Source organism: Antennarius striatus, chromosome 3 (assembly GCF_040054535.1).
Source record: "Antennarius striatus isolate MH-2024 chromosome 3, ASM4005453v1, whole genome shotgun sequence".
In the NCBI taxonomy this organism is placed as follows: Eukaryota; Metazoa; Chordata; class Actinopteri; order Lophiiformes; family Antennariidae; genus Antennarius; species Antennarius striatus.
In genome coordinates, this window is record NC_090778.1 from 7214952 (window position 1) to 7503309 (window position 288358).

Sequence of the window (288358 nt, forward strand, 5' to 3'; positions counted from 1 at the left end):
TTGTCTAAGAGAAAATCTCTACAGTATGTCTTGGCGACTGGTTGGAAAAGGATATCTGGTCTGTTGTACATTTAATGGACTCAGAAGGAAATCTTCTGAATTACACTGATTTTATTAACACATATAACATTAATTGCACTTAGACAACAACACTTGGAAATTACAAGAGCAATCCCTGATGCAATGTTGAATACAATAAAAGGTATGCTATCATATGATAAAGTAATTCCGTCTTTGCCCTTACCTCTTATTAATGATATAAACTTCACAGAAAAGAAATGTACAAACAAAATTATAAGAGGTGCTGTCACAAACAAACTTTTTCCCCTCCCACTGAAAAGGAGAAATATTTTGCAACATTTTTCAGAATATCAAATTAAAAAAATCAGAACTAGATACCTTTCCCTTCCAGTTTTGCCCAAAACTAAAGAAACTCATCTGAAGATAATAAATGATATTTACCCCTGTAATGAATTTCTTAGACAGAGATTTAAGTTTGAAAAAACGACTGTACATTTTGTGAATCTCAAACTGAATCATTGGAACATCTTTTTTTTGAGTGTGAATATGTGAAAACCTTTTGGAGATCTTTCCAAAATTGGATATCTGAAAATGATTCAAATTCACCTAATTTAAGTTATGATGTTATTAAATTTGGTGTTTTACTGGAGGATAGAAAAAGGGAAAATATATATAATACCATAATTATTCCGGCCAAACAACATATACATAAGTGTCGTTTTATGAAAACAAGACCATTATTTTGTGTTTACATAAATGAATTAAAAAACTTCAAAAAATCACTGAAGTATATTTAAACCAAACAAGCACTAAATGTAATAGACTATATATATGCCTTAACTCAAGACTAAATCGACCTCTTATTTTAACCTTATCTTTTTTGTTATGTTTGTTTCTTTTTTATTTTTAAGGTTGAGTAGTATTAATGTATCCTTCCTGTACCCCATGTCTGATCGATCCAATGTATGAAATGTTCCTTAGTCTGAAATGTGGAAATGTAATTTGTCTTTTTTTTCTTTTTCCTTTTATTTAAAAAAAAAATCCTGGTTCTGTCGGACGGAGAGTCTGACCGAAGTAAGGTTTAATAAATAACTCCGTATTTCAGAGGTGAACATGTCATGTCCGTTTGATGAGGAGCCCATTGATGGAGTTTCCGCATTAATTCACAGAGATTTTTTTTGTATCGCGTTCAGATGTCCAGTCATATCCTGTCAGACAGTTCTCTTTATCAGTTCTCTTTAAAAAGGGATGAGAATTTGTTAATACTTCAGTAGAGGATAAATGTCACACTCTGTATTCCACCAGAATGTGAAGCAATGGGAAGAGAACAATCAGTAACATAAAATATTAGACCACCCATGTTTTCTTCCATTTCTTGTTAATTTCTTTTTGTTTTTATTGATTATTAACTCCTGTGTGTATCATTTGACTAAAACAGACATAAAATAAAACTTGGAATACCTTAAAGCGGTTCTAAGCAGTACAATGCCACAGCCACTGATGTAAGAACTAAAGCAGTTTTGGCTACTACTGTATCAAACGAGCTACACGTAAGCTCTTGATTTCAGTTCTTAGATAATATTGTAACAGGACTGAGGTAGGACCCAAGTACAGCACAGACTGAGACCAGAGCAGGAAAAGTCCAACAGTTTATTCTGAAGCTTCGCACAGAGTGGCAGCAATATTCCAGAAAAACAGTCTCAGCAAACAGGAATCCCAGTTGACAGGTAGCAGACAAGGAACGAGCAGGCAGGGTAGTCAAAGACAGAAGGCTGGTCAGATTACCGGGGCAGAGACAAGGAAGACGGGTCGAACACAGGCAGGGTCGAAACCGAGGGAGCAGTCCGGAGATAAACGCGAGAGAGCTATGCATGACACAAAGACAATCTGGCAGAGACTGAGAGGAATGGGAGGGTATATGTACTGAACAGGCAGGTGAAAATCAGGTGAGGAAACACAGGTGAAGGTAGTTGCACTGATGAGGTGGGAGTGGAAGGCAGATTGAGCTGGGCAGATGAGAGGAAAACCAGGAGCGGATTGTGACAAATATAGGTGTACGCAATGGTGTGAACATCCTTATCAACTGTTTTTGTAACGTGAATATGTGGATTTACTGTTTTATTTACAGAACAATAAAACATTTAAATATATTTCCTTATTGAACAGAACCTGATATACAATAGATGAGAGCGCATTTATGTGCGTGAAATGAGCATTATGTTGGGGATAAAACAATTTAACAGTCAAACGTCCACTTCTTACTGTACAATGTCAAACACAATGAGGATGATGAAGATCCCTAACGAGATGATGAAATCTGACCTGTGTGAACAATGTTTTTATACTTAATTCTCAGCTGCTGACGTGCGCTTCTCGCCCCCACTGGATTGCACCTAAATAAAATAAATTAGTAAACTATTATTGAAGCCGTTTACTTCCGTATTCTTACCGTGAGTGCAACGGACTACGTTTAAACTTACTGTGGCAAGGCGAGAAGTATGAAGCCGTTGCCGACAACATCACCTGGGGGCTTTCACCCCAGGATATGAACAAGATTTACCGATACACAGGCTTCAAATTTATCCAAGGCACACGGTTCGAGAATATTCCACAGGACAAGAGTGTGATTTCCAATTATAAAAAAAACTTTATTACACATTTATTTTAAAATGAGGACAGACTAAATGAATACTACGAATATGATTATAATGAGTGTTATGAGGGATTACCAAAAACAGGGCTGGGGCTTACCACGACAGCGGTAACAAAAAGGGGTGAGATCCAAAAAAAACTACACTGCACCCGTGACACAGCAAACCAAAAACGTGAATAAGGAACCACCACCAGGGGAACCGCTGCCGCTCTGGGCCCGCAGCACCTGTCAACGAAAAAAGAACACAATTAGAAATAATACAGCAAGGCAACCCTCACACACTATAACCAAATAGCAGTAAACCCAAAATAAACTGTCTAAGACACAAATTATCCAAAAAGAGGGGGGAAAAAAGATTACTAAACAATAAATCAAATATAACCCACCAAAATGATCAATAATAATTCAACGCAAGAAATAACAAATGAATAAACTGAAGAAATGGGGAGAGTCTGCCCCTCCAGTTAAAACCACCCTCCAGGGGTAGTGGCTCAGTATCAATGAGAGGGTTGGGACGCCCTCTCTTGGCTCACGTTGAGGACTTAGGAGGACGCTGTATTATATGGCCTTGACCACCAATAATGGGGCCTGGAACGATATGGGCCGAATCAGTGCCAGATTATGGTGGTTGAGGCCTCTAGATGAGCCAAACCCCGGAGCAGACACACAGACGCAGGAAGAAAAAGTACAACGAACAAAAAACGAGGAACCAAGAACCAAAACAGCAGTGAGGCTCTCAGCAGCAATGACGGCCGTGTACGGAGAGCAAGATTGAGATGTCGCACGTGGCAGGAGGAGGAAGCTCAACTCAAACTGCTCACCGCAAGACGCTGCCACGCCCAGCTGTCGGCTCCGTAAAGGAGGGAGAGGAAGCGGAAAAAGGACGGAGAAGGGTCCGACCAGGTCTACTTATACGGAACCCCACGCTAATTGTCTGCTACACTTCCCCCTCACGGTGGGGAGGTAGCACTATCCTGCCACATCTCGCATCGACTTGAGCAGCAATTCACTCCCACGACATGTCGCTCTTCTTTGCAGCTGCAATGCTGTTCTGTTTCTTCTGAAAATGTCCTCAAATTCTTCATATTCATGAATTAAAATCTGTACTCCGACTGCTGTAAAGCACTGCGGAGCGCGTCTCGTCCATCGTCATGGTGAATCGTTGACTCGGGCTCCATTGATGATGGCTTTTCTTCGAGTTGTAGTGTCTGTTAAACTGCGTGTCATATTACTCTGGGTTAGAAAAACTAACCCTGAAACCCGTTTGTGAAACTGAAATCCTGGTTTTTCCAAGTTCAGGGTAAAGCAACCCAGAACCACCGGTTTACCTCAGGGTAGGTTAACCCTGCCTTTGTGAAATGGGCCCAAGAAGTTGACCTTAACAGTGTTATCCACAAGAATATATAATGATCAGATATCATGAATGGACAGTAGCAGAAGGGTTCCAAATGCAGACTATCACAGTGAAATACACTCAGTGACCACCAGCGGTTCAATTCTGTGGAATGCATATGCAACTGTGCTTAAATGTCCTACTCGTGTATTCCCATCAATCTGCTGAAAAAATTTATAGAATTTACTTTCTGAAAAAGTACAGAAAATAGAAATGGTTTACTAGGACCTCTTGATTAGGAGGACAGATCTGGACATAGAGATACTGGAGCACAAGTTAGAGGTGGGTGATGGTCACAGGTGAATCATGTTAACTATTAGAATGTTAGAATGAGGTGGGGCTTGAAGGCGAGCACCTGGTGGCCGGGCCTTTACCCATGGGGCCCGGTCGGGCGCAGCCCGAAAGGACAACGTGGGTCCCCCTTCCCATGGGTTCACCACCTGTGGGAGGGGCCATAGGGGTCGGGTGCACTGTGAGCTGGGCGATGGCCGAAGGCGGGGACCTTGGCGATCCGACCCCCGGCTACAGAAGCTGGCTCTTGGGACATGGAATGTCACCTCTCTGGCAGGGAAGGAGCCCGAGCTGGTGTGTGAGGTGGAGAAGCTCCGACTAGATATAGTCGGGCTCACGTCCACACACACCTTGGGCTCTGGTACCAGTCCTCTCGAGAGGGGTTGGACTCTCTTCCACTCTGAATTTGCCTATGGTGACAGACGCCGAGCAGGTGTGGGTACACTTATGGCCCCCCGGCTTGGCGCCTGTACATTGGGGTTCACCCCGGTGGACGAGATGGTAGCCTCCCTCCACCTTCGGGTGGGGGGACGGGTCCTGACTGTTGTTTGTGCTTATGCACCAAACAGCAGTTCAGAGTACCCACCCTTTTTGGAGTTCCTGGAGGGGATGCTGGAGAGCGCTCCCACTGGGGACTCCATCGTTCTGCTGGGGGACTTCAATACTCACGTGGGCAATGACAGTGAGACCTGGAAGGACTTGATTGGGAGGAACGGCCCCCCCGATCAGAAACCGAGTGGTGTTCTGTTATTGGACTTCTGTGCTCGTCATGGACTGTCCATAACGAACACCATGTTCAGATATAAGGGTGTCCATACGTACACTTGGCACCAGGACACCCTAGGCCGTGGTTCGATGATCGACTTTGTGGTCGTGTCATCGGACTTGTGGCCGCATGTCTTGGACACTCGGGAGTAGAGAGGGGCGGAGCTGTCAACCGATCACCACCTGGTGGTGTGTTGGCTTCAATGGTGGGGGAAGATGCCGGTCCGACCTGGTAGACCCAAACGTATTGTGAGGGTCTGCTGGGAACGCCTGGCAGAATCACCTGTCAGAAGGAGTTTCAACTCCCACCTCCGGCAGAGCTTCACCCACGTCCCGGGGGAGACGGGGGACATTGAGTCTGAGTGGACCATGTTCCGCGCCTCCATTGTCAAGGCAGCCGACCGCAGCTGTGGCCGTAAGGTGGTCGGTGCCTGTCGTGGCGGCCCAGAACCTGTTGGTGGACATCGGCGGTAAGGGATGCCGTCAAGCTGAAGAAGGAGTCCTATCGGGCCTTTTTGGCCTGTGGGACTCCTGAGGCAGCTGACAGGTACCAGCTGGCCAAGCGGAATGCAGCTTTGGTGGTTGCTGAGGCAAAAACGGGCGTGGGAGGAGTTTGGTGAGGCCTTGGAGGACGACTTCCAGATGGCTTCGAGGAAATTCTGGTCCACCATCCGACGTCTCAGGAGGGGGAAGCAGTGCAGCATCAACACTGTGTATAGTGGAGATGGGGCGCTGCTGACCTCAACTCGGGACGTTGTGACTCGGTGGGAGAATACTTCAAAGACCTCCTCAATTCCACCGACACGCCTTCCCATGAGGAAGCAGAGTCTGGGTTCTCTGAGGCGAGCTCTCCTATCTCTGGGGTTGAGGTCACCGAGGTAGTTAAAAAGATACTCGGTGGCAGGGCCCCGGGGGTGAACGAGATTCGCCAGGAGTTCCTAAAGGCTCTGGATGTTGTGGGGCTGTCCTGGTTGACACGCCTCTGCAACATCGCGTGGACATCGGGGACAGTGCCTCTGGATTGGCAGACCGGGGTGGTGGTGGCTTTCGTGGCTTTCGTCCTGGCCATGGAACAGTGGACCAGCTCTACACCCTCCGCAGGGTCCTTGAGGGGGCATGGGAGTTCGCCCAACCAGTCTACATGTGTTTTGTGGACTTGGAGAAGGCGTTCGACCGTGTTCCTCGGGGGATTCTGTGGGGGTGCTTCGAGAGTATGGGGTACCGAACCCCTTGATAAGGGCTGTTCGGTCCCTTTACAACCGATGTCAGAGTTTGGTCCGCATTGCCGGCAGTTAATCGGATTCGTTTCCAGTGAGGGTTGGACTCCACCAAGGCTGCCCTCCGTCACCGATTCTGTTCATAACTTTTATGGACAGAATTTCTAGGCACAGCCAAGGCCTTGAGGGTGTCCGGTTTGGTTTCCTCAGTATTGCATCTCTGCTTTTTGCAAATGACGTGGTACTGTGTTGGCTTCATCAAGCCGTGATCTCCAACTCTCACTGGAGCGGTTCGCAGTGTGATGCGGTTGGGATGAGAATCAGCACCTCCAAATCTGAGACCATGGTCCTCAGTCGGAAAAGGGTGGAGTGCCCTCTCCAGGTTGGGGATGAGATCCTGCCCTAAGTGGAGGAGTTCAAGTATCTCAGGGTCTCGTTCACGAGTAAGGGTACAATGGAACGGGAGATCGACAGGCGGATCGGTGCAGCGTCTGCAGTGATGCGGACTCTGTATCGGCCCGTCGTGGTGAAGAAGGAGCTGAGCCGAAAGGCAAAGCTCTTGATTTACCGGTCGATCTACGTTCCTACTCTCACCTATGGTCACGAGCTGTGGGTCGTGACCGAAAGTAAAGATCCTGGATGCAAGCGGCCGAAATGAGTTTCCTCCCTTAGAGATAGGGTGAGAAGTTTGGTCATCCGGGAGGGACTCAGAGTCGAGCCGCTGCTCCTCCGCATCGAGAGGAGCCAGATGATGTGGCTCGGGCATCTGGTGAGGACATGTGAATTTTCAGCTGAAATCAGATGTTTGTAGCTGTTTCTGACTGAAATAGTTGAAATTAAGTCAAACTTCTCTTATGAGTGAAGGGAGTCCAATATTACTCAGCAATGATCTTAAATCTAAAACTGAAATTGAAATGCACCAACACACATGTTTCCTCCAGATGTCAAAACAAGTGATTTCTGAGCTGAAATCAGTCGTCTCTGAGCTAATTCGGACTAATCCAGCTGAAATGACTGCACACAGCTGTTTTTAGAGTGAAATCTGCTCAAACACATTAAGCAATGCTACTCTCACTCCAAATGATATAGGAATAGTTTTGTACAAACAGTCGTTTTAGACGTTTTACTGATAGTATTAGCTGAAGTGAAGTCAAGCTGTTGATGTCAGACTGAAACAAGTGGAAACATGTTCATCAATTGTAATGTTGAGTGACAATAGCACTCAAAATTACAATTAAAATGACTTTTAAAACAGTTGTCCTGAATATTTCAGAACATGTGAATTTTCAGCTGAAATCAGATGTTTGTAGCAGTTTTTGACTGAAATAGCTGAAATTAGGTCAACCTTTATTATGAGTGAGGGAATCCAAAATTACCCAGCAGTGAGGTTAACTCTAAATAATGTAGCCGCAAGAGGACACAAGCCCTGATAAATACAGAGGGTTGCATCAGCAATGGCATCCAGCGTAAAACTTTTGCCAAATCAAACATTTTACGGATCAAAGCTATGACTTCCATACCAGATCGGTTGAGGCCCGGGTTAACAACAACCGCTATCGGCGCTGTTGACCTACAGGGTGCTGATGGAAATTGGACTACTGTTGGTCGAAGAAGGAGAGGAGGAAAGTGTTGCCCGTAAGAAGAGAGGGAAGAGGAACGCCAAGAGTATAGGACTGAGAGTAGGGACATTGAATGTTGGAACTATGACAGGAAAAGGTAGGGAGTTGGTTGACATGATGCAGAGGAGGAAGACAGACATATTGTATGTCCAGGAGAACAGGTGGAAAGGTAGCAAGGCTAGACGTTTAGGAGCAGGGTTCAAGTTGTTCAAGGAGTTGTTAGGAATGTCCTGGAGGTAAAAAGAGTGTCAGATAGAGTGATGAGTCTGAAGCTAGAAATCGAAGGTGTGATTTTGAATGTTGTTAGTGGGTATGCTCCACAGGTAGGATGTGAGCTGGAGGAGAAGGATAAATTCTGGGTGGACTTTAATGAAGTGATGCAGAGTATACCTAGGAGTGACAGAGTTATCATTGGTGCAGACTTCAATGTTGGTGCAGGTAACAGAGGTGATATGCAGGTTCGATATCCAGGGGAGGAACGCAGAAGGACATATGGTAGTTGACTTTGCAAAGAGGATGGAAATGGCTGTAGTGAATTCTTTCTTCCAGAAGAGGCAGGGACATAGGGTGACCTATAAGAGTGGTGGTAGGAGCACACAGGTAGACTACATCTTGTGAGACGGTGTAATCTGAAAGAGATCAGTGACTGTAAAGTAGTGTTCGGCGATAGTGTAGCCAAACAGCATAGGATGGTGGTGTGTAGGATGACTCTGGTGGTGAGGAAGATGAAGAGGACAAAGACAGAGCGGAGGACAAAATGGTGGAAGCTGAAAAGGAAAGAGTGTTGCATGACTTTTAGGAAGGAGTTAAGACAGGCTCTGGGTGGTCAGGAGGTGCTGCCAGATGACTGGACAACTACAGCTAATGTGATCAGGGAGAAAGGTAGGAGAGTACTTGGTGTGCCATCTGGAAGGAAAGTAGATAAGGAGACTTGGTGGTGAAATGAGGAGGTACAGGAGTGTATACAGAGAAAGACGTTAGCTAAAAGGAAGTGGGACACTGAGAGGACTGAGGAGAGTAGAGAGGAGTACAGGGAGATGCAGCGTACTGTGAAGGTAGAGATAGCAAAGGCCAAACAAGGGGCTTATGATGACTTGTATGCTAGGTTGGACAGTAAGGAGGGAGAGACTGATCTATACAGGCTGGCAAGACAGCGAACCAGAGATGGGAAGGACGTGCAGTAGGTTAGGGTGATTAAGGATAGGGATGGAAGTGTATTGACAGGTGTCAGTAGTGTGATGGGAAGATGGAAAGAGTACTTTGAAGAGTTGATGAAAGTGGAAAATGAGAGAAAACAAAGACTAGAAGAGGTGACTGTTGATGACCAGGAAGTAGCAAAGATCAGTCAGGATGAAGTGAGGAGGGCATTGAAGAGGATGAAGAGTGGAAAGGCAGTCGGTCCTGATGATATACCTGTAGAGGTTTGGAAGTGCCTAGGAGAGGTAGCAGTAGAGTTTCTGACTGGATTGTTCAACAGGATCTTAGATAGTGAGAAGATGCCTGAGGAATGGAGGAGAAGTGTGCTGGTGCCCATTTTTAAGAACAAGGGAGATGTGCAGAGTTGTGGCAACTACAGAGGAATAAAGCTGATGAGCCATACAATGAAGTTATTGGAAAGAGTAGTGGAAGCTAGACTAAGGGCAGAAGTGAACATTTGTGAGCAGCAGTATGGTTTCATGCCAAAACAGAGTACTACAGATGCAGTATTTGCTTTGAGGATGTTGATAGAGAAGTACAGAGAAGGCCAAACGGAGCTGCATTGTGTTTTTGTAGATCTGGAGAAAGCTTATGACAGGGTGCCCAGAGAGGAACTGTGGTATTATATGAGAAAGTCTGGAGTGGCAGAGAAGTATGTTAGAGCGGTGCAGGACATGTATGAGGACTATAAGACAGTGGTGAGGTGGTCTGTTGGTGTGGACAGGCTGACAGAGGAGTTAGACAGGAATCTCCATGGACTATGATGTTTGCAGATGACATTGTGATTTGAAGTGAGAGCAGGGAACAGGTGGAGGAGAAGTTGGAGAGGTGGAGGTTTGTCCTGGAAAGAAGAGAAATGAAGGTTAGCCGCAGAAAAACTACATGTGTGTGATTGAGAGGGACCCAAGTGGAAGACTGAAGTTACAGGGAGAAGAGATCAAGAAGGTGGATGATTTTAAGTACTTAGGGTCAACAGTCCAAAGCAATGGAGAGTGTGGAAAAGAGGTGAAGAAGTGTGTGCAGGCAGGATGGTACGGGTGGAGAAAAGTGTTCGGTGTGATGTGTGATGGAAGAGTTTCAGCTAAAATGAAAGGAAAGGTGTACAAAACTATGGTGAGACTAGCAATGTTGTTTGGTCTAGAGACAGTGTCACTGAGGAAAAGACAGGAGACAGAGCTGGAGGTAGCAGAGATGAAGATGCTGAGGTTCTCTTTGGGACTGACCAGGTAGGATAGGATCAGGAGTGAGTACATCAGAGGGACAGCACATGTTAGAGGTTTTGAGTATAAAGTCAGTGGCCAGATTAAGATGGTTTGAACACAGAGGAGAGATAGTGAATATATTGGTAGAAGGATGCTGATTTTGAACTGACAGGCAGGAGGCCTAGAGGAAGACTAAAGAGGAGGTTTATGGATGTAGTGAAAGAGGACATGAAGGTAGTTGGTGTGAGAGAAGAGGATGCAGAAGACAGGCTTAGATGGAGGCAACTGATTCGCTGTGGCAACCCATGAAGCAAAAAGCCAAAAAGGAAAAGAAGAAGAAGAAGAAGAAGAGCTTAACTCTAAAACTGTAATGAAAATGCACCAATACACATGTGTCCTTCAGATGTTAAAACAGGTGACTTCTTAGGTTGAAATCAGTCGTCTTGGAGCTAATTCGGACTAATCCATCTGAAATGACTGCACACTGCTGTTTTAAGAGTGAAATCTGCTCAAACACATTAAACAATGCTACTCTTACTCCAAATGACATAAGACTAACTTGTAACACGTTTTGTACTACCAGTGTTCTAGACATGTTTCTGAAACTCAACTCAAACTGTTGATTTCAGACTGAAACAAATGGAAACATGTTCACCAATTGTAATTTGAGTGACATTAGCAGTCAAAATTACAATTACATCTGTTTTACAAGTTAATTTAGACTTGTACAACAGATGTCCTGAATATTTCTGAACATGTGATTTTCAGCTGAGATCACATGTTTGTAGTAGTTTCTGACTGAAATAATTGAAATGAAGTCAAACATCTGTTATAAGTGAAGGGATTCCAAAATTACTCAGCAATGAGCTTATCACTAAAATTGAAATGAAAATGCACCAACACACATGTTTTTTTCAGATGTCAAAACAAGTGAATTCATACCTGAAATCAGTCGTCTTGGAGCTAATTCAGACTAATCCAGCTAAAATGACTGCAGACTGATGTTTTAGGAGTGAAATCTGCCCAAAGACGTTACACAATGCTGCTGTCCCTCAAAGTGACACACGAATGATTTGTAACACAGGTTTTCTATAAACAGTTGTTTTTGACGTGTTTCTGATAGTATTAGCTGAAGTGATGAGCTGAAATGAAGTCAAACTGTTGGTTTCAGACTGAAACAAGTAGAAACGTGTTCATCGATGCTATTATCATTCAAAATTACAGTTAAAATGACTTATAAAACAGGTGTCCTGAATATATGAGTGAGAGGAGTCTAAAATTACTCAGCAATGAGCTTAATATAATTAACCTGTCATTATCAGCAGGATATGTACCACAGTCCTTTAAAGAAGCTGTCATCAAGCCACTTCTTAAAAAAACTGGACCCTTCTGTTTTAAATAATTATCGACCCATTTTTTCCCCTAAGATCTTGAATAAAAAAGTAGTTAATCAGTTATGTGATTTCCTTAAATCCAACATTTTATTTGAGAACTTCCAATCAGGTTTTAGGGACCATCATAGTACGGAAACGGCACTTGTCAAGGTTAACAACGATCTTCTAACCACTTCAGACGGAAGACCTGTTTCTATACTGGCTCTATTTGACCTTAGTGCAGATTTTGACACAATTGACTGCAATATTATATTGGCACTGACTGTACAAAACAATTGGTATTAAGGGATCAACACTGATGTGGTCCTATCTAACTCACTGTTCCCAGTTTGTCATCTTTAATAAGATAGATAGATAGATAGATAGATAGATAGATAGATAGATAGATAGATAGATAGATAGATAGATAGATAGATAGATAGATAGATAGATAGATAGATAGATAGATAGATAGATAGATAGATAGATAGATAGATAGATAGATAGATAGATAGATAGATAGATAGATGGATGGATGGATGGATGCTTTATTTCCCGGCGGAAATTGTATATATCCACCGCTCAGGCATTACCAAATGAATAATACTGGATAAACACCAGGAGAAAAAGAAACACTGACATCATAGGTATACAAGACATACACTACACTAACAGACACATGCAGCACTAACAGGACTTGTATACTAAACTATAACTAAAATATAAACAGTATAAAATTTAAAAAATATAACAGTATTAAATTAAAATATAAACAGTATAAAATTAAAATAAAAACAGTTTAAAATAAAAATATAAACAGTATAAAATTGAATTAAAATATAAAACAGTCCAAAAATAAAAAGAAAAAAAAAACGGTATAAAATTAAATTAAATTAAATCCATTCAACCCCGTGCTGACCTCGACACCTCCCCCCCGCTCCTCCTGAGAGAGTCATTGTACCCCCTGATGGCACGGGGCACGAAGGAGGACCTCAGCCTCTCTGTGGAGGCGCTGTGTGACAGCAGTCTGCCGCTGAAGGTGCTTCTCTGCTGGGAGAAGGTGGTGTGTAGGGGGTGGCTGGTGTTGTCAATGATAGCCTTAACTTTAGACATGGTCCTACTGTCCAGAAGCATATCCACAGAGTCCAGGCTCAGCCCGACCACTGATCCCGCTCTGCGGATGAGTCTGTTCAGACGGTCCATATCTCTTTTCCTGGCCCCCCCACCCCAACACACAATGGTGTATGACAGCACACTGGAGACTACGGACTGATAGAACATGAGAAGGAGCATAGGACAGATGTTGAAGGAGGCCAGCCTCCTCAGGAAGTACATCCTGCTCTGCCCCTTCTTGTACACACAGTTCGAGTTGAGTGACCAGTCAAGTCTGCTGTCTAGCTGCAGTCCCAGGTACTTATTGGAGACGTTGAGCTGGAGCTGGTTCTGTTGGCACCACTCCACAAAGTCAGCCACCAATGCCCTGTCCCCCCCTCATCACCCTCCCGGATACAGGCCACTATCGCGGTGTCATCGGAGTACTTCTGTATGTGGCATGTATCCAAGTTGTGCTTGAAGTCTGATGTGTAGAGGGTGAAGAGAATTGGGGAGAGAACGGTCCCCTGTGGCGCCCCCGTGCTGCTGGTCACCATAGAAGACAAACAGTCCCCCATACGGACATACTGGGGTCTGTCCGTTAGGTAGTCGGTAATCCAGCTCACAAGGTAGGGGTCCACAGCCATGGAGGTCAGTTTATCCTGCAGGAGCCGGATGTAGTCTGGTGTTGAACACACTTGAAAAGTCAAAAAAGAGCACTCTGACGGCACAGCCCCCGGCGTCCAGGTAGGAGAGTATGCGGTGGAGGAGGTACAAGACAGAGTCGTCAAACCCAACCTTGGCCTGATAGGCGAACTGGAGAGGGTCCATAGCACCCTGCACTTGTGGACGCATGAGCTCCAGGACCAGTCGCTCTAGGGTCTTCATTACGTGGGAGGTAAGAGCGACCAATTGGTGGTCGTTGAGCTCAGTAGGGCGTCCTTTCTTGGGTACAGGGACAATGCAGGATGTCTTCCACAGTGACGGGACCCTCCCCAGCCGCAGACTGAGGTTGAACAATTGTTGCAGGGGGTGCCCTAGTTCCGAAGCACAGGCTCGGAGGAGTCTTGGGGAGACCTTATCTGGTCCAGCCGCCTTATAGGGACGGAGCCTCCTCAGCGTTGTCGTCACCAGGTCTGCAGTGATGACGGTCTCCGTCGTGGTGGGAGCAGGAAGTTATGGCGATGTTGGAAGTCCAGTGGTTGAGGTGGGGCCGTTGAGCTTCGCAGTTCTTGGAGTGGGCTCGGGAGAAGTGGCAGGGGTGGAAGGAGAGGAAGCACAGGAGGAGGGAGCATAAGTGGAGCGGTTTGCAGGACCGGAAGAGGCCTGGGACGAGAAGCCGGGAGTGGTGGGGGAGCTGAACCGATTGAAAAAGCTGTTTAGTTCATTCGCTCGTTCAATATTCCCCTCCACAGTGCTGCGCCCTTTCCCGTGTCCATTGATGGTTCTCATCCCATTCCAGACCTCCCGCACCTGGTTGCGCCCCAGCTGCTTCTCCAGCTTCCTCCTGTACGCCTCCTTGGCTTCCCTCAGACAGAGTCTCACTTCCTGCTGGGCCTTCCTCATCTCCTCCTCGTTCTTGCTCCTGAACGCCCACTTCTTCCTGTTCAGGACAGCCTTGACTTCCTTGTTTACCCATGGTTTGTTGTTGGGGTAACACCTGATTGTCCTGACAGGGGCCACGGTGTCCACACAGAAGTTCATGTAGTCTGTAAAACACTGAGCTGCCCCCTCAATGTCCTCCCCATGTGAGCCCACAATATCATCCCAGTTGGTGGTCTGGAAGCAGTCCCTCAGCATCTCCTCTGCTTCCGGGGACCACCTCCTGACCTGTCGTGTTGTTGCTGGCAGCCGTTTCACCAGCGGGATGTAGGTGGGCTGTAGGTACACTAGGTTATGATCTGATTTACCTAGTGGAGGGAGGGGGGTGGCGGTGTATGCCTCCTTAGCATTAGCGTAGAATAACACCTCCTCCCATTACTAAAATCAGTCATATTTTAAAACGGAATGATGTGGAGAAATTAATCCATGCTTTCATCACTTCTGGACTAGATTACTGTAACTCACTTTTTTCAGGCTAACCCAAAAAGTAAATGAAGACACTTCAACTAATCCAGAATGCTGCTGCTTGTGTTCTGACCAGTAGCAGTACCAGAGACCATATTTCTCCTGTGTTGGCTTCTCTGCACTGGCTTCCTGTAAAAACTGGGATAGATTTTAAAATACTCCTCACTTACAAAGCCCTTCATGGCCAGACACCGACTTATCTGAAGGAACTTTAAGATCCATATAATCCATCTATTCTAGAGCATTACACTCTCAACATACTGGCCTACTGGTTCCAAAAATCTACAAAAGTAGGACGGGGGCCAGAGCCTTTAGTTATCAAGCCCCTCTATTGTGGAACCACCTCCCTTCCTCAGTTCGGGAGGAGACACTCTCTCATTATTTAAGACTAGACTTAAAACTTTTCTTTAAAAAAAAAACCAAACAATAAGGCTGCTAAGTTCTTTTTCTTATACACCTACACTTGCTGGAAACTCAACATCAAGACTCACTGAGCTCTTCTCTCCTCCTTTTTCTCTCTGACTCTCTCAGTTACTCCTCTTCCTCTCCGACCTCTCTCTCCTAGTCTCCAATCACACCCTACTAACTTAACTTCTTCCCTGGACTTTCTGTGCTCTATGTCCTCACAGGTTTTCTCAGGTTCACCCCTCATCTGCCCATCTGCTGTGGACCTGTTGCCGTTCTTCCTCCATGCCACCTTACAGTGATCCATGCAGCAATAATTGTGCCTTGAATTAACCATCTAACCATCTTGATCTAACGCAAGAATTTCTTGAATATTGGTTGAATTTAAAACTGAGAAACTGGTGACGTTAAAGAAAAATTAACTTTATAATGTGACCCACTCTGAGTGTGTTCCTCTTGTCCGAACCTAAGACATTGTTCCATACAATGACTTGGTATATAAGTTGAAAGGATCATCAAAAGGATTCCCCTGTAATTTTATTTTTACAGATTTACAGCAAAAATAAGATGAGTTTGTTCTCGCTCCTTATTCTTGTAAGAAAAAGAGTATTTTAAGGGATCCTGAAATCCCATCACATTCACATGGTATTAATAGCGGCTTATTTGTGCACAAATTTGTGAGTGAGTTCCACTTTTTGCTGGGTAATTATTGTCAAAGCCAAGCCTTTGTTCCTTGTTAATCTGGTGAATACATGCTGGAGATCCATCTGCCTGCAGGAGTACTAGATGCACGCTGTTCTATCCAGCTTGCTTCCCCTCACTGAAAATGTTCAAGTGGCTCATGTTGAAGCACTAAGTAGAATAACTAAGGCACAGCTGGCAGTGACCCAGGTTAATGTGGTTAAAACACTTGATTTTCAGTCCCTGCAGGAACATCAACACGCAGGGCAATCAACGCAGAAAACAAAAGTCTTCTGAGAATCCTATAGAGGAGTGTTTGGGAGCAGCGAGCTGCTGTATAAGCAGCTGTACTGAAGCCTACATAGTGGCTGAGGTAGTTGTAACACTGATTTCCACAGTCTGTCAGTTTTTGCAGACCTTGAATTAAATCAGCACCTTTTGTAATGGGCTCATGTGCAGCAGGAACTCTCATTAAACACTAAATACAAAGCCAAATATTCTAAATGTAAATGTCACACATAACTGAGAAACCAAGAGCTAGAGCAAGGGTAGTACGATCAATGTGTTGAGAGCCAACATAATCTTTGTCTATTTCACACTCTGAAAAAGGATATTCACCACATTTACTTGGACTGCTGGGACTAATCTTTAGAATATACAGACCACTTATCCTCCATGTCCTCTTGAACTCAGCTGCATCTCGATAGAAAAGATGACACCACACTCTACTCCACAGCATACCTTCTCTCCACCAAGAGGAACTCTCAGAACAGCAGATGTTGTCCATCAAAGTATTTAAAGGTGTGAGAATACCTCAGATCAGGCTCATACCACATTCTATGACAAGGAGGTGCAGAAATGACGTCCATAAAGGTCTTTTACGGTTACAGGCACCATCAGATTATAATGATCAGCAAACTAAGCAGTATAAATCTGAGGTCCTCTGGTGGGTGTGAAGTGGGATCAGAGTGCTTTGGGATGCCAGTGCCGTGTCTGGGTTTGCTCAATCAAGCAAAAGAAGAAGAAGAAGTATACATGTATTTTATTAATCCCGCAAGGGAAAATTACATTGTCACTCAGGTATAGTATATACATTATATACATATACATTCAGGTATAGTATATATATACAAAAGTACACAGGGAGACAGAATTTCTCTGTACAGGAATTAGTTGAGCTATAATTCTTTTAGAATTGTAGATGTGACGCAGGCTTGGCAGGAGGAAGGTTACAGTGAGGAGAAAGAATACCAACTATAACTGCATGGCTGTGGTCTGTTCTACCATTGTCCTCAGAGACTCCTTTTTAGCTGTGGGGTTTCTGAGCCTGCAGAGATCAGGCAACAGCGTGGGCTACGGTATCAGGTGTTATTTATTCATTTATTTTCCCTTTTTTTCTCGGATAAAACTTCTGAAGGCGGTTCTGAAATTTAAAAAAAAACCCTCCCTCCATTTCCAACGGATTGAATGAAAATGGATAAAACTTTGAGTGCAGGATCCATTTTCTCCTTTTAAACTGAAACTCCATCTGAGCATGTGATTGGTTAGATAGTCAAGATGTTGACCATGCATGAATGCAGAGGAAGTTGCATAACATTTAAATTAAAACCGATACTTTCCACGGGAACCCGTGGAAATTCCACAATAAAACCAATAATGTCAGACTTCATACCAAACATATGAAAACAAATGTATTGGTATTATAAACCAAGCGCACCCAACGTAGTCATGACTTTGTGTTGGCAAGTCATGGATTGCGCTGGGCGGGCATTTTGAACCCGTAGATGAAGGAACTTCATCTACGGGCTAGCTGGAGAAAGCTAACTAATTGTGAGATTGGGAAAGGACCTAACGTTAATGGAAAAGACAACTGTCAAACGAGCAAGTGGAAAAGAAATTTTAAACAAGTGCATCTTCTTCTGCGCATGCGCGAGCAGGCTGCAGTTTCCTCTGCTCAGAGCGAGTTTGTTTGCATAATTTTGCGTTTTTTTTTCTATGTTTCTGCGTGTATTTTTCTAACGTAAAATTAGATAATGTATAGTGATATGCTAGTGTACTCCAGGGAGGAGTTGATGTCCATGAGGGTCAAAGGAGACCCAGCAACACGCGATCTCATCCCCGCTGAGCTCCGACGGAGATATCGCGGATGCCAAGCGGGTCGAGTTGAAAGGACTAGACTAACGGCTAGAGCCGCTAACCGGAGGAGAGTCAAGCCCTCCGTCCCCTCCGTCATCATGGGGAACGTGAACTCTCTACCGAACAAGTTGGACGAACTGACGGCGCTGTGCAGGACTGAACAGCGCTACCGGGAGACCAGCTTGTTGGTGTTCTCAGAGACATGGCTAACTGGCGACGTGCCCGACGCTAACGTCGGACTAACCGGCTTCTCCTCCGTACGAGTGGACCGGGACACGAACACCGCCGGTAAGAAGAAAGGAGGTGGATTAATCATCTATACCAACGATAGATGGTGCCATCCGGGACATGTGACGGTGAAATCAACACTGTGTAACCGCGACCTGGAGCTAACAGCTGTTAGCATCAGACCCTACTACCTGCCGCGTGAATTCTCACACGTCATTGTCCTCGCCGTCTACATCCCTCCACGGGCGGACCCTGAGACGGCACGAGAGACCATCTGTGGGACCACCTCTGCTCTTTGGACCCGGCACCCGGAGGCGCTCGTCATTATCACCGGTGACTTTAATCACGTCACCTTGGACTCATCCCTCCCCACAATGGTCCAGTGTGTAGACTGTCCCACACGGAAGAACAGAACCATCGATCTGTTCTACACTAATGGTAAGGAGGCATACACCGCCACCCCCCTCCCTCCACTAGGTAAATCAGACCATAACCTAGTGTACCTACAGCCCACCTACATCCCGCTGGTGAAACGGCTGCCAGCAACAACACGACAGGTCAGGAGGTGGTCCCCGGAAGCAGAGGAGATGCTGAGGGACTGCTTCCAGACCACCGACTGGGATGTTATTGTGGGCTCACATGGGGAAGACATTGAGGGGGCAGCTCAGTGTTTTACAGACTACATGAACTTCTGTGTGGACACCGTGGCCCCTGTCAGGACAATCAGGTGTTACCCCAACAACAAGGAAGTCAAGGCTGTCCTGAACAGGAAGAAGCGGGCGTTCAGGAGCAAGAACGAGGAGGAGATGAGGAAGGCCCAGCAGGAAGTGAGACTCTGCCTGAGGGAGGCCAAGGAGGCGTACAGGAGGAAGCTGGAGAAGCAGCTGGGGCGCAACCAGGTGCGGGAGGTCTGGAATGGGATGAGAACCATCACCGGACACGGGAAAGGGCGCAGCACTGTGGAGGGGAATATTGAACGAGCGAATGAACTAAACAGCTTTTTCAATCGGTTCAGCTCCCCCACCACTCCCGGCTCCTCGTCCCAGGCCTCTCCTGGCCTACAGACCTCTCCTGGCCTACAGGCCTCTCCTGGCCCTACAGACCGCTCCACTGATGCTCCCTCCTCCTGTGCTTCCTCTCCTTCCACCCCTGCCACTTCTCCCGAGCCCACTCCAAGAACTACGAAGCTCAACGGCCCCACCTCAACCACTGGACTTCCAACCTCGACACAACCTCCTGCTCCCACCATGACGGAGACCGTCATCACTGCAGACCTGGTGATGACAACGCTGAGGAGGCTCCGTCCCTACAAGGCGGCTGGACCAGATAAGGTCTCCCCAAGACTCCTCCGAGCCTGTGCTTCGGAACTAGGGGACCCCCTGCAACAATTGTTCAACCTCAGTCTGCGGCTGGGGAGGGTCCCGTCACTGTGGAAGACCTCCTGCATTGTCCCTGTACCCAAGAAAGGACGCCCTACTGAGCTCAACGACCACCGACCGGTCGCTCTTACCTCCCACGTAATGAAGACCCTAGAGCGACTGGTCCTGGCGCTCATGCATCCACAGGTGCCAGGGTGCTATGGACCCTCTCCAGTTTGCCTATCAGGCCAAGGTTGGGGTTGACGATGCTGTCTTGTACCTCCTCCACCGCATACTCTCCTACCTGGACGCCGGGGGCTGTGCCGTCAGAGTGCTCTTCTTCGACTTTTCGAGTGCCTTCATCACCATCCAGCCCCAGCTCCTGCAGGATAAACTGACCTCCATGGCTGTGGACCCTTACCTCGTGAGCTGGATTACGGACTACCTAACGGACAGACCCCAGTACGTCCGTATGGGGGACTGTTTGTCTTCTATGGTGACCAGCAGCACGGGGGCGCCACAGGGGACCGTTCTATCCCCCATTCTCTTCACCCTCTACACATCAGACTTCAAGCACAACTCGGATACATGCCACATACAGAAGTACTCCGATGACACCGCGATAGTGGCATGTATCCGGGAGGGTGATGAGCGGGGGTACAGGGCATTGGTGGCTGACTTCGTGGAGTGGTGCCAACAGAACCAGCTCCAGCTCAACGTCTCCAAGACAAAGGAGATGGTTCTGGATTTCCGGCGGGCATCTCCCTCCCCACAGCCGGTGATCATCAAAGGCAGTGAGGTGGAGGTGGTAGAAAACTATAAGTACCTGGGACTGCAGCTAGACAGCAGACTGGACTGGTCACTCAACTCGGACTGTGTGTACAAGAAGGGGCAGAGCAGGATGTACTTCCTAAGGAGGCTGGCCTCCTTCAACATCTGTCCTAAGCTCCTTTTCATGTTCTATCAGTCCGTAGTCTCCAGTGTGCTGTCATACGCCATTGTGTGTTGGGGTGGGGGGGCCAGGAAAAGAGATATGGACCGTCTGAACAGACTCATCCGCAGAGCGGGATCAGTGGTCGGGCTGAGCCTGGACTCTGTGGATATGCATCTGGAGAGCAGGACCATGTCTAAAGTTAAGGCTATCATGAACAACACCAGGCACCCCCTACACACCACCTTCTCCCAGCAGAGAAGCACCTTCAGCGGCAGACTGCTGTCACACAGCGCCTCCACAGAGAGGCTGAGGTCCTCCTTCGTGCCCCGTGCCATCAGGGGGTACAATGACTCTCTCAGGAGGAGCGGGGGGGAGGTGGCGAGCTCAGCACGGGGTTGAAAATGGATTTAATTTAATTTAATTTTAATTTAATTTTATACTGTTTATATATAATTTATTTATTTATTTTTTATACGGTTTTATATTTTAATTCAATTTTATACTGTTTATATTTTATTTTATGCTGTTTATATTTTAATACTGTAATATTTTTAAATTTTATACTGTTTATATTTTAGTTATAGTTTAGTATATAAGTCCTGTTAGTGCTGCACGTGTCTGTCTGTTAGTGTAGTGTATGTCTTGTGGTATGTCCTGTGATGTCAAGTGTTTATCCAGTATTATTTATTATGTAATGCCTGAGCAGTGGATATATGCAATTTCCTCCGGGATTAATAAAGTATCTATCTATCTATCTATCTATCTATCTATCTATCTATCTATCTATCTATCTATCTATCTATCTATCTATCTATCTATCTATCTATCTATCTATCTATCTATCTATCTATCTAGTTCTGTTAGCTGACTACATGAACAGAACTGTATGTAGTTACTTAAGGTTTTTGTCAGATGCCCGAGGAACATTTTGGATACTATGATTGTCCCTTTCCAAGCGGAAACCATCGCTGGACAGACTGTTTGTGCTAGCCAGCTTGTTTCACTCAGAATTTGTTGCCGTTTTCTGTCTCGTTCCTGCTGTTTGGACTCTCTGCTGAAAAGACATGAAAATTGTTGGAACAGTTGTTTCTTCTCCTAACATAGCAGATGCCTTAAGCCCTATTGTTTGTGTGATTTCTTCTGGCAGATGCACCGTTGGTTGGGTGCCGTGATTGGTTGGGCGCTTGATTGACAGGTAGTGGGTGGAGTTGGTGACAGCGTGAGACTTCTCAAGTGAGCTTATTCAAGTATATAGGTGGGGACGCAGCCTGAGAGAGACGCGCTGAAGCTCTAAACTGTGACAACCAGAGGTGAGATGGCGATTGTTTATCTCAGTGTTCGGGGTCAGAGCGCAACGTTCTGTTGACGCGTTTTTAACACACCGCTGACTGACAGGAAGCGTGGAATCTTTTTGTTCTGCTCTCATAGCCGTGCTGCATATTTATCCCATGAGGCCAACACAGCTCCTGATTATTCATGATGGTGCCTCCTAACGTCAAGACGCAGCGGCTGCTCGTCATCCGGAGAACGGAGAGGCTGGGGAGAGAAAGACAGTATGCAGGGTCCGACTGCACCTCTGAAGCCTCATGTGAGGGCAGATCTGCTTTCAACACGTCCTGCTCTGCACCTCCGACGAGGCGAACGACTATAGACTGACTGAAGACAAACAGAGAGAGAGTGAGAGGGAACGGGAGAGAGTGGGGGGCGGAGAGGAAAACGTCGCCTTGTTTATTGAGTGTGCACACATTTTCCGGACATAAGCACCTCTGGTTTTGCATGGACGGATCGAGTGACCAGAACGCTTTCGAAAGGAGGGATGTCACAGAGGAGCAGCCATAGCAGGGTGCTCCGGTACGGGCGGTTCTTGCAGTGCGTCTCCTGTAAGATGGACGAGACGTATTGGAGCTGAGGAACGGGAGACGCTGCGGAGGAGAGATGCTTTTTAACTGCTCCAGGCTATTGAGGAAAACGGATGCCTTCTCTCTCCTGTATTATGTAGTGTTAGGTAAACGGACTTTTATCCCGAGCGAAAAGGGTCACTCTGTTCCTTGACTGGTGAAGCACGAATAAAGAAGCGTCACTCGCCGCCTGGAGCCGAGCGTCTTTGCAACCTTTTCCCCACCTTGAAGCTCCACGTGACGGGCGCGATGCCCCGCATAGAAGTGAGCGCAGAATCCTGAGCTGTCCGTTGTGCTGAAACGAATGCTCCAGTGCTGTTCGGAGCTGACCTTCTCTTCTCCTCGTGTGGAGAATCACCCTCCTGGAAAACAGGCTACGCGGTGAAGTGGGAAAGCAGGCCACCACGCACGGACAGCTGCTAGGCTTGACTGAGTCAGCCAGACAATATTCTTCTTTCATGGCTGTGGCACGCAAAATCAAAACTTTGCTGACCGTCAACATTTTAGTGTTTGTGGGGATAATCCTGTTCTCGGTCTACTGCAGGATCCAGGACCGATCCGAGGAGTTCATCCAGATAGGGCGTATTGCTGACCAGAGGCTGCGAGCCAGGAATGGCAAAGTTTCTAACTTGGTAGACAGGCAGTCTATTCTCCAGAGGCTGGAGAGGCTGGAGGATGTGGTGTACCATCAGCTAAATGGTAAGAAGCAGCTTTGCTTCCTTCTTTAGTGGTGTGAAACTAGGAAAGCAATCTGTCTGTAAAGAGGTCATCATCATCATCATGGAGCTAATAAACTACAATCCGCAGAATATTTCTATTCCCTTTCATAAAGCCTTTTGCTAAGTAGAGCACTTTTCTGGCATTACTGGTCAAAATGACCCCTGGAAACTAAAAGGTTTGCAGGGTGCAGGAACTGAAAGGAGTTTTTTCACCCCTAATCATGACTCATCAGCAGCATATCATTTTCAGCCTCACTTTTCTGGTAAATTAGTGAAATATAATTTTGCACAGGAACCAAGCTGAAGGTCTGCTGTCTCTAGGGCACTAACTCACACTTTAAAGTGATGCATTAAATGACACAGAGCTGTTTGGGATGATAGTCCTTACCAGATTGCTACTCTAACACCCTATCTGACCATGACACGCACAAGCTGTAACAAACTTGTTGTAAACTTCACATAAATTTATGCTTTATGTGTTGATGTCTGTTTGGAATCCCACTCACAGCAGCTAATTTCACCGCCTATGGAACATCAGATTTAACAAGCTGTCAGAGATCTGAAGGAGAGCATGGCTCTGTAACGCACTGACTAGCTTGTGTTTTATCACCATTCTTCTGCCAGCCAGATTCGGAGTCCTCCACAGAGCAGCAGTCTTTAAAATTGGTTTGGGTTACATACGGCTCTGTTGTCCTCATTCTCCTGTGGGAAATCAAACACAGTCTCAACTCACATTGAAGATCCAATCAGGAATTCAGAAAATGAAGAAGACTGATCTGGATATGCAACATGAGGCATTGTTTAGTTAATAACTCATTATGTTATGGTAATGAACCATTAGTTAGTGCTGGGCTTTACGGACATTTGAATGAATGATGGGTCCAGCTCAAACAGTTAGTTGTCAGCACACTAATGTCTTAATTCTGAAAAATATATAATTTATAAAATAAATTAGGATTCAGTCGACTCATCAGTGGCTTATGCATTATTTTACAGCTTTTACAAGTTTCTGTATAAACGTATCTGACTAATGTTGATTTAAAGGCTCAAGGCTTTAAAAAAAAAAGAACAAATAATTGAGTTAAAAGAGAATATTTTATATTTTTTTCCTACATGACAGTCAGGATCACAACTTCAGTTTTTGCAAACAACTTTGTGGGCTACTTGAGAAAAGCTTTCCTACCTTAAGACTCCAACAGATTTGGATGCGTTTGCAGCGGGTTGTTCGACTTGATGAATTGTGATCACTCAGGTTTTGCTTAACATTTTGTGTTTGCCTCATGGAACAAAACACAAAAAAAATATAAATGCTATTTTAAAAATGTTGGAGCTTTACGTCAATTTCAGAATAAAATCCTCCCTATGGGTATCTTAGCTAACTAATAATATTGTAACCCAGTCTCGCTACAGTAATGATGAATATGTTTTGAGCAAGTATTGTTTCATCTGAGCTAAAACTCAGATATATATATATATATATACACCTGTATATATCATTAGTGCCGACTGAGGTTGAAGTGGGGGCCTTGAGGTACAGGCGACTATATAGGAGGGAGTTCTGGCTTAAGAGGATGTCTCTTAAGCAGTCTCAATGCATAGACAAAAAATGTGTGGATAAAATAATCATTTTCCAGACCATATTACATTCTAATTGCTTTAGTATCAAACTCTATAAAAGGTGCCTTGATGGATCATTGTCTGTTTTCTAAGGAATCAGTTTATCAGTTTGATGGCCCCCCAAAAAACTTTGCAACTGTGGTCTGATTGTATAACAGCTAAGGCTTTGGCAGATATTTGTGTCATTCTGAGTTGTCATCTGGCAACTCTCAAGCAGGCTTTGCCTCTCAAAAAGCACAATGCATCCCCTCAGTCATTTTGCTTTATGTAGACTATGAAACCAAACCCACTGCCTCACTGCTGCAGGACAGAAACACACTGTGAAATTCTATCACAACTAACACTGAAACACTTTCATAAATCCAGTTTGTGAAGATTTATTATGAAACTGCAGGCAGGGAATATATGAATTATAAATATGAAAAAATCCCGTTACAGTGTGATTGGTTGATTTTCAACATTTAAAATAATTCAGGTCTTTTATTTCATAAAGTGTCAATGATAACTGTTTTTTTTCTCCCCCAAGTGTTGACTAAAAGGCATGCACCTCTTCTCAGTAGAGATAAATGCAATTTACAAAGCTATATTTTCTTTTACGTCTAGTAAACATCGCATAAGTGTCATAAATTATTCTCACAAGACAGACACTTGCAAGATAGTTGAATAAGTATCCTGGACACAAGTTAGATTTTGTTATTGGCTAAAGAGAAGAACACACTGAACAAAGTGCGAGGTTGGCACAGTTTTGTGCCTTCCACCTAATCTGGTAATGCAAGAGAGTTGGTTTCTTAGATGTGAGGCATAAATGAGTTAAATAAATGAAAAAAAAACACTAAATCACTGTTATATTAATTCAACAAAAGCAGTGTTTTTTTAATCTCAGAATTCTAAAGGCTCATTCATCTTTTAACACAATCTACGTTTTAGACAGAAAAGAGTAAATCTAAATTTTATTTTTCTTTGCCTTCATTGTTCAGCTTCTGCCACAATCCCTCCATGATTTAACTTTAATGCGGCACTTAATCATATCCTCATATCCCAGGTCACTGCCCCCTTTTATAAATTGTTCACAGACCACAAATTGTCTTCTATAGCTACAGGGAATAACCATAGTGAGAGGAGGGCTCAGCCCTCCAATAACTATTGCAATGTCCGGTAGCGATATGAAGTAATTGCCAGTTCCCTTTGTTGTTTATTGCCTAGCAATGGCACACTAAGGAAGCTGCAGCGAAGTCCAATTAAATTCGGAGGACATAAACATGTGGCAGAGTTCTTTTTCATAGTTGTCTGATGTATGGTCATCAGAATCCCAACAAGCAAACCATGGTCCAGCTTTATCAGCTGGCCGTTCTGCAGAAATGAGCAGCATGAGGGTCATCAACAGCGCCACTCTTGCTGTAAATGCCACCGTCTTTGAGTAATCAAATGAAGAGTTTTTAAGCTTCTTAAAAGGCTTATGAAGCAGCATTTTGACCTTAAATTCTGCATTAGACAAGTACCTGCTTACTGAGACTTACCAGCTGAAGCCCTGTGTCTGAGTAAATAGTCACTCTCAATAAGATTAGCAGCTAAACAGCTGCTAATCAGCTGCTAAGAAGGGACTTTCAGAACTTTTGACATGATCTCAGTTGTTGATACTGAATGTAATGTGCTGATATTAATGCATGGAAATCATCATAAAATATTGAATCAGCCATAATTCAATCGTTCTTCAACATTCACAGTCATAGCATCTCATCCACTGGAAATTCAAAGGTAGCATGGAAACAATGGGTCTGATTTCAGACACAGGTAAACATCATATCTTTATGGTAATTTACAAGCAACATGACAAATGTTGCTGAAAATTCCACCAGCTGGAGCTGGTTAATAATTCAGTTAACCATAGCTCAATACGTCAGCTGAAAAGGCTTAAATCAGTTGATTTAAAAAAAACAACTTTCCATCTGGCTTGTTATAAAAGAACATTTTTCTTCAGTATGCTCACATTGGTAACAGGTAATGTCATCATCTAATGGTGCACTTTTAAAAGAGCTGATGTTTCTTATATGAAAAAATATCAAATAATTTGTGAGTGGAAAATATATTTATGTTTTCATGATACTTTTTCGGAGTTATAGTAATTTAAACGCTTTTTTCTCATGTGCCAATTAGCATGTTTAGTATACATTTTGTTGTGACGGTGGACGACTAATTTTGGCATACTAACGCTATGCATGCCAACGTTACAGGATTTATATTAGAAGCTAATCAAGACATTGTTTGGTTACATCCCGCTTCAAAGCGGTGATGTATTGTAATTGTCAGTGTTTTCGTCCGTCCGTTTCCGTCCGTTCGACAGTATGTCCACCAAATATCTTCGCAACTGTTGCAGATAGAAAGATGAAACACAAAGCACAGTACTCGGACGCCAAAGGGAATAAAAATGAGATGATGACCTTGAGAAAACTAGGTCAAGGTCAAATTTAAACTTTTGTACGCTCAGAATGACGAGGGAGAAGGCCAGCGTGAGTAGACCATAGATCAAAGTTAGTGCTTTGATCTATGAAAGTAAGTCAGAGCACTAGCTTTGATCATTGACCTATGCAAGTAGGTCAAGGTAAAATTTTGAATTCAGGGGTGTTGCGGAATGTTGCAATCTCTGACTGCCTTGGTTCTGGTTTGTTTTGTAATAGTTTTGTACACACCAATTAAAAATGGGGAGATAGCCAGAGCACCTGCTGGACAGGTCCTCAGCTGTAATTGGGTAATTTGGAAATTATGATTGCCTTTAGGCAATTTGTCTGAAACTACTTCTTGTCATTCCTTTTCTTTCTTCAATTATTCTGCCAGAAGAAGAAATCCTTTCATTTGAAGTCCATGCGTTTGAGTTTTCTGCTTTGACCAGTGCCGGATGAGTCATTGTCTTTTATCCCCAGACTCATGGTCCAATTGTGGCTCTTGTCATCAGCTATGCATGTCAATCCTGGGCGTCTCCCGGTGCGTAGGTGCTGATGGCATGGCAGCCTCACAGGCCCAGCTGCAGCACCAAATATGCTTTTCATCTATAATGCCCAATTATGGCAAAGAAACCCAGACTGTTTATATGCTAAGCTTGCAGGGCAAAGACTTGATGAGAAATGTCACACTTCTTCTCTTCCATGCTGACACACACTTGATGCTCTGACTGTATTATAATGATACACATTGCTGTGTGACTATATATGTTATTGTGCACTGAGTAAATCCCCAGTTGCAGGGACATCCCATCACAGTGTGGTGAAGCCCAATGAAAGGAATTATTTTCCAATAATGATATGGAGATGAGGGTCTGGTGGACGAAACTGTTTCAGAAACATGAGAATCAGTTCGGCTCAGCCTTGAGCAATCACGATAATAAATTCAGGAGGTAACCTGACAAACAGCAGTCAGCCACAGAAAATAATAGCTACTTGAGATTGAGTGAGCATTCGTCTTTTTTTATGCTGCTGGCCTGGAGTCATCAGGTGATTACATTACTGAAATCTAATGATGAGATCTGATAAAGGTGGGACATATGGATCTAGGTGTTTTGGCCACGGTGGATTATTGACTCTGTAAATTTTATCATCTGCTCCCTGTGCTTGGGATTTGAATTACTGATGATTTAAAAATGTTTACCTCCGCTAATATGAATCTAGCTATACAGTATTTGTTGTCTATAGATAAAGTGCTCTGAAAAGCCATAGAAATATTTCACTAAGGAGAGGGTAGTAGGTAATACACAATAATTAGTCTTCCGCAAAGGCTTTTTGGGAGTTTGTGACGAAGGGCATCTCCCCTGAGCTGCAAAATAAATCCTCCTGGATTCCAGATACCAGAGGTGGTGGCAGCCGATGATTCATCTTGGACTGATGAGACTCATGAGTGCAAAAGTTGATGAATCTTCAAAGGCTGGGGGGGGTGATTGTGGAAGTGGAGGGTGAATAACAGTAGCTCGAATGGACCAGAGGTACAGAGAAAATAATTCTTCAAAGAGCAGAAGACTGACTAATAATAAGGGTAAACTAGAAATAAGCCAGAAATCGGTCTGGTTTTAACTTTTTTTTTTACAGAAAAGCTTCTCTGCTACTGCAGTTATGCAACATTTTGCCACATAAAGAATTACAACAAAATTCAAATTTCATATTTTTCTTCACCCTAACCTAAAAGGTCAAACAGTACGCAGGTTGTAAAGAAACCAGTACAGGCAGGGCTTTTATTAGAAGTACAAATAGAAATTTGACATACACGCAATGTGCAAGTCAACATCAGTTGGTGGTGGTCGCAGTGACAGCAGCAATAGGTTACAATGCAGCAATATATGGTTTGCCTGCAGAGGGAACAAAGGACCTGCAGAGGGAACAAAGGACTTGCAGAGGGAATGAAGGACTTGCAGAGGCAGGGAAGGACCTGCAGAAGGGAAGAAAGGTCCTGCAGAGAGAACGAAGGACCTGCAGAGGGAAGAAAGGACCTACAGGGGGAACGAAGGACCTACAGAGGGAAGAAAGGACCTACAGAGGGAACGAAGGACCTGTAGAGGGAACAAAGGACATTCAGAGGGAACAAAGGACATGCAAAGGTCTGATGCAGAGGGTGGGGATATTGTTCTTCATGACTGGCATTTTGATCAGTATCCTCTTGTCTTCCAACATCTCAATGGAGTCCAGGGGGGGGGGGGCATCCACTGACTTAATGGGACCCCCCTTAAGTCAGTTAATTGGTTCTGGAAGAAATTTCTTAAGTAGAAAATTTGTAAGTAGAGACGCGTTTTCCATGCAAATGCCCTAATCCATTCCAAGGCCTCCAAAATTCAGATATAAATGTTTTATAAGTATAAAAATGCATCAAAACATGTAAAAAATACATGTTACAATTAGATTATTACACAATAAATGAGAGTTGTGCACAATGTAACAAAGACAGAATAGATTAAAGAAAAAAAAAGGTCATTTACCTTTTAACTGCTGTCCTCGTTAGTTTTTAGCCTGTTTGGTTCATGCACTACTCGCCTCACCATGCCGAGCAACAGAGTGAATTCCTGTCCTCCTTTTGAACTTCTCGAACCACCGACACAATGTCTGAAACTCCCGGTGTTTTATGGCTCCCTTTTGTTTTAATAGCGGGGCTATTGTAGATGCATTACGGGCATATTCTTTGCGAGATCAACCGAATGCATCCCTTTTTCATGCTTTTCTATTATCTCATGCTTTGTTTGTATGGACAAAAAACCTCTTTTCTTCTTCTTTTCGTTTCCTCTTTTCTCCATCGCTTTCTTGGGGTCCATAGTGAATACTCTAAAAGTTAATATATTTGCGTAAAACTATCAGAACACCGCATGGGTCGAATGACGAGGACGCTGCATAGACACCTATCTAGCTACACATAGAGGTCCCTCTTAGCCACTGGGATGCCAGGAAGATGCTAGGTAATAGCCAGTGGCAGAGCAGCTGTAAGAATGTTGCGTTCAGGAAACATTGGAAGCTGCGAGTATCAGCCGATACCTTTCATATCCTGAAATTTCTTTCGTAACAAAAGACAATATTTTCCTGTTGAGGTGTTTAGTAACTTGAAAATTTCGTATGAAGAGACGTTCATAAGTAGAGGTACCACTGTATTATAGATAGTTATAGATTTATTATAGACAATGACAAGCTATTGTAACACTATGAAAACCATACAGCTGTTTTATTTAATTACCTTGTGTACACATTTCAATTATTATAATAATCAACAAAAAACTCTCAAATTTTGAACAGCAGGATGTAATTGTTAAGGAAAACAGAGGGAGCCACTTCCAAGAGTTGTGGTGTAAATAGAATACAATGTAGATATTCTGTATGAAAAGAAATGCACCAAATTGAAGATACTGTCGGTTCAATGTTATCACTGGACACCTTAGAACCAATATGGCAGTCTTCAGCAGTAGCTGCTATAAGTATTTTTCTCAGTAAAGTGATTATAGTGTCTCTTTTTCTTGATCAAATAACTTTTCAGTAGCTTAACTCCTCACTCAGGCATTCTTTCCTCAGCGGTTTTGATGCTCTTGTGCAGTGAAGCCTCCCGCTGAAATAAAGCTGTAAAGGATTGGTGACATAAATATAACGTTTTCTGCCTGCATTTCTGTCCAACTGACTGTTTTATTGATCGGTGAGATAACATTGAGATGGAATGGAATTGGTTCTTTGGAAATGTAAAATAGCTTTCACATAGTAAACTACTTTTGCTATTTTACTTCACTTTTTCTCTGAGGGGCAGCTTCAATGAAAGGAAACATCATTTCATTAAGAGTAATTGTAGCTTAACTATTTACACGTTCCAAGTAGCTTCCCTGACGACTGTTAAGTAAAAGACAATGTTTGACAGCCGAATTTACAAACCAGAAAGCCTAACAGCAGCTGTGGCTCTTTAATGAACTGTGTTAATGTTACACCTCTAAACATATGCAAAATGTGGCATTTATGTGTGAAACAAATGAACAAAGGACAATACAAATGAGCTAAATAGTTAAAGATTAATTTATTTTCCGTCCTATGCAGTTTATGAAGATATGTTCTGTCTTATGTGATTCAGCTACCACTCAAGCTCCCCCAGGGCTTGGATTTTTCAAAAGGACAAAAACTCATTGTGAGGAGATAATTTTGCAGTCTAGTGCTAACAGTTTTGAAATCAGAGTTGTTATCCTCCTGACACACCTGCTGCTGGTGTGAGTGACCATGCTAGAATTAATGCTGCTCCTCTCACAGCTCTCAATATTTCATGGATTTGTTTTTGGCCTTTGAAGGCTTAAACCTCTCTATAGAAGGAAATATTTTCTTCATCTTGAAGTGATCACCCAGTCCCCTCTCAATATTTAGGACTCACGCTGCATCACTTTGGACATGCATAAATCTACTCCTGCTCTTAAATCATTAAAAATGGGGTCATCCTCAATTTTGGAGCTCTGTAAAGGCCAACGCAGATGCATTTTGAAAGTTTCTCTATAATTTACAGTTGTTATGGGTTTAATGTATCATGTCATAGGGGATTTCAACATATGGATTGTGAGGAATGACTTGGACGCCATGAGATTGAGATTGGAGCCTGATGCGTAAGGGATCAGCATCCAGCTGACACTGAGTGAAAGAAGCAGATTTTGGGCTTTAACAGCCTCAAAATCAGAACATATGTGAAATTTGGAGTGTTGATCTCACATCAGAACCAGTGAATAAAAGATTTCCTTCCAGCAGACAAGACCTTTTTGAAATACTATGTGCGTGATACAATATTTTTTATAGGTTTCAAATCAACATTTATTGCATCTTTGCTGTTGTCACAGTGAGGTAAGCTTTACGAGAACATAACAGCCCACTCGCTGGATACTTTTACACTAAGTGCCACACAGGTACATGTGTATACATTTTTAACTCATGAAGTGCAATAACTCGCAAACCTCACATTGTTGTCCACAGATTTTTACTCAACACAGTTCTTATTGTACTTATTGTACTAAAAACAGGCTTTCTTTGTTTGCTATTAATAATTTCATCCATTTTCAATTTCTCTATGACCTTCTGGTTTCGTCTGAATAAATTTTAAATAAGGAAAAAAACAAAATGGAGTGACTATAAAAGATGAATAAGAACCAGACAGAACAATTTACTGCTTCAAACAGCCCACTAGGCATTATTAAAGCAGTTTATTTTAACTCAACAGCTATTTATAAAAGCAGATTTGCACATGATTTTTAAAACTTTCTAAGAGCATCATTTTGCTTCAGTGTTGTTTCAAAGTTAGATATGCAAACTCGCCATTGTGACATTACATCCACTGAGTGTTAAAAAAGTTATATCGAAGTGCGAGAGACATGCAAAGGTTCATCAAATTGTCAGCTGTCATAATGGAGAGACGGAAAAAGCTGAAAGCGGGGAAGTTGGAGGGAAATAACAAGAAAACGAAGTCGGCAGACATTTTTCTGTTTCCAACACTCATGCGGAGGCCCTGCAGACTCAAGTCTCCAGTTCTTGAGGGTATCTGTGTTATTGTGTGACATGAGCTTCTCTGCCAGATGGCTGGTCGGTGATGTGAACCCTACTCATGCTTGTCAAAATGCCACCGCATTGGCTGGTGCAGAGTGTGCTAAATCCCTCTCACAGGAAAAACCGGTTTGCATTCAGCTCCAATTACAAATCTTCAGTGGTACCCGAGGATTTGAGGCCATCCAAATATGGTGATTACTTTGCAGTTCCCAAAGGGGTGAAGCTGAGAGCTGAGCTCTTCATTGGTATGCACTGTTTACTTACTGTCTGTGTGTCCATCTGTATATGTGGCGAACAGACGCAGCTAGATCTTGTGTGAAGGCCACAGTTGGAAGCTTGGCATAGTAATTATCTGACATTGTCTTACAGTTTCATGGAATTTTAAAGTCAAGCATTAGTGAACCCGACAGAGGCGGATATGAATAAAACATAATTCTGTTTAATCAAACTCTTTAAATTTCAGGAACAATTGGCGTATATACATGCGACCGCATGCACGTGCAGCTGAGAGGGTCTTAAACTGGTTTGTTTTTCTTCATTTTAAAATACATTTATCAGAACAATTAAAAAGTAGTTCAGGCAAACAGCTGGATTGAGTTGTCTGCATAGGAGTTTAAGATGTTTTGTCATCACTCCCCAATACACTTATACAAACGTGTGGGAATGATGAGGTTAAAGCCTAGACAAGCTCAAAGATGTTCTGCTGCTGACAGGCATTTCTAAGTTATTGTGTGACGGAACTATGTTAACGTCTGGAGTTAAGATTTAGTCAGAATAAAGGGTCCTAATGGAATGATGATAATCCCGGTGGAGACACATGTCCTGTGAACCACCAGGCATAAATTCAAGATAGATTATCTCCTCTCTGGACCTCTGCTCTCCTATGCCCATGAACACACCAGCGGCTCCTGCTCCTTCATTCTCTTTCCACCTCACAGATATTTTCATTTGACTTTGGTTCCTACTCTGTAACAGATGCCACAGATTAGTGTATAATCTGTGGCATCAAATAAAATATTACACATTTTTGCTTGATATGTTTATGTATTGTACACTTGCTGCCATTCAGTTGGGGCTCAGTTACTTCTACTGCACTGCTGTGTGTTTTCTGGTAGCGTCTGTGACGTCTCTGTGTGGGTGCTGTGCAGATTTTTTCATTGACAGACAGTGTAATGATCCTCTATGAATGATCCCCACTTCGTCTCTGAACTGTCATACTCTACTCTCCTCACACTGCTGGAGAATGATAATCAGCTGCCCTCTGCATGGCCTCTCCTCTTACCTGTCTCCTGCTGTTGTGTGTGTACATCAGAATTTGCATCTTCACATGACTGTGTACATATTTATGATTGTCTTTTTTGTTGTCTCTTTTTATTGACAGGTTTGGCAAAGCCAATGGGACTTGTTGAGGGGCCCGGGGGCCTTGGCCAAGGGGGAGCTGCTGCTACCCTGGGAGAAGACAGTCGAGACGCTGAGGGGAAATATGAAGAGTACGGCTACAACGCTCAGCTTAGCGACCGCATCTCATTGGATAGGAGTATCCCTGACTACAGGCCCAAAAAGTATTTCCACCTCCTGTTCTATCTGTCTGTCATGTATATTCTCCTCGCGTTTACAGCTCTGCACCTGTTTTTATCCCCTTGGCAGACTTGCATAATGTTAGGGGTGATTGTAACTGGAAGGTTACCATTGAAATACCTCCTGCAGTTGATGGCTTCTATTTTTACAAGAAACATAATATACAGTAGGACTTTTTGTCAGGAAACTGGCATTTTAATTGCGTCTCAGAGCTTTTTCCTCTTCATGTATGTTTTAATGGCTTTTTTAGGTAGACCATGAAGTACATTCAGTGTGCTTAAGTAGTTGAAGCAAGAGGTGACTCAGAAATGATAAGCTGCTGGAGTACGCTGTTTAGGAGTACTAGCGTGTCCAGCAACCTCAGACCTAACCAGAATGCATGAACCATCCATTATTTGTTTGAAATTTACATCTGTGCTGCTCAAGAGCAGCATTTGAATTAAATACACCTCAGAAGACATTCAGTATATATGAAAAAACATCAGCAATTTATTTCTAGATAGAATCAGCAGGGTTTAAACAGTTCCAACAAAGCCTGTAGAGATCAAAAACTGTTTTTTAGTGGTTTGTATACCAAAATGAAAGATACAAATGTCACACTCATTAAATTTAATGACTTCCAGTAAGGGAACATTCCTGTTCACTTGGTCTATTACATTCATTTTATGTTGGTTCCCCGAGCTTCCCTGTGGCACATTACATGTTAGAAAACAATGAACGCAGAATGACATGAGTTCACCGGCACATGAACGTACAGATTGTTTTTGTTCTAAAAACACAACCCAGGCACTTTTTGTCCAGTGCTTCCATTTGTAATTCATCAGCAATGTTGCTGTTACCACCAGCATTGTTGGGGCTATGAAATGAGTGATTGTTGTTGTTTTTGATGTTCTTCTTCTTATACTAGGAAACCATGTACGACATCAGATAGAAAAGTTCAATCCTATCCCTATCCTATATTTCCTCTTCAAATACAACTCTGAATTATATTTACATGTAGAAATTAATGACAGTCAAATCATCCTCTAAATTCTTGTAGATGGTAATTTTTTTTCTGAACCACATTTTGGATTTTTTTTCCCCAGAGTGCTTCAGACACTGCGTGAAGCCATATGTGACTTTTTTGCTTTTTTGCTTGTGTTTAACAAGGTTATAACTAATGCTTGGAGTCTCCTTTTGAGCCCTTTGTGATGCAGATAATGCCGATATTTGAGGTGTTTGGTTCTTCGAACACACCTAGTTAAAATGATTTCCTTATCATGCTGCGCTGCAGAGGCCTGTGAACAGCCTGTCAGTTTAAATGAACCGCATTGCAGCAAGGAAACATGTAGATCAGTGGCTCCCTAGGACCAGCATTGAAAATCACTGCAAACAAAGAATTTTTTATTTAATTGGAGGAATTTTAAATCATAGTTTGGGCTGTTTGGGCAACAGACCCTCATGCATTTGTCATAACACTGTTTTTCACTTCAGCCACAGAGATGTGGATTAATGCAGTTCCAGACACTTCCAGTAGTGGAGGCTCCCATATTTCTCACGTCTTCTTTCTTTTCAAAAAGCAATACTGATTTCTATTTGCCTTTTAATCACAATGATGATGCAAACCAATGAGAGATGACAATAGAGGGAAACAAGTAATTTTCATCAACAATCTGGTTCACATCTTATCATTTAGGATTAGACTTGAAAAAGTGGTTTATCCCACAAAACAGCAGCCCATACAGCAGCACTGACACAGGTACTCTCTCAGTCATGTGACTCTGGCCTTGAACATCATAATGGTCCTCTGGAGATTCACAAGCCGTTCTTTTCTCATGTTTGATACTTTTTATCTTGTTCATCTGTCTCATTTCATAACTCCACTTAATCCTTCCTTCTTTCTTCTCTGTCAATACATTACGGTGCATACAAGGGCTTCTATAATAAGGTGTAACACACACAAATATTTTAGACACAGCTAATCCCACATGAAAGGATACGGGCAAGTGATAGTTAACAAGCTAATTTATGATGTTGGAATGAAAGTAATCTGTTATGTCATTTCTTATGAGAGAAACCCCGTGGACACCCAGCAAGAAGCTTTAATGGTTCTTCTTGAGGAAATTTTAGATTTAGAAAGTGAACCACGTCTGTGATATGGGGTATGCTGCAGGACATGGATCAGGGAGTGGGGTGGGCAATCAGTGCTGCCAGTAGCATTTACATCACAAAGTGTCAAAGAACCAGAGCGACAGGCAGGGAAACTGAGAGGAAAGCTGATGGCCAAGGGAGATTTCAGAGGGCTTTAGTGGGGATAACAATTAATTTCAACCACGCTGCTTTGTCCCATCTTTAATCAAGCAGTTCAGCAAAAATTTGATGAAAGGCAAAAGGAAGTGAATGTTGAAAGTTTTATGAGGTTGTTTGGTTTCAAGTGGTACAACTTTGTTTCTGGTGTTTGCGTATGATTTCGTCAGTCACTAGATTCTGTAGGCTCTTCTAATTTCTTATACTTCAAGATTTCTCTTTCTTCTTGATCTGTTTGCCTTTGTCTTTCTAATGAATCGTCTATCTGTACATCTATCATTATCTTGTAGACAAGATGACCTTGATCGTCTCGTCTACAGCCGAATGTTTGTGTTAATGACAACTATTCCAATCACTGAATCTTGAAGGGCGGTATGTTGGCGCAGTGGCTAGCATTGTCGTTGCACAGTAAGGCAGTTCCGGGTTTGCATCCCGCTCTGTGTGAAGTTTGCATGTTCGTGTCTGTGTGGGTTCTCTCCAGGTTCTCTGGCTTCCTCCCACCTCCAAAAACATGGGCTTCAGGTTAATTGGCCATTCCAAATTGACAGTAGGTGTGATTGTGTGTGTGTGCGTGTTTGTCTGTGTCTCTGTGTGACTCCGCGTCATGCTGGAGTCTTGCCTGGAGTTTTCCTCGCCTCACGCCCAAGCCAGCTGGGATAGGCTCCAGCTCCCCGCAACCCGTGACAGCGGACAAAGCGGTAGAAATTGGATGGATGGATGGATGGATGAAGCTTGTACACTGAATATATATTTGAAGTTGAATAGAAATAATTCAATGCTAATAAGATGAAGCAAAATTCATCCAGAAGTTGATAAGCATGAGAATTGTTTAAAGTGAGTGAAAATATACTAGTGAGTTTGAGCAGGCCATTTTTTAAAACCTTATTTCTGGAAGTGTTAATGACACCAAAGAATGTAAAACTACATCTGATGATCATTAAAATGCTGCATGCCTGCCTCTTGGACCCTGTGTGGACACAGGATGACAGTCTGTAGTCAGTACCTTTACAACTTGTCATTTGAGCAGACAATAGATACTTTTCCTTAGTGTGGGTCAGACGAGCTGAATTTGAGGTGTGAAACTGACCCCAGCCTTCTTTCTGTGTTCTGCTGCAGCTCTCTGCCTCATGCAGAAAGACATGACACAGTGTATTTATGTTCTGCCGGTTAAAAGGTGACTGCAGCATTGCAGAAGTGAGGTTAAATGCGTGAATCAGGAGCCTCCTGTCTAATGGGCTTTTAATTCAGCAGGACTCACTAAGTCAAGGACTTTGATGACTACAGGGAAACCATGATTAAACGACCTGCAATTTCTCAAGTTATTTTCTTTTTAATCCTGCCTGTCTTCAGAAAAAAAACAATTCATAATTATTAAAGTTGCAATTTTCCCTCACACAAAAACCTGTAATCCTCTTTTACTGCGAGCTAGATCTTTTTCTCCCCTGTGCCCTTCACCTCTAATGTGACATTGTTAACTTATAGAAAAGGGACTTAACTAAGGTCTATTTAATATAGTGAATCTGTGTCTGTCATTCTCTGTCCTTGGGAGGCTTACGTATAAGAGCACATTGGATTGTGGAAATAAAAACAATAGGCAGGAAGGCTGAGATGAGTACAGAAGTTCACAAATCTAACTTAAATGTAAAATAGAGAAATGTAATTTATGCATGGAATGTGATTTCCTTCGCAATTTCTCTTCATGCAATGAAATTATTCAATTATGCCTATAATCAGTTTTCACTTGGCAGATATGATTCATATTTTGTCAACATATTTGTTAAATTCAAACCTATTTTAAAGCTCAGTAGATGATCCGGTCCCTCATGGACCCTTTCCTTGTGCTTGTCAGCCGGTGGGAGGCTGATAGGCAGAAGAGGAGTTGAAGAAGCTGGCTTACCTCATCTCCTGACTGCATGATCCTGCAGACTTGGATCATAAGGTCATGGTGATGCCGGAGCTCATGCAGCAAGTTGTTGCTGTTACCAGTGTTAGAGTTTATCTATAGGATGGGGAACAGAGAAATGACAAGGCCAATTATTATGTTTATGGGCGGCAGTGGCTCAGCGGTAGAGCAGATGTCTTGAAGACGGATCGCCCAGCCATCAGTGGTTCAAATCCCGCTCCCGCCAGGACATCCCTCAGAGTGTGAGCTGATGGTGGGAGACGTCAGCTCACCTCCCAGCCACTGCCGAGGTGCCCTTGAGCAAGGCGCCGTCCCCCCCACAAGCTGCTCGTTTGGGGCGCGACCCCCTGTGCGCGACCCGTCACTCTGCCTCCCCCTACTGTTTGTGTGATGTGTTACTAATTGCATGCCTACAGGCCCCCAGTGTGTTGTGTTCAGGGGCCTGTATTCAAAAACGATGTGTCTATGCATGACTAACAAAAGACTGTAACAACATGCAAAAAGAGTGAAGAGTGTAAAGATAATTTCCCCACGTGTGGACGAATAAAGTAGATTTAATCTTTTAATCTTTAATCTTTTGAGGGAGTGCTCGTAGATTGGAAAGTTACAATGGTGTTACCTGCTCCTCTCAGGTTACGAAAGGTTAACATGAAGTCTGACAGCAAGTAAAGAGACCAGTGGGGAAAAAGTCAGAGGAAAGCTGGTGGAAGAGGAGTAGGGGGAGGTTTGATGGGAATGCATCTTAATCTGGAGCTCTGTTGCTGTCAGACCTTGTTCCAAATTAAAAGCTCTATCCACTGAGCTCAGTTCCATTACAAACAGACAAGTCGATCGTTCTTTCTGTTTTACTAGCTTAGACAGGCCACTCAAACCAGACAGGTAAGAATTTGACTGAGCGATAGCCCAAATTGGATACAGTAAGTGGGGCAATGGAAATACAATATCATTTAGGGTCTGGACACTGAAATCCCTCCTCACACTACATCTCAACTAGGAGTGATGAGCTGCCATATCCCCCATATTTCTGTAGCAATATTCATTAAACCTACCTTTTCACCAGTTGTGTAACTGAAAGGGAGTGAAATGTACATTACTTTTTTTTCCGCACAGAGCCATGCCATGGCTGTGTCTCTGTGAAAGAGCACTGTGGTGCAAGAAATCCCCCACCCAAAATCACTGCCAGATTTTTTATTGTATTTATAGATCTTGCATGGATGACTGAGGGAAGCAATAGAGAAATCTGGGAGGGAAACAAAGGAGGGAGCGAATAAATGCATGCAGAAAGACTGAAATGATACAGTGAGGGGGTTATCAGTCAAAACACTTGTTCATTTACTCTTACAGATAAAGTACCAGAACAGAGCTTAAAGCGCAGATAAGCAGCACACTCCATCATAAACAGACTCTGTGGTTTAGCTTTCCTTTTATTACCTCTGCTCTCAAATGCATGTGGGCTGTGGTAGTGGATGTGATTGATCACTTTAAATGAAATTAAGTTTTCCCAAGCACAAGCTTATTTGGCCACTGAGACTAGCAGCAGAAGATTGGCAGTTCTATAAATCAATGTCAATATTTAGATAAGGTGTCATGATACAATTTAAATAAATGAAGATGTTTTCAGTGCCTCTCAGGTACGTCTTTGGATTGCCTACTACTGAAAGTGTTGCAGGCAGCAGAGAGTTTTATCCTGAATGGATAAAAAATAAGTAAATAATGGTGTGTAGACTAAAAAATTCTATTAGGGTTAGTCAGTCTCTTGTATCACAAGTTAAAAGATCTCTTTCTAATTTTAGGTATGCCGAACTCAGCGTCTCTGGAGGCAAAGCTGTGACCCCTCCAGACGTCAGATATTAAGCAAGTGCACTTTGAAATCGAGTGACAAGCTAAGCTGGAGTAAAAAGTCACAAACAAAGGGCTAGAGGTCATACTAGGAAACTGGCTATAGGATTGCAGAACTGGAAGTTGGACAGTGGAACCTCTGGTGCCAGGGAGGTTGCAACAGGAATAGGGACACCTGCCACTTTTGCAGCGCTGATTGTTAGATTGCAGAGTAGAGGAAAGACAGCTAGTGGTCTGCTCCCTGTATAGGCAACGAGCTACTGACAGTTGGTTTGAGTGGCCATCGACTGACATGCCTTGCACAGGGTTCCAGGGAACTCTGGCTTCCTACTTGCAGGGAGCATTAAGACTAGTGGCTTACAGGAAAATCAGGGATCGGCATTGACCATTCTGCTGACGGGACATCCATCAGCTTGGTGAAAAGGCTGTATGAGCAGCTTCAACTCATGAAAGAAACCCAGAGGTTGATGGTGGATGGTCGCTTGAAAGCTCTGAGACTGGTCTTGTTCAACAGACCCCAGAGAACTGTCTTCACTCTTGTGTCAAGGGCTTTCTTCTCATGACTGGACCAAAAAATGAAACCCAAAAAGTTGATTGTACCACCATCAAAGTCAAAAGGATGGATAAGAGGTTCAAAACAGGTAATTAATTATTTCGTTATGAGACAATTGCTGGTGGAGTCTTCCTTTCATAAAATGAGTAAGTTTGTGTGGACCTGACTACACAAGAAGGCAGGTAGGAGAACCACAGATTCAAGAAAACCAAACAGAAACATGCACATTCAGAATGTGGCCGGCATACCTCTGGTGTTTCCGAGCAGTCAGGAAGAAAAGCTGAAACTTTGGTTGACCCTGGTGTTCAGGCCAGATCCAATCTTAAAGTCTTGTGTTATACAAATAGGGACAACCTGATAATGTTTTGGCTAATTTGAATTTTGGGTAAATCAAGGACATATTAGTCAAAGAGAGGCAATTCCCCACAGAAGCTGACAGTGCTTCCAAGGGATGGTTAACATGCTGGCCTTTCATCCAATATTGTAGTTCAATATAAAACCAATTCTCTCACCTCTAGTTCCCACTGAAGAATATACAGCCTGTATTGACCATGTCTTCCCGACCACATTCACAAGTACACATGTTTTCTTGTTTTGTTTTTGTAAAACTGGCAAATCATTACACCATTATCATAACTTATTTTGTTCACATTACACGGCTACATCTCACAAGATCACATGGTGGTGCCTTCATAACATCCTCCAGAATGGGACATTTATTTAAATCCTTCAGCGTGTCATTTAAAAAAAAAAAAAAGAAACACAATTCCCCAATTAGTTTGTATTTGAAAACTCCTGTATTATGAGCCTGGCCTAAGCAACTGTTTCAAGGTAAAGAAACAAGAAATCCAAAAATAATCTGATGGACTGTGTAACAACTGGGATCTGAACACAGCTATGAAGGAGACTGAAAGGAGATTACACCCATTTAAAAAATCTGTGACAAGAGCGTTGGGGAACACAGAGGAAGAGGAAGACACAGGACAGCAAAAGACAAAGCAATGAGTACACAGCTGTGACTGTGATGTTAGCCTTACCCTTAATTTTTTTTGTTTTGGCTTTGTGTTGTTTTGTTATTGCAACAGGATGTCACTAATGTCTCTTTAAGAATCAGCAACCACTTTCAAGGTCTTCCACCTCTATACGTAGTCCATTTTCAATTATGTTGAAGTTCAAACTAAACAAAAATGCTATTAAAGCTGAGACACTTGATCTGTAAATTTTTTTTAACCCTTTTCACTGTAAAAGGGTCAACAATAGAACACAACAAGATGAATAAGATGTGAAATGTGCAAGAACTGAAACTGCAAGGGATCAATGAACAACTGAAGTTGATCTGGTGTGTAAATCACTGCCCACATCTGGTGCATGCGACTGAAGCAGGCCGTTTTGTTTTAGTTTTTTTTTTTTTTTACATCCAAAGCATTTATTATGCAATGTCACAAGTAAATAAAAGACCATCTGCTGTGCCATCCGACAGTATTGGTGCTTCCTTTCTCACCAAGTTTTCATCATTTAACACACACACACGCACGCACGCACGCACACACACACACACACACACAACCATTAGTTGTGAAGTGTAAGGAGGATTCCATTAGATGCAGAAGGGAGGATGCAACTTTAGCACCACACTGGGATCCATCTGCTGTATGGCTGCTGCCCCCCCCCCCCCCCCACCAAGCGGATGCCGCTGAATCAAGCTGCCAGTTCCCTTGGTTGTCAGGGCGCTGACGACTAGCAGAGTTCAGGTGACTCATGGCAATATTCCTCCACATGCTACACCGAGCCCACTCGCATCTGCATCTGGACAAGGAAAGCGGCACTGTGAGGATCCTTTTTCTAGATTTTTCAAGAGCCTTTAACACCATCCAGCCCTGTGTACTACAGGACAAACTCCTACGAATGTGAGTGGACCCCGGCCTGGTTGCTTTAATCCAAGACTACCTCACCGACAGACCACAGTTCGTCAGGCTAAAGGACCCCACGTCTGATACTATGGTCAGCTGCATCGGTGCTCCACAGGGGACTGTCTTGTCCCCAAACCTCTTCTCCCTGTACATGGCGGACTTCTGCTACAACTCAGAACTGTGTCACATCCAGAAGTACGCAGATGACACAGCTATTGTGAGATGTAACCGGGACAATGAGGAGGAGGAGTATAGATGCTTGGTGAAGGACTTTGTTGACTGGTGTCACAGCAACAGCCTGAAGCTCAACACCTCGAAAACTAAAGAGCTGGTCATTGACTTCAGGAGGGACAGACCCCAACCTAGACCAGTTCTGATAGGAACAGAGAAGGTGGAGATTGTGCAAACCTATGAATATCTTGGGCTGCGGCTAGACAACATGCTGGACTGGACCAGCAACACGAGGCAGCTGTACAAGAAAGCACAGAGCAGGATTTACTTTCTGAGGAGGCTGAGGGCCTTCAACATCTGCAGGAAACTCCTGTGGATGTTCTATCAGTCAGTCTCTGGTCGCCAGCGTCCTGTCGTACGCTGTGGTGTGTTGGGGAGGGAGCGTGACTAAGGCGAACCTCTCCAGGCTGGAAAAGATGATCAAGCGTGCCAGCTCAGTGGTCGGGATGAAGCTGGACCCTCTGGCAACAGTGGCAGAGAAGAGAACCTTGGACAAACTGCTAGACATCATGGACAATGTCAGCCACCCTCTGCTCACCGTTACCAACAACCAGAGAAGCCTGATGAACCAGAGGCTGTGCCTCCCAACATGCAAGACAAGCAGACTTAAGAACTTGTTCATCCCCTGAGCCATTAAACTGCTCAACTCCTCTCTGGGGGAGATGAAGAAGAAGGAAGTCCACACAAGAGCTGAGGGATGACACAAACAATACAGCAAAAACAATGCAAACACTATAGAAATTTCACTATACCCATGCTTAACTAGGCCTGTTTATTTTTTATTTCTATGCCTATTTATGATTTTCTATTTGTATATTCTTGATAGGTTATTTATTAATCTTTCTATTTTGGTGTTGTACTACTTTCTATGTGCTTGTGCATTCTGTGTGCTTTTTCTCTGTTTTGTGTACTCACTGTGATGTGTACGACGGAGAAATTAATTTCCCTGATGGAACCTCCTTAAGGGATAAATAAAGTTATACTCTACTCTCTCGACTTTAGTATACCCAACCTCAGAATTGAGATATTAACATTCTTTTAGATATTAACACTCACTTGTACCGTCACATGTAGCTAAAACAATTTTAATTATGATAAAGTAGGCTATAGCATCAGATTCTACATTAAGTCATTGTTGATCACCTCCAGTAAGTGGATTCAGAATAGCATTTAGTTATTTAGGATAGGTTGTATGTGTTTTAATAATGGAACCTGTCGGTATACATTTCTGTAGCAGCTGTACTTTGAGGTTCAGGGTGATGAGACAATTAATTTTAAAATAATATCTTTTCCAAGTTAAATTTTGTAAAATGAATTGTAGCCTCATCCCTTGTTTGTCACATCTAATAACCTATGACAATGAATTGTCTCCGTAATATTTCTCATAAATGGTCTGTCACTTGGCAAATGCAATAAGTTACTTAATGATCTATCAACACCTCTCTTGATGAATAGGAATTCAAGTGCCTAATGGAATTAAGTAATAATGAAGGAAACGCAGATTTAATTATCTACCTTGTCAATAATGCTATCCCAATATTACACAGCTAACTTAAAAACAAATTCTTATTCACAGTCGTTCCATTGGCTTCCTCTTTATTTGTGCATAATGAGTCGGTGATGCTGAATAACGTGAAAACACAAGGAAACAACTGCAGAAGACATAAATTGCAGCTATTGCTTGTGGAGCTGCGTGGAAAGCGTCACAAGATGTTGCTTATTTGTCTCTGTGTGTGTGTGTGTGTGTGTGTGTGTGTGTGTGTGTGTGTGTGTGTGTGTGTGTGTGTATGTGTGTGTGTGTGTGTGTGTGTGTGTGTGTGTATTCACTGTAGCAATGGGGAGCAGCTAGGTGCCTGCTATAGTGAAAATGGTTACATTATACTTTCAGAGTGTGCTCATCACAATAATCAAATATCTCGTACAGGGAGCTGCAGCTTCTTAAAGTGTTTTGTTGCTTCAAATGATATTTTATTGAAATGCTGTTTTTGCCATGTTAGTTTGGTGCCGAATTAAAAAAAAAGTTATCTATGATTTAACTGTTTGTTTTGCATAGAAATGTATGGTTACATGGGAATGCATTAGCAATATCTAACTGAACAGTGGTTATGTGAAAACAAGTAGCTTTAATCCCAAGAAGGAAAACTATGAATGTAATTTACATCCATCTGATGGGGCCAACTAACTGTAAATGTACTGTAAATACAGTATATTTACTAGGAAGTTGCTGTGGATGTAGAGTAGTTGTCCACTTATCAGAAAACCGGTAGTCCAGTACCAGACAATGTGTAAGCCAGGCAACTAACTGGCATGTAAACATCTCGTAACACTTCACAAAACTATTTATCAAACAAACAAACATCAGGCTGTTTTAGCGATGGCAATAATAATAATAATAATAATAATCTATAATTCATCCTTACAGGTGTAAACAGTTGACATATCCAGAGGACCTTCCTCAGATCTCGGTGGTCTTCATCTTTGTGAACGAGGCGCTGTCAGTGATCCTGCGCTCTGTCCACAGTGTGGTCAACCATACACCAGCACATCTTCTCAAGGAGATCATTCTGGTGGATGACAACAGTGACAGCGGTAAGACCTTTTCTTTCATCAAAAACATTAATCAATACATCTTGGTAGTGATCGTGTTCCAGGCTTATACAGTACGTTCTGCTGGGTATCAGTTTATTGTAATCGATATCTCATCACTCTGGAAGTTTGAAACAATACTTTTCTGACCATTTTTATTTTTATGCATTATGGGTAGTTGTTTTTATCTAGAAGTTTATCCTGTTACAGTTTGAATGATAAATCCTGTGGAACCTATAGTCCGTCATTGTCACATGCTGTAGGTTTGCTTATTCAGTCGAGATAGCCACCCAATTTATCATGTTTGTGTTGCTGGGTGGAATATGAACTCTGCTATCTTACTAAGAGGAGTTAGTGTGATGTTTTTGGATTCCAGCCAGAGCATTTGTTCTTCTTAGGCTGTGTGTGTTTTGGTACGTGCATATGTGCTGCTGTATGAAGGTTTATTTCTGGGATTTTTCTGCACATTTGGATTTGCGGACCTTTGATGGGAAAAAGAACCCCTGAGGGTCAACTCTTGAAAGTCAGGTTTTGGAAGAGCTTTAAAGAAAGATGGAAATTATCTTATCTTGAATTACTGTGTATAGCTATCTCCATAACAATATGAGCTAAGCTTAGTTTTCTCCATAACATGATGCCCATAGCAGAAGATACTGCTAGGTTTTTCATTTCTCAGTGAACTAGATTGCATTTGTCTCTTGGCCCTCCTTCACTTGGCACGGAGTAATAGGCTTGACTCCCTCAGGCTAGCAAAGGAACAGGGTGAATCAAGAAGGCTGAACAGGAGTCACCATTGGCTCATCAATGCTCCCTGCCGATGTGCTAACTTCATGCTATTTATGAGATATTTATATTCCTCTCATAACATGGCAGTCTGCTTCACTCTACACTTTAGATTTATCTTTTTTTTGTGTTTTATCATTTGCCTATTCTCCCTTCTTAAAATACTTTTACTGTAAGAGTGTAAAATCTCACGGGTCACAGGTCTACTGGAGCTTGTCCCAGTTGACTACGGGCGAGAGGCAGCGTACACCTCATATAAGATTCCAGCTCATCAAAGGGCCAAAAAAAATCTAGCTACATTTCACGTTTTTGGAGGTGGGAGGGAGAAACCAGTGAAAACCCATGCAGAGGTGGGGAGAACCTACAGCTCTGCAGAGAAAATAATCAAACCCGGTTCTTGCTGTGGGGAGACAGTCCCACCCTCTGTGCCACCGTATCCCCAACTGCCTAATATTTGATGAGAAAAATGTAGAAAATCTGCAGTAGCAACTCTCAGAAGATTGAGAGTGCATAAGATCATCACCAGTAGTCACTGAATCTACTGAACAGATGAATTCTTCAGTCTGTTTTGAGATGTAACTCAGTTTTTGCTTTCTATTTAAAAGAAAACTACAGTGTCATGTTATTGTTAGATGGACATCCTCCATTATGTTAAAAGCCTAAATCATGAATCAATCAGTCAGTCAGTCATCTTCAGATTACCACCGCAATATCCACCGCAGCGGGTCACGGGGAGCCGGAGCCTATCTAGGCGGAATAGGTCGTGAGGCGGGGGACACTCCGGGCATGACACCAGTGCACCGCGGAGCCACACACAAAGACACACAACCATGCACACACACATGCATTCCTACGGGCAATTTGGAACGGCCAAATAACCTGAAGCACATGCTTTTGGAGGTGGGAGGAAGCCGGAGCACCCGGAGAGAACCCACGCAGACACGGGGAGAGCATGCGAACTCTGCACAGAGCGGGACTCGACCCGGGTCCGCCGTGTTGTGAGGCGACAGCACTAACCACTGCGCCACCGTGCCGCCCCATAACTTATTTTAATTAAGTTTTCCTTTCCATATTCCTGTTGGAGTTTTACTAATTAATTTTGATGTAGTCAAATCAAATACTCATTATGATGATATTCAGAATTTTTATTGAGCATACATACCTATATATTACTGTCACATTTACCAGGTCATTGAATCATTTTTTAGAGTGTACGGTGGATGAAGCGGCAGAAAATGAATGAATTTGTCTCTGTGGGTGTTTTTTTTTCTCTATCTCAGAAACATCAGCCACCCACTAACAATGTGTCTTTTCACATCTTCATAATTTTGAATCAGTCATATCTAGAGCAAATCAAAAGTTTAAATATACATTTTCAGTGTAGTGGTAACCTTTGAAATTTAGGGAATTTTATTTCAGTCTTTTTAAAGTCTTTCTTTTTGTTAAGGATACATAGAAAGACTTTCATTAGCATTTGTATTTATAAATTATGAGGCAGTGTCATCAGAAAAAGTGGTTTGCTGCCATGACTCTTAACCTGGAGGGACCGGGGGATTTACTGTCTTGACTGTTGTTTAAATTGTCTTCATCAGCAAATGTCTTATATCCTGATATTTCAGTCGCAAAATTTGTACCACATTCCCACCAACTAGACCCTGTGGATCCACCCGTTCTGCCACAATAAGACTTCAGGCATGAAAACTCATCAGAACTGTTAGAATGAAGAGGTCACACTACAGAGGCTGTTAAATGGTAGCAACCAGCAAAAAACGGAACTGTTCTTTTTTTGCTGCATCTTTAGTGATTTTTGCCTTTTGCATCAGAATATTTGAGCGGTCTCTACAGTTTGTTTCCATCACATCTGTCGGTGTTTCCACAGCCTGCTTTCTTTGGTATGTTTTCATGAGATGCAGTGGAACCTCTGTCTTCATCCGTCAGTGGCCTCTGTATGTTAACCATCGCTGATATTAATTTGTGAGGATTCGTGAGCTGTTTCTTGGGAGCCACTCTGCTGTGACCGTACCATAATTAACATGCAGGCCAGACTGCTTGACCTTTTATGGCTGTTTCTGTCTGTCCCCTCTCATTAAACAGGGCTCTGTGAGATGAGAAGAGGAACATTACAGCCACATTGGCACAATACATCCCACACAGGAAATACGTTGGCGTCTGAATCGTCACGCTGTTCCTTTGCTGGGACAGCCGGTGACATTTATTGGTGGCTAAGAAGTTTATTCATATACTTCTATTGGTTCTAATGGTCTGAAATAAATTCACTTTCCCATTAGAGATCGTCGATTGCATGTATGAGGCAGCCTGACACCGTGTCGTTGGCATGATAGCAGCCGGTTTGGGTTTAATGAACCCGATAAGATTCAATCTAAGCAAAGTGATCGCTTTGATTCATATCATGAAAGCAGGATATAAACTGACGAGTGTGGCTTATGTCATTGAATTTGAAATGGAATTTAATCAATTTAAGTATTTTATATATTAATTCAAATTAAAGCATGTAAGTGGGGGATTTGCTCATTAACATTCAGCAGGAAATTTGCCTTATTGTGACAGCTGTAAGATAAAAATGTGGAATATACCTTGTTTCTATTCACTGTGGAAATGTGTTTTTAGTCCATTTGAGCTGATTTTAGTTCCTTGATTCGATGTTCCATTAAAAAATGTGCTGCCTTCATATGAGAAAATCAATTACAAAGAACAAGTAACAAGCAGGAGTTAATTGAGAAAGTAACTCACACAATCATACGATGAAAACAACTGTCAGTATTCAGTTATTTAGAGAGCAATCCAATCATCCGACATTCAGATTAATACATAAACAGCAATGATGAGAGAAGAGAAACATAATTTAATTCACTTTAGAGAATCATGGTCTATTTTACTATTCATAATTCAAGCAAAATCAATCAGGTTTATGTACAAATTTTAAGAGTTGGGTAGACGAGTCTAAAAACATCAACTCATTTTCCATTTAACTGTTGTGAATAAATGTTGCTGGCACATACATTAGTTTCATAAAGCACAGAGCTTTCTGCCAAGATGTTTTCATCTAACTTAAGGTAGACCTCAGTGCTCCCTTTGGCTGTGTTTGTTAGATATTTACTGAGGGCCGGTAGGTCAGCTTCAGAAAAAAAAAAAAAAGCTTTAACACTGTTCCATAAACCACAGGTCACTGTGGATTTATGGACTTGTCTCAGACACTACTACCGAACCAGGTCTGAAATTGATTGGACCAGTGAAGTAACCATATGTGAACTGGCTCACCAAAAGTAATATGGTCTTCAAAATATGGCCAAAAGTAATACGACACTTCTCGTCTTGGCGGAAATGCCTCTCATGAATAATATCCAAAGGACTTGTGTTCTAATATGAAACAGAAATTCAGTTATTTTTAGGATGTTTTAGATTTAGTGAGAATAAGAGGTATTTTATGTGAGGAGGTTTAGCAGCGTGTACTTAAATGGATATTTTACCACAGTTTAAATAAAAACATATTCATTAGCTCCCTACTAGCAGTTTACACAATCATCCAATCTCACCGATGGAATTCATAGAACTCACATTCTGCGTTAATCAATGCATTGTTGGATAGTTATTTGTTCCTCCACACTGTGGTGCTGCTTTGCCTTTACAGTTTATTCCCTGCTCCATTACTCTCCTACAATGGATGCAGTCCAATGAATTTCTTTCTGAGGAACAGACAAATGCCCATAATTTTTCTTCTTCCCACCAAATCCTGGTAATTATTACACTATAACAACATTCATCATATTGTACCTTCAGGCAGTGATGTGCGGTGAGGTTCATGGCGGGTGAGGCACTGATCTCATCATAATTAGATTTACAAACATATGAACCTACAGTTTAGCTTATTCACCATTTAATTATCAACAGTGAGTGGGTTATTTTTATAGTCTCAGAGCAGAATTATTTACACGTACAAACTGTAACACACAAATATGGTTATTTGTGTGTTACATTTGATTAAGAAATAAGTTGTTATGTTGTTACCTACATGTTTCTTTATATGTTATGTTTACTTTTAAATGAAATCCTTCTGAATAAAAGAAGCGAAAAAAATGTGAGTTGAGATCTGTAATCCTCCATTTTTATAGTAAGGCAAGGCGAGCGGAAAATAAATTAATGGCTGTGGTTTACTGTCACTTCTACGGTTGAGGAAGAAGACTCCTCGGCTGAATACCTGGGATCACCAGCGCCCCCTATCAATGAAGCACGACAGCATCGTGCCTCACGTAGTGCCTTACCCAAGCGGTTTCAGAACCGCTCAACTCGAAATACGTTACACACATGCAGCTGTTGACAAAAATAACCACTGTACATTATATATACTATCTACATTATGGAAATTTACTTCAGAGAGCAAACATTTTAACATTTTAATAGCAACATATAGAGAGATAGCATTACGGGCTCACTGTATAGCATGCCAGCACAGCGAGCTGAGCCATTGCACAATCCATGGTGAAGCTCGGCTGGCTGGTGCCTCACCGCAGGTCTCTTCTCAGTATTTCAGCGGTAAATGTGAAAATTCAGCGATTTTGAGTCAAAATACCCTAAAATTGGTGATTTTGAATAGAAAATAAGTTTATAATACGCATCACTGGATAAATATAACCATCTAATTTATTTCTTCCATTTTTCATTTTTTTTCTCTCATTATGGCAGGTGAGACCGCGCCTCACCTGCCTCCCTTGACCGCACGTCACTGCCTTCAGGGTAGGCTGATGATGAAGGACACCTATTGCACATGTTCAAAACCACCAGCAGTGTATAAAGAGACAAATTGTAAAGGTCTTTGGACCCTTAAAGAAGCACAATGTGGTTCTAATTCAAATGGGAATCCTATAAAGTTGAACCTCATTACTAATGACTGATTTCATGACATTAGTAGTAAATATTTGTGCTCAGCGATGCTTTACACCAAAGCACAGCAAAGAGATGAAATAGGAAATGTTTCACTTTAATGAGTGTAGCTTGCTCTGGATCAAGTGGTAACCTCCACTTGAATTGCGTTTCAGGCTTTCACCTTTTTTTTAATTCCTGTTCTTGCTTTTTCTTTTGATTTGCAACCTTTTGTAGATGGAAGAGGTTGGCCAGCACAGTTCCTCTGGAAAGCGTCCAGAGAACCATTACAAAAGAATAAACAAAACCTTATTTGTATATTGTTATTGCTATTCTGTTAAGTTTAACCTTCTTTGAACACTCACAATGTGCATGAATCCATGCGAAGCTTCTGAGAGAAAACTGGAACGAGACTAGGTGCTATGTGATGAGCAACAAGCCAAATTGATCAGCAAGAATCAGTCTCATGGCTTTTTTTTTTGTTTTGTTTATGTCAATCTTAATCTGTGAAGTGATAATTTACTACACTTGGAATAATAGTGGAGTAATAAAAATTACATCATTGTTTGGACACGAAGACGTTCAATTGGGTATAAGAGTGCTTAAATAATTGTATGAGTTGTTTCTTTCCACCTCTAACACCAGAATGTCACAATGGACTGTATTTACCTGTCACAATGCTAACCTTCCTGCTGGCCATTTGTCCACGTTTAAGAGAAGTGCACAACTGTCATATAACAAAGGACCCAGACAGACAAAAACAGACACAAAGTTCCACTGACTCAGTGGGTGCTTTATTTTGGTGTCGAACGCGAATACCCATTTTCCTCAAGGGTCACTGCTTTTCATCCCTGCAGTATTTTAAGACATTCAGCTGGAAAAATACTCCTGACAGCTTCCACAGTCACTGTGTCTCCTCAGGCCAGCGCTCCACACAACAGCTTTACAGCAGATACATTTAAAGGGGAATGTAAAGCCACCCAATGTTTTCTATTAACATGAGGAAATGTTCATATTAAGAGGGAAAAAATTGTTTTAGCATAATCTAAGTGTTTTTGTTGCATAAACTAAACCTCGTAGGACACAAGCAAAAGGAAAACAAAAGGCTTCCAGATTCCACCAGACCATGTGACATAAACTCGGCAGGTGAATGTAATGATTCACTCAGTAAATTGGATGGATGGATGGATGGATGGATGGATGATGGATGGATGGAGAGATGCATCCAAATACAATAATCCAATTTACAAGCTACATTGCTGAAATTGGCACATTTTTATTTACTTCTATTTATAATCTATTCAGAGGCTTTGGAAACTGAAGATTTGTTAGCTAAGCAAAAACACATTGGTTTTGAGCTGCAGATTTCAAAGGAAGGTGGCTGAAATAAGATCTTGGGAGTTCCTAATCAAAACCACCCTCAATGGTCCTAAGCTTCTGGGGTAACACGATATCGTTACAACCTTTAGACGCTGACATGATTGAAACATACTGAGTTTCTTCAAACGTTTCATCAAGCTTTGAGAAAGTTACTGCTCTAAACTCTGCTTAGATTCAAAGGCAAGCAAGGTTAAATCCATTTATTGGGTTATCTTGGAAACACATTATCATTCCCCTCAGGTGCCCTGTTAATGTTGCCACACTGTCTATTGGGTGTCATTTAAACAAATCTCCTCTCTAATCTCTTTCAGTGGAGCTGAAATTTAACTTGGACCAGTATGTGAACAAACGCTACCCTGGCCTGGTAAAAATTGTGAGGAACAGCAAGAGAGAGGGCCTCATCAGGGCCAGAATACATGGCTGGAATGCAGCCACGGCGCGGGTTGTGGGCTTCTTTGATGCTCACGTTGAGTTCAACACTGGCTGGTAAGATAAGGTCATGTTTAATACAACAAGCTCTGAACTGTTCTGGTGTCCTGTCTAACTTTTTCCTTTGTAGATTGCTTTTTTATGTTTCCAGCAGAGAAGGATGCCATGTAAGATTATTATCACTGAACTTTTCATTTTAGTCTCCCCTTTCAGCATTTTGACATGGCCCCAGGCCATCTTCTCACAGATTGCACTTTTTAAAAGACTGACCCTTTTTATGAGTAAGGGTTTATATTTAAGTCACTGTTAAGTTTTGATGGGGTTTTGTTTAGAAATGAAGGAGAAGTTTCACTACTTGTCTAAAAAATTCCCACTCTTCAAACACTGTGAAAAGCAACAGGCTATGTAATTAAAGCGGGCCTCCACATATTTGAGTGAGCTTTTCTTCGTTATTTCATGTGTGGTCCCTAGGCTTATTTTGCCTAATGAAAATAATTTTGAGGGTCCCAGTCCTACGTTTACCTGCATCATTTTATCTGAGTTACCAGTAAACAAGTCACTCAAAAGATGTAATGGCCACCTGATTCAAGCCTGAAGTGCAGTTCTTGTTGTTTCCCAAGAAGCTTCCTGGGAGGACAATGGAAGGAAAGGGACAAGGAGAAATGAATAAAGAACAAGGCTGTTGGAGGATAGCCAAGAAAAAGGTTTCAGTTAGAAATTGCATCTGGATTTGATCAATCGACCCTGGATGGTGTTCAGCTAACCGCCCACCTGGGATATAAACAACTGTTAATAGATATGTTAGTAATCAATACAATTTGAATTTGTATGAAAACCAGAGGCACCACACTGACCTAAGGATGTGCCAAAAATTCAAACTGTTTCCACTCAGAATCATAACTCATGCTGAACCAAAGAGAAATTAGACACAAGCTGCTGCAATCATTGCTCTGATTTATATTCCTCCAATTTCTATATTAGTTTTCACAGACACACAGATTTATAGAATCAGTTTGGACTTAATTTCTATTTTTGAAATATGATTTTACCCACAAACAATGAATGAGTACTTGACGTATGTTTTAAGTGAAGAAAAAAAATTGTCAAGAAGAAAGAGATGAATCAGTTTGGTGTATTCAGTTGGTATTGCTTGTTCTTGGAATATGAATACAGATCTTTATAGGAAATAAGCTCAAATAGATACAAGCTATGCACAGTTTCTAAGTAATGCAATGTTCATACATATTTCTTCACTTGCCACAAATAAGACAACAGTCCTGCCATGCCAGTTAAAACAGGCTGTCTGCTCATTATAGTGTATTGATTGGTTCAGGTCTTAAGGAGGTCAGGATCAATCCTGTTTATTAGAGACAATATAAAATCATGAAATCCCAGACATGATCCTGCAAAATACTTATCCTGTCTATCAGCCATTTACTACACAATCATACACGCTAACCTTGTGACTCTTGTGAAGGAGTGATAAATCACACTCTTACACTGGAGGTGCTCAGCCAAAAACCATTGCCCAGAGAGAAAGTTGCATCATTGCCAAGGTGCACTGTTGATAATACCCCAGTGGTTCCCTCATCTGTTTCCCTGTCCGTTCTCACTGAAAGATAGACATGCATTACATTTCCCACACAACCCTTTCACCTCCAGAAAAATTCTCTGCTCTTCAGTTCTTTTGCTACCCCCCACAGACACACACAAACACGCATGCACACATTATGATGTCATATTGACTTTGATTATGTCACAAACACACTCCTCCCACATACCCACCTTCCCTTTTTGTTGATAATCCATCATCTTCATTTTCACTTTTGATTTGTCAGGTTAAGATTTTTGCACAATGTTTTATGTGTACTAGAACAGCTTTGCTATGACTTTTCTACAAGTAGGTGCTGTCTGCAGAGATGCAATTTTGGTAGGATTCTTCCAGACGCTCATTCATGTTGCATCACTTACTTGTATGTGTGCGTGTGTAGTGGACACTTGGGGGAGCTGTCTCACACCAGACAGGCACACGGAAGGTGTGACTTTACGGGGTTAAAGGATGTGATAGGGGAAGTGGGTATTTAAAGGGACTGTGTTGGTTGTTGTGGCACGCTTGTTAATAAAGACACTGAACTCACCCGTACCCTTGCCTCATTCCTGCGAACCTCCACATTGGTGACCCTGACGTGATCATGGATGCCAGTCGCGACACCCAGCAGGGTAGTTCGGCACAGGTTCCTGCCGCTTCTCCCGTGATTTTTGCGGCTACAGTTAAGCTGCCGGAGTTTTGTCAGCATGACCCCAACATATTGAGGCGCAGTATCACCTCTGTGGGATCACAGCCGATGAGACCAGGTTTACCATGTGGTCTCAGCCCTGGACTCCTCTACCACCCGCCGCGTCATGGGGCTGTTGAAAGACCCGCCGCTGACAGGGAAGTATGGCGCGCTGAAGGCAATGTTGCTGCAAGTGTTCCAGCTATCCAACGCCCAGCGGGCGGCGAGGCTGCTGTTGCTCAACGGCTTGGGGGACGCAAAGCCCATAGAGCTGATGGAGAACATGCTGGCTCTGATGAGATCCGGTGATACTTCCTTCCTCTTTATCAAGCTGTTCCTCTGCCAGCTTCCACCGCCGGTGCTCTCGCCACATCATCTCTCACGCGCACGAAGGATTACCGAGGGTTGGCGGAGGAGGCCGACAGGATTCTGCTGGCGTGCTGTTGCTCTCACGTCTACACGGTGCTACCGGGACAGCCGCAGCCCCCGCCAGAGGATGGAGCTGTGCCAACCATGGCCGCGTTGGCGGTGCGCCGGACGGACAATTGGGTGCTCTGTTTTTATCATCGCCGTTTTGGAGCAAAGGCAAGGCGCTGTATTCCGCCCTGCTCCTTCTGCAATCAGAGAAATATCAGGGCCAGTGCTCAGTAGCAGCTGTGGGCACTGGTGCGGCGGAACGTCTGCATTTCGTTGAGGACGAGTTGTCCAGGCGTCGCCTGCTGGTGGACTCAGGCGCTCAGCTGAGCTGTTTGTCAGCGTCAGCCACGGATGCCCTGGCTGGCGGCGTCGGACCCCCGCTGGACGTGGCGAACAGGATGCCAATTCGCACCTTCTACTCAAGGTTTGTGACTGTCTTTTGATGGATGTTTGGGTGGGAGTTTATTGTGGCTTCTGTCTCGGTACCCGTACTGGGTGCGGATTTCTTGTGCACGCTCAGACTGCTAGTTGACGTAGCGAATCACCGCCTGATTGATGCCGTTTCGTCTGCCACATACCCCTGCACACTGGGGTGCTCCGCTCCGCCTGCCCTCGCCATCATCCTCGCTAGAGGGGACGTATATCAGCAGCTCCTTGATGAGTTTCCTGCCCTGACCATCTCGACTTTCTCTGCTGTGGTTGCGAAGTATGGTGTGGAGCATCACATCACCACAGCCGTTCCGCTGGTTTTTGCCCAGGCGTGGCGTCTCAATACCGCCAAGCTGGCAATCACAAAGAGAATTTGCTAAAATGGAGCAGCTTGGCATCGTACGCCGCTCAGACAGTCCATGGGCATCCCCCCTGCATATGGTCCCGAAGTGGGAGGGGGGTTGGCATCCCTGCGGGGATTTCTGGTGCCTCGATAATGCCACCACCCCGGACAGGTACCCCGTCCCACACATCCAGGATTTCTCTGTGCACCTGGCAGGGGCAGCAATCTTTTCGAAGATGGATTTGGTGCGGGGTTACCATCAGGTGCCAGTCCACCCGCAGGACATTCCTAAGACTGCTGTCATCACTCCGTTTGGACTATTTGAGTTTTTGCGGATGCCGTTCGGCCTTAAAGGGGCAGCGCAGACTTTTGAAAGGATGATGGACTCAGTCCTGCGAGACATGCCCGTTATTTTCATTCACCTGGATGACATCCTGGTGGCCATTGCTTCTGTAGACGAGCACCTGTCACATCTTCATTTTCTGTTTGCTCGGCTAAGTGAGCATGGACTGATCGTGCCAGTTTGGCCTGACTGCTATTGACCTCCTGGGACACTGTGTCTCGCCTCTGGGGGCCGTCCCACTGCCTGCCAAGGTTGAGGCCGTCTCTGCCTTTACTCAGCCCCGGACTGTTAGGGCCCTGCAGGAGTTCCTTGGCATGGTGAACTTTTATAACCGGTTTATTCCCAGGGCAGCTCACCTAATGTGCCTGCTGTACGAGGTGCTGAAGGGTCAAAAGGCCAGCACATCTGTGGACTGGTCGCCGGAGAGGGTGCAGGCTTTTGAGAGCGCCAAGGCTGCACTTGTCGATGCTGCCCTGCTGGTACACCCATCAGCTGCTGCTCCTGTGGCCCTGACGACAGATGCCTCAGATTCTGCGGTGGGGGCAGTCTCCGTGGAGTGGGTGAGAGGCTCCTGGCAGCCCTTAGCCTTCTTCAGCCGGACACTGAAGAACAGTGAGTGGTGGTACAGTGCATTTGACTGAGAGCTGCAGGCTCTTTTCCTGGCTGCACGTCACGTCAGGTTCCTGCTAGAGGGCCGCGAGTTTACTGCCTTTTTGTGGACCACAAGCCTCTCAACTTTGCCATGGCCAAGACTACTGAGCCGTGGTCTGCGAGGCAGCAGGACCACCTCTCTGCCATTTCGGAATTTACAACTGACATTCGCCATGTGGCAGGGAAGGATAACCTGGTTGCTGACTGTCTCTCCAGGGCACAGAGGTGACTGTGCATTTGGGGGTGGACTACTCTGCCATGGCCGCTGACCAGCTCACAGACAGGGAGATCCAGGTGAGATCCGGCCGTGACTGGGCTGGAGGATGTTGCATTTCAGGGCTGCGGGTCCACGCTTCTCTGTGACATTTCTCTAGGGCAGCCCCGCCCCTTGGCCCCCTCCAGCTGGCGCAGCCGGGTTTTTGACCCTGTACATGCCCTTTTATACCGTTAAAGCTTCGGTAAAGCTGGAGGAGGCGAGGTTCGTCTGGCCATGCCTCCAAAAGGACGTCCGGGGATGGGCTGCTGCCTTTGTGCACTGTCAGCATGCCAAGGTGCACAAACACACTAAAGCACCTCTGGAGCCATTTCTCATCCCACAGAAACGGTTTGACCACGTCAACGTGAAGCTGGTGTGTCCGCTTCCCCCATCTGGGGCTTTGACTTCCCTCCTCACCATGGTAGACAGGACCACCAGGTGGCCGGAAGTGGTGCCCCTGTGTTCCACCGCAACAGTAGAGGTTGCCTGGGCGTTCATTTCTGCCTGGGTGGCCAGGTTTGGTACGCCCTCTGACCTGACGTCCTACCGGGGGCCACAGTTTATCTCTGGACGCCAGTAGCGGGGAACCTGGGCGTGAAGCTCCATCGCACCACGGCGTACAACCCACAGGCCAATGGACTGTGCTAGCGCTTTCACTGGTCCATGAAGGCAGCGCTCCGAGCCACTCACAGACGCTAATTGGATCGATCGTCTGCCATGGGACTTGCTCGGGCTGCGTTCCGTTTCAGAGGAGGACCTGCAGTCTTCATCGGCGGAGCTCGTCTACGGCCAGCTGCTGAGGGTCCCGGGGGAGTTCCTGCCGGAGGCTTCGGCCCCCGGGCCAGCAGTGGTTCCCCGGCCTTTGCCCCCTAATTCTGACCGCGTTTGTGTCCATGTGCTTGTTCACCACTGTCTCCCCAGATTGTACATCCCAAAGGACCTTTTCTCTGCGGAATATGTTTTCATCCGGCATGATGCTCACTGTTCTTCGCTCCGGCCTCCTTATGACGGGCCCTTCAGGGTGATTGAGGCAGGGCCGAAGTCCTTTGCAGTGGAAGTGGGCGGACGTTCAGAGTGGGTTACTGTGGACCGCCTTAAGGCTGCACATGTATTTTCAGAGGAACCGGGCAAGGTGGCTTAGCCCCCGCGCCGCGGCCGGCCACCCCTTACTTCATCAGCTCCACGTAAAACTTCTGCTCGTTTCCAATTGTACCTCTAAGCCTGCCCACCGGCCAGAGGAGCTGCCCCCGGCCCCTGCACAGCCCCTGCCCGCTGTTAGGCATAACCATTGGGGCCGGATTATCAGGCCACCAGTGCGGGGCTGAGACTTTTTCAGTGGTTGGCCTGTTCTGGATGTTCGGGGGACGCTGTAGAGTAGACACCAGACAGGCACAAGTAAGGTGTGACGTTATGGGGTTAAAGGGTGTGATAGGGGAAGTGGGTATTTAAAGGGACTGTGTTGGTTGTTGTGGCAAGCTTGTAAATAAAGACACTGAACTCACACGTACCCTTGCCTCGTTCCTGCGAACCTCCACATGCACATTTATTACCGCCAGTATAAGTGTCTCTGATGCTCCTTCAGTCGGACAGCTTCACTACGTTATATGTTTGTTACAATGGGAGAAGGCCCCTATTTATCATAATGTAATTATTCACAATTGCACACACAGTGATAAGTGAGATGGATGGTTCCTCTAGATGTTGTGCATCTCAATGACCTTGTACTGCCTGTGCGTACTGAGCCAGAGACAACACTGTTGGTTCTCCTCTCTGCCTCACTGCTATGATTCATTGGGGTGTTTATCCCCTGTGTGCTTTACATTAACAGCTTAAATGCATTGCTCATTCACATTCACATTTACAACACTACTGTACAGTTGACAATTTCCCAATTTCTTACATCATGAGGAGTTAAGAAAATCTATTCCATTAGAGCAGTGGAGCGTTCGCTGCTTTCCACAATTTTATTTTGAGGAGGATATGAAAGTGTTGCCATCCTCAATGCATAATCTAAATGTTCAAAATCTATCTTGTGTAACTGTTTATATCCATCCATCTCTGAGAAAGGTCATCTGTTCCGCTGCAAACGCGACGGGTGTCTGCATGCTATGTACAAACAGAGAATTAATGGCAGGGACTGAATAATGTAATTAAGACCAACTGCCTGCCAATCCTGAACTATGCAGCTGTGGGAAAATTGATATTTATTAGATATTTGAAAAGCTCCTACACCCATGTAGTATTGACTTATTAGCAAATAATGATTAGAATGCAGACGCCAGACTTAGCAGTCAGGGGGCACTCCTTTTTAAATAGTCATAAACCAGAGAAACACAAAAACAGTCAAAAGATTCATATAAGGCTGTTTAAAAAAAAAAGGATGAATAATAGCACAATTTTTTTAAGCATGGAGACTAAATCCATTTTAGTAGAATAGTAACAAAAGCAAGCCAGCATGAGGAAGAAAACACAAGATAGATGATTTATTTTAAATAATTAATTAAAATCACCACCACATGAAACATCTCTGGAATGCTGCAACTGTTACACTTTGTCCAGATGGATGCCGTTAATGTGAGGATCCATTATGAGTCCGCTATGAAATCAAAAGATTTGTAGTCAGGCCAACAGTTGTAGATTTTTTTAGTAAATCCATCACAATACATTCAGTGCTGGATGTCTCCTGTATTTGTCTCCCAAGATTCCATAATGATGTGCAGCAAACAGGTTTTCCCATTATCAATTTAGGGTTGCCATTTTTCCAACTTATTTATGCTGGTGGAGACTGATCCAAATGTTGATGCTACTGTACACAGTAGCCAAGGATTTTGCTGCAGGAGAGTGTTTGCTAATGCCACTTCGGCTTACGCAGTGTGGGGCAGACATTGTGTTAGCGAGGTTAAATTAAAATGGAATAGTGTGGCCATAGTCAATGATGTTGATGGTTTTGTTTATCAAGTTGAAGAACAGTGCAGATTAAGATGTCACACTGAAGCCTTATCCTTATGTAGCCATGGTTTAATATAATAATTTTGTTTTTCAAATTAAAATATTCAATAATTCCTGTTGTGTTTATTTAGAATATTTAATGCATATTATAATACAATAAGTACAGGACTTTTGGAGCATGCACTGCAATTAGTTTGGCCAGGCCTTGTCCCTCTAGTCACCCATGTGGTGGGCAGCACTAATCAGAGTGTGTGTTGGACAGAGGATTGTCATCATGGGGTGGTTATAATGGACTACATGCATCAGAAAGCAGCACCATGCTGAATATTGAATGCATCTCTGCTAAGTGACCTCGTGAAAGTAAGAAAAAGATTAAACCGAGTCCGCCTCCTGTAGTTGTGCTATATCTGTTATGTTTATTGCTTTCATGTGATATCAGTTCCTTTGTTGTTATCATGGTGCTTCTTTTATAATTCAGAGCAGGTGCAGTGGAATTATATTAAAGTCAAGGGTACATACATTTCAGAGATCTTGACATCTGAGGAAATGTCTTTTCAGCTAAAGTAAATGATTTCTTTCTGCCGCTGTTTGTGGCTGGCAGCGGTTTAGTATTTACAGATATCGAGAGACAACAATGACGTCTGCAGTCATACTGAGGGCTTCACACACCACAGACAAGACACAACACTAAACCAGGAAAAGGAGAAAGTTTATGCCACCTGAGCATTTGTATCACAACCCCATTATGGGCAAATTGATTTAGAAGTTGTTCGTTGAATCTAGCACTGCATTGTAAGCACCTTTTCTGGTACATGTTCCGGCATTCCACGATTAAATTGAAAAAGCTCGGGCAACATAATGAATTGATATTCTGTGCTGACACTTCCTTTAGATTGTTTTTTTTTTTTCTATTATTATTAGAGGTAGGAGATTGGAATGTAGCCGCAAGAGGGCACAAGCCAGTCTTATTGTGCAGGTCCCAAGCCCGTATAAATTGTCATTGGTGCAGACTTCAATGGACATGTTGGTGCAGGAAACAGAGGTGATGAGAAGATGATGGGCAGGTTTGGTATACAGGAGAGGAATGCAGAAGGACAGATGGTGGTTGACTTTGCATGAAGTATGGAAACGGCTATAGTGAATACTTTGTTCCAGAAGAGGCAGGAAAATAGGGTGACATATAAGAGTCGGGGTAGGAGCACACAGGTAGTCTACATCTTGTCATATGGTGTAATCTGAAGGAGATCAGTGACTGCAAAGTAGTGGTAGGCAAGAGTTTAGCCAAACAACTTAGGATAGTGGTGTGTAGCATGACTCTGGTGCTGAGGAAGATGAAGGCAAAAGCAGAGCAGAGGACAAAATGGTGGAAGCTGAAAATGTGTTGCGTGACTTTTAGTTTACATAGGCTCTGGGTGGTCAGGAGGTGTTTCCAGATGACTGGACAAATACAGCTAATGTGATCAGGGACACAGGCAGGAGAGTTCTTGGTGTGCCATCTAGAAGGAAAGTAGATAAGGAGACTTGGTGGTGGAATGAGGAGGTACAGGAGTGTATACAGAGAAAGAGGTTAGCTAAAAAGAAGTGGGACACTGAGAGGACTGAGGAGAGTAGACAGGAGTACAGGGAGATGCAGCGTACCGTGAAGGTAGAGGTAGCAAAGGCCAAGTAAGGGGCTTACGATGACTTGTATGCTAGGGTGATTAAGGATAGGGATGGCAGTGTATTGACAGGTGTCAGTAGTGTGATGGGAAGATGGAAAGAGTACTTCGATGAGTTGATGAACAAGGAAAATGAGAGTGAACAAAGACTAGAAGAGGTGGCTGTTGTGGACAAGGAAGTAGCAAAAATTATCCAGGATGAAGATAGGAGGACATTGAAGAGGATGAAGAGTGGACAGCCACTTGGTCCTGATTATATATCTGTGGAGGTATGGAAGTGTCTAGGAGAGGTGGCACTAGAGTTTCTGACTGGATTGTTCAACAGGATCTTAGTGAGAAGATGCCTGAGGAATGGAGGAGAAGTGTGTTGGTGCCCATTTTTAAGAACAAGAGAGATGTGCAGAGCTGTGGCAACTACAGACGCATAAAGCTGATGAGCCATTCAATGAAGTTATGGGAAAGAGTAGTGGAAGCTAGACTAAGGGCAGAAATGAGTATTTGTGAGCAGCAGCATGGTTTCATGCCAAAAAAGAGTACCACAAATGCAGTATTTGCTTTTAGGATATCGACAGAGAAGTACAGAGTAGGCCAGAGGGAGCTGCATTTCGTTTTTGCAGATCTGGAGAAAGAGAGAGGAACTGTGTTATTGATTGAGGAAGTCTGGAGTGTCAGAGAAGTATGTTAGAGCGGTGCAGGACAGTATGAGGACTGTAAGACAGTGGTGAGGTGGGCTGTATGTGTGACTGAGGAGTTCAAGGTGGAGGTTGGACTGCATCAGGGATCAGCTCTGAGCCCCTTCTTGTTCGCAATGGTGATGGACATACGAGTTTAGACAGGAATCTCCATGGACTATGATGTTTGCACATGACATTGTGATCTATCATGAGAGCAGGGAACATGTGGAGGAGAAGGTAGAGAGGTGAAGATTTGTCCTGGAAAGGAGAGAAATGAAGGTTAGCCTCAATAAGACAGAGTACACATGTGTGAATGAGAGGGACCCAAGTGGAGGAGTGAGTTTACAGGGAGCCCAGATCAAGAAGATGGAATATTTTAAGTACTTAGGGTCAGCAGTCCAGAGCAATGGAGAGTGTGGAAAAGAGGTGAAGAAATGAAAGGCAGGATGGAATGGGTGGAGAAAAGTGTCAGGTGTGATGTGTGATAGAAGAGTGAGAGCTAAAATGAAAGGAAAGGTGTACAAAACTGTGGTGAGACCAGCGATGTTGTTTGGTCTAGAGACAGTGTCACTGAGGAAAAGACAGGAGACAGAGCTGGAGGTAGCAGAGATGAAGAGGTTGAGGTTCTCTTTGGGAGTGACTAGGACGGATAGGATCAGAAATGAGTACATCAGAGGGACAGCACATGTTAGAGGCCAGACGGAGATGGTTTGGACATGTCCAGAGGCGAGATAGTGAACAAATTGGTAGAAGGATGCTGAGTTTTGAACTGCCAGGCAGGAGGCCTTGAGGAAGACCAAAGAGGAGGTTTATTGATGTAGTGAAAGAGGACATGGAGGTATTTGGTGTGAGAGAAGAGGATGCAGAAGACAGGGTTAGATGGAGGGATGGCGACCCCTGAAAGGCAAAGCCGAAAGGAGAAGAAGAGGTAAGAGAATGGCTAATATAGGACAGTGTCTGAGCCACTGCGAATGGCTTCATATTTGCAGACAATACACTGGCTAGTATCTGATTGGGCCAATACCTTTAATTTCGCTCATTATGGAGTGATGGTATTTTAACAGAGAAGTTGCTGATTATTTAGCGTTAGCTGCTCGCTACTCTTTTATGAATTTTGAGCAATATCGTCTTTCAATGTCACTCTTCTGCAAGCAGTTGTCTCTACAAAGTGCGAATATGGTTACACAAAATTACCTAATGTATCACATCTAATGTAACAAAAACTGCACATACAGAAACTTTAAATATGTTTCTTGTCATTCATCTAAATTTTTCATGCTGCTTAACAGATTCATTAGCCACCGCCGTGTGTCTTGTGTCCAAAAAAATTAATAAAGTATATCTTTTCAGTGTTCAAGACAGACACCCTTCATCTCAATTTCCTTGAAGACTCAAATAAACAGAGTTCCAGAAAGACGTGCTATGACCTGTCGAAGCCACTATGTTTACTTTACCACTGTATTTAAATATCAATATGAACAAAACTAATCCTGGAAGGGAGAAAAGAGAAAGGCTCAAAGAAAGAACTGACAAATTTAAGTTGAACAATAATCCTAACCTTAAACCTTAACCAGTGTTTCTGGAAGACCAAAATATAATACTTAAAAATAATTCAGAAATTTAAAGGACTGATTGTTTAAAAACTGGCTCTTAGTCGTGACTTAAGAAAATCAGACAACTATTACACTGACCTCTATTGGACAGATGCATGACATACAGTGAAATATTTTTTATTTAGTTTATTTTTCTTCTTTCCACACATGTTATTACAACATATTTCACTTTCATCTGTGTTGGAACATCAGCAACAACATCCGAAAAAAAAAAGAGGGTTGACGGGTAGAAGCCATTGGCTTGTAAAGTTCCCGTCCCCTAAATCATCAACATCTCTCTCATTGCAGGACATTGTCAACCAAATTCATACATTGCATGTCACAGTTCAATATCAATTATATTATTTTGGTGCATTGTTGTTTTAAATCGTCCATTCAGTCCAATAGACATGCATCTATGCACACGTCTTTGTCAGTTTTTGAGAAGAGTCCAATTTTGTTAATGTTCTTTTTGTAGCAGTCATAACATCTTGCATGTGCTGGCTATTAATCCAGCTATTGTTCAACATCTCAGTTACATTGACATTTATTTCGCAGGCTTGGCAACATGAAGTTTGATTAGCCATAACAATGCAGTCCTTTAACCATCATTTACGTCAGAAATGTAACCTTGCAAAATCATGTTTTTAAAAGCTTTTTTTAAAGACAGTTGAAAGCTTTTTTAAATATTCTCAGAGGATGAGTCTATGATATTTAAATTGAGACTGTAGGATATTTAAATTGCTTGTTTCACACCACGTATGTGTTTAATAGTGTGACATGTAGTCAAAGTGTTATATTCCAGCAAAACCTAAATAAAACGCAGTGCAATAAACAATAGTTTTTCCAGCCAAAACAAGAATTCTTTGATTCTCAACTCATCAGTACAGATCAAATGAGAAACAGCCATCAAACTCATCTCTCATGACCTCTTTATACTCGGAGGTCCATGTTTGTGTGTATGTGTACATGTGTGGGTGTGTGTGTCTTTTCCTTGATGGGAAAACAGGAAGCATTGGATTTCCAGGCAAACATCCAAACCTTCGTCACCACCCTAAAGTCACCATGACCCTCTTCTTGTCTCTCCGGTTTTATTCAATTAGGTTCTTCGCTGCCAAACCTGACAACCTGTTTCCTCTTGATTTGAAGTGTGATCTAGCCATACATTATTTCACTTCTATATAATCCCTCCTCTCTACGAGATTATCATAAACTACTCGTCGAAATAATGTATGGTTAATCGGCACCTATGTCTGCATGTACAGTATGTGACTAGGATTGGTGATACTGTAACTGTAGGGTTAAATATATTGCTGTGTGAAACTCTAAAACATAGTGAAAAGTGAAAAAAAAAACATTCCATATACTAATATATGAATTTAACATGAATATACTACATATCTGGTAATCTGTTACCATTCCACTGACGTGGGTGAAAAATCTGGCAGCTGTTTTTAACCAGGAAAAGTCCCCCATTGGCCACCTTCCCGTTGGGCAACCTTACATAATGAAACCTAACAGATTGACCAAATACATCACACAGTGAAATCATATACTGGTAACACAGAAAGCATCATCATTATTCTGAATAGCATGAAGCCAGCCACCAACATTGACGTGTGGTCAGGGGAGGCAGGTGAGGCACAGCCTCGTCTGTCATCATAAAGACAAAAATGGAAAATGGAAGAAAAATATTAAATGGTTATATTTATCCAGTGATGTGAATTATATAGTTATTATCCATCTAACGTAACCAATTTTAGGTTATTTTTACTCAAAATCGCTGAATTTTCACATTTACTGCTGAAATACTGAGAAGACTCCTCCGAGAGCTGCCACCTTATCGTGGTGGGGGAGTTTTGAGTGCCCGAATGATCCCAGGAGCTATGTTGTCAGGGACTTTATGCTCCTGCTAGGGTCTCCCTTAGCAAACAGGTCCTGGGTGACGGGCCAGATGAAGAGCAGCACAAAAAACCCTAAGATGAGTAAAATATCAATCGCCATACCGGGCGACGTCACGGTATGGCAACCGGGGCCCTTCCTGGAGCCAGGCCCGGGGTTGGGGCTCGTAAGTGAGCGCCTGGTGGCCGGGACCTCAACCACAGGGCCCAGCCGGGCTCACCCCAAAAAGACATGGACTCACTGCTCACCAAGGAAACATTTGAGAGGGGCTGGACATTTTTCTGGCGTTGCCCAAGATGAGAGGCGGCGGGCTGGTGTAGGTTTGCCACAGTGTAGGTTTGCCACAGTTCAGCCGTCATATGTTGGAGTTCACCCCGGTGAACAAGAGGGTCGCATTCCTGCTCCTTCGGGTTGGAGACAGGTGTCTCACTGTCATTTCAGCCTATGGGCCAAATGGCAGTGCGGAATACTCAGCCTTCTTGGAGTCCCTGGGAGGGGTACTGAATAGTGCTCTTACTGGGAACTCCATTGTTCCCCTTGGGAACAATGTGTTTTGAGAGTCTGTCTGGGAACGTCTGGCAGAACCCTCTCTCAGTGAGGTCTTCCAACTCCCAACTTTTCACACACTGTTGCTGGTATTTTGGCCCATTCCTCCATACAGATCTCCTATAGAGCAGTGATGTTTTGGCCAACACGGACTTTCAACTCCCTCCAAAGATTTTCTAGGGGGTTGAGATCTGGAGATCTGGTCCAGTCCAGGACCTCAAAATGCTTCTTACAAAGCCAATCCTTGTTGCCCGGGCAGTGTATCTTGAATAATTGTCATGCTGAAAGACCCAGCCACATTTCATCTTTAATGCCCTTGCTGATGGAAGGAGGTTTTCACTCAAAATCTCACGATACATGGCCCCATTCATTCTTTACTTCACATGGATCAGTCGTCCTGGTCCCTTTGCAGAAAAAGAGCCCCAAAGCATGATGTTTCCACCCCCATGCTTCACAATAGGTATGGTGTTCTTTGGATGCAATTCAGTATTCTTTCTCCTCCAAACATGAGAAGTTGTGTTTCTACCAAAAAGTTCTATTTTGGTTTCATCTGACCATAGGACATTCTTCCAGTCCTCTTCTGTATCATCCAAGTGCTCTCTAGTAAACTTCAGCGGGCCTGGACGTGTACTGCCTTAAGTAGAGGGACATGTCTGGCACTGCAGGATTTGAGTCCCTGGCGGCATAGTGTGTTACTAATAGTGACCTTTGTTTCTTTGGTCCCAGCTCTTTGCAGGTCATTCAATAGGTCCCACTGTATGGTTCTGGGATTTTTGCTCACCGTTCTTGTGATCATTGTGACCCCACAGGGTGAGATCTTGCGTGGAGCCCCAGAACGAGGGAGATTATCAGTGGTCTTGTATGTCTTCCATTTTCTAATAATTGCTCCCACAGTTGATTTCTTCACACCAAGCTGCTTACCTATTGCAGATTCAGTCTTCCCAGCCTGGTGCACGTCTACAATTTTGTTTCTGGTGTCTTTTGACAGCTCTTTGGTCTTGGCCATAGTGGAGTTTGGAGTGTGACTGTTTGAGGTTGTGGACAGGTATATTTTATACTGCTAATGAGTTCAAACAGATGCCGTTAAAACAGGTAACGAGTGGAGGACAGAGGACACTCTTAAAGAGATAAGAGATATGGACCGTCTGAACAGACTCATCCGCAGAGCGGGCTCAGTGGTCGGGCTGAGCCTGGACTCTGTGGAGACAGTTCTGGGGAGCAGGACCATGTCTAAAATTAAGGCTATCATGAACAACACCAGGCACCCCCTACACACCACCTTCTCCCAGCAGAGAAGCACCTTCAGCGGCAGACTGCTGTCACACAGCACCTCCACAGAGAGGCTGAGGTCCTCCTTCGTGCCCTGTGCCATCAGGGGGTACAATGACTCTCTCAGGAGGAGCGGGGGGGAGGTGGCGAGGTCAGCACGGGGTTGAAAATGGATTTAATTTAATTTAATACTGTTTATATATATATATATATTATATATATATATATATAATTTTTTTGTACTGTTTTATATTTTTATTTTATTTTATACTGTTTATATTTTAATACTGTAATATTTTTAAATTTTATACTGTTTATATTTTAGTTATAGTTTAGTATATAAGTCCTGTTAGTGCTGCATGTGTCTGTCTGTTAGTGTAATGTATGTCTTGTGGTATGTCCTGTGATGTCAGTGTTTCTTTTTCTCCTGGTGTTTATCCAGTATTATTTGTTATGTAATGCCTGAGCAGTGGATATATGCAATTTCCTCCGGGATTAATAAAGTATCTATCTATCTATCTATCTATCTATCTATCTATCTATCTATCTAAAAAAGAAGTAAAAGCTCTGTGAGAGTCAGAATTCTTGCTTGTTTGTAGGTGACCAAATACCTATTTTCCACCACAACCCACAAACAAATTCTTCGAAAATCAAACAATGTGATCCTCCAGATCCCCTCTCTTCTCTTTCTCTTATCAACATTCCCAAACTTTCTAAACAATTCATTTTCAATGTACCCTTTAATGTAAACCCGCTTTGTGATACCGTGCCCTAGGAAAATATTTATAACCACATATTTACCCAATTCTTCCTAGCAGGGCCTGTGAGAGGAATTACCCCAATTGGTTCCCCATCATAATTTGAACTGACTCTGGGACACGTAGGGATCTGTTCTCATCCCTAGCCTCATACTTTGCAATGATCTGGGATATTTATTCCACGTGTGGTTCATTAGCATTACCATTGAAATGCAACCAACTCTCCAAATTATGGTATAGACCTGAAAATTCTCTCTCATTAGGTTGGTTGTCATTCTGTCCCTTCTCTTTGCCTACAGTTTTTCAATGTTCTTATTCCCTGTCTCATCTTTGCCCTGTAGAATTTGCCTACATCCTTGAGCAATTTAAAAATTTTCAACTCTAGTTCTCTCTTTTTTAAATGTTTCTTTGACTGGTCGTTAGGCTTGTAGTGTTATTCTGATCTCCATACTCTCACACACCGCCACATCAAACGTACCTCTCTTTGGCCATGGGTATTCTAAACCCTTGGTTCTTGTCTCCCATTTCTCTGAAATTTTGTTAATATCCTTTGAAATGTCAGGGTTTTTGGTTCCCACAAGAGCTACTGGTGTGGGATTCATTGTTTTAGATTGTAGTGTGGTTATTTTAAATAACTTATGTTCTTGAGTGGTTCTTTAAGAAAAACAGAAAACATTTCTCTTCTGCCTGTGTGCTCGAAAGGAGGGGTTGTGAGGGGGTTTCTTGATTTTAACTTTCAGTCTCTACTTGACTTTCCTAGCGTACAGATCTCTCCACACAAACTGACTCTACGCACTTTCTTCTTCACTACGCACACCAACCTTCAAAACCTCTGCTCTGACAACTCACACCAGCCTTAACCCCTCAACACAACTTGAATCTGAACTTTGATATTGCTTTCAACGCACTTTCAACACACACTTTCAATACATTTTCTACTATTCCATCTACAGCACATATGTTTTAATCTCAGTCAAACACAGTCAATCAGACTTTTTTTGTATTTTCAACTCACACATTCACAAATGAGAAAATCATACACAGTATCACTTATGTTGCCCAAGCAAACAGTTTTCAACACTCAGAAAAAAACAAGAACTTTGTTTTATCCCAAGCTTTGTATGTTCAGATTATTCAATTTTTATGCTTGTACTTTCAATTGGCTTATCAGTCACACAAATTCACATTCACACTGATCTCCCCATACATTTATGGTTGGATCTTATAAAACACTCTAACTTTTGGTGACGTCATTTCAGCCAGGTAGCGTTCTGAGCAACGCACCCTATGTATACATGGATGTATGCCAGACACTGAAAGACTCACCACAGAGTTTTTATCAGTAACTTACATAGTTTATGCATTCATACGGCCATTTTATTTCAGTGGGACATGTGTGCAGAGGAGGGCTTCAATTTAGATTAGATTCAATTTAGATTCATGCGCATGATGTGATTGTTATATTTGGCTGCAGCCTTTTTCTACTGTATGTTATTTCACAAATTATGGTTACCAAATTTTCCTTTATATTACTTCTTTATTTACCTATATTTTTACTTGATTTCCTTATTGTTACCGGCCGGTTATTATAATTTATTTTTATATCAGCTTGTGGTCGCTTCTCTTCAGATTGTGGGCCTATTTCAAAAAGCAGGTTTAGTGGAAAACCTGGGTAAGTTAACCCTGAAATCAGGGAAAACCAGGGTTTTCAGTTTCACAAAGAGAGGTAACTTAACCCAGAGTAAGGGCAGTAACCCTGACCAGTTTCACGAAGCGAGGTAAACTGAACCTCTGGGTTTGTTATTGCAGTAACGGACTCTCTGAAGCTAACCTGAGGCCTGTACCATAAAGCTTGATTAACCTAGCCGGGCTTCTTCTTACTTATCTGGCTTCACTTACCGAGACATCTGCCCTCCGGATTTTCGGTACCATAAAGCTGGCTATCAACTCACTAATTCAATTCAGGCTTGTCCAGTCTAGATCTGTGCGTGCTCACATAAAAAGGGCGGAGGTTGCTGCATGCGACCAATCGCAAACATACAACAAACTGGCCTGAGCTGCATATTTCACAATGGAGGAGCAAACAATAATAATTAATAAATACGAGCAATACAGATCAATAATCCAGGCAAAAAGCAACACAGTTGCAGCTGCCAAACGGTGCAAGGACCGCTGTCAAAAAATTGCTGTGTCAATGCGGAAGTTAGTGCCATTATAATATTACTTCCCCACTATGACTGCACTTGTATATCTGACTACAGTAACATTTGTGTGTTCCATAAATGTATGTGTGTACGACATTTTTCGTTATGGCATGTGATTGTAGCCCCCGCGACTTTATGAATAGCTCTACATACTGTGTTCTTCCCGAGGTTTTCGGTATCGCCAACAGAATACATGAAAGTACCTATGAATGAATGAATCAATCCATGATTTACTTAAACAAATAATTGATGAATGGCATTTTATCTGTGGCTTGCTTGTAACCCATCCAACAAGGGATTTAAGGACATCATAATAATTACGAACATCACTAAGAAATATATTAACTGTGGCAAAAAACCTCAGTGCAATGCACACTGTCTGCGGGACTGTCAGCGCGTGGTTGTGGTGCATTACATTGCTGACGTAAGGCTCTTTTAACCTTTAAAAGTGTTTGTGAAACTGAAATCCCTGGTTTTCTAAGTTCAGGGTAAGTAAACCCAGGTTTACCTCAAGATATTTTAATCCTGCCTTCGTGAAATGGGCCCTGGCTCATAAAGGCACGATAGGCATATTCTCTTAATTATGCTATCTCTCGGCACCTTTTCAGAATATTGGGGTCAAATTGTGCCACTATCAGTTACTGCCGGCGCTTGGTTACAGACACACAAATTGACAAACAGTTACAGCTACTTCACCGCTGGAAGCAGTAAGGACCCTGGATTTTTCACTTAAAACCCAAGTAAAAGCACTAAATCCCACTTCTGGATTTCTCAGCCTCTATTAGGCACACATTGGTCTACCCATAGACCAGACAAAACAAGTCCCACTTGGATCTCACAGCCTTTCTTAGGCTCACCCCGGTCTTCCTGGACCAGTCACAACACACCTGTCTCGGGAGATCTTCAATTTTTCTTCCCCAGCTGCTGTCTGAATTTCTGGCTGTTTCCTTTTTAGTCGTAATGCCAATCACAATCCAATTTTGCTTCATTTCTGTAAGTGAAGTTCTTTGCAGGGGCCGTCCATGTGCACCTGGAGTTTTAGCTGACATACTCTCTCTGTTAAAAAGTTAATTTCCCTGACGGAACCTCCTTAAGGGATCAATAAAGTTGTACTCTTCTCTCTCTCTACTCTCTGTTACACCAACTAACATGTTCTCTTCCTCTGAGGGATATCAGCAGCAACGACTATTTGGAATACCCAACTACGCTTAGTGACTTAAACTTTGGAAATTTTATCTTTTCCAATTCAAAATTGGTGTAAGGAATTTTGAATTATCTTACCTTTGGCTGTCACCCCACGCAGAGAGGATGCCCCTCAGAGCCAGTACCAACCATTGCCCTCCCCTCAGATATCCTCTAGTTAATCCTGATCCTGTTTGTGATGCCAATTATGTAGTGAAAGTGTTTTATTCCAGCAAAAACCAAAATAATGATAAAATAAAAAAACGATACTGATAATGATAATAATGATAAAATAAAAAAAACAAAACAAAATAATGTTGATCTATAATGGCGGTGCACAGGGTTGCAGCGGCTTCTGGAGCTCCCGCTGTAGTATCCATTTTTAGCGCTTTAAGAAACAATCTGAACAGCAGCTTAGCAACAAATGTGAAGTACAGCCCAGCCGAACTGTACTTCATCAGAAACAACCAAATGGCATCAATTTCACCAATGGTGAAAACTACTCTCGGCAGACTGCAGACTGGGGATATTCAGAACGCAGGAGGAGCAGCGCGCGGGGGGGGGGGGGCGACGACGGACCGGCAAGATTTTTGATTTTTGCAAAGACACTTCAATCACATTCAAAAATTTTACAATTTTTCATTAGATGAAAGTACTAAAGCGCTTCAAACACACTAAAAACCAATAAATAAAAGGAAAATACAATTTAAAAATTAGTGCATTATATCAGGAAGTTTGCTAAAGTGAGGTGATCATCAACTAAAGTGCATAGGACATTTTTGTAACACCAGATGTTCCTAAAGTTATTAGGCCTTTTGTCATTTTATAGAAACCAAATTCTAGTTTTAAGCGACATCTGATGTTACAGCAAAACACAGTAGCTGCTTCTTGAACAGTATTTTTTTCAATTCTCCTCTTTCTGGTCACATAAATTGCGAGTTTAGCCTCTCCAGAGATAAAATTTAAAAGCTGCCACTTTCTTTGATTCGATTTATTGTACCCAGCACTGTAGATGAATTTCATGATACCAAAATTTTCACTGAACAGATTAAAAACATTCGTTAGAAGAGTGAAGAGCACTGTAAGTCTCCCATACTCACTAAAAGCATGAAAGACTGTCTCACGAAGGGGACAGAAGGGACACTGGCTGGACACGCAGGGGTAAAGACAGAGATAAAAGCATTGGAACCGATGGCGCCATGTAAAATCCTCCACTGGAGGTCGGCTGTTTTTTTCTTGAGGGGAGGTTTGTACAGAAGTCTCCACTGTGGGACCGACAAGAGGAAGCGATGTGCCCGGAGGCAGAAAAGAGGAAAGAGGGCCAGCTGGCTAACCCAGCTAAAATCCTGCAGACCATCAGTCCCCTCACTCTTCCTGGCCAATGTCCGTTCTTTGGACAATAAAATGGACATGCTACGCCTCCGGCTGCGGGTCTGGGAGGAGATGAGGAGCTGCTGTGTGGTCGGTCTGACGGAAACTTGGCTAAACAACAGCATGCCGGACTCTGGATGGATTACAGCTGTTCTGAGCGGACCGGGACCATCGATCCGGGAAAACACGTGGGGGAGGACTGTGTGCATATGTGAACAGGGGTTGGTGCACAAATAGTGAACTGGTTAAGAGCTACTGCTCCGAGGCGATAGAACACGTGACTGTTAAATGCCAGCCGCATTATCTGCCTCGTGAGTTCATGGCGGTGTTCGTCACCATTGTTTACATCCCACCGGGTGCTAATGCTAACGCTAGCGGTAACGAAGCGTTACGTGAGCTGCACGACACCATCAGCTCACTACAGACCAGGCACCCGGAGGCGTTTTACGTGGTAGCAGGAGACTTCAACCACGTAAGACTAACGAACACACTGCCCAGCTTTCACCAGCACGTCACCATCCCCACAAGTGGGGACAACACACTGGACTGTGTATACTCCAACCTACGCGGCGCATACAGGTCCCTCCCCCGACCACACCTCGGCCTATCAGACCACATCTCCATCCTGATGGCTCCAGCATATCATCCCCGGGTGAAATCCCTCAAACCCACGAGGAAAGCTGTCACTGCGTGGCCCCTGGATGCAGCCCCGGTGCTCCAGGACTGCTTCCAACACACAGACTGGCAGATGTTCAGGGAGGCAGCCACACAGGGGGGAGAGGTGAACCTGTAGGAATACACTTCCTCTGTCCTCGGGTTCATCTCCAAGTGTGCGGACGATGTCACTAATACCAGAACAATCAATGTCTACCCGAAGCAGAAGCCCTGGCTGAATGCAGAGGTGAGAGCTCTGCTGAAGGCCAGGGATGCTGCGTTCAGGCGGGGGAGGCAGGGGCACTAAGGGCAGCGAGGAGGGCTCTGGATAAGGGAATAAAGGAGGCCAAATTCACTTATGCTCAAAAGCTCCAGGGTCACCTGCGGAGCATGTGGAAGGGCATCAAGTGCATCACTAACTTTAACACCAGGAATGCACAGACCCCTCCCCAGCAGATGCCTTCAATAAATTTTATGTCCGCTTTGAGGACCCCAACAACCCCCCAAGCACCAAACTACCCCCCCCCCCCGACAACACATCCCTCAGTGTGACCACAGAGGATTTGAGGAGGACCTTGCAAAAGATCAACCCTCGCAAGGCTGCAGGCCCCGACGGCGTCCCAGGGAGAGTACTGAAGGACTGTTCCCACCAGCTAGCAGAGGTGTTAGCAGACATCTTCAACACCTCACTGCAGCTAGAAATGGTCCCCAGCTGCCTGAAGTCCGCCACCATCGTCCCGGTCCCCAAAGGCCACTCGGTGAAGGAGCTGAATGACTATCGGCCGGTAGCCCTCACCCCGATAGTCATGAAGTGCTTTGAGAAGCTGGTCATGGCACACATAAAGGACTCCATAGACAAAACGGTGGACCCCCACCAATATGCCTACAGGAGGAACCGCTCCACCGACGACGCCATCTCCTCTGTGGTCCACACATCCCTCACCCATCTGGAGAGCAGGGACTCTTACATCGGCCAGCTCTTCCTGGATTTCACCTCCGCATTCAACACCATTATCCCTCAGACCCTGGTGCAGAAATTGTCAGAGCTGGGACTGTCTGCAACCACAGGGAACTGGGTCCTGGACTTCCTGGCAGACACTTTACACTTTACACTTTATATATCTTGCATTCTTAACTTTTCTCTGTTCTCTCATTTATTTTACATTTTTAACCCTTTTTTTCTTAACTTATCTTATTTATCTTCTTTATCGACTGGGCTTACTGGGACCTTCAGAGTCATATTTCGTACTGTCATATGTGAAAACGTGTGTCAGCATGACAAATAAAGACTCTGATTCTCTGATTCTCTAAAACGCAGTGCAACAAAGAATATTTTTTCCAGCCAAAAAGGGAATACTTTAATTGATTCTCAACTCATCAGTACAGATCAATCGGGAAACAGCGATCAAACTCATTTCTCATGACCCTTTTATACTTGCAGGTCCACGTTTGTGTGTATGTGTGCATGTGTGCATGTGTGGGTGTTTGTGTGTTTTCCTTGATGGGAAAACAGGAAGCATTGGATTTCCAGGCAAACATCCAAACAAATCACCACCCTAAAGTTACCATGACCCCCCTCCTGTCTTTCCGGTTTTATACAATTAGGTTCTTGGCTGTCAAACCTGACCTGTTTTCTCGTGATTTGAAGTGTGATCTAGCCATGCATTATTTCGCTTCTACAGACATCGGACATCCTGAGATTAAGCTCTACAAAGAAATATTATGAAAGACGAGATAAAGTAGAGATAAAAAGGATAAATCAAAATAGCTCCTGATTCAGTCTCAACAGCTACAAAAATAAATCCTGTTGACTTAAACCTCAATCACTCATTGCTAGAAGGGGTAAACATCCATTTGTAACATGGAACTGAGTGTGATTTAGGCTGCTGTGGGTGATAACCCCCTTGCTGTAATGCAGATGAAAAGGCAGATACAATATGGGAATTTCAGTCTCATCTGGCAGAGCCATATATGTCTCTATCTTATCGGCTTCATGGATCAGAGTTGTACAGGAGCTGCTGGCTGGCTCTTGGGTAAACTGAGTGGAAAATGTTGGGATGGCAGAGACAGCTCATCTCAAGGTTAAGGAGTGTAGAGAGAGTCAAGAGTAGCAAAATTAAACTCCACAAACCAACTCATGAAAGAAACTGCAACCTTAACCAACCTCGTGTGAAAGTTAAGATCAAAGATCTAATTTCAGTGTGCGTGGTATTGATATGTTGTCAGCAGTTTTTACTCAGGCTGTCTCTTTATCATTGGAATGACTCATTAAATGAAATAACTATTAGACAGCTTTGTAACATCAAAAAGACTATGTCCTCCATCAGAACCAGCTGCTGTGAATAAGCAGAACAGATAATCTAGGCCGTTTATCTTTGACTAGTTATTTTTGAGGTTCAACAGTTGGATATATTTTATTGTGTTGTGCCTGGTCGTATTCCCTGGGCGTCAAATATGACTATTTTTCCACCTCGTAGAGTCCAATCCAGATGTGGAAATATCCTGTAGTGCCTGGATGGAAACAGCTGGCTTTAATGTGCCTCCAGTGCAAACATCCGTCTCAGTATCTGATGATAAGAGTACACAAGCTCATGTAGTTTGCAAGCACAGTTGGAATGAGTGGTGGGTCACCAGCAAGATTTTAAACCAGGAGGAAGTGGTCACGTCTCATGTGGAAACAAACCTCATTTATTTTTCCATGCTGTCACCAATAGTGTCAATAGTTTCTGAGCGTCACCTTGTTGTGTCACATTTACCACAGGCCACAAAGGTGTCACAGCAGGAAAACTTTCCATTTTCCCAGAGACACAGAGGTAGAAAAAAACAGAAATATATGGAAGCATCTTTATGTTACTTCAACTTTAACTTAAAGAACGCAAAACTGAATGTTTACATTCAACATTTGTACCTTATTAAAGATGCTATGTTTTTATCATCAAGTATAACTGCTTGAATTTGATTAGCAAGTAATATCCTCCATATCTAATAACCCTCTAATACAGTACAACTTATTTAATGCAATGCTGTTGTCATCACATATCTTCATAATTGATTTGTTCTTGTGGCACCATCTTTAAAATGACACAAGTAAATGTATCGTAGTATGGGACCATACGATCAGTTGACTTTAGCACAGTTTTCAGGGGTCTTGGTGGCCTAACAAAACATGCACAAGGGAATCCCAATCACCACCAGCTCATGAAATAAAACTGCCCTTTCTGAGGACAGTGTTGCCTACCAGCCTACCATATCAGAATAAAAACTTTTTTTTTTCAAGTGATGAACCATAAAACCGTAAAGATTTGCAATAGTTGCAGACACCACTTTACTAAGTTAGACATAAACATAATCCACAGAGTGGTGGTGTACAAAAGCCTTTCATGTACAAATACATGCCATGCATTTTTTACTTGGACCTGCACACTATTTATATTCACCCCTTATTATAACATTAGAAGAGAGCACATTTAAGCCAGAGACTAAAAGTTCTATTATTGATGCAATAACTATAGAGTTTCTTCTTAGTGTGTAACAGGGTTCTATGAGAATCCTGAGTTATATTTAGCAATAAAATACAGTTCACATATCTTCCAAACAGGACATTATTAGTATATATGTTCAAATAAATAGTTTGGAATTTTAATGAAATCCTCTCAGACAAATCTTTGAAATTCTCCTCTTTTATTCTGATCATGTCAACAGGGAAAATACAACGCAACATACCATTTTCAATGACTTGGCCAAAATAAGATTCGATGTTCAGATAAGACAATATATCCTGAAGTTTTATATGTGCTACTTTTGAAACTTTGAGTGCAGCATTTTCTGCAATATAAGGCACACCTAAAAGCCTTTAATTTTCTCCAAAACCGACAGTTCACCTTATAATCCTGTGTGCTTTCTATACGAACAAAAAAAATTAAAATGGCCATTCATTGAAGATGAGTTCTCAGATGAATTATCTAAACTGTAATCTAAACCCCCACCATGTTACCTATCTGGTCAGCAGCCCAGACAGAATACACAAGTCTAAGGTTGTTACCTGCTGTTTCAGGTGTGAACCACATTTGCGAACCAATAGTAGCATGTCAGTCTCCTTTGGCTAGAAGTGACTTGGCTCTTGAAATTTGAGAAAAGGCTGCAGAGTCACGAATGCAATCCCTTTAGCGTAGCTCAATCTAGTGGATGAATTACGCAACGACAGACACTACAGCAGTTTCTATTCTATGCGCCTTATAATGCGGTGTGCCCTACTCTGGTGAAAACAGTATTAAAAAAGGCCATTTATTGAAGGTGCACCTCATAATCAGATGCGCCTTATAACCCTGTGTGCCTTATATATGGAAAGGTTGTAAAATTGGCCGTTTATTGAAGGTGCGCTTTATAATCCAGTGCGCCTTATTATTCAGAAAATACTGTATTTATCGGAGAGCCATGATTTCAGTTTAGCACCATACCCAAAAGACCGGGAAGACCGATCCTCTGCAAGACCTATTGCATTATTTGAACTGTCAATATGGCTGCTGAGCCATCTGCAAACCTTACCATTTAATCACACGCTATTACACAATCACACGCTATTACACAATTTCTGAGTTTTGCTGCTTCATTTTTTCCGCCCATTTTTTCCATTATATATCTATTCCCTGTGTACTGTCTGTCCCATACTTCCTGTGAGAAGTAGCAATTTTGCTCCTGGAAGATAGATGGGTTTTACTTCATGAAGAGAAGTAGATAGAGGAGAGGGAGTCAAGATCAGGGCAAAGAGGACGAAAAAGAAAGTGAGTGGATTGGCAGATGGAGAGTGTGGGAGTATTTATTAGAGATTCATTTATCATTTATTAGAGATTCATTTATCCAAAAAAAATGGGCAGAGGGAGCTAGATGGATGCAGCCTTGACGAAAAATCACTGCAGTAGATTTGGTCACAAAATTCTACATACAGTATTTGTCTTGAAATCATCCAAGTGGTACCTAAGCTTCTTGGAATAAGCAAGCAGCTGAGAGCAGGGGTGGAGTCAAGAATGAGGGGAAATTCAAACATTAGACAAAAAACAGTTCAAACTTTTCCCCTGGATAGTGCAACCTCAAGTTTAGTACAACATTTTTATTTATTTATTATTTATATATTCAGTCCAGATTTTTCCTCGGTTCCTAAGGTACAAACATAGACATCAATCAAAATTTCTAACGTTTCTGTACAGACAAATTTAAAGATGATTTTTCAGAAAAACATTTTGCAGGATTTTAGTCCTAAAAACTATTTTATAATTGTTAATTGGCATTGGTTGTAGCTGCAAAGTGCTACATCAGGGTGTTTCACCAACAACAGCTTATGACTAATTCGTTTGAGTAGCATACAGTAATGCACGCATGACATGACTCTATACGTTCAAGTGAGGAATACACTATATTATGATGAAATTATAAGGAGACGGAGATGATCAAAGACGATTAAAGTAAAATGATGAAAAATTATATAAGTAATAATAAAATATAACCTCCTCTTTTAATGGCCCCAAATTGGTTTTGTAGTTAACTACACAGATAATGTGAAAAACATAATTGAACTATTTTTATCACTGTAAAAATATTGAAGGCAATTAATATCAAGCTACTCTAAAAGTTAATGTAATAGTTTAATTATATTTCAGAGCAGCTCAGAAGTGCTCTCGTCTACGGTTCATGGTTAAGATGTTCCTTCCTAATTGGCCTGTTCAGAACGACTTTCGCTTTAAAATATTTTTTGAATATGACCCATGCTCTCTATTTTCAGACCAAGTATGACTGCATATGTTTCTCCAGACCAACAGATAATGATTATTAAAGGCCTCTCTCAGAACCCTGGTACTCATCACATTGAGGAAAAACAGAATGAGTGGATGTCCTACGGGAGCAAACCTAGTCTGTCATTTCACCTGATGTATTTTCTTTTATCAGGTTTTACTTCAGAAAGTTTCTCTTTGGGATGAGTGTCATACTTTGACATTTTGTTTTCATGAGCCGGAGATATAAAACACGATACTGTGTCATTTGATATCTGGTAGAAAATTCATTTTGCAAGACATGGCAAACAGCGGAGGAGGTGGATCCAGCAGCCGCTCGGAATATTGAATAAATGCTGATTCAACAACTGTGTCTGTACTGAAATTCCATGTTAAGCACAGTCATCCATTGTGACAAAATGAATGTGCAAAATCTATTGAGTGTGTTTTCAAATTATGCAGTGATTTTGTAGTAACACAACTTTCACTCATTAGCATTTTGACCACATTTGTAGGTTCTAACATTCTTGTAATATAAATACTTTAAACCTCCACAGGGCAGAATGGAAATATGCAATACTTCATTATTTGCTCATTAGCAGACTTTTCGTTCACTCTCTCTTTATTGCCTTTCGTTGCCATGCACTGAACCTTCAGCATACTAAAATCAAAAACTCTCAATGTGTGTCTTTTTTCATCCAAAGGGCTGAACCTATTCTGACCCGGATGAAGGAGGATCACACCCGCATCGTCTTGCCCGCCATAGACAACATCAAGTACAACACTTTTGAGGTCCAGCAGTATGCCAATGCTGCCCACGGCTACAACTGGGGGCTGTGGTGCATGTACATCATTCCTCCACAGGAATGGTTGGACAAGGGCGATGAGACAGCCCCTATCAGGTGAGGGCATTGGATGGCGAACGGCTTCTATTATAGATGAGGATGTTTGATGAAATATGGATTGGAAATTACTTATTAATGTGTGCAACCAGCAAACTCTCTGGTCTCATATACGCTGCTCAAACACACAAATAAAGTCATCCAGTGCAAAGCAGTCTAATTACCATGATGAAATCTCCATTTTAATACAGGATCATGAGGCCACAGCAATGCGGCATCGTTAGTGTAATTGTGCATTGAATTTGAACAGGGCATTTCATTATACCGCTGCTGATTGCATGACAGGAGAGGCTTGTATCGTGTTTCTGTATAATCTTTTGAGTTGATTATTAGAGTCCCAGGTCATATCATACTGGGATGAATCAAGTAAGAAGAACCACAGGAGAATTGTGTTACATGGAAGCAATCATATTATCAGCTTTTATTTTGGCCAGAGTCCATGAAGTTTAGTTAAATGCTCTATTTCTGGACATTAATGTAAGATTAAAGCATTTTACTTCAATAGCTCTCCTATGACTGGAACAGAGATGAGTCAGACAATTCACTGGAGATGTAAAGTAATTAGACCTTTATCATCATGTCATGGAGGTAGGGGTTTGGACCCAAATGCAGACCACCGAAGACACCACTTTTGTCCATAGCTTTAATAAAAAACAAACAAAAAAACTACATGGGCAAGATGCAAACAAGAATCAGGCAGAACAAGGCAGAAAAACAGAACAGACTTACAGGAACCAATCTTCAGAAAAACGAACCAGCACTTAGCTCTCATCCCACCTGACTTAAAAAGCCTCATCATGATAACACCAACAATGTTCAGGTGTGAAACTCAGTCACTGGTGTGTGGAATGAGCATCATGTGTGGAGCCGTGGCTCCACCCAGAAGCTTGGCCCATCTGGTCACACACCAGCACTGCCACGCCGAATCGTGACAGTACAAGGGTGCAGGATCAGGATCAGACTTGGGCGGGGGTGCAGGATCAGGAGTAGACTCGAGCTGGGGCGAGGGAACAGGAGCAGACTCGGACTGGGGTGTGGGAACAGGAGCAGACTCGGACTGGAGTGCAGGAACAGGAGCAGACTCGGACTGGTGTGCAGGAACAGGAGCAGACTCGGACTGGTGTGCAGGAACAGAAGCAGACTCTGATTGGGATGCAGGAACAGGAGCAGACTCTGATTGGGATGCAGGAACTGGAACAGACTCAGGAGCTCAGGTGCCGGAACAGACTCTGGCTCAGGTGCCGGAACAGACTCGGGCTCAGGTGCCAGAACAGACTCGGGCTCAGCTGCCGGAACAGACTCGGGCTCAGGTGCCGGTTGGGGAGCAAGCTGGCGTCCAGGAGTGGTGACGGGAGCAAGCTGGCGTCCGGGCGTGGTGACGGAGGCAAGCTGGCGTCCGGGCGTGGGGACGGGAGCAAGCAGGCGTCCGGGCGTGGGGATGGGAGCAAGCTGGCAAGTTGTTCTATCATGGTGTAGATAGGAAAAAAAATAGAGTAGGAGTTATCTTGAAGGAGGAGTTTGTTAGGAATGTCTTGGAGGTAAAAAGAGTGTCAGAGAGAGTGATGAGTCTGAAGCTAGAAATCGAATGTGTGATGGTCAATGTTGTTAGTGAGTATGCTCCCAAGGCAGAATGTGAGCTGGAGGAGGAGAAATTCTGGTTGGACTTTGACAAAGTGATGCAGAGCATACCTAGAAGTGAGAGAGTTGTCATTGGTGCAGACTTCAATGCACATGTTGTTGCAGAAAACAGATGTGATGAGGAGGTTTGGTTTGGTATCCAGGGGAGGAACGCAGAAGGACAGATGGTAGTTGACTTTGCAGAAAGGATGGAAATGGCTATTGTAAATACTTTCTCCCAGAAGAGGCAGGAACATATGGTGACCTATAAGGGTGGAGGTATGAGGACACAGGTAGACTACATCTTGTGTAGATGGTGTAATCTGAAGGAGATCAGTGACTGCAAAGTAGTGGCAGGGGAAAGTGTAGCCAAACAGCATAGGATGGTGGTGTGTAGGATGACTCTGGTGGTGAGGAAGACGAAGGGGACAAAGACAGAGCAGAGGACGAAATGGTGGCCCTCTAGGGCCTATGGCTGGGGAGGGGCTGCTTGACCTGGGCCTGTGGCTCGGCTTGGGCTTGGACTGCTGGGGGGTTGGGTTTGGTTGCGGGCTTTTTATAGCGACTGGATGGTTGTTGATTCCTGCCCCGTGCCCCTTGGGCCTGTCCCGTGTGCCCTGGCGGTGACAGCCGTTGCCTCCTTTGGGTCCCTGGGTCTACGTGGTTCTATGTGCCCCCGGTGGCTCTTCGGATGATGGCTTCTGCATGCTCCTGGCTGCTGAGGTTGGGAGTGCTCGGCTGGCGTGGCCCTGTTTGCTTCTGGTAGCCTATCTGGGTGTTGGTTTCATCACACATGCATGATGGGTCAGGGTTTACCAGCTCCTGTCGAACCTAATTATTGAGAACCATTGGGTCGCGTCAGAATGTGATGAGTCTCACTTCAGTCATCACAATATTATGCCCTCTATCTTCCTCCTACACTGGTTTCCTCAGGTGGCCTATTCTATATTATCAGGACCTCCACTAATCTGATGTTTTGTAACATTGGTGTTGAAATATCAGTTCTAAGATAGAATAAAACAGCCTCTAAACCTTTTTCACTCCAACAGCACTGCCTGTCTATCCACTACCTTGTTTGTGTTTTCTCTCCCTGTCTGCTTTTGCTTTCCCCCTTAACTCACAGGGGTGTAGCACTTCTCTCTCTGGCTCACAATAGGAAATTCTAATAAAGACTGACAATTTAGTTCCAAGAGATGAGTGGTGACAGTCACATGCACGCATTAAAATGTATAAAAGATTTTGCTGCAAGACTAAAATAAGCATTGATCTCATAAAAGGTTGACCACCTTTTATGGGGTTAAACTATGAGAATACATGCAGACAAGATGGAGCCAACTGATTTGCTGTGGTGACCCCTGAAGGGAAAAGCCGAAAGGAAAAGCAGAAGAAGGTCAGCAGCAATTATAGATGTTTCAAAATAAAAGTCTCCTAGAAGCTGTCCCACTGAAATGCTTTTGAAGCCAATATTATGCTGTTATTTCTACCAAGATGTTCTCATAACAATAATTCTCACATATAATGCATTTAATAAAGGATCAACATACTCTATGATTCCTAATCCTTATTGATATTTGGCTAAATATCGTCATAGTAGCTTCTGGCTCAACCATGAGCCAAAGAGCTTAAATTATGATTTCCAGATTCAAAAGTAACATTTTTTGACTTTCAGTATAGTCAAACATATTTTCAACCCAATACTTCAACAGATGATATGTCCTCAAAGGATATCTTTTTTAGCTTCTGGCAGTGAATTAAATTATCTATATTCAAGGAAGAAAAGCAAAGTGCATATTTTTTGACCAACTGTCATCAAGTACTGTGATACTTCTCCTTCAAAGTGAATTTAAAAAATGACTTGTGTTATTTAATGACTATTTTTGTTGAGCTTTATGAGTGCTATTAATGATATTTCTACATCATGTACTCACAGCTTAAATATAATGTAGTGAGGCAGGGGTGTAACATAATAAAAGAAAAACAAAACAAAACAGTTTCGTTTCCAAAACTAATTTCAAATAAGAGCTGAGTCAAAAACATTCGTATGAAAAACAGAACTCACAGGCCTAATGATGAATTTGGTACACTAAATTAATACTCTGTAAATAGAAACTGAAATTATTATTTTCTATTTGAAAAGGTCCTAACATTAAAGGATTGCCTCTTTCATTAATTTTGATTTCATGATGCTAAGGAAAGAGGGGAAATCATGGATCCATTTCCTTTGTCTAATTCAATTTAATTGTAAATTGCCTACACTTTCTCTAAGTTTCTTCCAAATCTTCCTTGTGGCTTTTTCTCTATGAGAGCACTTTAAACAAGTTGATGGTAAATGTTTTAAGGTCACCTAAATCTCTCGCTGAGAGGAGGGTCACAGTCAGAGGGTGATTAAGTGTAGCATCATCTTCCAAGCCTCTTTGACATCGTCGGATGGTTTTCACTTTGTAATGTAATACATTTTCAAAAATGTATTCATTATTGTGACTTTAAAGAGATAGGTTTGTGCCAGCCTATCATCATAATCACAAGAGTCATTCATAACTACGAGTTGAATCAATGAAGAAATTATTTTCAATTGGTTTGAGATTAGATCAAGGACAAGCGAGCATAAACACCCGAGGAAGAAAATTTAAAAAGCGCCAATAAAAATTGAGACACATAGCTAAAGCCTTTCTGCCAGAACTACTAATGAACTTGCAGCGCTTCATCAAATGAAAATGCTGTATTTAAACCAAAACAAAATCATAATGCATGCTGGAACTTTACCATCTGGAGGTAGTTTGTATAGCAAAACTCTCATAAACTAGTGATTAAGCTAATCAGAGAAGGCAACCAAAGCGAAGCTTTGTGCCCTCGCTCGGCTCGGAGCAGGCAGAGCAGTAACAGTTTCATTTGAAAGACTTTGTCTCTGATAATTATTTGGACCTGATGTCTCATCCGTGTCTCAAACCCTAAATTTCTGGCATGAAGTCCCAGACTTATAGAATAACAGAACAACAAAGAGCAGCTTCGGATGCCACCAAGGCGCTCGTCACTACTGACATGTTACTGCTAATGGACACAATGCCTGGAAGTTGGTTGTGTGGATTTCTATTGGAAATCACTCTTGTACTTGTCTAAAGGTTCCTGTCCATCAACGACAGAAGCCCTGCAGACATTCAGAGCTCAATCTCAAATCTTCTACTGACTGTTGGGATGCAATCTACATCATACAAGTTGCAGCGACAGAATGCACTCTCAGAGAAGGGCTGCGCCAACAATTAGCAGGATATGAAGAAGTGAGAATGAACACCAAATGTTCTGATGTAGAGGCAAACATATGAATCCTTTCCATGCAAAAAATATGATCATCACACCAACAAATTAATATTATTATTATGTGAGGCATACTTAAAGGGACAGTAAGGTTAATTTTAAGTGACATATGCTATTCATCGTTATGAAAAATAGAAGAAAAAATAAATCGTATGTGTGTAGCGTCATCAGTTTGGTCAAAAAAGCTTAAAATCTGCGCCGCAGCACCTTCCGCATTCAGTGGTCACATGGCCGTCATACGTCACTGGGGCCAAACATAGCTTAGCAGCCATAAGAAGCAATGCAATTCTAGACATGATTAACACCAAAAGTATCATGGTTACCTGCGGTTGTGTCAACAGAACAGCAAAAAGACGCGGAAGACAATGCTTCTCAGAATACCTTCTGGGACGCATTGAGCTAACCGCCATTTATTCTATTGGACTGTGTGGAATTAATAACAACTCTAGTTGTTATTAATTCCACAGTGAATTTATTTGAAAGTCACGTCTTTTTGCTGTTCTGTTGACACAACCATTCACTGCGCAGGTAACCATGATATTTTTGGTGTTAATCGCATCTAAAATTGCATTGTTTCTTATGGCTGCTAAGCTGTGTTTGGCCCCAGTGACGTATGACACCCTTGTGACCACTGAATGCGGAAGCTGCTGTGGCGCAGATTTTAAGCTTTTTTTGACCAAACGGATGATACTACACATATAAAATTTATTTTTTCTTCTATTTTTCATAATGATGAATAACATATATGTTACTTAAAATTAACTTTACTGTCCCTTTAAACCAAATATCTCACTGTAAACAAGACTGAAGAAGACACTTGATGAGCTGTATGAATGCTTTTTGAGTATGTCTGAATATGGCATGGAGATGAGCAAGCTTTCCACTGATTAAAGGAATTTAGAATTACCTCAGGTAATGTTCCACATTTGAAGAATGGAGACACCCTGTTAGGAATTTGCAATTCCAGCACCAATCTATGATGAAGCTACTTCTTAATTCCTTTGTGAATCATCTTGCTTAGACTAATACTTTTCTCTCAAGCTGCTGTGTGATCAATGTGAGAGAAGTCAGATCTGTGCTGCCTTACATTCTGGTACAATTGTGGCAGAACATGTTTTTTACTGCAAAATATTGCAAAGCAAGCTACAAGGCAGTTGTGTTGTATTTCACACAGAAGTGATGGTGGGTCACAAAGAAGAAACACATCACACACAACGCACTTTCCTGAAAGCTTTTGTCACTTGAGAAAGGTCTGCCCCCGTCTCTTGTATGACTGATTTCTTTAATTTAACTTGAAAAAACAACAGTTTTGAAGCTCTTCCCTTCTGGCATGCGGGGTGATGAATAAGTAATTTCGTTGTCACAACTAGATCACGTCCAGTTAAGGAATAATTAGAGGAAGGAATTTCTCCAAATATTCAAACAATAGAGAGGCTGAGGTCATTTACACTTTTGGATTCTAGAATCACTTGCAGCACTTACTCACAGCCTATAGCAACCATTCATTTTCTGCCCCTTCATCCGCCATAGCGGGTCACGGGGAGCTGGAGCCTATCTCAGCTGGCATAGGGCGTGAGGCAGGGACACTCCGGGCACGACGCCAGTGCACCACGGAGCTACACACAAAGACAGACAGCCATGCGCACACACACAGTCACTCCTACGGGCAATTTGGGACCGACCAATCAACCTGAAGCGCATGCTTTTGGAGGTGGGAGGCAGCCGGAGAACTCGGAGAGAGCCCACGCACACACGGGGAGAGCATGCAAACTCCGCACAGAGCGGTCACCCCCTGGGTATCGTCACCCATGTCACTGCACCGGTCCAGATGTCGATTCCCAGAAATCACCAGGAGGCCGTTCAGTTTCATCTGCTGCAGTCGCCCGGCCAGGCTATTATTCTCGGATACCCCTGGCTCCGCTGACACAATCCCCGCATAGACTGGTTAACGGGCTCCATTCTGGAGTGGAGTAAAGATTGCCACCGGACATGTTTAAAGGCAGCAATACCAGACTCTTGCAAACCTCCAGTTGGACCACCTGCCGATATCTCCAAGGTTCCTGAGCTTTATCATGATTTAAGAGAGGTGTTCAACAAAGCCAAGGCTACCTCTCTGCCCCCACACCAGCCCTACGACTGTGCCATCAAACTGCTTCCTGGTCCTTCTCCACCCAGGGGTCGCCTGTACTCCCTCTCTGTTCCTGAAAGGAGGTCCATGGAGGACTATATTAATGACTCCTTGGCTGCAGGCATCATCCGACCGTCGTCCTCTGCCGCTGGTGCGGGGTTCTTCTTCGTGGGGAAGAAGGATGGTTCGCTCCATCCCTGCATCGATTACCGGGGACTGAATGAGATCACGATCAAGAACCAGTACCCTCTCCCCCTGCTCTCTTCTGCTTTTGAACTCCTCGAGGGGGCCACGGTCTTCACTAAATTGGACTTACGCAACGCCTACCACTTGGTCCGGATCCGGGAGGGGGACGAGTGGAAGACGGCGTTTAACACCCCCACTGGACATTATGAATACCTAGTGAGGCTGTTCGGACTTACAAATGCACCGGCGGTCTTCCAGGCTCTGATCAACGATATTCTGAGGGACATGTTAAATAAATTTGTGTTTGTTTATCTAGATGACATTCTGATTTTTTCCCGAACTCAGTCAGAGCACGAGAGACATGTCCGCCTGGTGCTCAGTCGTCTGCTCGAGAACTCATTATTTGTTAAGGCAGAGAAATGTGAGTTCCATGTCAAATCTACTTCCTTCCTGGGCTATGTAATTGCAGAAGGGAATATACAAATGGACCCAGCCAAAGTCTCTGCAGTGACCTCTTGGCCAGTTCCGGATAACCGTAAGAAGCTCCAGCAGTTCCTGGGGTTTGCGAGCTTCTATAGACGTTTCATGCGGGATTATAGTTCCATTGCAGCCCCTCTCACCGCCCTTACCAGTACCAGACAGCCGTTTTCCTGGACCCCTGTGGCTGATAGGGCGTTTAACGCTCTCCGGACCCATTTCTCCTCTGCGCCCATCCTCCGCATGCCAGACTCTGAACGCCAGTTCGTCGTGGAGGTGGACGCTTCTGATGTGGGGGTGGGAGCGGTGTTGTCCCAGAGGTCGGCAGAGGACAAGAAGCTTCACCCCTGTGTGTTTTTCTCCCGTCGATTGTCGCCAGTTGACCGCAACTACGACATCGGGAACCGAGAACTGCTGGCTGTAAAACTGGCTCTGGAGGAATGGCGTCACTGGCTGGAGGGTGCTTCCGTCCCGTTCCTGATATGGACAGATCATAAAAATCTGGAATATGTTCGTTTAGCGAAGAGACTCAATCCCAGACAGGCCCGGTGGGCTTTATTTTTCACCAGGTTCAACTTCTCCTTGTCATACCGCCCTGGTTCTTGCAACGTTAAGCCTGACGCACTTTCCCGTCAGTTTTCGGGAGATGAGGCCTCGTCCCAAGACGGTGCACCCATTCTTCCCGGCCCCTGCTTGGTTGCTGCCCTGACCTGGGATGTCGAGGAGAGGGTGTGAGAGGCCATTCATGACCAGCCTGGACCCAGCGCTTGCCCCGCTGACCGCTTGTTCGTGCCAGGGGACATGAGGACTCCAGTCATCCAGTGGGGTCATCTGCACCCGGAATAAATCCGTGTGTCGCCTCCCATTTGGACTTTTACAACCTCTGCCAGTGCCCAGTCGCCCATGGTCCCATATTGCCCTGGACTTTGTTACGGGACTTCCATCCTCTAACGGCATGACCACCATCCTCACGGTGGTTAACCGGTTCAGTAAGATGGCACAGTTTATTCCCCTGCCCAAACTGCCATCGGCAAAAGAGACTGCCCAACTGGTCCTCCTGCACATCTTCCGACTACATGGACTCCCTAAAGATGTAGTGTCAGACCGTGGTCCGCAATTCGTCTCTGCTTTCTGGAAACAGTTTTGTCAGCAGCTGGGGGCCACAGTTAGCCTCACCTCTGGTTTCCATCCCCAGTCCAATGGCCAGTCTGAGAGGGCTAAGCAGGAGCTGGAGAAGGCACTCCGGTGTATGGCATCGCTGAACCAACGCTCCTGGCACGACCAGCTCCTGTGGGTGGAATACGCCCACAACTCTCTCACCAGCTCTGCCACCGGACTCTCCCCATTCCAGTGTGTGCATGGGTACCAACCACCGCTGTTCTCCAGCCAGGAGGGAGAGGTCACTTGTCCGTCAGCGTTCGCCTACGCCCGACGATGTCGCCGTACCTGGGTCCGCACCCGCTCCGCCCTGCTGAGGTCATTGGCCAGCTACGCTACGGGAGCCAACCGCCGGGTATCCCCCGCACCTGCCTACCTAGAGGGCCAGAAGGTCTGGCTCTTCACCAGGGACCTCCCGCTCCGGGTGGAGTCCCGCAAGTTGGCTACACGGTTCATCGGGCCATTCCCCATCCAGCTGGTCATCTCGCCAACTGCTGTCTGGCTCCAGCTCCCTCCGACCATGAGAGTGCACCCGACCTTCCATGTCTCAAAGGTCAGGCCAGTCCACGAGAGTCCGCTGGTTCCTGCAGCCCCCCCCCCCCCCCGTCTGCTGGAGGACGGGCCTGTCTACTCCGTCCATAGCCTATTGAAGTCCTGTAGGAGAGGAAGGGGCCTACAGTACCTCATGGACTGGGAGGGTTATGGTCCTGAGGAGAGGACCTGAGTTCCTGCGAGACGGATCTGGACAGGACTCTCATCGCTTAGTTCCACCGCCTGCACATTGACAAGCCTGCTGTTCGACATGGCTGCCTGAGTGGGGCTGGCCGTGATTCTCCGGTTCCTGCCGTTCCTGCCTCCACGGGTCCTGGGGATTCTCGGCAGGACGACGAAGGTGGCCTGGATTCGGACCGGTAGGAGGAATATTAGATTGTTCTGGTTGTTTCCCCCCCCACCCGCCCGGCACTGTGGATTCTGTTTTTGGGACTTAATGAGCCGTCCCTTAGGGGGGGGTGTCTGTCACGATCCGGCTCGGGGTCCGCCCCCAGCCTCGCGCTGGGTTTCCCACGGCGCAGATCCCACACCTGCGTCCAATCATCACAGACACACCTGCCACTGTTTTACCCCTAATCACGGACTATAAAGACCCAGCTTGAACACGGACCCAGTGTCAGATCCTCTGTGTTGATGCCGTATTTGTCTCCAGTTCATCCTGACTCCTGCCTTGACCCTGGATTGTATTTGGATCCCGACCTGCCTGCCTGGACCCGTATCAGAACTCTGCTTTGTCCCCGACCACGAACTCTGCCTCTTGGACTTTTACCTCTGCCTGCCTGCTCCCCGTAAGTCCTGTCTGTATCCTCTCGTGTCTGCAAGTCTGCACGGCTTTTCCCGTGCTTCCTTCGTGTGCCTTTGCTGTGAATAAAGACTTTAGTTCAGACGCACCTGGTCTCCGCTCCTGTCTCGGGCTTGACATCTACGTTATAGGACTTTTTTTTTAGTTTATTTTTTGTCTGACATGTTAACATAACAGACTTCATACTTTCATCACATTTACAATATCAACAGTAACATCTGAAAAAAAGGGTTGATGGGTAGAAGCCAATAGGTATTTGAAATTTCCATACCCCAGAATCAACAAGCATATCTCTCATTACAATATGTTGTCAACAAACTCAGATATTAAATCTTTTCAGTCAGTTCATCCATTGAATTTTGACACACTTTCATACTCTTATCCACTTACGGATATTAGCCTTTGTCCCAGAAATAGCCTAGAGCATGACCATGTTTACATTCTTTCTAGGAACAACAAAGTTTGTTAATAGATAGTCAAAACAATAAGTTAATTTATCTTCCTAACGGCTTTATCCGCCGTAGCGGGTCACGGGATGCTGGAGCCTATCCCAGCTGTTTCAGGACGTGAGGAGGGGCAAACACCAGGCACGACGCCAGTGCGCCTCGGGGCAACACAGATACATACAACCATGCACACTCACACTCACATACTGCGGGCAATTTGGAACGCATTTTTGGAGGTGGGAGGAAGCCAGATAACCCGGAGAGGGGGGGAGAGAACACGCAACCTCCGCACAGAGTGGGTCTCGAACCTGTAACCGCCGTGTTGTGTGGCAACAGCGCTATCCATTGCGCCACCGTGCCAAGAATATAATGATCATATTAACCTCTTTCAGCGGACATTTTTTTTCCCAAGAATTAACTGCTTTGTTACAGACCAAGAGTTACACATACTATTGCATTGTCAAAAGATATCAACATGCTCTTTAACCCGAGAGGACCCACGGTGACACCAGTGTCTCACTCGCTTTGAATGTCCGTCTCTTCGTTATAAAGCTTTCTGTCTGATTTTAAAGTCTCAAACATAATGTTATCCCTCCAAGCAGAAATCCATGTGTTTTTGTTCATTAATCCATGTTTCTGACATTGAAGATATTGAATAGTTTTTCAGCTGTTCCATGTAATACTTGACGTGTCCGAATTTGGTGTAGAGCTCCCACTATTAAAGTGCATCTGTTGTACTGATCTTTGGTGTATTAACAACTCTTGTCTGTCCTTATTGCTCATATTTCACCAACTCCTCTCCACTCCTGATCACCATTGTTTTCATCTGCTCCAGAGAAAGCCCCTTTGTTTTGATGAAGATCCTGCAATTGTTTGTCCAGGTGTTGTCAATCAGCCCATTCTTCTTCAGTTGTCAAGCTTTTTTAGTGATATCAGCATTCTTTTTGGTGAGATTCTCATTAATGTAGACATTCTTTCCTTTCAGTTTGAAGCCGCTTCAGAAGAGCAATTTTATGTTTACGATTCTGGAATTTTATCAGTACTGCAGGTGGTCTCCTACCTCCAGACGGTAATGGATAGCATGTCTCAATCTGGTCCGGATCTATAGTTATCTCCAGATCCCACAGTTGAGAACTCATTTGTTGCTCCATAGTCTTGATATCAGCGCTGTGCTCAGTTCCCACTCCTCTGGCCACAGCAATTTCTCGCTTTGATTTTGATGCCAGTGATGATCACATCATTATTCGAATGGTTTGTTCAAAATCATCCATTCTTTGTTGTCCCTGTTCTAAGACAATAATTCTTTGGTCTTTTTCATCCATGTCTTTCTGCATTTTCTTCATTTTGTCCTTCATTTCTTCTATGGCATCTAACACCGATTTTACATTTTCTTCCCATTTTTATCAAAGTCACTCAACTTATCAAAGTTGCTCTTTAACTTGGTCTTTAACGCTTTCATAGAAGAGACCATCTGGTCTAGAGTATCCTCCGGTTTTCTTCTTCCGCTCGTCATTTTGCAGAGAATCAGTGAGTCAGTATGTGTTAGAGAGATAGCGACAACAGGAGACAAAAGAAAGATGTCACTATAAGATCTAAACCATAAGATCTACACCTTTCAGTCTGTTTTCATGTTATGTTTCTGTAGCCGTGCAGCCATGTGTGGCAGTTCTCTTTCTCTCTCTTTATCAATGTCTCCCTCTCTCCTGTCCCCAGCCAACTAAACCCACCCTGCCACAGTTTTATTATTTCCATTTTGCACTGTCATATTATTGTTTTTAGCTGGATGTTCACTCACATTCACATTCAAAATGACAATTTCATAGGAATGAATAACATTTAATTATTTTTGGTACTAAAACAATGTCTAAAGGATGACAAATTGCTGTTGTGAAGCTGCCTCGATCACATTGATTTTTTTTAAAGTAAACAAAGCAAAATGTAGCCGCAAGAGGACACAAGCCAGTGTCTTATTATGCCGGTCCCAAGCCCGGATTAATACAGAGGGTTGCATCAGGAAGGGCATCCGGCGTAAAACTTTTGCCAAATCAAAGATGCGAATCAAACCTATGACTTCCATACCGGATCGGTCAAGGCCTGGGTTAACAAGGACCGCCATCGGCGCTGTTGACCTACAGGGCGCTGGTGGAAATTGGATTACTGTTGGTCGAAGAAGGAGAGGAGGAAAGTGCGTTCACTCGAAGAAAGAGAAGAGGAACACCAAGAGTATAGGACTAAGAGTAGGGACGTTGAATGTTGGAACTATGACAGGAAAAGGTAGAGAGTTGGTTGACATGATGCAGAGGAGGAAGGTAGACATACTGTGTGTACAGGAGACCAGGTGGAAAGGTAGCAAGGCTAGAAGTTTAGGAGCAGGGTTCAAGTTATTCTATCATGGTATAGATGGGAAGAGAAATGGAGTAGGAGTGATCTTGAAGGAGGAGTGTGTTAGGAATGTCCTGGAGGTAAACAGAGTGTCGGATAGAGTGATGAGTCTGAAGCTAGAAATAGAAGGTGTGATGTTCAATGTTGTTAGTGGGTATGCTCCACAGGTAGGGTGTGAGCTGGAGGAGAAGGAGAAATTCTGTTCGGACTTTGATGAAGTGATGCAGAGCATGCCTAGAAGTGAGAGAGTTGTCACTGGAGCAGACTTCAATGGACATGTTGGTGCAGGAAACAGAGGTGATGAGGATGTGATGGGCAGGTTTGGTATCCAGGAGAGGAACGCAGAAGGACAGATGGTAGTTGACTTTGCAAAAAGGATGGAAATGGCTATAGTGAATACTTTCTTCCAGAAGAGGCAGGAACATAGAGTGACCTATAAGAGTGGCGGTAGGAGCACACAGGTAGACTACATCTTGTGTAGACGGTGTAACCTGAAAGAGATCAGTGACTGCAAAGTAGTGGTAGGTGAGTATAGCCAAACAGCATAGGATGATGGTGTGTAGGATGACTCTGGTGGTGAGGAAGATCAACAGGGCAAAGGCAGAGCAGAAGACGAAATGGTGGAAGCTGAAAAAGGAAGAGTGTTGCATGACTTTTAGGAAGGAGTTAAGACAGGCTCTGGGTGGTCAGGAGGTGCTTCCAGATGACTGGACCACTACAGCTAATGGGATCAGGGAGACAGGTAAGAGAGTACTTGGTGTGTCATCTGGAAGGAAAGTAGATAAGGAGACTTGGTGGTGGAATGAGGAGGTACAGGAGTGTATACAGAGAAAGAGGTTAGCCAAGAGGAAGTGGGACACTGAGTGGACTGAGGAGAGTAGACAGGAGTACAGGGAGATGCAGCATAAGGTGAAGGTAGAGGAAGCAAAGGCCAAACAAGAAGCTTATGATGACTTGTATGCTAGGTTGGACAATAAGGAGGGAGAGACTGATCTATACCGGCTGGCAAGACAGAGAGATAAAGATGGTAAGGACGTGCAGCAGGTTAGGGTGATTAAGGATAGAGATGGAAGTCTATTGACAGGTGCCAGTAGTGTGATGGGAAGATGGAAAGAGTACTTTGAAGAGTTGATGAACGTGGAAAATGAGAGAGAACAAAGACTACAAGAGGTGACTGTTGTGGACCAGGATGTAGCAAAGATTAGTCAGGGTGAAGTGAGGAGGGCATTGAAGAGGATGAAGATTGGAAAGGCAGTTGGTCCTGATGATATACCTGTAGAGGTTTGGAAGTGTCTAGGAGAGGTGGCAGTAGAGTTTCTGACTGGGTTGTTCAACAGGATCTTAGATAGTGAGAAGATGCCAGAGGAATGGAGGAGAAGTGTGCTGGTGTTTTTTTTAAGAACAAGGGAGATGTGCAGAGTTGTGGCAACTACAGAGGAATAAAGCTGATGAGCCATACAATGAAGTTATGGGAGAGAGTAGTGGAAGCTAGACTAAGGGCAGAAGTGAACATTTGTGAGCAGCAGTATGGTTTCATGCCAAAAAAGAGTACTACAGATGCAGTATTTGCTTTGAGGATGTTGATAGAGAAGTACAGAGAAGGCCAGAGGGAGCTGCATTGTGTATTTGTAGATCTGGAGAAAGCTTATGAAAGGGTGCCCAGAGAGAAACTATGGTATTGTATGAGGAAGTCTGGAGTGGCAGAGAAGTATGTTAGAGCGGTGCAGGACCTGTATGAGGACTGTAAGACAGTGGTGAGGTGTGCTGTAGGTGTGACAGAGGAGTTCAAGGTGGAGGTGGGACTGCATCAGGGATCAGCTCTGAGCCCCTTCTTGTTCGCTATGGTGATGGACAGGCTGACAGACGAGGTTAGACAGGAATCTCCATGGACTATGATGTTTGCAGATGACATTGTGATCTGTAGTGAGAGCAGGGAACAGGAGGAGGAGAAGCTAGACAGGTGGAAGTTTGTCCTGGAAAGGAGAGGAATGAAGGTTAGCCGCAGTAAGACAGAGTACATGTGTGTGAATGAGAGGGACCCAAGTGGAAGAGTGAGGTCACAGGGAGAAGAGATCAAGAAGGTGGAGGATTTTAAGTACTTAGGCTCAAACAGTCCAGAAGAATGGAGAGTGTGGAAAAGAGGTGAAGAGGCGTGTACAGGCAGCAGGGAACGGGTGAAGGAAAGTGTCAGGTGTGATGTGTGATAGAAGAGTTTCAGCTAAAATGAAAGGAAAGGTATACAAAACTATGGTGAGACCAGTGATGTTGTTTGGCCTAGAGACAGTGTCACTGAAGAAAAGACAGGAGACAGAGCTGGAGGTAGCAGAGATGAAGATGCTGAGGTTCTCTCTGGGAGTGACCAGGAAGGATAGGATCAGGAATGAGTACATCAGAGGGACAGCACATGTTAGAGGTTTTGGAGATAAAGTCAGAGAGGCCAGACTGAGATGGTTTGGACATGTCCAGAGGAGAGACAGTGAATATATTGGTAGAAGGATGCTGAGTTTTGAACTGCCAGGCAGGAGGCCTAGAGGAAGACCAAAGAGGAATGTTTATGGATGTAATGAGGGAAGACATGAAGGTACTTGGTGTGAGAGAAGAGGATTCAAAGGACAGGGCTAGATGGACGAAATTGATTCGCTGTGGCGACGCCTGAAGGGAAAAGCCGAAAGGAAAAGAAGAAGAAAGCTAAACTGGAATCATTTTTTTGATTGTGCCTCTGACATTTCCACATCAGAAACAATGGTCAGATGAAACAGAGCAATGGAAACGGATGGGTCCCTTCTTTTTGGTCATCTGTGTCGTGGTTCAAAGATGATTCATTTTACTAACAGCATCCAACTTGCATGTATGCAAGTTGCCTTTCAGAAAAGCAAATCTAAAACAAATGTCTGTACAGTAAGCACCAACTGATCCAACTGATTGATACAAAAGACTTATCTATAACTATCTGAAAACACTGCACTACTACTCCATTTTTACAGGCTAAACAATGAGCAAAACCATGATCTCATTTCTGCTTTGATAAAATTGAATATTTCAGCATTCTCTGTGGGTTTCATGGCTGGGTAATTTCACTCATAAAATTCCACTTCTCTCTGCTCCTCCAGAACTCCGGCTATGATCGGCTGCTCCTTTGTGGTTGATCGGGAATACTTTGGCGAGATAGGTCTCCTGGATCCCGGCATGGAGGTGTATGGAGGCGAGAACATCGAGCTTGGCATGCGGGTAAAGACTACAAACTGTTTTCCATGCTATGAAATTGTGAAAAAAACGTAAACTATTTTTTTAGCCACATTTAAAGTGAGTCCATTGAGCAAAAGATGAAATTGCTCTGAGAAATGATGAAGGAAAAGTTTGGGTTTTTTTTTTTATGAGGAATACTTCACTAGTTTGACTAAAGGTTACGTAGAAGTCAGGACCTCTTCAGCAGTGAGGGGCTTATGAAGATATTCTGTTAAATCTTTAATATTCTGACTTTGGAGCACATCATGATGAAGTTTTCTTGCCTTTCCAAGTTGGGGGGATGCAGCTTAGAAACCCAGGGGCATCAACAGAAGACATGATTAAACTTTGCAAAGTTTCTTAGATGGGAAATCCGCTTAATGCAAACCTTCAGCAGAACCAAAGGCACTAAAGCCTATATATTAAAAATGTAAATTTCTTTTGCTGCTTCTTTAAGTTGAATTAAATGCTTTGTGTGAGCGAAGGGCTTCCTGAAGAATTGGTTGGCGTTTAAATTCAGAAAATGTTTCTCTCCAGCTGAGTGGAATCAGTCTGAAACTATACACACTCCTTCAGCTTATTGGAATGAGATATGGTTGAAAGATCCCACTCTTTCATTTAAAGTCATGCCCAGATCCATTTTTAAATTCTTGAGATGGCTTCATTGACACATTTTAAGTGTTGGATGCCTTTGAAAAATCACTTTGAAAAATAAATAAATATATATATATATATATATATATATATATATATATATATATATATATATATATATTGTCTGCACGTGTTCTCATAGTTAAACCCGATTAAAGGGGGTCAACTTTTTATGAGATCAATGCATGTTTTAGTCTTGCAGCAAAATCTTTTATATATTTTAATGCGTGCATGTGACCATCACCAGTCTTCTCTGGGAACTTAATTGTCAGTCTTTATTAGATTTTCCTATTGTGAGCCAGAGAGGTAAGTGCTGCACCTCTGTGAGTTAAGGGGGAAAGCAAAAGGAGACAGGGAGAGAAAACATTAATAAGGTAGTGGATAGACAGGCAGTGCTGTTGGAGTGAAAAAGGTTTAGGCTGGTTCATTATATCTTAGAACTGATACCTTAATACCAATGTTACAAAACATCAGATTAGTGGAGGTCCTGATAATATAGAATAGGCCACCAGAGGAAACCAGTGTAGGAGGAAGATAGAGGGCATAATATTGTGATGTCTGAAGTGAGACTAATCACATTCTGACGGGACCCAGTGGTTCTCAATGATTGGACTTGACAGGAGCTGGTAAGCCCTGAACCAACATGCAAGTGTGATGGAAACCAATGCCCAGATAGGCCACTGGAACCCAACAGGGCCATGCTAGCTGAGTACCCCCAACCCTGTCAGCCAGGAGCATCCAGAAGCCATCACCCGAAGAGCCACAGGGGGCACCTAGAACCACGTAGATCCAAAGACCCAGAGGAGGCAGCAGCTGCCACCGCCGGGGCGCACAGGACAGGCCCAAAGGGCAGGGGGCAAGGAGGCCCCTCCCCCCACCTCACCCCAACCACCACACCCCCCAACTCCCCACTCCCATCCACTACACCCACATCCCGCCCGCCCCCCCATCCTCAGGAGACAGGGATGCCCCCCGCAGCCCATGGGGCCAGCCACAGTGACCGAGCAACATGCGACCCACCCCCCTTCATAGCCCCCTTAGTCTTGCAATCCCGTCTGCCCGTAAGGCCCCCCGAAAACCCAGGCAGACCAGTGGTAGGGGCCACACCAGCCCACCAGAAAAAGCAGAGATCCCCAGCGGGCCGCCCACAGAAGAAAGCCGACCAGAGACAGCCAGCCCCGGCACGCTGCTGGCCATCCCAGCAGCCCATGCTAGGCCCTATTAGAGGCCCACCGCTGCCAAACCACCCACAGGAGACCCTCTGCTGAGCCCCGCCTACACCAGCCCATACCCCAGCGCCCAGTAAAATAAACTGACCACCGGCCACCAACCGCCGACCCCCAGCCAACAGCAGTGGCCAGACACATTCCACAAAGCCGACTTGACGTGCCACGCCCGATGGGCCAGCAGGTGAGCCGTGTAGCACCCAAAGCTCAATAGAAGACAAAGTGAAGCCAAGCCGCCCAGCAACCGTCCTGCCCCCATGCAGCGACGACTCCGCACCACCCAATCCCCCCGCACTCCCGAGCCAGCCCCCCGTAGCCTGACCCCCGGGCCAGGCCAGATCGCCCACACACCGCCCCATCCCCACAGCAGTGCCACAGCGCCACACCCCCGGTCATCATCGCCCCGTGGCGAATCAATGGCCATGACCGACAACCACCTATCCCCAGCCGGTAGCTGCCGATAACCATCTACCACCATAAAAACGCCCATAACCAAGCCCAATTCCCCAGTAGCCCAAGCCCAAGCTGAGGCGCAGGCCCAGGCCAAGCAGCCTGTCCCCAGCCATAGGCCCCAGAGGGCTGTGCCCCACCAGAAGTGCCATTTCATGTGGATTCACCACTACCCTCTCTGTTAACATGCTTCCTCGATCCCTGACGAGGAAGCAATCTCCCGACCCTGTGCTACTGTGCTACCTTGTGTGGAATGTGGTGCATTAAAAGTCTGAAGGGAAGCCCAGCGCTGTCCAGACATCTCCAAACATCGCAGGGCCCCCTCCAAAGTGTGTGTGTGTGTGTGTGTTGCATTAAAATTGGAGGATGGGGGGGGACAAGTGAGGCATATTTGGGGACGATGGAGTGCCCTAGAGCACTGCAATCCGCCCCACAACCAAGCCCACTGCCCTCGCCCCCATCCATTCCCAAAGCTCTAACTGCCCTACATGTGCCTAAAAGTTATTATGTATTGTGAAGCGTGAGATATGTGAAGTGAAGATTAGGAGGCAATCTGGTGTGGGCCCAGCCCACATGAACAGGGCCGTAAGGGGGACCAGCACCACAGCTGGCCAACGAGCCTGAGCCCACAACCTGGCCAGGCCACCACTATCAGGGTCCCAGCACGGCCACAGACATCTGACGACCACCAATCACCGACCGATGAAGGCTATGCATGCTCTGCCCTACCAGGCCCGGTTGACGGGCCACAGAGGGCCAGACCCGCCGAACCGAGGCCAGCGAGTAGCCAAAAGCCACACCATCCAGGGGAGGCAGCCGCCGAATGACCACGTCCCCATCCCCACCCCTCCTCCCCCACGACCAACCACTTAACCAACCCACAGGGCCACACTGCCCACCAGCCAGCCACCATCACCAGTCCGGGCACCCCGGCATCGCCGCATATGCCCACCAACCACTGCCAACCAGACACTGCCGGCCAACAGCCAGCAGCCAGTTCACCCCCGACACACTGAGGCAGTTTTCAGTGCCACCATCGGTCCACTAGCCAAACCAAAGGCCAAGCGTAGGCCCAACGAAACAGCCCCATGAGCCGATAGAAGACGGCGGGCCACCAGCAGAGCCCGACTTCCAGCCAGCCGCACCAGCCAGCAGTGTGACAGCCACAGAAGCATCCAGCAGACCACCCAAAACAAACAGCGACACGGAGACCGAACCCACAACCCCCCGGAATCCCCACTGCACCTGGATAGCAAGCAAATCCCAGGGCAGGGTGTGTCGCTTAGCCCACACCCGGCGTCTCAGCGGCGGCAAGATCCGGACTGAACACCCATGCCCACTGTGGCCCCCATCTCAAGCCAGGGCAGGGTCGCATACCCGCCCCCGGACAAATTGGTGGGCCGTATCATCCCCCCCACCTACCCTCACCCCACCCCCGCCCACCATCCCGAAAGGGAACGCCCAGCCCCCAGCAAATCCCCAGGAAGCGGAGGGCCCCCAGCCCCCACGAGGTAGGAGAGGGACGAGAAGGGGCTGGCAGAAAGGAGAGGAGAGATGAGGAGGAAGCGGAGCAGAGATGGGAGAAGGGAGCAACAGGAGGGCCAACCCACCCCACACCCCAAAGGCCAACCCAGAGCGCCCCAGTGGAGACAAGCACCACCACCCCCAAATCCCCGGAGACCACAGGAACTCAGCACCCCTAGGGCCCAAAAGGCGAGACAACAGATACAACAGCTGCCAGGGCGAGGCGCCAGAACCAGGCAGGCCCCGGAGATCCAGAAAGCAAGCCTAGGCGTAAGATGGAGAGGGGTCTCCTACTGAATGCACCCATCCATGGTGTCCCAGATCTATCATTTAACTATAAGGTGGCAGAAGAGACATAAGTTAGTTATCAGATCATGAGCATAGACATTTCAGATGTGCAAGAGTGGAAGCACACACTGCTCTCAGAGAAAGCTATAGATTTATATTTAAAGATCTGATAGAGACCGTTTTTTGTAAATAATGCCAATTGGTTTTTTTCGAGTAGCAGATATTTTCTCAAGCGAAATGTGATCAATGAGGAGATTCCACCAATAGGTGATGTTTAGGGCTTTTTTATCTTTCCAATTCACCAAAATGGTTTTCTTTGCAATGGTAAGAGCTACAAGTGTGGGCTGTAATTGAGCGTGAGGTAAGGCCATTTCTGTTTCTGTTATATCGCCAATTAGGCAGATGTTTGGAGATTGTGGAATCCTGCAGTCTAACATTGAGGACAGTTTCTGAGTAACTGATACCCAAAATTGATGGACATGTGAATATAGCCAAAGGGCATGAAAGTAAGTGTCGATTGTGTTCTGTGTGCATTGGGTACATATATCTAATTTGCAAAAAAACATTTTATATAATTTATGTTGTATTAGTTGTAAGTTAGAATTCTTTGTCATCTTAAATGTATTTCCACAAATCTCGATCCAAGAGTCATAGTCTAAAGATATGTTTAAATTTAAATTTTTAGCGTCAAGTGATATAACTATTGCTTTCCTGTTGCAACGTTGTGTCAAGCTAATCAGATTCAGTAGTCTTCTAGCATTGTTGGTTGCGTGTCAACCCTTAATAAATCCTGTTTGATCACTTTGGACTATTGATGGAATAATCTTCTCCTGTTTGCTGACCACTTAACCCTTATTCTACTTAGAGTAGCTCTCACTTCACGGCATGAGTACTTGTTTTTCATCAGTGATAATGACACTGTCATGTAGCTTATGTGTCACAGTGACAAATCTACATTATGCATTGCCAGCTGCCAGCAGCATCCCCCAAGGTCACAGTGTTTTCCCCTTCATTAGAAATGCTGGTATGCATCTAACAAACCAGTCAGCTGAGTTAAAAGGGGTTTGCACATGAGATCATTCCAGTAACAGTAGAACATATCTATTGAAGTGAATAGTTTGGCATGGCAATGATCTTTGACCTCTCAGACACATTCTTCCTTGATTATTGTCCTTTATTCATTATGAATGCTTATGGTAGCTTGTATATTTATGAGATGAGAATATGACTATCTCCTCCTGCTTGGCCTGTCTGAAAATGAATCGCATGCAACAGGAAACATTTCATTCAGCAAAAATGAAACCCAAAATAGGTCTGCAGTCAACAGTCATTCGTACTGTGGTGCTCATAGAATGGAGATGGTCTTCTGGAGAGTGGCCATCAATTACCCAATTAGATTTTTTTTTTTAAAAGTGATGATGAAAAGCTACGGCATATTTATAATTAAGTCTGAGATGCAGATTGTGGAACTCAGAATTAAAAGGCTCCCAGGGATCCTATTTTTAAGCAGAAGGGATGCTATGATTTTTGATTGCGCAGTAATATACCATGAGAGGAAGAGAATAAAATAAAAGCAGATTAATCATAGATGTAAATCTTGTGTTCATTCCAGTGGTTTTACATGGTTGGTCCTGTAAATAAAACAAAAATCTAATGCATCACCTGCAGCCATGCCACTAATACATGAAGGTAATGTTATATGACCACGGTCAGTTTCATGTGTTTTCAGTCTTACTGTCTCACCTCCTTTTTTGTCCTTCCTCCCAGCAGCACAAAAATGTGACAATTCCAGCTTTTAAATAATTGTAAATTGCATGTCTGATTTTGAACATCCTGCTCACCACCAGGCTCCATTTGCAAACAAAGATCAACGGTCAGACACGGAAATGATTAATTCTGCCAGGAGTGTCAATATGAGTTTATCTTTTAATGTGTCTCCCAATCCACCTGAAATTCATGGCTTTGCTGATATAGTGTCTCTGGAGATCAGGACATCGCCTTTCATTTTAAAGTTCCTGTGGGTAGAAATTACACTTTGGTAACTGTCACCAAATATAATAATATATCAAATCTATCAAAGCTGATAACTGAAGCTTGCACTGCTGCTAGTTCCACTTAAAGTTGATGTGGAGCAAAACCGTACACATAATTACTTGAAAAGATAAAGAAGAAGTGCTTCATTTTTGTCTGAGTTTAAATACTCATAATGATAAAACTACCAATAAGGTAGTTGTAATTTGACACGTTTCTTGTTTGACAGTTTGTTTGTGTATGGTTGGTTTTTCTTTGGTGGAGATGTAAGATCCACTCAGTGCCTCAGGGTTTTCAGTGTAAGTAAAATAATTCTGCAAATTGCTAATTTTACTTCACTTATTTGAATCATGTTTTTGTGATTAAATAATTTATTTAATTTTTATGAGAACAGACATTTGGAAGTAAATGAACAAGATCGAAACTAAAAAATGTGATTTGGTTTTCTTTCCTGTGCTATCTTTGAGTGCAGCTGTTTGAAGGCGCTGTATTATATCCATTATTACACCTCAACTCTCTTTTTATTGTTAATATCCATACAGCTGCTTTGGTTGTGTATTATTCGTCTTAAAACTAAGTTTGTATTTAATAGAAACTTAGTGACAGGCAAACTTCAGCCAGAACAAACAGTAAGATATGTATAATAAACATTAAATAAAACACCATAGTCATAATAGGTCGTTCTTCTTCTACTGAAACCCAACTGTCTCTCACGTGTTATAATTTGGTGAGTGAATGTTTATTTTTCTGACAATTGCATCAGCGGCATGATGGTTATTTAATTCCTACTAAAAGCAATGTGTCTGGACGTATAGAATACATCATCCTCATTTTCCCGTCAGGAACTGTCCCAGCTGCTTAATGAAATCGACTCATTTTAATAACACTCCAATAAATCTCGCTGTCTCTTTGGAATTCTGTTCCTATATGGCTAATTTGCAACAGCAAACATGTTTATATTTGAAAATCTAATACCAAGCAATTTCAGGAGCAAATGTTAATTAACATATGTGGCAAGTGACTAAAAACATGACTAAAAGTTTCATTGAGAATTTATTTGGGAAAAAGTACCGGTAAATAAAACAATGTGTCACCAACTTTAACCAAAGTGCTTCTGGTTTTGGAGATTCTCGAACAAGGGTCTCTGTCATCCACCAAAACCAGCTCCAAGTAACCTGGACATCCCCGTAAATGTAGGTCAAGTAATAGTTGAGTGGGTGTGAATGTAATCCTGGTAGACAGTAGATTTCCTTAAGTACAATTACTGTACTTAATTTGTGGACTAAAGACTTCATTATTCAATCATTACGAAGTTCAAAATCGATGATGATTGGATGGCCTGTTTGTCTCAGTGACATTTATTAAACTCTGCAGCAATTCCTTTCAGGAGGTAATGAAGCAAAAAAAAATTTCTTTTCTTTTTTGAAATCTTGTCTCAAAAAGCACCTGGGCTTGTCACGGCTAGAACACGACTGGCAGGGAGAACCCAAAAGCACAACAGAGTATCAGGTGGGCAAGGTCTCAAAAAAGGGTTTAATAATACAGGCAGGGGTCAAGTTCCAAAATAATCAGTCCGATAGGCAGAAGTATCCAAAAAACGACAGGCAAATGGTAGAGTCCGGAATCAGGTAGGGTCAGGCACGAAACAATGTACAAACCAGGCAGACGAATCAGATCAGGGGTCGATGAAAGGCAGCGTCCGGGAAACAGGCTGGGTCTATCAGAAAAGCAGGCAGGAGTCAAAGGCTGGAGAGTCAGGGCGAACACTAAACAATCTGGCAGAGAGCAGAAGGCTGAGCCGGCATATGTAGAGTGGAGACAGATTGCAGGTGTGTGGGGAAACGGCAGGTGCAGGGAATGAACTGATTGAAGATGAGACAGGATCTGAAATGATATGAGATGTTAGCAAGAAAACAAACTATTAGACCCGAGATGTGACAGAACCCCCCCCTCTACGGACGTCCCTCCAGGCTGGTCGGGATGATCCTGATGGAACTCCCTGATGAGGGCTGGATCCAGGATGCTTCGCGCAGGGACCCAAGAACGTTCCTCTGGACCGTAGCCCTCCTAGTCCACCAAGTACTGGACACATCTGCCCCGAAGCCGAGACCTGAGGAGGCGATGGACCGTGTAGGCAGGGGCACCATCGATGAGCCGGGGGGGTGGTGGGGGTTTGGAAGGGGGTTGCAATGGGCTCCCTATCACTGGCTTGATCCTAACACATGAAATGTGGGGTGTATCCTCATGGAACGGGGCAGTCGCAGACAAACGGCCACTGGGTTAATTATCTTAGAGATAGGGAATGGCCCCACGAACCGAGGAGCCAGCTTCCTAGATTCAACACGTAGAGGAAGATCGCGTGTTGACAGCCAGACCCGCTGACCCAGTGTGTATAGTGGAGCAGGGGTGCGTCTCCGGTTGGCGGACCCCCTGTACCGATCCGATGAATGGAGTAAGGTGGCCCGGGCCTGCATCCAAGTGTGGCGGCATCGTCGAATAAACATCTGGACCGAAGGAACACCGACCTCCTGTTCCTGCTCTGGAAAAAGCGGAGGTTGAAAGCCCTGCGAGCACTGGAAGGGTTAGAGACCGGTGGCAGAGCTGGGCAGGGTGTTGTGGGCGTACTCCACCCAGAGTAATTGTCTTGACCAGGATGACGGGTTGCGAGATGCCAGACAGCGCAATGCTGTCTCCATTTCCTGGTTCATACGTTCCGCTTGGCCGTTGGATTGTGGATGAAACCAGGGGGCCAAGGTCAGGCTGACCTTGGCCCCCAGCAGACTGCAGAACTCCTGCCAAAAGCGTGATGTAAATTGCGGCCCCCGATCAGAGACCACATCACTGGGGAGACCGTGCAGCCGGAAAACGTGGAGAAGCAGCAGCTCAGCAGTCTCCTTGGCAGAAGGCAACTTGGGCAACGGTATCAAATGTACAGACTTAGAAAAACGATCGATGACAGTGAGAATCACCGTGTTACCCTCAGAGGCCGGCAGTCCTGTAATAAAATCCAGGGAGATATGCGACCAGGGACGGCGAGGCAGAGGCAGTGGCTGAAGAAGTCCAGAGGGAGGAAGATGGGAGTTCTTGTTCTGAGCACAGGTGGGACAAGCAGCAACGAACTCTTTGACATCTTCCTCCATGGACGCCCACCAAAACCGCTGCCGTAACAAGGCCATAGTACGCCCAACTCCTGGGTGGCATGCCAGTCTGGAACCATGTCCCCACTGCAGGACCTGAGGGCGAAGACTAACAGGAACAAATAAACGATCGTCGGGACAGGCACTGGGAGCTGGGTGTTCCCTCAAGGAACACTTTACCTGGTCCTCCACCTCCCAAGTAACGGCACCAATGACACAGGAAGCAGGAAGAATTTCGTTGGGCGAGGCTGGGGAATTGTCCGACTGGAACTGGCGGGAGAGGGCGTCAGGTTTAATGTTCTTAGATCCTGGTCGGTAGGAAAGACAAAAGTTAAACCGGTTAAAATATAAAGCCCACCTCGCCTGCCGAGAGTCAAGCCTCTTGGCAGACCGAATGTACTCCAAATTCTTATGGTCTGTCCAAACAATGAACGGCTGTTCTGCCCCTTCCAACCAGTGCCTCCACTCCTCGAGTGCCAGTTTTACAGCAAGCAGTTCCCGGTTACCGATATCATAATTTCTCTCTGCGGGGGACAACTTGCGGGAGAAGAAGGCACAGGGATGGACCTTGTGATCCTCGGCTGACCACTGAGAAAGCACCGCCCCCACTCCGGAATCTGAGGCATCCACCTCCACAATGAACTGCAAAGTGGTGTCTGGAAGAGTCAAAATAGGAGCAGAGACAAATCTGGCCTTCAACTCCCCAAAAGCCTCCTCTGCAGCTTGGGACCACCTGAAGAGGACCTTCTGGGAGGTGAGGGCTGTAAGCGGGGCAGCTACCAAACTGTAGTTTCGTATGAATCTTCAAAAAAAATTAGCAAACCCTAGGAACCGTTGTACATCCTTTCGGGAAGCAAGAGTGGGCCAGGCAGTAACCACCACGGTCTTGGCTGGGTCCATGGAAATTTTCCCAACGCCGATGATGAATCCCAGGAAGGAGACCTCAGAGACATGGAACTCGCACTTCTCAGCCTTAATGAAAAGCTGAGTGTCCAACAGACGTTGCAATACCTGCTGTACATGAACAACATGATCCTGTCTGGACTTAGAAAAAATGAGAATGTCATCCAGATACACAAATACACAGACATTAAGAAAATCCCGCAACACATCGTTAACCAGACATTGAAATACAGCAGGTGCGTTAGTAAGACCAAAAGGCATGACCAAATACTCGTAGTGTCCACTTGGAGTATTGAAGGCCGTCTTCCACTCATCCCCTTCCCTGATGCGTACAAGATGATAAGCGTTCCTTAGATCCAATTTAGTGAAAATGGTTGCCTCCTGCAATATCTCATGAGCAGACGAGATGAGTGGAAGTGGATACCGGTTCTTGACAGTTATTTCGTTACGACCCCTGTAATCAATACAGGGTCGTAAAGTTTTATCCTTCTCCACAAAGAAAAACCCTGCACCAGCTGGGGAGGATGAGGGGCGAATGAGACCTGCAGCCAATGAGTCCTGGATGTACGTGTCCATGGCTTTCTCTGGGGCTGAAAGAGAGTACAGTCTACCCCTAGGGGGGGTTGTACCCGGGAGAAGATCGATTGCACAGTCATAAGGTCGATGAGGAGGAAGGGATGTAGCCCGTGCCTTACTAAAAACCTCCTTAAGTTCAGCGTACTCCTCGGGAACACCCGTTAGGTCAGACTTCTCGGCTGTCCGACCGAGATTAACTGTTACCGGGGCAGATTTTAAACAGACGGAGTGACATTGTGCACTCCACTGACGGATAGTTCCTGAAACCCAGTCTATGTGTGGGTTATGCTTAAGCAGCCATGGATACCCCAAAATCACCAGTTGTTGAGGAGAGTGAATGAGATGAAAAGAGAGGATCTCTCTATGACTTCTAGATAAACGCATAGACAAAGGAACAGTTTGGTGTGTGACCCGGCAAATGAGACTGCCATCCAGGGCGGTGGCATCAATAGAGTTGGTCAAAAGTTCCTTACTGATCCCTAATTGTGTGACTAGAGAAATGTCAATCAGATTCGCGTCAGCACCAGAGTCCATTAGTACACCTACCTCGATCTCTTGACCGGCACAGCGAAGTAGGGTGTGCAGCACTGGTTGAGAGGGCACACTGAAGTTTGTTGGCCGGCTCACCAGCGCCCTCTGTTTAACCAGCGCCCTCTGTTTAACTGGTGAGCCCTGCCTTTTACCGGACAGGTAGAAGCAAAATGGCCGGACTGACCACAGTAGAGGCAGAGATTTCCCTGCAGGCGATGCTCTCTCTCTGCTGGAGACAGACGAGCCCGACCTAGTTGCATAGGCTCCGTCTGATCCCTATGGACGTCCTCCTCTGGCAGCAGGGAAGATGGCGAAGAAGTAGAGGCAGAGGCTAACCTCCGGACTGCTTCGGGATGACGAGCTCTCTCCCTCCTGCGCTCCCGGAGACGGACATCGATGCGAGTGGCCAGAGCGACGAGTGAGTCCAGATCCGCAGGAGGATCCCGCGTCGCCAATTCATCTTTTATAGGGTCAGCTAACCCATTATAAAAAACGTCAAACAGAGAAGCCGGGTTCCAGTCACTTTCCGCTGCCATGGTGCGGAACTCTATAGAATAATCCAATACAGAACTTCCCCCTTGAGATAAGTTCAACAGACCCCTGGCTGCCTCTCTTCCAGGAGTCACATTATCAAAGACCTTTCGGAACTCAACGGAGAAGGACTGGACAGAGGCACAGACAGGCGACTGCCGCTCCCACTCGGCGGTTCCCCAATCTCGGGCTCTTCCCGTCAGCAAGGAGATGATGTACGCCACGCGGGCTCGCTCAGTCGGAAAAGCAGAGGGCTGCTGCTCAAAGACAAGGGAGCATTGGACCAGAAATGGACGGCAGGTACCTGGAGCTCCAGAACAACGTTCTGGTGCTGGAATCCGAGCCTCAGAACCAGTCGCCGATCGAACAGGAGACTCGGGAACAGCAGAGGAAGCTGGGCGACCCGGTATTGCTGCTGAAAATGCAGCAAGATGTTCCTGCAGAAGACCCATGCTGCGGTCCTGGCGAACGGTCGTAGAGCGAATGACCTCAGCTAAAAACTGGAGGTGCTGGTCATAACGCTGGGTCAGATTGGGTTCAGATGTAGGGTTCTGCTGAGCAGGGTCACTGTCGGCTGGGTTCATGATGGCCAGATTGTTCTGTCACGGCTAGAACACGACTGGCAGGGAGAACCCAAAAGCACAACAGAGTATCAGGTGGGCAAGGTCTCAAAAAAGGGTTTAATAATACAGGCAGGGGTCAAGTTCCAAAATAATCAGTCCGATAGGCAGAAGTATCCAAAAAACGACAGGCAAATGGTAGAGTCCGGAATCAGGTAGGGTCAGGCACGAAACAATGTACAAACCAGGCAGACGAATCAGATCAGGGGTCGATGAAAGGCAGCGTCCGGGAAACAGGCTGGGTCTATCAGAAAAGCAGGCAGGAGTCAAAGGCTGGAGAGTCAGGGCGAACACTAAACAATCTGGCAGAGAGCAGAAGGCTGAGCCGGCATATGTAGAGTGGAGACAGATTGCAGGTGTGTGGGGAAACGGCAGGTGCAGGGAATGAACTGATTGAAGATGAGACAGGATCTGAAATGATATGAGATGTTAGCAAGAAAACAAACTATTAGACCCGAGATGTGACAGGGCTGGGCTTTGAGGCATCTGGTCATAATCTCCCCAATGTGAGGAGAATGGAACTAATTAAAGTCTAGCAGTAGCTAGGCAGCTGGACACGGGAGAGACATAATTACACCGCACTTGATCACAAGCAGAGTTATTACAGCGTGATAACAGCTTGCAATTCAACAAGTCAATCTGTGAATTGATTACAGTAGTTTGGATGTAGAGTTTTTTTCATTTTTATTTACTAAATATTTTCCATTAAATAGTTTTTGAAAGATTTGTCAAACAAGTAGTAAAGACACTTGTGTGTTGATGTTCCCAAAAGCAATGGGCTATTACAGTACATTTTGACTGAAGCTGTTTCTTGTTGTAGTTTGTTGTATGGATTAGTTGTTTTGTTTGAACTCTAATGTAAACACATAGTATAATTATTGATATAGACTCACAGTTATATGTCCCTAAATTGTGTCGAATCAAAATCCATAAAAAACATTGAGAAATCATTTTAAAATGTAATTTTCCACAATTTCTTTTATTAAGTATAAATCATGTATCATACATTAATCACCAATGATGCCAGCAAGCTAATATACAATAAATAAAATTAAGACATTTTTTTAAATTTTTGATTTTTGTTAATAACAAGTATTTTCAAGAGTCACAGTGTTTGTCTGCACACTATCAGCTACAGTTCCTGGATAAAACAAAACTGGCTCAAACCACGACAACCTTTTACGATTTTCTGATTCACTTCTATTCTCCTGTGGATATGATTATGACTTCCAGCTTTTTCTTGTTCCTTTAGTTAATTCCACACCTAAACAAAACTGGAGATGAAAAAAGTTTCTCTAAAACTTAGAAACAAAGTACACTTATTCCTACTTACATATTGCAGATACCACGGTGCACTGGCGTCATGCCCGGAGTGTCCCCCGCCTCACGCCCCATGCCAGCTGGGATAGGCTCCAGCTCCCCATGACCTGCTACGGCGGATACAGCAGTGGTACATGAAAATGAATGAATGAATGAATGAATGAATATTGCAGATAATTATTTAACTGTGAACAGCTTTTACCTTCAGGATGGAGTACCTGTTGAATAGAATTCATCGGTAACCGGTCAGGAGCCTCCCCTCTCTTATCACTCTCCATCTCTTTTTTTGCAGATGGGAGCTTTGCTTCACGAAAAATACAAAAAAATGAATCGATTAAAAAACACTGTGAACTCGTGATGGGCCAGTAAGCATTATTTCCAATGCAGCAATAACAGGTGCAGCTTTAAAGCTGCTGGTTGATGTAGTCAGATGTTTCTTATGCTTTATTCTCGGAACATATACCCCTCGGATACAAAAAATGAAAGACATTTCAACGCAGTTTTATAAGGCTGTGAGCCATCTGGATTTGTTGATGCAAATGGATTCGAAGCAACTTGACACATATGCATTGCTTTTTTAAAAATATGATAATACAACATCTAAACTTTTTATTTCTGTGGTAGAACTATAGATTCCAAAGCTACGCCCAGGGACCATACTGTAATGTATGCTCTCGAAAATACAAGAACGTCCTTGGGCTAGCAGTTATAGAGTTACAAGAGCCATTATTTTCTTGCTCCTATGGTTGCCTTCATAGTATATTGGTGACTGAGAGAATAAAGCAAGTTGAAAAGGGGCTTCAATATCTTCTCCTTTCAAGCAAATCAAACAGAAGCATCTTCAAAAGCACTGATGTCTCAGAATAGTCATTAATCTGATAGAGGTGATTTTAATTATGTCACCAAACAGACTGTAAATAGATTTCTATAGATAGTAGTAAAATGCAGTATGGCCTGATCGTTCTGACAACACACTGCACGTGTCTAACATGAGACTTCAGTTAATTCATTAAATTAAGTACATAATGCAAAACTGAAAACATTATCAAGTACACTTGTGCAAAAAACAGAAGCAGAAGTGATGTTTATCGTTTAACATTTAAGTGCACTGTACAAAAACAGACATAAAAAGAAACATAAGTAGTCTAACAACAGAGTTATAATTAATAATGCAGTATGGTCAGTATCAGTCAATGCGATAGCAAATTTATCATGTCAAAAAAGCATTAAAACTACACATCTTTGTAATCTCAGGTTTTCTGAGACAAAAATAACGTGAAAAATAAGAGAAAAATTGCAATAAAAAATACGTTTTTGATCTTTTTAATAGTTCCCTCTGTGGTGCATGAGCAATACATTATCTCACAACACCTTAGAGGTACAGCAAGATGATCTTCTACGTGCATAAATGAGTATCTGGTGGATGTTGCTGTTACATGTTATGAATTTTGAAGTAGAACACGCATCTTGTTGCAGATCTAACAGTGAATGATGGAGGCTCCGCTGTGATGCAATACATTAAGACCAATTTGCTGATAAAACTGGTTTCTGTGTGTTTTAGGTCGACTTCCATTTATTTATCATGTGCAGTGTATGTAAGTGTGTAATTGGAAGGATCATCTTGTGCATTGATCATGCATGAACAGTCAGATCATACAAACCATACTGTGAAAGTTTATGACACACATAATCAGTGCAGCTGTCCAAATCTGCATCGTTTCTCATCTTGGACTCCTACCCGCCGCCACCCTCAACAGGAAATAGCAGTCACCTTGAAAAGGCCAGGAATGACATTATGAGACTGCATTAGGCCCTGGCCATCTGTGGACACCAGCCAGTCTGGCACTTTCAAAAGCATCAGTGTGCCCACGCTCATCAAGTGGAAAATGGCAGCGAATCCATTTTCACAAACTGAGTCATTCCAAGTATGACAACAAATCTGATACAAGACTTCAACATGCAGCAGATCAATTCAGAGCATTTGCAGATAAATGCCATGCTTCAAAATTTTGTAGGAGCCCACAGGCCAGGGGTTTTCAATTAAAACTCACGGATGTCCGGTTATAAAAAGTTCCTCTTAGTAAAAGGTCTGAATCCAAGTCAAATTGTGTCTTATAGCTTTTTCAGGGGAAAAATGCAAACAGAACTTTCTTCATGAGAGAAAGGGGCATGTGGCCTGCCAGTAATTTACTCGTGCACAAGGTTACTTGTGCACAAGGTGTGCACAGAGCACATCTTGACTGTTTTGGAAAGCTCCCACTGTTTAGCATAGCCCCCTCTCTTTTTCCACCATGACAAGGTGGTGGAAAAAGAGAGGGTGGTGGTCTCTGTCATCTGTGGTGAAAGAGACCACCCGCTTCAGATCTGTGTCCCTCTTTGTCAGCATCTTATTGCTGCATACATGTCCCCTCCTCTTGTGTGTGTTAGTGGTGTTACATCCAAAGTTCCTTGTCTTTGTGATGGGACCTGCCTCACACAAAAGCTGGACATTACCAGAAACATCTGTAGATTCATCAATGGCCACAGATATGCATGGTGCTCTCTGAATAGCTGCATGAAGCATGAAGCTATATTTCTGATTTTCTTGTTGCTGTTGAAGCTGACATTGGGAGTTTTTCCACACATCTCATCTGTCTGTAGCTGTGACCGTCAGAAAATATTCTCCAAGAAAATCTACCCTCGTGAATTTATCATGGAGTGGTCACGGGTCCGGACAGAACCATCACGCGGTCCGGATCCGGATCGCTGTCCGCGATTTGGTGACCCCTGCTATAGACTAAAGATCCGGTATTTGCAATTACAGCAGTTGCTTTAAACGATTTTTTTTGGTACTGATTAACTCCTGTGGTAAATGTGTATTAAATTGTGGCTTCTACACACTTTTTCCATCAACCCATAATGGAGAAAAAAAACAAAACAAGTGGCAGCTGTTAAAAGCTCAAATTTCTTGACAGTCATTGTGTTGTTCCACAGCTTGTTTATACTCTTCCTTTTGTTTAAGGTCTGTAACCCAGCTCATTGCTTCCTTCCTTCTATATCCCCTCTGTGGGACATGACCAATTCATTGTCTCACAATACCTTACAGGTACAGCAAGAGAAGAAAAATTTGTGTCCTACAACACAGTCTGCGTAAAGGCAATGTTAGCATTGGAAATTGATTCGGCATTTGTGTTTTTCAATGCCTGCATTATTCAGTGTCTAAATCAATCTGTTAAAGCTTAATAGACTGGGGTTTACTTATTCAATGGTTCATTACTGTACACCCCTGTCTGTATCCATCTCAGGGGGGAAACATGTGAGGGTGGATGCAATTGTAACAGCTCTGTGCTCAAAATTTGCATTAGGAAAAGAACTGGTGCTATTGTTGAGGGATTTGCTATTGACATATGGCGAAGTGAAGGAGCATATGCTTCATGTTGAATGGATGCACTTGTAGACCATCAGCTAAAGATCAGTGTGCTCACTTTTGCATTTATTTTTAATGCAGCATGCACAGAAAAGTCGATTATATTGTCGTGTTGCTTAGAGTCCTGCTTATCTAAGCTTATGTGTATTTTAGTCCTCAGATTTTATGTTTGGAAAGAACACTATATCTACCCTGTAACAATCATATACACCATACTCTTTAGCTCGAGCCTGGAAATATGGCATGGCTACGTGAGCATTGGTGTACAACAGAGAATTCCTCTTTTGGTGTTCAGGGTCAATGTGAAAAGTAATTAGACCTTGTCTTATTGCTTATTATCCATCTTGTTTTCCTTTCGGCTTTTCCCTTCAGGGGTCGACACAGCGAATAAGTTGCCTCCATCTAACCCTGTCTTATGGATCCTCTTCTGTCACACCAACTAGATTCATGTTTTCTTTCACTACGTCCATAAACCTCCTCTTTGGTCTTCCTCGAGGCCTCCTGTCTGGCAGTTCAAAACTCAGCATGCTTCTATCAACACAGTGGTACCTCTATTTATGAAATTAATTGGTTCTGGAAGAAATTTCATAAGAATGAAATTTCGTAAGTACAGATGTGTTTTCCATGCAAATGCCCTAATCCGTTCCAAGCCCCCCAAAATTCAGACGTAAATGTTTTGTAAAGCATAAAAATGTATCAAAATGTGTAACAAATACATGTTACAATTAGATTATTACACAATTAATGAGAGTTGTGCATAATGTAAAAAACAAAGAATAAAAATTATGGTCATTTACCTTTTAACTGCTGTCCTCATTGTTTTTTGCCCTCTTTGGTTGAAGTGCTGTTGCCTCACCATGCCGAACAACAGAGTGACTCGAGTCCTCCTTTTGAACTTCTTCAATCATCCACGCGATGCCTTAAACTGCTTAAACTTCCTTTTATTTTAATAACGTGGCGATTGTAGATGCATTACGGTCATATTCTTTGGCGAGATCAACCAAATGCATCCCTTTTTCATGCTTTTCTAATACTTTTGTTTGTATGGACAAAAAACCTCTTTTCCTCATCTTTTCTTTTCCTCTTTTCTCCATCATTTTCTTGGGTTCATAGTGAATATTCTAAAAGTTAATATATTTACGTAAAACTATCAGAACACATCATGGGTTGAGAGCCGAATGATGAAGACGCTACATAGACACCTATCAAGCTACACACAGAGGTCCCCCTTAGCCAATGGGATGCCAGGATGCTAGGTAGTAGCCAATGGCAGAGCAGCTATTTGAATATTGCGTTCAGGAACCTGTGGGAGCTGCAATTGCTCATTTAAGGCGCACAAAGATGGAGCTGCCTGCCACTCTACCTCCCTTGCATGCCTACAGGTCCCCCTGTGTATGTGTGTGTGTGCTACAGGGGCCTGTACACACTAATATATATATATATATATATATATATATATATATATATATATATATATGCATGCGTTTGAGTCATTAGCTAGAGTGTGCATTCTTAATTTCCCTACGGGGATCAAAACAGTATATAAAATTAAAAAAAATTTTTTTAAAAAAGTATCAGCCCATACTGTATTTGTACCTTTCGTAACTCGAAATTTATTTCGTCACTAGAGGCAATATTTTCCTGTTGAGGCATTTCGTAAGAAGAAAATTTCGTATGTAGAGACATTCGTAAGTAGAGGTACCACTGTATATTCACTATCTCTCCTCTGGACATGTCCAAACCACCTTTCTGGCCTCTCTGAATTTATCTCCAAAACCTCTAACGTGCTGTCCCTCTGATGTACTCATTCCTGATCCCATCCTTCCTGGTCACTCCCAAAGAGAACCTCAGCATCTTCATCTCTGCTACCTACAGCTCTTTCTCCTGTCCTGGCATGCAACCCATTATCCCTAAGTTAATACAGCAGGTCTTTGGATGGCTTTCAAACAAATTAATTGTGAAAAGAATCCCATGCGAATATAAAGTCTCACTCAAGAATAAACCATTTTGAAAATGTTGTTTGCCTCTAGCACGCTGCTAACATAACCTGTGAACCCTGTTTATTTGTGGTTCCTTTTGTTAGCATCTTTTGCTTTGTTTTGTTTTTTTCACCCAGAGTATTAATGTTGTTGTTCAGTGTTAAAAACATCATTTCCAGACAGTGCAGGATGGTCAACCTGCCTAAATCAAACTATTGTATTCAAAAAAAGCTTAAAGGAAAGTGAAATCTGAACATCCATTCTTTTGGTGGACTGAAACAGGACTTAAATGTACTCTCATGAATGCTAACATGGCTCTGTGTATTATATATATCATCTAAGCTGTTTGCTAATCTTCTTCTTCTTCTTTTCCTTTCGGCTTTTTCCTTCAGGCGTCGCCACAGCGAATCAGTTGCCTCCATCTAACCCTGTCTTCTGCACCCTCTTCTCTCACACCAACTACCTTCATGTCCTCTTTCGCTACATCCATAAACCTCCTCTTTGGTCTTCCTCTAGGCCTCCTGCCTGGCAGTTCAAAACTCAACATCCTTCTACCAATATATTCACTATCTCTCCTCTGGACATGTCCAAACCATCTCAGTCTGGCCTCTCTGACTTTATCCCCAAAACCTCTAACATGTGCTGTCCCTCTGATGTACTCATTCCTGATCCTATCCTTCCTGGTAACTCCCAAAGAGAACCTCAGCATCTTCATCTCTGCTACCTCCAGCTCTTTCTCCTGTCTTTTCCTCAGTGACACTGTCTCTAGACCAAACTACATCGCTGGTCTCACCACAGTTTTGGACACCTTTCCTTTCATTTTAGCTGAAACTCTTCTATCACACCTGACACTTCCCTCCACCCGTACCATCCGGCCTGTAGACGCTTCTTCACCTCTTTGCCACACTCTCCATTGGTCTGGACTGTTGACCCTAAGTACTTAAAATCCTCCACCTTCTTGATCTCTTCTCCCTGTAACCCCACTCTTCCACTTGGGTCCCTCTCATTCACACACATGTACTCTGTCTTACTGCGGCTAACCTTTATTCCTCACCTTTCCAGGACAAACCTCCACCTCTGTAGCTTCTCCTCGTCCTGTTCCCTACTGTCACTGCAGATCACAATGTCATCTGCAAACATCATAGTCAGTGGAGATTCCTGTCTAACCTCGTCTGTCAGCCTGTCCATCACCATAGCGAACAAGAAGGGGCTCAGAGCTGATCCCTGATGCAGTCCCACCTCCACCTTGAACTCATCTGTCACACCTACAGCACACCTCACCACTGTCTTATAGTCCTCATACAGGTCCTGCACCGCTCTAACATACTTCTCTGCCACTCCAGACTTCCTCATACAACACTATAGTTCCTCTCTGGGCACCCAGTCATAAGCTTTGTCCAGATCTACAGAAACACAATGCAGCTCCCTTTGGCCTTCTCTGTACTTCTCTATAAACATCCTGAATGCAAATGCCGCATCTGTAGTACTCTGTTTTAGCATGAAACCATACTGCTGCTCACAAATGCTCACTTATGCCCTTAGTCTAGCTTCTACTACTATTTCCCATGACTTCGTTGTATGGCTCATCAGCTTTATTCCTCTGTAGTTGCCACAACTCTGGACATCTCCCTTGTTCTTAAAAATGGGCACCAGCACACTTCTCCTCCATTCCTCAGACATCTTCTCACTATCTAAGATCCTGATGAACAACCCAGTCAGAAACTCTACTGCTACTCTACTCTACTCTACTCTACTCTACTCTACTCTACTCTACTCTACTGCCACCTCTCCTAGGCACTTCCATACCTCTACAGGTATATAATCAGTTCCAACTGCCTTTCCACTCTTCATCCTCTTCAATGCCCTCCTCACTTCATCCTGACTAATCTTTGCAACTTCCTGGTCCACAACAGTCACATCTTCCAGTCTTTGTTCTCTCTCATTTTCCACTTTCATCAACTCTTCAAAGTATTCTTTCCATCTTCCCATCACACTACTGGCATCTGTCAATAGACTTCCATCCCAATCCTTAATCACCTGATGCATGTCCTTCCCATTTCTGTCTCTCTGTCTTGCCAACCTGTATAGATCAGTCTGTCCCTCCTTACTGTCCAGCCTAGCATATAAGTCACCATAAGCCCCTTGTTTGGCCTCATTGCTTATTATCCATATGAATCATAAACTTTCAAAAAAATCTTTTCTGTAACTGCAGGCATCCCATGATCATTTCAGCACATTTTTACAAGTTAAATAAAATAATTTTAGGTGAATTGTGAATACTGTATCGGAACGCTGCTTGGGATCAGAATCAAAAAATATCTCTGTGCTCAGTAGCATCACCAGGATAGACAGTATCACTTAACAAGCACGGCTCATCCCACTATTATTTGAGTCATAGTTAATCTGTTCACATAATCGTCCCTCTGATGCCAGAGGCACAGGATGAAATGTTGAGGTGAACTGACATGGCCCATGTATTTGAAAAGTAGCAACATGCGCTGCTTTGGCTGCACCGGCATGTCCACACCACAAACCAACGACTGGATGGGCTCATGACGTTACAATTAAAAGGATTCTGCCAGTCTCTTCAAAATCCTCCATTTTATGGATGTAAAAAAAGTGCAGGGAGGAAAACAAAGCATGACATTAGGTGACAGGACACAGGGATTGAGTCATACACATCCTTCCTTGGGGAAGGGATCCTTCAGTTCTCAGCACTTTGAAACATCACTTACCATTACATAAAAGAGGATTCCAGAGGAAATGTTGGGTGTAGCAGTGATTCCGTCCAGTAAGAAACAGAAACTCAACAACAGGTGTTATTTTGAACAAAACAAAAACAGAGTATTTATTAACCTGTTGTATTTATTACTTACTTAACTTACTTCCTTACTTTCCTAAACATTGGTTAATAAGGAAGGCCCTTGAGAATGAAACTCTTTTCCATGGGACTAAAAAACAGGAACATGGGATGGACCATACAAATTTGGAGTAAAACTTGTGTTTCTTTAACAATCTAGTACTTTTTAAAATATTAATATAAATGTTAATAAATGTCCTTTCAAACAAAGTCATATGTCTAAAACATCTATCAGTCCATTTTCTAATAGACAAGATATTGTCTGCGACAGCTTATTTCCCTGCAGGTCACAGGTTTTCTGGAGCCCATTCCAGATTGCTATTAGTGAAAGGTGAAGTATACCCCAGATAAGACGCCAGCTCATCACAGGGCCACACTAAAGACAAACACACATGGACAATTTGGTATGACCAATTCCAATACGTTGTTTGTTTTTGAAGGTTAGAGAACCCATGCAGACACAAGGAAAACATACAAACTGTACAGAATGGGATCAAACCCAAAACCTTCATGCTGTGAGAAAGCAGTGCTACCAACTGCACCACCGTGTTGCTGTGTTAAAACATTTTTTTTTATAACTAAATCAGGGTGCTAATTATTAAAGCATCCTGATTCACAGTGACTCAGTATTTTCTGATAGATGATCAGACTTGCCTTTAAAGAGTCTTTAAGACCTTCCTCCAGCCCTCATCGTATTATCTCAAACCTGATACATTACCTCATTACTACAGAGATCTGGTTAACCTTTGACCTACATGTCAGGTTGTCGGGCCTTTTGCCTAATGAGTTAGGTTGTTTGTTGGTGCTTTGTAAAAATGTAAATCTATTATTTATGGTCATTAAAGGCCACTGGAAACTGTGCCAGAGACCTGTCAGGATTGCATTCCTCTCTTTCTGTGGGAGGCTGTAGAATCATAAATTATCAAATACCTATTTAACTCCATAAATGCCACTTTAAAAAGGGAGCATTTAATTTGTTCACACAGAGGTCTGAAAACATATAGTCATGATTCATGACTGTTAATTCGTCATATAAGCAAATAAAACTAAGGTCAGTTGCAGTTCCTTTTGTCTTTGAACTGCTTTGTATGGAGAAATGAAATCTCCATGCTTGCTGCTGTATATGCTGTCTTCTCTTCACTTCAGGACATTACAATTAATTTGCACATTCTAACCATGTTGTGATTATATGAAACCGATTAAATATTAGCCAGTGTTTGCCTTTAAAAAAGCTTCTCCTGAGACTTTATACAATACAAACCAGCAAAAACACATCGTTCTGGGGCAGAGGCCGTTTTGGGAAGAGCATTCCAATTAAAAAACGGGAGGAGAAACTCCCCCTGATGCATTCGGGGGCATGCAACCCATTATCCCTAAGTTAATACAGCAGGTCTTTGGATGGCTTTCAAACAAATTAATTGTGAAAAGAATCCCATGCGAATATAAAGTCTCACTCAAGAACAAACCATTTTGAAAATGTTGTTTGCCTCTAGCACGCTGCTAACATAACCTGTGAACCCTGTTTATTTGTGGTTCCTTTTGTTAGCATCTTTTGCTTTGTTTTGTTTTTTTCACCCAGAGTATTAATGTTGTTGTTCAGTGTTAAAAACATCATTTCCAGACAGTGCAGGATGGTCAACCTGCCTAAATCAAACTATTGTATTCAAAAAAAGCTTAAAGGAAAGTGAAATCTGAACATCCATTCTTTTGGTGGACTGAAACAGGACTTAAATGTACTCTCATGAATGCTAACATGGCTCTGTGTATTATATATATCATCTAAGCTGTTTGCTAATCTTCTTCTTCTTCTTTTCCTTTCGGCTTTTTCCTTCAGGCGTCGCCACAGCGAATCAGTTGCCTCCATCTATCCCTGTCTTCTGCACCCTCTTCTCTCACACCAACTACCTTCATGTCCTCTTTCGCTACATCCATAAACCTCCTCTTTGGTCTTCCTCTAGGCCTCCTGCCTGGCAGTTCAAAACTCAACATCCTTCTACCAATATATTCACTATCTCTCCTCTGGACATGTCCAAACCATCTCAGTCTGGCCTCTCTGACTTTATCCCCAAAACCTCTAACATGTGCTGTCCCTCTGATGTACTCATTCCTGATCCTATCCTTCCTGGTCACTCCCAAAGAGAACCTCAGCATCTTCATCTCTGCTACCTCCAGCTCTTTCTCCTGTCTTTTCCTCAGTGACACTGTCTCTAGACCAAACTACATCGCTGGTCTCACCACAGTTTTGGACGCCTTTCCTTTCATTTTAGCTGAAACTCTTCTATCACACCTGACACTTTCCTCCATCCGTACCATCCTGCCTGTAGACGCTTCTTCACCTCTTTGCCACACTCTCCATTGCTCTGGACTGTTGACCCTATGTACTTAAAATCCTCCACCTTCTTGATCTCTTCTCCCTGTAACCTCACTCTTCCACTTGGGTCCCTCTCATTCACACACATGTACTCTGTCTTACTGCGGCTAACCTTTATTCCTCACCTTTCCAGGACAAACCTCCACCTCTGTAGCTTCTCCTCCACCTGTTCCCTACTCTCACTGCAGATCACAATGTCATCTGCAAACATCATAGTCAGTGGAGATTCCTGTCTAACCTTGTCTGTCAGCCTGTCCATCACCATAGCAAACAAGAAGGGGCTCAGAGCTGATCCCTGATGCAGTCCCACCTCCACATTGAACTCCTCTGTCACACCTACAGCACACCTCACCACTGTCTTACAGTCCTCATACATGTCCTGCACCGCTCTAAAATAATTCTCTGCCACTCCAGACTTCCTCATACAATACCATAGTTTCTCTTTGGGCACCCAGTCATAAGCTTTGTCCAGATCTACAAAAACACAATGCAGCTCCCTTTGGCCTTCTCTGTACTTCTCTATAAACATCCTGAAAGCAAATACTGCATCTGTAATACTCTTTTTTGGCATGAAACCATACTGCTGCTCACAAATGCTCACTTCTGCCCTAAGTCTAGCTTCTACTACTCTTTCCCATGACTTCATTGTATGGCTCATCAGCTTTATTCCTCTGTAGTTGCCACAAATCCGAACATCTCCCTTGTTCTTAAAAATGGGCACCAGCACACTTCTCCATTCCTCAGGCATCTTCTCACTCTCTAAGGTCCTGTTGAACAACCCAGTCAGAAACTCTACTGCCACCTCTCCTAGGCACTTCCAAACCTCTACTAGTATATCATCAGGACCGACTGCCTTTCCACTCTTCATCCTCTTCAATGCCCTCCTCACTTCATCCTGATTGATCTTTGCTACTTCCTGGTCCACAACAGTCACCTCTTATAGTCTTTGTTCTCTCTCATTTTCCACGTTCATCAACTCTTCAAAGTACTCTTTCCATCTTCCCATCACACTACTGGCACCTGTAAATAGACTTCCATCCCTATCCTTAATCACCCTAACCTGCTGCACGTCCTTCCCATCTCTGTCTCTCTGTCTTGCCAGCCTGTATAGATCAGTCTTTTCCTTCTTACTGTCAACTGAGCTTACAAGTCATCAGATGCCCCTTGTTTGGCCTTTGCTACCTCTACCGTCACGGTACGCTGCATCACCCTGTACTCCTGTCTACTTTCGTCAGTCCTCTCAGTGTCCCACTTCTTTTTAGCTAACCTCTTTCTCTGTATACATTCCTTATCTACTTTCCTTCCAGATGATGCACCAAGTACTGTCCTACCTGTCTCCCTGATCATATTAGCTGTAGTTGTCCAGTCATCTGGCATCTCTTCCTGGCCACCCAGAGCCTGTCTTAACTCCTTCCTAAAAGTCATGGAACACTCCTTTTTTAGCTTCCACCATTTCATCCTCTGCTCTGTCTTTGTCCTCTTCATCTTCCTCACCACCATATTCATCCTACAACTACACTCTCACTTAACACTACTTTGCAGTCACTGATCTCCGTCAGATCACACCATCTACACAAGATTTAGTCTACCTGTGTGCTCCTACTTCCACTCTTATAGTTCACCCTATGTTCCTGCCTCTTCTGGAAGAAAGTATTTGCTATTTCTATCCTTTTTGCAAAGTCAACTACCATCTGTCCTTCTGCGTTCCTCTCCGGGATACCAAACCTGCCCATCACTTCTTATCACCTCTGTTACCTGCACCAACATGTCCATTGAAGTCTGCACCAATGACAACTCTCTCACTTCTAGGCATGCTCTGCATCACTTCATCAAAATCCTTCCAGAATTTCTCCTTCTCCTCCAGCTCACATCCTACCTGTGGAGCATACCCACTAACAACATTGAACATCACACCTTGTATTTCTAGCTTCAGACTCATCACTCTATCCGACACCCTTTTTACCTCCAGGACATTCCTAACAAACTCCTCCTTCAAGATAACCTCTACTCCATTTCTCTTCCTATCTACACCATGATAGAACAACTTGAACCCTGCTCCTAAACTTCTAGCCTTGCTACCTTTCCACCTGGTCTCCTGGACACACCGTATGTCTACCTTCCTCCTCTGCATCATGTCAACCAACTCTCTACCTTTTCCTGTCATAGTTCCAACATTCAACGTCCCTACTCTCAGTTCTATACTCATGGCGTTCCTCTTCTCTCATTTCCTACAAACACACTTTCCTCATCTCCTTCTTCGACTAACAGTAGTCCAATTTCCACCACGCCCCGCCGATGGCGGTCGTTGTTAACCCGAGCCTCGACCGATCCGGTATGTCCATACACATGCAAATCTGTTTGATTCGCATGTTTGATTTGGCAAACATGCCATAGTTTGCTAATATATTCCCCATATTAACTATGATGAAGTAAAATGTTGCAGATGAGATAATAGGCTGGTTTGAGGTTTTTAATGCCCCTGTCAAAGAAGACATATTCAGTAACATATTTCATCCTTCCATGTTCTTGTAGATTAGATGATCACAATTGTCTCATCTACAGGCGTTTATCTGCCTTGCGGGTCACTGGTGCCTATTTCGGCCTGCTACGGGCAAGAGGCGGTGTACACTCTGGATGACACACCATCTCATTGTGAGGCCCTCTTGTAGCTCCTGTTTCTGTTCATGAAGCAGTCTGCTTACTGGTAGTGTTGTTTTTGATAAAGCATTCATTCTCAGGCTTAACCCTGAGTGTCACAGTTGTCTACGTCTGTGAAACGAGATATGTAGTCGTGGAGAGGAATGAAATCCGCATGGATGTGTACTTAACTACAATGATTGACAGCTGCTGCATTACATTCCACTTTAATGCAACAGTCACAATGCAAAGTGATGTTAAGGTTTTGTCATATTAGAATTCTGCAATCTAAGGCCATATCTGCTTAACAAAATAGAAAGAATATTTTCTTATTCCTCGTGGAATTCCTCAGCAAACAGTCACAGAAATCACTCACAGTTTTCATCAAATTTGCCAGCTCGAGAGGACAATTAATAAATGGTGATGCTTGAAAATAAAGAGATGAGTTATGTACACTTAATCTGAAGTGTTCTGTCACTATTGGAGGAAAAATACTGTGCTAATTGTTTTCTGCTCTGTGTTGAGAGGAACAATAACAAGAGGGATTGAAGCTTTGAAGCTTTTTAAACGAGGAACCAGTAAGCAATAAGTAGACTGACAATCAATTAAAAACCGTCCAGAGAGGTTCACGCATTCTGTGACTTTAGGATTGACACCTAAAGTGATGGTTTTTTTTCCGTTTTATTAAATTACAGACTCAGTTTTTACATCCTACTTCAAAGCAAATCCGCTATACTGTTCGTCCGTCCGTCCGTTAGTCCACCAGTTCAGTTCAGTTCATTTTATTACAAATATATATTAAAAACATTACAAATTTGTTCACATACAATAGGTGGCAATGCATATTTGTAAATGGGACACCCTTGAAGCAGCATTTAGCTTATGTATGGGGCCCACAACAATAAACAATATTTAAAACAAACATAAAGTGCTTATCTAACCTGTACCTACCTAAGCTTACCTACCGACTAAAACATACCTATCTTTCCTACATACATTTTAATTGCCTACTTTACTTTAGGTATCATGTGTATCCTATGTAATTTATAAAAGTACAGATTTTATTGTAAACATTATATTACTTTTTTTTAAAATTAATTAATTTTTTTATTTCCAAGTTAATACTTAGACTTATGAATGGTCGAAGTATTAAATTTGACAATTCAAAGTTAATACTTTGAATTGTCAAAGCATCACCTCGACTTTTCAAAGTTACTGGTCAAAGCAACAGCTCCTGTTTATTATAGTTTCTTAAGAGCTCCGTTATTAATTTCTTTTTAAAAATGAACAGAGATGATGCAGCTTTAATGTCTGTGTCCAGCTCGTTCCAAACCTGTGGGCTTTTACACATCACACTAAAGCTTGTGCACTGTAGTTTTGTCATTTGGTGTTGTGGGCATGAGCAGGTGTAGAGACAGGAATGAGCGGAGCCAGTCTGTCCTCAGGTCGATTAACTACAATGCACATCATACACGCATTTTGAAATAAGTTGCACTCAGTGAGTTTCAGAAGCCTATATTTACAGAAAAAGGAATCAGTGGGGCTGTTAAACTTAGTCCAAGAGATCACTCGAATGGCCTTTTTTTGAAGGACTTGTAATTTGGAAAGATGGCTGGGAATTGTATTGCACCAGACCACATTACAGTAATTTAGATGAGGTTCGAAAAGGGATTGGTACAAAATTAAAAGTGCTTCAAGTGGAAGAAAGTGTCTCAAGTTATAAAACAAACCAACATATTTGGATAATTTATTCACCAGGTGATCAATATGATTTTTAAAGTTGAGGTGTTCGTCAATTTTAATTCCAAGAAATGTGGTACAATTTAATTTTTCAATGTTTTTACCATTTATTGAGATGAGCAAGTTTTCCAAATATCTTCACAACAAATGATGAAACAAAAAACATTACTCGGGTGGCAAAGGTAATGAAAATGAGATGATGACTTTGACCTTGAGAAAACTAGGTTAAGGTCAAATTTTAACTGTTGTACATTCAGGAATTGATTAAAGGGACAGTTAAGTTAATTTTAAGTGACATATATGTTATTCATCATTATGAAAAATAGAAGAAAAAATACATTTTATATGTGTAGCATCATCCGTTTGGTCAAAAAAGCTTAAAATCTGCGCTGCAGCAGCTTCTGCGTTCAGTGGTCACGTGGGTATCGTACGTCACTGGCGCCCAAACTAGCTTAGCAGCCATAAGAAACAATGCAACTCTAGACGTGATTAACTACAAAACTATCATGGTTATCTGCGAGGTGAACGGTTGTGTCAACAGATCAGCAAGAAGAGACAAAGACAGGAACCTGTCGTTCTTTAGAATAACTTCTGAGAAACTAGGAAGGAGATGGATCCGAGGATCTTCATGAACACTTAACCTTGGAGGAATTCAAAGAGATTTGAAGGTAAGATCGTTTTCAGACAACCCATAGTATTTATTCTGAATTCACAAGGTTTAGTGGATAATCAATTAATGTCTGGAGCTACTGTATAAATGTTGTTATTACCAGATTAGCATGTGATTATGGCACTCCAGAAAAATAAACAATATCAAACGTGATAGACAGAGATATGATGGGGTTCCTTTCCCCCTTGTTAGTCATTTACAACAACTACCTCAGATTTCGGGGGTTTATCTCCTTGATTTGGTTTACTTTGTGGATGGAAAAGTTAATTGCGCTAAAGATGCTAACGCGCTAGCCCGTCAATTGGATTTTCCTTATTATGGTAGCATTGAGCTAACCGCTATTTATTAGTGTTGGACTGTGTGGAATTAATAACAACTCTACTTTAACCATTACAGTAAATTTATTTGAAAGTCCATCTCTCTTCCATTGAAAGTAGAGTTTATTACCAGGAAATAGTGACAAAATATAATAAATATTATGCAGAGGTAATTCAGATATATTGGTATTGATATACTGTATATTAAAATTCAGAAATTACTAGAGCTTACACCCAACTCCAGAAAAGTTTTGATGAACCGGGTCTGTATTTGAAGTACATAATTTAAAAAAAAGGCTTAGTGGCATTTTATTTTTTTTATTTGCAACGGGTACTTAGAATCCATCGATCCAGTTGTGCTGCACAGGGACACCCTGGAGACGGTCTATCTAAGGATGAGAGACATGAGATCTAATCCTTATGTCAGACCCATCCCATACAGTACTATCAGATGGTTAGCCTACACCCAGTTCACCTACTACATCTACCAACGTTTAGGAAAGAGCAACAGGGAGGTAGTGCTATCATGCATGAAGGACGCCATTAGATCCATGTATCCAGAGGACAGCATCTACACAGGACACAAGGAGGCTGAGGGCCAGTGATTTATGGCCTGAACCCAGGTGCCTGAACATGTGACTCTGATATCTTGATTCTACAATAGCAAAGAATGTAACCTGAAACTGGATATAAACTGTTGCAATTAGAATTTAATATTTTCTGTTGTCATTCATATCTATAAAGAAATCAAGTGTTTATGAATAAAAAATAAGGTGTTTGACCTATTTGTGTTATTTTCACAACTGTTTTGTGTGTTGTGTTGTATTACAGCATCATAAATGAAAATAATATATCAAATTGTATAAATAATTATGTATATGATTATGTTATTATATTGCTATCACCTGTACTTTTCATTGAGTGCATAATATTTTCATTATCAGTATAACAGCAGTAGTTCACTTATTTCTAAATGCAGACTTTAAAGGGATTAATATTTCACAAGTGGCTACTTCTCTATTCAATTACTGATTGATAGAATGATGATAAAAGACAAATGTGTATTGTAAAAAGTGCAGTAACATTTTACTTGAGAACACATTTCATTTTAAAGCTCCAACACATACAGGCCACCTTTGCTAGCCTAAATAAAATCATACATCAAATACATTCATTCTGGAAGAGGAAAAACCTTAATGTATAATTGTCTTTTAAAGAATAAAGTACTCAGATTATGCATGTCATGCACTTCAGGTTGAATTCTCTGATATGGTAGAGCTGAAATCGGAGGTTGGGTTCTGCTGTGTGGCTGAGGTGTCTGATGAAGGGAGTCCTTCATGACCCATCTGCAAAATAATTATAATACACCATGATCCGAAACATTTCCATGTAGAGTGACATTTTCAAATAAATACATAAATACATATTAACTGAAATCTATGAGGGTGTGCAAGTATTAAGATTAAAGATTAAATCACTTTAATGTCCATACAATTGGGAAATTACCTTTACGCTTTTATACTCCTACTGTCAGCTCAGTGGGACGTGTCAGCTCACCTTTCAGCCACTGCCAAATTAATATACATACAAGTACAGTATACTTATAAGTATACTTGTATGTATACTTATGAAATATTAATCCCTTTAAAGTCTCTGCATTTAGAAATAAGTGAACTACTGCTGTTATACTGATAATGAAAATATTATATCAAAATATTATATATATTATATATATACAGTATATCAATACCAATATATCTGAATTACCTCTGCATAATATTTATTATATTTTGTCACTATTTCCTGGTAATAAACTCTACTTTCAATGGAAGAGAGATGGACTTTCAAATAAATTTACTGTAATGGTTAAAGTAGAGTTGTTATTAATTCCACACAGTCCAACAGTAATAAATAGCGGTTAGCTCAATGCTAACATAATAAGGAAAATCCAATTGACGGGCTAGCGCGTTAGCATCTTTAGCGCAATTAACTTTTCCATCCACAAAGTAAACCAAATCAAGGAGATAAACCCCCGAAATCTGAGGTAGTTGTTGTAAATGACTAACAAGGGGGAAAGGAACCCCATCATTTCTCTGTCTATCACGTTTGATATTGTTTATTTTTCTGGAGTGCCATAATCACATGCTAATCTGGTAATAACATTTATACAGTAGCTCCAGACATTAACTGATTATCCACTAAACCTTGTGAATTCAGAATAAATACTATGGGTTGTCTGAAAACGATCTTACCTTCAAATCTCTTTGAATTCCTCCAAGGTAAAGTGTTCATGAAGATCTTCTGATCCTGGGTCATTTTGACCCGATTTATCCTTGCTCTCCATCTCCTTCCTAGTTTCTCAGAAGTTATTCTAAAGAACGACAGGTTCCTGTCTTTGTCTCTTCTTGCTGATCTGTTGACACAGCCGTTCACCGCGCAGATAACCATGATAGTTTTGGAGTTAATTGCGTCTAGAGTTGCATTGTTTCTTATGGCTGCTAAGCTACTTTGGGTGCCAGTGACGTATGATGCCCACGTGACCACTGAACGCAGAAGCTGCTGCGGCGCAGATTTTAAGCTTTTTTGACCAAACGGATGATGCTACACATATAAAATTTATTTTTTCTTCTATTTTTCATAATGATGAATAACATATGTCACTTAAAATTAACTTTACTGTCCCTTTAAGATATAAAGACGAGGGAGAAGGCCAGTGTAAGACCGTAGATCAAAGCTACTGCTTTGATCTCTGAAAGTAGGTCAAAGCACTAGCTTTGATCTTTGACCTAAGCAAGTAGGTCAGGGTATTTTGACCTATGGAAGTAGGTCAAGGTAAAATTTTGAATTCAGGGGTATCGGGGGGTGGTGCACTGTGACTGCATTGGTTCTTGTTTTCACTGAGATTAGTAAATTAACCTTTTTTACATCAAGCATGTGATTTGATGCCTACACATGCCAGGGGATGTGTGTATATTATGGCACTGTACAGTATGTTATGACTTGTTTTTGAAAGTGTCATTACAGCCAGTGACTCAGTCAGTACTTAAGTGAACAGTGAAATAGCTCCCCGTTATCTGAGTTCAGACTTACATCCCCACGTCTTCACATTCATGTGTTTCGGGCAAGAGCTGCTGATGATGGAAAAACTTGGAAACTCCTGTTGGCCCCAGGCCATACTGCTGCACTCAGCTGGGCAAACCTGGGAGTTGTTAATGCTGCAAGCAAAGTTTCCTCCAGGTCTGTGAAATAAGTTAAGCACAAAGAAACACCTCAGAGTGGCTCCACTGATCGTCTTCCTCTTTCTACTTAGCCCTGTTCTTCATTTCCACTGCCGCCTTAGAAGATCTTTGTAATTGGTAACATCATAATTGCAGTTTCAGTAACGATTGCAATGTTGGGATAGATGATCAGGAGCTGTTTTCAGTGGGTTTATTAAAGGAAGTGCTATAGGTTGTAGTGAGTAATTGTGCCACATGAAATAGTCTGAACTTGAAGGCATCAGATTAATACTTTAAGCATTAATACATTTTTAATAAACTAATAACTATGATACATTTTTGCAATGACCTGCAGCCACTTTGTTTCATGTTGAAGTATTTCCTACTGTATTCCACTAGAATTGGTTCTAAAGGAAAAAAAAAAATCCACTTTAAGAAAATTACATTAATGGGAATAAAAACAAGCACTTCCAAAAAAAAGTATAGTTGTGCTATTGTTTTAATAAATACAGGTAGAAATTACAACGTCAAACAACGTAGTAGCATTATCTGTGTGTAGGGTCATTTTATTATTGGATACTTGTAAGGTCTAGTAGTCAGAAAGCTTTTTACACTGACCTGAAGTCATGCACCATTCATCCAGGACTGCTTCCTGAATTTAATTCTTGTGAACGTACTAATGATACAGGTGTTCTGGAACATGATATCCACTTGGACTTGGGGATGAATAGAATGGTCAAAACTGAAGCAAAGTCAATTTTTCTGTGTGGCCTTACAATGTACTGGTGAATTATCCAGGGTCTATCATTCCTCTGCTTTACTCAAGAAAATGAATAATAGCTTTACTCAGGACAATGAAGAAAAGAGGTACTGTATATTTCACAGTTGGTCCAATAGTTGAGTGTTACTGCCAAAATTTGATGTTTACCTTGTGATTGTAAAGATCTCCTAAATTGCTACATTGAAGTCGTGTGAAGCATCTGTGTCCAAGAAATTCTAGCTGCTCTGTGTTCTATAAATCACCATAGGATAGCAAACTGCTCTTTGTCTGGCTCATGATGCTATGCAGCTGTGAGGCAGAACTGCTTGTTTGCCACTAGCCTCTATGTGCAGCGTTTTCCCAGTTTAGTGGTTGTAGTGTGTATGGGTGGTAATGGGAATCTGTTAACTGCTGTTAATAGCTTTAATGTTCCTTATGGCTGATGTTTTTTGTAGTCCTGTGGAGCTTGTCACACAAATGGTTTGGCTGCAATTAACTAACTGCACGTACAGGGACAATTAAATTAAATTAGCATTACAATGATATCAAAATGCTCTGTGTTAAGAGCCCCTTTTTTAATGATGTGAGGGACATGGGTCACATCCAGATGGACTCCACAACAATGCACTGTGGGAGGTATGCATAGGACGTCAGTGGAGATGAAAGGTTTTAAAACATTGTTTCCTTTTTATTGTACTAGTCAGCGCTTCTTTAATTTTTCTTTTCGTCATATCATGCACAAAGTCTATAAGATCCATATGTTAATATTTTTACACTAAGATGAGAGATAGTAGATTCAGTCATCTCCCTTTGTATAAAACAGCTCAATTTTCATCCGTCCACTCATTTTCTTGAAGATGAGATGAGTGTAATTGTCTGTCTTGCCTTGCAAGTCACGGGTGTTACTGGAGCCTATCCCACCTGACTACAGGTGTGAGGCGGGGTACGCTCCGGACAGCGTCACCAGCGCATCACAGAGCAAAACTAAATTTGTTCAGCCCAAATAATTGCATCAATCGACCAGCTATTTCTAATTGTGCAGGATCATTAGAAACTGTGTGGCCTTAATGTGTCTTCCGTCCATTGTAATTGTCTCATCGTCAACGTTTATCCGGAGTACATGCCTAACCCAGCTGACTACAGCAAAAAGCAGGGATACACCCTGGATGAGATGCCAGATCATCACAGGGCCACACATAGACAGACAAACATTCATGCTCACACATACAAACAATTGTGCATGATCAGTTAAACTCAGCTGCATGGTTTTGGAGGTAGGAGAAAGCGAGAGAACTCAGAGAGAACCCACACAGGCATGGAAGTGTCCCAAGTGCAATTAAACCCACCTTCTTGCTATGAGGCAACACCGCTACCCACTGCAGCACCGTGCTGCTCTTTGATGTATCTTCTGTGGCGCAAAAATAAGCACATGTACTTGTTATCACTATATGATCACTTGATTGATTACAGAAATCTGTTTTATGAAGATGCAGTCTGCAGGATAGCACCATGAAATCTTTATGTTTATCTGGGTCATGGTACTCTAAAGAGGTTAAGCAGAAAGTAAGTGCTTTGTAAACAAAGAAATATGACAACACCAACACTGATTTCACTTTCTTCCTACTTGATGATTATCAGCTCTCTGTTTGGAGCAGGAGGGACTCATCACACTGTATTTGAACATGAAGACACTTTTGGTTGGTCTCATTTTGTTTGTGCTAACTGCTAATGCTTCTAGCTGCATTTTGGATTTTTCACTTACGGGATGCCCAATACGGTAATGTTACTACCTTTGCTCTCAGCAGAGATTGAACATACAGTTTCCTCAAATCGTGCTTTTGTACCATTTGTAATGTAGGTATGAACAGCCCCGCCTTGAACAGACTCTGTTAAAGCACCCTAGGATAGGTTCTGGACCACGAGCAGTGAAGGAATCCAAACTGGAACAGCCGTCTCCAAATGCCATCATCTATCAGTGTAGACCTAACATCCTTCCCCAGACATTATCTTCACAACCTTGTGACCCTATCAATTCAAACAAATAGGTACACAAACCACTTATGACCTCACTGACCCGCAGAACTCACAAAGGTGCGGGGGGAGTCACACATGTGTCCTTAATTACTCTCAGGTGTGTTTGACCTCACTGAAGGTTAAGAACCCAGAATCCTCCATCTGTCAGTTATAAATGAGGAAGCCTCTTGAATAAGAGGTTAACTGTCGACACACCGAAAAAGAAGACACATTGATTAGTTCATAATTATCCTCCTAGGAGTCCTGTTTAAACTAATCTGTTCCTCTCTGAATTACGAGTCAAGTGAATTTCGCTAGTTTTAAAAAAAGTCAGCACTGATAACCCTCAAGACTGGCAAGGCGAAATTTGTCAAGGTTGTGTCTTGTTCAGTCAAGGAAGACATTTTCTCAGTCTCCTGTAAGTTGAAAATGGATGTTCTCCTATGCCTTGAAACATTCTTACTCATTCCACATCTACAGGGGAGCCATAAAGGACCCTGAAGCTGGTGAAATCCAATGAAACGGAGAATGAAATTGGACAAAGAGGTGATAATCTAGTGAATGGTTACATCTACATTAGCTGCACATTATAAAAAAAATATCCTTCTCAACGAAAAACAAAATAGTCAAAAAAACAACATGCATCACCTACAAAAATGAACTCCTCTATCAACTTTTGGAAAATTGTAACAGTGTAACATCTGAATTCGCTTTTAGTTTGGCCCTCAGAAATGTGAATGTTCAACTCAAAACAAACATAATCATGCATTTTTAGGAAGTGGCGGGTATGCCTCTTATGTTTATGTTTATTTTTATGTTTATTTATTTGACATGGACATAACAAACACGTTGCTCATTGCACAGTTGCACAACTCGTAGATGCGTCAGTTTACAGTGTGTTAGCATGAGTGCTAATTTTCACCACTTGTCCATGGGAGACTTTTCTAAAAAACAAAAGAATACAAATAGAAAAACAATATCACTATAGTTAAAAAGAAACACCCAATCAAGTACAAAAGATAATACATTCTGTTAATATTTACAGCAATGTTTCAATACATTACATAAACTTCAGTACAAAAGTAAACATAATTTATTAACCAGTTAGAGGCTATACATGTGAGCACAGTTGATTTGATTTTGATCATAGTTTGAGCCCTCTGTAGAACACATTACCGTCTGTCTCTAGTTTTAGAACCGTGGGCAAAGAGTTCCATAGGTTTGCTCCCTTTACTGAGAAGGCAGAAGGTGGAATGTGGAAGGTTTATTTTGAACCTGTCATTATACGGGTGTGAAGTACCCCAGCAGCTCTACCCTCATGCTCATATCAACACAGGCAAGTCCAGTGACTCTCAGAAGGACTTCACAATTTCAAGAAAATGTGAAACACTGAAAACACAAGAACAAATAGGAATAATACATGTGAGATTTTTCCAAAAATGTCCTGTTCATCCATATCCTGTGACATTATGTGATTTTAGTAGTTGAAATGTTTTTTCCCTCCTACTTGCACGTCCTGCACAAACGCACAATCGACACAATCAGTTGTACTAATTATACTGAGGGATGAAACAAGAAAGGTAAAACTGCACAAGATAAAACACATACAGCTGGAGTACAGACGATCTCTGAGATGCTACCCTGTTCCCAAAGGTACAAAGAGCTTTTCTTGTAGGAAGGAACTTCAATAACTCTGTTTATCCTTTTCTTTGTTTTCTTCCTTTTCTGAATCTCAGCCAACCCCCACAGCTAATGCAATTGGCAGTAAATATAGCATTTTTCCTCGTTGGATTTCTGTTTCTTGTGGTTTACCTCTATATGATTAATAGCACCGCATGTTGTGGCATGTAATTAAAAGGTATTATGCTTATTGAGATGATTACAGACCCACAGTTTCATCATCAGCTATTGGCGGCACAGTGGTGCACTGAACCGCTGACATTTCTGACACTACCAGAATGTAACTAAGAACATCAAATTCCCTTGTTACTGAATGGAAAACATATGATTATGCCCAAAGCTGCTCTGTGAGGCCTGTTAGTTACAGCAGCCATAACATTCCTGACCTTCTGGAAATAGTTGCTAAGAAAATATTGATTTTCAATTTGCTTTTAGTGCCGGGCAACCTGCTAACTTCAATTAGACATATACACATTTTCAATTATCCATGAGCACTCCATTCGCACATCCCCCAGCACTTAACACACACGCACAGTATTGATCTAGACAAGGACAACCTGGATATAGAAACCAAAAAGAAATGGAATTGCTGCTAGGTGATGGGTGGAAACAGCAAGGACTGAAGACTCACCATTAGAAAGGTATTGCACTTACGCCCCCATAAATGCACAAAGCTCAAAGGCTGCTGTGGAAAAAATGTGCTTTTCATTGGCAGCCATGAGTCAGGCAAAGCCCACTCCAAAGTACTAAGATTTTTTTATTTAGATCAGAGTCACTGGTCAGCATGTGAAGATGATGGGTTGTCCAATCAATGGAGGGGTCCTTCACAAACTACCTCACCACCGTTATAGGGCACTAAAGAGAGAGTCGCTGTCTTTATTAGCATAAGACTGAACACAACCCCCTGAGCATTATAGGAACATGTAAATTAAGATAATTAACACTGAGTAAGTGTTGATACTGTCTTTTTCTGTGAATGCAGGACGGTTGGCTTTAAGGCTTACAGTTTCGAACATCTTTCCTGCTCAAAGGAGAACACAGTGGTGCAGCTCAGCCTGAATTTCATCAGAGCGAGGCAGCGAAGCTTGGTGATGATCCCCATGTAAATGTGTCAGCATCACTGCCTAGTTAAAATCTGTGTGTACTCAGAGGTCCTCAACCCCGTGCTGCAGACCAGTAACGATCCATGGGTCATTTGGTACCGGGCTGCACAGAAAGAAAAAATAATTTACATTACTTCAATTTTATTTATTTCTGAGTCTGAAAGATGTTTTATTTTGTAAAAATTACCCGATTTTTTGTTACATCTGTTTATGTCAGTCGTCCCCAACCACCGGGTTGCGACCCGGTACCTGGTCGCGGGATATTGGGTACCGGGAGGCACAGAACGTTTGACTTTCTTTTTTTATTGATTACCAGTCTAAAGATTCTTTATTTTGAAAAGTGACGTCTGTGCGAAATGACGCACAGACGAATGCATGCATCTGCCCCCCTTGACAGTTTATCAGCTGTTACCCCTAAATTAAGTGCCCACAACTGCACCAGTGTTCCACATTAAAGTCAAGGCAGATTATCCTGATATCACCCAAAAAGTATCGAAAACCCTGCTTTCATTTCCAACCTCATGTCTTTGTGAAGCGGGATTTTCTGAAGTGACCATAAAGAAAACCAAATTGCGGAGAACGCCAGACGTCAGAACACACTTCAGGTGTCATTGTCTCTCGGTACCCCTAGATCAGCGGCCCTCAACCACTAATTTTCATTATTATAATTTTATTATTTGATTGACTTGTTCACCCTTCTATTGGACATGATCAGTATTTATCCTACGTCGAATGCACTGATTGTAAGTCCCTATATTTTTTTAAAAAAGCTCATCAGTGCAGTTACTTGAATCGAGTTTTTAATATAATTCAGTCAGATTACCACTGCTGTATCCGCCGCAGCGGGTCACGGGGAGCCGGAGCCTATCTTGGCAGCATAGGGCGTGAGGGCGGGGGACACTCCGGGCACAACGCCAGTGCACCGCAGAGCCACACACAAAGACACACAACCATGCACACACAGTCATTCCTACGGGCAATTTGGAATGGCCAATCAACCTGAAGTGCATGCTTTTGGAGGTGGGAGGAAGCCGGAGAACCTGGAGAGAACCCACGCAGACACGGGGAGAGTATGCGAACTCCGCACAAAGTGGGACTCGAACCCGAGTCCGTTGTTGTGAGGCGGCAGCGCTAACCACTGCGCCACTGTGCCGCCCTTTTAATATAATTATTTCTGACAATTATTTTGTTTACAGAGATATTATCAGTTCATGAAAAAAGGTTGTTTATTGTCTGTTGATGTCTGCAATTTAAACCACTGCTGACGATTTATTATTAGATTACAGCTGTCCTGGTATTATTAACGATTATTGAGCAAATGAAGGCCGGTCTGTGAAAATTTTGTCTTAGATGAAACCGGTCCGTGGCCCAAAAAAGGTTGGGGACCTCTGCTCTGTACTAAAAAGATATCATAGAAAAGACCCCTCAATGCTTTATTAATGAGACTTTATGCAATAGGTGCATTTTATGAACAAAGGTGAACATTTGATCATTCAAATATATCTTCATACGTGTAACCAGGTGGTAAAACTATTTAAAGATACTCAGGGAATAAAAACCACTGTAATTAATATATTCTCAGTTGTAGTAGTCTTGCAGTAAGAATTAACTTTGGACAGCAGGGGGCAGAGTGACGGTCTCTGGGAGACGCGCGCTTTCTGGGAAAATACCGGAAGTAAACGGTATCGTGCCGGTTTTTTACAGAGTTGAGTTACCTGTGCCGACCGTGAGACGATTTCTGGACGTTAACAGGTTGTTTAACGATAAGATTTCAAAAAATACACATCTGTTATTGTAAGGTTGTACAATTTTCTCAGAGAACCATGTTTTGTGTGTAGATGCCAAGCTTAGGATTGCTGATGCTAGTGGAATACATTAGCATGTGTGCTACCGGAGCTCAGTGTGTTTAACTTAGGTAAGAGACTGAAGACGAGTTCGGGATTCATGCTCTGTGTTTCTATTGCTAACTATATTATGGTCATGATTTGTTTTGTTTACAGACTAAAATACTGTGTTGTATTTATACAGGGCATTGATATGAATGTTGTCTATTTTCTCTGTAGCCAGAGGTGCCACTGTAGTATTTTTCTACGTATTTTTGTTACGTATTTTTTTCTATGTATTTTGTTTTGGTAAATTAACAAATTTATTGAACACCTTAAATTTCATTTATAATTATTTCCAATACTATATCTTGATTTGGGGAACACAATCAAGACCCACAAAAAATTGCATTTGAAGTCTGTGTGTTACTTATCCCGGCTTCATACGCAAAGCCTGAAATGTATTATTTCTTCATACCAAAGCAGAACAAAACAGTGAGTCAGTGTTTGTAGGTGATATGCTCCATTAACATACAGTATTAAACATGCACATTACACTTTATTTTTAGGAAAAACCACATACACTGTGCTGTTACTAGAAATAGTCATTATAAGCATTTTATTTATGTCTGCAAATAATCTTAATTGGTGAAGATAAATAATAAAGTTTCCATATCTAATTAAACACATGTAGTTTTGGGTCAGTGCGCATTTTTGACCGATTTATTTTTAGACACTGACCTTTTATGCTCGGGTCACATAAAATGATGTGGCGGGCCACGTTTGGCTCGCGGCCCTTGAGTTTGACACTTGTGCTCTAAACTGACCAACAAAGCTAATGGAGCAAAGCGCCAGGACTGAGTTAAAATTTGACGTTGGCATTGATAAGCTTATTATAAACCTTTCCTGAAGCCCAATAAGCTGTGTTTACTTTGTGGTGGGGTTTCGTTTTTTTCTTAAGGACAGGAGACAGTGTAAAATACAAGATATTTGTCAATTCAAGTCATGTATAGTTTGAGTAGCAGTACAATAATATCATCAATAGGTTGAGTATGAGTCCAATAACATCATCGATGATATTGACAGACAGGTTCAACAAACAGACAAGTTCAACAAATACTTATCTAAGCATGATGAGAGCTCTGGAGACGATGAAAAAGTCCTCCGGTGTGTTGTTGCAAAGTACTCTGGGTACAGGAAAAAAAACTTTCAAGTACCAACTAAAAAATGGATCACATCTCTTTTTATACTCTTAAGGTGTAACTATGGGAGGTGCGAATCAGTTGTTTAACTTCATTCCCTCTGCTCTCCACTAATCTTTCCCCCAGTTTCAGTAGGTGCATCATGACCTCAAGAAGTTAGCAGAGACATCTAGTCGACAGTTTCACATGGCTGATGACATAACCTAATCAGTCACGCGGACATTTAGTGCATACAAAATTATTAACAGATACTGACATTTACGCAAACACTTCTAAAAACAGATTAGATTCTTGCAGAATCTTTCATGACCTCGAGACTTCCTGAGGCCGTTTCTCCCAAGTGCTGAAAGATTTGACACACACACTCTAGATTTTTGGGTCAAGAAATGATATTATTTTATTATATTATTTTATTGTATTAAAAACTTTCCACCACAACTTGCTTGACATTAAATAAACACGGTCACCCCGACACCCTATGCTCCGGACTAGAATGGGGAAGTATCTTGGTGGTGGTGTTGTCCTTTAAAACAATGCATGCGGTATCTCTTTGGGTTCACAGAGAAGTTAATGGATCAGAACATCTGTTACACACTGTGGTGATCATCATTAAGAGTCTGTGGGAGGTGTAGGCTTGGCAGTTTGTAGAGCTGGAATGACATTGCCACATGCTGCGCCATTCGTATGGCATTCTGCAAGCATGTAACTTCTGGGCTACGTTAACACAGTTTGGCACAGATTCGCATAATGCATAATCAGTGAAGGTGTGTCTGTGTGTGTGTGTGTGTGTGTGTGTGTGTGTGTGTGTGTGTGTGTATACAAATCTATATATATAGTTCTATATATATCTATATATATATATATATATGTGTGTGTGGAAACATTATGGACTCCCTGTGCTGCCCCTCTCTAGGTATGGCAATGCGGCGGAAGTATGGAGGTTCTCCCATGTGCTCGAGTCGCTCACATCGAACGCACCAAGAAGCCCTACAACAATGACATAGATTACTATGCCAAGCGCAATGCCCTGCGGGCTGCTGAGGTGTGGATGGATGAATACAAATCTCACGTCTACATGGCTTGGAACATTCCCATGAACGTAAGTTTTTCTCCATCTGCAATCCCTCCTCCCATCTTGCACTTGGACATTTGGGCTCACAGTTGGTGGTTCTTCAGAGACACAAGTCAACAGAAATTCAAAATTCAGATTCCATGCTATTTGACCTTCACACTAGTAGCAGAGGAAACTATGTTTTCTTAGTCCAGACAGATAAGAAGTGCAAAGAGTGAAAGAGATAAACTATAATCAGTTTATTTTCATGCACATCACTTCATCTTAATTGCATTCACAGTTCTTTTGAGATGCGCTGCAAAATAAACAGCTACTTTCATCAATAAGGACTTTGATATTGAATCCTAATTGCCACTTAAGCCACACAGAATGAGATGATTGTCAGCAAGGGACGTCAGTGACGGCTCATGAAAGCTGCCCAAAACAACACACTGCTGTTCAGAGAAAAATAATAAGGGGATGTGTATCAGTCACACGTCGGTCTGATACACTCCTGATGGCTGCTGGATGGCTAGACATTTGGCTCAAGCATTATTGAGAACACACTGAGAAAGTAGTAAGTGCCATCATGGATAGCATTGTAACAGTACAACCATTGTGTGTCTCAATGCAACATAGAGGGCATGTTGGCAAAGAGGTAGACTTGGACAAACTAGCCATTCAGGCCACATCCTCTCTCCGGTGTATTTACAAACACAGTGGTATGGCACGTTATTACCCAATCTGTCCTGTGGAGTCATTATTTTGAGTAAAGTACAAAGACCTAACACCACAATTATCCCTTCCCCTATCCGTATACTCCCCCCCCTCACACACGCACACACCTGCTCGAGCACACAACCACAAATTTTTGGTCTGCCACTGCCACTGAGAGGGCAGTTACTTGATCATTTACCATAGAGACCGACCCCAAGTCCAAATGCTGAGCAACATAGTGAAATTGAATGCATTTGTTAGTGCTGCTTTATGGTTAGAAAAAAGAAGACATTTAAGCTAAGATCGCTATTTAAGGGATATTGAAAATGAGTTCAGCAGAGGGTTGTAGAAAGGGTCATTGATGAGGGACATTTTTCTGGAGGTGTTTCATACATGCAGCTTTTCCATGCTAGATGAATAGTATGTTTTGTTTGCCTTTGCATTACATTTATCTGAAGGCCATGGCTGCTTTTATATGCATGGAGTTTATGTTTTCTGTGGTCATACAGAGTGCATTTTTTTTGCATATTTATACTATTTTAAACAGTGCATTGCATATGCACAAGCTAATATTGCGTGTGTGTGTGTGTGTGTGTGTGTGTGTGTGTGTGTGTGTGTGTGTGTGTGTGTGTGTGTGTGTGTGTGTGTGTGTGTGTGTGTGTGTGTGTGTGTGTGTGTGTGTGTGTGTGTGTGTGTGTGTGTGTGTGTGTGTGTGTGTGTGTGTGTGTCACAATCAATGTGGGATGCAGACATGGCTGCGAGGATTCATGACCAAGCAGCTGAGTAGGCTTTGCTCAGCAATGATCACAATGAAGAAGTCCACGAAGGTCCCATAACTCAAGAACTTCTATCTCTTAACCAAATGCAGGTTTCATACTCAAACTTTTTTTTCTTCTTTTTAACCAAAATCTGCTGACAGAACCCAGGGGTAGATTTTGGGGATGTCTCGGAGCGCTTGGCCTTAAGGAGGAGACTGCAGTGTCAGAGTTTCCGCTGGTACCTTGAACACGTCTATCCAGAAATGCGGATCTACAATAACACCATCACATACGGCGAAGTGAGTAAAAGTCTTCAAACAAGATTTCTGACCACTCAAAACATTAACACTTCTAAATGATGATCTGTATTTCGATTACGGAGCTCAACGCTGCCCAAAACAACACACTGCTTGTTTTTCAGAGAAAAGTTTAGAAGGGGTTCATCCTCTGAGGCGGATATTTGGATTCTGCAGCTGTCAGATGATTGATGAGTAAATTGCATTGTGTTTTTTTATTTCTTATTTTTTTATTATTACCGCAACACATTCGTCTTGAAGGCTAAAGCTACATATGATTTCAGTTAGTGTGACTGCAGTGACAGGCATAAATGACCAAAAACCAAATGAATATAACAACACAGTAACCAGCAGGGTAAAGGGATCAAGTTGCTATGGAAACATAGTACATAAGATTAGATGTAATTTCCTTCTATTAGTTTTACATTTCAATTAGATTGCTTTGGGCTGAGTAAAGTAGGGGAAAGATGATGTTGTGTTAAGAATTGAATACACTCAGACAGGTTTGCTCCATCTTTCATCATATCAGTTTGAGCAACGGAAAACAGAGGATAATCCCTCTGCTCTGAAAGTGCAGCATCGGAATACATCGACATTAAACTGTAAAATTCATCAGTGCCATAAATTTCTGCTGGTTCCTCCACTGCCTGCTTTGGCTGTGGCACCCAGCTATTGGATTCCTCAGAGCAGAAGCCACTTAAGTGGCACTATTTCTGATGTGTCTACAAGACTTGTGTTGCCACACAGCCGCCACAGCAGAAGTGAGTCTCATCTGTCACAAGCATCAATACTGTGGTGGGCCATGCTGACCAAACCAGGCTAGCAGGAACTTCCTTGACAACAGGGTGTGATAGATATGTCACAACCTGGAAATGAAGCCATATGTGTTCATATCACATGTATGCAAATCTCTTGCTCAATATACACTTCGTGCTAGAGGTAGAGGCAGAATGCCAGTTGGTCAAGAAAACTTTCTCCCAGGGCCAGGTCATCACTTTGAGAGGATGTTAGAATCTGCTCTGGAAACAAGCCACAATTGATCTGGCAGACAAGTGGCGACGTGACATGCACACAGGAATCAGTTTTAGATTTATTTTTTCACAAATGTAACCATAGCATCCATTATGCAGGATGTACTGTCTGAACAGGAGGAGCAGTAGAAATTTATGCAGAAGGAAATAGCCAGCAAGTTTTTTTATTTTTCATATCCATATAATGTCAATAAAATAGTTCGGATCTAATTTCAAACAAGTGACCCTTCTAAAGTTGATAGGAGAAATAACAGCAACAGTTGTCCATGTTATAGTTCAGGAGTTTCAAATTAAGGGTCCTGACTGCCAGTGGAGACACCTGTCAGGTTCAAGCAACCTAAAACATTGAAAAACTCGCATATACATTAATTTAACAACACCAACTGTTAGTTTGGGAGCTAAATTCCAGAAATTAAAAATTTTAACAATACTGTATTCTATTCTGTGCCTAATTATGGCAAAGATACTTAAATTTCAAGTAAATCCATGTAAATGCAAATGTGTTGAATTAGTTTGCGTTTATGTTCGTAGTCTTCAGCTATCTTTGGGGATGTATCCCCAAAGATAGCTATTGGGTCTTGAAGATCTCACATGATTATTTTGGAATAATTGTAATTACAATGACATTAAAAAAAAAAAAAGCTTATTCCCTTTTCTTGCCATTCAATGGGGACATCAGTATTGCTCTATTGTTTATGTGCCGAATCTAAAGATACAGCAGAAAAATCTGTTATCTGCAAGCAAAAGACAATATTTCGGTCTTTGAAGCATTCTTTGCTTTTTAGTCCGAGCAGTAGTGACCAATCATGTTTGAGGGGGATTTGGAATTATGCAGGTAAACAGTCCATATGTAGAGTGAAAAAAGAGTCGTAAACTGTTGGCTTCAGTCTGAGAATCATTTAGCTTTTCATTGGCATTTCAGCTGCATTCTTATGCAGATATTTGTCTATAGAGAGTGACTTACATGTAATTGTTGTTAAATAAAAGCAGATGAGTTCCAAAACTGCTAAATGGGCTTTAAACAATTGTGCATGGAAGAGAAAATCTTGCTTGGATCACGTTTTTGTACAGCACAAATCTGAAATATGAATCTGAGTCTGGATCCTGACGGTCAGGGGACAGAAAATTTCATTTTGCAAAAACAGTCTTAAAAGGAAAAAATGACCTGTCTGTCTCTGTCCAGCTCACCTGCACCTCTTGATGTCATTGATCTTATTTGTGTCATGCAGAAAATAAAACCAAAGTTAAATGAACAGGATGTAGATTTTAATGAGATATTGTTCCGGAACTATTCTTGGCCCAACATTGGCCTTTTTGACCAATGCCACCCTAGAACTAAATTTAATGTGTTAATTAGTGAGAAATAGAAATATGGGTCGACTGTAGTATCATGCACTAGTTAATTTATCCCAACTATCAATTATTTCCTTGTTTAATTCTTGGTAAGACAAATAACCATTGAGGTCTAATGAAAGAAAGACAGCCCACTTTATTAATCCCCTACGGGGAAATGTTCTTTTCACTCCACACTTTATACAGTTACAGGCATATACAGTAGGTGTTCAACCATGGATACATACAAACATTGTTGTGTACAGGCCCATGAAACACACCACACTAGGGGTCTGTAGGCATGCCTTTAGTAAACATCAAACAGTACATTAGGGGAGGCAGAGTGAAGGGTCGCGTGAGGGATCGCGCCCCAAACGAGCACCTTTGTAGGGAGGACTGCGCTTTGCTCAAGGGCGCCTCTGCAGTGAATGGGAGGTGAGCTGACACTTCCAGCCGTTAGCTCACACTCCGGAGGACGTCTTGGCGGGAGCGGGAATCGAACTGTCGATAGCTGTGCAATGTCTGGTCTTCAAGACGTCTGCTCTACCACTGAGCCACTGCTGGCCCTCCAGATGCCAATGACTGTGCTGCTTCCATTGCCCGATATGATGTGTGTGTTTTGTTTTGTTTTTGTTTTGTTTTTTAAGCATTTTTCATGTGCCATTACCTATTGTGTTGTCTCTCAGGTGAGGAACAGCAAAGCTAGCGGCTACTGCCTGGACCAGGGCTCTGAAGACGACGACAAAGCCATCCTCTACCCCTGCCACGGCATGTCCTCCCAGGTCAGACCAGACCCTTTCTCTCATCAGTCAGTGGTGGAATAAAATGATAGCATATTGTACTTGTCTTTCCAAAATGGCATTATAAGGATGTATACAACTTTATGAATCAACAAATTCATAATTTCCCACTGGAGGCTAATCTCCAGGATGAATACTTTAATTTCTCTTCTCATTTCCCATTAGAGGTAAATTCGATTTAATTGAAAGAGTGGCGGTAGAAAAAGGGCAATAGAGACAAATATCTTTGCATGGATGTTTCTCATTCAATAAAGTTTTACGGCCTCACACATCTCCAGACGATGTCTTTAAGATAAACTGAAAATACATCCAGGACCACAGAGGCCAAATTATGACATCATCCCCAAAACCGCCAGTGAATAGCTCAAATAAACTAATAGAGTGAACTGTGACTCTGTATATTTGGGAGCTTCATCATTTAAAGTCCTTGTGTGTTAATTTAATCACAACAATTGTATCCAGTAGTAAAAAATTATGACATATTTTGGTTTGGATTCATTTGAATGGGGAATTTTTTACTGGCTTTAAAATACTTAATTATGTCTATTTGATTTTATCTGTTGTAAGTCAGACAAAGGGAAAGTTGCAGAGAAGCAGTATTATAATTAGCTCTGAGAAGCTCAGTATGAAAATGTGACCACTCCCAGTTGAGAGTGCATACAGTTATCTGGATATAGAGCCAGATGCTCCTGGTGGAAAATGACTGCATGTGCTTAGAATAATAAATACTTTGAAGCGCTAGCAGGACAAATGACTTCCAGTCTGTTGTCTTGTTTTTTATCATATTTTCCTTTTATGCTGTGGAATGAAAGATAACGCTGTAGACAAAAACATACAAATGATATTCATGCATCACTTTTTTAAAATTTCTTACCTCTTCTGTCTTCTGCTGAGTGACATTTTCATTACCTGTCACATGAGGAAGTATCATCAGAAACCCAGCTGCTTCTTAGCTTCATAGCTCCTCTTTTCTTCTTTAGTGAGAACTCACCGGGGTCCAGTAATACTTCACTGACTCCCTTAATCCTGATCCCAGGAGGCAAACAAACAAATGGAGATTAATTTTGTGTCTTTGTATAATTAGATTACAGTGATGACCAACATTACTGCAAACGGGTTGAATTTAATTTGGTGGGACAGTGTGATTTTGCATTCCTTTATACCAGCCCTCCTTTTACTTATGAAGAAATGTAATTGACCAGAATATATCTTTATTGTAGTTCTGATGAATGAGTGTCTCTCTGCCGACTCTCCCAGTGGAAATCAAAATTGTGAATATGTCTCACTTCTGTCAGACGGTGAAGGAGCCACACAGGCTGTATCATTTCTCATGCTCACCCACTGCCATCAAGCAGTAGTTAAATGAAGCGCTGGTTTTGTTACTTTCTGGTAAATATGAGAACAAAAAAAACATTGAGCTGCAATAAAAGATAGAAAGAACAGTCTGACAGGATTACTGTAAACGTTCCCTGCATGAACAGGTAGAGTGTGAAGGCCACTGGTATGATTGGGAATACAGATGAGACAGGGTACAGTGCAACCTAACCCCAATCTTAACCGTAATTCTAACCTTAACCTAAACCCTAATCTTACCAATGAAAGAGAAATCTCCCCGCTCCAAATATTTATTTCAAGCAACTTGATGGCTTGACAAATTTTTCTGAATGGGTTAACAATATAATTAGTACTGTCTGTTAAAGAGTACCTAATAACAAAGTATATAATATCAGAATCAGAAAGTAGTTCATTGCCAGGTAGTAAAGTTTACCACGCAAGGAACTTGACGCGGTGTCGGGTGCATTAAAAGGTGACAAGAAGCAGTAAGGAATAAAAATATAAAAACACTATTTACTATTTACAATTAAGGTGAGGGGTTCTGTATATGGTTGGTACATACAAGGAGCAAAGTACACAGAGAAAACTGTCGATGCAAAGTGGTGAGGAGCGGATGGTTATGGGGGGGGGGGGGGGGGGGGCTTGTTGATGAGGCTGACTCCAGTGGAGAAGAAGCTGTTTTTGTGGCGTGAGGTCCTGGTCTGGATGGACCTTAGCCTCTTGCCAGAAGGGAGGGGCTGGAACAGTTTGTGGCTGGGATGAGAGGGGTCAGCAGCAATTCTGGCTGCACGTCTACGGGTCCTTGTGTGGAACAGTATCTGGAACGCTGCAGCCGATCACCCTCTTCGCAGAGCTGATGACACGCTGCAGCTTGGCCTTGGCCTTGTCCCTGGCCGTGGCTGCAGCAAACCGCACTGTCATGGAGGATGTGAGGATCAATTTAATGTTGGCAGTGTAGAGTTCACCCGCATCTTCATGGAGAGGTGAAACTTCTTCAGCTGCCGCAAGAAATACATCCTCTGCGGAGCCTTCTTGGTGAGGGAGCTGATGTTCTGCTCCCATTTGAGCTCCTGGGAGATGGTGGTGCCCAGGAAGCGGAAGGACTCTACAGGGTTCACTGGAGTGTCACAGATGATGATGGGAGGGCAGGAGGGTCTTTCCTTTGTTGACTATCATCTCCACTGAGAGCGTTGAGCTCCAGGTTGTTCCTGCTGCACCATGATGCCAGCAGGTCCATCTCCCTCCTGTAGGCCAACTCATCCCCATCACATGTAAGGCCAATGAAGGTGGTATCGTCAGCAAACTTCAGGAGTTTGAGAGATTGGTGACCAGATGTGCAGAAGTTGGTGTACAGGGAGAAGAGCAGAGGGGAAAGAATGTAGCCTTGAGGGGATCTAGTGCTGATGGTCCGGGTGTCGGAGACATGCTTCCCCAGCCTCACGAATAGCATGCCTTTCATACTTGACATGCACCCAAGCTGTGTTTTTCTGTGTGTTTAAATTGTTATGTTTTCCTGCCTGCTCTTGTCTGTCCCGCCCATCCTCATGTGTGTCCAGTTGGTTCCTGGTTTTGTTTCCCACATCTGTTTCTGATCACTCCCATTAGCCCTGCTGATATTCCCGTTTCGTGTCTTGTCTTGTTGTCAGTTCGTTGTAGCCCCTAGGTCATGTTCCCTCCTTTACCTGACTTGTTTGTCGTCTTAGTCTCGTGTTTATGATCTTACGTGTTTTTGACCTTGTATTTTGCCTGCTGATTTTGATGCATCTCCCTGATATTGACTGCCTTTTTCTGTTCCAAAATATTTTCTGGATTAAACCCATCTTTTGTATTTCAGCTGGTCTTGGTAGCATATTTGAGTCCTGCATTACCTCTGTCAAATTTTTGACAATTAGTTGTCCTAGACTTACACAAGCCGGAAGGCAGGTGCTGGCATTTTAAATTAATGTTATGCTCAAAGATTATGGATGTGTGTATACACAGGACATCTATTATTAAAAAATCACCGCATGCCCTGGTACAACGATGAGTAAAACAACAATGCAGTTTCTTTACATGTTAAGAAACATTGTACCATTTCTCCAAATTTGCATCACATATTTTGTTCACTGTTTTGTTTCTGAGATATCCACAACATCTTTTTTATTTGTCTTTGAAATACCAACAACATTATGACCATTACTCATTGCTCTACCATTAAAAATAGGTAGAAGCCCTCTGACTCAATGTCTCACTTTCTGGCTTTCCTCTCACTAGAAATCCCAGCTTGTGTAACAGATACACACACACACACACACACACACACACACACACACACACACACACACACACACACACACATGCACTCATACTCATGAGGGGGTAAAGCGCTGATAGAAATCCCTTTGCACCACGTATGCACTTAAGGCAGCTCCTTGGGGGCTTGGCTAGAGGCTGGAAGCTTACTTAATTTTCCTTGCTTGACCACATCTCCTTCATCAGAAGACCTCTGATGAGTTGAAGATTTTTGCCAAAATCTTGGTACATCAAAGATATCTGAATCTAAATATTAAAACCTACACACATTCCATATTATCTATAAATTTCCATACTGTTGTTAGTTAAGAATCTTGAGATTACCTTGACTTCAGCAAAGTGCTGTCATAACTTTTGCATTGGCAGGGAGGCAATGGAGTGTCTAATGTGACAATATAAGGTGCAGGTTAATTGGTTTGGCAGAATCATTTCCTTGCATTAATTATTTGTTACAGTCCCATTTTAAATGTATTAATGTGTAAAAGTCTTCCAGACTGAGCTGTAAACATGCATTAGAGGGGATTATATGGATGGTTGCCCTGTGCCCAGTCATACTTTAAACCCTGGGTAAATCCACTCAGAGTTTTTTAACCCTGAGACCCGCCACAGCGATGCAAAAATTACTTAAATAATTCTTAATCAAACTGCCTGCAGTAATGATGCTGGGACTGGAGAAAAAGGGTAAGGGTTAGGGTTAGGGTTAGGGAATAAATTTACAACATTATGTGTTTGCCATTAGAATGGCTTTTTGAATTGTGTTCATGCAAATATATGACACTCCCTAGGCCAAAGAACTATTTCACTTTCAGCCAAGTCAGCCGCAGTCGCTAAAAAAAAAGCCGGCAGTCTGGCCGCCAGTCATGCCGCACTCCGCCGCCAGAAGAGCACCCTCACAAGGCACTCGGGCCCCTGACAACGGTAGTCAAGGGGCATCACCGGAGTCCCGGCTCTGACTGAGCTGCTCTTAGACCGTAGAGCATACTGTAGGAGCACCGGTGATTACGTAGCAAAACATAAGGAACTTTCAACAATCCTATTAATAAAGTTTGACTGACTGACTGATCTCAGTATTTCCTAACTATTTGGCGTCGGAAATAACCCACTTTAAACTTAATTGGTCTTAAAAATGCCATTGTTCTGTCATCTGGAATCTAGTGACGGTCCACTCTATTAGTCTGTGGAAACACACGGAGAAACTGGCATAAAGGTGAATGAAAGACCCTCAAAGCTGAACTTCCAGCCTTTTCTGAAATTTCAAGAGCAGTCACTGCTAGACAAATGTGCCAACAGGTGTGCTGCAATTGATTTACAAATGTAGTTGATAGCTCTGGGCGGGCGGCGGAGGGGCGCATTCAGGCTTGTGTATTCTGTCTGCAGCGACGTGCTGTGAGATTCACGGCGGTGAGACACCGACGTTAAAGTCAGTTCTAGGAGTAAAACAGCGTCATATTTGCCAGTAAATTAGCAGCCTGACATTAAAAACTAGTTACAAAATTGTTTAGGAAACATAGCAACAAATAGCTGCACCTCACCTCCGACTGGACTACCGATCAATCGAAACAATATTTAATTAATAAACGAAGACGAACGTCGGAGCTTAAATATCTGCTTCGAACTTCAGATCAGGAAATAATCCGCTCTGTTCGCACTGACTGCACTCGTAATGAATTTAACCAGTTTTTAATGTCATGTTTTTTAATATGCGTGTTGACTTCTTTCTAAGATGGCAAAGTGATCAAGTGATCAGGTTTTCTTGATGAGGCTCAGAATGGCTTATTGACATAACAAAAGGGGCCATTCAAAGGTAGTCAGGAAGTCATGAATGCAATCATGACTGCCTGAGCAGCGCAGCTCTAGTGGACGGATTGCGCAACTACAGCCGCTGCAGTTTATCAAATACATTTTATTTATTTTTTATTGTGTGCGCCTAATAATCCGGTGCACCTTATATATGAAATAAATTATAAAACAAACATTATTGGGGGTGCGCCTTATAGCCCGGTGTGCCTTATAGTGCAGAAAATACTGTAAATCCTTCTTTTTCCTCCCTGCCACACACTGACAGCCGGTGCTCTACTGATGTTGATTGACCCCGTGTTGAAGCATTTATTGCTGTTACATTACACAAAATCAGAATATTAAAATACTGGTTGTCTCTCTGCAGCTCGCCCGCTATTCTACTGAGGGGCTCCTCCAGCTAGGACCCTTGGGTTCAACCACCTTCCTGCCTGACACAAAATGCCTCGTTGACGACGGCAGAGGACGGACTCCGAGGCTCAAAAAATGTGATGCTATATCGAGGATTTCCCAGAGGCTTTGGGACTTTACACAGGTATCATCATATATCATCTGACCATTTGGTCACCATACAAATGTGTTAACATAAGACGATAACTCAAATGTTCGTGTATGTACTGATGGGAATTATTCTATTATTATTACTGTTATTGTTATTATTATCATTATTATTATTACTATAGTTGTGTTTTTTTGTCTCAGAATGGTCCCATCATCAGCAGGGACACTGGTCGATGCATGGAGGTAGAAATGTCTAAAGATGCCAACTTTGGCCTTCGATTGGTGGTCCAGAGATGCTCTGGTCAGAAGTGGATGATACGGAACTGGATTAAGCATCCCAGGCACTAAATCTGGAGAAAAACCTCTGAGACAGTTTGACCAGTGTTTTAAGTCGACGTTAGATCTCAAATGTTTGGCAGTACAGAGAGGACTGGGGACTGGTGGTGCTGGTGTAGGGTTATTCTTACCACTGCACCGAGCTTCCTTCAGGCTACAAGGCTTTCCAACATAAGTCTGAAAGAAGACTATCATCCATCCTAATGTTCCACTGAGCCACTCGTTCACATAGACCTGAACTGCTGCTCTGAAAGGGCCCACATTTGAGGTACTGTACATGAACAGAACAGAGGAACAGATGCCTGAGAGCTGCCCCTGAAGATAACTTGAGATCCTCATGTTTGCTTTGTTTCTACTGTAAAGTAACCATCAGATGTGTGAGATGATAACGTACAGTATACAGTATGTATACTCAAGTGGTTTGTTTTGCCTCAGAGCATCAGAGCAAATCAAAAGATACAATTGCTGATTTTTCTGGGCTGTGATGTAAAAAATTGCTCTGGGTATATTGTGCTGACCAGAAAAGACATGCAGTAAGCTTCAGAGGAGCTGCCCATCATCTAATCTGAAGGTATTTCACCCAAAATCTCACAAACCACCACAGTTCTGTGTTGCTTTGGACTGTAGTGCTCTCTGAGGACTGAAGCAGTCCTGTGCCTTTTCCCCCATTTTTCTGATTAATCTGACCAGGGAATGTCAGACCGCGAAGCATGTACAAAATTCACTGAAAATTGTTATTAATGTACAAAACACTTTACTGATAGTAATATATTGTAAAAGTGAGAGAAAAAAAAGTCCATCATCTGATAACAACCAGGATAATAAAATCTGTTTTTTGATGTCACTTTTCCATAATTTTTGAGTATTTATATCACTGCTGTCATTGGTTCAACTTTTTCTACTAATGCAGTGTCCAGTATAATTTTTGCTATTTATTTTGTACTGCTGAAAAGCTAATAATATGAGAGCAATTATCGTCGTTTGTTTTGTCTGCACTTGAATCCAACTCATGCCTCATCAAATTATTGCACACGGTGTGTTCTTTCAACTCGCCCACTGGAGAGTAGGTCTACAGAAGGCATTGAAGATTTTATGTAACCCAGCAAGAAAATTCCCTGCTTTTAACTACATTTTTATCACGTTCATCCAAAATTGTTAGATAAGAGAAAAATACTTGAAAGTGTTTTTGACATGCTTTTAAGTCAAATGCCAAAATGTGTTCAAAAGGTACCCGCAAGCCTTTTTTCATTTCTTTTATTAAAGAGTTATAGTATTTCATGTTGATTGACATATAACACATAAAAATAAATGAACTCTACCAAACTGGCAGAGTCTGTCTGTCTTGTTGTTATAGCCTCAGCCTTTTCTGAGTGTCATGTATGAAACCATCAATTACATATTTACAGTACATGGCTCATTGAGAACAATGCTGATTTCCTTCGACAAGATGTGTTGTTTCAAGTATATGCACCAGGATTTAAGCTAATAGTGCTGTTACATTCACAGAAGCCTCCTGTGTGTCCAATCTATTTCTTTCCTCTCCTTATGGCTACGTATGCCGACCATTTTAGAATGGAATGTAAAAAAGACCTTTTTACTGGGGTTAGCCTCACCATCTAAGCTGCATGTTCCAAAGGGTCCCTTTAATTTGCTTTCCAGCTGGTTTACCTCGAGAAATTGCCTGCAATTGCCACTATGTCATACTTCCTTGCCCCAAATCATTTCACATAAGCAATGCATCACCTGTGTGCCCTCTAAAAGACGACTGCCCTCCAGACGTAATGTCTTTTTCTCATCTGCAACCACGTTTAAAAATACATTGCCAGCATTACATGTCACTGCCTCCATGTCAGACATTAGAATGAACTGGGGATTATTATTCTAGCAGTATAGCTTTACCTAAACTCAATACCTGCAGAATTATGTCACACTAGCCGACTGAATGACTGGATTCATTGGGTTACAGCTCCGTATCACAGGGGTTTGCCCACTGAGTCAATTTGCAGAGTGCTGCAAGGAAGTAAAGCACAGATGCCAACCAGGAGAAACTGAAAGCAACAATAATGTGTATGGCTTTGTTGATTTAGATGAAGTGATCTTCGCACTTGTTTTACAAGGCGGAAAATGTCTTTATTGTAATTTATGGTTGGAATTACCATTGGAATCAGGCTAGTGACACTGCTGTGAGACACTGCTGTGAGACAAGCTCTTTCTCACAAGCTCTTTCTCACTGTCCGTGAATTCCAGCTTGAGGACGCAAAGCTAAGATAATAGATTTGGGGTGTTTGATTTGCAGGTATAGTAAGGAAGATTAAGCTTGGTTGAGGTATTTGATGTTCATAACATAAAATGGGCATTTGCAGTTTGTGCATCTAGTGGCGGATGCTATCTGTCAAAAGGAAGGTTAGACAGCATTAAAGGTTTAATTTTCCCATTGATTGAATGAGACATTGACAGAGACTGATGGGCTGATGGTGGTTAGGACAATGGGGTAAGACATGACATGGACCTGCAGGCAGGAGATGGTGTTGGGGGCTGGTGGGGTTGCAAGGACAAGAACGCCACATCTATCTCAAGAGCAAGGGAGCCTCATTCTTCCTCACTGTGATATTAACAGTATTCTTTTCACGCCTGGACTGCAGCCAAGAGTGATAGGCGACTCCATTATTCAAACAGCTGTGAGGAGTGGGTTAAGGGGAGGAGCGAGGAGTCCTGGCCACTGGTTGGTCTACTCTTACCAGGATCTGATAGAATGCAGATGGTATTTCCATTGTAAGGCCAAACAAATGCTTATTCACCCGGACTGGCAGGAAGGGATACAGTATGCACAAATATTCATCGGGAGTATGCACATACGTATCGGGAGCCAGGAGAGAGTAGAGTATAACTTTATTTATCCCTTTCGTCAGGGAAATTAATTTCTCCATCGCACACGGCAGAGTATGTACACAAAACACAGAAAAAGCACACAGAAAGCACCAGCACATAGAAAGTAGTACAACACTGTTGGGTCTAAATCTCGAACATTCACTCAAAAACTGTTCTAAGCTAGACCAGGGTCATCAGACAAAGGCACCCAGAGAGGTTTTAAAGTTTTACCAGCTGCAGCAGGGAGAGACACAGAAGAGATGCACTTGACTTGGTGCAATTCAAAGTAGACTCTGACTCTGTCCCACCCGGCTGCTTTCTTTTATTAAAAAATGGATAGAGCAGGGTTAGATAAAGACGCGCGCAGGCGTCGTAACAGTTTAGATCACACACAAGGTCGAGAACAATAAGACGTTTTTCTACATGTTGGGAGTTAACTTGTGGTTATCTATTTTGGAAGATTCTAATCGTCATCAAGGTTGTAGCTGTCTGCAGTAGGTGATTAACTGGAACAGGATGTGTTTGTTAGTACATTCGGGTGCAGCACTTCTAAGGTAGATTATGACACTTTAGAAACACACATATACTTCATTTAAATTTTAGCTTATCTTACATTTCCCTCCTGTTGTGGGTTTCTAAACATCAAACACAACTTGTCTCGAAAGCTTTTCATCGTGTCATCATGGGAGAAACTTCACAAACAGGTGGTCAACCCAGGGAGGGGCGAAAAACCCTAAGCAATTTGGAATGGGAACATGGAGAAATGCAAAGTTAGGGAAAATTCCCCTCCTACCCTCCGCACGGAGCGGCAGTCTCATGACCTGGATGACCTGTGGGAAAAGGGTGAGCCTGACCAAAGGCGCCACAATCGCTTAAGTTGCGACGGGTGCTTGGTGGTGGCTATACCACGCAGCAGGGGACCAGGCGGGTGCCTGCTCCCCCGACGAGGGAGAAAGTTCTTTAGATAGAGGATAGTTCCTCGTCAATGTCAGAGTCAATGTCCTCAATTTTGACAAGGTTGTAAGCATGGAGGTGGGCAACGAACACCTGGCTCATCATGCGTTTGGACATGGGGATCACACAACATGAGCAAAAGGCACATGTCAGGAGGGAGAGGACGACGGCGACAAAGGGGAAGATGATTTTTACCAGCACCTGGGACCATGTGCCAGTGAAGAGCCAATCGAGCCAGCCAGCTTGGGGGTGAGGGTCCGCGGACATGGCGCGGCGAAGATTCGTATACCGAGGTGCGTTTGGGTCCGTGGGGGTGAGTCCCAGGGTCTGGTTCAGGATGCTGAGAGAGTGGGTTTCGCTGAGTGGGGATGCGTAGAGGTGTGGTTGGGACACAGCGTGGGGGAGGATGGAGCAAACATAGCAACCAGACTTGTTGGCTTTATGGGCTGTAAGGTTGGCGTACTTCCACCAAAGGTTGGCGTGGAATGGAGAAGGATGATCGGGGTCATTCTCATCGTCGTGTATAGTCCATGTAGACCCAAAGTGGCTGGGGTCGTCGTGTGGTACTGGCGGGATGACGGCTGGGGCGATGAGTCTTTTAGCTGCTGGGAGAGCAGGGTTGCCTCCGACTACGGAGGGAATGGTTTTAGGTGATAAGACACAGACGCGAATGTTGAATTCTGGGTCCGGGCCATCTGTTGCTTTGTACTCGTCTCCCCAGATTTTTGCTTGGATGTTCTGCTGGTTAGTTGGGGTGGCCATCAGGAGTCCAATGGTTGTTACCAGGAGTTGCTGGACCTTCATTGTAATTCTTGGACCTTCTTGCAATGGGACTGGTGTATCCACGTGTCTCGTTCAGCAATCTTGACAGCCGTGGGGGTTGTGATCAATACTCTGTAGGGCCCGTTCCACTTAGGACTTGACCAGTTTTTTCTCTTGATCACCTTAAGCAAGATCAGGTCCCCAGGTCTCAGCAGCTCCTGTGTGGGCGACAGAGATAAAGAGGAAGGGGGCAGATCATTTGCTCTTTGGATTTCTCTTTTTTCAAAGAGTTTGCACAGCCATTCTGTCAGGGGATCGAGCTGGCCTATTTGTTCTTGTACCGTTTGACCTTCCCACAGTGGGAGGTTGAATGGTCGGCCGTGTACAGCTTCGAATGGTGTCAGACCTGTGCTTGTGGGTGTGATGCGCATGTATGTTTTGACTAAGTCTAAACACTCTGGCCATGGCTTTTTGGTTTCTTCCATGGTTTTGCGGAGTCGCAATTTGACCGTACCGTTTGTTATTTCAACTAGGCCTGCACTTTGCGGGTGATACGCACAGTGATGTTTTAGTTCGATGCCAAGGTATTTACTTATGTTTTGGACAATTTCGTTGACGAAGTGTGTACCATTGTCGCTACGAATGACGCGTGGTATACCGTGTTCTGGGATGATGTGTTTGCATAAGGCTTTGGCAACTGTGAGTGCGTCTGCATGTTTGGATGGGACTAGTTCGACCCATTTGGTTAGTGTATCAATCAACACTAGGCAGTACTTGTAGTTTTGGACTGTGTTAAGCTCGATGAAGTCCATGTGGATGATTTCAAACGGGTAGGAGCCGACTGGATGTTGTCCTCGTTTTGGTCTAACGTTGCCTTGGCTGTTGTGGCGGCAGCATGTGATGCAGTTCCTACAAAAGTTTTTGAAGAAGGTTTGGAGGCATTGTGACATATGAAAGGCTTGTTCTACTATTGATATCATCCCTCCTGTTGAGACATGGCTCTTGCCATGACTCAGCACAGCAATCGTGTGGAACAAGCTGCGGGGAATGCATGGCTTCTTGTCAACGTGGTAAAGGTCGTCGGTGACTGTAGCACCAGACAGCATCCATGAGGTCTTTTCTTTGTCTGGGGCAGCCGATTGCATGTCTTTAAGGACTTCAAGGGCGATCGATTCAGGAACACGCGATCTGGAGGCTTGATGAAGGTGCATGGAGACGGCGTGTTTGGCTGCAATCTTGGCGGCTGCATCAGCCTTGGCGTTGCCTAGGGAGACTGGGTCGGTGCCTGACGTATGGGCGGCACATTTGCAAACTGCTATGGTTCTGGGTAGGAGGACGGCCTCCAAAAGGTCTTGGAGGAGCGTGGCGTGCATGACGGGTTGCACGAGGAGGTCTTCATACCGCGTCTGGCCCATTGGGCGGCAAAAATAGAGTATGTGGATCTGGAACGCACGGGGCTCGTTGGACGATGGCTTTGTTGACTGCTCGGAGATCATGGACCAGGCGCCACGTAGTGGAGTCTGCCTTTCGAACTGGGAAGATGGGTGTGTTACACTCAGCTGTGGGGCACTCCACGAGGATTTTGGCAGCAATCATGGTAGCAATGACGGGACGGATGCCTTCCTTGGCATCGGGCTTTAAGGGGTATTGCTTCACTCTGGGTCTGTACGTTGTCTTTGGTTCTATTGTCACTTGGGAGGCTGTGGTCAACAGACCCACGTCGGCTTTGGAGGTGGACCAGAATTTCAGTGGAATCTGTGGGAAGTCGGAGGCTACATGAAGGGCTTGGACTGGTTGTCAGGCAGACAAGTGAGTCGTTGGAGAGGCCGTAGTAATCCATCCGAGGGGGCGTTTCCACATAGTGCCGTAGTAGTGATGGTCCAAACGAAAAGTGGTTGGGTCAACTTGTTCCCAGTGACGCGTCTTTTCAGCTGCTGATGCGCGTTGGTTCAGCTGTTGCCATGACATCTCAGCAGAACGAGCTAAGGTTACATGCGGCGTTGCATCACTGGGCATCATGGCTGATACTTCCTCCTGGACGGTTGTGACTGCACAGGCCCAGTTTGGACCCCACAAAAGGTATTTGATGTGTAGTCTTGAGGGCCGTATGTGGTGGAACCTCAATAGCCATTGGCGGTCCACTGGGTGGTGAGGGAAGAGGATGGTCACATGGAGGGGGAATTGCGTTTGGATGACTGTAGAATGGCATGGGACTGAAGATTTTGTCTGTGCGAGGAGGTCTAGGGTCACCGAAGAGGGCCCTGCTGTGGTTAGGTCCAAGGCATAGAAAGTGGTAGGCGTGGACGGACTTTCGAGGACCAATAGTGATGTGTTGTCCATTTTGGAGACTTTGAGCGTCGTTCCGTCAGCGAGAATACTGAGGTTGAGTGCTACAAGGAGGTCTCGGCCTAAAAGGTTGACTGGACAGTGTGGGCTCAGAACGAAGGTGGTCGTGACTTCTGTTCCATCTTCGTCAATGACTTTACATTTTTTGGACCAGGGATTGGGCGTTGGTTTTCCAGAGGCCCCTACCACGAGGATGCTCCGACTGGAGGGTTTCAGACCTGGAACTTCATCACGGATGAGAGACACCTCAGCTCCAGTGTCACAGACGAAGATGACGGCTGTTTGCAGTGGGCCTACCAGAAGGGTTCTGGTGGCTTCAGTTGGAATTACTAGGGACGAGAAAATGGCCTGCAGGTCTAAGATCTGGAGGGGCACGTCTGGATCTGGTGCATCACTTCCTCCATCGTCTACACTGCGGTCCCGTGCTAGTCATTGTGAATGACTGGGGTTGAACGGGGGGTCTCATCTTGAAGGGCCTCTGTATCCAGTTTTGGGAAGGGGGCATTCCCGGGCAAAGTGACCTGCCTTGTTGCAGTTGTAGCAGATGTCGTCTTGAGTAGCCGTGCGGCGTAAGTAGCGTCTGTGGTCCTGGTTGGACCACAGACGCTACTTTACGTGGGAGGGGGCCCGGTCAGTCGTCCCGGACGGACTGAACCTATTAGGAGATCTCTTGCTTGTTTAAATTGGTATTATATGGTCCAGCCTTGCAACACAACAAAATTTCACTTGAATTCTTTTTATTCATCAGATTTTACCTTGTCCGATGTTGCCCTGGTTCACGGGGGACCCGTCAGCGGAGCTTCTCCTCGGCGCAGGAAGTCGAGTTAGGCCTTTTTCAGAGCGACGAACGTAGTGTGATGGAATGTGGTTTGGTTCGATGGCCTTCGCGTTCCCGCGTCGATTTGAAGTCCAGGTCTTGGGTCCCGGGTTTCGGCACCAGAGAAATGTTGGGTCTAAATCTCGAACATTCACTCAAAAACTGTTCTAAGCTAGACCAGGGTCATCAGACAAAGGCACCCAGAGAGGTTTTAAAGTTTTACCAGCTGCAGCAGGGAGAGACACAGAAGAGATGCACTTGACTTGGTGCAATTCAAAGTAGACTCTGACTCTGTCCCACCCGGCTGCTTTCTTTTATTAAAAAATGGATAGAGCAGGGTTAGATAAAGATGCGCGCAGGCGTAACAGTTTAGATCACACACAAGGTCGAGAACAATAAGACGTTTTTCTACATGTTGGGAGTTAACTTGTGGTTATCTATGTTGGAAGATTCTAATCGTCATCAAGGTTGTAGCTGTCTGCAGTAGGTGATTAACTGGAACAGGATGTGTTTGTTAGTACATTCGGGTGCAGCACTTCTAAGGTAGATTATGACACTTTAGAAACACACATATACTTCATTTAAATTTTAGCTTATCTTACAAACACCAAATAGAAAGAGTAATAAATAACCCATCAAGAATATATAAATTGTAAATCATAAATAGGCATAGAAATATAAAATAAACAGGCCTGGTTAAGTATGGGTATAGTAAAATGTCTATAGTGTTTGTATTGGTTTTGCTGTATTGTCTGTGTCATCCCTCATCTCTCGTGTGGACTTTCTTCTTCTTCAACTCCCCCAGAGAGAAGTTGAGCAGTTTGATGGCTCGGGGGATGAAGGAGTTCTTCAGTCTGTTTGTCCTGCATGTTGGAAGGCGCTGCCTCTGGCTGGTCAGGCTTCTCTGGTTGTTGGTAACGGTGTGCAGAGGGTGAGAGCAAAGTGGGTATTATTTATCAGCAGGGAAACTTATAACAATTACTGCTGTTTTTGCAAAGCAGAAATGTGGTCATCGAGTCAAAAACTTTTAATGAGGTAAGCCTGAAGGGGCAAACACATGGGAGAGCAGCGAGGCGAAAGCCATGGGTAACCTAGAAGAACAGTAAGGCTTATCTGAATATTTCACCACCTGGATGACCTTCAGAGCTTTTGGAAGAACATTCTACGGACCCAGTCAAATAAACACAATACCCACACAATTTCCCCATATGGGAAATTAATTCCCCTATAGGGAAATTAATAGTCCACTCTAGCACTATTAGCTGCCCCCACTATATACAGTATATAGTGGGGGCAGCTCGGTGGCGCAATGGGTAGCACTGTCGCTGTATAGCAAGGTGGGTTCGGGTTCCAGTCACGCTCTGCGTGGAGTTTGTATGTTCTCCCTGTGGGTTCTCTGGCTTCCTCTCACCTCCAGAAATATGTACGTCAGGTTAATTGGCCATTCCAAATTAACTGTAGGAGTGAGTGTGTGTGTGTGTGGTTGTCTGCGTCTCTGTGTGGCTCCAGGGTGCATTGGTGTTTCCCCCGCCTCACACCCTAAGTCAGCTGGAATAGACTCCAGCTCCCCGCGACCTGCCAGCAGATGAAGCGGTTGAAGATGAATGAATATATAGTGTGTACAGACCTGTAACATACCCACAAAATGGTCCTGTGGGCATGCAAGTGCTTGGGAGGTAGAACGGCAGGCAGCTCCTTCATGGTGCACCTCAAATGAGCAGCCTATAAAAGGGATGGTGTCTTGCTCAAGGGCACCTTGGCAGTGCTCGGGAGGTGAACTGATACCTCCCACTGCCTGTTCACACTTTGAAATTTTTGCAAGACGCAGGTCTTGAACCGGCCACCCTTCGGTCCCCAGCCCAAGGTTTAGTAGACTGCTACTTCCGCCAAATATTTACGCCCAATGTGGGGCTTGAACCCACAACCCTGAGATTAAGAATCTCATACTCTACCGACTGAGCTTGCCAGGTGTGATATGTGCATGATAGGTGATAGGTGATACATTTATGTAGCCGCATTCATGTACACATTAATGTAGCCGCAAGAGGACACAAGCCAGTGTCTTATTGTGCCGGTCCCAAACCCGGATAAATACAGAGGGTTGCATCAGGAAGGGCATCCCGCGTAAAACATTTGCCAAATCAAAGATGCGAATCAAACCTATGACTTCCATACCGGATCGGTCGAGGCCCGGGTTAACAACGACCGCCATCGGCACTGTTGACCTACAGGGCGCCGGTGGAAATTGGATTACTGTTGGTCGAAGAAGGACAGGAGGAAAGTGCGTTCGCACAAAGAAAGAGAAGAGGAGCACCAAGAGTATAGGACTAAGAGTAGGGACGTTGAATTTTGGAACTATGACAGGAAAAGGTAGAGAGTTGATTGACATGATGCAGAGGAGGAAGGTAGACATACTGTGTGTCCAGGAGACCAGGTGGAAAGGTAGCAAGGCTAGAAGTTTAGGAACAGGGTTCAAGTTGTTCTATCATGGTGTAGATAGGAAGAGAAATGGAGAAGGAGTTATCTTGAAAGAGGAGTTTGTTAGGAATGTCCTGCAGGTAAAAAGAGTGTCAGATAGAGTGATGAGTCTGAAGCTAGAAATAGAAGGTGTGATGTTTAATGTTGTCAGTGGGTATGCACCACAGGTAGGATGTGAGCTGGAGGAGAAGGAGAAATTCTGGCTGGACTTTGATGAAGTGATGCAGAGCATGCTTAGAAGTGAGAGAGTTGTCATTGGTGCAGACTTCAATGGACATGTTGGTGCAGGTAACAGGTGATGAGGAAGTGATGGGCAGGTTTGGTATCCAGGAGAGGAACGCAGAAGGACAGATGGTAGTTGACTTTGCAAAAAGGATGGAAATGGCTATAGTGAATACTTTCTTCCAGAAGAGGCAGGAACATAGGGTGACCTATAAGAGTGGTGGTAGGAGCACACAGGTAGACTACATCTTGTGTAGACGGTGTAACCTGAAGGAGATCAGTGACTGCAAAGTAGTGGTAGTTGAGAGTGTAGTCAAACAGCATAGGATAGTGGTGTGTAGGATGACTCTGGTGGTGAGGAAGATGAAGAGGGCAAAGGCAGGGAAAAAAGACAAAATGGTGGAAGCTAAAAAAGGAAGAGTGTTGCATGACTTTTAGGAAGGAGTTAAGACAGGCTCTGGGTGGCAAGAAGGTGCTTCCAGATGACTGGACAACTACAGCTAATGGGATCAGGGAGACAGGTAGGAGAGTATTTGGTGTGTCATTGGAAGGAAAGTAGATAAGGAGACTTGCTGGTGGAATGAGGAGGTACAGGAGTGTATACAGAGAAAGAGGTTAGCTAAGAGGAAGTGGGACACTGAGAGGACTGAGGAGAGTAGACAGGAGTACAGGGAGATGCAACGTAAGGTGAAGGTAGAGGTAGAAAATGCCAAACAAGGGGCTTATGATGACTTGTATGCTATGTTGGACAGTAAGGAGGGAGAGACTGATCTATACCGGTTGGCAAGATAGAGAGACAGAGATGGTAAGGACGTGCAGCAGGTTAGGGTGATTAAGTATCCTGGCACCTGTCTATTGACAGGTGCCAGTAGTGTGATGGCAAGATGGAAAGAGTACTTTGAAGAGTTGATGAACATGGAAAATGAGAGAGAACAAAGACTAGAAAAGGTGACCGTTGTGGACAGGATGTAGCAAGGATTAGTCAGGATGAAGTGAGGAGGGCACTGAAGAGGATGAAGAGTGGTAAGGCAGTCGGTCCTGATGATATACCTGTAGAGGTTTGGAAGTGTCTATCATGGTGGCAGTAGAGTTTCTGACTGGATTGTTCAACAGGATCTTAGATAGTGAGAAGATGCCTGAAGAATGGAGGAGAAGTGTGCTGGTGCCCATTTTTAAGAACAAGGGAGATGTACGGAGTTGTGGCAACTACAGAGGAATAAAGCTGGTGAGCTATACAATGAAGTTATGGGAAAGAGTAGTAGAAGCTAGACTAAGGGCAGAAGTGAACATTTATGAGCAGCAGTATGTTAGAGTGGTGCAGGACATGTATGAGGACTGTAAGACAGTGGTGAGGTGTGCTGTAGGTGTGACAGAGGAGTTCAAGGTGGAGGTGGGACTGCATCAGGGATCAGCTCTGAGCCCCTTCTTGTTCGCTATGGTGATGGACAGGCTGACAGATGAGGTTAGACAGTAATCTCCACTGACTATGATGTTTGCAGATGACATTGTGATCTGCAGTGAGAGCAGGGAACAGGTGGAGGAGAAGCTACAGAGGTGGAGATTTGTCCTGGAAAGGAGAGGAATAAAGGTTAGCCGCAGTAAGACAGAGTACATGTGTGTGAATGAGAGGGACCCAAGTGGAAGAGTGAGGTTATAGGGAGAAGAGATCAAGAAGGTGGAGGATTTTATGTACTTAGGGTAAACAGTCCAGAGCAATGGAGAGTCTGGAAAAGAGGTGAAGAAGCGTTTACAGGCAGGATGGAACGGGTGGAGAAAAGTGTCAGGTGTGATGTGTGATAGAAGAGTTTCAGCTAAAATGAAAGGAAAGGTATACAAAACTGTGGTGAGACCAGTGATGTTGTTTGGTCTAGAGACAGTGTCACTGAGGAAAAGACAGGAGACAGAGCTGGAGGTAGCTGAGATGGAGATGCTGAGGTTCTCTTTGGGAGTGACCAGGAAGGATAGGATCAGAAATGAGTACATCAGAGGGACAGCACATGTTAGAGGTTTAGGAGATAAAGTCAGAGAGGCCAGACTGAGATGGTTTGGACATGGCCAGAAGAGAGATAGTGAATATATTGGTAGAAGGATGCTGAGTTTTGAACTGCCAGGCAGGAGGCCTAGAGGAAGACCAAAGAGGAGGTTTATGGATGTAATGAGGGAGGACATGAAAGTAGTTGGTGTGAGAGAAGAGGATGCAAAGGACAGGGCTAGATGGAGGCAATTGACTCACTGTGGCGACCCCTGAAGGGAAAAGCCGAAAGGAAAAGAAGAAGGTGATAGGTGATACATGATAGGTGCGATGCAGTGTTGTGTTGGGGGGTGTATTTTTATGTTTTTATTAAAATCTTGTTATTCCAGCTTTAGAGAAGTAACAGAGAAAACTGTTCCCTTGTGTAGACAAATCTATTTAAATGGATAAGTGCAAAAAATACAGATCATATTTCCATGTGGTCTGGACAACAGTTTGACAATTAGAACTGTGAGTGGGCCATTTCCTCACAGATTAATGTCGTAGTTTATGAGCCCTCCTTGAGATAAAATTATCATTTATCCATACAATATTTCATCTCTTTAATTGTCTTCTTTGAGACAGCCAATGTTCAGACTCATTCTCGAATGACATCTTAAGCAACATTTCTCGTTGTCAAAATGTTTAGCTTAATGGCGTCCCGTTTACCAGAGATGGACAGAGTACTTGACCCCAGTACTTGAGTAAGAGTACAAATACTTCTGGTCAAAATTTACTCCGCTACAAGTAAGAATAGCCCAGTAAGAGTAAAAAAGTACTTGCTTTTAAATGTACTTAAGTACTCAAGAGTAAATGCTTTTAAATGTACTTAAAGTAAAAGTAAGAGTAAGAGTAAATTCCTTTTTTTTTTAATCTTTGATGAGATTTGGACCTGACTGAATTACTGTCATTTTACAATTTTATATATAGTACCTTTTATCTCTTGTTTCAGAGAAAACTCTTTGAAACCACCTGCACTGATGTGCTTGCCTGTAGAACCATTATGTTATACAGTACTTTACCAAGCCTTCCCCAACATCTATAAAAATGGAAATAAAATTAATGGAATCATCAAAGAGGACAATTACTGTATGTCATTTTTACATTTTATTAAACAATTCCCCCCTTCCATACACACATAAGACCAAATGGAGCCATACAGCCCCAACCAACTTGTTTAACTGGGGACCAACTGGAACCCCTAAAGCAGTGGTCCCCAACCATTTTTGCGCCACGGACCGGTCTTCATTTGCTCGATAATCGTTAATGACGCCAGGACAGCTGTAGTCTAATAATAAATCGTCCGCAGTGGTTTTATGTAAAATGTAGACATCAACATAAAATAAACAAACTTTTTTTCATAAATTGATAATCAACATCTCTATTTCGTCTCTGTAAACAAAATAATTATAAGAAATACATTAAAAACTCGATTCAAGTGACTGCACTGATGAGGTTTATTTTGAAATTTCGCGACTTACAATCAGTGCATTCAATGCAGGAGAAATATTGATCATTTCCAATAGAAAGGTGAACAAGTCAATCAAATAATAGTAATTACAATAATGAGGATTAGTGGATGGGGACCGCTGATCTAGGGGTAACGGGAGACAATGACACCTGAAGTGTGTACCATATGTCTGGTCTACTCCGCAGTTTGGTTTTGGTTTTCGGTCACAGCAGAAAATCGCTTCACAAAGACAGGAGGTTGGAAATGGAAGCAGGGTTTTTCGATACTTTTTGGGTGATCTCAGGATAATCTGCCTTGACTTTAATCCAGAACACTGGTGCGTTTATGGATGCTTCATTGTGTGTGTGTTGATAACCTGTCACGTGACCGAGACCCGTCAAGCGTGACAGATGCATGAATTTGTCAGTGCGTCATTCCACACAGACGTCACTTTTCAAATTTAACGTCTTTCAGACTCCGAAATAAATAAAACGTAAGTAATGTAAATAAGTTCTCCTTTCTGAGTGGCCCGGTACCAAATGACCCACGGACCGGTCATGAAAGCCAAATTACAAAATAATCACGTCGACACAAAATCCAAAAAGATTCACACAAGAAAGAATTCACATCTCAAAAACAAACAATGGTAGGATTTTCTACAGTACTATGTGTTTCCTGAACAAAGAAAACATCTAGCCTTTTAACATTTATCAAACTAAAAACAGGTGCTTAAAACACAGGTTTTAAAAAAAGCAGACAAAATTCAAAAACAACTGAACTGAACAATCATGCTTTTTACTTTTGTCATCAGTTTCTTCAATCTAAAAATCTCTTTACTCGTAAAAATTGGTTGGTCACTTCCTTCTGGATAACGGATGCTATCTACAAACATGTTGAAGTCAGGAAATACATGTTCTACTTTGGCCCTAGAACCTTTTGTGTCTTGCAGGAATTTTTAAAAATTTTTTGCAAATCATATTTTTCTGTTATGGCTTCTTTCAGACTGTCGTCATTTTTGTTCTCAGAGCTACTTGTATCAGTAGCTGTCTCAGGTGTCTCTTTAGCAATAGTCTTTCTTCTGTCAGTGTTTTTTCTTTTAGGAGTTGATATTAATAATTCATTGTCCATCACAATATCATCCTCTTTGTAGGTTCCACACTATGGAGCTTGGCTTGACGCTCTCACTAATCCCCTCATTATCCACATCGACGAGAAAAATCCACAGGACTGCTCGTAAAGTTTAAACTGTTTACTTAAGCAAAACAAAAAAAAGGGGTGATACAGAAAAATATTGAAATTGTACATTAAGCATCCATCATAACCAAAACTTTAACCACGGGTTGGCTAGGTAGAGAGTTAGCGAGGTAAAAAGAGAGAGAGAGAGAGAGAGGTCAAAAAACCGTGTGGCTCCACTCTCACCTGCCCGACTGACTGAATGACTGACCTCACAGGAGCCTCAACCAAAGTAATTAAAGGTGCACAGCAACTTAAAACACCAAACTTCAATTTATGCTCCCATCCATTACAAATATTATATAAATGACATTTTTATCCATTTTAAACTCCAAATACATTTTAAACGATTAATTACAGTATCATTCAAATGAACTGAAAATACCTGTAAATAGGCCTTTTACTTCCTTCCTAATCAATTAACTTATATTTCTATGAATTTTAACTAATTTTAAATTATTTATTAACCTTTTTCAACCAAAAATCAAAGAAATGCATTTAGGCTCCTACACTCTTCGTCCTTCTCCAGCTGAGACTCTACAATCCTGGTGGCTGTCTCTCTGACTCCCTCAGTCTCCACCAATCACTCTGTACATTCTTTGTGCTGTTATCTGTGTCCTGTGGGTTATTCTGTGGCACCAGGTTGGTGGTCGGTGACAGTTTAACCTTTTAACTGTCAAACGTGGTTGATGGCCAGTGATTAACCGGGGGATGGAGCTGGAACCTCACAAGGCTGCAATCGCAAAATCAGAACTGCAGCACCGGAAACTGCCACAAAAACTACAATCACCCAGTTTAACTTTTAACCTGTCACCCGTATCCTGCGTGTTATTCCGTGGCTCCGGGTCGGCAGTCGGCGACTCAGCAGGGGATGGAGTCCAAAACCCACAAGGCTGTGGCCACGAAGCCCAGGCCGCAGCACTGGAGGCTGTCACAGCCGTGTAAGAAGCCATGGGGCTTGGGCAATACATCCCCCTCTCAAATCACTCCAAGCTCCAAGTCCATAGCAGAGAATGCTACCTTATTGCCTAAACTATTCCCTTAACAGTATATGGTTCTCTATAAAGAGTCACGGAAGTTCCTATCTCCAATCTCTAATAGAATCGGGATCAGCGCAGCACCAGTTAAAACAGACCTTCTCAGCTGCAGGACTCCTTTAGTTCAACTGTTCATGGTGGCTGATTTTCATCTTTTCCGGACAAAGCTAAAGCCCAGAGATTTGAATGAACAAGAAAGGAAATTATCAGATTTTTCTTTTAATATGTTCTCCAATACTCAGTATTACTTGTGCAGTATGAACAGTTTAAAACTGAAGATATAGAGGGCTGAAGTGGAAAAATTCTGAAAGCAACAGAGAAGTACTGTGCAAAGCTAAGAAAATCATACTCTGGGCACTACAGCAGACATGTCTGTTGTCAAACAGAAAATAAACTTTCTGAAGATGTTGAAACCCACAATTCTCTCATGGCTTAGATCAGAAGTGAAACCAGACACTTGCTATCGACAGATAAAGGCGAGATCAAACACCTGGCAAATCAATTGATGTGCTTGTCTCTGTCTTTAGGTTTATGGTGCAATTTCCTAATCAGCTGTAATTGTTTGATTCTGTCAATACGGCAATGGAGCGATGGAGATTTGAGACAGTTGTGATGTACAAGCTGATGTGATGAGAGAGTGAAGCAAGCATGTATCTGTCTGAACATCTTGTGGATCTTATAATGAGATCTCCAGAGATGAGCAGCGCACTAGCTCCAAGACACAATTAGGCCCAATGTGGCTCCTCCTGCAAGATTGAACTGTATAGGCAGCACAGTGGTGGGGATGTGGGGTTGTGTGTGTGTGTGTGTGTGTGTGTGTGTGTGTGTGTGTGTGTGTGTGTGTGTGTGTGTGTGTGTGTGTGTGTGTGTGTGTGTGTGTGTGTGTGTGTGTGTGTGTGTGTGTGTGTCTGTGTCTGTGTCTGTGTGTCTGTGTGCAAACGCACTGGTATTGTGATTCTAAGGGACAATTCACCTCGAAATCAAAACTATTCTTCTCTGTGCTATTCTTCCATCTAGATTATGTTGGTGTGTGACACAGAGTCTAAAGGTATCAGATGGAGATACTGTACATTTACCTTCACTTGAAAACTAACTGCATTAAGTTTATTTTATCAAGCATCTTCACAAAATTAAATTAGATTCATTACAAGCAAAAATATTTAGATTATATGGCCTCAATTAGAAAAAAAAACATTTTAAGACTTACATAAACTAATGAGAGAAATATGATTCACAGTGAGTAAACAACTTATATCGTCCACTTTCTAAAAGCATTAAAGTTACATTTAATCAATTGATGCAACTGCATGTCTGCAGCACCCTCCAAACACTTTGGCTAGCATTACAGAGACATATGAAATGGAAAAACATGAAAATGGACAAAAAGTGAGCACAACATTTTGAGATTATAATCATAAAAGATAGCATAACAGAGAACAGAGTTAGAGATAATACGTTCCCAAATAAATAGTAATATCTATAACAAACTGTTATAATTGTATTAAAACATTAAAACAATTATAAAATTATAAACACTAAAAATCAGATTTAATTATTTTAATACATACATTAGATTTGAAATTTGCTTTTTATTGGTTTGGTTGTATTTCACAAGCAGTAATACTGTGTTTAAATATTGATTGTAGCGTGTCATTTCATATTCACTCTCCAGACGAAGCCCCAGGCTGCCTAAAAAATCAAAAGGAGAACCTGGCCCTAATGGTTCTAGTCAACAGTAGTCCCTGATGCTCAAATAAATTCAGCAGAGGAGGAAAAAAGTTTAAAGAAAAAGGACAACTGAAGTTATTTAATGATAACCTCTAATGCAGGGAGTGAATAGAATGAATAGAATGTTTATTCTGTTTCGTTGGCTGATGTTTAATATGATACAAAATTTAAAAAAACATACCTGCATCGAGACTTGGTTACTATGATGTTACTCTAGCATTTAATTAGAAAAGACCACAGTCAATTATTTGTCTCTATGGAACCTAGAGATGTTACATCATCAATATGACTTGTCTACAGTGGTCTGATGCAAGTTTTGGCTTGTGGAGAGTTCAAGACAAAACTGCCAAAGCATCGGTCCAAATATATTATTTAAAATATCATATAAATTATACAGTTGTGACTGCAAACTCCTTTCTGATTCTTCTGTCAACACAAACTTACAGCTCCACTTATTTACTTCTTTACCAGCTGGTTACTATATTTACTGGTACAAAGCATGAGAAAACACAGAAAACTGGCATCTTGAAAATCAGTGGTAGACTAATTAGTTGTGTACAGTTTTGTACAGTTTTTGCAATTTAAGGTCTACCTTTTGGTCTATATTAACAATGGATCAAATTACTTTAAGGGTTAATCAAGGACGAACCCCTCAGAGAATTGTCATTTCATTCAGCAGCATTTCTCATTCCTACACTGAAGTGGCTCATCAGAATTTTAAACCCTAAATACAAACAATATTTTTCATAGCTAAGTGATTGAAATCTTCTTTTTTTTTCAAATCAGATTTAAGTCAAATTCAAAAGTTGTCCGAGATTGGATGTTTATCAAATTAGTTGATGAATAATCAAAATGACAATGAGCAGATTGACATCCATGCGATGTATTGCACATACACCGAGTGCTGCCTTCATCAGCACACATCAGCAGCGTGGCACAGTAAAACAACCGGAGAGGACAGATAACAATGCATCAGCTGGTTACAGTCATGAACAGTTGGGCACATATTCACTTGTTGCCTGTGTATTTTTAGTTGAAGTGCCATGAGTTGTGTTATTTTTCTGTTTTATTCCTGCTGAGGCTGTCACTTTGTGAGGGAGCAGAAGTGATGACAATAGAACCAAGCGCAGGTCACTATTCAAGAATTCAAAAGATCAAGATTACCAAATCCAATCATAGCAAAGCAATCTGAATTGACCAATGATTTTTCTATGACAATGACAGTCACCTTTGCTGGGGCTGTGTTAATGATAATAATAATAATAATAATGATAATTCAAACTTTATTGATCCCCAGAGGGGAAATTCTCTTTTCACTCTCAGTACATGCATATGTTGCATCTCTCCAGGGCTGTGGACCAATAAAAATAAGTGATGTGGAAATTATGTATAATTTTCTGGCTTCATGATGCGCTATCGACATATCTGGGGTATACCCTGCATTTGGGCACACCACAAAGGAGCTGCCCGCCTCTCCATCTCCTTTGCATGCGTACAGGCTCCATGAGTGTGTGTTTGTGTGTTCAGGGCCTGTACACGAATATATATGCATGAAAAACAGTAAAAAAATAAAAACAAAATAACTAGAGTCTGCCACTAATTTCCCTGCGGGGATCATAATCAGTATAAAAATTTTTAAAAATTAAAAAAAAAATTGCTTTTAGCCAGCTGGAAGAGGCTCCAGTAACACCTCTGAATTGCAAGGTGGAAGAAAATGCAGATGACATGATCGGGCATAAAATGCACATAATGTCTCCCCAGAGATGCCTCACCATATTTCACCCACCCACAACTCATATTTTATAAATATCAATGTCTTTATTTCATTAATCCTGACCAATGGAGACATCAGGTCATGCTGTTGGTTAATGTTACACTAATTTACAGACTATCTGTAACATTATGGCCATGTTTAATGAGGATAAACTGAAAACAATGCTTTTACATGAGGGGTTATCAAACGTACCCATATGACCATTTCTCAACTGACTACAGTGTTATGGAATATGCTTGTGGAGCTGACTATATTTTTACACACACATCACCACTACCACCCAGTAACTGGGGCCCATAGGGCTGCTTCATGCTAATAAGCTCCATCAAGGTCAGCCAGTCTTTTTTATCGTCCCACATCCCTATGTTATTTCCACATAACAGTCAGTGATGACTTTAATGGTGCTTTCCAGAACAACTAAGTGAATTGAGGGGGGATGCATGGCCCACAGCGCCATTTGTCATTATTTGCAGCAGAAAGGTTCCCTCAGCTCCTGAACTCTTTCAGCAGCTTCGACCCATACAAGAGCTCTCATTGTGTGTCTCTTACTCTGGTTTCTTCATCACGCAATTCCCACAAAAAAGTGACCCAGGGCATTGTAATGCGAGTGCTGGTAAACATCAGACTGAGAGCTGTTTGAAATGCTGAAGGTCCAAAATGCCACATCCTAAAGACAATCACAATATTCATCCATTGTACATACTCATTTATCCATTGCAAAGTGCATTTTTGTGAAGTTCCTCAAGATTCCATGTTAGGGCTGTCGAGTCTCCTGGTGTCCACGTTACATCAAGGGAATACCAACCAACCAAACAACCAACCAACCATCCATCCAACCAACCAACCAACCAACCAACCAAAAAACACTAAGCAAATAATGCAAGGGTCCGAATTATTGTAGTGGTATGTATTATACCTGCAAGGTACATAGAATTCATGGTCAGTAGTTTGTCTCCTGTGGAGATGCAGCGGTTCCTTCAGCAAGAAAAAAAAACGTTTGACCGTGTTTGACTGATTTGTCCAGAGCATATCAACCAAATCACACAAGTTAAAATCATCAAAATTCACACATAGATTGATAGTATTATGCTGTTGCGTCTTCTGATATCTGAAATTACTTTTTGTTGTGTTGCGTAGTTTTAAGTGACTATGGTAAACTGCACATTCTAGCATCACCATACATTGCACGAATACTGACCACAATAAGTATTTTAGTTTCTTGTGGAAGTATGAATTCAAGGTGACAATGATGATACGTTATCATCCCCATAGCATATATATCCATAAAAGCAAACACTGGAATGAATGGAGGAAATGTCATATTCTGATTAGTCTGTGTAAAGTGTTTGGGGGATGTCAGGAGGACACATCATCTTCAGATGTCTCCTGTGTGTAGATGCAACAACTGCTTCTTTGGGATTTCCCCCCGGTCAGCACTGACGGAAATGTGATTCAATTAGTCTCCAAAGGCTCAATTTAGGAGTAGCGTACACAGTAAGTGACTGCCAGTTGTTGTTGTTTTTTTTTAATGTCATCCTCCTGTTCTTTAAACACACACTGTATAGACTAGTGCAAACATTTCTAGCTCATAAAAACACTTCATCTATTTTTCAATACCGATGTGCTCATTTGTAAAGCACTTTTTAAAAAAGGCAACATTTTTCCACATTAGATTTTTTGCAGCATACATGAAACAAGGTTGACTTCATTGTCATCGGTAAATGCCTTACAGGCAGCAAGGACAGGATCCACCCAGTGGTGATTAAATTCCACATTATGTTTTTCTCTCTGTTAGGATTACCAGATTACAACAATCTTATGGCCATGAGTTGTTTTTGGTTTTTTTCTTCAGTGATATTCTTTGATTTTCTGCTTTTTAATGATGAGATTTTCTTATTTTTTGCTTTTATTATCATGGTTCTGTGTTGTCTCAACTTGTCTGTGTAATCATGTTACTCTGCAATGCTGGACTCTGGCAGGAGGCAGGGCCAAAGTCATGGGCAGAGCCTCATCCCCACACCTGTGCATTATCAGGCCGATTAGCCTGAGGCTTTTCAGTTGGCTTCTCCTTTTGTTCTGTGCCAGATTTTTGTCAACCCTTTCCACATGCTTCAGGTTTCTAGGACATCTTGAGATTTCATGTGTTTCCTGGATTTAGGTTATCTCTTGGACCTTGCCCGTTGGTAGTGATGGCGAGATGAGGCCTCATGAGGCGTGGAACAATTTCAGGCAGCTGGTTAATTTCTTGGCACTTCATGTCCACACAAAACCACCTTCTGGCTTTAGATGCCCTTACGCTGTCTTCATGTATGATCCATTCTGACATCTGTTTTGGCTCTTGGAAATGACTATATACTACAAAAAAAATCAAATATGATTGTCAAAGTGTATGAGAAAATATATAAATACTGTATAGGCAGAACATGCAAACTCCGCACGTAGCGAACCCTGACCCTCCTTGCTGTGCAGCGACAATGCTACCCACTGCACCACAGTTCCACCACCTGATGGGTTTATATCACTGTCAAAACTCAAAGCAAACTCCCTACCACTTCCTGAGCCAGTCATGTGGTATCAGCTGTGTAGCGAAGCTTCGTACGTCATCATTTTCAGCTCCTCCCCTACATGAAGCAACTCCCCATACTCTGCACATGCTTCGAAGGCTCGATACGGAATGTCACATCACTACCCGTTGGTCTGTTCCTTGCTTAATCTTTGAAACCTTTTGTATGTGTTTTTTCATTGAACTTCTACCTTGGTGTCCTGCATGTGGGTCCTAACCCCACCTCTAACATTTATTGTGTATATTTGTTTCAATGTTTACATTTGACGCACAGGGGGAACGGAGCAGGTATTGTAGATGGATGTTTCTCATACAGCGCCTTCTATGTTTTACCTAAATTATTTATTTTATAAGGGTATTATAAGGTTTAACACCCATAGATTGTTTGAGATACATAATATAAATATATATATACTGTATATATTTAAAAAGTTCGAGCTGGGTCGGGCTTGGATCTTAAGATCTTAAGCCCGAGTCCAAAAAAAATCCAGCCCGACCCGACCCGAGGGTATTGAAGCCCGACCCGACCCGACCTGAAAGTAATTGTCGACTTTTTGAGCCCGACCTGACCCGAATTTCGGTTCGGGCCCGAACTCGGGCTCGGGCATAAGATCTTACCTCTAAATCACCTCTGGAATCACTTACTCTGCAATCCTTGTTACAGTATATCTGAATGTGCCCAAAGTAAAACAACAAAACCCTTACTGTAAAGCTCACAAGTTACTGCTGTGTGAAATTGGGAATTTGTGTTTCATCTGATGCAGAGCTTCATGGAGGCTTGTTGTTGCAGAAAGATGTCCAGGTTTGTCCAGGACAAAATTTGGGCAACTGTTGGTATTAACTGTGACTCAGCTTGTTAACTTGCCAGTGGCTGGCTTTAGAAAACAAAGGCACATGGTCTGTTTCAAAAGTGAATCAGAGCGTAGTTGTGGTCAAAACGACATTACTGGATGGAGGAAGGACAGAATAGCTTCATCAATTTGCTTGATGAGCAGTTGTGTCTGTATAGCTTTGGAAAATACAAACAGGACATTCAAAACTCTTCCCTTTCTTAAAGGTCTGTTTCCATCACGTAGAAGAAAGCAAATATGGAGATATTTAATACACCTAGGAATGATCTATTGTCCCTAATTGTGGCTGTGTGAGGAAAAAATAGCAATGCAAATGTCAAGCCTCTCCAGGATACTTGAAGCAGTGTTTGAACACCAGTTAGAGATGGATTTAGGAGAAAATAGAAATAAGAGCACTGAAAAACAATTCTCAACAGATGTGGCTCATCTCAGAAGTGAATTTAGACTATTCATTCAAATTACTCTCACTCTCGGGTTCTATCCTACATGGTTGACTGATGTGCATCTGCGTGTGTGTGTGTGTGTGCGTGTGTGTGTTAAAGCTTTCATACTGTAATGCTGTATTGATTGCCGAGGTATTAATTGTTATTTAAAAAAAAATAGATGGCTTCAGCATGCCACTTTACAGTATTATTTTAGACAAGGGATTGATTTGACCCGAGGGTTACTTTCATTTAGGAGTGCTGGTCCTGCCCAGGGGTGTTGGACTCACTTCTCTCTTTCCTGATCCCAGAATACAAATGAGTCTCCTTTTATCAATCTAAATAATCAAGCCTGTCTGTTCCTGTGCAGGCAGCAGAGGATGCCCTTGACACAGCTCCTAGAACAAACTAGAGAACAAACATATGTGACAACACGAGTCCTCAATTGTACAGGGGATGTTCAGACCTTAAAAAGATGAACCATCTAACTTTCAAGATAAAGGGTGTTTTAGTAAATTGAAAGGACATTTGCCCAAGGATGTTCTCAGCAGGATAAAATACTTTCAAAGTACTGTAAGATAACCTTTGCAATCAGTAGTCAATCACTGTGATTTCAAACTGTGGGGTAAAATGCATATCTTACACCCCTGGCATGGACAATCACCACTTCTTCATGATCATGATATGATCATCAATGAATTAGCACCTGAACAAACAAACAGACCAATTTATTGTAGCTGCTTTATGCAGAAAAATATGGTAAGAACACAATCTGCCAGGAAAATCACAGTTCATCTATGAGCAGTCTATTGGCTTATTAAAATTGAATATCTGTCAGCATAAACCATGGAAATACAAAAATACTTTCCAGTCACTTGTGAGACAAATGACTTAGAAGCATTTATGTCAATATTTTAATAGCTAATGAATAGCTAACTATTACTTATTTGTAATCAGATACTATGAGCTAGAACATGCAAATGAAATCTATGACTTCCATACCAGATCGGTCGAGGCCCAGGTTAACACCGATCACCATCGGTGCTGTTCACCTACAGGGTGCCGGTGGAAATTGAACTACAGTTGGTTTCCACATCAGCGGTGCACCAATTCCAACACTCCTTGAGAAGCCCATCAAGAGCCTCGGATGATGGTGTAATGCAAACCTCAGAGACACCCAGCAAATCGAGCAACTGCGGCAGGACACAGCCAATGGCCTTAGGCAAATCGACAACACTGTAATACCAGGGAAATTGAAGCTCTGGTGCCTCCAGTTTGGGTTGTTACCCAGACTCCAGTGGCCATTGACAATGTATGAGGTCTCTATATGTAGTGCTAATCGCTTGAAAAGGCTGGTGAACTCCCATGTGAGGAAGTGGCTGGGACTCCGAAGGTCCTTCAGCAGCATTTGACTCTACAACAACGGAGCCTTGTCGCTTCCAATCTCCAGCGTTGTTGAAGAATTCAAGTGTGCCAAGGTGAGACTGGAGATGTCCCTCACTGATTCCTGGGACCTTGTCATGAGAGGTGCCCCTCCCACCTTGGCAACAGGAAGAAAGTGGACCCCAACCATACCTGTCCTACATGCCAAATTTGTCCTTCTCCACCGTGATGTAGTGGGCCATGTCCAGCAAGGCAGAGCCAGTTTTGGCTCTGGAACGGTAACTCCTCTCTGGCAAAAGGCATCTGCAGTTGAGTGGCGAACTATGATTGCAGAGGAGGTGCGTCGACAGGAGGAAGCCGCAGAACAAGCTAAGCAGGGCCACTGGATGGTGTGGGAGGGTGTCGAGAAGAAGAAGCTCACGTGGCTCGAACTCTGGGGCATGGAATCCAACAGGCTGAGTTTCATCGTTCGAGCAACATACTATGTACTGCCATTTCCCATAAATCTGCGTCTATGGTTCAGAAAGGACTCTGCATGCCCCCTGTGCTCGATCCCAGCATAACTTAAACACATGATGGTGGGTTGTTAAATGAGCCTCACTCAAGGCAGATATACATGGAGACACAACTAGGTCTTCAGATGAGTAGCTGATAAACTTGAGCCCAACAGGGTTTCCATCTAACCCTCTGGTGAGAGGCCGCAGAAGAGGAAAGCACTCAGGTGCAGGTCATCTCCGCCTGCGTGGACTACGCACAGCACTCCCCGGGATATTCCTCTCTAACATGCGCTCACTCTGCAACAAAATAGACGAGCTGAGCCTGCTGCTAAACACAAACAGGGATTTTTCCTCGTCCTGCGTCTTGTGCATTATGGAAATGTGGCTGTGCAATCTCATTCCGGAATCTGCGCGATCTCATTCCGGACTCTGCGCTTCAGCTGAGCGGGTTCAGACTCTACAGAGTGGACAGGAACACCGCGCTTTCTGGCAAATCAAAAGGAGGTGGAACTGCTTTTACATCCACAACGGCTGGTGCAACGATGTGAGAGTACCAACACAGCACTGTTTCCAGGACCTGAAAATCCTCATCATCAACTGCAAGCCCTTCTATTCACCCCATGAGTTCTCCTCATTCATTCTCGTCGGTGTTTACATACCGCTGGAAATTAACGCGCGCGAGGCGCAGCACGTGCTGGCCGACGAGATAGTGAGAGCAGAACTTGCACACCCGGATGCCTTGGTCACTGTCCTCGGGGATTTTAACAAAGTTAATCTCTCCCAATACCTCCCAAAGTTCAGACAGCTCATCAAGTTCCCCACCAGAGAAGGTAACGTCCTGGACCACTGCTACTCCACCATCAGCGGTACGTACCACGCTATTCCCCGCACTGCACTGGACGAGTCCGACCACATCATGGTGCATCTGATTCCTGCCTACAAGCAGAAATTAGAGCTCTGCAAACCTGTTGTGAGGACATCCAAGAAGTGGACCAGGGATGTGGTTATGTAACTTCAGGAGTGTTTGGACTGCACGGATTGGGATGTTTTTAGATCTGCCACCAACAGCCTAGATGAGTACACGGACACTGTGATGTCCTACATCACCATCTGTGAGGACAGCCTCATCCCAACATGCACCAGGGTTAGCTGCAATAACGACAAACCCTGGTTCACAGCCACACTCAGAAGGCTCAGGCCAGAGAAGGAGGCTGCATTCAGAAGTGGGTGTCCCCACTTACAAGAAGGCCAAGTACAAATTTGGTAAGGAGGTGAGAAGAGCCAAATCTGCATATGGTAAGAGAATGGAAGAACAATTCTCAGCCAACGACTCTGCCGCTGTCTGGAGAAGGCTCAAGGCTATCACCAATTACAAGCCTAGAGCCCCCCATTCTGTCAACGACCTACGTCTGGCCAACAGCCTAAACAACTATTTCTGTCGTTTTGAAAGACAATGGGACAGACCTGACCCCCCCCCCATCACTATCAACGACCAGCCACTGGCCAGCAGCCCCATCCCCTGCCCCACTGTCTCATCTGGTCCTTCACAGCCCCACACCTCAGCGCCACCCCCCTTCCCACACCTCTCCTTATCAAAGAAAGTGTCACAGTCCCTGCCTCTCATTCCCCTCCTGTCACACTGCTGCAGTATTTTTCCACTCTCCCTCCCTCTGCTCCACTCTACCTGCCGGCCACGCTTACTGCACCAGCCCATTCTGCTCACCTGCTGCAGATCACTGCAATCAGGCCTGCATATAGTCTCTCCAGCACCTTCACTCCTTGCCAGATTGTTCTTCAGCGTCATGCAAGACTTTCCAGCGTTCATTCCCTGTCTGATCTCCCGGTGTAGACTCTGCCTGTCCCTGACCTGCCATCCTCGTCTGTCTCCCGGTAAACTCACCTGCCTTCTGTCCCTGACCTCGTGCTCTGTCTCAGCGTCTCTGGTATCTGCCTGCTCGTCTGGTTTTGACTCCTCCGCCTGGCCTCGTCTCCTCTCCTGCCTGCTCCCCAACGGTGCCTCTGTCTTCGCTGACTGCTCACCTGGCTACGACCCCCCCGCCTGTCTCCGACCTCTCTTCGGCTCACTCCTCGTCAGCCTCACAGCACGTGCAGCCGGCTCTCCAGAACGCAGAGCATCCTGCTCGTCTTCTTGGTGATAATAAAGGTCATTACCAACTGTTCCTGTGCGCCTGTGTACTGCATTTGGGTCCAAACCACACCCATTTCAGAAAGGGGTCTCTTCCAATGAATCAACCACTGCAAGGCTGCAGGCCAGGACTCTGTCTCTCCCTCCACCTTGAAGCATTGCGCCAAACAGCTGTCTCCAGTGTTCACTCGCATCTTCAACACCTCACTGGAGACCTGTCACGTAAGTGCGTCCTTCAAGACTTCTGCCATTGTCCCAGTCCCCAAGAAGACAAGGATCATAGGACTTAAATACCACAGACCCGTCGCTCTGACATCTGTGGTCATGATGTCCTTTGAGCGCCTTGTCTTGACCCACCTCAAGGACATTGCTGGCAACCTCCTGGACCCTCTACAGTTCACCTAAAGAGCCAACAAATCTGTAGACGATGCTGTAAACATGGCACTACACTTTGTCCTCCAGCACCTGGACTCCCCAGGATCCTACACAGGATTCTGTTTGTGGACTTCAGCTCTGCTTTCAATACAATCCTCCCAGCTCTGTACCATGATAAGCTCTCCCAGCTGAACGTGCCCAACTCCATGTGTAGGTGGATTACGGACTTCCTGACATACAGACGGCAGTTCGTGAGGCTGGGGAAGCATGTCTCCGACACCCGGACCATCAGCACTGGATTTCCTCAAGCCTCCATTTCTTTCCCCTCTGCTCTTCTCCCTGTGCACCAACTTCTGCACATCTGGCCACCAGTCTGTCAAACTCCTGAACTTTGTTGACGACACCACCCTATTGGCCTCATCTCTGATGGGGATGAGTCGGCCTACAGAATTGAGTTGGACCGGCTTGTATCATGGTGCAGCAGGAACAACCTGGAGCTCAACGCTCTCAAAACAGTGGAGATGATAGTGGACTTCAGGAAGGACCCTCCTGCCCTCTCCCCCGCCATCATCTGTGACACTCCAGTGACCCCTGTAGAGTCCTTCCTCTTCCTGTGCACCACCATCTCCCGGGAGCTCAAATGGGAGCAGAACATCAGCTCCCTCACCAAGAATGCTCAGCAGATGATGTATTTCTTGCAGCAGCTGAAGAAGTTTCACCTTCCCATGAAGATACTGGTGAAATTCTACACTGCCACTCTAGCGGCAAACAGCTGTTTCATCAGCTGATGCGCGTGCACGTAACCATGGTGGTATTGCAGCACGCACAATCAGCCAAACCCAAGTTGTAAATATTGTATTTTCATTATTGAGTACTTGGCAGAGCACTTTCGCACCCGTGTTTGCCTTGGTAGTCCCGAATAAAGTTTGTGTGTAATTCGGTATAGTTCGGCCATTCGGTTTGCACATTTAAAGTAGTTTATGTATATTTGTGTATGATTGCAGCGATGAGCACTCCCGGCTCATCAGCTGGGGCGCGAGCATGTTGATTACTCACCTGTGTCAAATAAAGCAGAGACAAGAGACGCCACTGCGAAGCAGAAAAGTTTAGTTTCCCCACATAGTGTGCAGGAAGTACTAACAAAGAGCTGAATGGACCGCCGGTAAGAACACTTTTATTTTTTTTTGTGTGAATGCGAGGTATCTGAGGTGTGGGTGAAGTTATTTGTAGCACCCTGTGCTGTGTGTAAATGTTGGCTGGTGGGGAAGAGTCAGTGTAACTTGTTTGGTCCGAATACAATATAGTAGCAATCTGCTTAATCCATATTAAAAGTATTTGATGTGCAGACATAACTGTGAGGGCATGGGATAAATGGGTACTTTTTTTTCTCTATCTGCAGATAGCATGTTTAAGGCTGCTAAAAAAGTGACTTACTGAAAAAATAATAATTTGTGTAGTGGATTTTGGATGTAAATGTGTGTCTAAACCTGGGTCAAAATTGTGGGTTGATTAATTATTTATTAATTTGTATGTTGGTGTAGTAAAATATTTAATTAATTGGTTCTATAGTTTAAAAGAAAAACAAACATGTATTTCACATATTTTGATGCATTTACATTGAAATAATTTACTTACATCTATTTCAACTTCTTCTTTTTTTCCTTTCGGCTTTTCCCTTCAGGGGTCACCACAGCGAATCAACTGCCTCCATCTCCATCTGCCATCCATCTCATCATCTTCATCTGTGCTACCTCCAGCTGTGCCTCCTGTCTTTTCCTTAGTGACACTGTCTCTAGACCAAACAACATCGCTGGTCTCACCACAGTTTTGTACATCTTTCCTTTCATTTTAGCTGAAACTCTTCTATCACACATCACACCTGACACTTTTCTCCACCCGTTCCATCCTGCCTGTACATGCTTCTTCACCTCTTTTCCACACTAACCATTGCTCTGGACTGTTGACCCTATGTACTTAAAATCCTCCACTTTCTTGATCTCTTCTCCCTGTAACCTCACTTTTCCACTTGGGTCCCTCTCATTCACACACATGTATTCTGTCTTACTGCGGCTAACCTTCATTCCTGTCCTTTCCAGGACAAACCTCCACCTCTCTAGTTTCTCCTCCACCTGTTCCCTGCTCTCACTGTAGATCACAATGTCATCTGTAAACATCAGAGTCCACTGGGATTCCTGTCTAACCTTGTCTGTCAAGCCTGTCCATCACCATAGCGAACAAGAAGGGGTTCAGAGCTGATCCCTGATGCAGTCCCACCTCCACCTTGAACTCCTCTCTCACACCTACAGCACACCTCACCACTGTCTTACAGTCCTCATACATGTCCGGCACCGCTCTAACATACTTCTCTGCCACTCCAGACTTCCTCATACAATACCACAGTTCCTCTCTGTGAACCCTGTCATAAACTTTCTCCAGATCTACAAAAACACAATGCAGCTCCCGCTGGCCTTCTCTGTACTTCTCTATCAACATCCTGAAAGCAAATACTGCATCTGTAGTACTCTTTTTTGGCATGAAACCGTACTGCTGCTCACAAATGTTCACTTCTGCCCTTTGTCTAGCTTCCACTACTCTTTCCCATAACTTCATTGTATGGCTCATCTGCTTTATTCCTCTGTAGTTGCCACAACTCTGCACATCTCCCTTGTTCTTAAAAATGGGCACCAGCACACTTCTCCATTCCTCATGCATCGTCTCACTATCTAAGATCCTGTTGAACAACCCAGTCAGAAACTCTACTGCCACCTCTCCTAGACACTTCCAAACCTCCACAGGTATATCATCAGGACCGACTGCCTTCCCATTCTTCATCCTCTTCAGTGCCCTCCTCACTTCATCCTGGCTAATCTCTGCTACATCCTGGTCCACAACAGTCACCTCTTCTAGTCTTTGTTCTCTCTAATTTTCCACGTTCATCAACTCTTCAAAGTACTCTTTCTATCTTGCCATCACACTACTGGCACCTGTAAATACACTTCCGTCCCTATCCTTAATCACCCTAACCTGCTGCACGTCCTTCCCATCTCTGTCTCTCTGTCTTGCCAACCTGTATAGATCAGTCTCTCCCTCCTTACTGTCCAACCTAGCATACAAGTCATCATAAGCTTCTTGTTTGGCCTTTCTTACCTCTACCTTCACCTTATGCTGCATCTCCCTGTATTCCTGTCTACTCTCCCCAGTCCTCTCAGTGTCCCACTTCCTCTTAGCTAACCTCTTTCTCTGTATACACTCCTGTACCTCCTCATTCCACCACCAAGTCTCCTTATCTACTTTCCTTCCAGATGACACACCAAATACTCTCCTACCTGTCTCCCTGATCACATTAGATGTAGTTTACTTACATCTATTTGTACATCTTTCCAGCGATGTTGTTTGGTCTAGAGACAGTGTCACTAAGGAAAAGACAGGAGGCAGAGCTGGAGGTAGCACAGATGAAGATGATGAGATGGATGGCAGATGGAGATGGAGGCAGTTGATTCACTGTGGTGACCCCTGAAGGGAAAAGCCGAAAGGAAAAAAAGAAGAAGTTGAAATAGATGTAGTGTCCAGTCATTTGGAAGCACCTCCTTGCCACCCAGAGCCTGTCTTAACTCTTTCCTAAAAGTCATGCAACACTCTTCCTTTTTTAGCTTCCACCATTTCATCTTCTGCTCTGCCTTTGCCCTCTTCATCTTCCTCACCACCAGAATCATCCTGCACACCACCATCCTATGCTGTTTGGCTGCACTCTCGCCTACCACTACTTCGCAGTCACTGATCTCTTTCAGGTTACACCGTCTACACAAGATGCTTGTACCTCCACTCTTAAAGGTCACCCTATGTTCCTGCCTCATATGGAAGAAAGTATTCACTATAGTCATTTCCATCTTTTTTGCAAAGTCAACTACCATCTATCCTTCTGCGTTCCTCTCCTGGATACCAAACCTGCCCATCACTTCCTCATCACCTCTGTTACCTGCACCAACATGTCCATTGAAGTCTGCACCAATGACAACTCTCTCAATTCTAGGCATGCTCTGCATCACTTCATCAAAGTCCGAACAGAATTTCTCCTTCTCCTCCAGCTCACATCCTACCTGTGGAGCATACCCACTAACAACGGTGAACATCACACCTTGTATTTCTAGCTTCAGACTCATCACTCTATCCGACATTCTTTTTACCTCCAGGACATTCCTAACAAACTCCTCCTTTAAGATAACTCCTACTCCATTTCTCTTCCCATCTACACCATGATAGAACAACTTGAACCCTGTTCCTAAACTTCTAGCCTTGCTACCTTTCCACCTGGTCTCCTGTACACACAGTATGTCTACCTTCCTCCTCTGCATCATGTCAACCAACTCTCTACCTTTTCCTGTCATAGTTCCAACATTCAACGTCCCTACTCTTAGTCCTATATTCTTGGCGCTCCTCTTCTCTTTCTTCGTGCGAACGCACTTTCCTCCTGTCCTTCTTCCACCAACAGTAATCCAATGGCTACGGTCCATCCGGACCAGGACCTCATGCCGAAAATTAGCTTCTTCCCCACTGCAGTCAGCCTCATGAGCAATGCCCCCCCACCACCACCCCCAGGTAACCATCCGCTCCTCACCACTTTGCAATGACAGTTTACTCTTTGGACTTTTTTCCCCCCTGTAAACACCAACCATATCCCTCACCTTAAATTGTAAGTAGTTTTTTTATTCCTTATTCCTTATTACTTCTCTTCCACCTTTTAATGCACCGACACCGTGTCAAGTTCCTCGTGTGGTAAACTTTACTGTACCTGGCAAGAAACTATTCTCTGATTCTGATCAATGCCCTACCCACCAACAACCAAATGTCTGCCAACACCCACCATCGTTTGTTCAGGAGGGGGAAAAGCAAAGGGCACGGCCCCCACAACCTGATCTGGGCCCACTGAATGCAGCGAGGGACTGGCAGATGCGAGTTGACTTGCATCGGAAGCTCCTTTTCCCACCGGAAATTGCAGTGACCACCCTGCGTCCGGATCTCATCTTATGGTCCAACACCTGCAAGCTTGTTTACATTGTGGAGCTAACAGTTCCTTGGGTGGATGCCATAGAAGAAGTGTATGAGAAACTGTGGTACTCCAACCTCACGGCTGAGGCAGAGGACAGGGGATGGAAGGGAAGGATGCGCCCGGTGGAAGTGGGGTGTAGGGGCTTTGTGTCCTCCTTGACAGCGAAGTTCCTTAGGGGGGTTGGAGTCAGGGGACAGCCGCACAGACATGCCATCAAAGAGCTGGCCAATACTTCAGAGCGGGCGAGCCATTGGTTGTGGCTGAAGAGGAGTGACACCATCTGGGCTGCCAAAGCGAACGCTTAGCCCTGGGACACACAACCAGGTCTGATCAACCTGTGGTGGGCCTGCCTCAGCTGAGGGCGTATTGTGATAACTGCGCGAAACGCTCCATGATCTCAGGACACAACTAAAGATGTGTCCCAGTAGCTAACCAAGGCCGTAAAGCAGCAGCTCCTACTCTATTCAGGTATGCGATCAGGCGCAAGCTTGGCTGAGGGAGGAGGACACCCTCCTGTCATGCATAGTTCTGGGATTTGTACCATCTTGTCCTTTAATCAAATCTGAACGGAAAGGGTAGAGAGTTGGTTGACATGATGATGAGGAGGAAGGTAGACATACTGTGTGTCCAGGAGACCAGGTGGTAGGTAGCAAGGTTAGACTTCAATGGACATGTTGGTACAGAAAAAAGAGGTAATGAGGAGGTAATGGGCAGGTTAAGAGTGGAGCACCTATAGGAGTGGAGGTAGGAGCACACAGGTAGACTACATCTTGTGTAGAAGGTGTAATCTGAAGGAGATCAGTGACTGCAAAGTAGTGGTAGGCAAGAGTTTAGCCAAACAGCACAGGATGGTGGTGTGCAGGATGACTCTGGTGGTGAGGAAGATGAAGAGGGCAAAGGTGGAGCAGAGGACGATATGGTGGAAGCAGAAAAAGGAAGAGTGTTGCATGACCTTTAGGAAGGAGTTAAGACAGGCTCTGGGTGGTCAGGAGGTGGTTCCAGATGACTGGACAACTACAGCTAATGTGATCAGGGAGACAGGTAGGAGAGTACTTGGTGTGTCATCTGGAAAGAAAGTAGATAAGGTGGTGGAATGAGGAGGTACAGGAGTGTATACAGACAAAGAGGTTAGCTAAGAAGAAGTGGGACATTGAGAGGACTGAGGAGAGGAGACAGGAATACAGGGAGATGCAGCGTAAGGTGAAGGTAGAGGTAGCAAAGGCCAAACAAAGGGCTTATGATGACTTGTATGCTAGGTTGGACAGTAAGGAGGGAGAGACTGATTTATACAAGTTAGCAAGATAGAGAGACAGAGATGGGAAGGATGTGCAGCAGGTTAGGGTGATTAAGGATAGGGATGGAAGTCTATTGACAGGTGCTAGTTGTGTGAAGGGAAGATGGAAAGAGTACTTTGAAGAGGCGATGAACATGGAAAATGAGAAAGAACAAAGACTAGAAGAGTTGACTGTTGTGGACCAGGAAGTAGCAAAGATTAGTCAGGATGAAGTGAGGAGGGCATTGAAGAGGATGAAGAGTGGAAAGGTACTCGGTCCTGATGATATACCAGTGGAGGTATGTCAGTGTCTAGGAAAGGTGGCAGTAGAGTTTCTGACTGGGTTGTTCAACAGGATCTTAGCTAGTGAGACGATGCATGAGGAATGGAGAAGTGTGCTGGTGCCCATCTTTAAGAACAAGGGAGATGAGCAGAGTTGTGGCAACTACAGAGGAATAAAGCTGATGAGCCATACAATGAGGTTATTGAAAAGAGTAGTTGAAGCTAGACTAAGGGAAGAAGTGAGCATTTGTGAGTAGCAGTATGGTTTCATGCCAAAAAGAGTACTACAGATGCAATATTTGCTTTGATGATGTTGATAGAGAAGTACAGAGAAGGCCAGATGAAGCTGCATTGTGTTTTTGTAGATCTGGAGAAAGCTTATGACAGGGTGCCCAGAGAGGAACTGTGGTATTGTATGAGGAAGTCAGGAGTGGCATAGAAGTATGTGAGAGCGGTGCCGGACATGCATGAGGACTGTAAGACAGTGGTGAGGTGTGCTGTAGGTGTGACAGAGGAGTTCAAGGTGGATGTGGGCCTGCGTCAGGGATCAGCTCTGAGCCCCTTCTTGTTTGCTATGGTGATGGACAGGCTGACAGACGAGGTTAGACAGGAATGTCCATGGACTATGATGTTTCCAGATGACATTGTCATCTGTAATGAGACCAGGGAACAGGTGGAGGAGAAACTAGAGAAGTGGAGGTTTTTCCTGGAAAGGAGTGGAATATAGGTTAGCCACAGTAAGACAGAGTACATGTGTGTGAATGAGAGGAACTCAAGTGGAAGAGGGAAAGTACTAGGAGATCAAGAGGGTGGAGGATTTTAAGTACTTTGTCCAAAACACCAAAGTCAACAGTCCAGACCAATGGAAAAGAGGTGAAGAAGCATGTACAGGCAAGATGGAAAGGGTGGAGGAAAGTGTCAGGTGTGATAGAAGAGTTTCAGCTAAAATGAAAGGAAAGGTGTACAAAACTGGTGAGATCAGTGATGTTGTTTAGTCTAGAGACAGTGTCACTGAAGAAAAGACACGTGAAAAAGCTGGAGGTAGAAGAGATGAAGATGCTGAGGTTCTCTTTGGGAGTGACCAGAGGCCTGTACCATAAAGCTTGATTAACCTAGCCGGGCTTCCTCCTACTTATCTGGCTTCACTTAACGAGACATCCGCCCTCCGGATTTTCGGTACCATAAAGCCGGCTATCAACTAACTAATTCAGTTCAGGCTTGTCCACTCTAGCACTCACATAAAAAGGGTGGAGTTTGCTGCATGTGACCAATCACTTGGGGTGGGCGGATCCATCCAAATATCGATATTATCTATACTAAGAAAGTACTTGGATCGGATCGATACTATTGTCCTGTGATCGATATTTTGCTCCTCCACCAATTTCCTCAAAGCGCCATACCCCCCTCTGTCTCTCGCCAAGCGCCCCCTGCTACTCTCTGAGTCTCTGCCTGAGTGAGTGACTCAGGCACACCTTTAGCCCCTTGCCCTACCTGGCCACTGGCCTGCTGCATCCTCTGGACAGAGACAATGTACTCTGGCAGAGGCTTTTCAGCCAAAACATCAACAATACCCACGTACTCTGTTTTTCACAATGTAATTGGGTATCAATTTTAGGAGATTGGTTCCATGGTTATATGTTCACCCAGTTGAAAAAAATCTTGTTTTACTAAAGGCTACAGCTATCCATCACCCAAGGAATCAATTAATCTATTGATTCCTATTCCTATTTGGTCTGAATTGTAATGACATAAATAAAAGTTATATAGTGAATGAGAAGAAACACCATTTCCATTAGTGTAGTATTTATTAACCTAAAAATGAGTCTCATAATCTCTAATTTATTGTGAACCATGTACATTAAAGTGCTAAACAAACTTTAATCCCTGAAATAACATTACGTTACATTGCCGCTTTTTTTTGGTTTGACTCTTGACTTTTGTTCTGAAACAGTTGTAGTAGAAGTATTTTGATTTTTTTTATACTGTTAAAGTTTGCACTGTAGTTATTTATTAAAAAAAGTTTACCCTGTATTTACTTGGTATTGGATCGATTGCTAAATTCCCAGTATTGCCCACCTCTACTGTGCACCAAGACCCAGCGGCTTCTCATAAAACAGACAGGCCATTTTCCAAGAGAACTGATTGGTCAGTAGATGGGGCTTTTATACCTGCTGAGCTACTATCCTGAACTTATCCTGCTCCGGAGCAGGTTGGGTGTTCAGCATAGGTTACCACGACAACGTAGCCCGATAGAAATTAAGCCACCTTTATGGTACCGAAAAGCCAGGGTTAAGCCTGAAGTTATCTCGCTGACCAGGTTATGTTCAGAGAGTCTGTTACTGCGGTAACAAACCCAGAGGTTCAGTTTACCTCGCCATGTGAAACAGACCAGGGTTACAGCTCTAACCCTGGGTTAAGTTACCCCCCTTTGTGAAACCGCAAACCCTGGTTTTGCCTGATTTCAGGGTTAATTTACCCAGAGTTTCCACTGAACCTGCTTCGTGAGGCTAGCTCCAGAGTCTGTTACTGTGGTAACAAACCTAGAGGTTTACTTTACCTCGCCTCGTGACACAGACTAGGTTTACTCCTCTGACTCTGGATTAACTTACCTCCCTTTGTGAAACCGAAAACCCTGGTTTTCCCTGATTTCAGGGTTAACTCACCCAGGTTTTCCACTAAACCGGCTTTATGAAATGGGCCCATTATTTACTGTACAATGTCCTTATGTTATAATGAGGAAGAGGAGGATCCCTAATGAGATGATGCAGAAGTCCGACCTGTGTGAATGATGTTTTTAAACTTCATTCCCAGCTGCTGACATGTGCGCTTCTCCCCCGCTGGATTGCATCTAAAAAAATATTTTATTAAAATATTATTCAAGCCGTTTACCTCTGTAATTTTACCGTCAGAACAACGGACTACGTTTAGACGTATGCATCGATTTGAGCAGCAGTCTCAAGTCATCTCTCTCTTTACACCTGCAATGCTGTTCCTCTTTTAGCAATATGTCCTCTAAGGCTTCATGCACGTCGATTACAATCTGTACTTCAACTGCGCAAAGTAACGCGGAGCGCGTATCGTCCATCTTCATGGTGAATCGTCGAATCTGGGCTCTATTGATGATGGCTTTTTAAAGTGGCGTCACACATGTTAAACTGCGGGTCAACTTACCCTGTGTTACAAAAACTAACCCCGAGAAGTGTTTGTGAAACCGAAAACCGTGGGTTTCCAAGTTCAGGGTAAAGCAACCCACAACCACAGGTTGTACTCGGGGTTCGTTAGCCCTGCTTCGTGACATGGTGTCCGTTCAAAAAGCAGGTTTAGTGGAAAACCAGGGTAAGTTAACCGTGAAATCAGGGAAAACCAGGGCTTTCATTTTCACAAAGGGAGGTAACTTAACCCAGAGTTAGAGCAGTAACCCTGACCTGTTTCATGAAACGAGGTAAACTGAACCTCTGGGTTTGTAACAGACTCTCTGAACATAACCTGGTCGGGAGCAGGTTTTATTCTACAAACCCAGAGTTAGACCGAAGTAAGGTTTTAATAACTCCGTATTTTAGAAGTATTTTGGAGGTGAACATGGCATGTCCGTTTGACAAGGAGCCCCTTGATGGAGTTTCCGCATTAATTCACAGAATTTTTTTTTTTGTATCACATTCAGATGTCCAGTCATATCCAGACAGTTCTCTTTATGATCGGTACTGATTCATGTCCCGATCCATCACACACATCCACAACCTGATCCATCCTTACATCTGCAGCAGTGCTGTGTGTAGGTAGTGGTCCGGTCAGTTTTTTATTTTTTATTGCAAACGGTAGTTTTTCTATACAATGTGAGAGATGCTCAGTGCGCCTCGCCTTGAAACGTTGACCCCAGTTTTTCTATTTCCCTGGAGATAAACCCGTCAGAATCATCAATGAGGAGTTCCACAGGATTGCAGGTGAATGATGTAGAAATCTGATTAATTTGACAGTCTGTTCTCTTAATGATATTGTGCTGCAATCCCAGACATTGATTTCTTTCGGATGTTCCAATGTAATTTGCTGCCATAGATGGTACCCACATTCCCACCAAGGCTCCCTCACATAATGAAGCTGATGATGTGAAGAGGATGTCCATTCACAGCAAATATATGCAGGTACATTGACTACTGTTTCTACACCTTAAAGACTGCATCATAGATAAACTAACATCTGTCCAGATCACATGTGATGCAGCAAACTACATTTTCCACCTTTATTTATATAGTGCCTAATCACTTCAGCAGACATTTCAAAGAGCTTTAACAGACAGACACCCAACAGAACCCTCCAGAGCAAGCATAGCATACTGATGTGGAGACGGAGCGGTCCTGATCGGTTCCTGACTCACAGGTGTATGATAAGTCTCACCTGAGCAACAGACTAATGCAGTAACTAAAGATCAGCACAATAATTCACTTGTCTCCATCGTTTAATCCACTCTAATGAATCTACTTTCCATCACAGGAGTCTGATGGTTGTTTTCTGGGGGACAGGGGTTACCCATGCCCAACCGAGGCTGCTGACCCCTTACTAACCCAGGCCTCCAACAGAACTTCAAATGGGTTCACTGCAGGATGAGAGCCCGGGTGGAGATGACCATAGTTCTGCTGAAAGGTTGTTTCCAGTGTCCATGACACCTCAGGAGGATTCCTGAGAGGACCTGTGATGCAGTTCTGTTCTTCATAGTAGTATTGCCGCTATCAGAGGAGAACAGCACCCTACCCCACAAACTGAACACCCCGATGATGACCCCGTCCACCTGCCAGCTATCCAGGGTGACAGAGCAGTGACTCCATCTGCCAGAATCATTTCAGAGTCTGTGTAACTCACCATCACCACAGCGGGCAATAAAAACATACAACATACATTTCATTTGGTCATCTTTATTACTTATAAATACAAAGTTATTTCTTAGATCATTTTAGTGGTGAACATTCTAATATTCAACATGATTCACTTGTGAACAACACCCACCTCTAACTTTGTATTTGTATGTTCAAATCTTCCCTCCTAATCTGGAGGTCCAAAGAAACCATTTTTTATCTGTTGTCTGTATTTCATAGAAAGCAAATTGGATAAACTTCTCTAACAAACAGCTGGAAATACAGGAGGAGGACATCAAAACATACAGTTGCATATGAATGCCACAGAAAGAACCGCTGGTGTTCACTGAGCGTCTATCTGTACATTGGATGTGACGGACTGTCCTGCTTGCTCTGTTAAAAAAAGATGAGAAAGTGTTGATCCTTCAATGGAGGCTAAATGTCACTCTGTATTGCACCAGAATTTTAAGGAATAGGAACAATCGGTAACAAAAAATATTTGACCACCTTTCTTAACTTCAATTTCCTGTTAATTTCTTTTTCTTTTTATCAGTTATGTATTATTTGACAAAAGACACAGATAATTGAACATGGAATGCCTATAGATGAGAGCACATTTATGTGTGTGACAAGAGCATTCTGTTGGCGATAAAACAACTGTAAAGCCGAACGTCCACTTATTATTTACTGTACAATGTCATTATGTTATAATGAGGAAAAGGATCCCTAACGAGATGATGCAGAAGTCTGACCTGTGTGAACGATGTTTTTAAACTTTGTTCTCGGCTGTTGACATGTGCGCTTCTCCCCTGCTGGATTGGACTACGTTTAGATGTACGCATCGACTTTAGCAGCAGTTTCAAGTCATCTCTCTCTTCTTTACAGCTGCAATGCTGTTCCTCTTTTCATAACATGTCCTCAAAGTCTTCATACACATAGATTACAATCTGCACTTCAACTGCGTGAAGTAACACGGAGCGCGTCTCGTCCGTCGTCAAGGTGACTCGTCGAATCTGGGCTCCATCGATGATGGCTTTTTGAAGTGGCATCGCGCCTGTTAAACTACGGGTCAACTTACCCTGGGTAACAAAAACTAACCCCGAGAAGCGCTTGTGAAACCGAAAACCCTGGGTTTCCAAGTTCAGGGTAAAGCAACCCAGAACCACAGGTTGTACTCGGGGATTGTTACCCTTGCTTCGTGACGTGGGGCCATTCAAAAACCAGGTTTAGTGGACAACCAGGGTGAGGTCAGGGAAAACCAGGACTTTCATTTTCACAAAGGGAGGTAAGTTAACCCAGAGTTAGAGCAGTAACCCTGACCTGTTTCATGACACGAGGTGAACTGAACCTCTGGGTTTGTTACCGCAGTAACAGACTCTCTGAACATAACCTGGTCGGGAGCAGGTTTCATTCCACAAACCCAGGGTTTCCTCTGACTCCGCCCCCTTTCACCGCCGCTCGGGCGGCTTCATTTCCTGGTTCTGTGTGACGGAGAGTCTGACCGAAGTAAGGTTTAATAAATAACTCCGTATTTTAGAGGTGAACATGTCATGTCCGTTTGATGAGGAGCCCATCGATGGAGTTTCCGCATTAATTCAGAGATTTTTTTTTTTGTATCACGTTCAGATGTCCAGTCATATCCTGTTGGACAGTTCTCTTTATCAGTTCTCTTTAAAAAGGGATGACAATCTGTTAATACTTCAGTAGCGGATAAATGCCACTCTGTATTCCACCAGAATGTGAAGCAATGGGAAGAGAACAATCAGTAACATAAAATATTAGCCCACCTTTGTTTTCTTCAATTTCTTGTTCATTTCTTTCTTTTTTTTAATCATTATTAACTCCTGTGTGTATCATGTGACTAAAACAGACAGAAAATAAAACCTGGAATACCTTAAAGCGGTTATAAGCAGTACAATGCCACGGCCATTGTTGTATGAACTAAAGCAGTTTTGGCTATGACTGTTTGAAACGAGCTAATGTCAGGTCTTGATTTCAGTTCTTATATATTATAGGTGTACGCAATGGTGTGAATATCCTTCTCAACTGTGTTTGTAACGTTCATATGTCGATTTACTGTTTCATCTACACAACAATAAAACGTTTTAATGTATTTCATTATTTAACAGAACCTGATATAGATGAGAGCGCATTTATGTGCGTGAAAAGAGCGTTATGTTGGCGATGAAACAACTGAACAATCAAACGTCCACTTAATATTTATTGTACAATATCAAACATAATGACGATGAGGAGGATCCCTAATGAGATGATGAAGTCTGACCTGTGCGAATGATGTTTTTATTTTCATTTTCAGCTGCTGACGTGCCCTTCTCCCCCTACTGGATCACACCTAAATAAAATAAATTAATAAACTATTCTTGAAGCCGTTTACTTCCGTATTTTTACCGTGAGTGCAACGGACTTAGAACTTACGCATCGACTTGAGCAGCAATTCACTCCCACGACATGTCGCTCTTCTTTGCAGCTGCAACGCTGTTCTGTTTCTTCTGAAAATTTCCTCAAAGTCTTTCTATTCATAAATTAAAATCTGTACTCCGACTTCCGTAAAGCGTTGCTGTGCGCGTCTCGTCCATCGTCATGGTGAATCGATGAATCGGGGCTCCATTGATGATGGCTTTTTTTGAAGTTGTCGTGTCAGTTAAACTGCGGGTCAATTTACTCTGGGTTAGAAAAAGTAACCCTGAACCGCGTTTGTGAAAACAAAATCCCTGGTTTTTCCAAGTTCAGGGTAAAGCAACCCAGAACCACAGGTTTACCTCAGGGTAGGTTAACCCTGCCTTCGTGACATAGGCCCTCTATGTATATGTAGAGACCTGAAAAAGTGTGATTTTCATAATAGGGCCCCTTTAATACTTCAGCAGAGGATAAATGTCACACTCTGTATTCCACCAGAATGTGAAGCAATGGGAAGAGAACATTCAGTAACATAAAATATTAGACCACCTTTGTTTTATTCAATTTCTTGTTAATTTCTTTTTGTTTATATCAGTTATTAACTCCTGTGTGTATCATGTGACTAAAACAGACAGAAAATAAAACTTGGAATACCCTAAAGCAGTTATAAGCAGTATAATGTAAGAACTAAAGCACTTTTGGCTGTTACTGTATTAAGGAAACACTGCAAACGAGCTAGATGTCAGCTCTTGATTTCAGTTCTTAAATAATACAGGTATATGCAATGTTGTGAATATCCTTCTCAACTATTTTTGTAACGTGCATATGCCAATTTACTGTTTCATTTACACAACAGGAAAACTTTTAAATATATTTCTTTATTGAACAGAACCTGATATAGATGAGAGCGCATTTATGTGCGTGAAAAGAGCATTATGTTGGCGATAAAACAACTGAACAGTCAAACGTCCACTTAATATTTATTGTACAATATCAAACATAATGAGGAAGTGGAGGATCCCTCACGAGATGATGCAGAAGTCTGACCTGTGTGAACAATGTTTTTATACTTCATTCTCAGGTACTGACGTGCGATTCTCCCCCGCTGGATCGCACCCACATAAAATAAATTAATAAACAATTATTGAAGCCTCAAAACCTCCGTATTTTTACCATGAGTGCAACGGACTACATTTAAACTTACATTTAGACTACATTTAGACTTGAGCAGCAATTCACTCCCATGACATCTCGCTCTTCTTTGCAGTTGCAATGGTGTTCTGTTTCTGCTGAAAATTTGTGAAACCGAAATCCCTGGTTTTTCCAAGTTCAGGGTAAAGCAACCCAGAACCACAAGTTTACCTCAGGGTAGGTTAACCCTGCCTTCGTGAAATAGACCCTTTATGTTTAGTTTTCCACAGGTTTATGTATAACAATTGAATAAATAAATATATCAGAAAATAACAAGTTTGCATTAACATAATTTTAATTTCAATTTAATTTATTCACAGTGACTCAACCTAATAGTAACTCAAAACATTTATATTAAATGAGACTTGTTGCATTTGGGGAGAACATTGTAGGTTATTAAAATGCATAAAATTGGGCAGGGTTGACAAATTATACAAGTTCTTTTATTATTCTATTTGTAGGAGCCATGAATGAATTTATAGGTATTTTGAATTATGAGATATGATGATGGTTAGGGTTAGGGTTAGGGTTAGGCAACGTTTTTATCGCTACACCTTTGCGATCACTTATGTGAGTTTGTGAACATGTTTTATGAGTTGATTATTCTTTTTTCGTTAATAAAGGATTAAACATATTTTTTTGTGTGGTGGTGATTTTTTCCTGGAAGCGCGTCTGACAAAGGAAGGCCCCGTCGTCAGCCTCTCAGCGAATTATTGGTTTGGAAGTCGCTACACTATTTTTATTATTGTATTGAAAAATATAGATATATTTAAATTTTAAAAAATTGGCCACTGATTTCCCCCACACCCATTTCAATCTCCTCTAGATAATCACTGGATTATAGAAAATATTAAAACCAGTTCATTTTTGCTTTTTCTAGTGCAAAGAACTATTTGCTGCTACATTTTCTTTATTAATTGGAATCTTGGTTTTCTAGCTCAGACTACAGTCAAACCAGCACCGTCCACATTGTCCAGCCAGTAGTGATTTATGGTTTGTTTGTTTCATAAGTCAGAAAAGGGTAGCGTCTGATGCTCATAAACAATTGTGGCGGCGAGTGCTCTTGCTTCAAATTGATTCTCTTCTGTATCTACTATGAAAAATGTACTTGCTCAACCTCAAAGATCAATTACTTTTCAGTCTTTCTGGTCTTCTACAAAAATTGTGAAAAAGCCTGTGGATAAGAAAACAATTACAGCTAATGATAGAATGTCGTAGGTGTGGAAATGCTGAATCATATTTCCACTGCATTGCTCTTCTTCTTATGTGTGAAACACTATTTAAGGCATGGGTAATTTTGATGATTAGAGCAGTATGACATGACATTGTGATTTGTTGATGGTAGTACGAATCCAAAAGGCATAAAAACATTATTTGTGTTTATATGATACATACTGTATATGAACACAGCTGTTGCTGGCTTTCCCACAATGTTTCACCTCTCAGAGTAAAACTATGCATTTGACATAAGAGCAAAAAAAGGTCAATTTTAATCTAGCAATATGTGACCATATTTTAGGAAGCTGAAAAGTTTAAATATAACTTCAGCTACAGACAAACAACACTTTTCTTACAGTCCACGTGGAAATATGCAGCACTTTTGCTATAAAGTACCTCATTTAACCTGAAAACAATACAGTACTTTACAATAGCATGAGTGTATCAACATCGACTGATTCACAAACATGACAAATGTGTTCCAAGTCAAGTATCACTGGTCAAAATGGACACTGAACAGGCTCAATTTCAAGCATTATCAAAGCTCTGGATCCAGACTTTCTGAAAGAACCTTTATAAGTAGTAAGAGGTAGAGCTGACATTTAGAGATGGTTTGTGTCCAGGATCAATGTACAAGCAAGAGATCAATTTTTTGTATTGACCTTTATCATTAAAAATGGGAGTGAAGTCTCAATGGAACTAGTTCTTTTTTCCGAATTGTCCCAGCCAGAGGAGATAGCAGCATAATTTATTAATTAATTTATTTAGTTTAATTTTTTTCGAACATGTTAATACATCAGACTTCACACCTTCATCACATTTACAACATCAACAACAAAATCCGAAAAAAAATTGGGCTAATGGGTAGAAGCCAATAGGCTTGTGAAATTCCCGTCCCCCAGAATCAACAAATATCTCTCTCATTACAACATGTTGTCAACAAACTCAGACATTAAAAGTTTTCAACCAGTTCATACATTGAATTTTGACAGACGTTCAATAGTCTTACTTCATACTCTTTCAGATATTAGCCTTTTAACCTAGAGCATAACCATGTTTACATTCCTCCTAAGAACACAAGGTTTGTTAACATCATAGATAGTCAAAACAAGAAGTTGACCTTGCCGGTGTTCTCAACAAGAAAATATTCTTCTTGAAAATATCATATTCACCTCTTTCAGCAGACAGTGTTTATACAAGAATTAACCAGTTTGTTGCAGATGCTTTAACAGTTTCACATGGTATTATATTGTCAAAAGATATCAACATGCTCTTAAAGTCAAATTTAATGTTATCCCATGTTATCAACGCGGTACACTGGCGTCGTGCCCGGAGTGTCCACCCGCCTCATGCCCTGAGACTGCCGGGATAGGCACCAGCTCCCCCGCGACCTGCGGATGAAGCGGGTTAGAAAATGACTTTTTTGTTGTTGCTTTTTTTTTGGTCATAAATCCATGTTTCTGACATTGATGATGCTGTTTTCTCAACGGTTCCATGTAATACTTGACGTGTCTAAAATTGTTGTAGAGCTTGCACTATTGAAGTGATTCTGTTGTACAGATCTTTGCTGTAGTAACAATTCTTGTCCGTCTGTATTGCTCGTATTTTAGTGACTCTTCTGCACTCCTGATCACCATTGTTTTCATCTGGTTCGGAGAAAGCCCCTTTGTTTTAATGATCCTGCAGTTATTCGTCCAGGTGTTGTCAATCAGTCCATTCTTTTTCAGTTGTCGAGCTTTTTTAGCGATATCAGCATTCTTTTTAGTGAGATTGTCATTAATATTAATTAATATCTTCTGCGCATGCGCGAGCAGGCTGCAGTTTCCTCTGCTTATGCAATTTCCTCCGGGATTAATAAAGTATCTATCTATCTATCTATCTATCTATCTATCTATCTATCTATCTATCTATCTATCTATCTATCTATCTATCTATCTATCTATCTATCTATCTATCTATATAGACATTTTTACCTTTCAGTTTGAAGCCTTGTTTCAGAAGCGCAACTTTGTGTTTACGACTCTGGAATTTTATCAGCACTGCAGGTGGTTGCCTACCTTCAGATGGTAATGGATAACACGTCTCAATCTAGCCCGGATCTATAGTTATCTCCAGGTCTCTCAGTTGAGAACTTACTTGTTGCTCCAGAGATTCGGTGTCAGCGCTGTGCTGAGTTTTATCTCCCCTTGCCACAGCATTCGTGTAATTCCTCGGCTTAATTTTGATTCCAATGATGATCACATAATTTATACGAATGCTTTGTTCCAAATCATCCATTCATTGTTGTCCTTGTTCTAAGACAACAATTCTTCTGTCGTTTTCATCCATGTCTTTCTGCATTTTCTTCATTTAGTCCTTCATTTCTTCCATGGCGTCTAGCACCGGTTTTAGCTTTTCTTTTTTATCAAAGTCACTCCTTAACTTATCAAAGTCGCTCTTTAACTCGCTCTTTATCTCTTTCATAAAAGAGACCATCTGGTCTTGAGTATCCTCCGATTTTCCTCTTCCTTTTGTCTTTTTTCAGAAAGTAATTAATCTATTGCAGATGTTGCTGATCTGTTTAAAACAACAATTTTAAACAGATCAGCAACCACAATGCAGCCACAGATAATTAATTGACTGGATTGCCAATGAAAAATACTGATTTTCTATATTTTGAGTGATGTGATTGCCATAATGATTAAAAAAAAAAAGAGTGCTATCCCTCAAGGAAGGAGGCGGTATTCAGGTATAAACCAGCTAATAAATATTTTTTCATCTCAAGTGAAAAACTACTTGGGCTGAATTATCACAAATTGATGCATGGGTTTTTTGATAAGATAATTTCTAATAGTTTTAACAAGCAATTAACTTTTTTCTAGTGCCATTAAGTCAAAATATTGAGTATTGTAGTCTAAATCAATTCCTGGAAAACTAACTCCTTATACTAATTAATAACTTTTTGTTACTACTAATCAGCTGTGTTATCATGCTAAATAAAGATGGTACTCATACCATCCAAACAACTGAGCGGCACTGGCTCAGTGGTAGAGCGGGCAGTAGAGCGAGTCGTCCAATGTTCCAAAGATTGGCGGTTCCCGTTCCTGCCCAAAAACACTTAGAGTATGAGATGACAAGGGAGGTGCACTGTCGAGGCTTCCTAGAAGAAGGTGCCATCCCCCTTTATAAGTTGCTCATTTGGGGCACAGTATGATGAAGTTGCCTGCCATTCTACCTCCTCCTGTATGCCTACAGGCACCCATGTGTGTGTGCATGTGCAACAGGGGCTTGTACACACTAACATGCACGCATGCGTTTTGAAGCATTTACTAACTAGAGTGTGTTCTTAATTTCCTTTGGATGATCAGATTAGTACATAAAATAAAATAAAAAAACAGCAGGTAGGAATAGTCTTTAATTTTAGATAGATAATGATGATTGTTTTTATTTGTATCTATAGAGAAAAGCAGCTTCTAAGTACATCATCCAGGCCTACCTTTCGGCTATGTGCCCACCTACTCCTGCCCAACCCATTCGCAAAAGACCTCTCAGTGTTATTTGCAATCTTGTATCGACAGGCTTTAGATTGCTTTCTTTGCTTGATTGATGAGAAGGTGAAACGGGCACACTCTATCCACTCTCTTAGCAAGCTCTGTCTCGTATGTGAGACACGTCATAATTTATTCAGGCTGCTTTTAAGATACAGTGATACCTCTACTTACGAATGTCTGTACTTACGAATTTTTCTACTTACGAAATTTCTCAGCAGGAAAATATTACCTCTAATTACGAAAGACATTTTGAGTTACGTAATGTAAAAACACAGTATCGGCTGATACTTGAATCTCCCACAGGTTCCTGAACGCAACATTCTCATAGGTGCTTTACCATTGGCTATTACCTTCTACGTATCTTCCTGGCATCCCATTGGCTAAGAGGGATGCCACTCCAGCTCTGTGTGGAGCTAGAATGGTGCTTACTGAGTGTCTCGGCATTCGGCACTCCACCCGTGAGGTAGACTGATAGTTTTGCGCAAATATAATAACTTTTTGAATACGTATTCGCTATGGACCCCAAGAAAGTGACGGAAAAAAGAGGAAAAGAAAAGAGTTTTTTTTGTCCATACAAACAAAGCAAGAGATAATAGAAGAGCATGAGAAGGGGATGCTTTGGTTGATCTCGCCAAAGAATATGGCCAAAAATCTACAATCGACACGTTATTAAAACAAAAGGAAGTTTAAGTAGTTTAAGGCATTGCGTGGATGGTTGGAGAAGTTCAAAAGGAGGACTGGAATTCACTCTGTTGTTGGCATCGTGAGATAGGAGCGCATGAAGCAAAGAGGGCAAAAGACAATGGGGACAGCTGTTAAAAAGGTAAATGACCGTCATTATTATTCTTTACTCTATTATTTGTTTTTTACGTTATGCACAACTCTCATTTATTGTGTAATAATCTAATCGTAACATGTATTTGTTACGTTTTGATGCATTTTTATGCTTTATAAAACATTTACACTGTATGTCGGAATTTTTGTGGGCTTGGAACGGATTAGGGCATTTGCATGGAAAACACGTCTCTACTTACGTAATCTTCTATTTACGTAATTTATTCCGGAACCAATCAATTTCGTAAGTAGAGGTACCACTGTACTTTGTTGTTCTGTAAGTCCTTATAACTTAAATAGCTGCAGTGCTGTCTTTGTTGTGTTTATGAGTCTGCTCCCTCTAGGAATGTTGGCCACATTGAAAATGAGGTAATGAGTCCCTGTTCTAGTTTGTGGAGCATGCAGCTGACCCATCACCTCAGTGCATGGATAGTTATCCCATCTTCACCTGCTGTCAGCACACCAATGACCTTCGTTAAATAAAACTGACATTCTGCATGTAAAATTATCACAATATTCCTGAAACAATTATATGTCGACTGGTAATTAATTACCCCCTGTCAAGACAACATGTAAAGCAATGCTATTTTAATGCAGGGTCTCTAGAATGCTCATTAATCTCTCCAAGATACTACTCAGTGCCTGAGGCCATGTTGTCTCCATTCATTATTTCCTACATTACAGTATATTGTTTTTGTTTTGTTTTTTTCCACATTGTCATGATTTCCTCTTTGATTTCAAGAAAACATAGAGAAAATACAACATCCTAAGAATTGCAAGCACTGTACATAAAATATGTTGTTCTGTAACGATCCTCCCACAGCGCTTATGGTCAGTAAGTAGGACACATTTATAAACATGCTGAGATGCAAGTAAGATAAGAGAAACTGCTGAGTGAACACCAAAAAGTGATAGCAAAGTTCTTTCTTTCTGCCCTTTGTTTTTTCTCGTTGGTAAACTTTATCACTGCAATTCAGTCTGATTTTGATGACACAGGTTCTGACGGTCCTGTGCCCAGAGTTTTTATTTGCAGGCTCCAAGAAAAAAAGCGAGTACCCGAGGGTTTGACAGCCATGGTGCTGCAGAGCCCAAGGGAACAAGAATCATCCACCGCTCTCAGATATGAGATGCCGAGCTTTTTCTACATCCGGTATCAGTAAAACATTCCCCAGACCTCAGCATGCCGACAATTACAATGGGTATGGCTGTTAGGGCTGTCAGGGATGAACATTTCAATGCTCTTCCCACGTGTCCCAGATCTGGTGTAAGTGCTCAAGACATGGCTAAGGCGCTCATCCTCTATTGCGCTGGTTCTAAGGATGTACTTTCTAAGGAGGTTGAGGGCATTCAACGTCTGCAGGAAGCTCCTGTGGATGTTCTACCAGTCTGTGGTTGCCAGCGTCCTGTCTTACGCTGTGGTGTGTTGGGGAGGGAGTGTGACAAAGGCGGATCTCTCCAGGCTGTAAAAGCTGATCAGACGGGCCAATTCAGTAGTCGGGATAAAGCTGGACCCTTTGACAACGGTGGCAGAGAAGAGAACCTTAGACAAACTGCTGGACATCATGGGCGATGTCAGCCACCCTCTGCACACCGTTATCAACAACCAGAGGAGCCTGAGGAGAAGCCTGAGCAGCCAGAGGCTGCACGTCCCAACATGCAGGACAAATAGACTGAAGAACTCCTTCATCCCCCGAGCCATTAAACTGTTCAACTCCTCTCTGGGGGAGATGAAGAAAAAAGGGGTTCACACGAGAGCGGAGGGATGACGGAAACAGTGCACGAAACATTGTAACCACACTAATACAATATATTATTCAGTCCATGCCTATCCAGGTTTATTTATTCATGCCCTTTATTCCTAAGCCGATTTAAGCCCATTTAGGTCTTTGTATTTGTATATTCCATTATTTAGTGGGTTATTTATTATTATTATTCTCTCTGTCTGGTGGGTTACTATTTATTACTCTTTGTATTTGGTGTTGGCATTACTTTCTGTGTGTCTTTTCTTTCTGTGTATGTGCTGTGCTGTGTGTAATGTGACGGAGAAAGTAATTTCCCTGATGGGCCCTCCTGAAGGGATGAATAAAATCCTACTCTACTCTCATGCTGATGTTTCAGTGAATACTGAGATCTGATTTCATTATTGTGTGTATTGTTTGTCAGGGCTAGCTGAGGCTAATAATTTCCATAAAACCATTTCAAAGCTTGAAATGTTTTATAGACGCTGTAAAACATAATTTCTTGGTTGTTTGAAGTGTCAGCACACAGCTGCATCACCAGGATTCATTTTAAGAAAAATTCAAACCATCATCATTTCTGACTTCTGTTCTCATGCCAAACTTTTAGATCAATTTAAAAATATAAAATGCTCACTGAAAAATAAATGTTATTCGTACATTGGCACAGGAGATTTTTTGTTTGTCCCAAGGAGGCGGATCAGTAGCAGCATTTCTTCTGTTGGTCGCTCAACAGTGTTGGTCTTGAAAAAATGTCAATAGAGTTCTTAAATGTATTTCTGTGAAAGTTTGTGGAGACATTCTCTTCTGGATGGATTGTATTAGCTAGAGGGGTGTCCTGATTTCACTTTTAGGCTCACCATCATCACATTTTTATTGTATTGTAAAATATATGAGCACCTCAGAGATGGATGGACATTTAAAGGGACAGTAAAGATAAAATGAACTGGGTCTGTATTTGAAATACATAAGTAAAAAAAAACGGCTTGGTGTAATTTTTTTTTTTTAATTTGCAAAGGGGACTTAGAAATATGAAATTTATCGTAAGTTATGGAGCGCGCCATGACAGTGGAAGTGACGCAACCGTAGACAATGGGGTGAATCCATATCAATGCAGATAAAGCAAGCGACAATGTAAAGAGCTGGCATTTTTGTAATTATTTATCCAAATATTTTCAAAAATAATGTTGTCGTCATCGGAAACTGAAGACGAGTTCCCAGTGAACCCACTGGGGTGTAATTATTCCATATAATTACCACCCCATGTACAAGGAAGATGAGATTTTGTCCTGATCTAGCGAGTGATCCCAGGTGGCTTCATCTGAATCACATTCTGACAGAGATATCCAACTAGTTATAATGTCCCGTTTTGGTTTACTGTGTATATGGAAAAGTTAATCGCGCTACCAATGCTAACACGCTAGCCCGTCAATGGGTTTTACCATATTATGTTAGCATTGAGCTAACTGCCATTTGTTACTGTTGGACTGTGTGGAGTTAATACATCGTCTACATCCCTCCACGTGCGGACCCAGAGACTGCGCCTGAGACCATCTCTGCGACCACCTCTGCTCTTTGGACCCGACACCTGGAGGCACTCGTCATTATCACTGGTGACTTTAACCATGTCACCCTGGACTCATTTCTCCGAACAATGGTCCAGTGTGTAGACTGCCCCACACAGAAGAACAGAACCATCGATCTGTTTTACACTAACGCTAAGGAGGCATACACTGCCACCCCCCTTCCCTCACTAGGTATATCGGACCATAACCTAGTGCACCTACAGCCCACCTACATCCCGCTGGTGAAACGGCTGCCAGCAACAACACGGCAGGTCAGGAGGTGGTCCCCGGAAGTGGAGGAAACACTGAGGGACTGCTTCCAGACAACTGACTGGGATGTTATTGTGGGCTCACATGGGGAGGACATTGAGGGGGCAGCCCAGTGTTTTACAGATTACATGAACTTCTGTGTGGACACCGTGGCCCCTGTCAGGACAGTCAAGTGTTACCCCAACAACAAACCATGGGTAACCAAGGAAGTCAAGGTTGTCCTGAACAGGAAGAAGTGGGCGTTCAGGAGCAAGAATGAGGAGGAGATGAGGAAGGCCCAGCAGGAAGTGAGACTCTGCCTGAGGGAGGCCAAGGAGGCGTACGGGAGGAAGCTGGAGAAGCAGCTGGGGTGCAACCAGGTGCGGGAGGTCTGGAATGGGATGAGAACCATCACCGGACGTGGGAAAGGGTGCAGCACTGTGGAGGGGAATAGTGAATGAGCGAATGAACTAAACAGCTTTTTCAATCGGTTCAGCTCCCACACCACTCCCAGCTCCACGTCCCAGGCCTCCCTCCCTGGGGACCGCTCCACTGATGCTCCCTCCTCCTGTGCTTCCTCTCCTTCCATCCCTGCCGCTTCTTCCGAGCCCACTCTAAGAGCTGCGAAGCTTAACAGCCCCACCTCAATCACTGGAATTCCAACCTCAACACGACCTCCTGCTCCCCCCACAACCGAGACCGCCATCACTGCAGACCTGATGAAGACAACGCTGCGGAGGCTTCGTCCCTATAAGGCGGCTGGACCGGATAAGGTCTCCCCAAAACTCCTCCGAGGCTGTGCTTCGGTACTAGGGTACCCCCTGCAGCGATTGTTCAACCTCAGTCTGCAGCTGGGGAGGGTCCCGTCACTGTGGAAGACCCCCTGCATTGTCCCTGTACCCAAGAAAGGACTGAGCTCTGAGCTACTGAGCTCAACAACCACCGACCAGTCGCTCTTACCTCCCACGTAATGAAGACCCTAGAGCGACTGGTCCTGGAGCTCATGCATCCACAGGTGCAGGATAAAATGGAACCCCTCCAGTTCGCCTATCAGGCCAACGTTGGGGTTGATGACGCTGTCTTGTACCTCCTCCACCGTGTGCTCTCCTACCTGGACGCCGGGGCTGTGCCGTCAGGGTGCTCTTCTTTGACTTTTCGAGCGCCTTCAACATCATCCAGCCCCGGCTCCTGCAGGATAAACTGACCTCCATGGCTGTGAACCCCTACCTCGTGAGCTGGATCACGGACTACCTAACGGACAGACCTCAGTACGTCCATATGGGGGATTGTTTGTCTTCTATGGTGACCAGCAGCCCAGGGGCACCACAGGGGACCGTGCTCTCCCCCATTCTCTTCACCGTCTACACATCGGACTTCAAGCACAACTTGGATACATGCCACATACAGAAGTACTCCGATGACACTGCGATTGTGGCATGTATCTGGGAGGGTGATGAGGGGGAGTACAGGGCATTGGTGGTTGACTTTGTGGAGTGGTGCTAGCAGCACCAGCTCCAGCTCAACGTCTCCAAGACGAAGGAAATGGTGCTGGATTGCCGGCGGGCACCTCCCTCTCCACAGCCAGTGATCATCAAGGGCAGTGAGATGGAAGTGATAATGATAGGTACCTGGGAGCAGCTAGACAGCAGACTGGACTGGTCACTCAACTCAGACTGTGTGTACAAAAAGGGGAAGAGCAGGATGTACTTCCTGAGGAGGCTGGCCTCCTTCAACATCTGCCCCGCCACTCCAACACACCATTGTGTGTTGGAGTGATATGGACCGTCTTAACAGACTCATCTGCAGAGCGGGCTCAGTGGTCGGGCTGTGCCTGGACTATGTGGAGACGATTCTGGAGAGCGATACCATGTCTACAATTAAGGCTATCATGAACAACACCAGCCACCCTATGCACACCACGTTCTCCCAGCAGAGAAGCACCTTCAGCGGCAGACTGCTGCAGACAGACTGCAGACAGCGCCTCCCAGCGCCTCCACGGAGAGGCTGAGGTCCTCCTTCGTGCCCCGTGCCATCAGGGGGTACAATGACTCTCAGGAGGAGTGGGGGGGAGGTGGCGAGGTCAGCACGCGGTTGAATGGATTTTATTTAATTTTATACTGTTTATATTTTAATTTTATACTGTTTATATTTTATAGTTTAGTATATGTCCTGTTAATGCTGTATTTTATATTTTAGGAGTTTTATATTTTAAGAGTTTATATTTTAATTTTATACTGTATTTTGTACTGTTTACTGTATTTTAAGAGTTTATATTTAAATTTTATACTGTTTATATTTTAGTTATAATTTAGTATATGTCCTGTTAATGTTGTAGGTGTCTGTTAGTGTAGTGTATGTGTCACGCTCCGTGTTGGTGACTGCTCCAGCCTCTCCTCCAACTCGTGTTCATAGGTGTGGTTGTGTGGGCGGAGTCGTCCTGGGAGGAGCTTCACCTGGATACCATCTGCAATCGGCCGGCTTCTTAGACCCAGCTCTCCACGCAGACGGTGCCAGATTGTTGCTCCAGTTTGATGTTGGTGATTCTGGTCTCCCGGCTGCTGCTCCCTTTTACCACACTCGTGCTGTGATCCTCTGCCCGCTTTGGTTTGAATAAACACAGCTTTTTGGATTTTTGGACTCTGGTGTCACTAATTGGGTTCTAGTCTATAATGTGCCGTAACAGTATGTCTTGTGGTATGTCCTGTGATGTCAGTGTTTCTTTTTCTCCTGGTGTTTATCCAGTATTTATTCGTTATGTAATGCCTGAGCAGTGAATATGTGCAATTTCCTCCAGGATTAATAAAGTATCTAATAACAACTCTAGTTTATATTAACATGTCTTGTATTTACGAATGTATAATGATCAGGGCCTGACATGCTGTTTTTGTATGTTTTATTTCAGTTTCACAGATCTTCTCAGTAAAATGACCTGTCTATCACTTTTGATATTGTTTACTTTTCGCGAGTGCCATAATCATGTGATAATCTGGTCATAAAAACATTTAAACAATATTTGAATAGCTCCAGACATTAAGTAATTATCCAGCAAAACTTGGGAATTTAGAATAAATACTGTGGGTTGTCCGAAAATTGTCTTACCTTCAAATCTCTTTGGAAATCCTCCAAGGATAAGTGCTTATGACAGATCCTCGGATCCTTGACCCGGTTTATCCGTGCTCTCCATCTCCTTCCAAGCTTCCCAGAAGGTATTCTAAGTAAGGATAGGTCCTTATCTTTGCTTTTTCTTGGTGTTGTGTTGACACAACCATTCACCTTGCAGGTAACCATGATATTTATCGAGTTAATCGTGTCGTTGATCGCATTGTCTTCTATTGCTGCCAAGCTAAGTTTGTCGCCAATGACGTATGATGCCCATGTGACCACTGGATGCGGAAGCTGCTGCAGCGCAGATTTTAAGGTTTTCTGACCAAACGGATGATGCTACACATTTAAATTTATTTTTTCTTATATTTTTCATAATGATGAATAGTATATACGTCACTCAAAATTAAGTTTACTGTCCCTTTCATGTTTTATGTCTAATAACTGTGATGATCTCCTGGCTTTCTTTCTCAGAGCAATCCTGAGGTGAAATAATGTGGAGACCATCGTCCTCATTGGGATGAACCATCACTCCTCATGTAGCGACATCATCAGGTCATATTTTTATTAGGGCTGTCACATTAACACATTAATTAGATCAATTAATCAATTACGCTGCAAATTAACACGCTATAAAAATTAACGCAATTAATCGTGAGTGGCAAGTCAACTCACATTTTAAATTGTCCCATTGAGTGACCCGTAGGCTGCAGTGGCACGTCAATTCGTAACTAGGCCACTTGTCAAAAGCAGGGTGACTGACAACAGAGATGGACGCGACATAGGAGAGCGAGGCAAGCCCACTCGGACCTTTGGGAGGAAAGTTCATTAATAAAAAAACAAAAACAAAGACAGGACTACCAACAAAAACAAAGTGATTTGTACTTTTTGTGAAAAAGACCAAAGCAGCTCCAGTCTTAACTTATCACTTAAATGCAAAACAAGTTCCACTTCTACAGCTGCCACTGCTAGTGCAACCGTGAGCTCACTCCGCCAACCTATGCTTGCTGAGTTTGGTAAACGAATGAGCGAAGCCACGACTGTCAGGTTCAAACAACCTAGAACATTTAAAACACATTCACAAAAAGGAGAAGACAACAGTTATATTTTTTACTCGTGAGGAGAATGCACAGATATGTGATCAGTTACAGATCTCCACCCCGTTCTCAACATGTCTCTACCGAAACCTCTTTTTATTTCAGTTGGGCAGTCCCTGTTTACAATGTGTCCTAAAGGATGGGGGACAAAAATATCATCAATGCACCATGTATGGTATACTGTCACAAGAGTAAAACCCTTTTCTTTATATGGATTTGTCTTATTTTCAGCAGGTCAAGGTTTACATCTTAAACTAGTCATTATCTGCTACCTCAGCTGTGATCTTTTTGACCCTTATCTAAACATAACTCAGCACATAGCAAGACACTCACACACAAAACCTTTATTGGTTCAAAAATGAAAACGAGTAAATATGGGATAACATGTATACATTAATCTAACAACAACAGACAAACTTACTAACTCAATTGCAAAGTGGGCTGCTGCTAATTGCCGGCCAATTTCAATCGTAAAAGATGAGGGCCTAAAGGAGACGTTTCAGATAGCGTCATCTGAATTTCCAGCTACCGTCGAGAACTACGGTGATGAAAAGAATTCACCAGCTGTACAGTGACGAGAGGACCGCGAAAGAAGAGTTGTTGGCAGGGGCCTGCCATCTCGCCCTAACTGGTGATCACTGGACATTGGTAAGCAATCATAACTACCTGGGAGTTACCGCACACCTCATCAATGTAGGGTGGAAACTCAAGTCTTTTGCATTAACTGTGAGTAAAACTGTGACCCGCAATTGTGCCGATGCATGTGACAAAGGAATGGGAGATGGAATCACAGTCTGCCTTGGGGACGGCAGCTTTGACACCGCCCTGGCAAAGTGCCGCAAAATAGTCAGGCACTTCAAACATAGCCCTGCCAGTATGGAAGAACTGCACCTGCAGCACACCGCCCTCGGACAAGCCAGAGAGCCCCTGGTTCAGGACGTATCCACAAGGTGAGACTGTTAACTATCTATTAGGGTAATAGATTCTGGATAGTTTTCTTGCTCCTGGTGTGTGTGTGTGTGTGTGTGTGTGTGTGTGTGTGTGTGTGTGTGTGTGTGTGTGTGTGTGTGTGTGTGTGTGTGTGTGTGTGTGTGTGTGTGTGTGTGTGTGTGTGTGTGTGTGTGTGTGTGTGAGGGTGTGTGTGTGAGGGTGTGTGTGTGAGGGTGTGTTTGTTTGGTTCAGTGCAACTTCTGTACCCTGCAACTTCATGCTGCTCAAAATTTACAGCCCCCCTGCAGAACTAATGCAGTTTTTGTTTTATATTATTGAAAGATGGAATTCAACGCTCTCTATGATCTCACGGTACCTGAGGAACCACGAGGCTGTGAATGCCACTTGGGCCACACATGAGCACAAACTGGCCACACTGACCAACCCAGAGTGTGACAGACTACAGAAGTTGGAGGTCGTTCTTGAACCCTGTAAGTATGGTCAATTTGGGACCGGCCAATCAACCTGAAGCACATGCTTTTGGAGGTGGGAGGAAGCCGGAGAACCCGGAGAGAGCCCACGCAGACACGGGGAGAGCATGCGAACTCAGCACAGAGCGGGACTCGAACCCGGGTCCGCCGTGTTGTGAGGCAGCAGCGCTGTTGTCAGTCATTTATTTTATTTAACTGGATTTGTATTGCATTTTTCACCTTTTTTCTTTTGAATTTCATTTATAAAGCACACTTCAATAAAAATGTGGCTTTCAAATCTTCTCTTCTTGGTGTATTCTATTGATTAGTCATGCACTACAATTTTGTAATGTCCTAGAATTCAAATTCTTTATTTGGGGGCCTTAAGCAGGTGTCAGATTAAAATACGATTAATTAGATTAATTAATTACAAATCCTGTAATTAATCACATTTTTTTAAATCGACAGACAGCAGTAATTTTTATTAGTACAACACTTTCCATTATCGTTATTTCCTTCAGCCTCAAACAGTGTTCTCGTTTGTGTGCGTCCTTGATGGGGACACAAATTTGTCAGACAGCGTGTGTCCCAAGCTTGAAATGCTTTCAACAAAGAAAAGTTGATGCTACCTTTTTCCGCGATATAAAATTGGGAAAAGAAGCACTTCAATTTTACAAAAAATACTCACAATTTATCAATTTCTCCCATTAAATTTTGAACCTGGAAATTGTAATTATGTATCACGCGAGACTCAGCAGTGAGAGAGCAACGAGTTAATCCTATATTATCACTATACCTGAGAAAAAAAATACAAAAGGAGAGAAATTAAATGACAATCGGTGCTTTTTTGTATAAGAATCAATCAAAAAAGAGAGATTGTTTCCCTGGATGAGGCACGTTGATGGAAACGGTTGCGTCCATTTGTGTACAAATGCTTGGATTTTGCTGGTTTTTGCTTGTCTTCTGCCTCTTCATTCTTACTGTCCACAGAAATATCTGTCTCTTTGTCTTTTTTGATTGATTCTTATACAAAAAAGCACCAATTGTCATTTGATTTTTCTCCTTTTGTATTTTTTTCATAGGCATAATGATAATACATGATTAACCCGTAAATCTCGAGACACGTTGATAGTGATGGATATCGATATTCTACATGTATTGCGAGGTATGCACATAACACAATTCAGTCAATGGTATGCAAAAATCTGCAAAAAATTGAATTTTCATGAGGTCCAACTTAACTCACCATGCTGAACTGAACTCACACATGTTGGACATGCATATTCCCTCACTGCAAGAAGACCGAAAGAGATGCATTGTAAAATCCAATGCCAAGGAGGATATAGCAATCTTAGTTATTTAAAGGTTGTGAAATGAATGGCTCCTGACTATATACCCTTCAACAAGTTTAAAAGTATCACTGAACTTGCATGCATGAAATTGGTGTGCCAATGTGGATCTCCTTAAAAAACAAAACATGCTTTATGACTCGTACTTCACAGAAAGCCAACTTTTGGATAGTTTGGCCGAAGTCACAGAGAAAAAAATCATAGAAAAAAATAGAAAAAAATCCGGCATCTCCGGTATTAAGCATCCATGCAGACTCAAATAATTGACTGTGATACAATACTTCTAAAACTGTTTTTTTTAACAGTTTTTTTTTTTTTTTAACAATAATTACCAGGATCTAACATTTTGATAAAAGATATGTCATTCTTTTTTTTTTTCTTTTTACTATATAAACAGTTATGAAAGTAAACTCATTTTTAAGTGACATATTTTATTTATCATTATGAAAAATAGAAGGAAAAAAAATCAGATGTCTAGCATCATCCCTGTGGTCAGAAAACCTTAAAATCTACACTGCAACAGCTTCCATATCCAGCAGTCACGTGGGGGTCATACATCATCAGCAACACATAAGTCAAGGTAGCCATTAGAACACAGTGCGATCACTAAAGCGATAAACCCGATAAAGCCATGGTTACCTGTGAGGTAAATGATCGTTCCAACACCACAGGAGTTAGTCAAAAAGATAGGAACCTATCTTTCTTCAGAATCTTCTTCTTTTCTTTGAGTGTTTAGTGTTGTTGAAGTTTCATCTAATGAAAAATTGTAAAATGTTCTAAATGTTCTGAATGTGATTGAAGTTCTTTTGCAAAAAATCTTCTTCTTCCTTTGAAGCACTTTAGTGCTTTCATCTAATGTAAAATTATAAAATGTTTGAATGTGATTATAGTGTTTTTGCAAAAATAAAAAAAAAATCTCCTTTTCCTTTTGGCTTTTCCCTTCAGGGGTCGCCACAGAGAATCGATTGCCTCCATCTAACCATGTCTTCTGCATCCTATTCTCTCACACCAACGATCATATTGGCCCGAATATAAGACACTGTCAATGTTTGCATTGAAATCAGACTGAAAAAGTGGGGGTCATCTTACATTCGGGGTCAAGACATTATACCCATTCACAACGCTAGATGGCGCCAGATATCTTTAAAGCAATTGCTAAACTTATCTCCCCTGGCCAAAGCAAACCCCTGGGCCTATTTCACGAAAGCAGGGTTAACCTACCCTGAGGTAAACATGTGGTTCTGGGTTGCTTTACCCTGAACTTGGAAAAACCAGGGATTTCGGTTTCACAAACGCGGTTCAGGGTTAGTTTTTCTAACCCAGAGTAAATTGACCCGCAGTTTAACTGACACGATAACTTGAAAAAAAGCCATCATCAATGGAGCCCCGATTCATAGATTCACCATGACGACGGATGAGACGTGCACCGCAACGCTTTATGGAAGTTGGAGAACAGATTTTAATTTATGAATAGAAAGACTTTGAGGAAATTTTCAGAAGAAACAGAACAGCGTTGCAGCTGCAAAGAAGAGCGACATGTCGTGGGAGTGAATTGCTGCTCAAGTCGATGCGTAAGTTCTAAGTCCGTTGCACTCACGGTAAAAATACGGAAGTAAACGGCTTCAAGAATAGTTTATTAATTTATTTTATTTAGGTGTGATCTAGTGGGGGGAGAAGGGCACGTCACCAGCTGAGAATAAAGTATAAAAACATCGTTCACACAGGTCAGACCTCTGCATCATTTCGTTATGGATCCTCCTCATCCTCATTATGTTTGACATTGTACTATAAATATTAAGTGGACGTTTGACTGTTCAGTTGTTTCATCGCCAACATAATGCTCTTTTCACGCACATAAATGCGCTCTCATCTATATCAGGTTCTGTTAAATAATGAAATACATTAAAACGTTTTATTGTTGTGTAGATGAAATAGTAAATCGACATATGCACATTACAAAAACAGTTGAGAAGGATATTCACACCATTGTGTACACCTATAATATATAAGAACTGAAATCAAGACCTGACATTAGCTCGTTTCATACAGTCATAGCCAAAACTGCTTTAGTTCATACAACAGTGGCCGTGGCATTGTACTGCCTATAACCGCTTTAAGGTATTCCAGGTTTTGTTTTCTGTCTGTTTTAGTCACATGATACACACAGGAGTTAATAATGATTAAAAAAAAGAAAGAAATGAACAAGAAATTGAAGAAAACAAAGGTGGTCTAATATTTTATGTTACTGATTGTTCTCTTCCCATTGCTTCACATTCTGGTGGAATAGAGAGTGGCATTTATCCGCTACTGAAGTATTAACAGATTCTCATCCCTTTTTAAAGAGAACTGATAAAGAGAACTGTCCAACAGGATATGACTGGACATCTGAACGCGATACAAAAAAAATAAATATCTGTATTAATGTGGAAACTCCATCAATGGGCTCCTCGTCAAACGGACATGACATGTTCACCTCTAAAATACGGAGTTATTTATTAAACCTTACTTCGGTCAGACTCTCCGTCTCACAGAACCAGGAAATGAAGCCGCCTGAGCGGTGGTGAAAGGGGGCGGAGTCAGAGGAAACCCTGGGTTTGTGGAATGAAACCTGCTCCCGACCAGGTTATGTTCAGAGAGTCTGTTACTGCGGTAACAAACCCAGAGGTTCAGTTCACCTCGCGTCATGAAACAGGTCAGGGTTACTGCTCTAACTCTGGGTTAAGTTACCTCCCTTTGTGAAAATGAAAGCCCTGGTTTTCCCTGATTTCACGGTTAACTTACCCTGGTTTTCCACTAAACCTGCTTTTTGAACGGACACCACGTCACGAAGCAGGGGTAACGACCCCCGAGTACAACCTGTGGTTCTGGGTTGCTTTACCCTGAACTTGGAAACCCAGGGTTTTCGGTTTCACAAGCGCTTCTCGGGGTTAGTTTTTGTAACCCAGGGTATGTTGACCCGCAGTTTAACAGGCGCGACGCCACTTTAAAAAGCCATCATCAATGGAGCCCAGATTCGACGAGTCACCATGACGACAGACGAGAAGCGCTCCGCGTTACTTCACGCAGTTGAAGTGCAGATTGTAATCGACGTGTATGAAGACTTTGAGGACATGTTATGAAAAGAGGAACAGCGTTGCAGCTGTAAAGAAGAATGAGATGACTTGAAACTGCTGCTCAAGTCGATGCGTACTTCTAAACGTAGTCCGTTGGACTCACGGTACAATTACGGCGGTAAACGGCTTGAATAATAGTTTATTAAATTATTTTATTAGATGCAATCCAGCGGGGGAGAAGCGCACATGTCAACAGCTGAGAATGAAGTTTAAAAACATCGTGCAATACAGAGTGACATTTAGCCTCCATTGAAGGATCAACACTTTCTCATCTTTTTTAACAGAGCAAGCAGGACAGTCCGTCACATCCAATGTACAGATCGACGCTCAGTGAACACCAGCGGTTCTTTCTGTGGTATTCATATGCAACTGTATGTTTTGATGTCCTCCTCCTGTATTTCCAGCTGTTTGTTAGAGAAGTTTATCCAATTCTCTTTCTATGAAATACAGACAACAGATAAAAAATGGTTTCTTTGGACCTCCAGATTAGGAGGGCAGATTTGAACATACACATACAAAGTTAGAGGTGGGTGTTGTTCACAAGTGAATCATGTTGAATATTAGAATGTTCACCACTAAAATGATCTAAGAAATGACTTTGTATTTGTAAGTAATAAACATGACCAAATGAAATGTACTGTATATTGTATGTTTTTATTGCCCGCTGTGGTGATGGTGAGTTACACAGACTCTGAAATGATTCTTGCAGATGGAGTCACTGCTCTGTCACCCTGGATAGCTGGCAGGTGGACGGGGTCATCATCGGGATGTTCAGTTTGTGGGGTAGGGTGCTGTTCTCCTCTGATAGTGGCAATACTACTATGAAGAACAGAACTGCATCACAGGTCCTCTCAGGAATCATCCTGAGGTGTCATAGACACTAGAAACGGCCTTTCAGCAGAACTGGTCATCTCCACCTGGGCTCTCGTCCTGCAGTGAACCCATTTGAAGTTCTGTTGGAGGCCTGGGTTAGTAAGGGGTCAGCAGCCTCGGTTGGGGATAGGTAACCCCTGTCCCCCAGAAAACAACCATCAGACTCCTGTGATGGAAAGTAGATTCATTAGAGTGGATTAAACGATGGAGACAACTGAATTATTGTGCTGATCGTTAGTTACTGCATTAGTCTGTTACTCAGGTGACACTCATCATACACCTGTGAGTCAGGAACCGATCAGGACCGCTCCATCTCCACATCAGTATGCTATGCTTGCTCTGGAGGGTTCTGTTGGGTGTCTGTCTGTTAAAGCTCTTTGAAATGTCTGCTGAAGTGATTAGGCGCTATATAAATAAAGGTGGAAAATGTAATTTGCTGCATCACATGTGATCTGGACAGATGTTAGTTTATCTATGATGCAATCTTTAACGTGTAGAAACAGTAGTCAATGTACTTGTACCTGCATATATTTGCTGTGAATGGACATCCTCTTCACATCATCAGCTTCATTATGTGAGGGAGCCTTGATGGGAATGTGGGTACCATCTATGGCAGCAAATTACATTGGGACATCCTAAAGAAATTAATGTCTGGGACTGCAGCACAATATCATTAAGAGAACATACTTTCAAATTAATCAGATTTCTTCATCATTCACCTGCAGTCCTGTGGAACTCCTCCTTGATGATTCTGACGGTTTTCTCTCCAGGGAAATAGAAAAACTGGGGTAAAAGTTTAAAGGCGAGGCGTGTGACAGGTTATTTAGATTATTTTGGGAATCACTCACCCCATAGTTAGTTTAAAATACAAGGGCAATTCCATCATATCTTGTTAATGTTGTTTGTTCATATGAGGAGTTTGATTATTAAGCAATATACTGGTGATGCCTCAGAGCTGTGTGGAGGTAGATCGATTGCTCGGTGATCGGTTGGTAATGCCTCAGGGCTACGGTAGGGGGAGACGCGCTCTGCTGCTTCGTTCAATACAATAAGTGAACGACAGAGCTGCGTGTGACTTTCCTCAGTTCTCTCACTATTGTTTCCCTGTCTAAGGTAATAAGCGTTCACAAAGCAGCTTCATATGACACGTTAGCAATGTTTTACTCTGTGTTATTGTGATTTTAGTTGGTAGAAATGACATATTTCCTTTTGTTTTATTGTTAAAAAGAGTTTCATATGCTAAGTTTTAAGCTAGAGGCGGCATCGTGGCGCGGCCATATTGGACAGTTTGCCTTTCCAGGTTTGCTAGTGAAGAGTTAACTAATCATGCTTTGCTGTTATTGTGCTTTTTACACTCATATTGAATAAAGAATAAAAGATTCACAGGTCATGTAAAAGTCAAAAGTGCATCGGAAAACACAGTAAGGTCACCAGATGGTATGACTGTTGTGCAACTTCCTGTGGTTGGAACATGTCTCATACACAGGAATCGGCGCGAACGTTGGTTTCGGAGAAAACTGTCGCTACGTGACAAAAAGGAACCGCAGCCATCGGCGGATGTTTCCTTTCTCCTGCAACAAAAGAGGGCCAATCAAATCATTCAAGCCTTAAGCTCATGCATATTCATCTCGATGTGTATAACACTGCGCAACTTCAGGCAGGGATTCGGTCTTCTTGTCATCGTCGTTGACTGCTAGCTTCGTGTTAGAGTTGTGACCTGAAGCCCCAGATATCTGTTAACTTTGGCTGTAAACAACTAAAAGAACTTGTGGATTAAACCTCGTCGTCTGATGTCTCCTTCCTCGACTTCTGTATGCGCTCCTCTGTTAGGGTGTTCTGTTGTCTTAGTGTCTTGGAGTCAGATAGTTTGAGTTGGGTGACTTAGAAGGATGAGAGAGTATATTTTATACCCTAACAGATTTGGTGACCCCGCTCGTGAGTTGAGGGAAGGCAGGACAGACACAGGATAAAATATAGGACGAACAAAGACTTCATCAATTTCTGTGATGCGCATCTGACAAAAAGGTAAGCACAATTCCTGTTTATTCAAAATTGTGCCATTGAATTGACTAAATTATATGGAAATTGGTGGGATTCTTTGATTGTCAAAAATAATAAAAAAGCAGGTGTGTGATCCCGTCACGCGTGGATCAGAGGCCACGGTGTTTGGGTTGGAATCCTTCAGTGCAGGACACTGTAAATGCCACGGGTTAAAGGCCCTCAGTCCTAGTTATAGGCTGTAAACTATTAAAGGTTAAAGGCCTTCGGTCGTATACGTAGGCCGTAAATATTGGGTTAAAGGCCCTCACCGCTGACTCTCACGGAGGTTGAGCCTGGAGTTAAGTGTAGACTAGGTTGGATTCCTTTGGTACAGAGACGGATAGGAGGTCGGACCTGTCTGTCAAAGAGTAACAGAGGGGAAGAGTCAGAGAACCGCCCCAGAGAGTGTTCTTATCTGTGTACTTGGATTGTGCCATAAACTCTGTCGAACGCCTCAGAAGGGAAAAGACATCGGATCCACAACTAAATTCTGATTTGGCCATAGTGTGAAATTTTCATTGATTGTTGAGGGTAATTTCGGATCAAAAATAATTTAATCTTCGCGTGCCACAATGGACGGTGAATTTGACCGCGAATGTAAGGATTGGGATTTGTGTGGGACAGACGGGGACGTGACGGACAATGACTTACCTAAAAACATGATGACTCTGATTGAGAAGGTCCAAAAACGTATTGACCAAGGACTTGACGATAAGAAAAAGAAAAAAGAGAAGAATGAAAATTGGAAAGCGGGATTCCGTTTTCATAAATTGAACACACTGACAGACACAAACGACATGAATGAATGGGCCAAACAACTGTGTGATGCAGATCGCTGTGCACTGGGTATGTTGAAACAGTTAGACTGCGGTGACAAAAATGAGTCCTGGAGAGAAAGACGGACGCGGGAGCGTCTGCGGAAAGAAGTCTTGAAGTGTCATAAGGCGCTGGCTGGCATGTCGATTGCCGCTACAGCAATTGCGGCTGTGGAGCGACATGCTACGGAGAGGTCTGGTGAGCAAATGGTTCAAACAGGAAGTGTGAAATCTCGGAGTGTGAAGGGCGTGTATCCAGTGTTGAAGGAGGAGCTGGTGAAGGAAGCACCTGAAATGAGTAACTACCCCTTGCCAACAGCCCCAACTCCCTACGAGCCGCCATCTAGAGGACAACAACGGGCACAGCAGGAGGAAAGTATCCAAGCCCCTTTCCTTCACTTTGCAGGACAAATTGCAGTTGATCCAGAAATGGATCTAGATGCCGATAGCAGAAGGAGAGTGAGAACAGTTTTGAGAGATGCGGGGTAACGGGACACAATTGTCACATCAGCTAAACAATCCACTTCTTTGTCTCAAAGTATAGGACCCCTAAATTCAACCTCGAGGGGGGAGGACCAGCCTCGGAGCCATCTCCTGCCAAAGTCAACGGTATCTACGGATGGTCCCAGAACAAGTGACCTCGTGACCACAATTACAGAACTCAGGAAAATGGCGGAACAAACTCGCCAGCAATCCAGTCAGGAAATTGCAGCTCTTCTTCAGCTTAATGATGAACAGGTTGACCGGGAGATTGAGCGTCTCCTCAAAGTTTATCAGGAAGAGAATAAAAAGGATGATGCGGAAGGTAGACTAAGGGTGCTGAAAGGACAAGTAGATAGGACAGTTCAGGAGCAGGAAGCAAGAAACAGACAGTTACGTCTTTTTGCGGAAATTGAGAACAGACAGGTGCAGGGGAGTTCAGAGAACAGGAAGGAAGAGTTTGTAAGTAGGGGAAGTGTTCACAATGATGAACTACCAGTGTATAGGGATGTATTGTTTCTCACACAACAGGCACAGCAAGCATGCAAACCACCACAGCTGGGTTCAGCTCCATCAGTTACCAGGAGTGGGAGATCTTATCGTCAACTTACTGCAATAGGTAATGACACACCTCCTGATTTATATCCGAATCCAGGAACCCATGATGGCTCCAGTGGAGCGCATGGGTATTTCCCAATCATGACCACAGCATCTGGAGGGGTACAGTATCACCCCCTCCCACTTAGAGACATGACCGCACTGGCTAATAAATTACCCCCGGTGGTCGCCTCTGGTGAACGGTGGTTGGAAAAATTTTTACAGGTTACCACAGGCATGAGTCTGGCTTTGGGTGACATTCGTCAGGCATTGACAACTTCAATGACAGCACTGAACCTCAAAAGATTGGAAGAAGACGCAGGTACTGTCAATCATCCCGACAGTACCCACTTGTCAGTGGTTTGTCACCTTCTATTTGCAGAATTGAAAGATCGGTACCCAACTCCCGTGAGTGCCCTCCCCACTGTGTTGGTCTACAAAGCAGGTATGTCACCAGCTGAGTATTTGGAGGAGTCTCTGTCTGATTGGACCAATGCAACTGGTAGACATCCTGACTTGGACACGAGTATGAGGACATTGTACCAGAAAGCTATTATGGATGGTGTACCGCAATCGGTGGCATCCAAACTTAGAGAAAACCCAGAGACCTTGACACTGACCCCTGACAAATTTAGGCTCCATCTGTTACACCATTTACAGCTTCACTGTGATGAGAAGGACCAGACCAAACGGACCGAACAGGAAATGGCATCTAAGTTGCTTAGACTGCAGCTGACTAAGATGCAATCTGACAATAAGAATAATAAAAAGGAGGGAAAAGATGTGAAACAAATGATTCAAACAGTTCCCATGAGAGGTGTGGCTCGAGGAGGTCCGGGTGAATACAGGGGGAGGGGACAGAGACCATTATCTGCTTCGCAGCAGTTCAGCCCCCGACAGCCATCTTCAGGCTGTTTCATCTGCGGAGATCCAGGGCATTGGATGAAAGATTGCCCCTATTATGAGGAGCCCTCACCCCCCAGATATCCCATGCCGCAGCCAGGATGGGGTCGTCAGAGAGGGAGTTTTGCAGGCCGTGCCAGAGGACGCGGTGCTCCAGCTCCCAGAGGACGTGGACATCCCAATCCGCCTCCGTGGCAGTCTCAAGGTCAGTATGTGGTTGATGTTGACCCAGCTGACCAAGAACAGTACTACCAAGAATAGGGGTGCCTGGGAAGCTCGGGAAGCAGTGGACAGGCAGATCCAATGCTTCAAATGGTGGTGGACGGACAAGCGGTAACGGCTCTTGTGGACACTGGAGCGACCCATTCGTCCCTGGTCAAGGTACCAATAACAGCACTTTCCACACGAACCACCAGCCTGGTCGGCTTTTCGGGTATACCACAGGTTCTGCCCTTTACCAAACCTCTGAGTGTCAAGTGTGCTGGAATCCATCTACAGCACCAATTCATCCACGCCCCACAAGTTCCAGTAAACTTATGTGGAAGAGACTTGCTATCCAAAATGTCGGCGACCATTCTCTGTGGCCCGGAAGGGTTAACTATCACTTTTACAGATGGCACTTCGATCCCATGCACATCTCCACGCCTCTCTCATGGACAATGGTTAATGGCGCCCTCAGTGGACACTCTGCAAACTGCTGACATCTACTGGATGAGACTGGAACCTGAGCCTGTGGGTGGAGGTGGAATCTTGTCTTTTTTTCTCTGTTGGAAGCCATGGATCCACTCGATAAGACCATACACCTCTCCCATAGATCCATTACACTGTACATTATTCTATGACAGAGAACATGACCAAATGTATTTTGATGATTTCCAGACTATTGACGGACAGGAGCGACCACTAACATCAACTTTCATTTATGTAGGTGACAAGGGTGTGGCAGCATTGGCTGTTCTTCCCCCAGACATGGTCAGCTGGTACCGCATGACAAATACAGCAGTGCCACATATCACCCTTGCATTGGCTCACGGATCGGAGGCCAGACAGCTCGGTCCTATGGTGAAACACCTTCATGATTTGACTGATTTGCAAGAATCCTCACTACCTGATGTTGAGTATTCTCCATCTTCTAACTCCTACAGAATTTCGATCAACACTTTGGATTCGTCAATTTCGGAGCATCTTGACATTGCCCGTCATCATGGCCGTGAACAGACCGACCATGAAGACTCAGCGGCTATGCTAGCTGGGATCCCCAGTGGATTGTGGTCTGCCGGGCTCTTTGATGTGGGGCACTGTCAACATGCCACACCAGTCACTGCGACATTCAGTCAAAATGCCCCTGTCGTGTACCAACCCCAGTACCGCAGGCCCGTTGAGGCCAATGAAGGTATGAGTAAGACCTTAGAGGGTCTCTGGAATGTGGGAGTGTTAGAAGCATCAGTTTCTCCATACCATACTCCATTGCGTCCTGTTTTGAAGGCAAATGGAATTGAGTATCGTATGGCCCATGATTTACGACGAATCAACGACATCACAGACACTCCACCTCTTCCGGTCCCAGATCCCCATCGCATTATTGCTGCACTTTCCCCCATGCAAAAGTATTATTCAGTGATTGACCTTGCAAATGCCTACTTTTGTTTGCCTTTGGACGTAAAAGTCCGGAAATACTTTGCCTTTTCATACCAGGGACACAGGCTTCAATACACCAGAATGCCACAGGGCTGGAAAAACGCCCCGGGAATTTTCAATCAAGTTTTGATACAAATGCTTTCCGATTTGTCAGATATTTTGCCCTCAGGTGTCACTCTTTTGCAGTACGTGGATGATCTCCTCATTGCGGCTCCAGATGTACAATCTTGCCTGGACGCTACGAAACAGCTTCTACTAAAATTACACCAACTGGGCTTCAAGGTATCAAAAAAGAAATTGCAGTGCTGTTGCCGAGTTGTTGTTTTCCTTGGAAGGCGATTGAAATCAGGAAATTTGGCAATGTCAACAGATCACAGACAAACAATTTTGGCTCACAAACGCCCAGAGACAGTTCAGGAAATGATGTCATTTTTGGGGTTATGTGGGTTCAGTCGAGGATTCATTCCTGGCTTTGTTGACAAGACAATGTGTCTTAGAGGGTTAATTAAAGAACAGGGCACTAAGAATTTGAGGAATCAGTTGATTTGGACAGATGAAGCTGACAGGAACTTCGTTGCTCTGGTCCAGGAGTTGGCATCGGCGGCTGCCCTCGCCACGCCCGATTATGGTAAGCCTTTTTACCTTGATGTCTCAGTATCCCCCAGTGTTGCTAACGGTGTCTTGTATCAAAAGTGCCAAGGTGGATGTGGTGGGGGTTTCGTTTTTCTTAAGGACAGGAGACAGTGTAAAATACAAGATATTTATTTGTCAATTCAAATCATGTATTGGTTGAGTAGCAGTACAATAATATCATCAATAGGTTGAGTATGAGTCCAATAACATCATCAAAAGGTTGACAGACAGGTTCAACAAACAGACAAGTTCAACAAATACTTATCTAAGAATGATGAGAGCTCTGGAGATGATGAAAACAAAATCCTCCGGAGTGTTGTTGCAGAGTACTCTGGGTAGATGAAAACTTCAAATACAAACTAAAATAATGAATCACATCTCTTTTTATACCTTAAAGGTGTGACTAGGGGGAGGTATTAACCTCGGCCCATCTGCTTTCAACCAGTTCTTTACGGCTCTCAGTTGGTACGTCATGACCTCCAGACGTTACCAAAAATATCAAGTCGACAGTTTCGCAAAACTATTTGATGACATAATATAATCAGTCACGTGAACCCTGTGAGGATCTGCTGCAGACATTCTCTGGATGACCCTGTGCAGAAACATACATTCTAATTTCAGGTACAGTGTCTGAAATGATCTGGCTCGCTGCTTCTGTCAGTGTCTAACTTCTTCAAGGAGACCCACAGTCATGCAAGCATTTCCAAATATGGTCTAACAGGAATTATCTTCATACAGCGTCTTCATGACCTCGAGACATCCTGGGCCCACCTTCACAAGCGCTGAATAATATGACACACACAACACTCCAGATTTTTTGGTTCACTTAGATGATATTATTTTATTACATTATTATATTATTTTATTGTATTAAAAACTTTCCACCAGATGGACGCAAGATTTTGATGTATGTGAGCACCCCCTTGGATGCTGTGGAAATGTGACATCTGGATTGTGTAAGATATGCTGCAGGATTAGCCAAGATTTTGTTGAAGACAGTACATTTGGTTCAAATGCATCAGCTCTTTGTTCTCACCACGCATGGAGTTGCAGACTTTGTGGCATCATCTGATTTTTCGTTGTCATCACTTCGTCAGAACCGCCTTCATAAATGTCTGACTGCATCTAATATTCAATATGTTTTCTCAGGGGTGAATATGGCTGACGGTCTCGCGGTGGGTCAACATCAGTGTGCCATGAAGGTCAGAAGTGAGTCCTTGTTGAGGGCGGATTTGTTGTTCATCCCTTTGACCACCGGCTGTCACCTGTTCACGGATGGTTGTTGTTTTCGTCAGACTGATGGTTTTTTAGCTGCTGCGGCCGCGGTTGTGGTGGCACAAGAAAATGGTTTTGTCCCCTTGATATCTCAGGGGCTGTCCAACAAGCCCTCCGCTCAAGCTGCAGAGATTCTCGCATTGTGTCTCGCCTTGGAAGCCAGTGCTGGACAGGATGTGACAGTGTACAGTGATTCTGCATATGGTGTGAATGCAATACAGTGTGACTTGAAAGGTTGGTTGATGAATGATTTTCGCACAGCTAAGGGTGACATTGTTGCCCATCGCGACCTGATGGAACGGATGGCATCGGCTATCCTATTACCTCATTCCTTGGCTATTGTCAAGGTACCGGGTCATAATAAGGTGGAATCCTTCTTGGCCCGGGGAAATGATGCAGCTGATCGGTTGGCGAAGGTAACAGCAGGTTATTTGCCATCCCAACAGCTAATGTTGTCTCAGATGGAGGCGGACCCGGCTGGGTTCCCTCACCTTGATCCTGCCCTGTTGGTGGCTGAACAAGCAGCTGCCTCTCCGGAAGAACGTTCCTTGTGGCTGCACCATCGGTGTCGCCGCCTTGAATCAGATTAAGGTCTTTGGGTAGGCCCCAACGGACATCCAGTGATGCCCGCTTCTTGGAAGAATTCTTTGTTCCATTCTGCCCACACATCAGCTCACTGTGGCAGAGCAGTGATGGCCAAAAATTTGGCTCCCTGGTATCATCCCCACATGAAGGACATGATTGGTGATTTTTTGGAAAACTGTGGGACGTGTCAAGCTTTCAATGCCCGTCCGACATTGAAGCCTTTGCCTGGTCGTTACGAGGCCCCACAGTGGCCAGGTTCGGAAATTACTATTGATTTTACTGACATGAATGTTCGGTGCCAAGGGAAACGGTACCTATTGGTGATTGTTGATTCGTTTTCTGGATGGCCTGAGGCTTATCCGTGTGCTCGTGAAGACTCTGTTGCTGTGATCAAAGCCCTTGTTAACCATTACATTCCATCTCATGGTTTTCCAGCTCGTGTTCGCTCAGACAATGGCACCCATTTCAGTAACAAGAATCTCCAGAGGGTTGAAAACCTGCTGGGCCTAAAACATCATTTTGGTTGTGTCTATCACCCCCAGAGTTAAGGAAGGGTGGAGCGCATGAATCGGACCCTGAAAGAAAAACTCGCCAAAATCATGACTGTGTCTAATATATCTTGATAGCAGGCTCTCCCGTTGGCGCTTCTGTCGATCCGACAATCTGTGAGCGCATCCACTAAATACTCACCGTTTGAATTATCCACAGGTCGAGTGATGCCGGATCCACTGGGAACAACACTCCCTTTGGACACTTCTAACCCCTTTGTCTCCCATGACCGTTATTGGCACAGGATCTCTTCCATTGCTGTTGCCCTCTCCAAACAGGTCCAGTGTCGTCGGCTCTCACCTGACTCGGCTGAGCAGGATTCTCCGGCTCCTGACCCCACCTGGACTCACGTTTACATGAAGCAGCTGCGCCGCAAGTGGACTGAACCTCGTTGGTCTGGCCCATTTGAAGTGACGGCGAGGACCTCCACTGCAGTTCAACTTGCCTCAAAAGGACAGAAGTGGTTTCATTACTCTTTCATTAGGCCTGCCTCGACTTTCTGAAATGATGACCTGCCTCTTACGTGGACTGGGTTTCCCCCAGTCCAAGAGAGGGAAATGTGTAATGACGGTGTTAATACTGTCAGGCACAGGTTTTGTTTTGTTTGTCCTTTGCTTTCAGCCATACGTAGCTCCAAGTGCTAGAAATCCACCCAGTCTGGACGCAGCATCCCAACGCGTATGGGTATGTGAAAGAACCAATGAATCTTTCATCGTCCATACGCCACCGTCATGTAAGGATCAAAATACATTTCTCTATTATTGTGACCAGGAGTGTTTCAATAAGTCAGCAGAGCCCAGCACTTTTACATCCTTGACTAAGGTGGTGTTTGTGCTCTCTTTGGTGTCTCTTGTTGTACATTCATTCCTAACAATACAGATGGCCGTTTGACCAAGGCAATTGAGGGTCTGGGGATCCTTAACAAAAAGATGAAAGACCATTCTGGGGTGGATACGTCTATGTGGGATAATGCTCTGAATTATTTTGGTAAATGGAAAGGGCTGATTACGTCTATTATAGTGTCACTCATTGTTGTGCTCGCTTTGTTTGGCTTGTGCGGATGTTGCATTGTTCCCTGTGTTCGCCAGCTTATTTTAAGGGCAGTCGAGTGAGCAATAGAGCCAGTGAAGGGGCAGTATATGGCCGTCCCCATGGAAGAAGAAGAAACGGCGCTAGGACCCCCGATCAGACTGATTGACATGGGATGGTCCGAGCCCCCCCAGCTGCCCGCTTACGCTGATGAGTGATTGCTTGGTGTTGAACGATTTGGGTTTTGCATTGCAGGTGTTGGTGTGGCCTTTTATGAAAAGGCCAAGAGAGGGAATTGAAGAGTTAACTAATCATGCTTTGCTGTTATTGTGCTTTTTACACTCATATTGAATAAAGAATAAAAGATTCACAGGTCATGTAAAAGTCAAAAGTGCATCGGAAAACACAGTTAGGTCACCAGATGGTATGACTGTTGTGCAACTTCCTGTGGTTGGAACATGTCTCATACACAGGAATCGGCGCGAACGTTGGTTTCGGAGAAAACTGTCGCTACGTGACAAAAAGGAACCGCAGCCATCAGCGGATGTTTCCTTTCTCCTGCAACAGAAGAGGGCCAATCAAATCATTCAAGCCTTAAGCTCATGCTTATTCATCTCGATGTGTATAACACTGGGCAACTTCAGGCAGGGATTCGGTCTTCTTGTCATCGTCGTTGTCGTTGTTAGAGTTGTGACCTGAAGCCCCAGATATCTGTTAACTTTGGGTGTAAACAACTAAAAGAACTTGTGGATTAAACCTCGTCGTCTGATGTCTTCTTCCTCGACTTCTGTATGCGCTCCTCTGTTAGGGTGTTCTGTTGTCTTAGTGTCTTGGAGTCAGATAGTTTGAGTTGGGTGACTTAGAAGGATGAGAGAGTATATTTTACACCCTAACACTAGGTAACACGTCTACATTGAGGAAAAAAGTGCTAATTTTGCGATTCATGTATCATTACAAGAAATTTGGTAAACTAAAAACATATTCCATAATATGCTGGCCATAGAAGAATTTAGTTTAAAACGAAAGTGTATTTGTAATTATATTTGTGCTACTGATACTGGGTTAGTGAATGTATTATTGTTTTTGTTAAATATAAGTAAATTTTGTATGATGTGAAAAATGGTTCAATACAATAAGTGAACGACAGAGCTGCATGTGACTTTCCTCAGTTCTCTCACTATTGTTTCCCTGTCTAAGGGCACAACAGGCGCACTGAGCATCTCCCACATTATATAGGAAAATTACCGTTTGCTTAATAAAAAATGAAAAACTGAACGGAGCACTACACCCAGTGTGTGTGTGTGTGTGTGTGTGTGTGTGTGTGTGTGTGTGTGTGTGTGTGTGTGTGTGTGTGTGTGTGTGTGTGTGTGTGTGTGTGTGTGTGTTTAATTCTCTGTGAATGAATGTGGAAACTCCATCAAGGGGCTCCACGTCAAACAGACATGACATGTTCGCCTCTAAAATACGGAGTTATTTATTAAACCTTACTTCAGTCAGACTCTCCGTCTGACAGAACCAGGAAATGAAGCCGCGCGAGCGGCGGTGAAAGGGGGCAGAGTCAAAAGAAACCCTGGGTTTGTGGAATAAAACATGCTCCCGACCAGGTTATGTTCAGAGTCTGTTACTGTGGTAGCAAACGGCCAGAGGTTCACTTTACCTCACTACGTGAAACAGGCCAGGGTTCCTGCTCTAACTGTGGGTTAAGTTACCCCCCCTTTGTGAAACCGAGAACCTTGATTTCAGGGTTAACTTACTCTGGGTTTCCACTGCACCTGCTTTGTGACATGGCCCCTCCTCCAGACCAGGCTAGCTTCAGAGTTACTGTGGTAACAAACCTACAGGTTTACCTCATGACACAGGCTAGGTTTACTCCTCTGACTCTCGGTTAAGTTACCTCCCTTTGTGACACCGAAAGCCCTGGTTTTCCCTGATTTCAGGGTCAACTTACCCAGGTTTTCCACTAAACCGGCTTTGTGAAACGGAACCCCTGTCACGAAGAGGAAAAATAAAAATAGCGGTAGCACGAAGAATAAAAAATTAGCGGTAAGAAAGAAAAGAGAAGAAAATAAGAGAAAACATAACAGAAAATGGAGAAACGTAGCGACAATCTAAAGAAAAGTGGGTCGAAGATCGGCCAGGTTAACCGGCAGCTGAGGAGAAGTTATGATGCAAACTTCAAGAGAATGGTGATAAATGAGGCAAAGTCTTCAAACAATTGCAAAGCGGCTGTGAAATATGGTGTCACAGAGTGTAATGTACCGAGATGGAGAGCGCAAAAAGATCACCTAAAAAATGCTCACAGAGAAAAGCTTTCCGTGGTCCTCAGAGCGGCCGCTTCCAAGACGTCGACAGGAGGGTGTGCACGTACGTAGTACGTGTACGAGAAATGAAAGGACGGGATGCCCATCAGATATTAAGATGTGATAGACAGTTTTTGTATGATTTGAATGAGGCAAAATAACATGCTTTTCCTCTCGAATATATTGTTATAATCATTTGTTTCAGATGTACTGTAATTATTTTCTGTATAAAAATTAAATTTGGTGTTAAAAGTCTTTTTTCAAACTTGAGTCTTGAAAAAGAGGGGGTCGTCTTATAATCAGGGTCGTCTTATATCTAGGCCAATACGGTACCTTCGTGTCCTCTTTCACTACATCAATAAACCTCCTCTTTGGTCTTCCTCTAGGCCTCCTGCCTGGCAGTTCAAAACGCAGCATCCTTCTACCAATACATTCACTATCCTCCTGTGTACATGTCCAAACCACCTCAGTCTGGACTCTCTGACTTTATCTCCAAAACCTCTAACATGTGCTGTCCCTCTGATGTACTCATTCCTGATCCTATCCATCCTGGTCACTCCCAGAGAGAACCTCAGCATCTTCAAATCTGCTACCTCCAGCTCTGTCTCCTATCTTTTCCTCAGTGACACTGTCTCTAGACTAAAAAACATTGCTGGTCTCACCACAATTTTGGACACCTTTCCTGTCATTTTAGCTGAAACTCTTCTATCACACAGCATACCTGACACTCCACCCATTCCATCCTGCCAGTACACGCTTCTTCACCTCTTTGCCACACTCTCCATTGCTCTTGACTGTTAACCCTAAGTACTTAAAATCTTCCACCTTCTTGATCTCTTCTCCCTGTAACCTCACTTTTCCACTTGGGTCCTTCTCATTCACACACATGTACTCTGTCTTACTGTGGCTAACCTTCATTCCTCACCTTTCCAGGACAAACCTCCACTTCTCTAGCTTCTCCCCCACCTGTTCCCTGCTCTCACTACAGATCACATTGTCATCTGCAAACATCATAATCCATGGAGATTCCTGTCTAACCTCGTCTGTCAGCTTGTCCATCATCATAGCGAACAAGAAGGGGCTCAGAGCTGATCCGTGACGCAGTCCCACATCCACCTTGAACTCCTCTGTCACACCTACAGCACACCTCCCCACTGTCTTACAGTCCTCATACATGTCCTGCATCGCTCTAACATGCTTCTCTGCCACTCCTGACTTCCTCATACAATACTACAGTTCCTCTCGAGGCACCCTGTCATAAGCTTTCTCCAGATCTACAAAAACACAGTGCAGCTTCATGTGGCCTTTTCTGTACTTCTCTATCAATATCCTCAAAGTACTGCATCTGTAGTACTTGTTTTTGGCATGAAACCATACTGCTGCTCACAAATGCTCACTTCTGCCCTTAGTCTAGCTTCAGCTACTCTTTCCCATAAGTTCTTTGTATGGCTCATCAGCTTTATTCCTCTGTCGTTGCCACAACTCTTGCACATCTCCCTTATTCTTAAAAATGGGCACCAGCACACTTCTCCATTCCCCGGGCATCTTCTCACTATCTAAGATCCTGTTGAACAACCCAGTCAGAAACTCTACTGCCACCTCTCCTAGACACTTCCATACCTCCACAGATATATCATCAGGACCGACTGCCTTTCTACTCTTCATCCTCTTCAATGCCCTCCTCTCTTCATCCTGACTAATCTATGCTACTTCCTGGTCCACAACAGACACCTCTTCTCGTCTTTGTTCTCTCTCATTTAAGTCATTCATCAACTCTTCAAAGTACTCTTTCTATCTTCCCATCACACTACTGGTACCTATCAATAGACTTCCATCCCTATCCTTAATCACCCTAACCTGCTGCACGTCTTTATCATCTCTGTCCATCTGTTTTGCCAACCTGTATAGATCAGTCTCTCCCTCCTTACTGTCTAACCTAGCATACAAGTCATCATAAGCCCCTTGTTTGGCCTTTGCTACCTCTACTTTCACCTTACGCTGCATCTCCCTGTACTCCTGTCTACTCTCCTCAGTCCTCTCAGTGTCCCACTTCTTCTTAGCTAACCTCTTTCTCTGTGTATACTCCTGTACCTCCTCATTCCACCACCAAGTCTCCTTATCTACTTTCCTTCCAGATGACACAGCAAGTACTCTCCTACCTGTCTCCCTGATCATATTAGCTGTTGTCCAGTCATCTGGAAGCACCTCCTGGCCACCCAGAACTCCTTCCTAAAGGAAGCTCTGTCTTTGTCCTCTTCATCTTTCTCACCACCAGAGTCTCCTACACAACACCAACCTATGCTGTTTGGCTACACTCTCGCCTACCACTACTTTACAGTCACGGATCTCCTTCAAGAATACACCATGTACCCAAGACCTAGTCTACCTGTGTGCTCCTACCTCCACTCTTATAGGTCATCCTTTGTCCTGCCTTTCTGAAAGAAAGTATTCACTATAGCCATTTCTATCCTTTTTTCAAAATCAACCACCATCTGTCCTTCTGCATTCCTCTCCTGGATACCAAGCCTGCCCATCACTTCCTCATCACCTCTGTTTCCTACACCAACATGTCTCACTTTTAGGCATGCTCTGCATCACTTCATCGAAGTCCAACCAGAATTTCTCCTTCTCCTCCAGTTCACATCCTACCCGTGGAGCATGCCCACTAACAACATTGAACATCACACCTTCAAATTTCTACCTTCAGACTCATCACTCTATCTGACACTCTTTTTACCTCCAGGACATTCCTCACTAACTCCTCCTTTAAGATAACTCCTACTCCATTTCTCTTACTATCTAAACCATCATAGAACAACTTGAATCCTAAACTTCTAGCCTTGCTGCCTTTCCACCTGGTCTCCTGGACACACGGTATGTCTACCTTCCTCCTCTGCATCATTTTAACCAACTCTGTAACTTTTCCTGTCATAGTTCCAACATTCAACGTCCCTACTCTCGGTCCTTATTATTTATTTTGAATTCCCAAGGATAAGTGGATAATTAATTCATGTCTGGAGCTACTCGAGATATTGTAAAAATGTTTTTTTGACTAGATTATTTCGCGATTATGGCACTCGCAAAGAGTAAACAATATCAAAAGTGATCTTCTTTTCCTTTTAGCTTAGTTCCAACATTCAATGTCCTTACTCTCAGTCCTATACTCTTGGCGTTCCTCTTCTCTCTCTTCCAACGAACACACTTTCCTCCTCTCATTCTTCGACCAACAGTAGTCGAATTTCTACCATTTGGCTTCCAGCTAACATGACTCTGAACAAAGGGCTGTCCGCTGTGTGAGTCTGCAACAATGTTTTTGCTGCCAGGGATGTACAGTGCGTCCTCGCGCGATTGGGCATCTACGATTGCAACTCCACCTCATTGCGGATTTTTGGTCGGCAGTCACATGATACCTTAGGCACATTCTATTGGCTGACGTGATCCAGAAGTGCGATCATTCTGTCAGTTTCAGACTTTCTTGAGACACTAAAGTGCTTTAAACAGTCAATTAGAGTGTGGGGAAAGGTAATATAGATAGAAGGTGGTTTAATATGAGTATGTGGAGGGTCATAAACATTTAAATTACCGTAAATAATAAGATAAATAGATTGTGATCTCGATTGTGGATTCCTCAATCGCATGTGGTTCCTGGAACGCATGACCGCAAAGACCGAGGGCGCACTGTACTTGACACTAAAGTTGTATGGAGCCAACTTTGTGACCCATCTTTGCCTACATGCATCCAACTTCGGTTTGGTAAGTATGTATGTCAGTGGACTATTATCAGTCCAGACAGAAAATGCATGGCCTTTCAGCCAATGACTGAATTTTTCACAAACCACCCATTTAAGAGCCAGGAATTTGAGCTGATGTGCAGGGACTTTGTTTGAGCATGAGAAAGAGACTTGCTCACAAAGGTGATGAGATGGGCTTTGCCTTCCCCTTTCAGCACTTGAGAGTTAACCGCACCTAGCCCATCAAGTGATGCATCAGTGGAAAGGACAAATGGTTGGGAGAAATCTGGATGAGCTAAAACCACCGAATCGAATAGGGCCGCTTTCATTTGTTTGAACGACCTCTGATATGCACTCGTCCAGTCACTTGGCTTCAGCTTCTGAAGAAAAGTTTAATTCATTGTTCAGGTCTTTACATGGGAAAAGCATTTAAATCCTTTGATCATCTTCTCACCCTTAGGTTTGTTCTCCAGGGTTGTTGTTCTGGTTTATTGCTTACGTTTACAGCATAGGAAATACTGATGACATTCCAAGACCTTTAGCCTTTAGGGGTACATGAACATTTGGGGAACCCCTTCCACAGGATGAACCCCCCACACACACAAACTAAATTTTTTTTGTTTAACTGTAAATGAGGTCTGCCCACAGGATACAATCAGCACTTGCTCAATAACCTCAGTTTCCCAGCCTTTGACGATGTAGTTTATGGACCTTGAGGTTATCATGCATTCAACATTTGTCTCTTTCACTGTCCCTTCACCATTTCCTTCTCAAACTGTCCCTTTTGAATTTAATTGCATTCCTGTAAAAGAGTCATGTGACATCATGCCTGTCTCCAACAGTATAAATACCACTGTCTTGAGATAAGAATTGGTCCTTCTCGTACCACATTCACCATTGTTCTGTAGTATTGGAGAACGACCCGGACCTCTGTAAGTAAGTACCGTGAACTTCCAACCATTGTCTCAAGAGTCATCTGTATGCCCTGATCATCTTAACAAACGTGCTGTGTAGGTAGTAGGTCGGACTCCGCTTCACTTCCTAAAGATAGCAACATTCTTTGATTGGGCTCTGTTCTTCCCAGGTGTCACAGTCAAAGCAAATAGAAGCTTGCAATACCAGAACAGTTTGGAATTAAGAACTGGTAGTACATCACCATCCCTAAGAAAGACTTGAGCTTTTTGGGGAAGGTGTGACACCATCATCCACCATCAATACTCTTTCAGTCACAGCAGCAATTGTCTGCACCTTGTCAGGGTCCGTGGAGACTCCTTTCTCATTCACAATATGGAAGAGAAACTTGATACTGTGCCAGAGTAATTAGCACTTCTTAGGCGCAAGCTTCAACCCATGAGCCCTCAGTTTGCGGAACACCATCTGAAGCCGCCTCAGAGCCTGTCCTTCATTGGGTGCAAAAACCAAGAGATCATCTAAGTAGCAAAGAAGAGTTAAGAAATTCTGATCTCTCCAAAAATGTTGGTTGTAAGGCGAATAAAACTGGCCGGAGCATTATACAACCCCTGAGGCATACGATTGAACTTGTGCAGCCCCATGGGCGTGGTAAAGGCAATCTACTTCTTGTACTCTTCATACATAGGAATGTTGTAATAACCAGATGTTAAGTCCATAGTGCTGAAGAAGGCATTGCCCCCCAGAGCAGAAAAACAGTCAGCCTGATGAGGCAAAGGGGGAGCATCTTCAACTGTCCTGGAATTTAACCAACGGTAGTTGACACAGACTCTCAAATCACTGTTCTTCTTCCACACAAGTGCCAGGGACGACGCCCACTCAATGGAAGACTTTTTTATGATTTCCTTTTCCTCCACCTCTGAGAACACTTGCCTTAACTTTTGGTAATGCCCTAGCCGGTATGGGAGTCTGAATGGTAGCATAACTGTGAGGTGGATTCGATGAACAAAACCCGGTGTCTTCACCACAGTCTAACTTGCCTCTCGAAAACACACCCTCATACTTCTGTAGCAGGATGAATAACTGATCTTTCCAGTATTGTGACACTTCTCTTGAATCAATGTCAATTTCACCCAATACAGTTTTGTGCAGAGCATCGCTAATCCGAGAGGCAGAGGAAGGTGAGAACTAACTACCGGTGTCAGCACCATTCATGTTCTTGCTTTGCACCTGGAGAATTGTTGAAGGTGTATCGGCCACACATAAATTCCAATCCTCCAAAGTGACGCATGGAAAAACATCAGCCACTTTGTCATCAAGCCTCAAAATAACTTGGTTGTCACTTGGATTGATAATTTGACCGGCAACCATCTATCACCTTACATTGGCGCTAAACCTCTCCCTCTACGGTGGAAAAACTATTATTCTTGAATAAAAATCAGGGCTGTCACTTTAACGCATTAATTAGATTAACTAATTATGCTGCAAATTAACGCGCTATAAAAATTAACGCAATTAATCGCAAGTGGCAAGTCAATGCGCATGCATTTTAAATTTGGCCCATTGAGGGACCTGTAGGCTGCAGTGATGTCACTTCGTACCTGCGCCACTAGTTAAAAGCAGGGTGACTGACAGCAGAGATGGACGTGACACAGGAGAGTGAGGCAAGCCCACTCGGACCTTTGGGCGGAAAGTTTATTTATAAAAAGAACAAAGACGGGACCATCAACAAAAACGCAGTGATTATGTGCTGCCAGTCTGCGCTGTAGACGTTTCCGTCAGTCTGCCCCAGGGCAGCTGTGGCTACACATGTATCTTACCATCAACAAGTATGAATGAGGAGTGAATGAATAATGGATCCGATGTAAAACGTCTTTGAGTGTCCAGAAAAGCGCTATATAAATCTAATCCATTATCATTATTATTATTATTATTATTATTATTATTATTATTATTATTATTATTATTATATATTAGTCAGCTTTAGTATTCATTTTGATTGAGAGTCTGCTTATGTGCCTATTTGAGACTTAGCCTTATTTTATTTCTGAATTTTATTTATTTTATTTAACTGTGTTTGTATTGCATTTTTGTGAAATGCACCTGGCCTAATTGGTTTGCTGATGAGCTCAGCCTTTTTTCTTTTGAATGACATTTATAAAGCACACTTAACCAATAAAAATGTGAATTTCAAATCTTGTCTTCTTTGTGTATTCTATTGATTAATCATGCACTACTATTTTTTAATGTCCTAGAATTCAAATTCTTTATTTGGGGGCCTTTAGCAGGTATGAGATTAAAGTGTGATTAATTAGATTAATTAATTACAAATCCTGTAATTAAGTAGATTAATTTTTTAATCCCCTGACAGCACTAATAAAAATGAATAAAAAACCCCACTTGGCTCCAGTGTGTGAAAACAAACTTGTCAAACAAATGTACAAGAATATAAGTGTACTACAATTAATGATGTCACACAAAACAGTTCTCACATTAAAGTCAAAATGCCAACTTTCATCTCACAATATAAACCTTGTGTGCTTTGCCAGTGGTCCTGATTATCCTGTCACTCACGCACACAAACACATATGTACTGTATATATTTATATTACATAGACATGTATGAACATGTAATCTATATCTATTATTGCTTTATTGAACCCTGCAAGGACCAATAATCATTAATCAATTTGCTATAGTATTTGGCAACGATATAAAAAGCAAGGACGGGCACAAAGGAAATTATATTCGGTTTTATTCAGAATATACAGTATATGCAAAACAGGAAACGTCAAAGCACCATTTTCTGGGCTCATTGACCGTTGGTAGTTGCAGTACAGACACTCTGCCAGCAGAGGACGCCCACGTTCACAATGAATGGGGCGCCGACTAATGGCACAGTTTTCAGCACAATTGTTGCAAACGGTTCAAAGCCCCATGGAGCAGCATTCAGACATTATTGTCTGAATCATTGTCTGCACCGTGTCTTCTTCCTCTGTGCTCCACTGTAGTGCACTGACAGCGCAGGGTGAACAAATGATCTGATGGACTGAACTGAGTGGAGCTATTACTGTGTTAACTGGAGGAGCAGCGCCCGTCGTCTATGGCCGCAACCGTCAGAAAAAATGCTCCAAAAAATCTATTCTCTGGAAGTTATCATGTAGCGGTCACGTGTCCGGACAGAACCATCACGGTCCGCCATTTGGTGATGCCTGCTCTACAGCCTTTTTGGGAGAATTTGGGGTGAAAAAAAGACAACCACAGAATGGGCAGAGGGGCACATAGTGAAACTGCCAAAGAAAGGTGACATGAGTGAAAGGTTATGAATAAATCTATTACCTTATTTGGATGTGACATCTAGACAAAGAGATCAGGAAGTGTCTTTAGAAGACCTCTATTTTATGATGAGTCCTGGAATGATCTGACAAAATGCCTTGAAAACATGTTTTGTGAAACTGCAGTTGTATCCAGATAACGGAGCCAGGACTGGTGGGTCTCAAGGACACATCTGCTCTCTTGCAGTAATTCTCATGGGAAGAAATCCTAGACAGGACACATCATCTGTAGTCCCATGGGAAGAAACTCCACAAGAAGTAGCCCCATCTTAGACACACCCATGAAATAGAATAACGGCAGAATAATCTTTTTGTCTCGTTGCACTTGAGAGCTGCACTTTACGTGTAAGACTTCTGTGCCCGGAATATTCTGTAATAAAGCTTCGAAGAACTTTTCATCTGTGTCCAGTCTTTCATCGTGACCAACGTTCTCACTACCCAAAATCAACAAACACGCGGAGGCTAGAGAAGAGAATTGCCTCCTAACATGAGGAAAAGTAACAATTACTGAGGGATCACCTTACTCTCGGTGCCCAGTAAGATTTTCAATCAGGTCACTCTCAATCGTCTCCAGGAAGCTGTGGACAAGAGGCTGCGGGACTAGCATCCAGGTTAACGGAAGGATCGCTCATGCACAGATCGCATAGCAATACTACGCATCATCATGCTCAGGAAGATCTGGAGCTCTAAGAACATCTCCATCAACACCAGATTGCGCATCTTTAACTCCAACGTGAAACAGGTGATGCTGTATTGGGTCAGAGACATGGAGGACCATTAAACTCACAACACAAAGGCTGCAAACTTTTGTCAACACCTGCCTTAGAAGAATCCTTGACATCTGGTGGGAAGACAAAGTAACCAATGTGGACCCGTGGAAAAGAACAAACCGGGATGCCATTGGCATACAAATCCAGAAGAGAAAGCGGAGGATACCCTCAGAAAACCCGCAACAAACATTACCCGACAAGCCCTGAAATGGAACCCCCAGGGAAAAGGAAACGAGGTCGCCCCAGGAACAGTTGGACAAGAAGCGTCGAAGCAGAAATGGCAGAGGGTGGGCTCAACTAGAGAGACCTCGAAAGAATAGCTACAAACCGAGTGAAATGGATAGCGTTTTTCAATGGCCTATGCACCCTAGAAGAGCAAAGGGCAGTCAGTCAGTAAATCAGTGATTCAAGATCTAACTGTAAATAAAAATCAGACAATCCATGTCCTCAACGTCAGCAAAGAAGATGCAACACATTTAGCACCCCAAGCCAGTAATAGATGCTGCCCTTTCTGAGGGAAAAAAAACAGTGAAGAGCTCAAAGACATCATTTGCTCTGTATACTGCATCACGTTGCTCCCTGCTGGCTGAGCAAGAATATCTCAGCTAAGGGTGTCTCTCAGGGCACTAACAGAAAATAATGTGAATTTTCAATAAAATGCAATAATGGCAGTATAAGTATGTATTATTTTGACTATTTTCATTTAGAATCAGCATCTTTATAACTTTTATACCCAAGTTATGGAGATATAAAATAACTGAAGGAAATTTTAGCTCTTGATATAAGATCATTCAGCAAACATATGATTGCCCTTAGAATTCTTGCACTGCAATAAAATCTTCATTCTTATGTCCACACGCCTTTTCCTGTTGCCCCCTCAACCTAGTAGCTTACAGTATATACTGGCCCATTTCATGTCCAGTATTCTTTTGCTATAATAGTCTAGAAGTATTCTCTGTTTGGGTTTGCCAGCATGTTATCACCTCTTCGACTCTACCTCTGTAGTCTGATTGTCAATTTGATAAGTGCCCCCCTGCCTTCGTCAGTTTAACCTTTGCCTGTTTTCCACCTTGACCAAGTTTAAACTTACTCTTCTGGCATGACAGTTGTGGTTTTACATCAAAACCTGTTGAGCCTTCGACATTGACATTGCAGTTTTATCTCCTATTTTTAAATTGCACATATAAGTATACTGCCGTATAAAGTAAGCAACACCAGGTGACAAAAAATATCTTTATGGATGTTAGGTCCACTTCCCCACATAAAGATGCCATTGACGAACGGACTGAACATTCAGTACTTAAAAGAGGAGAAGATTTCATGTTGCTACTAGGTCCAAGAGGAGGAACAATATAGCAGCCTTGATCTACTGTCATTTCAGAATGTAGATATTGCTTAGACCATTGATGTCCAGCAATCCATGTGAAATGCAAAAGCAGAAAGAAGCGGTTCAGAAAATGAATGAATGTTTGTGTGGACAGGGGGTTAAACAAAAAAATAATAATTTCGATTAATTTGAGACGGAGCTTTGTTTACTTTTAATCCTTGTTTCCACTCCTTGTTTTCAGGTAGGGAAATTAGTTGGAGGTTGTCACTTCAAGTATAAAGATAATAGCCTTAGGATTGTACTAGTCTGCTGGATCGTAATTCGTTGAGCCATGCATTTCCCTAAAATTTTGTATATTTAATGCATTACTTAACATAAATTGAATAACTAAACAAACGCTCTTCACTGTAATCCTTAGCCACAAGGATCTGAAGTGACTCTTCACATTATGCCATTTACAGTACTGTAACGGTCCCTCAATAACACAGCATTCATCACGTAACACCTTCTCTTATAATGGGAAAATCATCTTGACAGTTGAAACACTCATCACTGATTACACTTCATAAAAGGGACTTTAAAATATGTCCATCAATTATAAAGATAAAGTAATCTTAACTCTCACATCATTATAAGTTCCAACTCTGAGGAGTTGAGAGTTGAGTCTGAATTTACAATAACTCAGTTATTTTAACAGTCAACATACAGCTTTGTTTGTTTGTTTTTATTTTATGTTTCAAAATTAACATCTTAATCCAGCAAATTTTACATTTTAATGACCCCTCCAGAACATAAATTATTCAACCCCCAAATTTAATCCCTTGTAAGATCAGAAATTTGCAAATTAGTTAAAACATTGTTCCAAGCTTTATAGACTTTTTTTTGCAGAAGACTCTTTTTATTCTTTATAAGACATTCATTACTCCTGTCCCACAAACACAAGAATGATCACACAAAATTATCTAACATGCTGTTCTGTCTTGGGTCAGTGGTACGACTGGAGGAGAAAGAAAGAATCATACATTGAAAAAGACACCGTATGTATAGTGATGCAAGATGGTGATTCTGTGATGCTCTGGGGAAGCTGTGCTTCCTGGAAGCCAGCAGCATGTGAAGGGCAAGATGGATTTCGTCAAGGTTCAGGCATCAATGGACCCTCCAAAGGAACAATGATCACAAGCAGACCTCAGTATGCCTGCATGCCTACAGGCTCCTAGAGTGTTGTGTCTCAGGGGCCTGTACAACAATGCATGATCTAACACATACTGTATATGCATGTAACTGTAGTGTGGAGTGAGAAAGACAATTTTCTCATAAGTGGACTTTCTTCTTTCTTCTTCTTCTTATCCATCAAGGATTGGTAAGCAATTTTACTTATAACTGTGACTGAATTAATGGATGGGTGGATGGATGGATGGATGGATGGATGGATGGATGGATGGATGGATGGATGGATGGATGGATGAATGGATGGGTGGGTGGATTGATTGATGGTTATTATGGTAGTTTTTTATGATACACTGAGGTAATATACGTCATATGAGTAGTTGACTACTGAGAATCTTCTATTTACAATCACTGTTCTTTTAATCAAAGGCCTGAATTTGAGTAGTAATTTACTGAGCGTACGTGGTTACTCCTCTCAGGAGGTCTGAGCCTGTCAAACATTTCAGAGAAAAAACATGCAGTACCTGAGGATAGAGATCCACACAACCAGCAACCACCAGCAGGCCACTGTGGCTTAGATATGCTGCATAAGGAGACAAATCAGTGGCAGTAGGACAGAGTGGAGGAGGTAGAGTGAGCTCATTTGGACTGCCATCCAGCATCCCTCTGGCTACATGAAACACTGATGGACTGATAGATTGGTGAGAGCACCTGGGGGTTTGGATTGAGCTGAGCGCTGACCGAGCTCTGGTGTTTGCGGGAAAAATAAATCTGTCTGACACCAGCTGCGTGAGCTCCATTTTACACAAAGCCTCCAACCACCAGCCCTGCATCTAGAGGAACAATCAAAAGTTAGAATGTGTTCAAGGACAAATATGCGTGGTTGCTGTCATAGTAAGAAATGTCTTTGACCTGAAGCAATAATGCACCCTCTGAATATGTTTTTTTCAAAGCATAAATATAGAAATATGAAAAAAGAATATTGATCATTTTGGGGATTTGATTTGACGTGGAAAATGTTATTATTTCAGGCATGCCTTAGAGTAAAAAACAGCATCCTCAGGTCCTAACATCAATCCTTTAATTTCTTTCACAGACATGGATATCAAACAAAAAACAGTTCATCCGCTAAAAAAATTCATTAGAACACGTAGAATGTGTACAGTTATATGTAAAGACAAACCATCTATCACCATCTGTCACGAAGGGTGTCTGGACTGAAGTCAAGGTGCTGTTTGACAGAGCTTTTAATCTGCCAAAGTAAATGTTGTCCCTGGATCCCCAGCGGGTGCACAATGGAAGGACAGGGAAGGATTGAGAGTGAAGGCTTTGACAGTGATGTGCCTCCTTCCATTAGCCAATCTGGTGTGATAGAGACAATGCTGAATCTCTTGCTGGAACATGCATGCATGCACGCACGCACGCACGCACGCACGCACGCACACACACACACACACAGCTATCCCCATCATCTATCTCACCATTTAAAATATAATGCAAAAAAGGCCCAATGGGCGATGGAGATTAATTTGAGTGATAATCAATATTACCCACTATTTCCCGTGGGTCAAAGTTTTAAGCCATCATGTCTGCATGTAATTTATGATGAAGATGTTGTTATCAGACTGGCGTATCACAGCTGAAGGAGTCCCACTCATGAGAAGGGAAAATAAGAGGTTTCAACACTCATGAAGAAAAGGAAACATGAAAGTGGTAACCAAGTCTTGTCTAAGAATATATCTCTGAAAGGTTCCCACTATTCTTTCATTTTACTCCGAGGGAGTGTCGAGAGCATGGAGTCAAATCCTTGATAAAAACTACAATACACAACTCGATACATCTCAAGTACCTCTGTTGATACCATGTGTTCATATAATCTGAAATCCAATGAGAACACTGAAAGCCATTCTAATTTACTACCGTTCTTTGAAGCTTAATCTGTTCAAGTGAAGAAAGTGCTCTGGTTATTTTTGTTGCCATTGCAGAAGCATTGCTTTTGACTACCTAAACTTTCTTTCTTCTGAAAAAAAGAGACAAAAGATATAGTGAAATGATGCCAATATGTCTACAGTACACCATCAGCAGAGCAGACTGCCCCCTTATCAAAGACATCTGTTTCTTGTGAATAGCTCATTGAAAGGGGCTTGTAGATCTGTGTAGATATTTGTAGGTATCCAAGCAACAGAGTGTGATGATCAATAATGAATATGAGGCAGGTCGCAGCTCAAGAGCAGGCATGTGAAGGGTAACGCATACTCTTCTGTATCCATAGGGGGTGTATACAAATAGTCTTCCTTTGGAGTTAAAGTCATGAAAAGGATGTTGATGTTTCGGAGTTCTCTGAGGTCAGTGAGGAGACAACAGCACTGGCACAATACAACATCAGTAGAACAGAGGCGAGAGGCGATTGTAGGGATGTGATATCAATTTTACTGTCAGAAATGACTTGCATGTGGTCTTTTATGTGTGGGAGGAGAGAACCGTATGAAAGGATAGTTACAGTCATTTCATTTTGCTAACAAGGGATGAATAATATACATAGTGATGGTCCCCTTGGATAGCGTGCACCCAGCTGACTCCTCTCCTCCTTTATTATTTATTCATTCATTTCCATATAGCCAGTCGCTGTCACTTTGATGAATGGGAGCTGGAACTGGCCGATTGTTTTCACTTGATGAAACAAGTGCCATGCGCTAAACTCAGACGTCCTCTTTGTCAGAAGACCTTTGCCATGCTCTGCCTCGTAAACGTCTGCGTACTGCTAGTTATCCTCACTAGAATGCAGACCAGCCCTCCCACCTGACACCCCCTGGGATTCTCTTATTAGAGTCTACCTGAGGAACTGTTGATTTCATTTTTGTCAGTTGAGAAAATGTCATGCCAAATTATGACTGAAGTCAGCTTCAGTTTCCAAGAAAAAATGTGACCATGGTAAAAGTGTAGACAGTTATACAGAATTCTAGTGTTTGTTTGAGTGTTCGAAGCATGTTCAACCTCTGCTTGAGCCCAAAAGTCCTGTCTGTACATTCATAAAGCATGTTTCCCCTCCACTTGGAAAACAGCAGTGCATCAACGCCCAACAGCCTGTGGCTCTGGTTGCTTTACCCTGAACTTGGAAACCAAAGGTTTTTGGTTTCACAAACGCTTCTCGGGGTTAGTTTTTGTAACCCAGGGTAAGTTGACCCGCAGTTTAACAGGCGCAACGCCACTTTAAAAAGCCACCATCAATGGAGCCCAGATCTGTTGATTCACCATGACGACGGACGAGACGCGCTCCGTGTTACTTTACGCAGTTGAAGTACAGATTGTAATCTACGTGTATGAAGACTTTGAGGACATACTGCGAAAAAAAGGAACAGCGTTGCAGCTGTAAAGAAAAGAGAGATGACTTGAAACTGCAGCTCAAGTCGATGTGTACGTCCAAACGTAGTCCGTTGGACTCACAGTAAAATTACGGAGGTAAACGGCTTGAATAGTAGTTTATTAAATTATTTTATTAGATGCAATCCAGCGGGGGAGAAGCGCACATGTCAACAGCTGAGAACGAAGTTTAAAAACATTGTTCACACAGGTCAGACTTCTGCATCATCTCGTTAGGGATCCTCCTCTTCCTCATTATAACATAATGACATTGTACAGTAAATAATAAGTGGACGTTCGGCTTTTCAGTTATTTTATCGCCAACAGAATGCTCTTGTCACACACATAAATGTGCTGTCATCTTTAGGCATTCCATGTTTAATTTTCTGTGTCTTTTAGTGAAATTATACATAATTGATGAAAAGAAAAGGAAATTAACAGGAAATGGATTTGATTTTTGCAAAAACACTTTAATCACATTCAAACATTTTACAATTTTACGTTAGATGAAAGCCCTAAAGTGCTTGAGAAGAAGAAGAAGAAGATTTTTTTGCAAAAAAAACTTCAATCACATTCAGAACATTTAGAACATTTTACAATTTTTCATTAGATGAAACATCAAAAACACTAAACACTCAAAAACACTAAACACCAATAAACAAAAGGAAATACAATATAAAATTTAGTGCATTATAATAGGAATATGCAAAAGTGAGGTGGTCATCAACTAAAGTGCATAGGACATTTTTGTAACACCAGATGTTCCTAAAGTTATTCAGGTCACCGCTGGGTAAGGCTCTGCATGATTACGGTCTAACATCCCGTCCTCAGTACAGTTAAAATCCCCACCCAAGAGTAAAATGTCTTCCGTGCCACAGCTATCTAGTCTAGTTTGTATTTTTTCTAGAAAGCTCTTCCTCTCTGCACCGTTTGTTGGAGCATAAATATTTACAAAAACCAGAGTGTGTGTGTTCAAAATGTGCCTTCACTAAAAAACACCTCCCCTTTACGACATGCACGATTTCTAGAGATGTTGGGTTAAAAGTTCTAGAGAACAGGAAGCCCACTCTACCACTCAGCATGGTGTTATGGCTTAGGACCACCTGTCCTTCCCACTCCTTCATCCAGTCCACCTCACTGTTCTCATCACTGTGTGTTTCTTGTAAAAACAGAACATCAATAGTTTTTCTCCTTCCTGTGTCAAAAACCAGTGCCCTTTTCCTTTCTTCTCTGGCTCCATTTACGTTTAATGTCCCCACTCTAAAATAATCCATGATAAGGGAAAAAGTTAAAAGAACCTTAAAGTAACTAAATATAGACAGCCCTATCAAACTTGAAACCTCAGTTGTTTACGGACTTTACTCATTTTCTTTTTGAGTGGGTATATCTCTTGGTCACTGTTTTGATTAAGTTGTTTCGCCGAATTATAAAAAATTAACTTATCAGGAAAAAACTGTTCCAGATTCAGACCTTTCATGCCTTTAGTTTGTTGTAAAAACAATTTAAACATTTTTTCAGGGTACAAATCGTGGTTTTGACTGGCAGTGACTGGAGTATGAGATAGGTCACTGCAATCAGACATACAGTACATTCATCACTGTCACTACTGTCTGGAACACTCGGTGTGCTCTCTAGTCGACCAGCTTTACGTCCGGCAGAAACAGTTAAACCATTCTTCTGCTTACCGCGCCGCCTGGTAGAAGCAGGAATCCATTCAGACTCACGCTCATCTGTGATATCTTCAGTACCCGTCTGGTTTCTTCTTCTACTTAGATCTTCTCCTGTGAGGAGCGCGTGTGGTGAGTAGAGAAACTGCTGAGTGGTTTTCAGTGTTTTTTTTTATATCTTCACGTTCTGTCTTTGTGTTTGTATTCTTTGTGTATTGTTAATTGTATTTGTCTTGAGTGTTTAACGTTGTTTATTGTCAGGTTTTGTGTGTTTTTTTGCCGACCAGGCGTGTGCCGGTTGGCGGCCACTTAGACGCCGTCATGGCGGGTGGTGGGTTCGATTTCACAAAGCTGACAAGGGACCACGGGATTAGAATGGTGTCTCATTTCAGCGTGGAGTAGGTAGCACTAGCGGTTGGTGAAGTTATCGGGTATAGTGCACTGAAGTCTGCCGGCCAGATGAAAAGGGCAATTTTCATGTTCGTGGAGAAGATAGAACAGGTAAAGCTACAGGTGGAACAGGGGATAAACGTTGGCGGACTGTTTGTACCGGTTATGCCGTTGTCGCAGACGGCGTCTAAGATCACGCTGTCGAACCCCTGTTTCATTAGTGATGGCTTCCTAGTTAGAGAACTCTTTTGACACGGAAAAATTGTGTCGCCAGTTACCAGAGTCACGACGGGGTGTAAGTCCCCGCATCTGGGGCATCTCGTGTGTTATAGCCGACAGGACTCCATGATCCTGAACAACAGGGCGGAAGAATTTAACTACCGTTTTGTTGTTAGAGTGGACAACTATGAGTACCCGTGGTACGCCACCTCCTCTCGGATGAAATGTTTGGCTGTGGAGAGGAGGGACACATTGTTAGCGCCTGTCCGAGACACGTCAGCGATGCTCCAGGTCCCAGTGACACAGCGGCTCCCAGGAAATGGAAGAAAAGAAAGGTGGTCAAAAATTTTTTGTTACCGATTGTTCCTATTGCTTAACATTCTGGTGCAATACAGAGTGACATTTAGCCACTACTGAAGGATCAACATGTTCTCATCCTTTTTTAACAGAGCAAGCTGGATAGTCCGTCACATCCAATCTACAAATAGAGTTAACACCAGCGGTTCATTCTGTGGAATTCATATGCAACTGTATGTTTTGATGTCCTCCTCGTGTATTTCCAGCTATTTGTTAAAGAAGTGAGGGAACCTTGACATAATGAAGGTGATGATGTGAAGAGGATGTCAATTCACAGCAAATATATAGAGGTACAAGTAGATTGACTACTGTTTCAACATGTTAAAGACTGCATCATAGATAAACTAACATCTGTCCAGATCACATGTGAGGCTGCAAACTACATTTTCTGCCCTTCTTTGTATAGCGCCTAATCACATCAGCAGACATTTCAAAGAGTTTTAACAGACAGACACCCAACAGAACCCTCCAGAGCAAGCATAACCAGCAGCTGTGGGGAGGAACTCCCCGCAGCACATTTATGTGTGTGACAAGAGCATTCTGTTGACGATAAAACAACTGAAAAGCCAAATGTCCACTTATTATTTACTGTACAATGTCATTATGTTATAATGAGGAAGACGAGGATCCCTAACGAGATGATGCAGAAGTCTGACCTGTGTGAATAATGTTTTTAAACTTCGTTCTCAGCTGTTGACATGTGTGATTCTCCTCGCTGGATTGCATCTCATAAAATAATTTAATAAACTATTATTCAAGCCGTTTACCTCTGTAGTTTTACCGTGAGTCCAACGGACAACGTTTAGACGTACGCATTGACTTGAGCTGCAGTTTCAAGTCATCTCTCTCTTCTTTACAGCTGCAACGCTGTTCCTTTTTTTCGCAGTATGTCCTCAAAGTCTTCATACACGTAGATTACAATCTGTACTTCAACTTCGTAAAGTAACACGGAGCGCGTCTCGTCCGTCGTCATGGTGAATTGACAAACCTGGGCTCCATTGATGGTGGCTTTTTAAAGTGGCGTTGCGCCTGTTAAACTGCGGGTCAACTTACCCTTGGTTACAAAAACTAACCCCGAGAAGCGTTTGTGAAACCAAAAACCCTTGGTTTCCAAGTTCAGGGTAAAGCAACCCAGAGCCACAGGTTGTACACAGGGTTCGTTAGCCCTGCATCATGACATGGGGCCATTCACAAAGCAGGTTTAGTGGAAAACCAGGGTGAGTTCACCATGAAATCAGGGAAAACCTTTCATTTTCACAAATTGAGGTAACTTAACCCAGGGTTAGAGCAGTAACCCTGGCCTGTTTCATGACGGGAGGTGAACTGAACCTCTGGGTTTGTTACCACAGTAACAGACTCTCTGAACATATCCTGGTAGGGAGCAGGTTTTATTCCACAAACCCAGGATTTCTTCTGACTCTGCCCCCTTTCACCGCCACTCACGCGGCTTCATTTCCTGGTTCTGTCAGACGGAGTTAGACCGAAGTAAGGTTTTATAAATATCTCCATATTTCAGAGGCGAACATGACATGTCCGTTTGACAAGGAGCCCCTTGATGGAGTTTCCACATTAATTCACAGAGATTCTTTTTTTTGTATCGCGTTCAGATGCCCAGTCATAGCCCGGCCAGTTATCTTTATGATCGGTACCGATTCACGTCCATCCATCACACACATCCATGACCTGATCCATCCTCACATCTGCAGCAGTGCTGTGTGTAGGTAATGGTCTGGTCAGTTTTTGTTTTTTATTTGCAAATGGTAGTTTTTCTACACAATGTGAGAGATGCTCAGTGCTCCTCGCCTTGAAACTTTTACTCCAATTTTTCTATTTCCCCGGAGATTAACCGGACGGAATCATCAAGAAAAAGTTCCACAGGATTGCAGGTGAATTATTTAGAAATCTGATAAATAAATTTCAAATGATATTGTCTTAATGACATTGTGCTCCAACTTCAAAATTGGATTATTAACTTTAATTTCTTTTAGGATTTCCCAATGGAATTGGCTGCACAGATGGTACTACATTCCCAAGGTACTTGTACAAGGTACATGTAGACTGAACATTGTTTCAATATGTTCAAGACTGTATTACAGATAAACATCTGTCCACATCATGTGATGCTGCAGACTACATTTCTGATGTGGAGGTCTGGGTCTGTTCCTGACTCTTGGATATATGGTCTTACCTGAACAGCTTACTGTAATGTGATCAGAAGCCTAAAGATTGCACGATAATTCACTTGTCTTCATTGTGTAATCCAGTCCAATGAATCCACTATACATTACAGGAGAGAGCCTACGACACCTCAGGATGATTCCTGCTATCCAGGACGGCAAAGCAGTGACAGACACCATCGGGCAATAAAAACATTCAATACACATTTCCTGTGGTCATCTTTATTTCTGACAAATACAAAGTTAGTTTTTGTACTGTTATAATAGTTAACATTCTAATAGTTAAAATGATTCACCTGTGACCATCACCAAAATCTAACTTGTGCTCCAGTATTTCTATGTCCAGATCTGTCCTCCTAATCTGGAGGTCCTAGTAAACCATTTCTATTTTCTGTACTTTTTTAGAAAGTGAATTCTATAAACTTCTTGAGCAGATTGACGGGAATACATGAGTACGACATTAAAACATAGTTGTATCTGAATTCCACAAAAGAACCGCTGGTGGTCACTGAGCGTCTATTTCACTGTGATAGTCTGCGCAGTTGGGACCCTTCTGCGACTGTCCATCCATTCTCTTTTAAAAAAGGATGAGAATTTGTTAATACTTCAGTAGAGGATAAATGTCACTCTGTATTCCACCAGAATGTGAAGCAAAGGGAGAAGAACAATCAGTAACATAAAATATTAGACCACCTTTGTTTTCTTCAATTTCTTGTTCATTTCTTTTTGTTTTTATCAATTATTACCTTCTGTGTGTATCATGTGACTAAAACAGACAGAAAACAAAACTTGGAATACCTTAAAGCGGTTATAAGCAGCACAATGTCACAGCCACTGATGTAAGAACTAAAGCATTTTTGGCTATTGCTGTATCAAATGAGCTACATGTCAGCTCTTGATTTCAGTTCTTATATATTATAGGTGTACGCAATGGTATGAATATCCTTCTCAACTGTTTTTGTAACGTGAATATGTCGATTTACTGTTTTATTTACACAACAATAAAATGTTTAAACATATTTCCTTGTTGAACAGAACCTGATATACAGTAGATGAGAGCGCATTTATGTGTGTGAAAAGAGCATTATGTTGGCGATAAAACATCTGAACTGTCAAACGTCCACTTAATATTTTCTGAATAATATCAAAAATAATGAGGATGAGGAGGATCCCTATTTGAGATGATGCAGAAGTCTGACCTGTGTGAACAATGTTTTTATACTTCATTCTCAGCTGCTGACGTGCGCTTCTCCCCCCACTGGATCGCACCTAAATAAAATAAATTAATAAACTATTATTGAAGCCATTTACCTACGTATTTTTACCGTGAGTGTAACGGACTACATTTAAACTTACGCATCGACTAGAGCAGCAATTCACTCCCACGACATCTCGCTCTTCTTTGCAGTTGCAACGGTGTTCTCTTTCTTCTGAAAATGTCCTCAAAGTCTTCATATGCATAAATTAAAATCTGCTCCGGCTGCCGTAAAGCGTTGCAGTGCGTGTCTCGTCCGTCATCATGGTGAATCGTCGAATCGGGGCTCCATTGGTGATGGCTTTTTATAGTGTTGTTGCACCTGCTAAACTGCGGGTCAATCTACCCTGGGTTACTTAAACTACTCCTGAACAGCCTTTGTGAAACCGGAATCCCTGGGTTTTCCAAACTCAGGGTAAATCAACCCAGAACCACAGGTTTACCTCATTGTATGTTAACCCTGCCTTTGTGAAACGGGCCCAGTCTCTATGATGTTGTCCCTGGGTAAAATTTTTTTCCCAATGTTGAAATATATAAACATTTATGTAAGTATATGTTTTATTGTAACTTGCTTATATAATTTCCTACATAAAAGTGATTTCATATAAAAAATGCTACTTTCAAAGAAAGTACGTAAATACATATATTCTGCTGTAGTAGAGGGGAATATATCCATGAAACAAATATTTTCTTCAAAACAAGAAACATTAAATCAGCCTATCCATATACATCGCTAGATGTGCCACTGGGGATGCATGGCCTTTTCAATGTCTCAGGTGACAGAGGGGAAAGAAAAAACATATTATTTCTCTTTTTAAGAAACTTTTTTTCCTTTGATAGTGACAAATATGGGTTTTGCAGAGTTGAGAAAAGCAGAGAGCATTGTTGGTTTGTAGGTACATCAGTAATCATCTTTTTCTAGTGCTGTCGACGTGTCTAAGTTACCTTGGCAGAATGAACAAAGAGTGCAGGAGGCCTGCAGAAGCTCCACATGAAATTCCTTTGTTGAGCAGTATCGACTACCACCTAGACATCACTTCTTTCATGCATCTCTTGTCTGCTTGTTTTCTTTCATGCCCAGTGACAATGACAGCCTTATTTATCAGATAATGGACATGAATCATTTATTTTACGTGACTGAAATGTTGGCAGAAGAGTAGCCTCAAAAGAAACAAGAACCCGAATGATGCGCCACAGATTTTTTAAATTAAAAGTTTACAAGCTTATATTGTTTTATAGATAAACTGCCATCCTGTAAACCTTGGGCACTGTTTGGGCCCAGAAGTGGCTTTTTAAATTTTATTTTATGTGTTTCTCTCCTAATAAATCAGTCTGTTAAAAGGCTAACTATATGAAATTTTTCCAGTAATTTTCTGTCGTCTTTATTTTTCTAAGTTTTTTAACGCCTGTCATTGGAAGTGTATAGAATAGCAGATTTTTACCGTCTACACACAATACATGATAGGGTCAAAAATGGTCCAGTTGACTCCCATTTTAACCACATATTTTTCATATACTATAAGCAAACACACACACATTATATATATATATATATATATATATATATATATATATACCTCTCCAAGGAACCATCACCTTATCGTGGTGGAGAGGTTTGTGTGCCCTAAGGATCCTGGGAGCTATGTTGTAGGGAGTCTTGTACTCCTGGTAGGGTCACCCAAGGCAAACAGGTCTCAGGTGAAGGGCCAGACAAAGAATGGTTCAGAAGATCCCATGAAAAACGAAAAAGGGAAAAATGTGACCCTGCCCGGAGGAAGCCCGGGGCCCAAGTCTGGAGCCAGGCCTGGACGGAGGGCCCGTCAGCGAGCGCCTGGTGGCCGGGTCTGCCACGGGGCCCGGCCGGGCTCAGCCCGAAAAGGCAACGTGGCTTCTTCCCACCCCTGTGGACCCACCACCCGCAGGGCAGACCGATGGGGTCGGGTGCGCTGCCATATGGGTGGCAGTGACAACAGGGGGTCACGACGGACCAGACCCGGGCGGCAGAAGTTGGCTTTGGGGACGTGGAATGTCACCTCACTGGCGGGGAAGGAGCCGGAACTTGTGTTGGAGGTGGAGCGCTACCAATTGGATCTGGTGGGGCTTACCTCCACGCATAGCCTCGGTTCTGGATCCAAACTCCTGGATAGGGGTTGGACCTTGTTTTACTCCGGAGTTGCGTCAGGCGTGAGGCGCAGGGCGGGTGTGGGGATACTCACAAGCCCCCGGCTGAGCGCTGCTGTGTTGGAGTTTACCCCGGTAGATGAGAGGGTCGCTTCCCTATGCCTTAAGGCTGTGGGGGGGAAAACTCTGACTGTTGTTTGTGCATATGCACCAAATATCAGTTCAGAGTATTCAGCCTTCTTGGGGTCCCTAAATGGGGTCCTTGAAGGGATCCCTGCAGGGGACTCCATTGTTCTCCTGGGGGACTTCAACGCACACGTCGGCAATGATGGAGACACTTGGAGGGGCGTGATTGGGAGGAATGGCCTCCCTGATCTGAACCCGAGCGGTGTTATGTTGTTGGACTTCTGTGCTAGTCACGGATTGTTCATAAGGAGGCCTTCAGGGGCATGTTGTCCCTGGGGACTCCTGAAGCAGTTGCAGGGTACCGACGGGCCAAAAGGACTGCAGCCTCGGCTGTGATGGAGGCAAAACAGAGGGTGTGGGAGGAGTTCGGAGAGGCCATGGAGAAGGTCTATCAGACGGCACCAAAGTTGTTCTGGAGGACTGTCCGACACCTCAGGAGGGGGAAACGGGGAACCATCCAAGCTGTATACAGCAAAGATGGGACACTGTTGACCTCGACTGAGCAGGTTGTCGGTCGGTGGAAGGAACACTTTGAGGAACTCCTTTATCTAACTACCCCAACTGACCCGTCCTCTGTTGTAGAGGCAGAGGTGGAGGATGATGGGGGATCAGAGTCAATCTCTCGGGGTGAGGTCACCGAGATAGTTAAACAACTGCACGGTGGCAAAGCCCCTGGTGTTGATTAGATTCGCCCGGAAATGCTGAAGGCTCTGGATGTTGAGGGCCTGTCGTGGATGACACGCCTCTTTAACATTGCGTGGAAGTCTGGGACAGTGCCGAAAGAGTGGCAGACTGGGGTGGTGGTTCCTCTTTTTAAAAAGGGGGACCAGAGGGTGTGTGCCAATTACAGGGGCATCACACTCCTCAGCCTCCCTGGGAAAGTTTACTCCAAGGTGCTGGAAAGGAGGGTCCGGCCGATATATATATATATATATATATATATATATATATATATATATATATATATATATATATATATATCGTCTTATAATCAGGGTTGTCTTATATTCGGGACAATTTGTAGACAATATGAGCCACTGCCAGGGCGGCAGTGGCTCAGCGGTAGAGCAGATGTCTTGAAGACAGATCGCCCTGCCATCGGTGGATCGATTCCCGCTCCCGCCAGAACATATCCGGAGTGTGAGCTGACGGTGGGAGGCGTCAGCTAACCTCCCAGCCACTGCCGAGGCGCCCTTGAGCAAGTCGCCATCCCCCCTACGAGCTGCTCTATTGGGGCGCACTCTGCCCGTCACACTGCCTCCTGATGTACAGCTTGATGTTGTGTATTGTGTGTACTAACTGCATGCTTACATTCCCCCTTGGGTCCGTTTCACAAAGCCGGTTTAGTGGGAAACCTGGGTAAGTTGACCCTGAAATCAGGGAAAACCAGGGCTTGCGGTGTCACAAAGGGAGGTAACTTAACCCAGAGTCAGAGGAGTAAACCTAGCCTGTGTCAGAACGTAAACCTCTTGGTTTGTTACCACAGTAACAGACTCTGAAGCTAGCCTGGTCTGGAGGAGGGGCCGTGTCACAAAGCAGGTGCAGTGGTAACCCAGAGTAAGTTAACCCTGAAATCACGGTTCTCGGTTTCACAAAGGGGGGCAACTTAACCCACAGTTAGAGCAGTAACCCTGGCGTGTTTCACGTAGTGAGGTAAAGTGAACCTCTGGGTTCATTACCGCAGTAACAGACTCTCTGAACATAACCTGGTCGGTAGCAGGTTTTATTCCACAAACCCAGGGTTTCTTTTGACTCCGCCCCCTTTCACCGCCGCTCGCGCGGCTTCATTTCCTGGTTCTGTCGGACGGAGAGTCTGACCGAAGTAAGGTTTAATCAATAACTCCGTATTTTAGAGGTATTTTAGAGGCGAACATGTCATATCCGTTTGACGTGGAGCCCCTTGATGGAGTTTCCGCATTCATTCACAGAGAATTAAATATGTTTGTATCGCGTTCAGATGTCCCGTCATATTGTGGTGGAAAGTTTTTAATACAATAAAATAATATAGTAAAACAATATCATCTAAGTGAACCAAAGATCTGGATTGTTGTGTGTGTCATATTATTCAGCGCTTGTGAAGGTGGGCCCAGGATGTCTCGAGGTCATGAAGACGCTGCATGAAAATAATTCCTGTTAGACCATATTTGGAAATGCTTGCATGACTGTGGGTATCCTTGGAAGAAGTTAGACACTGACAGAAGCAGCTAGCCAGATCATTTCATACACTGTACCTGAAATTAGAATGTATGTTTCTGCACAGGGTCATCCAGAGAATGTCTGCAGCAGATCCTCACAGGGTTCACAAAGAACTGGTTGAAAGCAGATGGGCCGAGGTTAATACCTCCCCCTAGTCACATCTTTAGGGTATAAAAAGAGATGTGATCCATTTTTTAGTTTGTACTTGAAGTTTTTCCTGTACCCAGAGTACTCTGCAACAACACACCGGAGGACTTTTTCATCGTCCCCAGAGCTCTCATCATGCTTGGATAAGTATTTGTGGAACTTGTCTGTTTGTTGAACCTGTCTGTCTGTCAATATCATCGATGATGTTATTGGACTCATACTCAACCTTTTGATGATATTATTGTACTGCTACTCAACCTATACATGATTTGAATTGACAAATAAATATCTTGTATTTTACACTGTCTCCTGTCCTTCCTTAAGAAAAACGAAACCCCACCACAATATCCAGACAGTTCTCTGTATGATCGATACTGATCATACTGATCAGTACCGATCATACTGATCATACTGATCATACTGATCGACACACACACACACACACACACACACACACACACACACACATCTGCAGCAGCGCTGCGTGTAGCGCTCCGTTCGGTTTTTCATTTTTTATTAGCAAACAGTAATTTTCCTATATAATGTAGGAGATGCTCAGTGCGCCTCGCCTTTGAACTTTTACCCCAGTTCTTCTATTTCCCTGGAGAGAAAACCGTCAGAATCATCAAGGAGGAGTTCCACAGGATTGCAGGTGAATGATGTAGAAATCTGATTAATTTGAAAGTCTGTTCTCTTAATGATATTGTGCTGCAATCCCAGACATTAATTTCTTTCGGATGTCCCAATGTAATTTCCTGCCATAGATGGTACCCACATTCCCATCAAGGTTCCACACATAATGAAGGTGATGATGTGAAGAGGATGTCAATTCACAGCAAATATATGCAGGTACAAGTACATTGACTACTGTTTCTATACCTTAAAGACTGCATTATAAATAAACTATCTGTCCAGATCATATGTGATGCTGCAAACTACATTTTCCACCTTTATTTAAATAGCGCCTAATCACTTCAGCAGACATTTCAAAAAGCTTTAACAGACACCCAACAGAGCAAGCATAGCATACTGATGTGGAGATGGAGTGGTCCTGATCGGTTCCTGATTCACAGGTGTATGATGAGTCTGACGGTTGTTTTCTGGGGGACAGGGGTTACCCATGCCCAACCGAGGCTGCTGACCCCTTACTAACCCAGGTCCCCAACAGAACTTCACATGGGTTCAACACAGGACGAGAGCCCGGGTGGAGATGACCATAGTTCTGCTAAAAGGCCGTTTCCAGTGTCCATGACACCTCAGGATGATTCCTGAGAGGACCTGTGATGTAGTTCTGTTCTTCATAGTAGTATTGCCGCTATCATAGAACAGCACCCTACCCCACAAACTGAACACCCCAATGATGACCCCGTCCACCTGCCAGCTATCCAGGGTGACAGAGCAGTGACTCCATCTGCCAGAATCATTTCAGAGTGTGTGTAACTCACCATCACCACAGCGGGCAATAAAAACATACAATATACATTTCATTTGGTCATCTTTATTACTTATAAATACAAAGTTATTTCTTAGATCATTTTAGTGGTGAACATTCTAATATTCAACATGATTCACTTGTGAACAACACCCACCTCTAACGTTGTATTTGTATGTTCAAATCTGCCCTCCTAATCTGGAGGTCCAAAGAAACCATTTTTTATCTGTTGTCTGTATTTCATAGAAAGCGAATTGGATAAACTTCTGTAACAAATAGCTGCAAATACATGAGGAGGACATCAAAACATACAGTTGCATATGAATGCCACAGAAAGAACCGCTGGTGTTCACTGAGCAACCCAGAACCACAGGTTTACCTCAGGGTAGGTTAACCCTGCCTTCGTGAAATTGACCCCTTGTGTGCTGTGGTTGTTTCAGGGCCTGTATATACTGTGAAAAAAACTAACACAAAAATGTAACGAAATGTACACCTGAATGACAAATGTAATTTCCTCAAGGGGATCAATAAAGTATATCTCCTTCTTCTTCATTGTCGTCTGCAATCACTGCAAGCATGAAAACATGTCAAATTATAACCATTAAGACATAATAACACAGGCTTAAATATCAACGGGACGTGTTTCTCTATGTGCAAAATAATTAGTTGACATGCTGTTTTCTCCAATCAGAATCAGAATCTTTATTTGTCATGCTGACACACGTTTTCACATATGACAGTACGAAATGCATCTCTGAAGGTCCCAGATAAGATAAATAAGATAATTAAGGTAAGTTAAGAAACAAGAAGAAAAAGTTGTTAGATAAATAAATAAGAAAAGAGAACAGAGAAAAGTTAAGAATGCGAGATATACAGTATAAAGTGAAAAGTGTAAATGGTAAAGTGTCTGAACAGCAAAAATTTATGTACAATGCAGCAGCTTAAGTGTGTAGATGCTCCATCTATTGCACCTGATGAAGCACCATATTGTACCAAATCCCCGTGTGTCTGTGGTGGTGACATACGGGGCTTCGTGAGGGTGACTATAGAGCACCACAAGAGTTCAGCTGTCTAACAGCCTCTGGGAAGAAGCTGTTTCTCAGCCTGGTGGTCCTGCTCCAGATGCTCCGTAGTCTGCTGCCTGAGGGGAGGGGTTGGAACAGACAATGTGCTGGGTGGGTGGGGTCTGTCATGATGTGGGTGGCCCTCCTTCTACACCTACTTGTAGTAGGTGTGTAGATTTCTGTAGTGGTAGGTAGTCCACCCCCTACAGTCCTCTGTGCGGCCTTCACCACCCTCTGCAGAGCTTTCCTGTCTGCTGCAGAGCAGCTGCCATGCCACACAGTGATGCTGGTGGTGAGGATGCTCTCCACCGCTCCCACGAGAAGCACTTTAGGACAGCCCTCCCTAGTCCAGCATGCCTCAGCTTCCTGAGGAAGTAGAGCCGCTGGTGGGCCTTCCTGAGCAGGTAGGAGGAATTACAGCTGGTGTTGAATGCTGAGGTGAAATCCAGGAAGAGCAGGCAGATGTATAAGTCCCTGCTCTCCAGATGGGTGAGGGGTGTGTGGACCACAGAGGAGATGGCGTCATCGGTGGAGCGGTTCCTCCTATAGGCATATTGGTGGTGGGTTATGTCTATTGAGTCCTTAATGTGTGCCATGGCCAGCTTCTCAAAGCACTTCATGACTATCGGGGTGAGGGCCACCGATAGTCATTCAGCTCCTTCACCGAGTGGCCTTTGGGGACCGGGAAAATGGTGGCGGACTTCAGGCAGCTGGGGACTGTTGCTAGCTGCAGTGAGATGTTAAAGATGTCTGTTAACACCTCTGCTAACTGGTGGGACCAGTCCTTCAGTAATCTCCCTGGGATGCCGTCGAGGCCTGCAGCCTTGTGAGGGTGAATCCTTTGCAAGGTCCTCCTCACATCCTCTGTGGTCACACTGAGGGGTGTGTCTTGGGGGGGGGGCTGTTAGTTTGGTGCTGGGGGGGGTGTTGGGGTCCTCAAAGCGGACATAAAACTTATTGAGGGCATCTGCTAGGGAGGGGTCTGTCGGGACCTGTGCATTCCTGGTGTTATTAGTGATGCACTTGATGCCCTTCCACATGCTCCTTGGGTCCCCTGAGGTCAAGTGACCCTGGATCTTTCAAGCGTAGGTGGACTTGGCCAAAGGGTATACAGTAGATTTGGCACATTAAAGCTCCAAGCACATTGCTGAAGATTTATTTTAGCCCAGGCATGGTGACAGCCAGGGGAGATGAATATGTTTTTGGTCCCACCCAGTTGAGAGCAGTTGTACAGGAAGGTGCACGGTATTATGGGAGACCAAGCTGCACTTCACAGATACACAGGCCTGAGCTTTCATGCCCAGACCCATCAAAATGGCCCTGTTAGGTTGTTATTTTCTGGGACTCGCTGCTGCAGTACAGGAGGATTAAAGTTTCTTATGAAGCCTTTTCACAGCCAGAGGTGTGTGCAAGCAGCCTGTGTGCTATTTTCTTCAACAAGGAAGGACTTCACTGGATACTTAAAGTTGGGATGTGAAGGATTAAACTTTGCATCCAAGTTGGACGGCTAATTAGACTATGAAGACTTTTAAGCAACACAGCACGTGCACAGCATAAAAGAAAAATAAGGGAAAAGGATCCCCTTTCTCAGTGCATTGCACAAAATCCTGTTAATTATGTTCACAGAGAAGTTGAGTCAATTGGACCAGACTCTGCTACAGCTCATGACTGCAGAGTAAGCTCTGCAATCATGTAAACCTTTATTGTCACTTTAAGAGCTGTGTTCAGGTTGAATCAAAAGGTGTGAGCCTTTGATAAAATGTCAAAAGCAACATCACTATTCATAAAACCATATTATATAAACAGGAGCAAATTATAGTATTTTGGTAGATGATTTTATTCTCAGCAGCATTAAGCAGAAAACAGGATACAAGCTGTAACAGGATTTTAAAATGTAGCTCACAGCCTGTGACAATTAGCAGTCCCTTTGGCCCATGTATGATAAGTTAGTAGCAGAAGAAGCTCATTTGTTCCAGCAGTTATCTTTGAGATGGTTGTTAGAAGACTGAATGATCAGGCAGAACTGGTAATAACTGGGAACCAAACACAGATAAGAGTGTTAGATTATTTAACCTCCGACAGACTTGGGTACTTTTGCACGTAGCACATACCTGCAGGACGTGCTTGGGTGTCTGGTGTCCAATCGAATTGACAGATCCTGAGCCATCCCTGGAAACATGCTGTTTCCAAGAGATATTGTAAGCTCTTAAAATGTATGACTTGATAGGAAAATATTAACATGAATTCAAAATAGCTTTCAGCATCTTTTGAATTCATGTTGAAACATTTTGAAATTCGTATTTAATGAAAAATGTGAATGTAGTGGCTTACATACGTATAACAATATTATAAGCTGAATTTTTTCAAGCAAAAACAAATGCATTGCTCCAAAATGTCATACATTTAGATTGACAAATATTTGTTTGCTCAACATCTTCCTCGTTGATGTTTAAGAAATTATAAAATATGGATTTGGACTTCTCTTTTCAGCAGTCCTCTATGGTTACTCATTACCACTCTGGTACATCGCGACTTGACAGTCAACCAATGAAAGGTTATCGTTCATTTATTAACTAAATCTTTGATACCTGTCGGCTGTCGCATGTCCGTTGTGCTGAATTGATGCTGCAGATTAAATCTATATGTGATCAAGCTCTGCCATCCAGTGGCCAACTGTGTAAAACAAGGTCCATGCTCTTGGTAGGAAAAACAAGTTCCGGAACAAAAGAGCTTGTTCCTACACGAGAAACAAAATGTGGCGCACCGCCTTTAATACGCTAGTGTTTTTACAATTTCGTTCCATTCTGTCGGTTCCAGTTTTGAGTAAGAATATTTTGTCTCCTATTTAATGAAGGATATTACATTTATTTTTGCAGCGAAGCAAAATATTCTTAAAATGTTGTAGTTATTGTTTGGATTATTTACACAAAATTCAAAGAATGATGAACGTGGAATGATGACTGCTAGTTGTAGCTGTATTAGCTTTAGCCTGTCCAGAGAAGCTAAATATTAATTTAAAGATGTTCTTGAACCGTAGCGTTGACTGATAAAATGCCAGCCTTGTGTTGGTGTTTGATTTTGCTTCGGTAATGACGGTAGCGGCAGGTATAATGAACTTGTGAAAGACGGGTCTGCTTTTTATTTCGATACTAAAAGCAGTTCTACTACTACTACTACTACTACTCTACAAGTCAACTTACATACTTTAAGAAATAAATTAAATAATTTCACTTTTCATTTCACTAATTTACATTTAATCTCATTTTATTGTATGAGTAAAGCAGAAAATGTGGGTGTGCTGCTACGTTAATTTATTGTGACTGCTGTGCTGTCCGTAATAACTGTAATCTTGTGTATTGTATGATTGTATTTGTATTTGAGCAGATAGTAAATAACTTTCCCTTGAAATTAATGAAGTATTAATCCATCCATCACCAGAGTCGAACGTAACACTCAGTAAAAATTACACAGTGTTACTGTATTTTCTGCCTGGTAACCCGTGTAACTGTGCACTTTATGTAATGTAACTGCATGACGTTCTTCTCGTGTCTTTTTTATCCAGCTAATGGACTGACATCAGCCAACAGAGATGCTGTTTAAAGATCTCTCCAGAGACGCCCTGATACGGCCCTTGTCCAGGAATGAATTAGTGGGCTTGTTGCTGAGACTGACCATCTTTGGTGCAGCAACCTACTATAGTATCAAATGGGTGGTGGAGGCTATGGATCCAACCTCCAAACAGAAAAACCAGGCCAAGAAAAGGGTATCAAAAATATAACTTAAGCATCTGAATTTTGCAAATTCAAAGAGACGGGACGTGGGGGGGTGTAGGATTTTGTCAAGGTTCTCTGCTGTTACTATACACAGAGCAGTAGGATACACGCCTGTTGTGCCATCAGCTAAAGTGTGTCTTGTCTTGACTTGAATTAATTGGCTTTTGGGTAAGGGTGCTACCGCGTGTGGTTATGCCTCGCCAGGTCCGGGTCCATCTCCCACTGTCTTTGGGAACTTTTCTGGCTAGGTGTAGGGGCATCTTGATAGACTTTAGGTCCTGTGTGACGCTGTCCATCCAGTGGAGATGGGGTCTGCCACAAAGCCGTTTCCAGCCAAGGCATTTTGGGTTGATTTACATGATATCCAGACGGATATCCTGCATCCTTGCGCACAAGGATGCAGCCTTCCTTGGGCGTTTAATGTTGAGGCTGGGGGTTGTTTTGTTCGGGTTCTGATCCTCTCATTGCTGATGAAATCAGACCACCTGACACCAAGTATTTGTCTCTGGCACTGCATATCGAAGACATCAATACGTTTTCTATCCTGATCCCTCGTTTGCCAGGTCTCACTTCCATATAGAAGAACAGACACTACCAGAGTGTTTTAGATCTTCATTTTGGTGGCAAGTGAGATGGCTAGTCTTGGGAAGCTTTCTCATGGCGCCAGAAACATTGCTGATTCTGCAGGATATATCATGGTCTATCGATCGATCAGCAGCTATTAGACGAGCGTAGGTATGTAAAGTTCTTCATGTATTCCACTGGTTCACCATCTACTGGATTGAATGAGGTATGGAATTGTCTGGTGAAATGAGCATTAGCTTGGTCTTTGGCCAGCTAATCTTCATTCCTACTTTTGCTGCTTCTGTATTCAGGGTGGTCAAGATTTGGTAGAGTTTCTCTTGGCTGGATGGAAATAGTGCGATATCATCTGCATAAGATCTGTTAGATTCCAGAAGCCAAGGTCGATTCCTATGTTATTGCCATGGATGTCGATTACTTTGTTCATTAGGTGGTCGATGACACAATTAAACAGGGTGGTGGCATTCCAGGAATTGACAGCAATGTGATACCATGATGATTAGTGCAGAGCAAGCTATCAGGATGATTCTGTGCTGCCAGTCATTGGTAAGTCTTTCAAGAACCCAGACTGAGTTGATAATAAGTTTTAGCCACTCAGTCATTGTCTCTCCACCTACGTGCAGCATGTCAGCTGTTATGCTACAGATCCCTGCTGTGCTGCCAGTTCTCAGTCTTTTTAATGCATTTCTCACTTCATCTGTTGTTACTGGCTCTTTGTTTAACTGACAGGGTTGAGTAGAATCTGCGTGATGTTTAAGATCAGGGTTATCTGCGGCTGGGGGTTTGTTTAGCAGGGCACTGAAGTTGTCCTTCCACCGGTCTAGGACCTCATTTTTCCCAGTAAGACAGTTGCCATGCTTGTCTTTGACCATACTCAGATAGTTACGGGTTGTTCCAGCAGATGACAGTTTGCGATATTTCCTGAATAATGTGACATAATCATAGTTCTGTGAGGCATGCTCCATGCACTGTGCTTTCATTCCCAGTAGGATTTTTGGTTTTGTTTTAATACCTTTTTCGTCTGTAGTTCCAGTTGACGATATTCAGCCACATTATTTGCAAGTCTGGCACTACGACAATTGTCAATGATTTCAAGTGTGTTGGGTGTGATCCAAGACTTTCTGGGTTGTTTCTTCTTGCCTAGGGTGGAGGTGGCTACACACTCAACAGCCAACTTGAACTCTCCATTGGGATTCAACATCTGATTCTGGCTCAAGATTGGCCAATGAGCTGAACTTGTTTGAAATTTCTGTTGTATATGTGCTTCTAATGAGTGGGTCTCTCAGCAGATTGGAGTTGACAGCAACTTTTTGCTTTGGTTGGTCTTGTGCTTTTAGCTTGAGTCTGGTGATGTCAATTACTATGCGGTGATCAGCATTTCCTAATTCAGCACCATGGAATGTGCAATAGGACGAGACGCTAGACCGCCATCTACTACTGATGTGATCAATCATCTTAATTGTCTTGTCTGTCCAGGCGGAACAGCTGATGAAGAGGATTGGTGTTGAGGGCGTCACCCTAACAGAGTATGAGATGAACATTGCATCTCACTTAGTTGATCCACAAACTATGAAGGTAACAATTTTAATCCCCACAAAGCAGCGTTGACATTACGGGATGATATGTCATTTTAACCTCTTATCATTTCAGACATATCAGACATAACATAGCAGACAGACTTTTTCACAGTTCTATCCCTTCTTGCAGGTGTCCTGGAGAGATATAGCAGGTCTGGATGAGGTTATAAATGAACTCCAAGACACAGTTATCCTGCCCTTTCAGAAAAGGCATCTTTTGACTGGATCCAAACTCTTTCATCCTCCCAGAGGTACCACAACATATCATCTGAACTGAAGTGTGAAGGGGAAATTTGTCACAAAATATACAGTAAATAAAGGCAATATCTTAATACAATCAGATAAGCATCTCATAGTAACTGCAATCAAAATTTTATATTGTAAACCACACCGTAATGTGAATTGTAAATTGTTTTTGTATTCCTTGCTATTCCTCATTGACTACTATTCTCTTCCGCCTTTCAATGCACCGACACCGCGTCAAGTTCCTCGACAGTAATTTTTACTGTACTTGGCAATAAAACCTTTTCTGATTCTGATTCTGATTTTTCTGCATATCAGTACTGAGGAAAGTATGTTGGCAACAGCATCCTTTCATTACTTTGTTGTTCTCCAACTTGTGTGGCATTAAGCATAAAGAACATGGTGATACTTGTAATTTAATTTTAAACTGTTTCCTCTAGCAGTGTAATATTTGAAACACTTCACTCAATTTCAGGGAGTTGATTCATTTTAAGAGACATGAAAATCTTAGATTGAAATAAGTGAATTACTTCTTTGCCAATACAGCCAGAACACAGACTGTACTGTAAATATTTTCATGTCTTATACATTTAAACTGAATTGCTTTCCATTGAGTCTTAAGTGAATCCTGGTTGATTGGGGTCAAATTTTATTTGGCTTACTATTCTTCTCAAAAATGTGGAGAAGAAGATAAAATGAGGTGCACCTGTCAAGATGGGAAGACTTTCAAAATGCTGAAGAAATTAACATTTTTTCCTTCTAATTCCTTTGATTTTAGAACTAAAATGCAAAGAAACAAGACACTGTTACAACTACTTCTTTTCCTTTCGGCTTTTCCCTTCAGGGGTCGCTGAAGCAAATCAATTGCCTCCATCTAACCCTGTCTTCTGCATCCTCTTCTTTCACACCAACTACCTTCATGTCCTCTTTCACAACGTCCATAAACCTCCTCTTTGGTCTTCCTATATGCATCCTGCCTGGCAGTTCAAAACTCAGCATCCTTCTACTAATTCACTATCTCTACTCTGGACATGTCCAAACTATCTCAGTCTGGCCTCTCTGACTTTGTCTCTGAAACCTCTAACATTTGCTGACCTTTGATGAAGTCATTCTTGATCCTATCCTTCCTGGTCACCCCAAAAGAGAACCTCAGCATCTTCATCTCTGCTACCTCCAGCTCTGTTTCCTGTCTTTTCCTCAGTGACACTGTCTCTAGAGCAAACAACATTGCTGGTCTCACCACAGTTTTGTACACCTTTCCCTTCATTTTAGCTGAAACTCTTCTATTACACATCACACCTGACACTTTTCTCCATCCGTACCATCCTGCCTGTACACGCTGTTCACCTCTTTTCCACACTCTCCATTGCTCTGGACTGTTGACCCTAAATACTTAAAATCCTCTACTTTCTTGATCTCTTTTTTTGTTCTGTTTGGTGTAAAGCTTCACACAGAACTTCAGGCTGAGACAACATCCAGAACTGACTACCTCTAGTAAAACTCCAGGCTTTTGTATGCTATGTAATTTTCATTTATATTGTTCAAATAGAATTTAATTCATAAACATGCATATATTTCTCATTTGTGAATTTTATGATACGAAACCCTCCCCAAGATCTTCTACACTCATCAAAGTAAAGTCATTCATTAATGATTTGTGTTTGTTTCTTGCAGGTGTTTTGCTGTTCGGTCCTCCAGGATGTGGCAAGACCATGATCGCCAAGGCAACAGCCAGAGCCTCGGGTTGCAAGTTCATTAACCTTCAGGCCTCCACGCTGACAGACATGTGGTATGGCGAATCACAGAAGCTGACGGCTGCTGTCTTCTCATTAGCTGTCAAAATCCAGCCTTGCATCATTTTCATTGATGAGATTGGTGAGATAAGATTTATGACAAAAAAGTAACTCAATTATTGGGTTTAAGTTCTTTAAAGTATGTTTTTTCACACACAAGTCATTGTAAAATGTGATACAGACATGTTATTACAGACGTACCTCGGTACTTGACCACAATCCGTTCTGAGGTGGTGGTCAACACCGATTTGTTCGAACACCGAAACCAATTTTCCCATAAGAAATAATGGAAAGTATTTTAATCCGTTCTTACCATTAAGAAAAATACCTAAAATATTATAAGAACGTGTATCAACAATGAAGACGTAAATGTGCACAAGCAGTACATGATAAACATATAGTATTATAAACCATTTTGTATAATATAATTTTGTATAATTAACTTACGTTTTGGAGAGTGGTTGATGGCACTAGCGTCATCATGGAAGGGGAATCCCCTTCCATGATGACGCTAAGTAACGCGCCTTCAGGGGTTTTCTCCCTTCTCTCTCTCTTCCGTGGAGGTGAATCTGGCTGGGCAGTAGCCTTCCTCTTTTCTTTAAGAAGGAACCTGTCCATTGTCAGTTGCTTCTGCCTCAAGATAGTGGAAATGGTTGACTTTGCCATTTCGTACTGCGACGCGAGGTCGGACACTCGTACAGCACTTTCATATTTTGCTATAATTTCCGTACATCTTTGCGTACGTAATTTACGTACGTCTTACTCCGCTGGCGGTCTGAGTCGAACTGACGCTTACCCGCTGGCCGAGGAGCGCGGCCGAGGAGCGCGTTTGGGTCGACTCGGCTAGTCGAGCACCGAAAATCTGTTTGGGGTCCGATGCATTTTCTACTCGAATTTTTTGGTCGAGCACCGATTTGGTCAAGTATAGAGGCGGTCGAGTACAGAGGTATTACTGTATATTTGTTGAACCAGTAAGAATCAAACAGTTTTGGAGTTTATCATCTCTGTAATGTCTTGTAATGTAAACATTTGTCAATTGTTATTATAATGAGTTAATCTTTATCTTCTTCGAAACTATTCAACATAAACAATATTTGCCTTTCTTGGAGGACCTGACAGAATTACTAATCACTGATTTCTGTCTCATAGATAGAATGCAGTTTTTGAAAATAGTGGTAACTAGCCACTGACCGCCTGTTTTGTGTGTCCCATGAGCTGCTGCCCTTTACACTTAAATACCTGTCCTGTAGTGCAATATCATCTAATCCATTCTTTATTAAAGGGGCATATCAGGCTAATATAGAGGTAAATGACTAACAACAAAATCAGTCTTATCCTACTTTATCCCTGCATTATTACCCGTGTTTATTTATACCTGTTGTTCTCAGCCTGTACTGCACAGGACTTTTGCTCTCTTCATCTCTCTTCTGGTTTCTTGTTTCCTGTGTGTGTTAGAGTCCTTTCTGAGGAATCGTTCCAGTCTGGACCATGAGGCAACAGCCATGATGAAAGCCCAGTTCATGAGCCTCTGGGACGGACTGGACACATCCTCCACCACTCAGGTCACACCAGTGGGGACCCTGTTGGCCCTGTCCTTAATGAGGATGTATCACATGATGAAATGTCTGTGTTTGCAAGGCAGATTTGCCTGTAATGTAGTCACATTGTGGTCATTATTACAGATGCTGGTGATGGGAGCTACAAACAGGCCACAGGATGTGGATCCAGCTATTCTGCGCAGGATGCCCACTACTTTTCATGTTGGTCTGCCAGTAAGACAAATCCTTGTTTGCAGTGAACATGAATCTTCCATCTACAGCTATTTAAAATCCTATGAACAGATTTCAGCATGTCACTACTGGTAAATTCTCGTATATACATTTCTCTCCACATTGTGGTGTCAGTTGGCTCACGTTAACCTGTTGTAGAGCTCATGTTCGGTCCACATTAACATAAAAGTGGATTTTTCCAGCAGCAAGGCCATCTGTGTCCACAAACACAAACTTCCAAGTTTTCCCATTTAATCCACTGTAATAAAAATAAATCCTTTTATGCTATAATGCAGTGTGATATGTTCAAGAATCTTAGTTCCTGGCCGCATGTTAACGTCCATGGACCACTGGTTCTCTGCTAGCTGAAAAGGATCACTCTACTGGATGGATCAGCGTGCTTTTGTCATACATTTGTTGTTGTTACTATTATTATTTTGATGTTAATCACTACATGCCATATCTATTGCTTCATCTGTGTGCTCCTGGAAGAGGGTCCCTCCTCTGTAGTCTTCCTGAGGTTTCTCCCATCCATTTTTTTTCCTGTTAAAATGGTTTTGGGGGGAGTTGTTCCTTATCCGATGTGAGGGTCCTCCCTCTGACCTTTGTGCTTGCAGTACACAAAAGTAAGAGGGATATCGTTCATGTGCAGATTGTAAAGCCTTTTGAGACATTTCTGTGAATCTGGGCTGTATAAGAAAAAATAAACTTAAACCTTGAAACACTGCTGATTTCAATAGATGAAGGGGGTTGTTCCAGTGACAAAGTGCATCACTGAGAAGAGCGCTCTACCACTGAGCCACTGAGTCAGTGGTAGATGGGTCGGTAGAGTGGGTCATACAATGTTCCTGAGATCGGCGGTTCGATTCTCGCTGCCGCCGGAAAAAACACGTGGAGGTGAGCTGACAGTGGGAGGTGTCGGCTCACTGGCAACATGGCAACATGTGGTTTAAACTGAATGGAAAAGTGGTTTTTATTATGGATTATGTTTCCAAGGGTATTAAACTAAAACCATATTTGTGATGCGTGGCTGATGTGAGGGCTATGGATGTTTAACTGAAGAAAACCATAAAGTGCAAGAATCAAGCATGAAATGTTTCCACACAGGTTTTATCTATAAAAAGTTGGAATGTCAGTACACAACAATTGGGTTGTTCGTTGACATGCGTTTTTGAATGATTACTTGGACATGAATAGGCTTTATTTTTTTAAAACCCATCTTCTTCCTGTATTTTCAGAATTCAAGGCAAAGACAGGACATCCTGAGGCTGGTTTTAGCTGGAGAAAATGTAAGATGTTCATTGTATGGAAGAAAAGATTGTATTCACTGTTCTCATTTGTCACGCTCTAATATCATTTCACACATTTTTCTGTCACATTAAACACAGTCAAACACATTCACTCCATGTAATTATTTCATATCGCTCTCTGCCTTTCTTCTTTGTTCAGTTGAGCAATGCCATTAATCTGAAAGAGATTGCTGAGAAGACAGAGGGTTACTCTGGCAGTGACCTCTGGGAGCTTTGTCGCGATGCTGCCATGTACCGAGTCAGGGACTATGTCCGCAAGGAGCAGATGTGGCAGATCGCTCAGCAGCTACAGGACTGCCAGGAGGAAGAGAAGTATGACTCACATCCAACCACCCACTAGATTTCAGAGTCCGTGTGTCCACTGAGCATCTCTGTGTTTGTAGCTCCTACCCTAAACAGCTGAAGTTGGACCAGTGTGGGCTTGTGAACGTCAATAGCAATATTATTTAAAGTCATGTACATTGCATTTAAACATAACTTAGATATGACTAAGCATTTACACAAATGTTGCTTTAAATTTAAATAATTTAATCATTCATGCATATAATTAAAATACATAAAACATACTTGATGTACGTAGGTGTATCTGATGCTAGGTCACAAGGCGTTATTGCTAAAAGACTAACATGTAGTCGAGCTACTTAAGTCCAGTAGGTCTAAATGTAGCCCTACTGGACTTCAGTTCAATTAAGTTTGTCAAACATTTAAAAATTAGTAGTTCTTGTGAGGAACATGAAAGCACCAGAGAAGATGTTAAAAAAAAAGAGTAGTAAAATAGATTTACAAATCCAGCCCGCGTACAGCTGCCAAACAATCTTAGACTTATGATGGGGCCGTTCATGTAACCAGTGTCAATACAGGAAACAAAGACGTTCCTTTCAGGTGGAAAAACGAAAGCATAGGTGGAGTTGAAGCAGCTGCAGGAACACGTCAGGAAACAAAAACTCACCCTTTATTAAAGCATTTTCCATCTCTCTATCCAGTCAAAAATAACTATGAAACAAAAATGTTTACCTTGTATTGACTATATGTGTTTGTGTGTTCATCCCTGCATCTAGATATTTTTGGGATTGTGAAAAATGTAAATACAAACAGACAATGATATTTGAAAAATATTGAAATCCCATATTTAATTGAAACTTGCACAAAGACTTTTCAAATGTTGAAAATGAAACAGGTCATTTTTTTATGTGAAGTACACATTTAAAGAAATAGCGAGTTGTGCTTCATTCAGAACCAGAGTTGCGTTGTAGCCCTGCTCTGTTGCAGGTCACCTCAAGCTGTTCTGTGATAACCTGCACATTTGTGAAGACAACATTACTGTAATGCGGGATGATAGAGGTGCTGCCAAGCAGGCAAGGTCTTTATCGGGCCTTGATTAAATCTGAAAGGCAATATCAGACCACTTCCTATCACAACATCAAGTCTTCATACTGAAAGTGTCCTGGTGCCAAACTGATATGTCTGTCGTCCAGACTTTACACCCATTGAAGTGTTAAGCATAAGGCCCCAAACTGAAATCTTACACAAAAAAATGGGAAAATATTCCACTTTCTAAATTATACTAGTTTGTGTCCTCAGTTCCCGAAAAATGCCTGTGTTCCAACTTTATATGTTTAAGTGTTGGTGCAATAAAATTGTTAAGTTGGATTAGAGTTTTCAAAATGAATGGGTTGTCACGGAGGGGCGGGGGGTAAAGCAGTTGCCTCACATCAAGAACCCTAAATCCACCTGAGGACTTCGGACTTCTCTTGAGTTTTCGTATCTCGTGATACCTTGCTCTCTACATAAAGCCAGCTGGGACATTCAAAAATTCAGCTCAATAGTTTCTATCAATTACAATATTTTCTCCCTTCTTTGCTACTCCAGCAAGAGGCTAAACAGTAACTTGTGGTTATGATGTCACTGAAAGCCTTTAGTGTCAGAAAACACTAAATTATTTTGTGTTTATTAGTAACAGCCAAATTAGCAACATTTGCCGCCACCAAGAAAGTTATGTATTCAAACGTGTTTAGTTTCTCAGTGAATAATTGATGTGTTAAAAAAAATTGCAGTAACAGTTATAACCAAATAAGTTGCAGATTCATCACTTTAAAAAGGTTTGCTGTTAAAATCCAGGAACCTCAAGAGTAATGGTTGCATAACTATGAGAATGATTTTTGGCTGTTTTGCCTTGGTGAAGGTGTGAGTTTTGACTTAAAAATCAACCACTAAAGGTAAGCTGGGTTTGTAAAGGACTCGGTGTTGAGGATGCTAGTGTTTCCTGTTCCCACCACCAGCAGGTAAATAATGATTTGAAGACACAGATGTGTCACCAGAAAAGAGCATGTTTAGTGTTGTATACTAAGGCAGTAAAGGAAACTTCTATGGAATTCAATTTAAAGCATTAACATTCATACATTATATCTGTCCATATCACTGTTTGAAGTGGGATGAGGATCAGCACCTCTAAATCCGAGGCCATGGTTCTCGACCGGAAATGGACTGTGTGCCCTCTTCAGGTCAGTGGAGAGTCTTTTCCCCAAGTGGAGGAGTTTGAGTATCTTGGGGTCTTGTTCACAAGTGAGGGACGGATGGAACGTAAGATTGACAGACGGATTGATGCAGCTTCCGCAGGTATGCAGTTGCTGTATAGGTCTGTCGTGGTGAAGAAGGAGCTGAGTCGCAAGATGAAGCTCTCGATTTACCAGTCAATCTATGTTCCTACTCTCACCTATGGTCATGACTTTTCAGTCATGACCGAAAGAACAAGATCCCGGATACAAGTGGCTGAAATGAGTTTCCTCTGTAGAGTGGCTGGGCGCATCCTTAGAGATAAGGTGAGGAGCTCAGTAGCCAGGGAGGAGCTCGGAGTAGAGCCGCTGCTCCTCCGTCTCGAGCGCAGCCCACTGAGGTGGCTCCAGACATCTGTTTCAAAGGCCTTCTGGACGCCTCCCTGAGGAGGTGTTCCGGGCATGTCCTACCGGGAGGAGACCTCGAGGAAGACCTAGGACACGCTGGAGGGACTATGTCTCTCAGCTGGCCTGGGAACGCCTAGGGGTCCCCCCGGGAGGAGCTGGAGGAGGTGTCTGGGGAGGGGGAGGTATGGGCATCCCTGCTGAGACTGTTGCCCCCGCGACCCGGCCCCGCATAAGCGGTTATGGATGGATGGATGGATGGATGGAGGGAGGGAGGGATGAATGGATGTTAATCACAGCACACAACATTGTGCACAGGCCCCTGAAACAAACAACACACTACGGGCCTCTAGGCATGCAATTAGTAACAGCAGTACAGGGGAGGCATATTGCTGGGTCGCGACTTCGGGGTATGAGCAGCTTGTAGGGGGGACGGCGCCTTGCTCAAGGGCGCCTCGCTCAAGGCCACCTCAGCAGAAACCAGGAGGTGAGCTGACACATCCCACAGTCAGCTCATACTCTGAGGATGGCTGGCGGGATCGGGGATCGAACCTCTGATGTCTGGTCATAAGACGTCTGCTCCACCATAAGGCGCCCGCTCTACCACTGCCACCCCATCTTGGTGTTGTTTCTGTCGTCCTCTTTGTGTCACCTCTGTTGTCGCTTTCCCCAGACCTGTGGATGAAGAGCTTTTGCGGCCAGTTACCCAGCTGGACCTCCTCTTCGGGCTGGACAAGATGAACAAATCCAAGCGAGCCACAGACTTCATGTTGCCTGGTGTGTCAGAGGTTCACTTCGATTAACTACCAGCGCTGCACAGGTGATGGAAAACCCTGCACCATGTCTACTCTCAACAAGAAGGGACTCTTCCTTCTTGGTAGAAGTGTGGTTGGGGAAAAATGCTGAGAAGTGATATATAGTCTTAAATCTGTTATCATTCAAGCAGGAGTTGTTTTGAGCAAGTTCTCCTTCAGCACAACATGTGTAGTTATTCAAAACAGTCTGGTGTCACCTGGAAGCCACTGGACAGCTCTACTTAAGGCATTCAGAGTCAAAGATTTGCTTTAGGTCAACGTGAAAGTTTTAAATCTGTTAAATCCTTTGTCATAAATGATAAATCTGTCTGAATTTAGGTCACATAACAAACTAATCAACCACATCGCTAAGATATCAGAGTGGATTAATCATAATGACTCACTGAACTCCAGACCAGTAAAATCTTTAAAGCAACCAAGTCTCCCACAACCCCTTTTTTGGCCATATTTCATTAAAGATGTGAAGGTGATTCCTTGAAACAGAAGATTTGCCAGATCCTTGTGCCCACAAGGCTTATCACTGTATTGTATAGACTCTGTTGCTATATATAATAACAAAACTATTTAGTCATGTCATTTTTAGAAATAAGGTGTCTCGTAAATATTTGTCTTTAATTTCCATGAATGTTAATATTAAAACTAAGAATGAGATATTTTCAATTAATTTCTTTTTACAAATTAGATTTAAGTTTAATAATATAAAATTGACTCCACCTAAAAGTCATCCCTGGAAAATTAACGGTGATGGTTGGATGTACTGACAATGTTTTTTGGATACCATAAGTATTTATGTGTGAGATAAAGAGCAGCGTTGTTTTTTTAGACGTGTTATTGCATCTCACATTTCTAAAGAAAGAGAATGGATGGAGCCGCTGTGGGTTTTAACTGCAGCAATTTTATACTGATCATGTTGCCAAGGAGAACAAATGCATTCTGAATGTTCATTTTGAATTTCTATTCACATGACATTTAAATGGACTTGATGCTTCTAGTGACAAAGTGAGCACAGCAGCCAATGTCATTAGATCACAGCATGACTACAAAAAATTGGAGATTAAAATTATATGAATGAGATTTAGAATCAAAATAGTTCTTGTTTTTTATTACGTTAGAGCAGAGTTGGATACTTTATGTAGAATTTTGATAAAAAATAAATTCACGCTAAAAGCTTGAATTGGACTTCACCCATTGCAAGGCAGTCTTCCTCAGAGTTGAGGGAGACTGCTGTTAATATGTGAAGAGAAAAGCAGACGACAAAAGCGTTGAGCAGAGATGAGGTCACCACTTGAAGCCTGTAATTGGACATGAACAGCCCTGAGACCAACCCGTTGAATCACAGTACATTCATCCAAGCAGCAGAAGGCTGCTAAAGCCAAGACTTTGAGTGTCCATAAAATGATGCAATCCAATAACTCGCCTTCACTCCATTTAATACTGTTTTTTAAAAATCCTCCATCGTTTTTTTTTCTTCTGACCGGATCAAGAATAGTTTTACCTCGTGTGAAATTTTTACACAGAGGGTTCTACAGTGTCACACTCATTGTATAAATATGTGTAACTAGTCTATTGTTTTGCATTGAACATTTTTATGAGGAACTTTTTTGTTGAGGTTCTTCTGCAATGAACTGGCGCTGCAACACACACCAGGGTTTTCTTCCCTTTTATTCTTACTTATAAATGACTTTGCTTCAAATTTTAAACCATCATCATCCAACATTGTGAAGAAAGTCACTCTGAAGCAGTCAATTCATGCTGTTTCTCCATCTATATCAATGAAAAGCCTCGTTATTCAATCTGCTTGGGCGTCTTATACCGAGCTTTTTGCCATGCAATCCTACCCGGTCGGGACAAAAGGTGACGGTCATCCATCCATCACCACATGGTGGCATCGCAGCCTCACCTGCTTCACACGTGGACACAGTTTGACAGCATTACGGTCAGACAATGAGATACCCTATCGTGCTCACTGGATTGTGTCTCCTGTTTAGGGGCACTCATTAATGCTCTTCATTAGAGCACCACAGTGAAATATCTCGTCATTTAAGTCAGTTGGGTTCCTGCAGCACATGATGTTGGCTTTTCAAAGAGAAGCATCTCACCTCATCAGGTTCCTCATCAGTTACATTAACAATAATTTTATTCTATCCACCCATACGCAGTAAATCCTCCTGCCGATTATGCATGCTGAGTGTGATGTTAACCATGTACTGTAAAATATATTAACACTGAATAAAATATTTCTTTTTTCAGCAAATGATTTTCATTTATTTCAGTCAAGAAATAAGCCATTTTTAATATGATGTTAGAAAAACTAATAATTACCCACATTAATTTAGTAAATAGGTACATGTTCTCCTTTTTTAACAAATTGGTGAATGCTAATTGTATTTGTTTTTGTTCTTTAGACTCCATAAGGCATAGCTGTGGGAGTGTGCTACTTCATCGGGAGACTGAATCATCACAAACTGTTTATACATTAGGCGGATGTTGCAATCACATCTTGTAACCTTTAGACATGCATTAATAAGCCATTGCTAGTCATAATCAAATTGTGTTGCTTTTTCCTGCAGATCAGCTGCTTACATCTAATAAATGCTTTGCATTTCCAATTAGTCTACTTTTCTGAACTTGCTGACATATAACTTTTAAATTGCATTTTCCGTTATAATAGATATTGGCCCAAGTTCACTCAGTTCATGAAAACATAATTACTATCACATTATTACAAAGAGACATCAGAACTTATGAGGTTTTCCTGTCACAGATCATTATATAACAAAGTCCAAGCTCGACTGAGCAGCATCACCTTCGGATGTATCATGGTTTTGGCCGTCTGGGCCCAGTTCAACATTTTCTTTAAAGCCACATTTATTAATTTTTACAGACGTATTTTTCACCCAAAGCACATGTAAATGCAAAGCAGTATTGGTCACTACTCCACTGGTTCATCTACTGGATAAATTTCTGTCAAATTATTAAATTTACATAAATGGTAGTCACAAAGGGATGTGTCTTCCTACAATGAGGTTGACTTTTTCATTTTTTGAGGCAAATATCTTCAGCTATGAAATCGTTTTCAGCTCTTCAACATCCCCAGATGACACAATTAACACAAGTTAGAATTTAAAACTACCTTCTCTATCCAGTGCTTACACTTAAGGCTAATCTAATTTAAAAAGATGTTAAACTGTAGAAGACGCAAACATCGAGTAGCTCAATTGTGAGAAGCGTGCTCTTTTTATCATTTAGCTCACCGTAAGGTGGCAGTAGGTATAAAGTTTACTCGCAGGAAATTAGCCGCTTTTGTACTGAGGCATCAATTTTAGGTTTGTACTAGTTCTGCTCTGCTAGTAGAAGGGTTTTGCACCAGCATACATTATGGCCGCTCTAGGCCCTGTCATCGGAATCCTAGCGGTGGATTAGGATTGGGATTTCTCTAAGAAGACAGCTGAAATATTTTGAAGAACTGTTTTTGTCTGCCTTAAGAAGAACATATATGTTGCTGTATGTAGTTTGGACAGATGGTACGATTAACTGAATTCTGCAAGGATGCATGTCTGAACTTTGACTCATGTTACGGCCGTAGCTCATCCGTTTGTATTGTGTGTCCCTCTGCGGCCCTGCCTCTGAGCTGCTGGCCCTGCCCTGCTCTGCTCCCAGATGCTCCGCCCTCCGTCAGTGCCAGGTGTGGTGTCTCTGGGACTCCTGACTGCACCTCTTCACCAGACCATCTCCTGATTGGTGTGCTGTCTTCCTGCCTGGCCCAAGCCCTGCCACATCACCTGGCAGGGACACTTTAAAAGCTCTGCAAGCCAGTTAGTCAGGGCGCCTGTCTGACTGTGGCAGCACGCCTTTGACACTGACAAATTGAGAACTTGTAACCTTGCGTGTATATTGAATTTGTGTTCGACCCTTGGTTTAAAGCTTGTTGGTATTTCATGTTTAATTTGAGTATTTTTGTTAGTGAATTTTTGACCTTTGAAATGCGCCCATTGGCTGAGAACCTTCGTTAAACCTTTGTACTTGTTTGCGAGAATTTCGAATAAATGTTTTATGTTCCCCCTTTTTGAAATTCGTTATTATGTTATCTATCCAGTCCTCTAGCTGGGTTGTAACAACTCAGATCATTGATTACTTATTCATAAAGCTGTTATTCATGAAGACGGAGCTAAAGCAAAGGCCTCCATTACAGCCCTTTCCAACAAGACAACAGGACCCAGTCGATAAGCATGGGGGAGAAGCTCTCCCGCACAGCAGAGTTGGCTGCAGATGTCAAAGAATTTCCTTTGAGAGCAAACCTCAGGCATAGATAGATTCACTTTTGTCTGACCATCGTCTGCCAGTGCAGTAGCTTTCAGCACTACTCTCATGGTCTTAACCTTTTTTCATCAGATCATACATGTCCTGCACCGCTCTAACATACTTCTCTGCCACTCCAGACTTCCTCATACAATACCACAGTTCCTCTCTGGGCACCCTATCATAAGCTTTCTCCAGATCTACAAAAACACAATGCAGCTCTGTTTGGCCTTCTCTGTACTTCTCTATCAACATCCTCAAAGCAAATACTGCATCTTTAGTACTCTTTTTTGCCATGAAACCATACTGCTGCTCACAAATGTTCACTTCTGCCCTTAGTCTAGCTTCCACTACTCTTTCCCATAACTTCCTTGCATGGCTCATCAGCTTTATTCCTCTGTAGTTGCCACAACTCTGCACATCTCCCTTGTTCTTAAAAATGGGCACCAGCACACTCCATTCCTCAAGCATCTTCTCGCTATCTAAGATTCCGTTGAACAACCCAGTCAGAAACTCTACTGCCACCTCTCCTAGACACTTCCAAACCTCCACAGGTATATATATCATCAGGACCGACAGCCTTTCCACTCTTCATCCTCTTCAGTGCCCCCCTCACTTTGTCCTGACTGATATTTGCTACATCCTGGTCCAAACAGTCACCTCTTCTAGTCTTTGTTCTCTCTCATTTCCGACATTCATCAACTCTTCAAAGTACTCATTCCATCTTCCCATCACACTACTGGCACCTGTCAATAGGCTTCCTTCCCTATCCTTAATCACCCTAACCTGCTGCACGTCCTTCCCATCTCTGTCTCTCTGTCTTGCCAACCTGTATAGATCAGTTTCTCCCTCCTTACTGTCAACCTAGCATACAAGTCATCATAAGCCCCTTGTTTGGCCTTTGCTACCTCTACTTTCACCTTATGCTGCATCTCCCTGTACTCCTGTCTACTCTCCTCAGTCCTCTCAGTGTCCCAGTTCTTCTTAGCTAACCTCTTTCTCTGTATACACTCCTGTACCTCCTCATTCCACCACCAAGTCTCCTTATCTACTTTCTTTTCAGATGACACACCAAGTACTCTCCTACCTGTCTCCCTGATCACATTAGCTGTAGTTTTCCAGTCATCTGGAAGCACCTCCTGGCCTCCCAGAGCCTGTCTCAACTCCTTCCTAAAAGTCATGCAACACTCTTCCTTTTTTAGCTTCCCCCATTTAGTCTTCCGCTCTGCCTTTGCCCTTTTCATCTTCCTCACCACCAGAGTCATCCTACACTCCACCATCCTATGCTGTTTGGCTGCACTCTCGCAGCCAAACAGTCACTGATCTCCTTCAGATTACACCGTCTACACAAGATGTAGTCTACCTGTGTGCTCCTACCACCACTCTTACAGGTCACCCTTTGTTCCTTCCTGTTCTGGAAGATAGTATTCACTATAGCCATTTCCATCCTTTTTGCAAAGTCAACCACCATCTGTCCTTATGGTTCCTCTCCTGGATACCAAACCTGCCCATCACCTCCTCATCAACTCTGTTACCTGCACCAACATGTCCATTGAAGTCTGCACCAATGAAAACTCTCTCACTTCTAGGTATGCTCTGTATCACTTCATCGAAGTCCAGCCAGAGTTTCTCCATCTCCTCCATCTCACATCCTACCTGTGGAGCATACCCACTAACAACATTGAACTTCTATTTATAGCTTTAGACTCATCACTGTATCCTACACTCTTTTTTACTTCCAGGACATTCCTAACAAACTCCTCATTCAAGATAACTCCTACTCCATTTCTTTTCCCATCTACACCATGATAGAACAACTTGAACCTTGCTCCTAAATTTCTAGCCTTGCTACCTTTCCACCTGGTCTCCTGGACACACAGTATGTCTAACTTCCTCCTCTGCATCCTGTCAACCAACTCTCTACCTTTTCCTGTCATAGTTCCAACATTCAACATCCCTACTCTCAGTCCTACACTCTTTGCGCTCCTCTTCTCTTTCTTTGTGCAAGCACACTTTCCTCCTCTCCTTCTTCGACCAACAGTAGTCCAATTTCCACCGGCGCCCTGTAGGTCAACAGCGCCGATGGCGGTCGTTGTTAACCCGGGCCTCGACCGATCCGGTATGGAAGTCATAGGTTTGATTCGCATCTTTGATTTGGCAAAAGTTTTACGCAGGATTCCCTTCCTGACGCAACCCTTTGTATTTATCCGGGCTTGAGACTGGCACAATAAGACACTGGCTTGTGTGTTGTTGTGGCTACATTAGTAAGAGTTTACCTTATTTTAATAATTAAAATGTTATTTAAACATAAATGACTTCCAGAATGTGGTCACAGCTATTTGGACGAAGTCACATTAAAATGTTCCATCCCAATAAAATCTCAGCTGTATGAGAGCCAAGCAACTTCATTTTGACTTGGCTTTAACTACCATGTTTGGTGGTCATCCAAAATTGTTTTTACTGTCATGAAATAAGACCAGCAATGGTAGAATTTTCACAACCCCTTGGAGAGTAAGCGGGAAAGTGAACAATACCGACACTGAATGTTTTAATAGCAGTAGTGATATTTGCAGATATGGCATCACTTGTTGTTTTTATAACATGATGGTTGGAAAATGTACTCATAGTAGTATTGCATTGCATGAATTTAGTAAAACATTTGTGTGTCTCGTTTGCCCCCCCATGTGGAGGTCCTGAAGCCAGGGGGTGTTACTTACTAGATCAAGGGGCTCATCCAAGGGGGTTTATTAAACTTTTCACTTCTCAGACCAGTCCCTGCAGCAGGTGGGTCAGCAGGGGACATTTTAGTGACTATGCATTTCTTTGTGTGAACACTGTCATAATCTGTGAAGAGTTTTAAATATTATATACAGTCCCATATGCTATTTTGCTGGTTGCATAAGTATTTAGTTCTAATCATACACTCAGTACTTTTCTATCACTCTGTCTCAGTGATTTTCCACACACTTGAACTCATCTAATCTCTCGCTCACACACACACGCACACACACACACACACACACACACACACACACACACACACACACACACACACACACACACACACACACACACACACACACACACACACACACACACACACACAGACACACACACACACACACACACACATAGTTACAGTAACAATTCCATTTATGAAAGTCTGGTGGTAAGGACATAGGCTGTCTCAGTTCTTTGTTTACAGGATGAACCGGAACCGGAAACCACATCCCATGGAGAAGGAGCACCTGAACACTTGTCCCGATCTAATTGGACCAGAAGACATCACAAAATTCTCATGTATATTTCTTATCTGAATTGTATAAAAATAACTAGGCAGGGACAGAAAGGTGCTCATCTCAGCTGCGCTGTTGCAAGGCCTGTTTACTGCAGGCATTTAGTGACGTCTGCGTCATTCCGCACACTTTTCAAAATAAAACATCTTTAGACTGGTAATCAATGAAAAAAGAAAGTCAAACGTTCTGTGCCGCCCAGTACCTAATGTCCCGCAACCAGGTACCGGGTCGCATCCCAGTGGTTGGGGGACCACTGACGTAGACTGATGTAACAGAGACTCGGGTAATTTTTACGAAATAAAACATCTTTCAGACTCCAAAATAAATAAAACAGAAGTAATGTTGGGGACCTCTCATGTAAAATGTCTTTATGTGATCAGCCTTCATGTGTGCCACAGTGTGTTTATTGAAGTATTGAGCGAACACATCAACAATGACCATACACCTTCTGACAGTCATCAGATCTACAGTATATATGATGAAAGAAAGGGTAGAAAGAAAAAAAACACCAAATTTTATTATTGCAGCACCTTTCACTTCCCACAGAATTGGCTTTACACTCCATAGTCATGCATTTAATTACAGCTATGGACTTTATCTAGATGCTATTAAATGGCCTGTATGTTTACTCAGGCTGCAGTCAGAACAATAAGCACCCAAAAATTACAATTCATGATGAGATGGCGAGACACAGGAATGACCGACTGACCCCCCAGGAGAGAGCTGTCTTTTGTTTGTCTACCTGCAGAGATGAGTGAAGTTATCTTTCGGTTCTTCCCAGGAGAGACGACCGTGACAGTTCAGACAGAGTCATGAGAGATTAACATCTTGAAATGAATGGTGACTCCAGTGAACAATGTGCTTCTTAATGTGCACCTGTTCAGTGAAAGTAATTACCCCTCCTGTTGTGACCTGCCATTTAGCATTTGTACTTAATAGTAGGAATGAGAGAAAATTGTATCCTTCATTCCTGACTTTAAAGCATTTACAGAAAAGGAATAAATAATGCTAAATTAATAATAATATGGGTTGCAACTTTGCACGTATAAATGTCAAAAATGTAATTCAAATATTGTCCAAGAAAAACAGCAACTTTTTTTGTACTTGATTCGATTTGTGCACAGAAAGTTATTGGTCACATATCTCCTATCACAAAAGGGTGTAAAACTCAGCCTTTTTATTTAAAGATTGAAAATATGTAAATGGACCAACTCAGAAAATCAATTATTATAACAAGGCAACACTGAAATAAATGTTACGAGAACAGAACTTGGCAGAATGCTTACCTTTGCCAAGGCCAAATGTGTCTTTAATTTTCCTGAGCAATGTTTAGTGTTTCTTTCAGAAGGTCTCACATAAAATAGTTTGCATGTAAAAGTAGTACAACATTTTCTTTTAAAAAGGCAGACTCATTCAAAAATGCAATAGGCTATTTTTGACTACATGCCTAAACCTGCTATCGAGTGAAAATTCATGAACATCTGTCAAGTAGTTTTTGTGTTACTAACAAACAAGCAGTGCATCAGATTGAAACATAACCTCATTCACTCACCTGAAGTTCAGTTTGGTGTGATCAGTAATGACTGAAGATCAGGAAACTGACCTAGTGACTCTTAAGCTGTAAACTACACATCATGCCCTCCTGCCTTCCACTCTGTAAAGGTGGACGGTTAGAATGAAGACACTGTAAACATGAATTCTATTCCAATTGACAACTCTTTGTTAGCATCGCTTCACATCATCACATGCCGTAACTCTCACTTTTCTTTCTTCTTCTTCACGTCATCCCATAGAACCCCTATAGGCAGACTTCCCACAGTGACACCATGTGGTTTAAAACAGTAGTGCATGCATTCATATGCTGTGTAGCCTAAACAGTATAACAGAACACAACATTTCCCCTCTTAGTAGAAAATAACTTCTCCTGGGACAACATAAAGGAAGAACAGAACCTGCATTCTGGCAAAACAGTGGCAAGAAGGAATTGGCAGCTACTATAAGCGGAGAAATAGCTAATCAATCACATATTCTTGCATCCAGTTAGGCTTCTTTCTAACTCTTGGTTTCCTTGGGAAGGATGGAGAGGCACTGGCGGTTGAAACAGGAACGTCCTGAGTCTTGGCATTTGCACAGCGATCAGGAGCTAGGTGAGAGGCGTTCCATCTTCGGCCATCCTCCAGCAAGTATGTGCTTTGGGCTACCTTCTTTGTAACTCTCAGAGGAGCTCCAAACTTAGGGTGAGCTTTGGGCACATGGAATGGTGTTTTCACCCGCACCCTATCCCCTTCTTGAAAAGACGGAGTGCATGCGCCTCGTTGTCCATCCGTAGCAGACTTCATCTTATGTTGATAGAGTGTGACTCTTTTCCGCACCTGTTCATCTGAGGCCGGGTCGGCATTAGAGGGCGGCAGGACAGTCAACTTTGTACGCATCCGCCGGCCATGCAGCAGTTGAAATGGAGACACACCTGTTGCTGCATGCGGTGTGGCACGGTAGGCCATCAGGAAGGCAGTAATGGCAGGTTTCCATGGTACAGACTGTGTGATAGCCATCTGCACACTCTGTTTCAGGACACGATTGAAACGCTCTATAGCGCCATTCGCAGCAGGGTAGTAGACAGACACTCTGTGGTGCGCAATGTTTCGTTCAGCTAGGAAAGAAGCAAAGTCAGCTGATGTAAACTGCTTCGCATTGTCTGTCACAATCGATAATGGGTTGCCGTTTCTGCTGAAGACGGAGGAGAGGAAGGTTGTAACATCCTTTGTAGCAACGTTGGCAGTGAAGGCAACCTCTGGCCACTTACTGTAGTAGTCGATCAGAGTGATCGCGTATCGACAGTCCCATGTAGCAGTCTCAAAAGGACCAACGATGTCCATGCCAAGCTTCTGCCATGGTCCATCCGGCAATGCAACTGGTTGTAGTGGAGCAGGGCGTGGCATAGCAGTCTTGTCATGGGTCTGGCATGGCTGACATGACTGGATCGTAGAGTGAACAAGGTCATCCATTTTTGGCCACCAGTAGTATTCTCTCAGCCGTTGCTTTGTTCGCACCACTCCTTGATGTGTCTCATGTGCAAGAGCCACAAGTGTAGCACGCAGTGTGAGTGGCACGACCAGACGTGTTCCCCGAAGCACCAGTGAGTCTTCCACTGACAGTTCATGACGTATGGGGAAGTATGGGGCAACTTGTGGACTCACCATGTTCGTCTTGTGTGGCCAGCCACGAGCAATCTGATCGCGTAGTGCAGAAATCTCCGGGCAAGAGGCAGCAGCAGCCTCGAAGTCAGTAATAGGCAAAGCAGTCAGAGCATCAGTGATGTAGGCAACCATTTCTGGCTCAGCATCCAGGTAAGGATCAGTAGCACCAGGAAGGGGAAGACGGGACAGGCAGTCAGCAGTGTAGTTGTCCGATCCTGGGCGGTAGATCACATGATAATCATAGGTCAAGAGCCTGGCAGACCAACGCGCAATACGCATTCCAGCTCGACCAATGCCCTTAGTAGTCAGCAGCGTTGTGAGGGCTTGGTGGTCAGTACGCAGGGTGAATTTTCGGCCCCACAAGTATGTACGCCACTTTTCCACTGCCCAAACACATCCCAGTGCTTCCTTTTCTACAGTGGAGTATTTGCGTTCCACTGTGGTGAGAGCCCGGGAGGCAAAAGCGACTGTACGTTCCACGCCATCAGGATGAATCTGGGTGAACACAGCTCCCAATCCGTAATCTGAGGCATCAGTAGACACAACTGTATGCAGGGAAGGGTCGAATAGAGCAAGGGCAGTACTGTTCACCAGCAGCAGTTTAATTTCCTCAAAGCTTTTCTGTGCCTCACTCGTCCAGTGAAAGTCAGTGTCTTTCCTGATACAGGCCCGCATTGGTTCAGATTTTGTAGCATAGTTAGGAATGAACTTTGAGTACCATGACACCAGGCCTAGAAAAGAGCGAAGGGTAGCAGCATCTGTCGGAGATGGGGCATTCAGAACAGCTTCAATGTGCTCTTTATCAGGAGTGATGCCTTCTGCAGACACCACGTGGCCCAGGAAGCGTAGACTTGACTGATTAAAGCAGCACTTGTCTTCATTCAGCCGTAGGCCAGCCTCTTGCAGGCGGTGAAGGACTTGCTTCAGACGAACATTGTGCACAGAGCTGTTTTCTCCGTAGATAATTATGTCATCCAGATAATTCTGCACACCTGGCAGACCTTTCAGGATGGTAGCCATCATCTTTTGGAATGCTGATGGTGCAGAGGAGAGACCATAGGGCACCCGGCAGTAGCGGAAGAGTCCATCATGGGTAATGAAAGCAGTCAGGTCCCTACTTTCCTCATGTAGAGGCACCTGGTGGTAGGCACTCACCAGATCAATAGTTGAAAACACTGCGGCTCCACGCAGAGTGGACAACAGCTCATCGATGTGTGGAATTGGGAAGCAATCTGTAATGACAGCCTTGTTTGGCACTCGGAGATCCACACACATCCGAATGCCTCCTTTCTTCTTTCGTGTGACCACGATAGGAGACACCCAGGGTGAAGCATCAATTCTCTCTATCACACCAGCAGCAAGGAGTTTGTTTATCTCTTCTGTGACCGCATCTCTCACAGACAGAGGCAAACGGCGTAGCTTTTGTCGGACTGGGGGAACAGAGGCAGAGACTTTGACCCGGTGCACAAAGTTTTTAGCACAGCCAATTAGTGGGGAAGAGGTAGATAGGTGCATCACAGGAGCAGTTGGAGCATTAGCAGGAGGAGGAGGAACTACAATACCCCCCACAATGTGAATGTTCAGTGCGACCATCAGATCAAGTCCAAGCAGTGGCGTGCCCTTCTCCACCACGAAGAAGGTCGCTGCAGCAGTAACATCATCCGTAGTCACCAGTGCTGGAAGGCAGCCCAGCACAGGTATGGGTGACTTGGTGTATGTGGCCAAACGGATAGCAGGAAGGGTCAACTGGGACTCACCAAAATGTTCATCAAATACGCTACGAGGCAGTATGGACACTGGGGACGCAGAGTCGACAATCAGGTCCATAGCATGGGCTGGTGAGTCTGAGGGTTGGATCTTGACATTGCACTTTATTTTATCCGGTGTACAGGCAGTCTCTTGAATGTGCAGGACAGTCAATTCAGGTACCTCCACTTCCCTCACTTGATGGGTAGAAGTAGAGCGGCAAACTCGGGCGAAATGTCCCTTCTTGTGGCATGATTTGCATGTAGCTTTGGCAGCAGGACATGAGGGAGCATTTGCCAGGTGATTGTCAGATCCACATCTGAAACATGCACGGGAAGACTTTCCAGTAGCAGCAGTAGGTGAAGGTGCATGTGTGGATGGTTTGTTCTGCTGCCGTGGTCGGAATGATTTCTTTTGCACTGCTTGTACTTGTAGGCTAGGTTTATCTCCAGCCATGCATTTAGCCTGTTCAGCTGCAGATTCAATCTGTGTAGCAATTGTCATAGCTCTGTCTAGAGTAAGATTAGGCTCCAGCAGTAATTTCTCCCTAATATGGGCATTTGTGACATATTGAATAAGCTGATAATGCAGCATCTCATCAGCCTTATCCCCAAAGTCACATGAAGAAGCAAGCTCTCTGAGAGCAGCCACATATTGGGAAACAGTCTCATGTGGACCTTGTGTTCTTTTTCTGAATGTGTGGCGTTCCACTACCACATTAGTCATCGGTATGAAGTGAGCTTTCAACGCAGCAACAGCAGAATCATATGTATCACCTGTATCTGGCAGTGAGTGAAATATCCTCTGTCCTTCTGTTCCAATGCAGTGAAGTAGTACAGCTCTCTTTCTGGCAGCAGGCCATGCATTACCTGTTGCATTTATGACCAGCAGGTAGTTGTCAAACACCCGCAACCATGTCTTGAACGGCATCGTAGGCGCACCAGGGCACGGCAAAAACGGAGCAGGACAAGGCACATTTACAGCCATCTTCGCAAAAAATAGTCCTCAGTAGTGTAGCAGCAGCAAGTGGGTTACCTCGTCGCCAATTTGTAAAGGTGGACGGTTAGAATGAAGACACTGTAAACATGAATTCTATTCCAATTGACAACTCTTTGTTAGCATCGCTTCACATCATCACATGCCGTAACTCTCACTTTTCTTTCTTCTTCTTCACGTCATCCCATAGAACCCCTACAGGCAGACTTCCCACAGTGACACCATGTGGTTTAAAACAGTAGTGCATGCATTCATATGCTGTGTAGCCTAAACAGTATAACAGAACACAACACACTCATAGACTATGGTCAGAAAACCTTCAGGTATTTTGGATTTGTATTCAAATCCAAAATACTTGATGCCTCTGCAGGTGTTGACAGATCACAAACACCCAGTTATAATGTCACTAACTGGAGTCCTGCTTCAACTGCAATATGTGATCCGTCTTTACTCTTACCTTTGATGCCCCCATCTGACGAGGTGGAGAAGAGGCTGCTCTATTAGCAGATGTAATTGAAGTGTCTTTTGGCTGCAGCACACCATACAAACGATAAAAAAAGGTGTGTAGCTGTAAGAGTAGGTGTGAAGAGCCTGGTCAGCTCTTAGGGCATATTGATGCTGTTAGTCTGCATCCCCTCCGTGGAATAAGAGTGTTCCAAAATCGGAGGCATAGTTCATCTTTTCCATTAGTAGAGTGAAATTTTTCAGGAAGAGGTGTGTCACTAAAGGATGAGCTTTGAAAATAAAGTCACAGTCTCAGCAGTTTTTATCACATAGACAAGCAGTAATATCATGCAATATTTTTCTGTGTATGGATCAGAACGGATGTCAGTGAACCTTCATAAATTTACTGCACATGTGACACAGTGGTAACAAGTTATCATCACTTTTTGGTAAACCGGACAAATTAATGGGTTAATCCTTATAACGAATTAGTCAGCCACCTTTCAAACTGGAGCAATAGCCAATCAGACCTTTGTGGGTGGGATTAAAGCAAAGGCCATCATAATCCTATAGAGCTGCAACCAAGGTATGGTACTTCCATTTGCAGCAGTAACAGGACATTATGGGTTTACAGAAACAAAGTTAAGAATATCCTTAATGACATTGGTGAGACTGTTACATCAACCACTCTGCAAAATAAAACAAGATATGAAAGCTCTCAAAATACCCTGAGGCAGGCACTATTTTTGGGTGAGTGGATGAAGTAAAATAAAATTAGGTTGAGCATCAGGGTAAAAACGCTGACAATGAAGATGGCAGAACATCACTCCCAATTCTGGAAAAATGTCAGCTTGTTCGAAAATCATCTAGATCATGAAGTTACCCATCAGTGAATGTACAGAACACAGCAATAGCAACAAATGAGACACATCATTTATGCTGAATAATCAAGAAACACTAAAATCTCTTGAAACAATGAATGAAAATATACACTATGTTAAAAGCTTCATTAAAAACATTTGGCCTACATTTGAAACAATATATCAATAATGATAATAATAATAATAATAATAATAATAATGCATTTTATTTAAAGACGCCTTTCTTGACACTCAAGGACACCGTACAGAATTCCACAAAGTCCATTCAAGAATCAACAATTAAAAATAGGTAAAATCAATACAAAGAGCAATAGATTTCAACTGGAATAAGCAGTCTTAAACAGATGTGTATTCAGTTGTGCTTTGAAGTGGGGGAGTGAATCGATGTTTCTAAGTTGGGGTGGTAGTAAGTTCCAGATTTGGGGAGGAGAGCAGCTGAATGCTCTGCACCCTATGGTAGTGAGAGGGGTTGAATAGACAGACAGGTGTAAGGAGGAGGAGGATCTGAGAGAGCGGGAAGGAGTGGTAACATGAAGAAAGTCAGACAAATATGGTGGGGAGAGGTTGTGGATGGCCTTGAAAGTGAGGAGGAGAATTTTAAAGTGGATTTGGAACTGGACTGGAATCCAGTGAAGCTGTTGGAGGACAGGAGTGATGTGGTGAATGGAGGGGGTTCGAGTTATGATGCAGGCAGTTGAATTATGAAGGGATTTGAGAGGGAGCCCGAATAGCAAACAATTGCAATAGTCGAGTCAAGAGGTGACAAAACTATGTTGTCCTGCATATTTAATATTAAGCCACATTTAAATGATCTATGACTTACTATTTCATTGCAGTTTTCTATTCTATTAACCAGATGCTGCATTTCATGGTATAATCCTGCCTTGTATTCAAACAAAACAATAACGTAAAATAAACCAAATATTAACACCATCATTTGAAATTACATCAACCCTGATTATAGTTGTAATCAGCACTCAAACTGGAGGACTCTGGTTGCCCCTCTTCATTGGTGATTGCTCGTGTATCCAGTAGCTTCACTTGTCATGTTAACAGTTGGCTGTTGAGAACATTTGGCATTAGTCTTGTTTTGTAATAAATGCAGTTATTGTTCTGTATGACCAAGCAGTTACAGATACACAACCATTCAATTCAGACATTATGAATATTAATAAAAACTTTTAGCTGTGTTTTCCATGAAATAGCTACTTTTTAATTGGGTCAAATTAACAACGGCGCTTCTGCTTCTGAAAGAGGTCTAATGATACCCTTACTGTCACCCATTTAGCATTCCATATTTCCATCCTTCTCAGCTTTGCTTCCCCCTTCATCTTGATCTCAAGGAAGGGAAAGGCACATCAGAATAACACTGTGATGCTGTCAAAATATCGGACAGATTCTGCCCGACCTGTGCAACTTCTCACAACATTCCCACATTCTAGAGTCCCAATAAAAGCACATAGAAATGCATCTAGGAATGCTAATAAAGGTGAGGACAAAAGTATGGGACACTTTGAGGTGTGCTGTGATGAGATAATGATCACTAATTAATCATGTGGCTCATTTCTTCACCACCGACACAGGAGCGGGTGGGAATGACTCACTTCCCGCTGAAGAATCCACATAGGAGACTGAATGAAAGTGACACATGGGTGTTACAGCAAGATGCCTTATTTAGTCTCAGCTAGTCATGCAAATGGAGAAGTTGCTCCAGGAAAGATTTTATTATTGATGCATGTCCAATCATTTATTAGCATTCATGTATATTTAACAAAATCTCCAGTCATGCATTATTTTTGTCAAAAATTCCGTATAGTGGCAGAATATTAAAACAAACCCAACATATCCAGACCATTAAGATGTGGCAGCATTAAACAGCCTAACAATACGGCACAGTAAGTTTAATGCTTTTTATTTACAATATTATTTTGAAATTTTATTTCTGCACTGCCACAAATTCCAGAATTACCTATCACTGTTTTGAAACTCGGAGGCACGGTGGCGCAGTGATTAGCGCTGCTGCCTCACATCACGGCGGACCCGGGTTCGAGTCCCGCTCTGTGCGGAGTTCGCATGCTCTCCCCGTGTCTGCGTGGGTTCTCTCCGGGTTCTCCGGCTTCCTCCCACCTCCAAAAGCATGCGCTTCAGGTTGATTGGCCGGTCCCAAATTGACCATAGGAGTGAGTGTGTGTGTGAATGCTTGTTTGTTTCTGTGTGGCTCCGCGGTACACTGGTGTCGTGCCCGGAGTGTCCCCCGCCTCACGCCCTGAGACTGCCAGGATAGGCACTGGCTACCCCGCGACCTGCGTTAGCGGATTAAGCGGGTTGGAAAATGAATGAATGAATGTTTTGAAACTCAACTGTGGATGTTTTAAATTTATATCCGTAGTGAGTTGGAAGGTTATGATTTTGATTTGGTTAATTCGTTCATGTTTAATTTTGTTCATTCATCTCCCTATTGCACTGCCATCCTTTTCATTTCACCCTATCGGATGCCAGAAAATCATTGAATTTGGGTGCAACCACAGAAGAATGGAGGGTGGATTCATAGAACAAGGGGACAAAATACACCAACATGAACATGTTAATATATGTTACAGCATGTTTTGTAGATCAGGATTATAGAACCACGTGTTGTAATAACAATGCTGTTCTTTCATTTCAACAATAATCTCTCCAAATTATTTGTAGAAAAACTCCATACTGTGATTCTGTATAATCCATGCATATCAGTCAATTGAAACAGTTGAGTGGAAGCTTTAGTTACTTGTAGGTCATTGACTGGGTCCCACTCTACCTATTAGACTAGTGTGTCCAGCTTTTGCTCTTAAAGGGTTGTCAACTATTATGGAAGACACACACACTGACTCAAAATGTACTGATATTTGCATACACACACACACACACACATTTTGTGGTGAGTGTAATTCAGTTAGACTACATTGTTTTACTTCCATTCATCCATCCATCCCTCCATTTTCTTTCACCGCTTTTTCTGCTGTGATGGGTCATGGGGAGCTGGAGCCTGTCCCGGCTTAGGGTGTGAGGCGGGGGAAACTCCAGGCACGACGCCAGCGCGCCGCAGAGCCACACAGAGACACAGATAACCACGCACTCACACACTCACACCTATGGTCAATTTAGAAAGACCAATCAACCTGAACGACATGTTTTGGAGGTGGGAGGAAGCTGGAGAACCCGGACAGAACCCACGCAGACACGGAGAGAAGACGCAAACTCCGTACAGAGCGGGACTTGAACTTGGAACCACCTTGCTGTGCAGCGACAGCACCACCGTGTCGCCCTACATTCTACTTGTGATTTTTAAAGGCAGGGATGCAAATACAGGGCAGTACTGACAGATAGAAGGAGACATTATGCGAAAGATCTGCAGCTTACATGGGTGTTGATTGAGGAAAGTGGGGCATGGCACATTTGTATTATTTGTTGCAGGCTTTGTTCCATAAATTGCCAAGTTGGAAAATATTTGGGTTGAAGTTGTATTGGATGAGTGGGTCAGACACAGTCCTGCCAAAAGCTGCTGTTTATCTATAATTATTAGACAA

At 43.0% G+C, this 288358-nt stretch overlaps 2 protein-coding genes across 4 annotated transcripts; both read left to right on the forward strand.

Annotated features, from left to right (window-relative positions):
- The first annotated feature begins 22988 nt into the window (after positions 1 to 22988).
- Positions 22989 to 152757, forward strand: galnt9 (polypeptide N-acetylgalactosaminyltransferase 9). Its single transcript, XM_068311164.1, has 11 exons — positions 22989 to 23229; positions 34263 to 34443; positions 45604 to 45770; positions 53120 to 53294; positions 81181 to 81378; positions 97549 to 97666; positions 140147 to 140332; positions 141921 to 142058; positions 145105 to 145200; positions 151010 to 151177; positions 151345 to 152757. The coding sequence occupies exons 1-11, from the start codon at positions 22989 to 22991 to the stop codon at positions 151489 to 151491; spliced, it is 1815 nt and encodes a 604-aa protein (XP_068167265.1). The 3' UTR covers positions 151492 to 152757.
- Positions 152758 to 257916: 105159 nt separating this feature from the next.
- atad1a (ATPase family AAA domain containing 1a) lies at positions 257917 to 273990 on the forward strand. Of its 3 annotated transcripts, none has more exons than XM_068310650.1 (11): positions 257917 to 257997; positions 258737 to 258937; positions 261006 to 261104; positions 261237 to 261357; positions 263024 to 263224; positions 264598 to 264704; positions 264825 to 264914; positions 266150 to 266200; positions 266361 to 266533; positions 269792 to 269938; positions 272339 to 273990. In XM_068310650.1, the coding sequence occupies exons 2-10, from the start codon at positions 258764 to 258766 to the stop codon at positions 269919 to 269921; spliced, it is 1146 nt and encodes a 381-aa protein (XP_068166751.1). In that variant the 5' UTR covers positions 257917 to 257997; positions 258737 to 258763; the 3' UTR covers positions 269922 to 269938; positions 272339 to 273990. The 3 variants fall into 3 exon arrangements, with proteins under 3 accessions (XP_068166751.1, XP_068166752.1, XP_068166750.1); XM_068310651.1 differs by lacking the exon at positions 272339 to 273990 and adding an exon at positions 268650 to 268722 and having other exon boundaries at positions 269792 to 272187; XM_068310649.1 differs by lacking the exon at positions 272339 to 273990 and having other exon boundaries at positions 269792 to 272187.
- Positions 273991 to 288358: the final 14368 nt, after the last annotated feature.

Coding starts and splice junctions, on each gene's coding strand:
- atad1a (XM_068310650.1), top strand. CDS start 258,764: ATGCTGTTTAAAGATCTCTCCAGAGACGCCCTGATACGGCCCTTGTCC. Junction 261,105..261,236: donor TTGATCCACAAACTATGAAG/GTAACAATTTTA, acceptor CCCTTCTTGCAG/GTGTCCTGGAGAGATATAGC. Junction 266,201..266,360: donor TGGTTTTAGCTGGAGAAAAT/GTAAGATGTTCA, acceptor TTCTTTGTTCAG/TTGAGCAATGCCATTAATCT.
- galnt9 (XM_068311164.1), top strand. CDS start 22,989: ATGGCTGTGGCACGCAAAATCAAAACTTTGCTGACCGTCAACATTTTA. Junction 34,444..45,603: donor CCTGACTACAGGCCCAAAAA/GTATTTCCACCT, acceptor TCATCCTTACAG/GTGTAAACAGTTGACATATC. Junction 145,201..151,009: donor GCCACGGCATGTCCTCCCAG/GTCAGACCAGAC, acceptor GTCTCTCTGCAG/CTCGCCCGCTATTCTACTGA.